The sequence below is a fragment of the Kogia breviceps genome, chromosome 12 (assembly GCF_026419965.1).
Source record: "Kogia breviceps isolate mKogBre1 chromosome 12, mKogBre1 haplotype 1, whole genome shotgun sequence".
NCBI lineage: Eukaryota > Metazoa > Chordata > Mammalia > Artiodactyla > Physeteridae > Kogia > Kogia breviceps.
This window is the reverse complement of record NC_081321.1, coordinates 14,223,056-14,470,591: the sequence shown is the minus strand read 5'-3', so window position 1 is coordinate 14,470,591 and position 247,536 is coordinate 14,223,056. Positions and strand designations below refer to the sequence as shown.

At 38.9% G+C, this 247,536-nt stretch overlaps 1 protein-coding gene, 1 non-coding gene and 1 pseudogene across 33 annotated transcripts; 2 read left to right on the top strand and 1 right to left on the bottom strand.

Annotated features, from left to right (window-relative positions):
• Window positions 1–4,876: 4,876 nt before the first annotated feature.
• On the bottom strand, window positions 4,877–240,135 carry PLEKHA5 (pleckstrin homology domain containing A5). Of its 32 annotated transcripts, none has more exons than XM_067008825.1 (32): window positions 239,892–240,079; window positions 239,663–239,742; window positions 237,279–237,336; window positions 99,990–100,073; window positions 98,185–98,305; window positions 95,627–95,731; window positions 93,019–93,091; window positions 86,301–86,401; window positions 81,902–82,017; window positions 81,591–81,608; window positions 77,222–77,689; window positions 71,280–71,745; window positions 67,289–67,372; window positions 64,384–64,503; window positions 63,502–63,555; window positions 46,455–46,535; window positions 41,489–41,524; window positions 40,909–40,971; window positions 39,630–39,710; window positions 39,349–39,498; window positions 26,255–26,356; window positions 23,427–23,538; window positions 22,474–22,520; window positions 21,517–21,705; window positions 20,557–20,674; window positions 16,698–16,816; window positions 13,768–13,977; window positions 12,743–12,883; window positions 12,085–12,209; window positions 9,230–9,375; window positions 7,740–7,845; window positions 4,878–5,759 (listed from the first exon to the last, which is right to left on the bottom strand). In XM_067008825.1, exons 1-31 carry the CDS (start codon window positions 239,981–239,983, stop codon window positions 7,751–7,753), a joined length of 3,855 nt encoding a protein of 1,284 aa, XP_066864926.1. In that variant the 5' UTR covers window positions 239,984–240,079; the 3' UTR covers window positions 4,878–5,759; window positions 7,740–7,750. The 32 variants fall into 32 exon arrangements, 30 of the variants coding, with proteins under 30 accessions (XP_066864912.1, XP_066864914.1, XP_066864916.1 ...); XR_010835774.1 differs by having other exon boundaries at window positions 4,879–5,759; window positions 21,517–21,592; window positions 239,892–240,111; XM_067008811.1 differs by lacking the exon at window positions 21,517–21,705 and having other exon boundaries at window positions 4,877–5,759; window positions 239,892–240,111.
• On the top strand, window positions 29,907–30,511 carry LOC131767436 (COMM domain-containing protein 7 pseudogene; annotated as a pseudogene).
• On the top strand, window positions 159,688–159,794 carry LOC131767564 (U6 spliceosomal RNA). The gene has a single exon (XR_009338768.1). It is a non-coding gene; the product is annotated as a U6 spliceosomal RNA (small nuclear RNA).
• Window positions 240,136–247,536: the final 7,401 nt, after the last annotated feature.

Below are 247,536 nucleotides of genomic sequence, written 5' to 3'. Positions count from 1 at the left end.
GAGATAGACACCGTACTTAAACCACTAACAAAACAAACCACAAAATGCCGCTGGGTACTCACTAGGTTATTACCAAGAAAAATTCCCGAAGTAGAATTGTTGGACCAGAGTATGCGTTTTTAAATACTTTTGAAACGTTTTATCAATTGACACTCCCACCAGCCCTGTATTATTACTGACCTGCGTCCTTGGACTCTTTAATCAATAGATACTGATAAAAGGACAGACGAGAACTTCATGCAAGGCTTTCTTGGTGCTCGTGCTGCAGCACCAAGGAACGAAAACAAGAAACAGCTGACCTTGCTGCTTTCCAAGTATGGCTGGCTGGTTCCTCCAATGGGGTGCGGGTGAGGCGGATTGGTGGGTGGGACCAGAGGCGTGGCTTAGGTGGTCTGCCCACCCCCTCCCTCGGTGGTGCTGTGCGCAGGGGTTATGCGCAGTATCCTGCTTTTGCTTCCGGCACCTCAGACATGACTAGGTTTGTTGCCTTTTTGTAGCTTGTTTTACTTAACTGCTGGGACTGCAGCATGCATGCAGTTATTTTTAGTCCTTTATAGTTTCTTTGTATTCTATTGCTTGAGGAGGCGTTTACACTCTGCACTCCAGTAAAGGGTCCCAGGTTCCAAGCTGTTGCATGGTGTAAGCCCTCTGGTAGTGGGTCCCAGGTCCCAGGCTCTATATAAATTTACAACTTTCTCTACACCCTGCCAACTCAGGATATTATCACTTATTATTATTATTATTATTTTCGCGGTACGCGGGCCTCTCACCGCTGTGGCCTCTCCCGTTGCGGAGCACAGGCTCCGGACGCGCAGGCTCAGCGGCCATGGCTCACGGGCCCAGCCGCTCCGCGGCACGTGGGATCTTCCCGGACCGGGGCACGAACCTGTGTCCCCTGCATCGGCAGGCGGACTGTCAACCACTGCGCCACCAGGGAAGCCCTATTATTTTTATATTATAAAAAACAAAACAAAACAGCTTTATATTGGTATAATTGATATACAAAGAACTGCACAATTTGATGAACACGGACATATTCAAAGACCTGTAATACTATCACAACAATCAAGGGAATATACACATCTAACCCTTCCCAGAGTGTCCCTGTGTCCCATCGTGTTTTTGTGTGCGTGCAGGCAGTAAGAAGAATTAACGTGAGATCTGCCATCTTAAAATTGTTTTCCAGCTTTACTGAGCTATAATTGACATATAACATCGTATAAGTTTACTTCTTAACAAATTTTGAAGTGCACAATATGGACCGTGGACTGCATTATCACTTTTTTTTGCACCATTTCCAAACTGATGGGTAAAAAAGATATCTCATTGTAATTTGTCTCCTTGTAATTTGTCTATCTTTGTTTACCACTGATAATTCATACATTTAGTAAATGCTTCTATTCCTTCTTTTGTAAATTGCGAGTTAGACCAGGGAACTTACTGGAAGCAGCTGCTTCCCTCGTCTTTGGCTGTGGGCAATGTTGGGGGATATGGCTAGCGGCCAATTTGTTTGAAATTTCAGCAACTCCATTACATCCCTGTCACTTTCCAGTAGGATATTACAGACATGAGCTTTGTTTCAGGCCTGCTCTTTGGCAGTTTCCAGATGTCTCCACAAGCCCAACACACTTGGGAAGGATCTTGGTGAGATATGTCTCCAAGGAAAAAAAAAAGCTAGGGATCTTTGAGCAGCTGCTATTTTAAGGTATATGCTGAACAAGTTTCTGAACAGCGTGAGTTGCTACTTCAAATACAAAGGGTTGAATCATTCACTTTGTTACGTTGCGTGGAACCAGACAGCCTGGCAGTCAGAGAATAACAATTTCTTACAGGTGACACAAATGTCTCCGTATAAATCATGTACCGTATAACAAATAACATCATTTGGGTGAATAATGTAATGGATTTTTTTTCAGGGGTGTTCCTCCATGTTGACGTGGAATGACACGTCTTCATTTACCCATTTTGAACTGATGTTTTCATAATCACCCAAGGCTATGAATAAGGAAGTATGAATTGGGTATGAGGGCTAGAGTAAAAATTCAAACACAGCTGGGGACCGAGGCAAGGCCAAAAGTGTGTGTTGAAGTGGACAGAGAAAAAGATAGAGAACAGATATTCCAGGGAGCCTCAGCCTTTCTACACTTTTGCATGTATGGACACTGCCTTTCTGAGTCATTTTTCATGAATGATTTGCAGCCTGCAGGACCCAAGAGGGACCCACAGGCTCTGGATGTCACTCACAGACACTGGGGCTTTCAGTTCAAGGAGCAGACTGGTGGTGATCTGCAAGTGGTGACTGCAAGTAGCATTGTCCTTAGGAAGGTGGGCTGGTATCTCCTTCGCCCCTCAAAGCTTTCAACTGCGCCCTGCAACAGGAGGCTGACCTTTAAGGACTATATGAGAGATTCTCAAACTTTTGAGTCTCAGGATTCTCACAACTTAATAACTATTGAGGACTCTAAATAGCTTGTTTTGTGGGTTATATCTATTGGCATTTATGGCAATAGAAATTAAAGCTGAGAAAAATTTAAAATATTCTCATTCATCAAAAATAACAGTAATAAACCCACTACATGTTAACATAAATAACATGCTTTTTAATAAAAGAAAATTGATTTCCATTGTTGTAATGCTCTTTTCTATTGGGATTACAGAAGACAGCTGGATTTTCACATCTGCTTCTGCACTCAGTCTGTTGATGTATCACAGGTCAGATAGCCTTTGGGAAACACTGCTATTCACTACTGAAGGAATGAAAGTGAAACAGACAAATACCATATGAGTGTAACAATGAAAACAGTTTTGACTTCAAGGATCTTCTGAGAAGGTCAAGGATCTGCTGAGAAGGTCAAGGATCTTCTGAGAAGGTCTGGGAAACCCCCATCAGTTCCTGGCCACACTCAACACAATTCCTGTGACTTCTGAATCCCACTGGGTTCAGCCATTGGGAGCCCTGGCAATAAGACACTGCCATGGGAATACTTCTTGCTCTGGCCCCATCCCTGCAGGGTTGCGTACACTGAGGCTGGCTTGGTCTCTTGAAAAAAGATTAAGGCTTCTTTCAAGTGACTCTCTTCTATGGGTTCTACTTACTTTTCCCCTTACCCCTTTGGGCCTAGGGGTAGAAAATCTCTGAGTTGTTGCATTATTTTTTTAGTTTTTCTACACTCTGTGCACACCTTTGTAAATAAAAACTGAATTTATCCTAATTTTTTACTACCACATGTAAATAAAACAAAAATTCAAAATATAACAAGAGCCTTATTATGTGCCAGTGTTTCTCAAGGTGTGGTACCTGGAGCATCGGCATTAGAATCACCTGGAAACCTGTTAGAATTAGAATTCAAATTTTTGGGCCACACTCCAGACTGACAGAATCAGAAATTTTAAGAATGGGGCCCAGCGGGCCTTCCCTGGTGGTGCAGTGGTTAAGAATCCGCCTGCCAATGCAGGGGACATGGGTTCGAGCCCTGGTCTGGGAAGATCCCATATGTCGCAGAGCAACTAAGCCGGTGTGCCACAACTACTGAGCCTGCACTCTAGAGCCCATGAGCCACAACTACTGAGCCTGTGTGCCGCAATTACTGGAGCCCACATGCCACAATTACTGAAGCCCACGTGCCTAGAGCCCATGCTCCACAACAAAAAAAGCCACCACCATGAGAAGTCCGCACACTGCAATAAAGAGTAGCCCCGGCTCGCTGCAACTAGAGAAAGCCGCGTGCAGCAACGAAGACCCAAAGCAGCCAAAAATAAAAATAAATTTATTTTTAAAAGTGCTTCAAGTAAAAGCAAAGTAACACACCACACACACACACACACACACACACACACACACACACACACACACACACACACACACCCCAGGCAAACATAAAGACAAAAAGCTCCACATAAAACCCCAAACAAATCCCAAAGAGTAACATTAACTCTCCTCTCAACACACCCATAAAAGATTGGTAACAATCACTGTCATGACTTAAAGGGAAACCATAATCTGTTGACTATTTCCCCTGAGAAGACTTCTTTGTGTCATCTTTAGAAAAAGGTAATATATGTAAACATGTTCGTATAGATGTAAGGAGCTAAACATTCTTCTCTCATTTTCACCTCTCTTTTCATTAACCTCCTACATTAAAGCCTGTATCTATTTGCACTTCATTTTGTGTGTTTCTGTTTGGAGCAGATGAATTCTTATACATCTGCATTTAAAATTGTATCTAAATCCTCTTTAACATAGCATGGAAAAAAAAAAAAAAAAAAGACTGACCAGCACCAATTTAGTTTCAGCAATTTTATATAGGAATCCCAAAGCCTTGCATTTCCTTGTACTCTGGGAACAATATATAGCCTGAACAAAAAGGTTATAGTGGAAAGGAAATGTAATTGATTCTGAAGAGCGTGAACATCTGTAGAGAATGTGGTGTAAGAGACAATGATCTCTGCTTATGATGAAACGGTTTCTAGTTACCCATGTCGGAGAAATAACTCTGCCCCCGCCCCCACCCCCAAGTTCAGTCCACTAAGCAGAGCGAGGCTGCAGATGCCTGCTGTGACATGCAAACCAAAAGAAATAGGTATAGAAGACTTTACAAAACTACATTTGCCCAGTGGTGTTGAAAAGTCAGAAAAGCTTTATGCTGGTGCAAATTTTCTCATTAAATGTAATGTGATTGTGGCCAAGTCAATTTCTCTCTCTGGGCCTCAAGTTTCTCGACTTCGACATGGGAGAGCTCAGCTGGATGACAGACACGGTTCTTTTACCATGCTCTTTCCAGTAAGATTAACAGACTACCTTTGCATCTAGAAGTCTCTTGAAGTCTCAGACTTTCCATTTTAGATGGGAAGAGCAAAAATTCTAACACAAGTGATTTAAGAACATCAACATTTATTTAACATGATAAAAAAGAAATGAGATATGAACATTTGCATTTAAACAACAGTAAGTAGCCTTTAATACTTACATTACATGTGCTCATTGTATAATATATACACAATGAACATAATTACATTTGTACACAAACTAAGTACTGGATTTGAAAACCTGCTTATTGCTGTACACATCTAGTCCAATGAAGTATAAGCCCAGTACTTCAAAATACCTACATTTTAAATTGCTTTTTAAGAAAAAAGTAAGCGATAACATTTGTATCTAAGCTGACAAGAGTGTGGCATAACTGCTGACAATGCAATCTGACTGAGAAATAATTATAGCAGGAAACGGACATACTTCACTTAGCAGTAATAAAATGGCACATTTTAAATATATATATAAAATTTTTACAAATCAAGGGTGAAACAAAGCATTGCAGTAGCCAAAATGGGAGGAAGAAAAAAAAAAAAGGAAAACAAGCTTCACTGGAAATAATAACTAAATTTATGTACTGAAAAGTGAAAAGAAATATAAATCCACCTAGACTTTAGAAACATCAAAATCTGGAAATCAGCAACTAAGTAAGCTCTGGCTGTAGACCACACACTAAAAAGCACCTTTACTTATGTGCTCTGAAATCATAGCAGCAAGCTGGTGTCAGAATAATAACCTTGAGATTACATTACATAACCTTGAGTGTACATATGGGCCATTAAAGCTGTTTTGGAATAAACATTTTCCAGAAGTGATAAAATGATGCTCTGTGGCCAAAAGCATCAGAACTATGAATTTCATAGATTTAAAATATACTGTACAATATCTTCTCACATTGCCAAAGGTCCATGTCCTCAGCTTTGAATGGTTTCAACAGAAGTCAGTATAGCTGAAAAATACAAAGAAGTAAAATTACTTTGACACCTGCAAAGTTCATGAGTGACCATTTCCTGAAGTAACTAAGGGCCACATTCTCTAGCAATAGAACTGACAAGCATGGCCATGAAAATCCCCAAACATAATACAACTGAAGGACATCTTCTCTTCATTTCCATAAGCTTAATTCACAAAGCAAAGAAACATAATGCAATATGTGCATAGCAATTCAGATGAAAAAAAGGACCCACGCTTGTGGCTGAATCCAAAAGCCTGACAAAATGAGCAGAGATTTGCACAACTTTACTAAAATATGTAATACTATATTAAGCTGCCTACATAGCAGTGTCATTTCTAAAACTTTCCTACGTCTTGCCAAAACTACTAGTTCAGCAAGATGACACATGCACAACAAGATGGATTATTAGATAATGCAAGTTTGAATGCCACTGGTGGGTTGTGGTGACTGCACGCCACAAAGCTAGAAAATATCCTGCAATCACTGTACCTTACTCTAGTACGTGATACTACTGGCTCTTGGAATGAAAGTAAAACAAAACAAAATCGAATAAGAAACAACTTAAGGAACCCGGAAATGTACTCCGGTTTTAACTGTGAACATTCTTATTATCAGAGTGGTCCTCAGTACAATGAATTGTAACCTGTTTATTGAACCAAGAGATAATGGGAGTGGCTCTCAAAGTACATTTCACCACTAAGACAGACAGAGGCCATCAATCAATTCTTTGCACAGGAGGCATAAAACGAGCATGTTTACTATCCCTGTGTTTGGTGTTATTCTGTCACTAGTGGCAACTGCCACTTCGGAGTGTATTAAGTTAAAAGTTTAAATATGTGAGGGACTGAGGCAAGACACAGGTTAAGACTACAACGAATCCTAAAGAGATACCAAGTGACAACAAACAAAGCCTCTTTTAGGCTCCAGACAGGATCTCAAATAAAAGTTACAGACATGACAAGACAGTTAAACATAAATCCTCTGGCTGAAAAAAAGGGACACAGAATATAGCTGCTACAAGAAGGTGTGAATGGACGTAGATGCTAGAAAATGAGCGCCACGGGATGAAAAGCTTAGTCTAAGTTGGTATTTGTACTCATTTATTTGAGTACCTAAAAATCAAAGACCATGTTTGTAGCCATGCTCATAATGTCTGTAGGTGTTTTCTCAGCTTATAACTGTTTAACAGAAATTGGTGATAACTCGAAGGCACCAAACATTAGAAGATCTGGTAGATACTGAGAAAAAAAGTGCAGAAAAAGGCATAAAATGTCCACTCCATACCTCACAGCTTTTCTGAAAAATAAAAAAAGTATGTAAGTACAAAATTGAGGTAAAATCTAGCCATTGTTGATAAAGTTTAAAAGTAAGACACCTTAGGAAATTATTCGTGGTTATAAAAGTGTGGTCTACAGAACACTGGTTGAGAAAGGCCCCGTCTCCCTGTCCCCACCTGTGGCTTTTTTAAAAGCTACCTCCCTGACTTAAAAAAAAAAAAATTATTATTTAGAAATAATTTCTGATGGATCCTAAAGATTTTACATTCCATATCTAGTTGGCTGTACCATAAGCTCTTCTTTATCCTTAAAAATAATTAGCAAACTCCCAGTGTGGTAGATAGGTCGTGCCGAATGTAAAAAACGTTTCTGTATCAAAATGTAACGACTTGAACAGAATTCTCAGACCCAACTGTGGAAACAAGCACTGCTGCAAAACACTGCAAAACCTCCCCTCCAAGTTTAGCTGTTTTTATGGATGATGAAAGAAGAGACAGAGAAAATGCTGTCAGGTAGCAAATACACTGAAGGGCTGATGCTGGAAATTTTGAGTTACTGCCCGTAGTTCAAACACTTGCTCTGCTAACTATCCCTAACACACAGGCCGGAATTCATCACAGTTTTTATTCACCAAATCAAGAAAAGTCAGGCTGAAAGCTCTAACAGTAAAGCACAAAAATGAAAGGAAACGACGTACTTGTTCTGAGACTACACACACATGAAGTGTGAGCCTTCTGTGAGCTGCGGCTGAGTGGACGGAACGGGTGATGCCGAGGACTCGGGAGACGGGGACACGCTTTGCACTAAAACACACCGAGAAAATGTGACGAGATCAAAATCCTGGAGACACCTTCGGAGAAGGAAATCCTGACGCTGCGATTCCCAACACAGAACGTGTGTCGGGAAGGAATTCTTAGTTGCATTTCGGCTCTGTTTTTTGCTATTCTGGCAATTGATTATTCAGTATGAAATGTCCCTTGAAGACTGGTTAAAAATTCTTCTTCCATGTACATCTTAAACTTATATAATGTTATATGCCAATTATATCTCAATGAAACTGGAAAAACATATTTTTTGGTTTTTTGAGCTTCAAGGTTAATTTTCAGGTGTCTATCAGTGACTCACCCCTGTTGGGTCTCATTTTTAAAAGCTTTTCTAGTTGCATGAAGCTAAATACTGCAGATGGTATAAATGCTGTGGTTTTAATACACCCACACAACCTTTAACACAGACTTGGCATAATAATAACCAAATGTGATCAATGACAATTTTTAAAGAAAGGGAGAATTCTTGTACACATTGCCTTGTGAGTGATAAGAGGCAAAGGAAAAAGTGCTTCATACTGGTTACAAAGGAACATGGCTGGCTGATGATATAAATTTCCATGTTATATGTATATAAGATACAGAAAATGCTCTTAAGAACAGTCCTGCGTAATTGAATTTCACTGTACTTACCCTTGTGCAAAATGGTTGGAGGCAGGGTTGCGGGGGGGAGGAGAAAGAATTACTAGGGATAGCTTTTTGTTTATGGACACTATGAGAAGCAAAACTGGTACATTACACTAGTGGGATGATTCCCCTACCCCCATCCCTTGGCAAAAGTCATAAAGAAAAAAAAAAAAAAGAAAAAAGATGTGTGAAGAATCCAGAAAGTATAAAAGAATAGCACAGAAAATTTTATTTTTTCTTAACATGCTATGGATCATGATCTTCCACTATCAAAGAAAAACCCAGATGTGGATTATAGTAGGAGCTAAGTAAGTATATCCATTCTACTAGTGTAGATATTCAGTCTTCCACAGTTCCCAAAGGGGTGGGCTTATGAATACTCTGAGAATCCAGCGTCAGAGAAAAGTACTAAAAGATCTTCTTCTTAGAAAAATGTTTAAGGTGTGTGTAAAGGTTCAGATTAAATAAACAAAACAAAACAAAGAGAAGGAACTGACTGTCCAAGCCAGGAGAGAGGGCGGATATAGCTGCTCAGGCTGGGGAGGGAGGGGGGCTGTGGGCTGTGCTCTGGTGCAACTGCAGCCCTCCTGACAGTGCAAGTGTGGGAAGGCAAAGGCTGCTTGGTCTGTAGTTGATGTCCCAGCGTGGCTCCCTTGCTAGAGTCTCCACAAGGCAAATAAATTCAGAGGTTCAGAGGAAGCACCAGTAAGAAAATTAGGAAACATGTAATATCTACCTGCCATTGTCTGACTTCCTCTAGAAGCCTCAGGAGTTAGTTCATAAGAAATAACAGTTTCTTCCTGCTCATGAATATTGTCCTTTGTATTTTCTTCAGGGTGGCCTTCTGGTTTATGATTTGGGTTCTGTGACTCATCTTGAGGGCTAATGAAAATAGATGGAAGTTTTAAAGTTCGTTATTTTAGAATGCAATTAATTTTTTTTCCTTCCAACTTAGTGTTATGAAAAATCTTAACTATACAGAAAAGATGTCACCATCTGTACTTAACAATTGCTAACATTTTGTTGGCATTTTTGTCCACATTTTGCCAATCTTGTTTCATTCTAAACCCTCAGCCTCCTACTCCCCAAATTATTATTATTTTTTTACATTAATTAATTAATTAATTTTTGGTTGCATTGGTTCTTCATTGCTGCACGTGGATTTTCTCTAGTTGCTGTGAGTGGGGGCTACTCTTCGGTGCGGTGCGTGGGCTTCTCATGGCGGATGCTTCTCTTGTTGCAGAACACGGGCTCTAGGTGCACAGGCTTCAGTAGTTGTGTCATGCAGGTTCAGTAGTTGTGCTCGCGGGCTCTAGAGCGCAGGCTCAACAGTTGTGGCACACAGGCTTAGTTGTTCCGCGGCATGTGGGATCTTCCCAGACCAGGGCTTGAACCCGTGTCCGCTGCATTGGCAGGTGGATTCTTAACCACTGCACCACCAGGGAAGTCCTCCCCCAAAATTATTTTAAAGCAGATTCCAGACATATCATTCAGTCTGTAAATACCATCAAATACCCAGTCAATATGCTCAAATGATCCTGATTGCCTCATAATACCATCTTAGAGTTACCTGTTTGAATCAGGATCCAAACAACAAAGTCCATACACTGTATCTGCCTGAGAAGTCCCTTAAAGTCTACTTTAAAATATACCACCCCACACACCCGTTTTATTCTTCGTCATTTATTTAGGAAAGAACCTGGTTTATTTGTCCAATAATTTACTACATTCTGGATTTTGATTTCTGTATCGCTCATATTTTTTATAAACTGATATGATTCTTAGGCTTGATCAGACTTAGGTTTGGGGGAAAAGGAGGCAAGTAATGCTCTATTAGGTGGGTGTCTTGCACTACTGCATTAATAGGCTGTCTCTTTTCCTGATGTTAAAAATGATCAATGGACTTCCCTGGCAGTCCAGTGGTTAAGACTTCACCTTCCAATGCAAGGGGTGTGGGTTTGCTCCCTGGTCGGGGAGCTAAGAACCCACATGCCTCGTGGCCAAAAAACCAAAACATAAAACAGAATATCGTAGTAAATTCAATAAAGACTTTAAAAATGGTTCACCTAAAAAAAGTCTTTAGAAAAACAAAACCAAACAGAAGCAGATCAGTGACTTCGGGGAGTATCAGTTTGACGCTTTCATTTTTTTAAAAAAATAAATTTATTTATTTTATTTTTATTTTTGGCTGTGTTGGGTCTTTGTTGCTGTGCGTGGGCTTTCTCTAGTTGCGGCGAGTGGGGGCTACTCTTCATTGCGGTGCACAGGCTTCTCTTGTTGTGGAGCACGGGCTCTAGGCACGCCGGCTTCAGTAGCTGTGGCATGCAGGCTCAGTAGTAGTGGCTCACTGGCTCTAGAGCACAGGCTCAGTAGTTGTGGCGCATGGGCTTAGTTCCTCTGCAGCATCTTTCCAGACCAGGGCTCGAACCCATGTCCCCTGCATTGGGAGGCAGATTCTTAACCACTGCACCACCAGGGAAGCCCGTGGATGTGTTTTAATCTATGTCTATTAACAAAAATTCAGCAGAGGTTTTTTTCTTATTAGTTATCGCCAAATGTTTTTCAAATTCCCTCTTGCTATTCATTGAAGAGATAAAGGCATTCCTAATAACATGAAATCACAGCATTTCTCTTTTCCAGCACTACGGATTTTTTTTATGGATGGTGAGACTGAGGATATGCATTAAAAAACGCTAGTTGGGGCTCCCCTGGTGGCACAGTGGTTGTGAATCCGCCTGCCGATGCAGGGGACACGGGTTCGTGCACCGGTCTGGGAAGATCCCACATGCCGCGGAGCGGCTGGGCCCATGAGCTATGGCCGCTAGGCCTGTGCATCCGGAGCCTGTGCTCTGCAACAGTAAGAGGCCCGCGTACCACAAAACAAAAACAAAAACAAACAAAAAAAACGCTAGTTAAGAAATATATAGTTTAGGGCTTCCCTGGTGGCGCAGTGGTTGAGAGTCTGCCTGCCGATGCAGGGGACACGGGTTCGTGCCCCGGTCCAGGAAGATCCCACATGCCGCGGAGCGGCTGGGCCCGTGAACCATGGCCGCTGGGCCTGAGCATCCGGAGCCTGTGCTCCGCAACGGGAAAGGCCACAACAGTGAGAAGCCCGCGTACCATTAAAAAAAAAAAAAAAAAAAAATATATATATATATATAGTTTAAAAATAAATGGCAAATCACTATAATTTTTGGAATGCTTATCAGACATCTTAGACATCTGATCAATGTCTGTCATTATACAGGCAATGCTGAGGTGCTTACTTTGCTGTAGCTTGTGTGCCTCTGGCATTTTTTAAAAAAAGGTATTTATTGATTACTTGCTAGGTGTTTAGCACAGTGCCAAGTGCTATACACATATTTTCTAATTTAATCCCTATAACACACTTGTGAGATGGATACTATTATTATCCTCATTTTTACAAGTGAGGAACCTGCATTTAGGACAGTTGTGTAACTTGCTCAAGATCCTACAGCTTGTAAGAGATATTATGGGACTGGAATCCAAGACCTCTGACTCTGAAGTTTACCATTTTTAAGTAGGTATGCAATTTTGTGAATGACTCCTTTGTTTGTTTTTCCTAATTACCTGTATGGAACATCCTTGGGCGTCTTTTCTTTGTTTTCTTCTTTATCCACCACTTCCTCAGAATTTACTCCATTTGGCTCAGGTGTGAAAAGTGTTTCGGAAAAAACATTTTCAGTTTTTTTAAACTATAGAAGAAGAAAAATTTTCTTTTTCAAATCATTTTTACCACATTTAATATATTAGTGAATTATCTAAATGATTCCTAAATAAAGTTGATTAAAAAACCCATACCCTATCAAATATTTATTGGAATATAAATATATTTTCAAGTACATTAAGAATATTCATGTCCTATAAAAAATAAATAAAATAAAATTTAAAAATTTTTAAAAAAACTAAAAAAAAAATTTATGTCCTTTGCTACTAGGATAAAAGGTACATTGCCATTAGCTAGCCGCTTTGGGATATAAGACTCTTTAATTGGGTTAATGATAATTTATTACAGCCTTGATTGATCATGTTTTAAAGTTTTCAATTAACCCAGTTTTTGCTGTGGCTGAATACATCAATCAAATTATATGAAGCCTATCATTTCACTAAGATCTATCTATATAGCCCCTGTGACAGAATGACACGTAACTATTTTCAACCTTCTCACTTGATCTTATCTTCAAAAATCCACCCCTTTGTAACATCTGTCCTAAAATAATCTCTCTACCTCTTCGCTGAAATCTGTATTTTGAGGTTCCGCTTCTTTTAGTCGAACAGTTTCTGTGGCAGGAGTTTCGTGGTTTGGCTTCACATCATTTTCTCTAATGACGGCATCCAGTTCCTTAAGGTTATCGTCCCTCCTTCGAGTCTGTTCAACAGATAGACAGCATTTTTAGATTCATACTATACGGTCACGCATAGTTTTTAGATAGTACCTATTAATTTTTTTTTAAAGTTGGTTCTTCACTTGCAAGGAGGTTTCCTTATGAAAAACAGAGGAATCATATATATATATATATATCATCTATTTTGTAATGTGTAGAATGTGCAGTTATTCAACTGTTAATTGGCTGAATCACCATTAGCAATGCCTGCTCTCCATTAGACAAGACAGAAAGGGGATTTCTATAACGACAGGGAATCACTTTCAGCTGGTCCATGTCTACTAGCAGGGATAGACCAGACTGAAGCTACTGGAAAGGTTCCTCAGTCTGCTCTGATTTATGAATCAGGGTAACAAACAAACAAATAAGTAATAAGAAATGGAACGGTGTCTCTTTATAAGACTGAAGTTAAAATGTAATGAATAGTAGAACTTTTCTTCAGAAACCCTCTCTCGCTACAATTTAGGTCATGCTAAATCAGTATACAGAGTAATACACATTTCATTGGGAGGGGGACTGGGGACTATCCTGCTAACCTGCATGGCATTTTACATTTGTTGAAAGTGCTTTTATCTTCTTACGATCTCCATGAAGTAGATAGGACAGATTGTATTTTTATTTGATTTACAGTAGAGGCGATTAAGTCCACAACGTATAGGAGGGTATCCAACAAGTGACGTAGCTATGGTTTTCTGAACCCAGGGCTATTTCCATTTGACTAAGCTGTCCTGGCATATTACAAGAGTTGAATAATATAACTATTGATGTTGCTGACATTTAAAAGCCCATCAACCATGTAACTCTATGATTCTAAGATTCAAGTGATACTAGATTTACCCAAAAGAATGAGTAAAAGCAATTGATATACCTGGGTAACCCGGAACAGATTATCCCTTAAATTTGAAGGACTTGATAAGGGTGACTGGTCTAGAGCACCAATAATGTTTAATCCTTTTTTCTTTTCCCTTAAGCATGCTTGTTGATGCCTCCTGATTCTTTCCATTTGCTCTTCCACAGTCATCCTAGGTCGAGTGCTTTCAGCTAAACAGAGCTGTTCCACTGCACTTCTTGGTCTTTCCTTTAAATTGAAAGTAAACAAACAGATGAATACCTGAATACAGGATAATTTCTGAAAAGTATGTTAGAATAAAAAATGTTCTACAATGCATTTATTTTGTTTGCAAAATCTAAAGTGGAGGTTTTGGATGTCATTTAGGTAACATCAGAAAGGCAGATTAGTTTATGCATGCACTGATGCAGGATCAGCGATGGAAAGAGAGAGAGAGAGGAGGTAGGAGGGAGGGGAGAGAAGAGGAACTTAAGGAGGGGATTTGCTTGTTTAAAAAAAAAAAAAAACAAAAAAGTACGGCAGCTCTGGAGTGACTCTACCCCACGGCCCTGAGATAGGAAATTGTATAAAACTCAAACTAGGAGAAAACAGGGGGCATGGCTTCTAAAAATCAGCACTTTCTTTTATTATACTAAAAATGTAATGTTTCAAGTCACACATTTTTTACTGTGAAAAGACTGGTAGAGAAAACATCCTTAGCTTATGAAATACTATGGAAGAATCTATTTTCTATAAATCAGAAGGTTATATTTATATATATATATATACATATATATATATATATAATTTACATGGCTCATTTTTATGGTTTACTGAAGGGTTTAAAAAAATATTAGTCACATTAAGCAACCAGTTCTTACTTCTCACTTTCTTAGTAAAGATATAAAACAATATTGGGATGAGATCCAAAATAAGTATATCAATAACTGTCATAAGGAAATTTTAGCTTATTTTATATAATATAAATTTTAGAGATTAAACATATTCTAAGATCTATAGAATAGAATGCATAGGTTCCTTTGTGTCCTCTGGACTGAACTGCTGGGAACTGACTGAGACACTGGTAGAGTTGCTGGTGTTTTGGAAAGAACCCAGGGCAGAGGTAAGTATTTCCGTGTCTAAGCAGTATGTCAGGATAACGGCCAAGATCCTCTTCTCTCCACTGCAATCTAAAATGTGTCTGCAGGACAGTAGCTACAGATCTAGAACTGTTTTCTATTGTATAGAATATCTTGAAGAGCTCACGTAGAAACTGAAAGGAAAATGAAAAATGAAAAGCCTTAGAGTGCAGAAATGATGCTTCTCATTTGTGAAACAAAGCATATGCTTTTGTGAAAAAAATTTTTTAAATAAAGATAATTTCTAGATATTGATTGGGAAGTTGGCTACTTTAGCACTCTTTCCTTTTATTTTTAGTAACAACAAACATGTATTCTTCCTGGTTTTTCTGTGTTTGTGCAAAAGTGTTGTCTCACTGAAACTTCCTTTTCCAAGTAATCGTATTGTACAAATGTATTTATTCTTTTAAAATGCCAGATATTATTAATTTTTAGATCTTTTTGCCAGTATAACTGGAGAAAAGTATCTCACTGGGGTTTTAGTTAGCACTTTAAAAATGATTATCAGGGTTGAGCAATTTTCATATTTTTGTGAATTACTGTTACATAGTTTCCATTTTAAAAAACCCTAAAAATAACTGATTTATATTAATTCCTCAAATATTATGAGACTTTTCTGTTATATTGCAAGTATTTTCTTCTGGTATCTGTATTGCTTATAAAGGACTTTCCGGTACAGTATTAGGTAACTAGTCTTCTATACTTTCCCCACAGTGTTTGGTTATGTAGAAAAGTCTTTTTTCTAGCATTTAAGATAGTTATTTTTAAAAAAAGATAGTTACAAAATAATATAAATCCACTAATATCTTTCTGTTTGATCTCAACATGCATTTTTAAAGTTTTTTTTCTGTTGCCTTATATCAACATTATAATTTCCAAAGAAAACACCCTTTTAATCTAAAAAATGCCTAACTCTATGAACAACAGTGTTACAGAACCATTATATTTCTCATATATATAAATTTGTCAGCATTTCTGGCATATACTTTGTGCCATACTTTAATATCTCTCAAGAATAATCATAAATCTTATCATTTGTTGTACCTTTCAGTCTTTTCTCATAGTTTTAAGTTATCTCATACCAAATAAAATGGAATTTATAAAGATGAAAAGTAAAATTTTTTTTGCAGCCCAAATTTCTAGAGAGTACTTGGGGAAAGGGAGTTAAGTCCTTTGAGAGTCTTCCCAAGGAGACCAAGATTAGAGTGGTTAAAAGCCAGTCTGAATTAAATGGATCTCAGACGGAAGTGTGAAGTACAGGATTTGCTTCTCATTCTCAATTCACATTGCTCACTGTAACCAGAGGATTCGCAAACTCCAAGTCTACTGCAGCGGAAAGGCCCCGCAGACTCAGGCTGGCTTGGAAGTCCACTAGCTTGGGTGACCACAGCACATGTCTATCACTCTCCTAAGGAAATTTTTAGACGTGTCAAGAGAGGTAACACAGGGCAGGTATCTGAGAACAGAATCCACAAATTGTGCCCCAAAGACCTCATGTGGAGTCCGAGCAAAGAAACCCAAGATTAGGCCTGTCCTCTGAGGTGCTAAGTCCCTGAATGTAATTTAGAAAATTAAGATTACTAAATTTTTCTTAAGAGTATGTAAAAAACAAATTTGATGGGAATTCCCTGGAGGTCTCGTGGTTAGGACCCCGCACTTCCACTGCAGGGGGCACAGGTTCGATCCCTGGTCGGGGAAGGATCCCGCAAGCCGTGTGGTGTGGCCCCCTAAAAAAAAGTTTTGAAAAAAAACCTCTAAAAGTTAAAGCATATACAAGGTGGCAATAAATAGGTTGAGAATCCTTCTGGAAATTAATGTATAATTAAATACCGTTCTCGAATCCATCATCTTCTTAGTTTTCCTTAAAGTTACATATGAGGCTATTGTCGAAGATTCAGGTGTTGGTGATTTTGTTCTTGGAGGCACTACTCCAACAGGAAAGTGGGAACCTAAAAATAAAAACAGCATCAAGTTCTACAAAACATCTTCACATGACATTGCTTTCTTTGGACATATTCAATTTCTGAGGCTTTTAAAATCAGAAGGCAGGGCTTCCTTGGTGGCGCAGTGGTTGAGAGTCCGCCTGCCGATGCGGGGGACGCGGGTTCGTGCCCAGGTCCGGGAAGATCCCACGTGCCGCGGGGCAGCTGGGCCCGTGAGCCATGGCCGCTGCGCCTGCGCGTCTGGAGCCTGTGCTCCGCGGCGGGAGAGGCCACAACAGTGAGAGGCCCGCGTACCACACACACACACAAATTAATTAATTAATTAAAATAAAATCAGAAGGCAAATTTATCGTTTGAAAAGAAACAGGGAAATGTAATACCCTTTTGTTACTTATTTTACCTAAAAAGCCGGCAATGATACTACCCAGACAAATTTAGTGTTAGCTTTAGAAATAAAGTTTTACTGATGATAACAGATGACATTAAAAAAAATATAAAATTTAGTGATACACAGTGGATCATATATCTTCACAACAAACCTGTAAAAAAAGAAGGTAAATGAAGTGCAGAATCTGGGTTAACTGACTTCCTCAAGTACATATAGCTTAGCAGCAGCATGGCTAGAGCTTCTGCTTTGGCCCGTTTTCACTTGTTGCTCTGCTTCTTCATGAAGTATTTACAATATTTTCAGAGGCTAAAAGTACCTTAATCTAATCCTCTCACAGAGATGAGGAAAGTTATGGCCAGAGGGTTAAGTGATTTACCTAAATGTCCTTAATTCCCATGTGGTCTCTTTCAATCACACTGCACCACATCAATAAAGAATCCACTAACAGGGCTTCCCTGGTGGCGCAGTGGTTGAGAGTCCGCCTGTCGATGCAGGGGACACGGGTTCGTGCCCCGGTCCGGGAAGATCCCACATGCCACGGAGCGGCTGGGCCCGTGAGCCATGGCCGCTGAGCCTGCGCGTCCGGAGCCTGTGCTCCGCAACGGGAGAGGCCACAACAGTGAGAGGCCCGCATACCGCAGAAAAAAAAAAAAAAAAAAAAAAAGAATCCACTAACAATGTTAACAATAGTTGACTACAGGTAATTGAAGTTACTTTCACTTTTGCATTTTTGAAAATTTCTAAAATGAACACACACTACTTTTGTAATTAGAAAACAAACAATACACACACACACAATCATTTACACAACAATAAAAGCTAATGATCAGTTCACATAAAATGTATTCATCTGTACCATAGTCATCTTGTGTAAGCAGAATATATACACTATTGTCCACTGAGGACACAAGTAAAATAAGAAATTAATCAAATCTCAATAGTTTGCTGAAAAAAAAAAATCATTCTCTTTGGGCTCATTAAAGTTACGTTAACTAAGGAGAAAAATGAAATCTTATTTTTCCCCCAAAGACAAATGGTGGTCAATCATTCAGGGCCCCTTTAGGTTATGAGCCAAACAATCTGCAGCTTAATGAAATTTTAATATTGTTTATGAACTCTGTGTTTATTAGAGGTGTATATTTGAGAATGTGAAGAGCTGGACTGATGTATGACAAGTAATTTTTACAGTTCAAATAAAGAAAAGCCTTCTACTATGCCAGTCAGTGGTCCATTTTTAAAAGTCCGACTTTAAGTCATGTGGTACAAAATAAATTACACTGTAATCGATCTGTACACTTCAGACAATTTATTAGATGAGAGCTTATGATTATATACTAAACAAACAAACAAACAAACAAAAAACCAAAAAAAACCACCCCAAAATTTAAAAGAGGAAAAACTTCCAGGAAGAATTCAAGCCATATTAGAGAACGTATTTCAGATGATATCATTGTTATGACTAAATACAACTATCAGTTTTTTGCTGAGAAGTATTACAACCTGTTTAGCCATACTCTTGTTGACAGACATATGACTGCTTCCAGTTTTTGTCTATTATGAATTAAAGCCGCTATAACAACCCTTGTATAAGTCTTTTGAGGGATTATGTTTTCATTTTTCTTAGGTAAATATATAGGATTCCTGGCTATGATGACTGCATGTTTAACTTTATGAGAAACTGCCAAACTATTGTTCCATCCTATACCACCTCAGAAATGTGTGTGAATTCCAATTGTTCCACATCCTAACCAACACTAGGTAGTCAGTCTTTCAAGTTTAGCCATTCTAGAAGGTGTGAAATGTGATTTTTATTTATATTAAAACTGCATTTCTTTTATGATTAATAAGTTGTAAGCTTTTCCATGTGCTTATTGGCCATTTGTATACCTGATTTGTTAACTCTCCAAGGCTTTTGCCTACTTTTTTATTGGGTTGTTTATTACTGATTTGCAAGAGTTATTTATATATTCTGGATACAAGGATTTTGTAAGGTATATGTACTGATAATATTTTCTTCCATTCTGATGGGCAAAAGTTTTAAATTTTGATGAAATTGAATTAATCAGTTTTCACTGAGAGTACAGCCCTCAGAGGGCCCCAGCTTTATTTGAGGGGGTCTCCTAGCAGACTCCTAATTTGTTCATGCTGTGAGCTTTGTCCTGTCACAAGGTGAAAGCTGGCTTTCATGCTCCACTTAACTTCCTGGATGCCTCTTGCTATGGACTGAATTGGTCCTCCTAAAATTCCTGAAGCTCTAACCCTTGATGTGACTATATTTGGAGATGGGGATTAAAAGGAGGTCATTAAGGTTAAATGAGGTCATAAGGGTGGGGCCCTGGCCCCCAAAGATTAGTGTCCTTATACAATGAGATACCAGAGAATTTACAGGCACTCAGAGGAAAGGCCATGTGAGGGAGGCAGCATCTACAAGCCAGTAAAAGAGTCCTCACCCTAAACCAAACCCTCTCAGAACTTGGTCTGGTACTTCTAGCCTACAGAACTGTGAGAATAAACTTCTGTTGTTTAAACCACTCAGTCTATGGTATTTTGTTATGGCGGCCTGAGCAGACTAATGCACTACCCTTCATGTAATTTTTGGCCTGAACATCCCTCTCTTTACTTTTCCACAACTTGTTGAAGTGTCTCAAAAATATTTAAAATGATATGAACCAGCATTTATAATCTGTGGAGGATTGGCCAGGTATCCAGTTACCTATTTGCCAAAAACATTTACTTTTGTTTGCAGTCTGATATTTCCTGCATACTTATAATTATATGCACGAATATGGTAAGAACGAAGACTATGACTGTTTCACTTACATCTGTGTATGAAAAGATAAAGTTAACAAAGACTTTCAATGAGAAAAAGATATGATTTGGATGAGAATGAGAAAGGTGTATAAATATTAAGTTTTCAAGATGGCAGTATTTTTCTAATTAAAAAAAACCACAAAACAACACCACAAAACCCAGCGTTAGAAAACCTAGAAGAATATTCCAATTATGGAAAAAGCTATGTGAATATTACCACTTACTATTTTTCAAGCTTTACTTTATGACCCTTTAGCAGATTGTTAAAAAAAAAATTGACTAGCGGTTATGATCAGAAATTACTTTTCTGAAAAATCCCACATTTTGCCATATTTGTCTTAGCAGAGAGATGACATGTTGATATGTGGTATATGGGTCATGTTATCTTCCCAATATCTGAAACTTCTAAATTCAGAAATACATCAGATTCCAAAGGTTTCAGATAAGGGACTGTGGACTTGTATATGTACTGTGTCAACATATAAACTAAATTTATTTCTAAGGTGTCTGAAAAATGCAGGAAATAAAACATATCTTAAATGCTGACCTTTAACAGAAGTTTCGATTTCTGAAACAGATTCTGATTTTTCTTCTCCATTAGACTCATCAACTTCTGCCACTGTTGTTAACTCTGGTTCACTCTTGTAGAGTCTATAATCTGGACCCTTGAAAGGAAGATATGTAATCACACACAAACACACACAAAAAGGCAAAAGTCTCTTTTAAAATGTTTATCTCTAAAAACTTACACTCTAACAATTAAAAGCCTCAGTCAGCTATCTTGGGTATAACACAATTAATATATATGTTACAATTAGGGTAGAAAAAAAGACTTTATAAAAGATTTTTAACCAGCATATCTTTTGATTTTAAAATTAAGAATATTCCTCTTAGGGACAAAGTCATCAGAACATTTTTATCAGAGTAAAACTAAAGTCTAAAAATAATTATATCATATTAACTCAATTAGCCCTATTCCTTTTCTCCTTGATCTCTTCTCCTTGCTTATTACATTTTACATTTATTTGTTTAATCCCCAAACTCCTTTTTTTCCAGTTTCCATGAGTAGTATCTTTCCTTGGCAATGTCCACATCCTCTAACAGTTTTCCTAGACTGAACTGCCCACATCCCAACCTTTTGATCATTCCTGGTAAGAATCTTCTCTTCCCTGTGTCTTTCTGATCTAAAGATATCATTTTGCTTCTAATATCCTGAAATGGTATATTTAAAATATAGCTCCTTAAACACAGGCACATAAAGTAACCACTTTATGAAAATATTCATGAAAAGCAGAAACTATGAAATTTTATTAAAATTGTGAAAATATTACAAAATAAGAATGGTAAAACTAAAACAGGAAAAACAAATGATAATGTTATATATGAACAAAAAAGTGCTGGCTAAAAGTGGTGTTATAATAAAAAAAAGTTTGAGTCTAAAATAAATTAAGTTTGAAAAATGAGGGCATGTACGATTGATTATTCTGTGGCTATTGCAGCCACTTACACAGTGAGATCCATTTCTTGGATATCCTTGAACTTGGTGAATCTTCTTTTCTTCGGGCAGATGGACTGGGCCCCTGCTATAACAGAGCAAGGAGCTGCTATCACTGGGCAGAGGGGGGATTATGGGAGGCTGGTCTGTAAAGTCATAGGACCGAGGAAGTGGAGGACGAGGTGGGACTACTTCCTCTTCCTAAAGATTGTAGAATAGTCACCTTATTTAGATAAGCATATTGAATTAAGTATATCGAAATTCTTTGCAATGGTAACTTAACTTACATTCACTTTAAGATAATTAAAGGGACACTGCCAAGCCAAGAGTCTCATATTAAAAAGTAAAAAAAGTAAAAAAATGTTTATGATAGCCAATAACTGGGTTTTAAATTTGACTGCATTTAATTTTTTCTGTAACACACAGGTTAACTTTACTCTAAAGCTCAACATCAAAACAAATGTATGAAACTACTGTATTTCATTTTAAAAATAAAAGGAAAGAATTCATTAAAAAAATCTCACTCTGTATTGTTTTGCTAATTTTTAAGAGAAAAAAAAAAACATTTCTTTTTGATTGGCTTTTATACAAAATTCAAGACCACAGATGATTTCAACTAGGTTGACAGTATCTCTTTGTAGTTGTCATTTCTTTATGGTATGCATGATACACAGCCAACTTATACCAAAAAATGATAAATAAATACTCAAATTACTTAGATTAGAAAAAGTATGACAATGTTAAAGTTCTAACATAGATGAGAAGTAGTGATTCAATTTTTTTTTCCATTAAGAAAAGGGAAGAAGATCACATTTGTTAGAAGAACCAAATTACTGAACCAGTGAAATTTCAAGATCAAAACAGTAACTCAAACATATTTAGAAAACATTTTTGTTGTGAGTAAAGAAAATTCTAATTCATGTTTTAATTATAAATTAATTTATAGTTAGAGAAACAATCCAAACTTACCTCATTTTTGTACTTAACTGTTGAGAAAGGCTTTGATCCTATCATACCTATTTAAAAAATTGTAAAATATAATTACTTACACTAAACATATCTTCCTAAATCTACAGAAAAAAGGAACAATTTCATTTATTTTAAGCAAAGCCTTCAGTTTCTAACCCCTCATTTATTGTTTTCTGAATTTAAAACCCATTACACATTGCTATACAGTAGAAATTAACACATTGTAAATCAACCACACTTCAATAAAATACATTTAAAAAACCCCAATACATTAAAAAATACGAACTGAAATATCTAATATAAACAAGAGTATGGGGAAATGGGTTTTCTCAAATACTACTGGTTTAAGTATGATTTGATATAATCTTTTAGGAGAGCAATTTGGCTGTGTGTATCAAAATGAAAATTGTGCACTTATTTCTCATTTCCTAGAACCCATTAGTACTAGCAGGTGTGTTTATTATGTACACAGTAATGTTCGTTACATCATGGCTTATGAAAGAAAAACACAAAAATCCACCCACCCACCCACCCACCCAACAACCTGGAAGCAATCTTCATTGTTCATCAACACTGAAATGGATAAATTATAGTTCATCTATACAATGATTCTTACACAGCTGTTACTGTATTGTATTGTTAAGGAGAAAAAAACATATTGATGAAAAATAACATTTTCTGTTGTGGGGAAAAAACTCCCCAAACCAAAACACTGTGTGCGTTTATAATTATAGACACAAAACAATGATTCATTTTTGTGTGAGTGTGGTTGGTAAAACTTTTGCTTTCTATATTACATATAAACTTGGGTACTGATTCAATATTACAAAGTGCCTGTTTTCTAATGTCAAAAATCCATTAAAATAACAAGAGAAACCCAATTCTATGTGTTATTCCATTTAGATATATTATTATGGTCAATTAGTGCAGAATAAAAGATGAAGCTAATGTACCTGTTTCTGCACTGCCTCTCTGCTGTTTATGTTTACTCAGTCCTTCCATGACATCCTGAATTCTCCAGAGTTCTTTCTGAAGTTGTGCACGCTGAATTCCTGCTGATTCAGTCTATCAGTAAAAATGGACAGACCACATACAGGGGGAAAAAAATCATTAAATACAGTTATAAATTCCACTAATTATATATTTAAAAAATGAAAATTGCAGTGGTTTAAGTTTTGAGAATATTTAATATGATCTGTGTGACCTTCTCAATTTTGCAATGTCAATGGCAAAGATAAAAGAAAAAAAGCAGAGAAACAGAAAAATTTAGTATTTCAGACCTACACACACTATTTCACATCTTTTCAATACGCACTGTGTTGCGTTATTTACAATCCCAGGAAGGAATACTGATTAGATGGGACTAAAAATGTGGAACCCTCCCCCAAACCAAAACCAACAAAACAAAACAAAAACACAACAGATCAGAAACTCACAAATCCCAAATTAAACAAAACATTTTTAGGGGAAAAAAAGGTAAGTATTTTAGCCTCTTAAGTTCTAGAACATAGAGACATGCCAAAAAAGAAAAAAAGAAAGGGCAATTTGAAGAGTTTTTACTGATAGAGTTAAATGTATTTGCAGGACAAATTTTCAGTTTTCGAAATTGATTATTGCCATTTTTACTCTATCCTAAAGTTATTTCTTTACTATCCCATTTCATGTCCCTTAGGCTAAATACTCTAACTGAAGCCAAAATAAGATCATCTTAGTAAGATTCTAGTAAAACTCTAATGACTCTTATTGATAAATAGAAAAATGATAAATATCATTTTTAGGAATATAACTATAAAAGAAATAGGTAAATAAGTATGATAACTGTAACAATTATGTCAGCCCTGAGATGTGAATACTGATAAAGACTTATAGAGAGGGAATATAAACTATAAAAATCAGATAATTGCACATACAGAATATGTACTACTTTTGCACTAATTTAAAAAATATACATATTTTTGTCTATCTGAAAGGCATACAATGAAAATCTCATTTTTGTTTTATTTCGCAATTCCTCTGGTTACTAGTTACACTGATCAACTTTTCAAACACTTGTTAGCAATGTGAGTTAAATTTTCCATTAATTAAAACTACTCATGTTCTTTGTCTATTTTTCAAATGCATTGTTTCTCCAAATTAAAAAGTTCTTTGCAAAAAAAAAAAGTTCTTTGCAAATCTAGACGGTGACTTGTTGAATTTTTAGAGGTCAAAGATACTTCACTTCTTCCTAGTATGTCAAATTTCAAGTTTTCTATATTGTCTTCATTGTTTACTTATGTATTTAACAAGCACATATATACAGTCTGTTTTATTTGCCTGGTTCTATTCTAAGTGCTTCAAAAAAATCAACACATTTAACTATGATAATAACCCAACAGGGGTAGGTATTATTATTATTTTCATTTTATAGCTGTGGAAACTGAGGTACAAAGCTGTTATGTAACTGGCCTAAGGTTACATGCGTAATGCTACTTCTCATAAGGTGTGTTTCCTAGTTCTTTATTTTTTCAAAAAATGTCTAACTACTGTGGTCTTTATTATACCCTAAAAATATAGACTCATTTTGTTAATTTTTTCTGGAAATTTGGTTGGAATGGAATTGTGCTTATGGGAAGAATTTCCATTGTGATAATGTTAAATCAGGCCATCCATGAACATGGTATAGCAATTATACCTCTCCATTTATTCAGGTCTTCTCTTATGTCCTATAATATAGTAATTAAATTTTCATGATGAACTTTTTTTGTTAGGTTACATCAGGATTGGCAAACTGCTTTGGCCCATGGCTTCTTTTTTATGGCCTGTGAGCTAAAAATTAATTTTATAATCTTAAGGGGTTATTAAAAACCCCCAAACACCAAAGATTTTGTGACAGCATATACATCTGCAACATCTAAAATATTTAATATCTGGCCTTTCACAGAAAAAGTTTGTTGATCCCTTGGTTGTATTTTAGATGTTTACCATTTTTTTCTATTGTATTTAGTAACTTCAGTGTTCAGTACAGAAGTCACAACCACACATGGCTACTTAAATTTAGATAATTAAAAATTCAGTTCCTCAGTCACACTAGCAACACTGCAAGTGCCCAACAGCTACACGTGGTTGGTGGTTACTATTCTGGACACCATGCATAGAAGACAGTTGACATTCTATGAGTCAACCTTACTCTTTATTTGTTGTATTGATTTGTTGAGTCTACTGGGCTTCCAATGCAGATGACCACATTTACATAGGATCACAAGCATAAAGTGACTTTTATTATTTTCTTAAATATGTATTATTTCCATTCCTCAGGGCAACACTTTAAGACAAGTATTGTTATTTCAACTTTATAGATAAGAAAACAAACACCTGGAACTTGATGCCATATCTGCCTATTCACAAAACTGGATTCTTTATGCCAAATGGTGCTGCATCTTCCTCTATTCTAATAAAATAGCAGTCAAGACAATAGGCTAAGTAACGGTTTGATAAATGAGAGGGATTTAATATAGAATGGACAAGATAATTTGACACTTCAGTGTTAAGTGACATAGTTAGCTAGGAGCACAAAACACGCTAGGGCTCACCATGTGCCCAACAGGATAAAGAACTTTTAAACAGTGAGGGATGGGCTACTTTGTGAGATCGTACGATTCCTATCATTGAACATATTGAAACCCACATGTTAGGTAGCCAATAATGCAAAAACTGTTTAGGGTGTGCATGAAGCTAACAAGATGGGTTGTACAGTACCAGTCAAAGCCAGTTAAAACAATGTAAAAATATTATAATTCTGTACCTGAATTTCACCAAGGCGATCTAGCTGCTCTTGCATCTGGTTCCTGGTGAGAGTTACATCGTATTCTAACTTATCATATTCTCTCCATGCTCGTTCCAGTTCCTGAAATCAGAGCTTTAATTACTTTAATGGAGAAAATGTGCTGGTGTGTTATCAATCCTGTAGTTTACAATGGACAACATAAAAAATTTTATAACTCATTTTCCTTTATTTTTTTCCTCTTTTTTGCTAAGTTTAAGAAAAATTTACTGAGGAGCTGAATTATTTATTATTGTGCTGCTGCTATACTCAAAATTACTTAAAAAAAAAAAAAAAAAAAAAAAAAAAAAAACACCAAAACCCTAAACAACCAAAAAAACCCAAACAAACCCACCTGAACTATTTATTATTTATTCATTCATGACATCAAAATATTCAGTTGATTCTAATATCTAAAGAGTTTTATTTTGAGAAAATGTGTTATTTTATTCATAGTAATATGTTAAATTTTCCTTGAAAGTGATTTTTTTTAAATGCAGAAGAGGCATAAATAAAGCACTTTCTTATCTGACATGATTAAAATTTGTCCAGGAATAAAAATACTAAATAGGTTGTATTTTAGCATGTTGGATTTTCAATAACACCAGAAGCCAGACATGACTTCACTTAGAATAAATTTACAGTAATGTAATGAAGCTAATTCAGCTAACTAATCTAGTGAATTTGATTACTATATTTGATTACTATTTCGTTACCAGTATCTAGCATGGTATTGGCACACATGACACAACCAAGAAATGTTTACTGAATGCTGTTGTAAAATGAATTAGTAACTCTTGTCTAAGAACTTCCCTTGACCATAGATTTCTTGACTTGAACTGCTCTAAGCAAAGCTCCCCTGGGAGTTAGTTTAACAACAGCAATAGATTTGGCATAAGAAAAGAGGGTACTGAATGTAGAAGAGAGGTGAAAATCATCTTAACAGTTAAAAAAAAAAGAGCAGCAATATTCAAGTTCCTAGAGGTTCTCTATTTTCTATATTCTGCAACTAGCTTACAATTGCTTAAAAACTTCGGCAATGAAAATTACCTTTAAAAATTAAAATGAGTGTTAAAATTTGGGCCATTTGGAATAACTGCTTTTTGAATTTAAGATGTCTCCTTATAAGGTTTTTAAAATAACTAATTAATTAATTTATGGCTGTGTTGGGTCTTCGTTGCTGTGCACGGGCTTTCTCTAATTGTGTTGAGCGGGGCTGGGGGGAACTACTCTTTGCTGCGGTGCGCGGGCTTCTTATTGCGGTGGCTCCTCTTGTTGAGGAGCACGGGCTTTAAGCGCATGGGCTTCAGTAGTTGTGGCTCGCAGGCTCCAGAGCGCAGGCTCAGTAGTTGTGGCACACGGGCTTAGTTGCTCCGCGGCATGTGGGATCTTCCCGGATCAGGACTCAAACCCGTGTCCCCTGCATTGGCAGGCAGATTCTTAACCACTGCGCCACCAGGGAAGTACATAAGGTTTTACAATGGATTACGTTTTTTAAAAGAGCAGAGATAAACCACTGGAGATTTTTTTTAATCATCTCTATATTACATAATTTAGGGAGTCTATTATGCAGATTTCACAGTGAATTAAATTTTAAAAAGGCAAAGTGGTAAAGGACTAAAGATTTTAATCTCATTTATATTGTGTAAATATTACCCTCATGACTTGGCTTCAGCAAACTGTTTTCACCTGAATCAATGAGGATATTGATCTCCTTTAAGAAAAATTGCCTGGAAAACGAAAGAAAAGAAAAGAAAAAAAAAAAAAGTAACTCCCTGGCAGTCCAGTGGTTAGGACTCCATGCTTTCACTGCTGAGGACGCAGGTTCAATCCCGGGACAGGGAGCTAAGATCCTGCAAGCCATGTGGTATGGCCAAAAAAGAAAAGAAAAATTGCTTCTAGCCATCTTTTAAATTGTAAGCACCACAAAAACTGCAAATTTAAATAGTGGGCCTTTGAAGGCTTCAGGGAGGGTAAAATGAGGATAACAGACCCAGCGGCAGCCCAGCAATGAAATGAGATGACATTGCCAGGCTGACACTGAGCCTCTTTTGTAGAAAAGTTCAAGGGGAGACCAAAGGTGCTGCAGAGGCAACTAAATACAAGAACATTTTAGGATGGTGGAAATTCTTGCCTTTCTTACAGAAACACATGAAAAATAGAGATTGAGAGGTAGAGATTACGCTACTAATATTCTAGAGGTGAAGAAACACAATATACTTTCAGTTTTCCTAACCTGGAAAGTCCTGCCATTGTACTGTACCAGTTGGCCTGAGTCCCATTATCCTGCTGGGCCTGTTTCTGCCTTTACCTCTGGGCTACTCTAGCATGATTATGGGTGGGTAGTAACACAAGTCAACAGGGACAGAACGAAAAGAGGCAGCACTGGCATAACATCAGTCCTCCTAACGCACGGCTGAGTATTTCATGAAAGAATTTAGTGGCTTATACAAGTATAACGTTAAACTCTTTAAATATGAGATTATTATCTTTTTGTCAAGAAGATAATATAGAAGTACACTAAGGCAATTAAAAGGGGTAATGACTTGCAAATATACAATTATCTTAAAATCACAGGCACAAGTCAGTAGACACAGCAGTGCTTTCAATGAAAACATGGACCTTCATGCCACACAGTTAAGAGAATGAGTTAAATCCTGCAATTTACAACCACGTGGATGAACCTCATAATGTTAAAAAAAAAAAACCAAATAGTATATACGACATGATTATACTTTTACTAAGTTCAAAAACAGGCAAAGCTAACACAGAGTTTAAAAGTCAGGCAGTGGTGTTTGGGGAGGAGCCACCGGGAGGGGAGTTTCTGGCACGCACGTTAGTAGAATTCAGTGCCTTGCTACAGGTGTTAGCCATATTTGCACAGTTAAACCTGTGTACTTTTCCGAGAATATGACCTACTCTAACAAAGGTTAAAAAAAAAATGTGTGTGCGCATGTGTGGAGTTGCTAGAGGGATGGCAGACAACCTTTTAAAAAATGTGACTTAGCCCAAGTTTAAGGCTTGGAACAAGTACATTTTAATAGTGGTTACTTCTTTATAGTCTGTACTGAGGTAAGACTCGGCCACCATGGGGAAAAAAATAAACAAACTACAAGTAGGTTTGCAATCCTCAGAGGCAATGAAACCCCAGACTACCAAAAAGATGAGAGAGGATTTTTTTTTAAATTAATTAATTAATTAATTAGTCTGCATTGGGTCTTCATTGCTGTGCACAGGCTTTCTCTAGTTGTGGTGAGCGGGGGCTGCTCTTTGCTGCAGTGCGCGGGCTTCTCACTGCGGTGGCTTCTCTTGTTGCGGAGCATGGGCTCTAGATGCGCAGGCCTCAGTAGTTGCGGCACGCAGGCTCGGTAGTTGCGGCATGAGGGCCCTAGGGCTCATGGGCTCTAGAGTGCAGGCTCAGTAGTTGTGGCGCACGGGCTTAGCTGCTCCGCGGCACGTGGATCTTCCCGGACCAGGGTTCGAACCCACGTCCCCTGTACTAGCAGGTGGATTCTTGACCACTGCACCACCAGGAAGTCTCTGTTCTGTTTTCTATTTTAAAAATGAAGGGCGGCGTGAAGGAGGAAGTCTGGGGAGGCACGGGAGCTGGGGTCTGTGGGGCTGAGCGGATGCCATGGGCCGCCGGCATTGCAAGCAGGACCCGACCCGTGCCCGGGGCTGTGGGCGGCTATGCGCAGCAGCTGAAGCAGCTGGGCGCACAGAAGTTCTCAGCCCTGGAGGAAGTGCTCTTCCACTGCCTCACTGAGCCAGAAGAGGTGGAGAGGTTTCTGGCTCAGCTCTCTGAATTTGCCACCACCAAGTAAATCAGTCCCGGCCCCCTCAGAAGCATCGTGAAGAGCCTCCTCCTGGTTTCAAGTGGTGCCTTGAAGAAGAGTCTCACAGCTGAGCAGGTCCAGGCTGATTTCATAACTCTGGGTCTCAGTGAAGAGAAAGTCACCTACTTTTCTGAAAAGTGGAAACAGAATGCTCCCACCCTTGCTCGATGGGGCACAGGTCAGACTCTGATGATTCACCAGCTTATTGACATGGAGTGGACATTTAGGGTGACGTCTGGCAGCAGCGAACTGGAAAAAGTGGGAAGTGTGTTTTTACAATTAAAGTCGGTGGTTAAGAAAGGAAATCAAACGGAAAATGTATACACAGAATTAACCTTGCCTCAGTTCTACAGCTTCCTGCACGAGATGGAGAGTCAGAACCAGCACGGAGTGTTTCAGCTGATTTCTGTCCCCCTGCATCTCCACCTCGCCCCTCCCTGCCCCCTCCTCCTCCCCGGTGACTGCTCAGAGAGGCTGCTAGCTCCCAGGCCTGTGGCCCCTCCTTTGGGCCTGCTTGCCCCTTGGGAGCCCAGGTGCAAAGGTTTCTGAAAAACAAAGGATGAAGTACTTAAGGAGCCTGACAGGCTGGTCCTGAAGAGTCTCTGTTGAGCGACCCTCTACCACCTATCTCCCAGGTCACCCACCGCTCAGATATTCAGTGAAGTGATGGCATCTCAGAGGCAGGGGAGGAGACAAGTTGAGTCACCTCCCTTTCCAAGTTCCAGAGTAAACAAATGGTCTATCGCTCCACGCACTGAGGACCTTCCCCCCGCAAAAGAGCAAGGAAGGGCTTGCTTACGGCTGAGGAAGAGGCGGACTCCGTGAATGGGGAGCCCCCAACAGAGTTTGTATGTTTGTGGTGGTGGTGGTGCTTTGTTGATCAGTCTTTAGTGGACACCTGTGTAAGAATACATGCTGGGGGTCTGGAGGCTTCACTTCAGGTTTTGCCCTGTTGTGTGTAATGAGGTGGGCCTTTTGAGGCTATTTCAGCTTGCTTTGGTTCAAGCTGACCTTCTCTGGTGGTTAGAAGAATAACAAAAAAGGTTCTGAAGAAAAAAAAAAAATGAAGCATAAGGCTTTGGTAAGGAATTGGCAGTAGATTTTGTTTCAAAATAGAGACGAGGCAATATATAGATATGTGACTATTAGCTTCTTCAACGCCAACTCTTCGATTTTAAATATTACAGATTAATGTCCACTACTAAACCTGGGATAATTAAAATACTGCGCTATCTAAATTTACTGTTATGTTTTGGGGATTAGGCACAAAAAATATTAATTTTGGCCACTACCACTCAACAATAACAATTCTGTCAACTGGGTATTAGAAGCAGTTGATTTTTGAGATTAGTCAAGATAAAGTCAATCTGATTTCATTTTTACCTTCAGGATGTAGGAATTTCTTGCCATAGATATTTTTTTCTTGCCATAGATTTTTAAGAATGTGTTTAGTACTCGGAATAATTTTTTTTAAAAAAGAATGCCTTTTATGATTTTGTACTTGCCTTAATACATAACTGCATCTCAAATAAAAATCACTATTTACTAAGCACATATCTTACTATACTATCTAATAATGACTACTATATTGGCTTTTAAATATTTATTTATTTGGCCACACTGTGCGGCTTGCAGGATTTTGGTTCCTCTGACCAGGGATAAAACCTGGGCTCCCTGCAGTGGAAGCGTAGAGTCCTAACCACTGGACCACAAGAGAATTCCCCAATATTGGCTTTTTTTTAAACCAAAGAAGATGTTGCAAGGGACCAAATTCAAACGGTATAAAGTGAGGTTAAACTAAATCAGGCATGCTTACAGATCTACCTTTTTTTTTTTTTTTTTTTTTTTTTTTTGCGGTATGCGGGCCTCTCACTGTTGTGGCCTCTCCCGTTGCGGAGCACAGGCTCCGGACGCGCAGGCCTAGCGGCCATGGCTCACGGGCTTAGTTGTTCCGCGGCATGTGGGATCTTCCCGGACCAGGGCACGAACCCGTGTCTCCTGCATTGGCAGGCGGATTCTCAACCACTGCACCACCAGGGAAGCCCCAGATCTACCTTTATTTTAAATTTCTAGTTTATGATAACAATAATAGTCATCTGTTTTGGCTACTTATAATCTTTAACTCATTGGTTAATTATAATCTTTAACTCATATATTTAGTTTCTCTTCTAATCTTCTCTTTGAAACAAAACAATATTCCATCTCAAAGAAAGTCGTTACTTTTTACTGTACAAATTGAAGATATAATAAATTTTTATAATTATAAAACTAGAAAGGGCTTCCCGGTGGCGCAGTGGTTAAGAATCTTCCTGCCAATGCAGGGGACATGGGTTTGAGCCCTGGTCTGGGAAGATCCCACATGCCGCAGAGCAACTAAGCTCCTGTGCCACAACTACTGAGCCAGCACTCTAGAGCCCACAAGCCACAACTACCGAGACCATGCACCACAACTACTGAAGCCCATAGGTCTAGAACCCGTGCTCCGCAACAAGAGAAGCCACTGCAGTGAGAAACCCACACACCCCAACAAAGAGTAGCTGCCACTCGCCACAACTAGAGAAAGCCTGCGTGCAGCAACAAAGACCCAAGGCAGCCAAAAATAAAATAAATAAATTTATTTTTTAAAAAAGTAGGGCTTCCCTGGTGGCGCAGTGGTTGAGAGTCCGCCTGCTGATGCAGGGGACGCGGGTTCGTGCCCCGGTCCGTGTAAATCCCACATGCCGCAGAGCGGCTGGGCCCGTGAGCCATGGCCGCTGAGCCTGCGCTCCGCAACAGGAGAGGCCACAACAGTGAGAGACCAGCGTATCACACACACACAAAAAAAGTAGAAAAATTAGAATACAGGATAAGATGAAAAAAAAAAACTATTTTTATGCTACCCTTCTGTTAGCATTTTTGTGAATTTTCTTTTAACCTTTCTCAGACATACACAATGGCAATTTCCAAATATAAACAAAAGTAGCCCACTAGCACCCAAATTCAACAGTTATCAATACATGGCCAATTTGGTTTCATCTACAGTATCCATTTTCTATCCCTGTGAGATTATTTGAAAGCCAACACCAGCCATCATATCATTTCATTTATAAATACTTCAGTATGAATTTCTAAAGAAAAGAAATTAAAATTAAAAAAATAACAGGCAAATTCTTATTTAAATCATTAATATGTATTCCTTTAAAAAATATTTAAAAAAAAAAAATATATATATATATATATTTTTTTTTTTTAATTTTTGTGGTGGCACCGCAAGGCTTGTGGGATCTTAGTTCCCCGACCTGGGATAGAACCTGGGGCCCCAGCAGTGAGAGTGCCAAGTCCTAGCCACTGGATTGCCAGGGAATTTCCTAAAAACTATTTTTAACTATAACGATTTTCCTACACCTCCCTCTTTATTCCCTTGCTACTTCTTTGTTGAAGAGAATGGGTCGCTTGTTCTGTAGAGTTTCTCCGACGCTAGATTTTGTTAATTGAATTCCTGCAGTATTGCTTAGTTTGCGCTTCTGTTTTCTGTATTTCCTATAAACTCCTAGTTGGATATTGAGGCTTGCTGAGATTCACATTTGATTTTCCAAACCTCACAAGTGTTGCTGAGTACTTTCCACTGCAGCACATCAGCAGGTGTATCACACCTGACTGTCTCTATTTCTGGGAATGCAGTATTGTGATCATGAAATGACCAGGGTATTTAAAAACTGTCTTGAAATCTTTCAAAGCGTATTCGTGACAATTCATAGATGTCAACAGATCTTATGTAAAAAAACAAAAAAAAATCACACTTTGCTGTCACCATAATTCTCAGTAGCTCTTTGTTACACTGAGAATGAGAATATGAAAACATTTAATGTGCAAGCTTCTCCTCAAGGAGGTTCATTTGCCGTCCTCCCTTGCCCTTTTAAGTTTATCCATTCTAGTCTAAAATCTCCATTTACTCATGGCCCTCCCATGCAGAAGCCGGTTTAAAACATAAGTAAAGGGCTTCCCTGGTGGCGCAGTGGTTGAGAATCCACCTGCCGATGCAGGAGACACGGGTTCGTGCCCTGGTCCGGGAAGATCCCACATGCCGCGGAGCGGCTGGGCCCGTGAGCCATGGCCGCTAGGCCTGCGCGTCCGGAGCCTGTGCTCCGCAACGGGAGAGGCCACAACAGTGAGAGGCCCGCGTACCGCAAAAAAAAAAAAAAAAAAAAAAAACATAAGTAAGTTTAATGGAAGTCTATACATAATGCTTATTCACTATGTAACCCTGGGCAATCTCTCTGTGCTTCAGTTTTCCATTTTTAACATGGTAATAATAGTACCCTTGTCAAAGAGTTAATATGTGGCTTAAGTACATGTAAAAGCACTTATAATGGAATCTGGCACTCAATAAACTGCTCCAGAAATATTCACAGTATTTACTATTATTTCATATATTGGTCCTATTCTGCAGTAGATAAATGCATAAGCCATCTACCAGCCACTTGGGATGACTGGGGGCCTTCATACTTGTTTTCTGATATCTGAAAGTCCAATTTTAATTAATTAATTAACTAATTAATTATTTTGGTGCCAAAACCCAGGATTGAACTATGAAATCCCAACTTTAGATTTCTGAGTAAGAGAATCTAGATTTGATTCCAAGTTTCAGAAAGTACAAAGTAGTGACCACACAGACAGTGAAGTGGCATAGAAAGTACAGAAGCCCTAGAATTTAAAAAGTCCTTGATTTAGGTGTTGACTTTTTCCTATTGGCTATGTCACTTTTGCAAGTCATTTAACCTCTATGAAGCTGAGTTGCTTCTTCATCTGTGCAGTGGAGGTAATAAAAATGAAAATAAAACGGAGATAATAATTTTATCTATTTTGCAAAGCATTTGCTTAAGGACCAAACCAGATAATATATGTACAAAATATAGAAATACAAATATATTTTATTGGATGAGCCCCACATTCTCATCTAAGATATGTGCACAGCGTCTGCTTTACCTGGCTCCTTGAATTGTCGGAAAGAATAAAAGCAGCACCTGTTAAGCAGGTGAAGCATGAGGATATTTCTCTTACAGTGAGAGATAAGGCCTAATGTAAACTCCCCAAGAGAGGTGACTGCAGCAGATGTTTATGCCCTCTGCTCACCTGATTTCAAGAAACTGTGGTTCAGCTCCACGTGTGCCAGCGTTCGTGGTCAATTAGCTAGGCAGTTTGGAAATGTTGGTGAATCAAGGACCCTGGGGAAACTTCGACCAAGGAGTGATAGATACCCTAGCCTCTCCGCCTCTCAGCGGAAAATTCTGAAACATTCAGCTCATTTCCTCAGACGGTCCCCTGAGGGTCGCCCACAGTGGTGACCAACTCAGAAGTGAAAGCTCTATTGGCTTTTCTCCCTCCCTGTCTCATTTTCCACCCTCCCTCCCTCACTTCTGCTGCTTCCTGTAATCGCTCCCAAATAAACTTTCTGAGCCCGGGTCCTTATCCCAGGCTCTGCTTTCAGAAGAAAACCTAAGCAAAGACAGCAACACGTTGAAAACTTACAAGGTATAACTGACTGCTATAAAAATTTTTCTCGGGCTTCCCTGGTGGCGCAGTGGTTGAGAATCTGCCTGCAAATGCAGGGGACATGGGGTCGAGTCCTGGTCTGGGAAGATCCCACATGCCACGGAGCAACTAGGCCCGTGAGCCACAATTACTGAGCCTGCGCGTCTGGAGCCTGTGCTCCGCAGCAAGAGAGGCTGCGATAGTGAGAGGCCCGCGCACCGTGATGAAGAGTGGCCCCCGTTTGCCACAACTAAAGAAAGCCCTTGCACAGAAACGAAGACCCAACACAGCAAAAATAAATAAATAAATAAATAAAAATTCTTCTCACTAATCAGGCTTAGGTTAAAAAGAAGTAGAATAAAATTTTAAAAATTAAAACGAAAGAAAGAAAAAAGAAATAGAGGCCAAGCGAGCACACAAAGTCATTATATGCTTAAAGCATGTGTGTGTCTGGTGGGTGGGGCTTAGGGAGAGGACATGCTGCATCAAGAATTAAATCAAGGACTTCCCTGGTGGCACTGTGGTTAAGAATCCGCCTGCCAATGCAGGGGACACGGGTTCAATCTCTGGTCCAGGAAGATTCCAACATGCCGCGGAGCAACTAAGCTCATGTGCCACAACTACTGAGACTGTGCTGTAGAGCCCGTGAGCCACAACTCCTGAAGCCCACACATCTAGAGCCTGTGCTGTGCAACAAGAGAAGGCACTGCAATGAGAAGCCTGCACACCACAACAAAGGGTAGCCCCTGCTCTCCACAACTAGAGAAAGCCTGGTGCAGGAACAAAGACCCAACGCAGCCAAAAATAAAATAAATTTAAAAAAAAAAAGAATTAAATCAAACACAAAGGGAACACTGCTTTACATGTTTACCTTGTGTTAATACTAGTTTTAATACCTTAGTGGCCAACCAGGTGAGGAGGAGGTGTTCTCAGAATCAAAGCTGTGATCTATGGAGGCCTTAATGTTATCCCTCTTATGTTGTATCTTTTATAACTCAAGGCTTGGATTTGAACCAATGCCCCAAATCAACTGTGAAAAAATCAGAGGCATCCTTTGGGATTCTGCTGGCATAAATGTAGTTCAAATTTACGTCTAATCAACATCCATTAAGCGCCAACCATATGTCCAGCATGTTGTTATAAACCCATCATTTATAGCCTTAAGCTACAAAAATGAGTATGTTTACATAACGGCACAAATAACATACTTTGTATTCTATGCATTAAAACATGTCTTAGGGGCTTCCCTGGTGGCGCAGTGGTTGAGAATCCGCCTGCCGATGCAGGGGATACGGGTTCGTGCCCCGGTCCGGGAGGATCCCACATGCTGCGGAGCGGCTGGGCCCGTGAGCCATGGCCGCTGCGCCTGCGCGTCCGGAGCCTGTGCTCCGCAACGGGAGAGGCCACAACAGTGAGAGGCCCGCATACCACAAAAAAAAAAAAAAAAAAAAAAAAAAAAAATGTCTTAGAAGAATATATTGAGAGTTTGTAATGACCACTGAATAATGCTGAAGGTAAAGAAAGAAAAAACCCAGGAAAGTGATTATATGGGATAACAACCAGAAAATGAGATACTCAAACATGATTAATGTCTTTGAACATATTCTGATAAAACTTCCATCAGGACTGGAGTTACCTTGGGATGGAGCCAATTCTAAGCCTACTGATCAGATTTAAGTTATGAAACCTATTTGGTAAGGGAAGAACAGTTTAATGGAACATAGTACATCCCTAGAACTTTCCATAACAGACAGGAAATAATGAAATAGTTTCTAACTTAATTTTGATTTGACTCAGGTTGTCACAGGGATACTGAGCTTTTCATTAGCTTGGAACTGACAGCTGAACCCCTCTTCTCCTTTCTTATCTCATAATCTGCATCCTCTATTTCAGTCAGCCAGTCAGTTCTATTTTTTGCTTCTCCAGACATATCCTGCACATTCTCATCTCTGGGCTACGGTTCAGAGCATTTTGCCCTGTGTGGACTTCCTCTTTCTTCCAAATCCTACCCATCACTGACAAACTAAATGACTTCTCGCTTGCAGACAACATTTTAGGTTCATATAGCTTCTTTATGATGATATTATAAAAAGCCATGTAGATCTAAGTCTTCAGGACTATGGTTAGAAGACCTGCATTTGACCTCTGGGCATTGCATTTATTTGCTTTGTAATGTTGTGTAAGTCATTCAGTTCAATCATTCATCACATTTTCTTGGTGGGGGGGCTGCATTGGGTCTTTGTTGCTCTGTGTGGGCTTTAGCTGTGGTGAGCGGGGGGGCACTCTTCGTTGCGGTGCGCAGGCTTCTCCTTGCGGTGGCTTCTCTTGTTGCGGAGCATGGGCTCCAGGCGCATGGGCTTCAGTAGCTGCAGCACACAGGCTCAGTAGTTGCGGCTTGTGGGCTCAGTAGTTGTGGTACATGGGATTAGTTGCTCCCTGGCATGTGAGATCTTCCTGGACCAGGGATGGAATCCATGTCCCCTGCATTGGCAGGCGGATTCTTAACCACTGTGCCAACAGGAAGTCCCAATAATAGTATTTTTTTAAAAAAGAATAAGTATATTAAATATAAGGTACTTAAGAGGCACAGAAACCAAGTTTTGATTTATATAAAACCATGGTATATTCCTTTAAAAACAGTTCATGTTTGGAATGTGAATTTAGTGTTTAGAATTGAAGTCATGTTGAGATTCTGGTAGCTTCGCAGCTTGGAAAGACCTCTCTTAGTTAAGCTATACTGGCTGTGGACTTTCTTAAAAGGTAGCTGCCCCCTAAACAGCCCACCGAAGGTATAGACAAGGGTGTGTTAGTAGTTTTCTATAACAGGTGGTTTTTTCCCCCTTCAAAGGGCTGCTTGGGCAGGTGCTCTTACTGTCTTTAGAAATGATGACATCACAGGATCTAAAGTAGACTGTTTAAACTCATAAAACACTCAATTTATATACCCTAAGTAAGACGTTTAGATTTGATAATCCCAAGAGACTCTTTATCAAGTAACTTGACTATGGGTTAAAAGATTCTGCTAATTATATTTCTCACTCAAAACTATCATCTTGGGCTTCCCTGGTGGCACAGTGGTTGAGAGTCTGCCTGCTGATGCATGGGACGCGGGTTCGTGCCCCAGTCTGGGAAGATCCCACGTGCCGCGGAGCGGCTGGGCCCGTGAGCCATGGCCGCTGAGCCTGCGTGACCAGAGCCTGTGCTCCGCAACAGGAGAGGCCACAACAGTGAGAGGCCCGCGTACCGCGAACAAAACAAAACAAAACAAAAAACTATCATCTAAACTTAGATCACACTGCAGCTATAAAATGGTAACGTTGACAGCATCTTAAAAGCATTTCACAGGAGCCTGTAATTTAAATGGGTGGTTAAATGAATCCAATTACTACCTTCCAAAAATTATTATAATAAAACACTTATTTTCTTAACACAATAAATTTTAACATTTTTAAGAACTTTTCATTTTCATAATATATAATCAGGTATATTTATCTTCTCTGTAAAACTATTTCACAAAGAACAAAAGCCCCACTAATTAAAAAAACAAAGACCACCCTTTGTTTTTGTTATTGATAACTAAGAATAACAAGTTAAATTTTTGTTATAATAAAGAAAAATCCTAAAGAAAGCCCAATTAAATAGAGATATACATAAATAGGAAAAAAGAAAAAAAAGAGAACTACGTAACATTCCAGTGACTCTTACTAGGACAGAAAATCTGCTACTTACGGCAGTGGCTCGAGAGAGTTCTCTACATGTGCTAAGCAGTCCATTTTGTAAATCGTCCCTCTGTAACAGCACGGTTTGAATGGCTGCTGGGTTATCTGCATTCATTTCTATCTCTTGGCTGGCTGACAGCAAAGCTTGCTCAAGCGTGTACTATTATAATGAAAATGATTACACTTAATATTCTGCATCATCGAATTAATTTTTTTATTTTAGTAATCAGTGTCCTGATAATATTGATATAAAGTAACATCAATTGTAGATAATAAACGTAATTGTCCTACTTTCTCCTTGTGGAGTTGCTGAAGTTTCTCTTCCAGAGCATGTACCACTTTATCTTGCTCGCATAATCGGCTTAACTTGACCTAGGTTGCAAGAGAAGACATCTTTTGTTAGCAATTTTTAATTTTCTCTGTAATTGGATTTAGGCATAATAAAAAAACACATTTAAAACAGCCATGGAATAGCTAATTAGGTCAGTCTTTATTTCAATCAGTAAAATAAAAACTAAAATATAGTTTATAAAGATAGAATGCTTAAAAAATGCATATAGAGTAAAAAAGCATTTTCAACCATACTATTTGACCTACAAAATTCAAAAGATTCTTAGTAATCAGGCAGTCTCACATGACTTTAATGAATTATTCTAATGTGGTTAAGATATTTTCTCTACAAACTGCTGGATAGGTTAAGTAACTTATGCAGTCCTTAATTAAAACACAGACTGGATTCTGTTTTTATATTTTTAAAATTATGTCCTTATGTTCTTCAGAAAAATCTCTTCTAACTACAATAATACAAATAAAAACATTGCTAATGGAAAAAATCACTTTCAGTAGTTTTAATGTTTTAAATTCTTGGTAATACCCCAAATTTTTAAATTATAAAAATGTGAGCGGGTACTTTAATAAAATTTCAATCCCGCAATAAACCAGTTCACTGCATGTCTGAAAATAAAAACCCTGGACAAACTGTAACTATGTCCCAAACGTTATTGCATAATGATAAGAAAGCAAGAAATTTGAGATTCCACTTTCTTTGTCATTTATCTATTAAAGTAACCACCTTATCTTTGTTAGACAACACAACTCAAGCTACATCAGATGGGATACAATTGAAATGAGAAGGAGGTAAAATTCAATGGAATAAAACCAGGGGAAAGGAGGGAAGAATGAGATATAAATAGGGACGTCAGTGATGTAAAATATGATTAACAACAATAACAAAGGATGCAGTGACAGAATTTCTTGAGGCCAATTCTTTCTCTAGATGACAGACAATTTTACTTTGTCTCCAATCCTGCATAATTTTATACCAGAAATAAGTCTTTACTTTCGTTTAAATGATTCTAAATTATGTTCAGCTGCTAACTATGGGCGTGGGGTGGGCAGGGAATAAATCAGGAAGTGAGGATTTAAGTAGCGCAAAAGAAGAAAATGTTACTTATTTGATGTCATTTTGGACAGCAGGAGAGGAAGAGGAAATCTTTTGTCATGCTTAGTTCCAGTGTTTTGCCAGAGGATATGACAGAGCATTGTTAATATATCGCATGCTAATACGTACATCAATATCTACTTCTTCAGGTCTGTATTTGTATAATGTGCCTCTACATTCATCCTGCGACAGCTATAAGGGAAAATGTCATAGAGCAACTTTAAAAATAATTTTAAAAATACACATTTAATTAGCTTATAGTTAATATTTTAGATTTATATAACAGTAACAAAAATGGGTTTTTAATGATTCTTATACTTTTAGAAGTTTAATTCAAACACAGATCATTACAAAAATAGAAAATTATTTAACAGTGATACAATATGCAAGATACATAAGAATGATGTTAACTTAGGCTTGTCAAACAAAATAATAAGCTGGCCAAACAAAATCATACAGCACCTTACATTTTCCATTTGCGAGACACACATTATTTAAATGAAAAATTGACAAATACAATCGTAGCAAATGTGTTGAATCCAATTTTGAATCAGGCATATTTCAACAGTCAAAACCGTATCTTCACGGTATACACATAATCACACAACTGTGTATGTGTACACTCAGATGCCAACACATCTTAGTACAATTTTATTAACAAAACCTATAACACGTTGTATACATATACATAATATATAAACACACATACACAATATAGACTTATCTTGTTCCTCTGTCTTAAGAACTAAAAGATAATGGAGGAAAAGGATGGGTTTAATCGAAAAGAGGTAAAGCACTCAAAAACCTCTTAAAACTGAAAGCCTACGTTATAAACTATGGACAGTCAAATTGCATAAAAAGTTGGCTATGTGTTTGCTGACACCTTTTGCTTCATTATATTGTGGTGAATTATTATTCAGTGTATTTAAACATCCTTTTTTCAGCTTCTTCCAAACATCTTTTGGTCAGGCAAATCCTCATTTCTGATGGTGCTTACCAAGATTTCAATAAGCCATCCCAGTCAGTTATACCCCAGGTCACATCATAGCGCCTCTGCAGGCAAAACTGCACTCTCTCTCGTCTTTTAACTTTATATTGACTGCTAGACAGTAACAAAAACATAGTAGGAAAATGTAATTGGGGCTCATTGCATGTTTACTAAATGGTACACTTTTTCTCAAAGTGGGGATAGGAGTAATGTATCCCAACTACATTCTAGATTGGAAAATTAAATTTCGTATATACATATACAAATGCACAAGAATGTAAAAGTTACAACTATATATGACCTGTCTGTAAAAAACTGCTTGACATTTACATCTCAAGAGGCATAATTTAAACAGGAGATAACTTTAAGTGGATCTAGGAATGTGGGAATCAGGAGATTAAAATGTAAGCATTCCAAACATACAATAATAAATCCTGGATTTCCATGTTTAACTTCAAGACACTGCTTTCACGTACCTCATGCAAATGATTCTGTGACTACTTAGGGGTATACACAGTGATTATTAAGCCACAAAACTTTCATAGAAGTGAACATCACATGAAAAATGAATTTAATGATAAAAGTCAGAATACTTGTGCACTATTTTAAAATAAAGACCACTGAATATGTCCTGAGAAGTGTCAATTGTCATTCTAAATTAAAGCACCTAGATCCAAGAAAATAATTTATATTCGCACGTGAAAAAAGGAAGTAATGAAAAATAAGTTTTAAAATGCTTAGATCCAGAATAAAAAATGTGAGATAATGCTAAAATCAGTATTTCTCATTTTTAAGAAATAAAAGATGTAAAGCCTTATCTACTAAATGTCTACATATACTTTGCTTACTTAATATTTAAAGTTAAACGCCACACAGCTTTACTAAACCATGGAATGCATAATTTGAAATAACTAGTGGCTAGTGCTATATCTAGATTAAAATATGCTTTGTACCCTATATCCCAGGGTCAAAAGAAAAAAAGACAAGTATTTTAAAATGGAAACTTAGTAATTTGTAAGAAATATTTAGGGTAATGGTATAATATTTTTATTTAGGGAATCTTACTGCATACTCATTTTCATATCAGTTGGCATATTATAAAAAAGAAAGATATGTACTGTGTACTTATAATTTTAGAGTGGTATCTCCTTAAAGCCATAGAAATAATATTACACATATAAATTAGATTTATTTTGTTGTACCTATATTTTTGGTACCAATGAAAATTTATTTAAACCTTTTATCAGCTTATTCAATAAAGATAATTAAATATCAACTAATAAAAATCTTAAAATAATCAACCCTCCACTATATTGAATTCATTTCTTTTGCCTGTCAGAAGGAAAGCATAAGAAAACAAGATTATTCTTTAAACAATTAACTTTTAAGCATGGCTTATTTCCCATTACTGATGATAATTACTGAAGTTTTTCTTAAGAAAAGGTGAATATAATTTATTTAGTTTTTTAAAAGAATTAATTTTTTGGCCATGCCGCATGGCTTGCGGGATCTTAGTTTCCCGACCAGCGACTGAACCTGGGCCATGGCAGTGAAAGCGCAGAGTCCTAACCACTGGACAGCCAGGGAATTCCTGAATATAATTTATTTTAAAAATGTCCATCTAGAATTGAAGTTTACTATTTTGTCCTCAATATGAAAATTCTACTAATAAGAAAAATGTAATTTCATGAATATTCTGATTAACTCAAGTTCTGCATGAAATAATGTTTCATGGCAATACTTTTTTAGCATTTTTCAAACTCATCTTTAGCAAAAAAGCTCTGAGTTTGAATACCTTTGTTTGAGGTACCTCAGCAACACTAGAAAAGTAAGTGAAAGGGGGCTACATAGTAATTATATAAGCTTGAGCAATGCTCAAGCTTCAATCTGAGAAGCGTATTATACAGACTACTGACTATATAAAGATATGTATATTATATTTAGAAAGTCAGAACTTTTTCATGGTAAGGTATCTTATAATCTTTTTAAAAACTGGTTTGGCATGAAGTTAAAACAAAATCACTTTTGCCTATTAAAATTCAACTTTCTATAGTATCCCTTTTTAAGTATGTGAAATATATATATGTGTATATATATTTTAAAAGCATATGAATATATATACAAAACACAAAAAAAGACTTTTGGGGAAATATTTGATAAAATTAGACTTTAATTTCTATGAAAACTCAAAAATGCTTGTTGGACTGTATGTATTTCCTAATTAGTCTGTAACTTTTAAAGCAATTATTTATCATGTGATTAATTTCATTGATATTAAGTACGTTATAAAAATTCTGGTACAAAATTGTTCTCGTGAAAGGTGGTAGAATGATTAATAAATGCAGAGGAGTTTTTCAACTTGAAACTCACTTAGCATTTGTTTTGATTCAGTTTTAGGTCCTTTTTTTGGACTAATTTTAAGAAAATTACTGGGACTTCCCTGGTGGTCCAGTGGTTAAGACTCCACGCTTCCACTGTACGGTGTGGGTTCCATCCCTAGTCAGGGAACTCAATCCTGTATGCTGTGTGGTACAGCCAAAAAATTAAAAAAAAAAAAAAAATACTGCCTAGGTAATTTCTCAGGTGTCCTCCTTCTTCTAGGAAGATGTAAACACAGAGGTTCTCCTGAGAGAAAACCTGAATGGTTATGATTCAGAAAAACTGGTCATAAAACACTATATTGCCACTTTATTTTCAGCTAAATTTCAGAAACCTATTAACACAGCGTTGCAATGCAATGTCAGAAAAGCAAACCATCAGGTGTACAATATAAACTTTCACAAAGATTTTCTTTGAATAATAACACAATAATGGAAATCTGGAGAAAAAAGATGTAATTTCAATTTATAGATGTTTATATTAACAGAGTTTAAGAAATGCATCTGTCAGTTTTATCTACCAATGATGTTCTGCCATAATTAAGTACTTTACTACTGGCTGATTAAAGAAAAGTATCATCTAAAAACTCCCTAGATTTGATAGCATTGACAGTAAATATTGATTACTTGGCTGCCCATGTCATACCCAGGCATGGCTGCTGCTGTTACACATTCAGATCTTCCTGTTCCATACAATATCAGGTATTTTTCTTTCAAGTATCAATATGAGGAAATATATTTATATGAATCTATTATTCTTTCAGTATTCAAGGTTACTGATGCTATATAAGACCAGTCTCAGATACCTCCATATTTTTGAAGGACTCCAGTAGGAACTTTTAGTGAAACTGATTGATTTCATTCAGCAATGACTTCTGCACCATCAACTTTGATTACTGATCAATATAAAAAAAGAAAAACCAAACCAAATGGAACAGAAAATCCCAGCTCTCATTCTTACTGGAAATATACAAAATGTGAAAAATGAAACCATAACCTATTAAAACCGAAGGCCTTTGATCTCACATCAATAAGCATCATATAAAATTATAAGCTGACAGCTTCAGACACTGAAAAAGGTATCAATTCCAGAACAAGTGCTAAGGTCGTCAGTGTGGCTTTTTAGAATGAAGTGTCCAGGTTCTAAAATCTGGTGACGTTAAAAGGAGTGGTAAGATTCCATTTTCTTTTGAAAAGAAAAGCTGTTTAACTTTAAATATTTAGTACTTTGTCTCCTTATTGCTAATTAAAAACTATGCTCAGTCACATAACATAATTTAAATGTTTTGAAAACTGTGCTCAGAAATAAGAGTCACCCACCCACCAACTGTTTCAGTCTCCCAGTTTACAAGGCCCATGATGCAGACGCTGAAGGTGCCCAATGCAAACCAGAGGCCTTTAAAGCCAGTGCGAGCTCAAGGTGCTTCTTTTTACCAGGTGCTTTTACATATTTTAATCAAAATATATATTCATTTTTCATGTTAGATAATTTTCTCCCTCTGTATGATTTTTAAAATATTGTTAACAGGTCATAGGCCACAGTAATTTGAGGGGGTTGAAGTGGAAGAGGCTGATGTTGTGAAACACACAGCTAAGAACATTTAGACCATGAAATACAAAAAAACTGGAGAGGAATGTATAACATGACTTCTTTTGCAGATCTGCAGATTACCAAGGTCCTAAATTAAAGCCAGCCAACTCCATGGCACATATTTTGAGTTAGGGAAAAGAATAGGATAAGATAGGATGATCATGATGACCACATAAGAGGGAAAAGAATATGGGGAGAAGATACTCCCAGTATGGTAAGAAATGGCTCTCTTTACTTTTTACCATACCACAGTACATAAACAACCTTTAAATAACTCCCATACAAATATAATCTATTCCTAAAACACTGCGGTGCGGTGGGGTGGGGTAGGGAGGCGGCCCCTGAAAGGAAAAAAAAATTTTTTTTAAAGTTTTCCCTAAAAATCAGTTATGCTTTTAGAGTTAATCAAAATTAATGGCAAGTTAGTAAAAATTTTACAAGTGTACTGCAGACCTCCAAGTACATATCAATCAAATACTCTGCACAAAAACTTCAGGAAAATGGCACACTTAATATTCAACAGCAAAATGTTCAGCAAAGCCATGCTAAGAACTGCAGCATCTTGAAAAGCACGGATGAATTGCGTTTTTTCCAAAAAGACAGAAACAAAAAATGGAATAAGAAAAAGACTGATGAGGAACTCTGAGGATAAACCAAAACTGTCACTGAGGGATTTTGCAGATGATAAAGCAGTATCATTCACTGTCCAAGACCTTACTTGCTGGTACAGTTGGGGTCTTAGCGCCGAGTTCTCAATCATTGTGTGAACCATGGTGATAATAGGTTCATTTTCTTTCATCTATTTCAAATCAGGAGGAGCATACAGCAAACATCAGTTTACAGCACAGCTAGATTTGAAAGACGACACTGTAAATATAGCCTCTACTTTAATATCTTCCTAATAGTGCAGTTGTTTACATATTATCCCAAGGTTGCATAGAATCAACTTAATATAAACCATTTCAAACAAGTATTAAATGCTATAAAATACTTCCAAGGTTATAAAAAAGATTACTAATTGCAATAAAGGTTTCACTTTATAAACATAACCAATATTGTCAATTAATGAATATTCCTATATATACTAGAATAGATAATAAAAGCATCAAGATTCAAGGGATGAACTAAAGGGTGACAACCTATAAACTTAAAAGGAGAAAAATGGCATGACTTAATCAATTACTTATATAGTAAAAAAAGAGCTTAAAATGATATTCAGTTCTTTATAAGGTTATTCAGAAAAATTTTAGTTCTCTACAAATAATATAGTAATATATCTTGTCACTTAGACAATCACACATTTTATTAATCCTGATAGACATTTATATATACTCTATTTTGGATTTTCTCAAAGTATAACACTCTATGTAGAATGATTTCAAAGACAAATGCAAACTAAAATTTATTCAGCAAAGACTAAGTGAATCTCCCTAGCTCCTTAAAAGGCTGAAACCATGTTTCACATTTCCAGCTATATTGTACTTAATTACTGCCTCTAGAAAAATATTTATTTTAGCAGGCTCTGGACTCAAGAATTAAAGCATTCAAAAGACAGTTTATATATATATATATATATATATATATATATATATATATATATATATATGGTAAAAGGCCAACAAAGTTTGTACCATTTGTAAGCAGACAAGTCTGTTTATAATTGCACTTTGTAACAGTTTATATAATCTTCATCCCCCATATTATAGAAAATAAGCATTTCTATCATGGTTAACAAATGCTACTTTACTGATTTAGCTAAATCTGCAACAAAAATTTACTAATATTAAGATTAAATACATAAGTAAAAATTAAATCTTGAAAACTTTATACCTAAAACATTTTTTTTTTCCCCCTTGGTATGCGGGCCTCTCACTGCTGTGGCCTTTCCCGTTGCGGAGCACAGGCTCCGGACGCGCAGGCTCAGCGGCCATGGCTCACGGGCCCAGCCGCTCTGCGGCACGTGGGACCTTCCCAGACCGAGGCACGAACCCGCGTCCCCTGCATCAGCAGGCGGACTCTCAACCACTGCGCCACCAGGGAAGCCCACCTAGACATTTTTATTTTCAGTCTAGTTACCAATGCTTCATGTCAATAATAACCTGTTTTGGATGTTAAATAAGAAACCTCCTGTGACTGGTTTAATCTACTTTTAAAAAGTTTTATTCAAGGTAAGTAACTTGTTTTAAAATCTACACATTTACTTATTAGTTAAACTCAAACCTCTTTTTTTCCCTAATGTTATCCAATAAGGGACCAAGGCATTTACAGGTGACATCTCATGCACACAGGTAAGAACTGTGTTTATATGCAGTACAGGAAAAAATTTTACAGTGTTGGAAAGTAACATAAAGAGACTATAGATATAAATTTTTCTTTAGCAGAAATAAAACGTTTATTACAGAAATTTAAGACGTCTTTATAGTTTAAAGTTTATGTTTTAAAGGAACGCTGGTTATTTTATCTTAACCAAATGTTGATCTTGGAACAGTGTAACTGCCTTTGGTTTTGGCTCAATCATTTGACTGCATTGATACATACTTTGTATAACACAGGTAGCTTACGTTTCTCTTCATTTTTAGTATTATTTAATTTTGATTTTCAAAGCAATCTCATCTATACTTGCTACTTTTCAATAGCATGCCATGAAAATTAGAAGAGTACTTGACTCACAGGCTGGGGGGGTTGGGGGGAGGCAGTAGAGGGCTGGGGTTTGAAAGAAGGTCAGGAGCATATGAATATTTAAGAAATAATACAGGTCAGAGAATATCCACATGTAAAAGTCACTCAAGGTCAAACTGAAACTGCCATGGAGTCTCGGAAATCTGGCATTACAAAGAGGCCACTGTCAAAGGGCTAGTTCTGCCAATATGGTGGGGCTCCCACCTTTAAGAGGAGCAGATCAATGCCTGGTGTTCAGCCTCTAGGCCTGAGGAATTTACCTGAAATGTATTTATAAAGGGGGAAGAGACAGTATGATTTCTGCAGAAGGGTAATCAAGCCTGATTTATTTAGTGGAATACTTTGAGAGGGTAAATATGTATGTTATAGAGGGAAGCCACGTTTGCGATTTAAAAATGACTGTTTAAATTCGCCTGTCAAAGATCATTAGATATTAAGTCACTGAGAAGGATCATGCAAGAAAACACTGACTTAGGAACAGAAAAACTAAAAAAATACTGAGAGTAAAAATAACATTAAAAAAAGATTAAATTTTAAAAATGGAAGTATAGTTAATTTACAGTATTATATTATTTTCAGGTGTGCAATGATCATTCAGTATTTTTATAGATTTTACCCCATTTAAAGTTATTATAGGGCTTCCCTGGTGGCACAGTGGTTGAGAGTCCGCCTGCCAATGCAGGGGACACGGGTTCGTGCCCCGGTCCGGGAAGATCCCACATGCCGCGGAGCGGCTGGGCCCGTGAGCCATGGCCGAGGAGCCTGTGCGTCCAGAGCCTGTGCTCCGCAACGGGAGAGGCCACAACAGTGAGAGGCCCGCGTACCAAAAGAAAAAAAAAAAAAAAAAAAAGTTATTATAAAATATTAGCTATATTCCTTACGCTGTACAATATATATTCATGTAGGTTATTTATTTTATACATAGTAGTTTGTACCTCTTAATCCCCTACCTCTATCTTGCTCCTCCCCACTCCTGTCTTCCCACTGGTATACTAGTTTGTTCTCTACATCTGTGAGACTGTTTCTGTTTTGTTATATTCATTCGTTTTATTTTTTAGATTCCACGTGTAAGTGATAACATGGAGTTATCTGTCTTTCTCTAACAAAAAATAACATTTAAAGTGTACAGAGTGTCTCAGAGATCACTTCTGGAACTGACTTTTTCATTATGAAAAATTTCAAATGTATATATCAAATCCTAGAATATTAAAATTAGAAGGCATCTTTGGAAAGTGACAATTTAGTACAGCAAAGAAATAAAAAAATGTTAGCAGTAATTATTTTAAATTGTGCGACCGGATCATTATTTTTTTTTCTCTATACTTCTCTACATTTCCCAAATTTTCTCCACTGAATAGATACTGCTTTTCTCATTAAAAAAAAAAAAAAAATGTTATTAGAGAGTCAAGGATAAAAATATATAAATACCAAATAAACTAGATTAATGGAACAACTATATCCTCTGGCAAACACCCCTTGGTGACACAGAGAGGCTAAGAAAAAATTTTAGCACATGTGTTTGTATCATGTTCAAAGCTGTTGGAGTCCTTTAGTGCAGCGAGGCCCTGATCTAGAGAATAAACGTTCTCACAACGTTTATTCTGCCGTATGAGTCTGTAACCACATCAGAAATTGACTGAAGAAATGTTAACTAACTGAAAATAGTAAGCTGTCCCGATGCATTTGTAAATACCTATGACTATCTTATTAATATCTTTTTTCCTTTTTATTACTGGCTACTTCAGAAATCAAAGTTCAAGCTTATTTCAACCAGTGGTTCTTAACCCAGAATCACTTGAGGAACTTGAAAAGAACAGAGGCCCTGATTCCCAGATAATTATAATGTGCAACTTGAAAATCTCTGATGTAGACAATACCATTAAAACATGAAGGTGACAGGCTGGTCTAAAGATTCCCTTTGGCAGAACTAGCTACAATGTTCTTTCTCAAGGTGTTGAAGTAAGTCAAACGTAATCTGATAACAGTGAATGTTCTTCAGCTTACATACTCCTTGGGAATCTCATTTTCCTCAAGTCAGAGAGATGGGACAAGTCTATCTGCAGACAGAAGCAGCAGAACTATTTCAGAGTTGCCCTGGGCACCACACTCACCTGACCAAGGGCTGTGAGGACGACTGGGCTTGTAAGAAAAATCTGCACAGGGGAGCGGTCCTGTATGTGGTGGCACTCTCCTTGCACGTGGCATGCAACAGCTGAGGCCAGCTAAACACAGTCCTCAGGTTCCCACACAATGGGAGTTGGTCCGCATTAAACAATTTCAATGATCTGCCTGAAATTTGACTCTTTCCAGATTTACTGAATTGGAAATACTAGATCTGCTTTCTCTCCAAATAGATCCTAGAAATAGGCTAGTGATTTCTTTCACTAAATCACCTCTGAAATATCTCTATCTACCTACCTATCTTATTGAAGTATAGTTGATTTGCAATGTTGTGTTAGTTTCTGCTGTTTAGCAAAGTGATTCAGTTATACATATACATACACATTCTTTTAACATTCTTTTCCACGATGGTTTATCACAGGATATTGAATATAGTTCCCCGTGCTGTACAGTGGAACCTGGTTGTTTATCCATCCTATATATAACAGTTTGCATCTGCTAACCCTAAACTCCCACTCCACCCCTCTCCCACCCTCCTCCTGCTTGGCGATCACAAGTCTGTTCTCTATGTCTGTGAGTCTGTTTCGTAGACAGGTTCATTTGTTTCATGAAATATCTGTATTTTAAAACTTAGAAACTGATCATCTCTGAAATTTACACTGAAACAGCACATTCTATCTGGCTTTTGCTAAGTAAACTTTATACAACAGCTTTTGAATTAAAGCAGTAAAATATGACTCCCCCCCCTCCACACCAAATACGTAAGGCTCCATGAGCACCTTAGAATTTCATGCTCAAGTTCTTAAAAAAAAGGACTATCCAGCAATTCTCTTCTGGTCTGACTACTACAAGGATCCTAGGCAGCATTAAGGCACTGCTGCTAATAGATAATGTATTTTTGGTTTAAGGAATCACAGCAAGAGAAAGACTAATTAGTACTTGGGGGATGTTTAATAATTTACTTGAAAATGAGTTAAATGCTTCGTTTCCTGCTTTAATTCCTTCTTCGAACTAAACGGTAATACAGGTTTAGTTTCCAATTAATTTTGCCAAATTATAAAGCTATTATAAAAGGTCCACTATTTTATAATAAAAATGAGAATGTATGAACTGGGGATGACACTAGTTTCATAATTAACTTCAGCAATAAATAAGAAAACCTAAGTGGAAATATCTTGGAAATACACTTAGGCAATTCCAATATATTTCTGTTTACAACAAAAACACATACTTCTACTTGAAATGTATAAGTCCAAATGTGTACAAAAACCACCTAGAAAATGAGATACTTAACTCTAGCCTCTTTCTGAGGTTTGAGGTATGTTGGGCTAGTATGAATACAGAGCATCCTTTGATGTTACTGTTAGAAATATCTTGATTTAAAAACCCATCACAGGGGCTCCCCTGGTGGCGCAGTGGTTGAGAGTCCGCCTGCCGACGCATGGGACACGGGTTCGTGCCCCGGCCCCGGAGGATCCTACATGCCGCGGTGAGCCATGGCCGCTGACCCTGCGCGACCAGAGCCTGTGCTCCGCAACGGGAGAGGCCGCGGCAGTGAGAGGCCCGCGTACCGCAAAAAAAAAAAAAAAAAAAAAAAGAAAAAAAAGCCAGAAGTTAAAAACTTTAATCTGTTAACCTGTCATTCAGTCTGAGAAATCCATGATCTAGATAAGACCTGGATATTCACAGAGTAAATAAAAGTACGTTTGAGTGCAGGACTGAAAAAAAAAAAAGTTTAAAAAAAAAAATCACCAAAAAACTTACTCAACACAATTCTATGCAACCGCATCATAGCTGGCAGGATCTTGAGCGGAACTTCGCAACGGACACCTGCGGGCTGGGAAAGGGTTCCAGGTATGTCTGGGGTTGGGACCACCTCAGTTGTCAGAGGGCCTAACATGCTCCCAACAGCACGGCCTCAAGTTTCCGTCAAGGTGCGCACACCCACTGTCACTTTTCTATGTGGGCCATGCAGGAAAAAGGTTAGAAAGCACTAAGACAGTGTTTTATGTTTCAAAAAAACCCCCAGACGTCTCCTCTTTCTTTGGCGTTCCTTGTCATTATTGATCTCAGTAGCTCTCAAACCTGACTGAGGAGAAAAAATAAATCACCTGTGGAGTTTTCAAAACAGTCAGGGTTGAGGGGACTCTGGCAACTCGCACTGGGGGCTGCGGAGCAGACAGCCTCGAGAATTGTACTGTTTCTGTCTTTCTAAAGATCCCCTGGTAGGTCTGACAGGAAATCAGGCTTGAGAACGATGGTCCTATCTTGGCACTAATTTAAGTCATCGAGGACCAATTCAACCATCACCAATAAGGAATTCTTCCAGGTCTTGATGAGTTGGTACTAAATGTTGGTCAACTGATACCTGTGCAACTATCAAAAGATGAAAAATTTCAAACTAATGATCTAAACACAAGTATATTGCATGTAGACTAAAATAGTCTTGTCTTTGTATGAAATACAGCATTAAGAGACTTAACCCCCTTAAAAAAATCAACTGAATCTCCTTATTAATAATATTAGTGGACTCAGCAGAATCACGGGGTGGAGGGCCGGAGTGTTATTACGAATCCAATTTCCAGTTGCCAGTTGTTCTATTATTCTAGCAACTTCTAATATCCGTTTCAAAGTCTCTATCTCTACAGAAATTGGACCAGCTAGGAATGCAGAAGGAACAGGACATTGTAAGTTATGAGATAAATGCTCCAGAATAATTTTTAGGGGGAGGGGCGGGAAGGAGAAAGACTAGCAGTGAGCAAAGCCAGGACAATCATTCATATAATTTATCCTTGGGAAGATTAATTTCCCAACCCCCCTTTAGGTATAAGAAGTGGTTAAGTAGTGGCTTAATTGCTATTTATTTATTTGGCCGCGGCCGGCATGCGGGCTCCTAGTTCCCTGACCCTCCTGCACTGGAAGCGCAGAGTCCTAACCACTGGACCGCCAGGGAAGTCCCTTAACTGCTCTTTGAAAAGTGTATATAATGATTCACCTAGAACAGCATTGTCCAACAGAACTTTCTATGATGATGGAAATGTTCTCCATTAGTGTAGTCCAACATGCCACGCCAATGACTCCTCAGCCCCTGAAATGTGGCCCGTGTAACGGAGAAAATGAATCTTATTTTTATAAAAGTGTAACTAACTTAAGTAGCCACATATGGCTAGTGGCTATTATACTGGATTGTAAGTCTAGAAATTCTAGGCCAGTAAAGTAAGTATAATTTCCCCCTAGATTTGGATCTCATTCCCATAAGGGAGAACATCTGCTCAAGCTCCATCGAGTAAATGAGTTTCCTTGAGTCTGAATTCTGTGGTAACAGCTTCCTCCCTCTTTTGGGGGCGGAGGCAAGAAGTCTGGATGATTTCTATCCGCCCTACAGAGCTTTTGTCCTTCACTGATAAACCATTTCTGTGCTGTCATTTTCCATTTAAATGGAAAATGGATTTTTCCTGAGTTCTTAAAGACAACTTAGAAAAAGAATTTTTAAGTTGGGAATCTGTCTTAACAATAGCCCCAAACCCTGATAGCCTAATCACTGAAGAATCCATCTCTCAAGAATGTCCTCCTGTGTCTAGATCAATAAACTTTTAAGATGTGTGGCAAAAATAAAAGGCTAAAGAATTTGACATGCCTAGGGTGAAGCTGTGAGGAATGCAGCGGCCTTTGTAAACAGGTCATTTGGATAATGACAATGTAAATGCCTTCCCCTCTCATTCCAGGCACTTCTGAAAGTCCGAGAACCTGAGATTGAAGGGTATGACTACCTATAGAAACCACGCATTGTTTAACAGGAAGCAGGAAAATCTGAAGTGACTTTTTAAATAGAAGAATGTAAATAAGTCTCTTTATAGCCGATGGGGCAAAGTATGGAGGTCTATTTCTTTGGAAATTTTAAAGCAATCAGAACAAACTCTTCTATGCTATATATGGTTTCTAAAGGTAAAACTTTGGGAAAGTATTAATATTATATGTATTCAGAAAAATCAATGGTAGTTTAAATGATGCAGCTAGAGCATACAACATATCCTTTTTCTTCAAGGGAGAAAGACAGATTAAAAATAAAGAAAAAGAAAAAACAAATGGCGACAGTAACACATAAGTCAAATGTATCTGACATTTCCTTAAAAGAAAAGAAGGAAAAAAAAAAAGAGCATTTCTAGATTGACTGATGCTGTAAGCACTGGCTTCAGGAATAAGGTCCATTTATTGAGAAATATGAAAACACCCCTAATCCTGCAGAACAAAAGGAGGGCACTCTCTCTATACAACCTTATTTAAATTGCTGAAGTTTTTAAGCCACCACTTTGAGGTATATACCTGTGGTATATTTTGAAGGCAACTTTTAAGGTCTAGGCTAATGTCTTTCCAAATAATTTACATATATAATTTACTTACCGTGAGTTTCATCCTTTTTCACCTACGAGTCTCAAGAATTTTTTAAAAAATTAATATCCTTTTGACTACAGGAAACATTTTATAGATCTGATTTTTACTTCAGTGGCTTAAATCTGTTTTCCTTGATTAATGACTGTTTATTTTTTTAAACAATTGTTCCTTTAACTTTAAGTAATGTATTATCTGATGCCATCAGATAATACATCCACAGGCAACTGAAAATATTTAAAAAGCTCAAAATCCATTTTGTAAAAATGCTCTATTGTGGAAATAAATATTGTGTTTGAAATGGTCATATATTTCTCTTCTTTGCAAGCATTTTATAAAACGATACCATAAAACAATACTATTTTAAAGGGACAAAACATTCCGAAAGTGAAAATCTTACATCTCTGTTAGCTAAAAGAAAGTATTTGTTCTGGCCAATGGGTAAATCTACTAGAAAAATATATTTGAGCTTTAAATCAGAAGTAAAATATCTTCTAGATACAGGATCTGGGTTTTATTAATAGCAATTGTATTCCTACTGAGTTAAAATTGGCACTGCGTAGCAGAATTCCTACCATTAATTCAAAGATTTATCAGCTTATGTTTTAACTACATAATCACATCCTTAGGTTGATCCCAGAAATGACTTTGGCATTTATGCTCAACTTTATTTCCTTCCTGAGCTTTGAAAATCATTTACAATTCTACTTTGCAAGCTCTAACATCCTGCCTGACACTGAGCTCCATAAATCTCTGCTGAATGAACTTTCTGAAAAAATACATTAAAATAAGACAGAAGCAAACAAAAGCCACAATAATTGGCTTATAAAAAATATCTGCTTTTGTAAATAAACTGTGGAACTGTAGAAATATTATGCATTTTAGGAGGGGTGGGGAAATCTTGTTTTCATTTTCTTATCTTGTTAGATCGGAGAATAACCAGTTATATAACCAAGAGCTGATATTCTTCAGGTAACGGAGATCAGCAACCGGAAATAGAACTATTCTATAGGTACAAGAACAACTCCTGATTTTGAAGGAAGAATAGACTTAAAAAAAGAAAGGAAGAAAGAAAGAAAATTCATTAATACAATGTATTCATCCTAGCTTTGTGATTTTGGACAAGTCATTCAACGTGACTGGGATAAAAGTAACTGGCCACATGCTGCAGAGGCAAGTATTAGAAGCAGATGGGACACGGTATATAACAGCACTTTGAAAACTGTGAAGTGATACTTAAGCTATTAGGAGGGACAGACGCTGGGCAGGTGCACATTGTAGAGAATGGGGGTGCTTCTGTAGTATCTGAGAAACGAAGAGGCGCGCTGGCTGGAGAAAAGGGTTTATGGGGGAGGAAGTGTTTCACAGGTTGGTAGGGGGTGGTGGTGATGAAATGAGGGCTTAAATGACAAACCAAAAAGAGACTTTATTTTGTAGGGAACCGGGAGTTTGAAGTTTCCTGAGTTGGTCGAAAGACAATGAGGCAGGTGCTTTGACTATTGCCAGGATTTGTTGACTAAATGGTAACAAGGAGCTAGTACGTGGAAGGTGTTTTGGTGACTTCTAGGATCCCGACTAATCACCATGCAGATATTATGAATCAGCTAAAGTAAGATCTGTTCGGACGGTTCTATAGAATCGCATGATTTTCCTGTTTTCAGTAAAAGTGTTTTGAAAGTACTTTTAACTCCAGTTTCAAGGTATTGTTAGCTTTAACACGAGTTGGTGTTGGGCACATGAAATATTAGGAGAACGTAATACAACTCCAGGAGGCTGGATGACTTAATTCTGCCATTTTTATAAATCTGCAGAATCTCCACACTCAGAGTGGTGTTAACAGCAGGCAGGGTGCCACGGGCCATCACGCTGGGGGTCCTTCCGGGAAGCCCGCCCGTTGTTTTCGTTTTCATCCACCAGGCTGGGAGAGGCTGTCCGAGCCATAGCTGGCGGAGACTCTCCTCTTTTCCCACTTTATGTTCTAGGTCTAAGCAAACAGCTAAAGAAAGGTCCTAATCCTTCTCAAAGTGCGTCAAGCTCTTCCCCAAGGAGGATGTGTTCGATAAATGTCTGTTACATCAATGGGGTTAAAAGGTGAACAATATTTTGGACCACTTCTACTTTCAGTTTTTTGGTCAGGGAACTGAGGGATCAGAATACCTTAATTTTGGACACGCTGGAGATGTACTGAAGGCGGAACTTCCAAATGGAGATCTCCATGAGCAACTGTAACTACGTAACGGAAACTGCAGAGAGAGGTGTTTTAGATGCCTTTTGGGCCCCTCTCCACATCTTCGGTTTCAGGTCTTGCTGGGTGTTATGGGAACCCAGTGGGTGCTCACGTTTGCATCCCCTCAGTGTGCTAGAGAGTTAGTCTCAAGGGACAACGCTTGGTCAGTGGAAGACGGGAGTGAGTGCTCTTCTCTAGTTCAGCTGGGTTTCTATTTGTTTGTCAACAAGTATCAGATGAGGCCCCAGTTGCCTGTGGCAGTTGATAGTATGTAGTCTCACTCTCTTTCCTCCTGTACTTTGGAATCACTTCCCATAGTAAAACTTCCTGCAAACAAGCCCACATCAAGGAAGCCCACATCACAGGCTCTGCTTTCTGGGAGAAACCCAGGGGCTAGAGATGAAAAGTAACAAAGAGACAGCTAGTGAATTAATGAGTAGATGAATGTTCAGATGAGAGAACACCAAGAAACAGGGCACTTCCCCAGTTAGGGTTGAGAGGGGTGAAAACGGTTATCAAGAAGGGCCAGATGAATCACTGGGTAAGCATCCGATAGGCCGAGAGATCAGAGTATTGACCCACATGTATTAAACCTTTCCACTTTTTAAATTCTAATCTACCCACTGTCCATTTATTTACATTCTGCCATTATGATGTCGTATCCTGATTAAGAATTTTCTGTGTCATCTCCCTCTCCCACTTCTGTGATCAAATATACAGAGGAAGGGAGAGACAGAAAAAGAAAAACGGAGGAATGGTGTGTGAGAGAGCGAGAGAGAGAGAGAGAGAGAGAGAGAGAGAGAGAGAGAGACAGGAGACAGGAATGCTGTGAACAGCATGGCAAAAGAAAATACAGATATTCTACACTATGTAACTAGTTTGGGTTAGTAAGTGTTAAATAATATTCTTTCAATTTTCCAGTTTCCTTAGTTTGCTTTCTTCAAATGCCTTTTCTATATCCCCTAGAAACATTACCTCCTGTAGCTCTGTCATCCCTAAAAATAGAAGCTCTAAGACCGCTTCAAATATTAGAGAAAATGGGATCTTGCTTAATAGCTCAACAGAAATGAGGTTGCTGAACGGACAACAATGAAAGCCATCAAGAATCTTTTCAATCATCTTGTTAGCATTTCTTCCCTTATAGGGAAGCTGTCTTTCATGAACACAAAGAACAAAAGGCAAGAAAGTACTGATTTTTACCTTGAATGGTTTCAGTACCAATTACATACACCCAGTTAACTGTTCCTTTTTGCATTTCCCTTGGCATAAGTATGTTTAAAAGTGGTCAGAGTTCCTCTTTTTACATTGTGGTTTCTTGAAAGGATACAGAAAGCATGCTGATGAGCAATGTCCACAGCAACCAGTAATATTAATAGAATATCAGACTTCTTCCAAAAGTCACTAGTAGTTTTAGCTCACGGCTCATAAAATATTAATCTTTATAAAAGAATTACATCATAAAACCTGAATGCTACTACAAAACTTTTGCAAATTAGGAACTTCAGCTTACTCTTCAAGATGTTTTAGAGGATAGTATGATCAAAAATGACTCTTCTCCTCCTCACAAGCATTTGCTCATACTTAAAAAAAATGTGCTGATAAAAGAAGGATTGAGCTATTGACTTGCTAACCTTCAACATTTTCATACAACAAAAACATCACAGGTGTGCTTGAGCTGTACTTTTCCTTTCTTGTACTATGGCAAACTGGTTTGTTATGAGAAACTTCCAGCTTTTCCATGAAAATCTGAGGATAAGGTCCTTTAGCCATCTGGTGTTAAAGAATATACCATTTGATGCTGAATTCAGAAATCACTTAGGTATGTTCCATGCTGGCGGGGGTGGGGAAGACAGCTCCAGCTGGGTAGGGGCAAATGAATTCCATAAAATTATCGTAGCAGAGTCATATTCTTTTCACAAAGAGCTTTTGGCAATCCCCAACACAGGTGTGACTGACTGAGGGATGTCCCTTCCTTTCCCGTTCTCATGCAGCTGTTTCTGACGCAGTTGACTACAGTGACTCTTGAAGGGACGGGGTAAGGCAGAATGTCATAATTTTAAGGGCCATTTGTGAAAGCACATTCGATGTTAACCATTTTATGTTTAAAAAGTGAAAAAAATATCTGCTGCAGTACCAGCACAAGCAAAGCTCACAACTGTAGGAGTCCAACTCCCGCTTATTGTATCAGGTTTTCTGTAACGGGGAGGCTGGCTACTGGACTGTTTAATCATACTGGTGGCTGCAGAGACGAGGAGGAGGAGGAGGAGGAGGAGGAGGAGGAGGAGGAGGAGGAGGAGGAGGAGGAGGAGGAGGAGAGAAGAGGGCGAAGAGGGCTGGTATATGCTCAAGATTACCCACCAGGGGGCAGCGTGCTTGCAAAAGGCCTGTGAAGGGCTGCTTGCAAGTCTCTAGATCCTTTCGGTCCATCCCTACCTACACATTTCTTCATCTCGGTTCTTAAGCGTCTCATTTTCTGTTACCATGGCCTACGTGGAAAGCTGGCAGGAATTCCCTCGTAACTGCTCTTCAATCACTAACGGAAAAAGAAGGAAAAAGCAAGTGAGGAAGAAAGAAACAAATGGAGGGAAGAAGGTGGATGCAGGGATGGGAACGTGGCCCGATCTCCCCCAATCCTATGAATCCTCCCTTTACGACTGATCCAAGAAGCGCCAGCCCCGGCTCCGCCTCTCCATCCACAGAGGCCTTGCCCAGTCCCCTCTCCTGGGCTCCTGCTCTAGTTTCTACGAGCCTAGGTTCATTCCTTTGCTCAGTACAACCAGTCCTGGTCCAGACTCCAGGGGCCGAGAACCAGACACCGGAGGAAATCCTCGTGAGGGACGGGAGTAAGAAGATGAAGCCCCTACCCGCCATGTTAGACCTGCCCCAGCTGAACAGCAGGCGGTCGATAACGGTCAGCTTCTATGGGGACCTGTTACGCCGGCTTCACACAGATGATGTGCACGTGGCTCCACGAAATATTAGGAGCTCCTAGTCATGAGGTACATGTTCAGTGGGGTCACATAGCTCTAAAACTCATGTTCAATCTGCCCTGTTCTGAGCAGAAAAGAAAACACATCAAGACAGTCTCTTGTCCCTCACCGCCAAAGAACGGCAACGGGACACCCCATTCTTCAGGAAGGGGATGCCCTTACAACTGCTGATAATCTCGAATTTACCCCAACTTCCTGGCAGGTACAGGGTCGCTGCAGGATCGCGCTTATGGCGCTGCACCCCTGTCCTATATTCTGGTAGTAGAGGAATGAACGAGGGAAAAGACAATGTCCAATCCATTCCAGAGGTATACTGTAGGATGAAATTTCCAAGTTTCACTTAAACGGTACCCAAAAGCTTCTCTAACGTTCAGTGATGACTAAGCTAAATGAGAAGAAAGTGAGTTACTGATATATTATGTATTTAATTCATTTTCGAAATAGAACCTGGATGAGGTTCATAAAGTACCCAGGTTAGGATTATTATACTTTCACAGGTCATACTTTGGGGCTTTATCTTAAAATTCATAAAAATGACAAACCAACCTAGGCTCATCTTAAGAAATGTAGCCATTGATTAGTCTACTAACTGGGCTATAAAAACATAAACAAACTGTAATAGCGTACTTCAGAGTAAAACAAAAAGAAGAAAATTCTACCATATAATTAGTATAGCTTTTGTTATTTTTTTAAAACACTTCAGTACATGACTTGTCCTCATGATGGTGATATGGCACCAGAAGTCAAGAGTTTTCGACTGACTGTATAATATGTACATCTGTTCAGAATTTCAGACAAGGCATTTTTATTTTTTATTTGTTATAATATCAGAAATGAATTTACCTCTGAAGTAACTCAGAGACTACCCTTTGGTTCTACTTTTCATGAATAGTGATAGGGATTAAGAGAATTTAAATCAATTAAATATTGGCCTTAGGTTATTCTGATGACTTATTTGAGCAAGCAGAATAAGTGTTGAGAGAGTATCAATTAGTACATGTTCTCTTGGTATGATATACAGTTCTATGAAATGTGACCAGAGCCTCTGTCTTTCAGGTTTTAAAATCTACATTCAAATTTATAATTATATAAAACTCGTGAATCAGTTTATAAACCCAGGCAACCAATAATGCCCATAAAGATACACCTGGTCACCTAGAATCGGCTACTGGCAGTAACAAGATTAAAAGCTGGAAATGTTTGAGCTGAGTGAAAAATTTCATTAAAATTCAACATTACCAAGAATTCTTTCTACATAACTTAATAACCTTACTACTGATGTAAAATACAGGACAGTTCAAAGGTAAATATTTCATTTATATTAAATGCAACTATTTGAAACCATAAAATTTTCTGATTTATTTAAAGAGAGATTTTTCTTTAGGAAACCTTAAGGATGTACACATTTAGGCATATCTGAGTTTCTGGGTAAAACCCTCACCATGTTTTTTATGCGCTGTCTAATTATTATCTAAAAATGGTCCAATTTTTGCCCTCAGAAATAGTCTTATTTCAATGCAAATCATCACTTAAACAATCAAATTCTACAATTCTTCTCGTTATCACAAAATTTTAAAAGTGGAAAAATATAACCATTTGGGGATCTAATATAAGAAAAAGGTGAGTTACTGGAAAAGCTCTGCTGACATGTTGACAGAACAGAGAGGATCGATACAAAGTTGAGATTTTTATTTTAATTAATTAATTAATTAATTAATTAATTAAAAGACAACACACATTTATTCTCTTATACTTCGGGAGGCTAGAAGTCTGAAATCATCTCAGTGGGCCCAAACCAAAGTGTGGGCAGGGCCATGTTCCCTTCAGAGGCTCTAGGGGAGGTCCCATTTCCTTGCCTTTTCCACCTTCTAGAGTAGCACTCCCTAGCGCATCGCCTAAAAGTTGAGATTGTAGAAGTCACCATGCCAACAGAGCAAAGGATGGGAACAGAAGCCTCAACTGGATCTGGGCCACTAAAGCCAAGGGAAGAAACAGCTCAATCCGGGAAAGGGAGGTGAGGAGAGGCATCATCTTAGCAAATGGTGGTCTTTTCGATATATTTACCTGTCCTTTTCCCAAGAGCTGTGTCTGCAATGACAGTTTTGATTTCTTGAGGTGAGCAGTAAATTAACGGTAAATTAATAAACCACTAAGTTTATTTCCAGAGACTCTAGGTAACTTCAGAGTCACATTCGTATCGTTGTTTTAAACCCCAATTTTTGTTAATATCCCATTATTTGTCAGAACGATCTCTAGCTTTATAGACAGAGGTGCTTTTAAGAAAGTTATTCCCCGTGTATCTTAGAAGCTTTCTGGCTGTGTGGAATTTTGAGGGAAGGCTTATCTTACTATTTTGTTGGCAAATATGTCTTTATTAGATTGTATACTGTACACTGTGGTTTAATTTAATAGCACCAGTCTCTGAAGTGAAGACTAGACTTTGGATGCATGAAATTGCTGATTTCTAAAGCACTCCAATAGGCAAAACTATGATGAAAACATTTTGTGGGAAAATAAATTACAAATTAACAAAAGCATATTTCTTTTAAAAATTAAAAGAAAAATGATTGAACATCTTCTCAAGGGTTATCCTAATGCAAAATCCCTCTTTAAATATAACTAATTTAAAGCAGAACATTATCATTTTGCTTCAAACAGGGCCAATATAAATATGTAAATACTGTCTTAGAGCGTTTTCCAAAGTAACCTCTTTCATTTGATAAAATATTCAAGTTTGAACATTCTGAAAACAAGCTAAAGCGAATTCTAGCTTAATTTATATGCAGGAAGAAAGCAGTCACTAGAAGAAATTTTGTGTTTAAGAACATATAAAAAATTCTCATCAAATTAAAGTGAAATATGAACAGGGAGGTTCATAAACGCCAACATGTAGGAGTGTCAGTCCTTGTTCAACAACTTCTACTCACGTTTCAGCATTTACCCGTGGCCAACCTCCCCTTTGGGAATACGGAGAGCACCGCACCCACCTCCTCCTGGCCTTCAACAAGGCATTTCCAGCTGGGTGCCTATGTCTCTAATTAGGTCACCTCCAAGCTGATACAAGCCAAAAAGTACAAGTGTTCTCGGGATAAAAAAAAAGAAATCTAGAGAATGCAGGCTCTCCATTTCCGGAGACCTGGCATTTGTATCCCACCTCATCTCCACAACTGTCCTTTGTAAGCTGCTTTTTCTGGTATTCCTGAATTCCCCTGGTGAGGGGTGTCTCTTAGCCTGCCTCTGGTAAAAGTCACACTATTAACGCAAAATGACTGAAATATCTGAGTAGCCCGAAAATTGTACTACACTGAACACATTAAAACATAAGGCATGACAAGTAAGAAAAATTCTTCAAGGCCCACCTGATGATCCAAATATATGGTGTTCCTTTGAAGGTGATGTGAAAGGATTTCATTCTAGTAGGCATCAATCAAGGTACAAACGGACAGAGAAAGAGGGTGCGGGATTCATGAAAAGGTCAATTTTGAAACAGGGAAAACAGGTAGTTTGTCACAACCTATATTATACCACAGCACACAACGACTTCCACACACATGCTCCCCTGTAAACGGCACAGATGATGCATTCAATGATTATAAATTACGCTTAGTTTTGTAAGAAATTAAGTAGACATGCATATAAGCTGAAACATTAAGCAGAAAAATCCTTCAAATGCCTTTAGCAGTCTCAAGGTTAGAAGCTTCACATGTTAATTCTTTTCTGCAATATGTTACTACTTCTTTGGATGTTTCTCATATAACCGGACGCTATTAAACCCTTTGAGAAATGTTTACGTGTGTTCATTTTAAAAAATCAAGAACACACGAAATTAATCTTTGACGTTTAAAAGGCAGTACCGTTAAAACGCTGATCACTTCTCAACTTACTGCTTTATGGGGAACGACGGGACTCTTCAATATCGGTCTTACCGGAGGTGGAAGTTAGTGTTTGAGGAATGACAGTAGTAGTCTGAAGTCTGCATGCATTTCCTCCCTCACAACCAAAAGTTGGTGGGTGAGTGGGTGGGTGGAAGGCTACGAAGAAACGCAGCCAACCCACGTCTTCCTTTAATAACGTATAACCAAGGGAATTCTCAAAGGGTCAATAGGAGATCCCGATGTCGTCGCCGCAGTGGTGGGATGGGCTCATGCTCGCGGGAATGACGCTGATCAAACCGATTAACAATGAATGGCTCAGCGTGAGTGACAAGAGCAGACACACAGACACATCTCTCCATAGCTGACCTTTGGGCTGTGCGCCTCGAGCTTTAGCTGCATGAGCTGTGCTAACGTGTGCTCCCGGATACTACTCAGTTCCGCTTGCTGCCGTCTCAGCTTTATAAGCAGCAGCGTAAGCTCCTCTGGCTGGAGTACAATTTAAGAATCCAAACAGTGGAAAACAGATTAATTGTGGTCTTAAGTGACAGATATTAAACCAAGATTTCTTGGCAAGTTTCCTCTTACGGTTGACATCAAACATAGTGCCTATAGGCCCTATGATGATAGGTCACACATAAATGCATAGATATCTAGAGAAATAGAAGGAACAGTATTACTTGGTAAGATACAGCAAAACAACAGTCTATTAAGGCATTTTCTCAGAACTCATGAGAGAATATTTAAATCTTAAGTATAAAAAAGTGCAATGCCAAAAAAACCCCCACCATTATAAAGGTTTGTACGTGAGAGCTCTTATTAAAATATATTTTAATGAGATGTTTAAAAATGACACCTAAGACTTTTATAGCAATAGAACAATACCCGCAGGCCCAACACTCTACCTTAGAGAACAGAAGGTTAACAAAAAGAATTAAAATTCATGTAAAACTTGGATGACATCTTCACATCATTAAGCTCAGTCAGTACCTGAGATCTATTAACTGCTTCCCAGTTATATTTTTAAATGTCACTGTTAGTGTTTTCACAGGATATTTTATATTGACCAAAAGACCAGTTTTTGTTTTTAAGGAAGAAAAAAATGTATTTACTACACACAGAAAGTTTCCATGTGTGCAAACCCTCCTTCCACCCTTGGCGGAGAGCAGAGAACCTTTTGGTTCCTGATCGGTTACTCGGATCCCTAAGGGGAATAAACTTTCAAAAGTAGATACAATTCCTTAACAGGCCAATCCGATATATATTTTTTTTCGTTAGAAATGCAGTGAAGTATGGTCATTGGCAGTCTTACAGGCCATAAAATATCATTCGGTGTTTGACTGAGCTTTGTTATGATTAAAAACTGCACAGAGACCACAGGGGGACTCCGCTCACTTAAGAGCTACAGCTGTGCTCTTAAAACTTCCGAGCCAAAAAGCATCCCGAGACTGACTTGTTTTGCCTACAGCACAGCATTACACTTAGCTCTCTTCTTTTCTGTTCATTCGCTGTTGCTCTTTATTTTCGATAAAAAAAAATTTTTTTTTAGGGTCACAAATCATTTTTTAGAAAATGGAAGTATAGTTGATTTACAATATTATGTTAGTTGCAGGTATATGGCAAAGTGATTCAGTTACATATATATTTTTTAGATTATTTTCCATTATAGGTTATTACAAGATACTGAATACAGTTTCCTGTGTTATACAGTAAATTCTTGTTACTTATCTGTTTTATGTATAGTAGTCTGTATCTGTGACAAATCAATTTTACCTGTTACTTGAAGTTACACTAAAGGTTATTGCCTTCAAGAGGAAAAAATGTCAGAAGTAAACCATAGTTACTATTGGATTCTCTGAGTATCCACACAGACGAGACAATAGCTTAACAGTCAAAGAATGTGTGTGCATGTGTGATTTAAAGAAGAAATTTCGTAACAGGAAAAGAAGAGTTGCTTTTGCTCTGAGACCAGCCACATCTTGTGACCTCATGACTGTGAGACAGTCCATATCAAGCTCTAGAGGTCTTGCCAGAGAGAAAGGAGCGTGGGGTAAGGGATTAGATAGTCTAAGACCCAGAGGGATATTTCACAGAAATACTAAAAGAAACCTTAAAACTCTGGTTTATTACTTATGGAGTTAAAGAGATTTTCAAAAGCATGAAAGATTACAATAAGTTTGCTAGATGTTTAAATTGGAGGCAAAATAAAAAGAGGCACGATTGATTCCTCCAAAAGGAGGAGGTGGTAAATAAATTTTGTCCTAAATATCCACTAGAGGGAGCAAGGTAGAAGAGAAAATTTCATAATAGGATACTTAGCATTATCTTATGATTAAGGTCTGTTTGCCAGATCAACAATCAAATGTTTAAAATTTCCAACAGTTAAAAAATTTTTAGTTATAGTCAAGCAATATCTATCGCCTTTAATAAGTAAACCACAAGTAGTTTAAAGCCAAGAAATCTGCCTTATATCTAAGCATGTAAGAGATGAAATAAAACAATGTTTGAAAAATACATAGAAGATAAACTTGTTTTGATTACTGCAGGGAGAGGATTTTAAAAATAATGAACAACTATATGGTCCTCAAATCGTATCTTCACAGAAATTAAGACTACCTACTAACGTAAAAGCATAGTTCCCCTGATAAAAGAATGCCATTAAAATAGAATGAAGCGATGAAAAGTCACCTTTTCTCTTTAATTTGAAGAGTAACAGTGTCCTGGTAATGTAACTCCTTTCCAATGTGAACAGCAATAATACTGACTATGAAATGATAAAGGTAAGTACTTGCCCGAACTTAGTATTTCTAACAGTCTCTCTTTCCCTGCATAAATATGTAAATCAGTTTCTTTTCTGCTCTAAGGTAAGTTAATCTATATAAAAATCCACAGGAGAAACTTGACAGGCCTGTGGTTTGCCTACAGACACAGAGTTGCTTGCTGGATTTGTTTCCCTAAAGAACTACTCCAACTTCCGTTTCAAGGAAGAGGAAATTAACATTCAATGAAGTAAAGAAAGGCTCCCAGGTTATCAAGATTCTGGAAAACAGATATTTAGGCAGTCAGACATTCAGGGAAAGGTATCAGGAAGACACTGAAATGGCGACACGATTCCAAATTCTACTGATGAGTATCTCTTCCACAAAACTAGTAATGGTTTTTCTCTGGGAGGCACCTCTCTGAAAACTCAAACTTAAAAGCTATGTCAGATATGTGCTATCATGTGTAGCGCATAAATAAAACATGATATGGTAAATAAAGATATCGTACTCACCGTTTTGCCTTGGAGGCTCTGGGGGCTAACGGACTGTAAAGTTAGGCCAGCTGGCATTGACCTCCTGTCAGGCACATACACGTGCTAGGAAGATAAAGGCACAGTGTAAATTCTGTGGTCAATGTCAGTGATGAAAATTATATTTTAAAACGCCATTTAAAATTGCTATTGGTGCTTATGAAAGAAGACAGATACTAAAACTTCAGGACTAAAATACAGACACTGATGAACAGAGTAATTCCATACAGTCTGGCTCAGTGGTTCTCAAACGTATTGGTCTCAGGAGCCCTTTACATCCTTAAAAAGGAGATTTTAGTGACAAGAGTGGCATTATTTTACAGTTTTGCAAATCTCTTTAATGTCTGGCTGGATTTTCATATCTGCCTCTGTATTTGATCTGTTGTGATCATCTCTTTTAGGGGAAGTATATGAAGAAAAGCCACCTTCGATATACGTAATTGGAAAAGGGAAGAGAACTTGAAGAGCTTTTTTTGATATTTGCAGATGCTCTTCTTTGATACTGCACTAAAGGTCAAAAAGTGGTACTTTCTTAGAGGTTAGTTGCGAAGTGGTGTCTGAAACCGTATCAATGAACTTTTTGTACCCTGTCACACTGACATCCATTCATTGGTTTATCTGCACTTTAAATGAATCTTTTACCCATCCATGATTTTGAGACATCAAACACTGGCCATGCGGAAAATACTGGCTCAGTGAGTTATGCAGATGTTCCAAATGCTGACACGTGTTAGTCTACAAGATCAGTAGCGCCTATCTGTTAATACCATCGTTGATCTTTAAGCACCAGAGAGCTGTCAAGCTCACAGAGGCAGATACAAGATTTCCAAACTTCTAATTTTAGCTTGAAAGCTCAAATGTTGTGGTCGGTGACAGACACTGTGGGTTGCTTTCCTTGAAGTGACAGGCTAACATTTCACTCTGAGGAAGTGTCTGTCAAATACCAAGTCTGAACAACTATAGTTTGTCATTCGTTCTTTCAAGTAAAAATGGTGTTTCATAAAAAAAAAAAAAAAAAAAAGACAAAGAAAGAAAGAAAGAAAAAAAATGGCCTGGGCTCTGCACTAGAGTGAGAAGGTTGTGGCGTCAGACAGTTCTGGGTGATTCGAGTTCCAGCCAGGATGATCGAGGTTGTCTGCAACGACCGTCTAGCATCGGGGACCTTAGAAGCTGACTGCAGCCCAAACTGGCACCCGTTGGAACAAGACTGTTTTGAAGAAGTGGTACATGATTTTTAAGGACCACGTTATCTCTGGGGGACTATGAGATCCATGACAGGATGAACCTGGAGATTTATTACCAATAGAGCAGACTTTCTTCTCCCATCCTCATCCCACAACACTAGTATGGATGCTTGTTTGTTTGTTTGTTTGTTTTTTTAAATACTTATTTATTTTATTTACTTGGTTGTGCAGGGTCTTAGTTGAGGCTCGCAGGCTCCTTAGTTGCGGCAGGCGGGCTCTTAGTTGTGGCATGCATGTGGGATCTAGTTCCCTGACCAGGGATCGAACCCGGGCCCCCTGCACTAGGAGCACATAGTCTTATCCACTGCGCCACCAGGGAAGTCCCTGGATGCTTATTTATTTTTCTGCAGTACGCGGGCCTCTCACTGCCGTGGCCTCTCCCGTTGCGGAGCACAGGCTCTGGACGCGCAGGCTCAGCGGCCGTGGCTCACGGGCCCAGCCGCTCTGCGGCATGTGGGATCTTCCCGGACAGGGGCACGAAACCGCGTCCCCTGCATCGGCAGGCGGACTCTCAACCACTGCGCCACCAGGGAAGCCCTGTTTTTGAAAACTCATGTTAATAAAAACTTAGAGGCTGAAAAAAACAAAAACAAAAACGGAGCTAGTTCTGCTGGCAACTCAAATAACCACTCAAGTGTTCTTCCCTGAGACAACTATTAGCACTTTGGTATGCAAAGAGAAATGCTTAAATACATTTCCCATTTCATCACACAGAATATTAAAATGCTATGGAATGAAAAGTCAAGATTGAATAAAATTATCTTTTACTGTTTAATCAAAAGGATTTATTTTTACGGCAAGTCTGTATCAGTGAAGCATTACGATGACCACTAGTATAGTCTGAGCCATTCCCTTGACTTAGACCAAGGTGCTAGTACTTTTACCCACTATTGCTTTCGCACTATTAGAAAATGGTAACACAATGAATAATGCCTTATTATAAAAATAGTTCTGAGCTTACTTACAGGCTCCCTGAAAGGGTCATGGGGACCCTCAGGTACCCCCCAGGTACTCCCTAAGGGTCCATGAACCCTACTTTGAGAACCACTGATCATATCAAGGAAGATGATAGGACAGTTTGAAAGAAAAATTGGCTATGTTGGAGACGCTTTTCGGGAGGAGGAGATGTTTAGTTGACTGGGAAAACTGGCTAGAGAGCCCACGCGCATCTCATATCTGCTGTTGCAAGAGGACAATAAATTTTGGCCATGAGAACACTCGTCAACCACGCACTAATAACTTGTATTAGATCAGATTTCTCTTGAATATTGTTACTATTTTTATTCGTCTTTGGATGTACGAAGTGACAAAGTATTGAACTTTGCTACAGCAGAGTTCAAAGTGAGCTTTTTTGGGTGAGACAAACTAAAGCTTCCTCCAGAAGAAAATTCCTGATTGACTTATTAATTTCTAACTAATGCTTATTTATGGAAAAATCAAGCAAATGCTTTATGCAATGATGTAACAGAAGGAGTCAGCCCATTGCAAGGATAAGAAAAGGTGCTTTTCAAAATGGAATAAAGCAAGGTGTTCTTTAGAATTAAAAAGTGACAGGAAAATTCCTTTTCACTTTAGGACAGACATTAGAGACCCAGCTGCACACAGGGTGACTGATCAAAACAACTGCTTCAGCATTATGAAAAGCAGATCGAATGCAAAGCACTCGAATTCACTTCAAAAAATCTACTAAGCAAGGCTTACACCAACTTAAGGTGCAAATTAAAGCATGATCTCTATTTATAACTTAATTTTTTAAAAAGTATATGTAGAGAATTCCCTGGCAGTCCAGTGGTTAGGACTCCTCGTTTTCACTGATGAGGGCATGGGTTTGATCCCTGGTCAGGGAACTAAAATCCCGTAAGCCACGAGGCATGGACCAAAAAAAAAAGAAAGTATATATATCAGTAAGCATTGTTACTTTAATATGCAATTGGGCACCTGAAGAGTATTTCAATATGCCTTATCTTCCGCTGGTTAGTAGATGAGATTAGCACTGTTTTTTTAAAAAATAAACTTATTTATCTATTTCATTTTCAGCTGTATCGGGTTGTCGTTCATGTGGGCTTTTCTTTAGTTGCAGCAAGCAGGGGCTACTCTTCCGATGTGGTGCACAGGCTTCTCTTGTTGCAGAGCACGGGCTCTAGGTGCACGGGCTTCAGTAGTTGCAGCACGCAGGCTCAGCAGTGTGGCTTGTGGGCTCTAGAGCACGGGCTCAGCAGCTGTGGCGCACGGTCTTAGTTGCTCCGCGGCATGTGGGATCTTCCCTGACCAGGGCTGGAACCTGGGTCTCCTGCACTGGCAGGCGGATTCTTAACCACTGCGCCACCAGGAAAGTCCTGAGGTTAGCACTTTTATCTTAGCAAAGAACATGAAGGGCCTGACACAAGACTGCAGGGATGCTAGAAGAGGGAGGGTGTAGAATTTGTGTGTATGAAAGGCCAATCAGCTGATGAGACATGCTATCAAGCAGGGAAGAATACATAATGCATCTGTTCCAAAGAGCTGCTCCTGAGAGATGAAGCATTGCAAGCCTAGGTTTTCTACATGAGATTCTGACACTGCAGAATACTCTTCCTTAATCTTTAAAACAAAAAAAAGAGCTGGCCTTGCCTACCTCCTCCCCATTTCCTTGTCTCTCCCATTCAGAGAGAGAAAGAGACAGAGACGTGTACTAGAAGTAAAACGCAGCATCCCTGGAGCAGTGAACCCTGGATAAGCAGACGTCTTACCTTGGGGTGATGGGCCCGGTGCCTGCGGTCTATCGTCACATCTCCCCTCTGAATTGGTGAAGACACTTCTGATCTGTAGGTTCGCTGAGGGGAGAAGCCCTGATAAGCAGCTATGGAGCCGTGGGAAGGTGATGTGGGGATGGAGTGCATTGTCTGGTCAGAAATATTAACCATGGTTTTAGGGCTGGTCAGGGTGCCATGGCGAGGGAGGGTGCCCTGCTTGTTATAAAACTGACGCTGCTGCCACTCATAAAGCTGCCACATGGTGTCGTCTCTCATGGATCTCCGCTTCTCTTCGGCCCCAGGTCCAGCTGTCTTGTCGTGAACGGAAGGAGTTACGCTGCAGATACTTTCTGGCCGGGTCTTGCTGTTTCTTGGGAGTGTTCTATAGCCTTCAGGGTAGCGGGCCACAATCTGGGCTCTGTGGCTTGGCATATTTCTTGGTAATGTTTGGTAAGAGATTACTCTGAAATAAAAGAACAATTGGAACGTAAAAATGAAGGAGAGTTGTTTCCCAGATTCTAAGTTAGAGTAAAATTTTTTTTTCCTCTTGGTAGGTAAAATATATACTTAGGACTTATTGTTTTAAAAGACCAAAATATTATACAAGGTACAAGTGATTAATGAACAGATTTTAATCTTTTGATGAAATTCAATTCAATGGATTTAATATATTCAGTGAACAGCATCTACGTCACTCACATAAAAGACTATTAATTCCACACAAAGTACAGTTTTATTTCGAGAAAGAAGAGTATTAAACTTTTTTCAGAAATAAGAATGTTCAAGATCTCATCTCAAGTCTGTCCTCATATCTTATTTGCTTTTATATAAATAAACTCCTAGAATCTCATCTTCATGCATCTCACCAGAATAGTTAAATAGGGTTTCTGCGTGTGGATGGAACGCTAGAGTTTTTGAGTTGTGCCTAAGAGTGTGAAGACAGGAAATGAAGGACTGCAGGTGGTGATGCTCTTTTGTACCATGTCCTTCTGAGAGCATGACCGTTTATGGGAAGAAGTACATCAATCAGTACATTTGTGGCTTGAAGGAATAATTTCCCTTGATAACTTTTCTTTTTTATTTTTTTTGTGGTACGCGGGCCTCTCACCGCTGTGGCCTCTCCCGTTGCGGAGCGCAGGCTCCGGACGCACAGGCTTAGCGGCCATGGCTCACGGGCCCAGCCGCTCTGTGGCATGTGAGATCCTCCCGGACCGGGGCACGAACCCGTGTCCTCTGCATCGGCAGGCGGACTCTCAACCACTGCACCACCAGGGAAGCCCGGTAACTTTTCTTAATTTGAGAAATAAAAATGACTTGAAGCCAAAGCTCAAAGTTTAATTATTTAAAGACAAAATATAATATTTCAGATACAAAACTGCAAATCTCTGGAATTTTACAATGTTCTAATATTAGTGAACTTCATTATTAGTCAAGTGGGAAAAAGCAGTTGATCAAAAACCAGGAGGGCCAAGCTTTCATTCCAGCTTTCCCACTAAGTGCAGAGACCTTAGAAAAGTTACACGTCTGGAACTGAGAGAATGTTCAAGTGTGTTTGTGTGTGTGTGTGTGTGTGTGTGTGTGTGTGTGTGTGTGTGTGTGTGTGGCGAAAACCAAGAGATCATACTCCTTTTAATACCTGGGGTTATCAACTTTCTATTTTAAAATTTGTGCCAAAAGTATGAAAATTATTTTTAAAAAACTTTACTGTTCTATTGCAATGATATACTTAAAGATAAAAAGCTACCCCTAAATAAGGAAGGGCATAATCTTAAAGTGCTAGAGTCCTTCACATGCTACTGATATCTGGCCAACTGGAACTTTTTGGGATTCGGCTTTCTCATCTAGAAGATGATTTGATCACAAAGTGGTCTTACAACTCTAAAATCCCATGTCTTATATTGCACTTGAAATATTTCCAATTTCTTCAACCATTCCCCTGAATTGAATTTCCTTAAGCATGCTGATCATCTCTCAGCTTTTCAACGTCTTGATTTAAAACAGGCTTGCTCAAAAGTTATCCCCATCACCCTCCCTCCCATACCTCCACCCCAAGAACCACTACACAGGGGCCAACCCTCTGATGACTTTTGGGCTGAAGTGAGGGAGAAAAGTACCCAATAATACTGCTTATATCAAGCAGTAGAAAGAGTTAAATTTTTTGCTGCTTTCTCTTCATGTGCATTTCCTAATTTTCCCCTGCTTGGTCTCCCTTCCTATTCCTACTTTCTCAGTTAAGCCAGAAACTGGAAAAAGTCCAGAGCTGGCAACCCCACAGCTATGCGCTTAGGAAGCATGTCAGACAGGGGAAGATGATTCCATCCAAGAAATTCTGCCCTAGCACTCAAGAAACGCACTCCAATATACCTTGGTTTATTTGGCCATTCATAAACTCAAGAAATATTATAGAGACCTGGCTGTGCAAGAAGCTCTGGATTAGGCACAGAACTATATCATAGAAGCATATACTGAAAACATCAATAATACTAACTTTATACCCTGTTTGGAAATCCATAAAGAGATCACATATAATCATATAAAGAGGGGACATACATTTTTTATCTAAAATACATGAAAAACTGCCTGTGGGACTAATGTTTAAATTCCAGTTCAGAAAATCTGATTACACAAAACTCAAGCATTCATAACACGTGAGCTGGAACCTGTGGCAGAGATGGATATTGAAGTTGAACACTTAATCATGTGATCATTAACAACAGGCTATTTTCCTACCAAGGTTGGCTAATTAGGGTCCACAAAGTATAAAAGGCTCTTCTGCCATCTTTCGAACTCCTTTTGGAGAATTTTAATGGAAAATCTGGTTGTCATCAAGTATATTTATTTTTATCCCATACACTCTCTACCATTTTGAGACCACTTTTTAAAAAAACTACAGTCTCCTTCAGTGGTTTTCCCCAAAGAAATTCAAATTAAGTAAAGTGTGATTTACTTTTAAGTGAAAGCTGAAGAAATGAACTTTGTAAGCGCCTTCATCACGTTTAGTGCTCCATTCAGCAGCAGTTGCCTGTCAAACACCATGAAAACCCTGACCTGTGATTCTGCCACGCAGAACAATGGCTCAGGCTCCCGGCATCTGAACAGTGCCCGCTACTCACAAAGAAACTTTCAGGCTCTGCTCACAGATGCAGGCATTTACTATATGACTACATATGAAACCTCTATTCTTTCTATCAGAACTTTAGGAATAAAAGCCAGCCTTTCATAAAGTTTCACAAAACGAATTATACCATGTGTTACCATTATGCTTCTTCCCACCAATAAAAATTATTTCATTATAAAACCTCGCAACTGTTTCTTAAGCATGAAGTTCATATGATAATGTAGATGATCTATTTCAGTGATCCAAACTGGACTCCAGCCGGTGAAGCTGAAGCTGGAGGAGCAACGTGGAGAAAAACCTTAGCTCAAAATAACCTAAGACTAGCCTTCGGAAGCTGGAACGTCTGCAGTCAAAATAAAGAGCCTTTATGTGTGTTAATTATACCCAACCAAGGACTTTAACAAGTGCTTGAAAACTAATACTTATGCTCAACAATTAAAAAAAATTAACTTCCAGATACTGAACCCCTTTAACTATACCCATTCAACCTTAAGAAAGTATGATTTTATTTGAGGAAAAGTGCTTCTATTGAGAAGTGAGATTTAATTTGCTGGGTAGAGATGCAGTAAATCTTCTGGCTGGGATTTTCTTTTTTTTTTTTTTTCCCCCCCTGGCTGGGATTTTTATTATTGTTTCCCTGGAAACAATTACCTTTATAAGTACTTTCAAACATCCTTTCTTCCCCCACCACCGCCCAGAACTACCTCTGGCTTTTCTTCTGTCTAATCACATTTTATTATTATTATTTTTTTTTGCGGTACGCGGGCCTCTCACTGTTGTGGCCTCTCCCATTGCGGAGCACAGGCTCCGGATGCGCAGGCCTAGCGGCCATGGCTCACGGGCTTAGTTGCTCCGCGGCATGTGGGATCCTCCCGGACCGGGGCACGAACCCGTGTCTCCTGCATTGGCAGGCGGATTCTCAACCACTGCGCCACCAGGGAAGCCCCACATTTTATTTTTGAAACAGTAACTGTTTCTCACAATCATCCCTTGAGAAAATTAGAAAAGCGAGCCCTGCAGGTGGAGAAGAAGAAAACGGCAGTGAGCAACATCAGGGGAGTCGGGTTTTGCAGCCCTGGCGGAGCTGCACTCCTGAGAGGAGAGACTCGCAGACAGTCACCCAGACCGGAAGGACATTCCACTATTACAAAAGCTCATCTTCTTTTAACCAAAACATTAGTGACTCATTGCTTTCTGGTTTCCTACTATCGAGAGGTAAGAGTTATAGTAAGTCTTCAGTTAATTTTACGACGTTAGTTCATTAAAGTACGTTATAAATCTTGCATCACCAGCTTCCCACCTGACAATACAACACAACATTTTTTCTCATCTACAATCACCTGCTTTTCCTCCGTTTCCTCTGGCCCTTATTTTTGGTCTCCTTTGCAGGCCCACCATCCTTTTTTTTTTTCCTTTAAATGTAAATGTTCTTTCTGATTTTCATCCTTACCTTTAAGCATATCTGATATAATGATGACACCCCAAATCTTACTCAAGTCCAGATCTCTCTTTGGAGATACAGACTGCAGGCACCTCAGATCCAACCTGTCCAATCACTCATTACCCTCTCTGTTCCCAAACCTTCTCTATGCAGTGAAAGGCACGGGACAAGGCTTGATGACCAGACCAAAAAGCAGGGCGTCATGCTTGATTTCCCCCAGCCGCTCAAATTAGACTTGAGTGGGACCAGTTTGCAATCAAGCACATCCAAGCACCCAACCAGCCTTGTCGAGTATATCGTGAAAACATCCCCTTCCTCTCCTCATTTCACTCATTCCAATAGTTTTTGAACTTTCTCCAATTCATTCTCCAGATTCGGCAGCAGGGATGATACTGCTGAAACACCAATCTGCAGACACCTCCTCTGGCTTCTCTCTCCAGCCTCGCTTCCCATCCACCATCACAGCAGTTGTGCCTAAGCCAGACTCATGTCTTCGGAGTCCTTTCCCAGCTCTATCGGTTTTGCATATGTAAACCGTATTTCACTTCCTCCAAAGAGGTTTTCCTGAACCCTTAGGTTGTCCCCGAAACATCTTCTTACAGCATCCTGTTCTTCCATCGCTGTATTTGTCACCATATACTGGACCTGTTTGTTTAACTTTCTCCTCCACTGGACTAAGAGCCTTTGTGAGAAATCGGAACTATATCTTTGCAGTATTTCACTTTCTGACCCCATGAGTAGCATAGAGTAGTTATACAATTAAGTATATGAAAGGACAAATGTGTACATGAGTGAATAAATGCTTAGATGAATAAATATGATACTTAGACATGTGCATTGTGAGTTTAAGAAAGCCAAGGAATGAGACTGAGAACTACAGAGCCTAAGGCCTTTCCGGTCTCCACGTGACATGTCTCAGGAGAGCTCTGCATTACATCAAGCTGCAGAAGCTACTAGTGGAAAACAGCAGGGCGGTGGGGAGAGTGAAGATAAACTCTCACTCTGTGTGTGTGTGTGTGTGTGTGTGTGTGTGTGTGTGTGTGTGTGTTTGTGTGCACGCGCGCATGTAGAGGGCTAAGGCTAGGTCTTGCTCCTTTCCTCATCCCAAACAACCGTGATCTGTACCCACAGCCTATGCCTTCTCTTGGGCTGGGTCAGGGAGGGTGACTACTTGCTGTTGGTAAGGTTGGGTGACAGAATACTGAGAGGCAGAGAAAAAACACTGCTATCTCATTACCATCAAAAAGAGATGACTAATGAAGCTGTAATATCTCAAACACAATTTGAACTTAACACTTTGAACTGGTATCTCAGAAACCAGTCTCCCACCAACTTAACAGGAAAGAAACCTGGGTTCACAACACATAACAAGACACTTACCCCCTGGTTTCTTCTTCATGACCTCTCCCCTTCTGGATTTTAATCCACTGTTCCAGCTGTTGCATTGAATTCGTTCTCTGTATGACTCGATCAGCCTCTGTGTGTAAGGGCCCTGTAGTTGGGTGACTTACACCTCTAAGATCTGCCAGGCTAACATTGACCGTTTTGTTCTCTGAACTATTCACATTGACTGGCCTGTAGTGTCCAGTCTGACCCGGGCACGTTGACCCACTCTCATATTCAGACGGCAGAGAATTCAATTTTACACTATTAATTTTTGTTAAAGGTCTATCTTGGCCCTCCTTCTGAAATCCGTATCTTTCAGCTTCTAATGCCTTTTTTTCTTCATTTTTGCTCATTTCCTTGTTTTTCTGGTTATTTTGGACCTCTGGTTTAATTAGCACTCTGTGGTTGGGAAAGTTATTGATTTCTTTAGTTGGTGCATTCTCAGATGTAATCTTATCCACTCTGAAATCAGAGAAGAAAGCCAGAGTAAATCAGACGAAATAATGCACATGTTATTTCTGGGATTCAATCTAGGAAAAACATAAAATCACCTTTGACTTTACCAAAAAAAAAAAACACCCCGAAACGGTCACAGAGCGGAAGCCTGCACCAATCCCCAGTACTGTAGTATGAAAATTCAAGTACGACACCAGAATGTATAAATAGAAAGGGGAAAAAATTAAACCTAAAATATACAGCGTACAAAGCACTAGAGGAAAAAAAGTGATGAGTGTCCCCACCATTAGAAATCTGGAAAGAAAGCAAATAAGACTGCCCTTTGACAGCGAAACCACAAAAATCCACACTTAAAAGACCACATTAGCTAGTCATTTGAAATAACATGGTTTCCAGCCAGGAGGGTTAACTCACCATGAGACAAACATGACTCTGGTTTGTGGCAATGGAAATTACATTCTGATGCTATCAAAGATCTGAACCATATGACTGATGAACTCTCTGTGTCTGTGTTCCAGAGGACCTGAGTTTCAGGTAAGAGCTCTTAGAGCCAGACTGCATGTGCTCAGCTGACAGCTCTACCTCTTACGAGCTGCGTTTCGGGCAAGGTGCAGAAACTGACCAAGCCTCCGTCTTCTCCGTGGTGAATGTGGAAAACTGTAGCACCAAGGAGACAAGATTGTTGTGAGGACTAGTGGCTGCCTCAGACTTTATTACCACTACCGTTCCATCTCATCAGGCAATTGTGGATTAGAATCCGGCCTCTCGTGTCCACGTCCTTGCAGGAAGAATGGGCTGCTCAGCAGTATGTGCCTGGGCCAGTGGGCAGTTTTATTGCTCACCAGGCCAGCTGCTACATCTGGGTCTTTTCTGATGAGAATCAGCTTCCCTGAGACCAATCACTTCCAGGATCTGACAAGACCAAGCTGAGTGTCTGAACCTGCACGGAACTGCCACGATCATACCACACCAGGGAGGCCCCGCTCGGGCACTGGCTAGCCTTGCACATTGCAATACATAATAATGCTCCTATTGCTACCAGTTTCAGTGATGTGTAGAAGATACATAATCTATACATATCCTATATAGCTCTACAGAGATAGCTAGTTAGGAATACAATCAGTGAGAAAAAATAAAAGGAAATGTGACCGTTTTCTTGGGAGTACAATTATGGACTATCCATACACTTATGTTAGATAAAACTCATAGCTTCCAGATTGGAAGGAATATTAGACACTGTTAAAGTTTACTAAGATATGCTATGGAGCTTCTTTCCCTTGAAAGATAAAAGTCAGAGAAGATCTACACTAAAAGCACATTTATCCGTGCTAAATTCAGGGGTGGGGAGGATTTTTTAACATTGAATATCAAATATCTGAAAAGGTTTTTTAAAATTAGTTACCTCTAGTCTACTCAAAGCTATTATTTTTTAAATTAGAACCGCAATGACTTTTTCCTCAATTTTTTTCTCAAAGATTTAAGAGATGTAATCAAAAAAGACACATGCTGACTTTTCTCTAAATGGAACCAAAACTGATTCAGAAATGTATGCTAAGATAACATAAATAATGTAAAACTTGTGATCCAATTTTAAAAAGTGACATTTAAGTTACTGCAGAAAATACATGCAAATATAGAAAATGAAAATAATGGCCCTGGAGATGGAAATTATTCAGAGAATGTATATTATGCTTAGATTTTTTAATGCCATCAATGTTCTGCACACTCGGGGACAATGACATTGTAGTTCATAGGTTAAACACTTTATAAATTTAGAAGAAATGCACTATCTAGTTAAAAACTGGATGTTCTATCTCTTAGGTGATATGCCGTGATAAACATTTGTAAGTATTCTGGCCATAAGGGAAAAAGAGCCCAATACCTTAAAACCAAGTAAACAAAATCTCCCCGTCTTATGAAATCAAACAGTATAGTAATTAGGTACCTTCATATTGAATGATTAGTAGGACTACCAGGGCAGAATAAAAATGCTAAGAGCTAGAAGTAGAAGAAAGGACATAATTTCTAGAGGATAATGGCGACTGACACCAGGTTGGCCACCTAGGTGATACTCAACCATTCCTGGCTAATAGGGCAAATTGTATCAACACAACTGGCTAAAAATTGCTGTGGGCACATAATCAGGGAATAGTTGTCAGAGTCAAAACAAAATATTGAATATCATCTTTATCACCATAAATTATGAGTAATTATTAGTTTTTAGAGTAGAAAATACAAGAAAAGAAAATGGAAGTTGAAATTCTGGGATAAGTGAACACACAATACTGAAACTACCTGGCAATCATGTATCTTAATTATTATATTGATTTCTGTATTCTAAACAATTCCCTGAAAATTCTACTCTTAAGTTAATATTATCTTAAGATTTTCAATGAATTTTTTTCACCTACAAATTTTCTCTAGCTGTCAATCATAATCACTCATTTTTACGTCCATTCAGGTCATTTTTACACATGAAATTCCAAAAGCAGATTTTCCTTTTATTAGCTCTCAACCAAGAAAATGTATACGGTTGAGGTGGTTACTCTTCTTTTTTTAAAAAATTAATTAATTTATTTATTTTTGGCTGCCTTGGGTCTTCGTTGCTGCACACAGGCTTTCTCTAGTTGCAGTGAGTGGGGGCTACTCTTTGTTGCGGTGCGTGGGCTTCTCATTGCGGTGGCTTCTCTTGATGCGGAGCATGGGCTCTAGGCACGTGGGCTTCAGTAGTTGTGGCTCGTGGGCTCAGTAGTTGTGGCTCATGGGCTTCAGTAGTTGCAGCGCACAGGCTCTAAAGCACAGGCTCAGTAGTTGTGCCAAGCGGGGATTACTCTTCGTTGCAGCGCGCGGGCTTCTCACTGCAGTGGCTTCTCCTGTTGCAGAACACAGGCTTTAGGAGCGTGGACTTCAGTAGTTGTGGCTCACGGGCTTCAGTAGTTGTGGTGCACGGGTTTAGTTGCTCCGCGGCACGTGGGATCTTCCCAGACCAGGGCTCCAACCCGTGTCCCCTGCATTGGCAGGCGGATTCTCAACCACTGCGCCACCAGGGAAGCCCCAAGGTGGTTACTCTTAAAAATAGGTGTCCCAGAGTTCAACCCTGGACCTTCTTTCCTTTTTTTCTCCATACTTTTCCCTAGCTCTAATTACTAGTGATTAGTTAATTTGGAATAGATACTTTAAAAAATAAACACAAATTTACTTATATAGCATCAACTTGAGTCTTTTAACCAACAGTCAAGAGACTTTATTAACACATACACTTAAAAAAAAAAGATTTACAATGTAACAATCCTATAATTTCCTGAGAAGAGAGCAAAAAGATCAAATTTGCAAGTTAGCAATCTTCCTTATATGATATATGCACTCAATTGTTGCTGACTGGAAGAAAAAGATAATTGTATCATAGATCTTTCTTCAAATTATAGGAATATATAACAAAAATGTTGTAAGCCCATTATTCAGCTGCTATTTACATATTTTAGAAACAGATTTCCTCTCACTAGTTCTTAATATAGTCAAATATTAAAATGATTCATATGTTAAAGCAGGGGAAAAAAATCACACTTAGATCTATTTTAACAGTACATATTTATATTACCGAAGAATCTAAGCCCTGGAGTTTTAAAAGAAAGAAGGTAGAATTCATCAAGAAGTAGATATATTTAGAAATAATCTAAATGCTTGATGAACTATTTTCTGGAGACATTCATCATAAAACAATCAGAATTAACCCAGAAATGCCAAAGAAATGAAACTCATAAAAAAGTTTTATTTTAATTTATTAAACTTGAACAACATAAAAACACAATGAAATTAACTTCATTAATATAAATTCTCTTCTAAGATTCAGAACCTTAAAAAACACGGTCTTGTGTACTTTTAAGATAGCAATTGAAAATGTACTTACCGGAAATTAAAGGTAATTCTGTAAGAAGAAAGAACATTCAGTTGGAATGTTAGGATTCTGGATTCACCTCAGTACACTGATAGGTGAAAATGAATAAAGAGGGAAGGTGGAATAAAAATGCAGGTGGTATTTCAAACTAACTAAAGGTGTATTCGTTTAATATAAAACATGAATTAATCCTTGCTTTCTGAGGAAGAAATGGTTTCATATCATGACGACTAAAATGATATGTACTATGATAATGACACACTTGCAAGGCATGGAATAAAATGTAAGTGGAAATCACCATTATTTTCCCTACAAGCCTTTACCTTTTCACAGGTTCTGTCTGTACCAGGGCAGCATCTAACATGGCTTTCATCCACAACTCCATTTCCTTTCCTGTGTCAGTGCAGAAATAATAGGTCCGCATGTTTGGATGGGCTGCCTGATTGAAAATGGCATGATCATTTTAAATAGAGAGATGATATCTGTAAAAGAAAAAGAAAGAAAGTTCAGTGGCTCTCTACACAGATCATTACTATCCAATTTCAAAGAAAGCAGACTTGCCTTACATACAGATATAGAAATGAGGGACTTAAGAAAAATACAATTCAATATTGAAAAATATATACATATTACATTTTTTCTCCTAACTTTACCATTTTTCTTTTTCTTAAAAAAAAAAAAAAAAAAAAAAAAAAAAAAAAAAGGGCTTCCCTGGTGGCGCAGTGGTTGAGAATCCGCCTGCCGATGCAGGAGACACGGGTTCGTGCCCTGGTCCGGGAAGATCCCACATGCCGCGGAGCAACTAAGCCCGTGAGCCATGGCCGCTAGGCCTGCGCGTCCGGAGCCTGTGCTCCGCAACGGGAGAGGCCACAACAGTGAGAGGCCCGCATACCGCAAAAAAAAAAAAAAAAAAAAAAAAGATGTATAGGAGGGGAAGGAGGTAAGAAAGGAAGCACCTGGCCATCCCTGTTCCATGCACACATCCCCAGCAATTTCCATTTACTACAATTCACATCTCTCTATTCAAGAATGTTCCAGAAAGACTCATGTACCAAAATGTTCATTGCAGCTCTATTTACAATAGCCAGGACATGGAAGCAACCTAAGTGTCCATCAACAGATGAATGGATAAAGAAGATGTGGCACATATATACAATGGAATATTACTCAGCCATAAAAAGAAATGAAACTGAGTTATTTATAATGAGGTGGATGGACCTGGAGTCTGTCATACAGAGTGAAGTAAGTCAGAAGGAGAAAAACAAATACCGTATGCTAACACATATATATGGACTCTAAGGGAAAAAAATGTCATGAAGAGGTTAGTGGTAGGACGGGAATAAAACACAGACTTACTCGAGCATGGACTTGAGGATATGGGGAGGGGGAGGGGTGGGCTGTGACGAAGTGGGGGAGTGGCAGGGACATATATACACTATCAAATGTAAATTAGATAGCTGGTGGGAAGCTGCTGCATGGCACAGGGAGATCACCTCTGTGCTTTGTGACCGCCTGGGGGGGTGGGATAGGGAGGGTGGGAGGGGGGGTGATGCAAGAGGGAGGAGATGTGGGAGCATGTGTGTATGTATAACTGATTTAGTTTGTTGTAGAGGGAAAACTAACACACTATTGTAAAACAATTATACTCCAATAAAGATGTTAAAAAAAAAAAAAAAAAAAAAAAAAAAAAAGAATGTTCCAGAGCAACCAGCAACACAAGTCATTGAAATATACATGTCATAGCATTTCCCTCCTGTGTTACCAATTCCTTTAGCCCTTAAAAGGTGCTGCTGTTTAAAGCATTTTGACTAAACCTTATAAATACCTACACACAAACATAAAAGATTTATAAATGACCCAAAATGGCACTGCCCTTTAGCTTTTCCTCTCAACTCCCGTTGCGGAGCACAGGCCCCGCACGCGCAGGCTCAGCAGCCATGGCTCACGGGCCCAGCCGCTCCGCGGCATGTGGGATCCTCCCGGACCGGGGCACGAACCCGCGTCCCCTGCATCGGCAGGCGGATTCTCAATCACTGCGCCACCAGGGGAGCCCTAGGTTTCTTTCTTTATGGTGGCAATCTGCCTCTATCCAGAGAAACAGAAAACAACACAAAGAAGGCGCTGCTGAGGGATAGCTACCCAAGTTCAAGCAGAGTGCTCGGCTTAGCCCTGGGCCTGCAGCGCAAAGATGGACAGCAGCAGTAGCTACATCGGAGCAGAAAACAAAGCCAGATTAACAGAACATGGTTAAATCAACTAGACTTCAATAAAATTTCTTTAAAAAAGAAGGGGGGGGGGGAAGAAAGAAAGAAAACAAAGGCCAGGGTGGGGAATTCTGTGGGGGGAACCATTCTTAACTTCCATTTAAGAATGTCTGTGGGGCTTCCCTGGTGGCGCAGTGGTTGAGAGTCCGCCTGCCGATGCAGGGGACACGGGTTCGTGCCCTGATTCGGGAAGATCCCACATGCCGCGGAGCGGCTGGGCCCGTGAGCCATGGCCGCTGCGCCTGCGCGTCCGGAGCCTGTGCTCCGCAACGGGAGAGGCCACAACAGCGAGAGGCCTGCGTACTGCAAAAAAAAAAAAAAAAAAAAAAAAAAAGAATGCCTGTGACAGCTCCCTGGTAGACACTGAAGGACAAGGAAAAAGAAACAAAAGCTATTTCAGCATAGAATGAGGCGGAAGGAAGGGAACTAAGCACAGAGCTAGTCTAAAAAGACGAGAGGAGTAAATCTGGAGCCACACACTCCACTCGGAGATCTTGACTATCTGCTTTACCTACAATGTCAAATGAGCTGCTTCGGAATCTTTTTCAGAATCAGGATATAAATAAATTCAATCAACACAGTGAGCAAATTAACTTACAGAACCAACAAATCTCACTTGACCACGTAAGGGATGTAACGCTATCTACGGAAACCACACGAAGAGAAACAGCTCAAATGCCACCGGTTGTTAAAATGATTAAAACCACCACCAAGAGTCACTGGACTGGCGGAGTGGGGTTTTGGAGAAATGGATAAAGACCACGGCCCGTCTCTGTGACCAACGGAAGGAACACTGGGCTGGTGCTCAGAAGACCCAGGTGTAGCCAGGACTCAAGACACTCACAAACCACACCGAAGCTTGTGATCCGTCAAATGGGAATATTTACAAGATGATGGCAAAGTTCCCGATTTAGCTTTCAGTTCCACAGTTTTGTTCAACAACTGTCTATAGTTTCTACTTACCATTGTGAAAGCAGTAGCATCAGGGCCAACGGACTTAGTAGTAAAAGTGGCTCATAAATTCAGAGAAAACAACATGGCAGGGAAGAGAATTTGAAATAGAGATCATTATTCCTTGTTATAGATAAAATCCAATCAAAATTAAACCAAATAATTACAGAGACAATATACTTAACATGCATGGTCACTTTTACTGCTATTTTAACATTCTATTTATTTATATATTTTTATAAATCTATGTTTTTTTTTAGAGTTTAAGAGCCCAGAAAAATGTCCTATGACTAGTACAAATTCAATAAACATTTGACAAGGTGATGAGCAAACAAAACAATTTAAACCTGTGCCCAAATAACAGTGTTAGTATCACAGACTTGGGCAATGCACTTTTAAAAAGTTATTACTTTAAGTTATTGGTATTAGAGTTTGCTACAGCATCTTAAAATACTTAATTCCTTTTCTCTGGTTCATACTGTTAATGACATTTGTTGAAATGGGTAGCGATTGCCCTTGCAGCCACGGATCTTTGCTCAGATATTACATTCTCTTTGAGGTCACCCACCACCCTACCACAACTCTGCCTTTCCCTCTCTTTTCTCCATAGCTCATAATGTAACACATTAATTGGCAAAAGTTGTAAATCAGCTGCAGTCCTGAGTATTCTTTAAAAGTGGACAGGAATTAAAAATTGAATCAATTTTATAATGGTGCAAACATTTTCATTGTTAAATAACAGCATATGTTACCCTTATATTTCCTGTTTTCCTTAAAATGAAAAATTTAAACCCTTCAGAGTTCTTAATTTAACACTGACTTAAAAAAAAATAGGTGACTTCTGAAATTTATTTCAGCCATAATCATAAAGCAAGGAATGCAGTATGGTCTTTGAAAACAAAAATAACCAACTTAGCATTCAAGTGGCCTCTTACTAGAGGGTGCTCTACAAGCCAGCCCATCACAGAGATGGGTGGGTATTTTTAGTTAGGGGAGGGAGGCTCAGGTCTGCTTAGATTTAGTAAGAGATTTAATGTTTCAACTGCAATATTCTCTCAAAACTATCTGATGTTCATGAAGTACTTGGACCCAAGAATATCTTTGCAAATATCCTATAAAATCATGAATGCACATGTATTATGTTAAATAACACACCACCCCCAAATTTACTAAGAAAAAAATTCAAACATACAGTAACCTTTAAGGAATAGTACAATGATCACCAGGACACCTACAGCTATATCTATCAATTAGCATTTTAACATATTTGCTTTAACTAGAACCATTTGAAAGTAGAGACATAAAGACCCTTGGCCCCTAAATATTTGAGCATGTACTGCCTAGTTAAAGGGACACTCTCCTCCTCGACCCTAAGACCACTATTATGCTTTAAATATAAAAATAACTGTCACTAAAATATCTTTTTGTAGTAATCCATGGTCAATATCCACGTTTTAATCAGTGCAAGATTCAAATACAGAATAAAAAAGTATGACTATTTCCTTACCTTAAAAGCATATTTGCGATTAATGTGATCCTCGGAGGAAAGCATAGCTATCTGAAAACTAGGCAACAGTATGCTTCCCAGAATACCCTCTTCTTTCTCATCTAAGAGATAATTGAACATCTGATTAGAATTTTAAATGTTCTCAGGAAACAGAATACATTTTCTTGAAACTTATTTTGACAAAAATCAAAAGATTTTCATATATGCATGAAGAATTCATGTATTGTTTAGGTAGTTCTTTGTAAAGTTTTAAAAGAAAATATTAAACAGCAGAGTATATATACTGCTTTACTTTCACCACACTTCCCTATCCTAAGCAAATCAGAAATTGGCCCACAGGTCAGAAAAATGTCAATTAGACAGAAAAACAACATACATTTGTTTGGCATATAGACTGCATTCTACAAAGCCCTTTGACATGTGATTCACTGAAACTACATTAGCATATAAGTGATGACACGGAAAATGTATAAAAGGAATCCACCCACATTGCTGGTAGGATATAAATGTGCAACCACATTTTAAAGCTAGGACAAATGCACGGCTCACTTGTCACATCCTTCAGACTTGGCTCAATTTCTCATCAATGAAGCCTTCCTTGACTGTTGTATTTTAAAGAGCGCTTCCCATCATGACCCATCCCAGAGCCCTCTCTTCTCCTTCTGGAACTCCACCACTGTCTTCCCTCACCACCACCCCAATTACTGCTGATACACTGTATGTTTTAGTTTTTTATTTTTCATCTTTCTCTCTCCACTGGAATGTGAACTCCATGGAGACACTTAGATAGAACAACAGTAGCAGATACTCAAAAAATTTTGAATAAATGATGATACACATAAATACATTATTGTAAACTATGCTATAAAAATCACTTGCTTTTAAAGCACATATCTGTGAATGGTTGTTTTTATCAGTCGCTACAATATACAATAAAGTTATGGGGATAAATTACAGGCCTACAAGGCAAGCACATAAAATACACCCAGGAAAATGATAAAAACATTAATCTCGGCACAGTATAGATTCACATTATTAACTTGCTGCCTGGGGGCAGAGATGTTTATGAAACTTGAAATACATCGTACATTGTCAGAGACCCAAAAGACAAGTTAATAAAGCTGTGCATTAGGCTGATGAACTCACCAATGAGAAAAACCATAAATGAGAAGTAATTCTTTTTTTTATGCTTGCCATGCTTTTTATTATTATAAACTTAACGAGGGATTTTATTTATTTTCCCCTCACTTCTAGACTATATGGTGAAACTTCCAAAAGAAAAAAGTCACATCAGAGGTTATTTCTATAGCTTTTCTCATAACAGTGGAACAAAATTTTGCTTTTACTATACTGTCATTCAGGTATAGTTCACTAATACAAGAAAGAATGAACAAAAGTGCAGATTTATTCTAAAAGGTAAAAAAAAAAAAAAAAGAGGCAGAGAGCAGACATCAATTATAGAGAACATGACAATTTTCTATAATTGAGTCATATTCTACTTTTAAATCCAATTTTATGCTTATATAAAGCATATAATCAGAAACAGCTTGAAGTCATCTTTATTAAAAGATCATTTTTTATCAAATAATACCTTCTTCTATGTTGCATAATTGGAAAACTGACTTTCCCAAAGTTATTTCACAATATGCAGCAGCAATAAGCACAGGGTGACTTCACTGGATTATCATGGACTGTTTCCTGGCCAGATCCCAAGCAGCTCTGAGCTCCTGGGCAAGTTACGGATGCTGGGCATCTCAGTTTCATCTACTATAAAACTGAGGAAAACAAGACTTACCACTAAGGAACTTGTTGTGAGGGTTAAATGAGTTAACAGACATAATGAACGCAATACTCCAGTCAGCTCATACTAAGTGTTCAGTAACTACTGCCATTATTACATAAAACTGAGGGCATGTAAAATCTTCATCTGTCCAATGACTATCCGAAGAGTCCCCTGCTAGATCACTTACGTGTTCCTAATCATGGCTTTCTTTTTAGTTCTCTATACCTAGGTAACTGCCTACCTAGGCAACTGTCTTACTGATATTTTTTTACTGTCTTAACTCTACCTAGGTAACTGTCTTAATTTCTATCACCCAGAGGGCCTCGTATACTGCCAAGCCAAGGGTAGGAACTGAGTGATGTTTGTAGAAAGAATGAACTCCTCGTTGGGGACGGGGAGTCAGCCAGGCCTTTCGTAGACTGCACGGCAGCCTGACTTCTCCCTCGGCTCTATCCAACTTCCCTCCGTTCCCGGGCCCAGGTCCCCATGCCAAGAACACCCCCCAGTAGGCCTCTTGCACCCTGCTCTCCATCACAAGGCTCGCTTCCTGAGGAACACAACCGGGGACAGGAACCATACAAAGCTCAACGTTTTAGTGGATTCAAGTGACCTTTTAGATCCCCCCCCATTCCTTCTTTCACTTTAAAGCCGTTTGGGAACAAGACAAGAAATACATACAGTTACAGCTGGGTAAATAACTTACAGAGCGGAATATCGTTACACTCATTATCGTTCCTCACCAGAATACTTCAATGTTTTGCTAACTGGTCCCTTGGCTTCTAGTTCAACAGCTACGGTGATTTTTCTAAAATGTACACTTGATCTTGATACTATTTTTGTATTCAAGACAGGAGTTTAAATTCTTTAGAATAACAAACAAATGCCTTCTGTGCCTTGATCTACTTTTTAGCCTTTACTCTTGCTACGTCTTCAGACATAACCTTCATTCCTTAAGTCCTATATGTAATTTTACAAATGTGCCACGCTTACTCATGCTTTGTACGTGCTAAGTCCTTTGTCAAGATCACCCTTCTTTCCTAATCCCTTCCTTGTACAGGCCTGGCCGACACTCACCAACACACCTGAATACTATGACATTTTTTCTCAGACTCCTTCGGCTAATCTGTGAGTTCCATAAGCAGAGGGGTTTATATTGTTAATTTCCGCATCCTACCACCTAACAAGATGTCTGGTGCACCAGAAGAGCTTCCTGTTAGCTACCACCCTAGTCTAAAGCCATCATCATTTCTACACAGTAACTGCTAACTCTTGTTTCCTTCCTTCCCCTTTATAGCTCATTCTCTAACAGCAGCTTGAGTGAGCTTTTTGAAATGTAAATCAAAAGCATATCACTCTTATGCTTAAAAATACACAAGTGTTTCCTTATGGTATCTTGGGCAGAACCTAAAACGCCAACAGAATCCAAAACTGGTGCAATCTCCCATCCATCTCTTTCCCTACCGCTAACCTCCCTGCTTGGTACACTGGTTTCTTTCTGCTCCTTCAACATCTCAACCACTTTCCTACCGCAGAGCCTTTGCACTATTGCTCCCCCCTGCCTGGAATGCTCTGTTCACTGTGCCTCCTCCTTGTCATTGGGCTCTTGCTACCTAAAACATCGGCTCAGAGCCCTGGTCCAAAGAGGCCCTTGCCCCATGCCCTTCTTTCATATCGTGACCTTAGTTTCCTAAAAACACTTACCACGGTCTTGTTTATTTATCTGAGTTCGTCTCCTGTCTCCCTGACCTCTCTAGATGACAAGCTTCATGGAAGCTTTCTTTCACTGCTATTTTGAAAATACCTGGAACGAAGCAGGTCCTGCTCAGTAAACATTCGCTGAGTGAACTGCGTCCCATGGTAAATTTCATCAATAGACTGACTACAGAATAGAGCAATTTCAGTACTTTACCACAGTGTTCGCGATATGCCTGGTATATTGTAAAGAACAGTGGGAACCTGGGCTTCCATCTGGTGTCGGATGCTATCCTATTGCAGAAAACCAGCAAAGCTCTTATTCTCTCTCTGTATTACTTCCCATATCCGTAAAACACAAACTGACCTGTCAAAAAATTCTGACAGCACATTCTGCATGTTAGTATATTAAATGCTTTGAGAGATGACGGAGAAATGAATGGGGCCATTGTATTCAGGGTACAAGAGAACACGAGACTGGGAATTCCCTGGCGGTCCAGTGGTTAGGGCTCCACGCTTTCACTGTCGTGGGCCAGGGTTCGATCCCTGGTCGGGGAACTAGGATCCCACAAGCTGTGCAGCGTGGCCAAAAAAAAAAAAAAAAAAAAAAGAGAGAGAGAGAGAGGACGAGATCTGGGTGTTTAGGAGAAGTGTCTTGGGTGCAGATCTGGGCTTTGAGACTTGCTTGGGGAGACAGGCCAGCAATTGGACCTTGCTGCCCTTAGTTTCCTCTCATGTGAATGGGAATAATAAGATCTGCCACCTTATCAGGCGGCTGTGAGGAAGAGATGGACAAGATCATAATTTTGTGTGCTTAGCATACAGTAAACACTCCAAAAATTGCAAGCTGTTATGATTATTTCACTCAAATCTGATAGTTTTTATTTAAAATCTGACACTTCCTATTGATAAAATAGTGAGAGTGTAGTATCATATACTTCTTTCCAACCATCTGAAGAATGGAAGTGAGTTAAATGTTATATCTTTCCTTTCTATATCTTCTTCTTTCTTACATTCCTCCTGTCTGGGGAACTGTACTAAAATTAATAAATACATTGAATGTGAAATGCATATGGTTAATAATAATATGGAATCTCATACTCAACATGGCTTCTGAATTCACCTTTACTTTTTTCAAATTAGGTTAAAAGTTTTTCTATTTTAATAAAGGTGACAAGTAGCAAGCACCTTTCCATGAGCAATAATAACAGCAAAAGACAAGGAACTCAGTGCGCTTTTTGTTGCAAATTAACACTAAGAAATTTTTATATGAGAAGCAACAAACATTTTCTTGTTCTTATTTAAAGTTCTAAATAGTCTATAAAACATACTGAAAAAGGAAGAAAAGTACAAATTATAAGCTTAGGAATAATGTATGAGTTACAAATCCTGACTTTCTGCAAGACTGGGAAAACCTTTAAGGAAAATTGTAGAGTAAGTCTGGCACCTAACTAAAGATAATACCACAGTTGCGGCCTGACCAACATCTCTATGACAAAATGAAATTTTATAAGTCTGGTTAATTCTGACTCAGCAGTACTTCTCAACCACAGTATTCAGTGGGGTAAAAAAGATGAATACAATTCTAGTAATTTCTAAATCTGAAGGTCAATATGCACATGTTGCTTTGATAGATGACCACAGAATTTTGTCACACCATTTTCTGGACAATCACAAAGTAAATTTTAAAATTGCTAATAGGCTCTAAAATTCTATTGTATTCTGTGGTATATAAATGAGTAATCATGCACTGACAATCTAATTCTTTAGTGACTGTTTCCAACCGGACTTTAGGGAAGAAGGAATGGTTGTTCAGATTCACGATTTTATATTGTAGCTGAAGCAGATTTCTAGGGAGAGCACAGCCTATGCACCCCTTTCTCTGTTCATACCAACTTTGTGGTATCTAACAGATCCACGTGATCAGAGACTTCTCTACACTCTGACTTAAAATTGTTATTAATCAACAACTTATTAACCAGAAAACATTAACAGAAGAAGAAGAAGAAAAAAAAGGACGGACTCCCCTGGTGGTCCAGTGGTAAACAATCCGCCTTCCAACACAGGGGAAGCGGTCTGGATCCCTGGTCAGGGAACTAAGATGCCACGTGCTGCGGGGCTACTGAGCCCGCATGCCGCAACTACAGAGCCCACGTGCTACAGAGTCCCCACGCGCTCTGGAGCCCCTGAGCCACAACGAGAGAGATGGCCACGTGCCACAACAAAGAGCCCGTGTACCACAAGGAAAAATTCTGCGAGCCACAACTAAGACCCGCCGTGCCCCCAAATAAATAAATAAATTTTTAAAAAAGAAAAGAAAATTAGAGAGAGAGAGAGAGAAAGAAATGAAGACTGCCTTTAATAATACTTTTATTTCTTTTCCACCAACATTAATAGCCTGGTTTGTATCCCTTCTGTAACTTTCTCAATTGTTTCATGGAGGTCTTTTTGTTTTAAAAAAAATGTGTGTGTGTGTGTGTGTGTGTGTGTGTGTGTGTGTGTGTGTGTGTGTGTGTGTAGGGCTGGAAGGGATCATAATAAATACATTCTATGTTCTTTTTCTTATTTGCTAGTACATCATAGCAGTCTCTAATCTAATGCACTAAAATCATTTGCTGGGGAGAATGGGATATCTAACGGACTGATGGCTAGATCTGACAAAACTGACAAGTAAAAAGAATCAAACATCAAACTAACGTTTTTTATCTATTTGGCACTGAATTCAAGGATAACATTATAGAGTGAATACTCACATGTTCTTCACACAAAACAAATCAGTTCAGCACAATCAGATTACAGAAACTGGACCAAAACTAAGACCAATCTGCTTGAAGCACAATATTGCCTTCTGTCCCTCCCGCCTTACTCAGAATTACTCCGAATTATATGTCAATAAGGAAAAGATTTTCTTGATACTATTGGTTGATAATAAAATAGCAAAAAGATTTGTAATGTTTTCTCTTTAAAAGAGTATCTGGGGGCTTCCCTGGTGGCGCAGTGGTTGAGAATCCGCCTGCCGATGCAGGAGACACGGGTTCGTGCCCCGGTCCGGGAAGATCCCACGTGCCGCGGAGCAACTGAGCCCGTGAGCCATGGCCGCTGGGCCTGCGCGTCCGGAGCCTGTGCTCCGCAACGGGAGAGGCCACAACAGTGAGAGGCCCGCATACCGCAAAAATAAATAAATAAATAAATAAAAGAGTATCTGATACTTAACATACATTCTATTGTTTACGGTAAACTCACCTCTATAATAAAAGAGGCAAAGGTCAGAAAGCACGAACCAGCGTTTCTTCCACAGCTTCATGCCAGTACTGTCCTGCATTAGATCAGCATATTAAAGGATTTTCTTTTTCATTTCAGAAAATTAAAACTCATTTCTGGTTTTCTTATTTGTTTAAAATAAGCTTTTAAAACAAGGTGAGTTTGACATATGCTGTACAGCAATCTAACTAAAATGCTAAGCAAAATTTGGGGTTAGTTTTCTAGGGACTTGTATCACATTAAGATATTCCCAAGTATACTGGTCTTTGAAGAGTAATACTGTTAATGTAAAAGGAGATCTGTTGAAGCAATGTGATTTGGTTTCATATTTGCAAGCAAGTTGAAATCCACTCTATTGAACACGTCTGCTAGCATGAGAATGTAACCGTGCAGCAATGTGTGCATTCTGGCAAACCAGATTTAATAAATATGTTAATCTTCAACAAGAAGAAAAGTGTGATTTGAAATCATTCCAAAGGTAATGTGATTTTAAATGATTGCAAATAAAGGAACCTTAGCATATAAACACATTTCATAAACATTTTTTTCTTCTTCTTACACAAACAGCTTGGGTTTTGCTTATCCAGCAGAAAAGAGTACCTACTTGGCAGCTTTTTCTAAGTTATTTAGGTAATAAAAATGCCAAGCTCAAACAAAATCACAATTTTAATGAAAATTACCTTCCCACATGCACTGGAGCAAAACCACAAGAGAAAACGAAACACAGACCCAGACCCAGACCGAGACACACACACACAAAGGCAAAAAAGAAGTCAGTTTGTATGTGCATTGATTTATATTTCTTAATTTACTTCTAGTTGGGACTATCATCTGAAAATGTCTTTAGAACTGAATAAATTATATGGGTAAAGATCTCCTGAAGTAAGGGATCTGTCCTTAAAACTGACAGCTACACTAAGGAAAGCTCTCCCCCGCCCTCCCAAATTACATGGTATTTTCAATCTCCTAATTAATTATCTCTTTAGTACAGATAATTAAAAAGTTTAGATCTTTAAGCGGCTCGACAAACAAATATTCTCTGTAAGTCACACACCTATTACAAAATAAACACTCATGGTAGAGAAACGGGTTGGTAACGCTTTGGCAAAAATACTAAATTAACCAAGGGATCAAGAAATAAGAACAGCAATCATTTAAAATAAGGAATCCTATATCCTCTATAAAGCTCAATATCACACGGAGCTATTTCAATAGAATTTGGACTCATTAGAAAGTCTAGTTAAAAAAACCTTTTAGGGCTTCCCTGGTGGCGCAGTGGTTGAGAATCCGCCTGCCGATGCAGGGGACACGGGTTCGTGCCCCGGTCCGGGAAGATCCCACATGCCGCGGAGCGGCTGAGCCTGTGCGTCCGGAGCCTGTGCTCCGCAACAGGAGAGGCCCGCGTACAAAAAAACCAAAAAAAAAAAAAAAAAAAAAAACCTTTTAGCTTGGATAAGTTTAAATGTCAGATGGTTAAAATATAGTAAATGATCTTTAAGTAAAAGTGAAAAGTTGGTATCCAAGTTACATATCCAATCAACTCAGTAAGAAATTGGCAAAGCTAATCGGAATGGGAACTCTGGATTTTAAGTGGGTCTTCTGCCAATACAGTAGCTTAGTTGCCACCCAACTTTCAGACAGAACAAGCTCTAATGAATGTTTCCTAACAAAGTCATTATGAATGTTAATGAATATAATTATTAGGCCATCTGAAAGCAATTAGCAATATTTGACAGAATAAATTAGCACCGTCAGTGAACTAATATTTAACTTGCCCTGCATCATCTGTATACATGTAGAATCAGAGAGACAGGACAAAGAAAGAGAAAGGTCTTGAATGCCGAGTTATCTGTTATCTGGAGTTCATTGATCTGAAACCAGCTGCAAACCAGAAAGTGAAAAAGAAAACAAAAGCCTCCGAGCAATCCAAATAGATGTCACCGAATCCAACGTACATGCATCCCTACTAATTCCAAAACGTACAACGATGTTCCAAAAAAGCTTAGTTACCAGGTTTCCCAGATAATGGAGCTATACCAACCCCAACTTATCAGGGTATCTGAGTGACCCATGCTTGATCAAACAAACAAACAAAAAAGAAAAAACAGGACAGACACGTAAGAGAGTGGTTTTGAGAGCACAGAAGCAAAAATCTGAAAAAAATCAGAAAAATCTCAACATGATCAGATTTCTCTATAAATTAAAGCAGAGAAGTACATAATTCTACATTTCTTGAATGATTTTTATAGGATAGAAAAATGTACAATACCTCTGTTTTTTTTTCCATTTTAAAAATATTTCTGCCTAGATAATTTTAGCATGCTGTTCCTAACTTTTTCAGGCAGCATATATTTAATTTCAAATTTAGAAATACCTGCCCACCCCCGCCCACAATATCTCTAAGTAACATCCATTACTTTTTCTTTCTCCATTGTTACTCTCTCTCCATGGTAATAAGAAGTGAAGAATCTGGATGACCACTACAGTTCTTTCTCCACTTTATACAATGGTCTTAGGTGCCTTCGGCAGAAAAGGTCCCTTTTGATTCTGTCCTTTTTTCACATCAAATAGGAAAAAAAAAATAAAATACCTGTTTATAAAGCCAACCTCGTCTGACCACAGGTGCATTAGGATTCCTTTTAATTGAATTTGATCTCTTTCCAAAATTATGAACTTTTTTTGAAGCCCGTGAAGTCTAAGGAAAAAAAAAAAAAAGCCCAACAGAAAATGTGGTATTAATGCCTAGATGTTGAGTTTATTTTTCATCTTCATAATTTTAATCTCTTTTCAGGTTTCTCTGAAACTTCCAGGATTTCATCTTTTCAGATGAATTATTGCAATTCCACTTTTGTGTCTCAGTTGTTTCAAATGTAAGAATTCTGCACAAAGACGTTTCCTCCTCTAGGATATTACAGAACGATCACAAATCTCTCTCCTTTAGCATCTGGGTGTACAATTTTTAAAAAGCCACAGTGTGTGGCACTACCTGCTAAATAGAAGGAACCTTGAGTACAAATAATATTAATACATTTTATTTTAAAGAATAAACCAAATGACAGCACTTTTGGATTTATATCTGCATTTAATCGTGTTGCTCCAATTAAAGAAAGTTAACAGGGCCATGTCACAAGAGCAAACCTAACAGATAAAATAGAAACAAACATATCACATCAAGTCAAAACAAGACTGGAAGGATCTGCTTAACGCCACGTGGTGCTTTCTTCTTTACGGACAAACTCTGAACGTGGATAATACCAGACAGATGGTGTTTACCATATTCTTAAAAGTACACATAATCTTTTAAAATAGTGCTGTCTTTATTGTGAACATTTTACCTTGGGGGGAATGATAGCAGTAACCAACAAACATAAAGACAAAAAGAAGCTGAATTTGAATTTCTCTATGAAGGTAAGTAATATCAATTCATCTCTTATTTTTCAACTTATCTAGAATCTTTGGAAATCTAGTACATTACATTAGAATTTCCTTTTATGAGGCTTGTATCAGTACATAATAGAATTTTAAGGCCCAATATCAACCATTTTGGGGGGATACATTTTAATTTACTTTTGAACAGATAATGCTTAGACACAGTATAAATCTCAAATGGTACAAAAAGATATAAAAGGACCAGTCTACTTCTCACCTCTGGACCCCAGCACCCAAACAACCCAAACACAACCCTGTGAGGCGGCTGATACCACTGTGTATATATGTGTCTATCCGTCTGAATCACTTTTCATAGTTATGGAATATCTCTTTTTTTTTCCCTCAAATCACTGCACACATAGTACCTTCTCTTCAGTATACTTCTTTAATTATCATATAAATTACAGATAGTATGCATGCATGATAGTTTTCTGTGGTTGGATTTCTCATTTTTCTAGTTTGACTTCTGGGATTTATGTCATATTTTAGACAGCCCATCTGCATTCTGAGTTTATTTTAAAAAAAACCTCCATTGTTTTCTGTCCTGCTTTTAGAGTTTTGCTTTTACTGCTTTAACACCTGATCCATCTGGAAAGTTTTGGGTGTAAAGTGTGAGGCACGGCTCCAACCTTCTTTCCAGACAATGACTTACTGGCCCTCAACTGGTAAGTCATTTTTCTAGATTTTAATTAGTGTAAATTTACAAATACTATAATGCTGAGTTATCCTGCTACTGTTTTATGTTATACAAGAATTAGAAATAATTTACATTATTTGAAATTTTATATTTACTTGTAATATTCTACAATATTTCATTTAAAAAACCTTACCAGGCATATAAAATAGATAATTGTCTATTACCCATTTCTTTACAATAACCATAATTTACTATCACAATTGTTTTACTATTATAAAATACACAATTATATTCTAAATAAAGAAAATTCTTTTATCATCCCTTGATTTTCTTGCTATCCTTAATTTAGGACCTGAGCATTAACGTTACGGCAACTATTTATTCAGATTTAGCAGCAGGTTTTCTATGAGTTTGAAGACATTTTAATATTAAAATTTTAAATTTAAAACTAACGTTATGGTTTAAAGTACAAGAAGCAATAACTACGAACTTTTATAGACACACAAGTCTGGGATTAGAGATTAAACAATTAACATTTTTGTTTCTGATTACAAAAATAACCCACCCACTTCTGTTTCCATGTGGCTATGGCACTTTTCACATCATGGGTTCTAAACACATCAGTCATCAAGCACAGTAGCTTGATGGGTTTCCCTTTAGCAGTAAAAGATTTACATTTTAAAAAAACAGTATAATATGATAGAATATTTATTATTCTAGGCATACTTAATAGTCAGAAAATGGAAGTTCTAGGCCATTATATTAATCTTCACCATTAAAACTTAAGTTGATTCAATAAACTGCCATTTTCTCACACAAACATCCATTACATTTGTAAAATTATTCCAAATCTGAACTCCACAATATTTTTAAAATGTATCATTAAACTATTAAAATATAAGCTTACTACTTTATATTCAAAGCCACTGCTTCTTATGTCAATTACCTCAAACGTAATTAGGTTCACGTAATAATAAAAATGAAATGATTATTCTAAAATTCTAAGTCCATTAAGAGTAACAGTAATAGATATTACCAATTGTACCAGTTATCAATAATTAACAGTAAGTAAAATAACTTACTCTGCCTACAGGGCTCACTGGATGCACTGCATAGTCTGAAGTCATGTTATAGTTAGAAGCTTCATTTATCATACTTATAGGTCGTTCCTTTTTTTCGTCAGATGTCATGGTTGCAACAGTCCTGAAAATATAATATGCCAGAACGCTAGAACTTGCTGTTTATGTAAACTACTGTACAATAACATTTCCCTAGAGTTAACAATGCTTGCTGGTGTCTGACTTTTTCAAAACAGCTGGGTTCTAGTTAGAGCTTAATAAGCTCTAGAGTTGGAGCTTAATATTTATAACTACTTTAAAAATAATTAGGGGCTTCCCTGGTGGCACAGTGGTTGAGGGTCCGCCTGCAGATGCAGGGGACACGGGTTCGTGCCCTGGTCCGGAGGGATCCCACGTGCCGTGGAGCGACTGAGCCCGTGAGCCATGGCCGCTGGGCCTGCGCGTCCGGAGCCTGTGCTCCGCAATGGGAGAGGCCACAGCAGTGAGAGGCCCGCATACCGCAAAAAAAAAAAAAAAAATTAAGCACAACTTAATATCATGTTTATTTTAATAAGCCTTAATACAGATATGCTACTTGGTCATCTAACTGGAACATTAAAAATTTAACAAGATTAGCGATTCTAATATTGAAAACAGTAACAATGATAGGGAATTCCATGGCAGTCCAGTAGTTAGGACTCTGTGCTTTTCACTGCTAAGGGTGAGGGTTCGATCCCTGGTTGGGGAACTGAGATCCCTCAAGCCGTGAGGTGAGGCCAGAAAGAAAAAAAAAAAAAGAAAAGAGAACAACAAAAATGATACCAATAACTAATTTTTGTGAACAAATTTATAGTATATAAACTATTTTCACACATATTTCATTTGATGCTTATAAAAATCCTTAGAAATGGTAATTGCCACTGCCTCTGATTTCAGGATGAGAAAACTAAGCTCAAATTAGTTTAATAATTTGAGCAAGTTTCCAGTTTCCCTGACCTTGCATCCTGTGCTCTTGAGTTTACTATCTGTGTCTGAGCTATTGTAAAAACAGCTTCTGGAATTACATTCCTCATGAAAAACAATTTTAAGTCATGTTTCTATACCATACGTAGTAAACAGACGGCATTCTGTTATGATACTTGACTGCAAACGTCCAGATAAGAAAACTGTTAAATCGTACTGTATTAAGTATGGATAACAGCAATTTCAATGCTAACCCCATTTTTTTTTAACATCTTTATTGGAGTATAATTGCTTTACAATGGCGTGTTAGTTTCTGCTGTACAACAAAGTAAATCAGCTATACATATACATATATCCCCATATCCCCTCCCTCTTGCATCTCCCTCCCACCCTCCCTATCCCACCCCTCTAGGTGGTCACAAAGCACCGAGCTGATCTCCTTGTGCTATGCGGCTGCTTCCCACTAGCTATCTATTTTACATTTGGTAGTGTATATATGTCCATGCCACTCTCTCACTTCGTCCCAGCTTACCCTTCCCGTTCCACATGTCCTCAAGTCCATGCTCTACATCTGGATCTTTATTCCTGTCTTGCCCCTAAGTTCTTCAGAACCATTTTTTTTTAAGATTCCATATTCATGTGTTAGCGTATTGTATTTGTTTTTCTCTTTCTGACTTACTTCACTCTGCATGACAGACTCTAGGTCCATCCACCTCACTACAAATAACTCAGTTTTGTTTCTTTTGATGGCTGAGTAATATCCCATTGTCTATATGTGCCACATCTTCTTTATCCATTCATCTGTCGATGGACACTTAGACTAACCCCATTTTGAACAGAGGCATTCCATGAAACGCTTTACTTACTGTTCATTCACTACAAAAATACAATTGTCCTGTGATGGCTGTCCCGTGACTGGATGTTTACAGGTCACTTTCCTTTCATTATGGCTGGAAGAAAACAGAATAAGAGAAAATGTATGTGCTATTACCACAAACTTTAAAAAAATATCCTGGTAGCAAAATAGCCATTTCTTTATAGCAACATTAAAGTTAGTGAATAAAGGAGATGCAATTCAAACCCCCAGGGGTTAACACTCCCACATAACCTTTTCTACTATCTACTGTGTGTACACATTTGTGTAAATGTTACTTACAGCTTTACAGTACAGGTAGGCTCACCACTCCCAACCCCATGCCCACCCTCAGTATGACCTCAATTTGTTCTTCTATTGTATAAACAAAAGTAAGTCGATCTGACTCCACAGTCATTGCATCTTACATGACATGTGCGCCACAGAAAAGTATGAGTATCCACCTACCTTCATTATGTGGTATCCCAATCTAGGAACGTTACAGAAACCTAATGCCAAATTCATGTATGGAAAAATAAATCTAACGGTACTACCAGATGGGCACCAGCACATTAAAACATAGTTACCAGTGGAAGAGCAATAATTTATGGCGTTTCGGTTTCACAAAGGAATCTTTACATAACTAACATAATGGGATTGATTTTTATGATACCTGAAGTACGCTATAGAAAAATGGAATCTGAAGGAGAAAACAAAAATCTTAAATGAAATGTACAAACAAAGAAAAAATCTACTTATTATGTTTGCTGAAAAAAAATCTGGTTTGATTAAAGAGTGACTATTTTTTGGAGAATAAGACCTTTGCCTAAGAAATACTATTCTTTCTAGGTCAAATGACAGAATTAGGCTTCCTATTGTTTTCTAGAAATGAGAGGAGAAAAAATCCCAAACTATTGATCTAAGCCAAAAATAACAGATGCCCAAAATAATATGCAATATACATTGATATACTAAAAAAAATACATCATTTGTAAACAAATATTTTTTTCCTGTTTAGTAACATACCACAAAGCGACCTGTAAGGAAGATCAATCGTTGGTGTGCAAGATCTTAGAAAACTTACTTTCATTATGGAGAAAATTGTCAAGATGTTGTACTGAATACTGCTTTGTTAATCTTAAACATTCAATAACACCTTTAAAGTCCAAAGGTGTTAAGAGGTAGTGGATTTAGATATTATTTATTTGTGGTGATATTTTCACTACATAAAAAGTATGCAAGTGACTTTGTTTTAACTGTTGATTTTAAAAAAGTACAATAGTAATAAATAAAATAAAATTCAAATTAAAAAAAAGTACAATAGTGGAAACCTAAAGTCTCACAATGGGATATCAGTTTACGTAATAAGCAATAAATTGACAACAGAATAACTGAGTTATCTCCAGCCTCTGGAGATACGTGGAAAACGATGAAGTACCCAAATGTGACGAATACCACGAATGTGTCAAGGTATGTAAATTCTCATGTTTTAACAGAATAATACACTGTGAGGGAGAAGGGGAGTAAATCTGCGATAGAGATTAGACACTTTGTAATGAAAACTGGAGGATGGCATCTTTTTTCTTTAAAGTGTCTTCTTGGGGAGGAGCATTAAAAAGCTGGAGTTGGTTGAGTGGAAGATAGAACAGAAATATACAAATTCTTTTTATAAAAACCAATATTGCAAAAATAAAATAAATAACCCCCTATTGTATTATTTTCCTATGATATGTCATCTTGTCTAGAAGGAATATAGCAGACTCTAATCCTAATATTCTAGAAGCTGTAAATTATAACAACACGGCCCTGCAATGGTTACTGGGAAAAGAGATTCCTGACCTCTGGAACAGCAGACTTGAGTACCCATTAGACGAGGAAACAGGGCAATGGAGACATTAAAATAAAGAACAGTCAAAAAGGAGCACATACATTCTTTTCCCCGAATGTGGATGCTATTTCAATGAAATTGACATTTTTACTGTCCAAGTACTTTTAAGACCACAATGTCTTAAAGTAAAACTAACTGAATAAAAATCTTACCATTCCATCTTAGTTAAAAGTTCAGTGACTAAAACCAATATGAAAAATGAACATATTTATCTTTTTACTTTTCCAAAGTACCCAATGTGTTTTCTTTTAATGTTATGATATTAAATTGACATAAAATTCATTTATTTAGGATACTCTAACGTGAAAGTCTTTTGCTGTTCTTTAACGAAAGAAATAATCTTTCCTACTATGTACACCTAATTGTGACATAAAGTAAAGACAGAAGTCCTCTGAAATGTTTATTCATTTGTTCTGACTTATATTTTAAATTATAGTCATTCAAGATTACTAGGTTTCTATAATATCCAAATTCAGAAGATTGAGATTTTACAGGCAATTAGTTTAGTTACAAAATTGTCATCTCCCATAAAACAACATACTTAGCCAATAAAAATCAGAGTAATGTTTTCTAATCATTTTGTTAAAAATGAATTAAAATAAATTAAGAGTATGGCAAACCAAAATATCAGCCAAACCAAATTCCAGTCTTAACTGTTTAAACGTCGTAATTTTCCACCACCTGTAGGATTGTCAATTCTCACTGCAATTGTGCAAATCTATTTTTATACACATTTTAAAATCTCAAAACCATTCCTTCTTATTTATGTTGGCATCTACACTTCATTTTTATACTAATGTTGCATTTTTAAGTACTGTAATGGTAAAGGATAAACATAGTTTCTAAATTACTCACAGAAACTAAAAATATGAGTTAAAAGCATATTGAGTGCCAATAAATGACAGCAATGTAAATGAAATCCAAATGAACCTTTGAAAACATAAGGAAAAAGCTATCTCTGTTAATGCACAGAATTCTTTTAGTGCATAATCCACGAGTTCTTTAATACACACAGCAACTGGGCACTGTGGGAGGTGGCTGGCCGAGGTATCACCTCATGACCACCTTCCTTGATGCAAAAGAGGAGTGACTACTTAGGGCCACGAGGGGGCAGGGAAGACAAGATTCCAGCCTTCAATTCTACCAGTTTGTACCCAGCATTATTTACAAAGTGTATCTTTTCATCCTACACTCACAATCCTTTTTGCAGTCCAAAGGTTTTTTTTTTCCTCCTCCTTTGAAGGGCCTCAAAATTCAGATCAAGAGTACCATCAGTTTTCCTATAACATTCATGTAGAAGGGTGTTCCAATTCAATTCATATATTAAGGAACAATCTGAGTGTCACATAAATCCTGCATGTGTTTATGCATGATCCCGTCCATGAGAAAGTCTAGGTGAGTTCAGAAACTGCGCCTTGATGATGCAGCCCCTAGGAGCACACAAATCACACACCTGCACACCCTCAAACATCCACCAGCTACTTCAGTTCATTGCCTGTTTTATGAAACACACCCATCCACGTGCAGTGATACAACTTTGTCTAATTTCACAACTCCCTACTTCCAACAGGTGCCAATAATTCACAAGCTGCAACCCTTCCAATTCAATTTCCACAAGCAAACTGCAGGGCTTTCTCAACGCAGAGGGTATATGTAGTATTTTTGTATTTTCGAAGCATTTGATATGTGTGAAACTGTGCTACCATTTTCATTGGGTTCCTGTCTTTATTTTTATGTGTTACTAAGGAGGTTTTTTAGTGCTGTGCCCCTAAACCCATTTTCCACAAAAGCCCCATGCTTTCATTGTCCCATTTTGCACAGAGAGGTGATTTCTGGGAAGACATGTGCCGTGTTACAGCAAAAGTGACTGTACTACTAAATTATGAACTACCATACCTCTGTGCTACTAAAAATGCATTTGAAGCTTTACTAGACAAGGTGTAACTTTAAAAATCCTTGCCAGAGATTTTATGCTCTTCATGACCGAAAGGGAAAAACTGAAAAGATACCGTTTTATGTAAATTTGTGCTTCTAGAGGAATCCTTATAAAGAAGGGATAAAATTCAGGTCTTGATATGAAATACCCTTATGGTCACAGAACAAACTAATTCCCTTCTTTCTGACTCATTGCGGCATAGGAGGAGGTCCAAACTTTTCTAAATATGAGACCAAGTATTCGCCTCCACCTAACTCTTACTTCCAGACTTCTGTCTGTGATGGTTTCATGTGCAGGTGTAGACCAGTGGGTTTCAACTGGGAATTATTTTTATCTCCCAGGGGACATTTGGAAATGTCTGGTAATATATACATTATCGAAGTACAGTTGATTCACAACGTTGTGTTAATTTCTGCTATACAGCAAATTGACTTAGTTATGCATATACACACATTCTTTTTTATATTCTTTTCCATTATGGTTCATCCCAGGACACTGAATATAGTTCCCTGTGCTACACAGTAGGACCTTGTTGTCCGTCCATTGTCTGGTAATAGTTTTGAATGTTACCACCGGGGCTGGTATGTAGTAGGTAGAGGCCAGGATGCTGCTCAACATCTTGCAACGTGCAGGAACGTTTTCCACATGAAAGAAGTATCCAGCCCCAAATATCAACAGTGCTGAGGTTGATAAAGCCTGCATTAGACCATCACAGCCCTCTAACAATGAACTCTACCAAACAAGCCACATTTATTACTTCTTTGTGTTCCTGTTCTTCTCTAGAGACAACAGAAGCAGCCACTGAGACCACTGGTCCATGAATCAGACTACTTAGGTGTGAATCTCAGCTCTCCCTCTCACTAGCTAGGTGACCTGCCCACGCCCCAACTGCCTCAATTAGGTGACAGTAGCTATGTCACAGGTTGTTGCTTTATTTGTTCGGGACTGTTCTGGGCACCCGGGGATGGCAGTGAATAAACCGTAAAAAATCACTGCCCTCGTGGAACTTACTGTCTAGTGGGGATGTTAAGAGTATAAACATGGCCTGGAACAGACAAGCCCTCGATAACTGTTATTTCTGCTTGTTATGAACTACAGGACTTTGAGTGAGCATATGTTGCTGTCATCAGACTACTGTTCAGTCACCTGTTTAAACTGTAACAGTTCATATTAACACACACCCCCAGAACTGTTTAAAAACTCATGTTATCCCACTACTCAGTATTTATTGTAAAAGAATAAAGCTGTGGTCGCTCTTGGCTTTCATGCTTCTGGTCAAGGTACCCCTAATATGTCCAAAAACGAAAAACAGAGGAGAAAAGTAATTCTAATATAAAAGCTCCAGAGCAAGAGTAGCTATGTTTTTAAGGCAGTATTCGAGAAGGTTTTTAAATAGTGACAGACAACACTTAAAAAAAAAAAAAAAAAGCCTTCTGCTATTCCAGAGAGTTCAGGAGAGAAGGAAATTGGTCACATTCAATAGCTGAATCTGAGGATCATGCTCTATCAAAGGCCCAGATAAAGGACTGAATCAATGCCATTTTTAGAGAAGGTTATCAAGAAACTGACAAGTTGCAACACAGATTGCTTGTTCTTTGGCACTATGACCTCTTCACTATTTATTACTAGACATTTAATCATTTGCTAAAACTTGAAAATCAAATGAAAGACCTGCTTAATTCCAGCCTTTATGGAACTATTCCACTCAATAGCAATTTGGTTTTAAAAGATCTTAAGATGAATAAAACAGTGTGCGTATAAAATGGTATATTTCCACCAAATTATATAAAAAACAAATTAAAAATGACATCTACTGGAGATGGAACAGAAATTCATTACTCCCTTATTCTTTTTCAGATCTTATCTGTGAAGTGAACAATGCATCATGGAAGTAACTGTACCAGAAAACCTGGGCAGAGGTGTGCTGTTTAAGCAGTTCTGAGCTTTACATCAAAAAGGAATAAGCTGATCAACTACATGGCTCCTATAACCTATTTATGGAAACAAAATTTACTGGGTGAGTCAACTCTAAGCAGCAGGTTCTGTTATATGAAGAGTAACTGAGGCTGGGGGGCAGCGCTCTGAAGATCAGGGAGGATAGGGGTCCCTTTCCAGGCTTGCCGAAGGAAGACATTTTTTGGTTCAGTCCACGTTGCTAGTCTGCTCTCAGCAGGAGAGCAAAGGGAGGATTCCAACCAACGACATCTCTAAGGAAACAACCCCCATACACGAAAAAGATGCATTAAATGCACATTTCAAATATAAACCCCAATAAAATTACAGGTTTAGAAAGAGAGGAAAAGAGATGTCTGCTAATATGGTGTTTAAAATTTTTAGTATAATGATAAAAGTCAGGAACACTGACTTCAGTAACACTGAAGGAACTGTTTCACTCTTTTTTTTTTTTTTTTTTTTTTTGCGCAGGCTCAGCGGCCACGGCTCACGGGCCCAGCCGCTCCGCGGCATGTGGGATCTTCCCGGACCGGGGCACGAACCCGTGTCCCGTACATCAGCAGGCGGACTCTCAACCACTGCGCCACCAGGGAAGCCAGAACTGTTTCATTCTTTTTTTTTTTTTTTTTTTTTTTTTTTTGCGGTACGCGGGCCTCTCACTGCCGTGGCCTCTCCCGCCGCGGAGCACAGGCTCCGGACGCGCAGGCTCAGCGGCCATGGCTCACGGGCTCAGCTGCTCCGCGGCATGTGGGATCCTCCCGGACCAGGGCACGAACCCGCGTCCCCTGGATCGGCAGGCGGATTCTCAACCACTGCGCCACCAGGGAAGCCCTGTTTCATTCTTAATGGAGTGTTATTTCAAACTACACAAGGTAAAAGATGAAGTATTTAACACAACTGACTATGAACTGACAAATGAAATCAGGTTATAAAACTCCTGTCATCCAACAATAAGGCCAAAACTTTGCAACTTTTATTGAGCGTAAATGTAAATTTTATATCAGATATTTGTAAGTAGGTAAAATACCCTCACAAGAAGTTCTTTAAAACATCAGGATTTGTCTGATTTTTTTTTCAAAAATGAATACAGTACTGAGTACTAGATTAAAAAATTAAAATGGGGCTTCCCTGGTGGCGCAGTGGTTGAGAATCCGCCTGCCGATGCAGGGGATACGGGTTCGTGCCCCGGTCCGGGAAGATCCCACATGCCGCGGAGCGGCTGGGCCCGTGAGCCATGGCCGCTGGGCCTGCGCGTCTGGAGCCTGTGCCCCGCAACGGGAGAGGCCGCGACGGTGAGAGGTCCGCATACCACAAAAAAAAAAAAAAAAAAAAAAAAAAATGAAAATGAAAAATTAGAGTAATGCTGCATATAATGAATCAGTACAGCACACTGTACTATATTCTTTGAACCAAGCATGGAAAGACGCTATTCCTGATTTAAAAATAAGAACATGTGAGATTTCAAGGAGATATTTTTCATGACTGCATAATATGACAACACTGATTGGCTTGTCCCGTTTAGTTAGGCATGTGTATAGTCCCAAACTGTCTGCTGTGTTCCCAAACGTCACATGCAGACCATAGAGTCCAGAGGTGAAAGGAAATTCTCTGCTTACATATTCCTTTTCAAGAAATTTCCCAAGAGCTCCCCGGCCATTCTTGTCCAGGCTCTCATTAGCCAGACATATGCGTCTATGTCTAATTCAATCAACGGTACGTGAACTCACACCATTTAAGATTCACAATTTTGTCTGTGGCTCACAGAGAGGAAAGTGAATAAAATGAGGTTATATTATAATAGCAAGGAAGAAGGAGAAGGGAAAGGCTATTAGCCAAGGAAACATTTCATTTTTCTTAGAGAAAGCAACTCACATAGGTTTTCAAAGAAAATACTGGTACTAGCATATTCAAAACTAGATTTTCCTGTTCTGCCTCATAAAAGAGGAAAATGCTTTACCGGGTTATTCTTTTGGGAAGCTTTGGGAAGGTAAAGAGGGTGATTAAAGCTGAACTTTAGAAACTCTAGAGGTTTTATTTACATCCTCAGAAAAAATTTTTTTTCCTTTGCATTGTTTTAATTAATTAATTTCAAACTTGAAATTAATTGACATATAACATTATATTAGTCTCAGGTATAGAAGGTAATGAGTCAGTATTTGAATATATTGTGAAATGATCACAGTAAGTCTAGTTAATAGTTAACATCGGTCACCATACAGTTACAAAAATTTTTTTTCCTGTGATAATAGCTTTTTAAGATCTTAGCAACTTTCAAATATGCAAAATAGTATTATTAACTATAGTCACTATGCTGTACGTTATACCCCCATGACATTTATTTTAACACTGGGAGTTTGTACCTTTTGACCTCCTTCACCCATTTCACCCTCCCTACCCTTTCCCCTGCCTCTGGTAACCATCCATCTGTTTTCTGTTATCTATAAGCTCTCTCCCCCTTTTTAAAGATTCTACATATAAGTAAGATCATACAGTATTTGTCTTTCTCTGTCTGACTTGTTTCACTTAGCATCATGCCCTCAAGGTCCATCCTTGTTGTTGCAAATGGAAAGACTGCCTCCCTTTTTAATGGCTGAATAATATTCCATCGTGTGCGTATGTACGTGCATGTGTATGTACACACACACATACACACTACATCTTCTTTATCCATTCATCCACTGATGGACACTTAGGTTGTTTCCATATCTTGGCTATTGTAAATAATGCTGCAGTGAATGTGGGAGTTGGGGGGCAGTGTAGATAGCTTTTTGAATTAGTGTTTTTGTTTCCTTTGGATAAATACCCAGAAGTGGAATTGCTGGATCAACATGGGAGTTCTATTTTTAATTTTTTGAGGACACTCCATATTGTTTTCCACAGTGGCTGCACCAATTTACATTCCCGTTCCCTTTTCTCCACATCCTCACCAACTCTTGTTATCTCTTATATTTCTGATGACAGCCAGTGTAACAGGTGTGAGGTGATAGCTCACTGTGGCTTTGATTTGCATTTCCCTGATGATTAGTATTGATGAGGCACACTTTCATGTACCTGTTGGCCATCTGTATGTCTTCTTTGGAAAAACGTCTATTTAGACACTCTGGCTCGTTTTTTTTAACTGGATTTTTTTTTTTTTTTTTGGCTATTGAGTTGTATGAGTTCTTTATATATTTGAGGTTATTACTCCTTATCAGATATATGATTTGCAAATATCTTCTCCTATTAGGTAGGTTGCCTTTTCATTTTGTTGACTGTTTCCTTTGTTGTGCAGAGGCTTTTTAGTTTGATGCAGTCCCACTTGTTTATTTTTGCTTTTGTTGCCTTTGCATTTGGTGTTAGGAAATTTCTTTTTAATGTTTCGGCCATTAATAACTATGTACTGGCTACTTCTTAGTATTCCAATTCTCCCCAGGAGTACTTGTTTTTGTGTTGTTTTTTTTAAAAAATACTTTTGCTTCACGAGTAACACCAATGACCACTTTACTACAAAATCCATTCTGTTTTTTAATTTAAGAAATAAATATTGAAATTGCTATTAACATTGTCAATAACAGCCAATAATTCTTCTGAGTAATACATTAAACAAAGCAAGGTTTATCAGTAGGGTTTTATATGTGTATCCATGGCAAGAAGGTTGAAAATGTATCTACTATGCACAAACAAAATATGTTATTTTAGAGAACTCTGTCCCACAGAAGAGATTTTGGTTGTCTCCTATTAAATTCAGCTGCAAACCCATTTGTATGATTTGCTCAGAATCATCATGTAAAGAAAGAAGAAAGAAGAGAGAAAGAAGGATTTAATTTAGTCTAAGAAAAATAGGATATCACAGTGGTTTGGCAATTCTTTCTGCAACCCTGGTAGAGAAGCCAGTATCATGACTTGGACTTTTACAAGGGCCCAACCCATACAAGCTGCCACATACCCACAATGTTGTTAGACTGGAGGGAGGCAGAGAGATGTGGGGATTATGGAAGCGATTGTATTTCTCAAATTTAGGTAGAAAACCAGACAGCAAACAGCTCAGACGTTCACTGACAACTCTTCAAGATCCTTCCACTCAAACCAAAAAGAATGTTGTACGTTCTCAATTTGGCCTTGGTTTCATTACACTATCAGACAATTATACTCTTCAGCTTACTTTAAAATTGAAGAGCTTTGCAAACTATTACATACAGAATGGATAAACAACAAGGTCATACTGTATAACACAGCAAACTATAATCAATATCCTGTGATAAACCATAATGGAGAAGAATGTATATATATATATATATATATGTATAACCGAATCACTGTGCTGTACAGCAGAAATTAACAACACTCTAAATCAATTATACTTCAGTTAAAAAAAAGAAAAAAGTTCAACAGCTTTTATCAATAGAAATCATAACGCTGTATGTTACCCTCTGAGACTCAGTCTCAAATTAGGTTTAGAAAACATGTTTGTAGCAGTGATTTAGTTATTAAATATTATTTTTATTGATTAGTTATGAATTCCACAATTGGTTCTATGGCGGTCCAGGGTAAATTTTTAAATATTGCTAAATGTAAAGTTGATTAATGTCTTATGCAGATAACTATTTAAATTCATTTTCCTTTAAATAAAAAGGAGAAAAATGTTATGTTGAAATCTGACTACCACAATGACTGACTCTGCAATTTGTTTTTAAACTGAAGTGTGGAAAATTATGCCTACAATTAAAAGCAGTGTTTTAAGAACAAAAGAAAACACTGAAAGTGCCATGCCTTTTCTTGAGAGAAACTGAATTCTTGAGCCTTAGTTATGTGGAGAAATAACCACTGAGTCAGCAATCTAAAACATTGTAATTTTTTTTCTTTGCAAAACACGTAAAGTATATATTTCCTTTCCCCACATTTAGTTCTAAATGCCATTCGCCTTTTACTTAGAGCTAACTGCTTCCAGACATCCTGCTCAAACCTCAGTGATTCATTTACCCACATCTACAAATTCTCCCTACGCTCTTAACCCTTTATAATCTCTCCTCTCTCCTCTCGTCGTTCAGGAAATGGATTGGCTCAGATTTCTTGGGGAAAATGAAGGACTGAACAGGTGTGAGGGCCTGATGAGCCTCGCTCCCAGCAATAAACATTAAAATCGTCACCTAAATAGTAATCACCACGTGGGGTCACGCTCAGTGCTGCTCACACACTCCTTCTGTCACACGCTACACTGGAAACTTGACCACCTGTCCTCACACAGACCCTCCGAGGTCTGCGTTACCATCTTCACTTTACGGGTGAGTAAACTGAGGCTCCCAGCAGTTACGAAGGCGTCAGAAGTCACACGGAGACCGGGTCCCCAAGGTTTCGGGCGTGCCCTGTTTAGTCCCCCTTCCCCCACTTTCAACAGCTGCCCCTTCCTTGACTCATCTCAGCCAGTGGGACTTCGACATTTTGCCCTACGTCCTCTCCCAGTGTAAATGAAACACAGCACAACACAACACAGTCCTTTCCTTGGAGGTCCTTCCCTCCTGCACAGACCATGGACGTGTATCCTCCCCTCTTCTCCTTTCTGTCTCACTGCTTAGCATCATCCCAAGACTATTTCTATCTGAAGCACAGTAATGAAACCCGTTCTGATTCCAACTTAATTTTAAACCCAGTATTTCTTTTCCGTCTTCTTATTTTCTAAGCCTTTGCAATCATTTTCCATGCTTAGCTGCTCAGACAGCATTATGACAACATAATTGTAAATGTAACCTCACGTTTGATTATCCGTCCCAAAGAATTTAAGTACAAATAACAACAACAGTAAAGAATGGGTTTTACAGAATCACCCAACAGGAACAGAAAACTTTGCTTTTCCCGCTGGGAAAGCAGGAGTATGATGCAACGTTGCAAAAGTGCAAAGCTGAAAGCATTATTATAGACTAGGAACAAAATAAAAAAATAAAAAATTCAAAAAATGAGACACATAAATTTATGTTTTAGTTTTTTGTATTTACAGATAATTTCTAAATCATCTTCTGAAAAAAACCTTCCTGAATGAAACCAATATGCTCATTTAGAATCTACAAAATAAATTTTACAATAGATTTTAAATAATTTTGGAAGTAGTGCAAGAATAATTCAATTAACACCATGCTAATTACGAACAAAATGTACCCAGCACGTTAATAACTGTTATCCATCCTGAGCATTATGGAACAGCTACATTTTAGATCATTTAATAAATTACATTATACACAAAAATGCTTAAAATAACTTAGATAATTCTCTCATTTGGAAGCCATTTAAGTGATTCTTAAGAAGCTTTTAAATGGGAGGGTTAAGTGACACTTTATGGTTAAAACAGAAAAATGGCTCTTAGAATGTACAAGCTAATCCACCAGAGTAATTTTCTGTCAAGCACTCAAGAATCAAGTGACATTTCTGGATGCTACCCAGAAATTATCCTACGCAAGTAGACAGCTAAAGGCATCTCCATCACTGTCTTAGTCTAGGCTCTTGTGTCTCCAAGACTCTTAACATCCAAATCCAACTCATTTTAATCAGCATATCTCCCATTTAGACCATCCTCACTGAGCCTCAACTTCTTTCTGTAAAACAGGAACCAAAACCAAAACAACAACAAACTTTACTCCATGGGACTTTGTAAAGGATCAAGTACCTGGTAGCACCACCATCCATTACCTAATAAAGCCCTCACTAAACAGTAGCTAAACTTGAATGTGCAGGTGGAGTTAGCTTTCCTGAAAAGAAGTAATATGTCACACCCTTGCTTTAAAAAGTTGCTGGCTCTCTGCCCTATCTTTAATGTGAAGTACAACTAATCTAAGGTTAAAGCTTACTATTGAATGATCTATGTAAAAAGTCCTTGTAAAACCACACAACGAGTAAAAATGATCACAGGGTATATTTTAGAGGTTTCAAAGAATACTTATTTGAAAAATTACAGTCACTTGTGTAAAAAAACTATTAATTACAAAAATCTAATGGAGTTTTAAAATAAAACTAAGCAGAACTCCAACTTGGAAACATGTCAGTAGTCAGAAATATTCTTGGCATTTAAAAGCAATAATGTGGCATTAATATATATATATAACCTACAATTTCATTAATTCAGACATCTCTGGTAGTCCCTAATGAATGCTAATTAGTAATGCTTTATTGTAACATGCATTAAATGTAAGTTTACTAGGGCTTCCCTGGTGGCACAGTGGTTGAGAGTCCGCCTGCCGATGAAGGGGACACGGGTTCGTGCCCCGGTCCGGGAGGATCCCACGTGCCGCGGAGCGGCTGGGCCCGTGAGCCGTGGCCGCTGAGCCTGCGCTCCGCAACGGGAGAGGCCACAGCAGTGAGGGGCCCGCGTACCGCAAAAAAAAAAAAGAAAATAAAAATGTAAGTTTACTATACCACTGGGAAGGAAGCAAACAACAAATTAGAAAAAGAGGAATTTAAACACCATCTCTTTTGCTTTTGTGGGTGGTTAGACACTACTTTAAAACGTTAACCTAATTTTAACCTACACTTACATAACCACACAGTTGCAAAAAAATCCAATTATTTTATTGTAGATGAAACATTCTTCCCAACAGAATCAAGTTGACAGACTAAACAGCTCAATTCAAATAGAAAAAAAAAAAAAAATCAGTCATCATTGAATTTTACTATCCTTCATTGCATAGTTTTTAATCATTTTAATATTGCATGAGCTTTATCTAAACAACCACTTCAAGAAAAAGGGAGTTACTAATAAGTCAAATGATACCTTTATGCAACAAAAAGATTTTGTTAAAAAACAGTACTTTCTTTCCAAATGGCTATGTTTTTGTGTAACTTAAATACCTTCATTCATTCAATATGAGACAGGCACTGATGACATACAGCCTTAACAATGTTATACATAAACAAATAGGAGAAGTAATACAACCAAAAATGAAATGCAAAGGGGAGGCAGATTAGGGACTGATCTTGCTTAGAAAGGGGAAGAGCACGGAAGGTGGCACAGAAGTGGCTGCCATTTGAATTGAGCCTCCATGAATCAGCAAGAATATTCGTATGTGGCCAGAGTTTAGCATAGATTGAAGGGATGGGGGCACAGAAATGGGGCTGAAAATCTAGGCTTTGAGTGAAAATATATTTACATATAAAACTTTTATTATGTAAGTTTTGAAGCAATGTATTTGCTCCATTCTTAGGTTCTCTGTCACTTCAATTTCAAAGGAATATATATATTTTTAACTCTGAAAAGGTCCAAATAATAATGCACTTAGGTGACGCACACAGCACTTTAAGGCTCAGTTTAGTCAGCAAATCATTATCCCCAAGTACTGAGAAATTTCTCACTTACACAGGAGGTAGGAGTTGGACAGAAATCTGACCCAGAATACCAGGGCAGGGCCCACTTCCCACAGCAGAGACCGAGACACAGTGAGCAAAGCCGGCAGTGAACTCCAATGGCCACTGCAGGCCACTGCGATGGCCGTATTCTATTCTGGAGACACTTCCTTCGAAGAGAACGCAAGGCCACGGCGTGCTATTAGTTGGTTACATAACTAGCAGGTGTTCATCATCCCAGAAAAGATGAAATCTCTCTAATACAGGATCAAGACATTCTCCTCACTCATTTCACTTGCTCTATCAATTCATTTATTCATGCTCAAATATTCATTAAGCATCCATTAAGCACAAGGTTTTGTACTGTCCACTACTAGGAAACAAAAATATAGTTCAAGGCTATAATGGGCTTAAAGAATGACTATCCCATCTGAGTTTACTAATTAAGCTAAGTTTCAAACTTGAAGAATACAGCAATTATATTTTACAATCAGGCTTCAGTTTTGGTGGGAAGAGTTCCTCAAAGTGCACCTTACTCACTAGAAAACAGACAAGCACTTTATTCCCAATGCTTTAGACTTGAGTCAGACTTTTAAGTCAATTTCAGGTTATCTCTCCTCCCGGGCAATAAGCTCTGCTCATCCTCCCTTCTTTTTTGTTCTGCCAGATTTAATTTCCTGTTCATACAAAAAAGTTTAAGTAGCTTGTCTTCACTTGAACTTTAATAGCTTTTAGGCCAATGACCTCTGATGTCATAATGCTTCAAAAACATCTTTGTTTAGAATGTATACTGAATATATTCCAATTCATCATTACTACAGTAACTTACTGATTAAGTTTAAAACACAGGCTATTTTAAAACCATGTTAAAATATTTTAGGTAGATCTGAGATAAATTTTAAAGGGAATAGAAAATATTAATGAATTCTCTATATACTTTCTCGCTCTGGGCAGAATTTTCAGCTGAAAATTCTGCAGCTTATGCGAAAAACTGTGGATCTTGAATTAAGACCTTCAAGTCAAATAAAATAAAGTTGAAACCCTACTTCTATATCCTGTGCTTCTAAATATAGAAGAAATACAATGTATTAGGAGTCATAATAAGGCAATTATTGATATCTGCACATCTGCATATAAACAACTGATTTAGATCACTTCCTTTCAGTACCTATCTTATTCACTTAAAAAATATGTACAAATAGTCTTATTCTTCAATTGCTTCAGGAAATTGATATGAAAATATTCACATTTATTAAGAATTTTCATACTGCCTTTTCTTCAACTAGACTTACAAGTAAAAAGTGCCTGTTGTTTCAGAGAAAACTTTGTTGGAAAATTCCTCTAAAGGACCTTGAAATCACAAGGCTGCTACTGAACCTGCAAGAGAAGAATTACGCCAGAAATGACAAAGCGTAAGGCTTTAAAGGCTTCAGTTTATACTATATAAACAGTATGACATTAAAATTAAAATATCATTCATCCACTCAAAATGAAGGGGGAAAGAAAGCAAAATAGCCACACACACACAACTTACCCAACATAGCCTACTTCTTAAACTAATGATCTCAAAACAACTAAATCAATTCATACAGTGCAATTCAAAGAGACATGAATTAAAATTGCTAATAAGAAATCTTTAAAGGCATGTTGCCAGCCTTTACAATCAAAGGCAATAGTAATTTAATTACTTTAAATGCCAAAATATTGTCTATAATAATCTCCTGCCATTATATTGTTCTTAAATTTTAGGTAAATGAGGATTCCTATTTTGAGGATCCTACTCTGTATCACATTACCAGATAATTAAAGAATTAAATAACTAGCAGCTTCAGCTAACTGTTAATTAATTTAGACTAGTAATATACTTTTTAATAAAAGTATTATATAATGAGTACTGTTAGCATCTCCTCCAAAGGAATTTCTGAGAATTATTCATTTGGCTCTCATGAAGGGGGGGTGGGGGGTGGAAATCAAGCTTCTCCTCTGAAGAAGTTAAAACAATAAACAAAAATCTTTAGGCTTTCAAGCAATTTGCAACTACTGTGCATTTATGCAACTTCAAGTTAAGGAGAGACCAAAAGGAAGATTACATCTTAAAAATGCTCAAGTCATTTGAAAAGCCTAACAATGCATATACATTTCTACAGGAATACAATACTTCAGTTACAGAAATATTTATAATATGTAAATCCTTTGCACCGGGTACTGTGTCTGGCACTAGGGCTACAAAGATTACTTATCAGAGGCTCATTAACTGAGAAAAAAGGACTACCACTCATCTAGCCATCCGCTATTTATTATTATACATGAAAGTAACAAGGATTACTCACCAGCCTCCATCAAAATCACATTCGTAAACAGACATTCAACTACAGGCAAAAGGGGATACTGGAATAAAAATCACACTCCACTGCTTTGTCTTTGAGCTGCTCCCAAATGAGCGCTGTGGGGACGGAGCACTCAGGAAATGCACTGTGGCTGTCGGCCAGCCTGCCACCCTGCCAGTCTGACACCAGACTGACGTCAGGCACCAGTATGTCATTGCAGCTGCAAATTGAGGCAGCTTCTCCAGAAGAGTTTGTTGTGATTATGCATGCCTTCCAGCCATAAGAGTAAAATATGATTTCAATTCCCTTAAAGTTGGCACATAGCATAGGGTAAAATACCAGCATACATGGTTGCAAAGAACTCGTGAAGAATGTTCAGGGAGGTATTTTAAATAACCTTAGCTCTACATAGATATTTTCTGTTAAAACTGTAAGCAAACCTATTTAAATGATTCCTTTAAAAACATTTTTTTCTGTTGCTGTTGTTTCCAAAGTTGATACATACTTATTTCAAAATATTCAGCCAATGAAAGGTATAAAGCAAGCTAAAATTGCCTGCAGTTCCACACCTAAAAATGATAATAATAATGATAATAATTGATCACTTATTACGTCAAGCACTTTACAAACTCATCTGAGCCTCAGAACCCAAAGATGGAGGTTCTGTAATTATCTCCCTTTTCCTGAAGAGACTGAGGCGCAGAGTAGTTAGGGAACTTGCCTCTGGTCACGATGCTAGTAAGTGCCTGAGCAGGACTCAAAACCCATACATCTGATCACTAAGTTATACCAACTAGCAGTAAAGATAACAGCTGTTAACATTTTGGTGAACATTCTTTTAGACCAGAGTTTGTGTGTCTATAAACATATATTTATTCAATATAAGGAAATCAAACTATATATGTTGTTTTGCAACCCGCTTTTAAAATTCAACAATATGCCATGGGCAGCTTTCCATGTCAGTAACTATATCCCTAACTTTTCTTTTTTGATGGCCGCACATCACAATTACCAAAACCTGATTCCTACTGGACACTTAATTTAAAATTTTTTCTTATAAATAGTGCTTAATGTATATCATGATCTAGACACCTTTGTACTTTTCTGTATGTAGCTGTGTAGGATAATTCTTAGAAGTGGGATAGACAGGTCAAAGCATGTGCATAGGGCTTCCCTGGTGGCGCAGTGGTCGAGAATCCGCCTGCCAATGCAGGGGACGCGGGTTCGTGCCCCGGTCCGGGAAGATCCCACATACTGTGGAGCAGCTGGGCCCGTGAGCCGTGGCCGCTGAGCCTGTGCATCCGGAGCCTGTGCTCCGCAACCGGAGAGGCCACAACAGTGAGAGGCCCGCGTACCACCAAAAAAAAACAAAACAAAACAAAAAAAAAAACAAAGCATGTGCATATTTTCAATATCCACATGTTTGGCCCTCCAAAAACAGGTAACAATTTATATTTATACCTCAGTGCATTAGATTTCTCCTTTCCCACATACTGGGTATTAACAATTACTTTCCTCCTCTGCAAATCTAACAGAAAATACGGTTCTAATTGTGTGTGTGTGTGTTTATTTATTATTATTATCTTAAAATTTTATTTTATTTATTTATTTTTGTCTGCGTTGGGTCTTTGTTGCTGCACACGGGCTTTCTCTAGTTGCGCTGAGAAGGAACTACTCTTCGTTGTGGTGCGCAGGCTTCTCATTGCAGTGGCTCCTCTTGTTTCAGAGCGTGGGCTCTAGGTACCCGGGCTTCAGGAGTTGTGGCTCGCGGGCTCTAGAGCGAGGCTCAGTAGTTGTGGCGCACGGGCTTAGTTGCTCCGCGGCATGTGGGATCTTCCCCGACCGGGGCTTGAGCCCTTGTCCCCTGCATTGGCAGGCGGATTCTTAACCACTGTGCCACCAGGGAAGCCCTGTGTGTGTGTTTTAATTGCAAGTGAGGTTAAACCTTTCTTCATATGCTTATTCACACAGGAGTCAGTCTAGCTAATGGCCACAAGCACATAGGCTCTGGAGTCAGAAGACTCCAAGTTCAAGCCCAGCTCTTCTCAATAGTTTTCTGACCACAGGCAAGTTACTTAGCCTCTCCATGCTTCAATTTCCTTATATGGAAAATAAAAATAACAATTTAATCCTCATGGGATTTTTGTGAGAATTAAATGAGAAAAACCATGTAAGCAATTGGAAAAGTGCCTACCACATAACAAGTGTTTGATTAAATGTTAACTCATATTTAATGACCGACTATATTTCTTCTGCATTTCATGCCCTTCAACCAAAATGGTGACTCTTAACAAGAGTATGGACAAACCATTCTACAAAACTTACTGGAAATATCCTGTTAGAATGCTAATGACATAAAAATGTGCAGATACATCAAAGTGAGTTGTCTTACAACTAAATTTAGCATGTAACATAACTGGAGCTGAAACACTCCTTTCATATGAAACTGCTATAATAAAAATTAAAAATAGCATTTCAAGTTGAGAAAACAAAATTGTTTCATCATGTAGCTTGAAATATAGACAAGCAAGCCGACACAGTTTGCTATAACCAGAAGGGTTTGCATATGTTTTAGAAAAGTAGTCAGTCATTCATGGATCTGTCCTATTTTTTTTTTTCAAAGTGAAGGTTTTGCTAGCCTCAATTAGTCTCTGTTTAAACTTCTCACACTAAAATGGAAAACAAAACACATTCTTGAAAACGTCAAAGAGAAGTCAACAAAATAACTTTTGCCATAGTTCTAAAAGCCAAGGACAGCCCCTTTTAAATGTCACAACTCATAACAATGTTTAAGGAGAATATCTGAAGGTTAGAATGTAGTAAGCCTATTACATCTACCCCAAACCAATGTGACCTTGTGGTATATAAGTCTTCAACTGTTCACACCATCAGAACAGTTTTAACACAACACTTTTAAAATGAACTAAGAAGGAAGTTTCATGTTATTCTAGCACATCTGGTTTAGGTACAGTCACTGTCGTATACGCTATAAAATTATCCCAGCTGAAGGCAAACATTTCTGTAATAAAATGGCAGCATAATAGGCTTGCAGAATCACAGTGGCATGGTGGTTCTGTATATGGCTGCCAGGAGAAAAACAATAATGGAGCAGCAGAGATCTGTAAAGAGACTCTGAAAGATTGAAAGATTACCAGGGATACCGAGAACTAACAAGTCGACCAGTGTTTGGTTTATGAAGTTACTAGCACCCTGCACTATTTCTCTAGGACCTGGGAGGCTCAGGTCCTTCCACCTACCACCCACAGTTGCCAGGACCTCCACAGGGAAAACAGTGTGGCTGGGCAAGGAACTTAAAAGAGGGAATAAGATAAGGTCCCTCCTCTCAAGGTCAGAACAGCCTGGAACTGACAGTTTAATAGGGAAGAGAGAGCTGGAAACAGATCACTATAACATAACCTGATTTGCAGAGCACAGAAGAGGAAGTGGCTAAATGCCTAGGGGAATCTGGAAAAGACTTAACAAAGTACAGTAAATGACAGCTGACCTATTTCAAGAGGAGATTTCAGTTAGAGGTAGCAGCAGTTGTGAAGGCACAAATTTAAGATGTAATCTAAATTTTACACCTACGAAAGGTACCCAATTAACAGAGAAACTGTTCATTTAAGGGGAAAAAAAAAAAAAAAAAAAAAAAGCAAAGCATACCAATAGGACAATTCTTACAGGTAACTTGTAAGAATCTGCCCTGCTTTTCCCCAAAGTCAGGGGTGGCTAGTTTAGCTTTTTTGATTCTGCCCACACAACATTTTTAGGAAAGGAGGCTGAGGCAGATCGTGGGTGTACGCCACGTGACTTTGTCAGAGCTAATGAACTTCTTTAAATCAGTAGAGAATCCGAAATCTCAATTAATCCTGATTCTCTTTTCATGAATCTCTACACTACAGGGCAGGAACCATGCTTTGTTAAAAAGCCACAGAAAAAAAAAAAAAAGAGAAAAAAAAAAAAAAAGAAAAAAAAAAAAAAAAAGCCACAGAAAAAAGGTCCAGTGAGGGCCTCCAAAATATGTCCCACCAAACAATGTGCTTCAGTACATTCTTTAGGGCCGTTCGTGACAATGACTGAGGATTCAGTTCTGATAACTATCATTTTTCAGTTCTTGGTTACTTCACTTCTCAGTGGCATTTAAAAATCTTGACCACTCAGTTCTTAAAAATGCCACCATTGACCCTGAATTATGTGACCTGGTTCCCCAGCCTTCACTTTGCAAAACAGGCATGAATCCAAATGACTCAATCCAGCACCCAACTGTCTCTATAAATTTGGTGCCCATTTACTCCTCACTAATACCCAAAGCAGAAGCTCTTTTACTGGGTGAGAAACAGATCTACCAATGTCTTTTCCGTACTGTGTCTCACACTGCTGGGTAACACCAAGTGCTCAAATGCCCCATCACTTGATTACTGATTTTTATCTTCTAGGTCACTTAATTAATGCGAATCTTTCGGGTCAGAAAAAATATTAGTGCAACGAGAAGACCACAACCACGTATTTGGGAGGTGTGTTTCTTCTAACACTACCAGGCAATTGACTTTGGCACAATCTAGCTGGAGATAGCGTCAGAGCTCACAGGCTCAGTTCCACAAAACTGTCCCCCCAACCCCGTCCCACCCCCGCCCAACTTTAGATACCAACCACAAATCCAGCTTGTTATCTGTGCTTCTGGCTCACTGGCTATACATGGAGGTTTCCACACCCCCATTGATTAGTCTGAGTGGCTCACAGAACTCACAGAAAGACTTACATTTACCAGTTTATTATAAAGAATATTATAAAGGATAGAGATAAATAGCCAGATGGAGAGGTACACAGGTACATACTTTATAAAGGTAAAGTAAGAATACAGATAGACTCCTTTTCCTTTCTCCCAAATTTCCAAATTCATTCATCTTGGCATATCAATCACCATATCTTTATGACTTAAAAAAGAAACATCAAGGCATCAATTTACAAAAGTAAATAAAAAATACAGTTGTCCCTCAGTATCTGTGGGGTTTTGGTTCCAAGACCCTCATCCCTCAGATACCAAAATTCATGGATGCTCAAGTCCCTTAACTAAAATGACACAGTATTTGCATATAACCTACACCCACAGCCTCCAGCATACTTTAAATCATCTCCAGATTACTTATAATACCTGGTACATTGTAAATGGTATGTAAATAGGCAAATTCAAGCTTTGCTCTTTGGAACCTTTTGGAATTTTCGCCCCCAATATTTTTGATCCACAGTTAGTAGAATCAGTGGACGCAGAACCCTCAGATACAAAGGACTGGCTATAATTCAAAAATACGGTGTCTCACATCCTCATTATCTTCTGTTAAAAGGCGGCAATCAGGGGCTTCCCTGGTGGCGCAGTGGTTGAGAATCCGCCTGCCGATGCAGGGGACGCGGGTTCGTGCCCGGGTCCGGGAAGATCCCACGTGCCGCGGAGCGGCTGGGCCCGTGAGCCATGGCCGCTGAGCCTGTGCGTCCAGAGCCTGTGCTCCGCAACGGGAGGGGCCACAACAGTGAGAGGCCCGCGTACCCCGCCCCCCCCCCCAAAAAGGTGGCAATCAGGTAAAGAGTAAATCTGTCAACTCACAGAAATCAAACACTCGCACCCAACGATAGCCTGAGATAGAATCCAAATGTCCCATGAACTTAGTGCACAGACAGGTAACCGCTACATCAGCTGAAGTTCAGTACAGAAACCAACTCAACACCACTAAGCAAGACAAGCACCATGAGCGCTGGAGTCATCTTCACTTGACATTGACCTAACAGTTCAGATATTCTCCATTCACTACACAAAAATGTTCAAGGGTTTTTCCACACTACCAGCTGGGTTTTCTATTAGTGCTAAAATTTCATAACACAGCAAACCCTTGGAAAAAGTAATTGGAAGAGCTGAATGATTTAAGGATCCGATTAATCCACACACACCTGCTTAGGAAGGAACCAATTATAATGAAAAAGTCCTTCATACCACTAGAGTCCTCTTCCCCAGGGAATGGTAGCTACTAAATATACTTGCTTACTAACAGGACAAGGAACCTTCTAATTTGAAAATATCCAGTTCTCAGGTCATTGATGACCAAGCTGTCCCTTAAAGGCCAGTTTAATAAGATACTGACTTGGCCATCATATAATCCCTTTAATTTATTTCTTCCAGTCCTTTAAAAATTCTTTCCACTTCTTGTGTGAGATTGCTAGCCAGGACTTCCTCCTTGTGAACTCTGTCATAATTTGTGTATCTCACCAATTTACACTTTTGGTCCAGCTCAAATGTCACCTCCTTGGAAAGATTTCCCCCAATTTCCCTCACTCAGGTAGTTGCAGTAATACATATCACGAACAGTTAGCATGACCGACAAGATGTGCAGTCATACACACCTACATCTCAAAGGATCTGTCAGTAAAGATGTTTGTCAACTAGTCTGCAAAATAAACAGAACATATATACTCACGGAAAGTGGACTAACTCTAATAAGTTTACACATCTATAAAACCAAATACCAACCAAAGTGAGAGAGAAAATCTAAAAGGCAGCAATGATGTGGGCATTAAAACCGATCATCTTTCTTCCCTTGCACGACTAGCAAATGACATCTCAACTTCTGAGCTACAGGTGAAATGTCTGGTTATGTTTTATACCTCCTTTGAATAGTTGAACTCTCAAACTATCTCTGGGTGCTTTTCACTTGATAGGGGGAAAAAAATGGATTCTGAGTAGTCAATTTTTTGAGAGGCTCTGGCATCTTTACCTACATTTTAACTGCAACCATTTCAATTCTAGAAAAATTCCAGGTAAAAGTGTATGTGCACAACAAGCAAAGTATGAAAACTTTGCTAATTTTGTACTTTAACGTGCAATGGCAACTAATAAAAAATTAGATTTGGAAAGAATAAAAGATAATCTTAAATTCTAACATAATAAAGAAATTCATTTTATAAGATAATATTAAATTTTGCATCTTATAAAAGATAATCTTAAATTCTAACATAATAAAGAAATTCAGACTCCAGAACACTTTGATGAATATGAAATAATATATCAACAACCAAGGAAAACAAACACAAATTTACACCTAAGTTCCTTGACTAGGTCCTAACTTCAACTCTGGATGAAGATACATTTTTGAACGATAGTTTGTGACTTACACTCTACCTGTATATAGACTGATTTTCATTCTGAAAGAAATTATAAAATCTAACTGGTTTTCTACAGAGCCTGATTTACCAACAAAATATCTATTATTCAAGTACTAAATAGATTCTACACTTATACCGTCTGCCTGGAAGATACATGGCCTATTTTTGATGCGGGAATAGAATCAAACATATGACAGTGTCATCAGTTTCATTACCACCAAAAAACAGGCCTCAAAGAAACTTATTATAATGGTGCTTTGTGTGTCGGCTTCATTTAGTCAATAGAAGTACTTCTTACTCTTTTGAAAGGAGGCAAGAGAACATGCCTGTTTTTTAAAGGTTTTACTACCGCAGAACAGGATGGAGTATGTTATGGAGACCCATAATTGAGACATAGCCTCGGGACCAAAGAGACTTTTATATCTACAACTGACTCCACGAAAGGGCCTCATAAGTCATCCCTTTCTCTTCATGACATTATATAACAGACACAATCAGGTGGTTTTGTGGCAACAACTCCAAGACCGTTTGCCTGCCAAGGCCAAGTGTGAGGTATGAGTATCCTCCCTTACAAAACAAAACAGGTTTTAATGTACTACACTTGTACACTCACATTTCTGACACTGGAGGAGTAATTTCTTTGTTTTTACACCTCATTTGCACAAATTCCTTGGCCTACAAATTTTTTCTGCTTTTAAGTGAAAATGCCTTACATTAGAAATGTTACACATACTGCTATCTAGTGTTGAAAAGAAAAATTAAACAAACCTGGGTTGAGATTTCATTTCCTTGGCTACTATTAACAGATTTTAAAAATTCATTCAACGAATATTTATTGAAGATACGGCTTCTTCTGCAGAAGAAGCATTTGCTTTGGCTCCTGTGGGAGAACTAAAAAAAGAAAAAGAGGGCTTCCCTGGTGGCGCAGTGGTTGGGAGTCCGCCTGCCGATGCAGGGGACGCGGGTTCGTGCCCCGGTCCGGGAAGATCCCACATGCCGCGGAGCGGCTGGGCCCGTGAGCCATGGCCGCTGAGCCTGTGCGTCCGGAGCCTGTGCTCCGCAACGGGAGGGGCCGCGGCAGTGAGAGGCCTGCATACCGAAAAAAAAAAAAGAAAAAAAAAAAAAAAAAAAGAAAAAGAAAAAGAAAGAAATGGAATGTCCAAACTAGTGGTGGGTAAATAACTACATAAAAAAAAAAAACGAGTAAGAATATGAGATGCTATAGGATAAATGGATTCTGGAACCAGACTGCCTAGGTCAGAAGCTTAGGTCAGGCCTTAGAAAACTACTGTACCTCTTCTGTGCCTCAGCTCTTCATCTCTAAAACGGATATAACAGCAGCACCATCCTCATAGGATTGTTATAAGGGTTAGATGAATACAAACATTAAAGTCCCTGTAACAGTATTTGACACATAATTAGAGCTCACTAAGCAATAACAGTTACTATTCTGAAAGACACGTGGATCAAAAAAGCAGAGACAAATGTAAATGGGCTTTGAGCATAAACCCACAGAGGACGGGTGAAATCTGAGATAAGGCCAAACACCAGTGAGAAACAGCAAAAGTCCTGCAGAGTTAAGGGTCACTACTTCCAGACCTCACTGCCACAGAGTTGCATCCATGCCTTCTACAGAGTTTGAGTATATAAACCATCTAATTCCTCTTTTTGCCTAAAAGTTTGAGTTCGATTTCTATAACAAAAGAGTCCTGAGTAAGACAATGTATTTAGGAAAAAGTAAAGCGGTTTACAAGGTATATGAAACAGAACAGGAAAGGAAGAAAACAAAAAAACCCCCGCTTTCCTCAAATTATACAATATTTGCCATGTCTAAACAAAGCCACTAAATAAACAGCGCAGAGAGAACAAAGGACAAATTCAAGAATGGTAGTTTCACATATATTTCATATCTCTGACAATCAATGTCTCAGTATAAATTTAGCTTTTGAAATTCAAATACTTTTTTATTACCAGCAGAAAAGGGCAGCAGTATTTAGAGTTCTGAAGCACTGAGAAATTTAGACATTTACCCTAGGTCGGTGATTCCTAAACTCAGAAACTGGTTGCCTCAGAATCATGGGAGAACTGGCTTAAAATACACACTACCAAACCAAACCTCAGGAGATTCTGATTCAGCAGGTTTCGTTTGGGCATTGCATTCTAGGCCACAAAACTACTTTCAGGCACAAACAGGCTGAGTAGCTGATATGTATGTGTGAACAAAACTAGTTCTACTTGTTTCTTCCCTTAGGTAAAACCCATCTTTATATTTATAAATCATATGATGGAGGATAATAGTTACCTCAATGGTTAATGGAAAAGTGTTTAAAAAGAAAGTGTCGGGCTTCCCTGGTGGCGCAGTGGTTGAGAGTCCGCCTGCCGATGCAGGGGACACAGGTTCGTGCCCTGGTCCGGGAAGATCCCACATGCTGCAGAGCAGCTAAGCCCGTGAGCCATGGCCGCTAGGCCTGCGCGTCCGGAGCCTGTGTTCCGCAATGGGAGAGGCCACAACAGTGAGAGGCCCGCATACCGCAAAAAAAAAGTGTCTCAGCCTACAAAATTACCTGAATTTTTACCTATAATTTTTTTTTACCCTATAAAATGTCCTGAATTTTACATGTGGGAATTATGAAATATATTGTTTTTTTTCACTTTTTAACAAAACATTTTCTATCTTTTGGTACGAGTTAGGATGCTTTCAGTAACAGAATGATCAATTAAAAAGTGGCTCAGACAATGAAGAATTTAGCATCTCACATGGCAAGAAGAGGGCAGGGCAGTCTCTGGGTTGTGACTAACTCAGAAACTCAGTAATGCCAGGGTGCTTGGGCGGGTCTCCTCTGTGAATCCCTTACATTTCGCTCATAGTTCCACCGTCGCCACTGCAGCTCCAAGTATCATGTTCTTATGCTAAAGAAGGGAACGAATTCCTGTCTTAGGTGTCTTTTTTTTTTTCAGAAAACGAAGAAAACGTTCACAGTTCTTCAGCTTAAACCAATTACCTATGGCGTAAGGCAGAGGACTAACTCCCTAAGAATAATTATGACCTACACCCCGGGGCTTAGGAAGCTCACCTTCCCAGAACACATGGAGGAAACAACCACTAGAACAAAGTCCGGACTCTTTCCAGCAGGAAGAAAGGCACCAAAGTTTGCTAGGCACCAAAAGGGGTCCATCGCACCCTGTGACAAAGTAATAAACCATGTTTAAACCAATCAAAATGTAATTCAGCATGGAGAAACCATTTCAGTGCATTAAGTGACTGGAAAACATTAGCAATGACCAACAAAAAGGAAGATTAAGCTGCCAACAGAAAACGAAAGAAAAGGTGTTCCCAGCTAGAAACTGGAAGGATAGAACCCACTTCCTTATGCAGTAAAATGACTGTCAATCAAGTCAAACACTTGATTTGAAAATTACTAGTCAGGAACTTTTTCCTACTCTAAACAATCTGTGTGTCCATTACTCTCTGATTGCTAGATCAGCTAAATATTTCAAAAATGTTATTTACATATTAGATATAGAAGACAAAAATAAGAAAGGACTAGATATATTAATTTAAATAAGAGTAAATTCAGTTCTTAAACACTGTTCTTAAAATTTTTGTTCAGATGCCGGAGGGTCAACGGCATAACAAATTATGGGTACTCAAATACAAACTTTAGAAATGGATCCCTTCCATAGGCTTCCTTTGAAAATTTTCCAAAAAAATATATACTGGTGTTATCTGACTGAAAATAAAACATCTTGAGTGTTCAGAATTGCATCTGGAAGCCCCAGAGTCAGTTCGAGATCCCAGCATAAATACATAGTACTGTCAGGAATGTAAAAGCGCAGCTGCTATGGAAAACAATTCAGTGGTTCCTCAAAAAGTTAAACATAGAATCACCATACAACTTAGCAAATCAACTCCTAGGTATATATCCCAAAGAACCGAAAACAGGTACTCAAACAAATACCTGTACACAAATACTCCTAGCCACTGTTCACAAAAGCCAAAAGGTGGAAACAACCCAACTGTCCATCAATGGGCAAAGAAATGCAGCATATACACACAATGGAATATTATTCAGCCATAAAAAAGAATGAAGTATCGATAGAAGCTACAACATGCGTGAACCTCAAAACCACTATGTTAAGTGAAATAAGGCAGACACAAAACACCACATATCGTATGATTCCATTCATAAGAAATACTCAGATAAGGTAAATCCACAGAGACAGAAAGCTGATTAATGATTGCCAGGGGCTGGGGGGGAAGGGGGAAATTGGGAGCCAACTGCTTAATGGGCACAGCATTTCCTTTCGGGGTGATGAATTATCTTGAAACTAGCTAGAGATGATTGGTGCCTACCACTGTGAATATACTGGACGCCACTGAATCATACACCTTAAGATGGCTAATTTTATGCTTATATGAATTTTACAAGAATTAAAAAATAACTAATATAGCTGTAATATGAAATATGTAAAGATGTGAAGGAAGATATGCATTGGAATTTAGTCAATCCTGATCAGAAGTATTAATACTTCAACTTGCTTTAATACAGCATAGCATTCTACAATTCTTCCTCTGATTGGATATAATCTGGGATCTTCTCCATTACATCCAGCATTCTAAGGTTTAAAATGTGAGCCTATTATACTGAATTTCAGATTAATTCCCACAACACAAATGGTATTGCCCACTCAGCTCATTCAGGAAAAAGATAAGTTAAAAAGCATTCTGATCTAAATTAACAAATGAAATAGAACCTAATCATTTACTGTTGTGGAGAGCCCTAGGGAGATTCCTTGGTGGTTTAGGACCCTCTGAAATCACTTTGTAAGTCTGTTTTTGCTTCTCAAGAGAAAGATGGGCTAAACAGATTGTTTGCTACTGCTGTTGTTTTAATGGAAATGTTCTACAAGTATCAGATTGGTCCTTCCAAGAAGGCAGGCCATACAATACAACATAACAAGGGAAAAGAACAAGCAACATTTGCAATTCTGTGTGTTAAAACTCTACCCGTTCTGGAATTAAAATTCCATCTTTGTCCAGAAAGTTTCCTTGTTTGCAGATGTTTTCGATGTGGTAAGCAAGTTCTGCACGGGTCTGGAATTTCTGCCCCGAGGACAGGAATCGGAGGTGGCTGGGCTACGGCTGTGACAGCAGGGACCCCCCTGTCAGCCGCTATCATCTCTCCTCCAGGCAGAGCAACAGCAGCAGTCCTGGGCCATGAAATATTTGGATACTGAGATCCTCGCCCTTAGGGACGCAGACTGGGGCCAGCAGCACCAGCAATAGCGGGGTACTGCTCGCACATCACAGAGGGAATTAAGAGACGGCAAAAACCCTTCTCATGGGTGTCTATCCTTTGCTGCTCTAAAACTGCTGTCCCACTGTGGCTGCAAGAGAGGAACTCCAATGCTGACAGATTCTAAAAATACAAAACATACATATTTCACAAGTTGATGGTACACACGGGTCAAGTCTACCTGTAACTGTCAGAGGCTACAGGTACTTGCCAGTGTTGAATTAACAAAGGCAAATGCCCAGGTTGGCTTCTCTCAGCTCACAACATACCTAAAAATAATTTAATATACTACCAGTGACATGCAGACCACGCTTTGAGAAATGCCCAATGAAACCTTATGTTAAAAAAAAAAAAAAGCAATTATTTATTCTAACAAAACAAACGACTATGGCTATAGATTGAAAGTCCCAGATTTCCCAGATGAGTTGCTGGTGTTCAAAAGTACTAATATAACTACCATCTCACAATTAAGAACTATATAAACATGCTTAGAGTGCCCTATTCATTTATTCCAAGAAGGACGTTTCTAAAAACATTTAACAGCTCTGAAAGTGGGAGGCTTCTCACATCTCATGGCATTTTACGATCACTGTCCACCAGGAGGCAGCTGTGATACCATTTTCATAACCTGTGTATGCTCGGATGTCAGAAGCACAGTGTGTGTATCCACAGCAGGGAATAAAATCCCAGAGACAACAGCAGAGCACACCTCTACCCCTAGAACCCAGAGGCTGTGGGGAGGAGGCCCTCAGTAACATTTCGTTGGCAGGAATCAAACTTAGGCCAGAACTAACTAACTGCAAAGCTATCTGCATAAAGTCCTAGATTTCACGTGCACAATAATTGAAGGAAACAACAACAAAAAATTTCACTCACATCTAGTGTGCTTCCCGCCCAAGTAAACCAAATGTTTATCTAGTAACATCTCTGGGATTGTGAGGGCTGGTGCACTGGGCAAAAATCTAGACCAAAGCAAACTGGCAGCTATGTCCCCGAGCATGGTGTCGGGAGACGTGAATGCTGCTGGCAGGGAGGGCAGAGCCTCCCCGCCCCGATGGCATCACGCCTGACCCAACTGCACGTGTGTACAGTATCCCCCTTGCTCTCAAGGGATGTCATCCCAGAATTAAAGAGTAGCTAAAAGAAAACCTGATGTGCTTCCATTTCAAAAAATATTTACAGGGCTTCCCTGGTGGCGCAGTGGTTGAGAGTCTGCCTGCCGATGCAGGGGACACGGGTTTGTGCCTCGGTCCGGGAGGATCCCACATGCCGCGGAGCAGCTGGGCCCGTGAGCCATGGCCGCTGAGCCTGCGCGTCCGGAGCCTGTGCTCCGCAACGGGAGAGGCCGCGGCAGTTGAGAGGCCCACGTACGGCAAAAAAAAAAAAAAAAAAATTACATACACTTCTGGGTCTGACTCAAACATGTATTTTCTCTGGCACTGATTTTTCACCTCCCTTCTTTATATATTATTAATTTATTGTCTTTTTTTGTTACAGGCCACTTCAAATTCTTCATGGGAAGAGACGGATTGTGAATAAATGAAAGTTTCCAGTGCTTGAACTAGCCCTTCACTCATTTCACTATTTCATTCAACAGCTATTGAGTGTGCTTATTAGCAAGAGGGAGAGTTGTAAGAGGTGTCCACGCACAATTGCACTCTGTAATTCCCGCAGCTGAGAACGAACAAATCATTAAATTAGGCACTGCTTACATCTTCCAAAGATACTTCCATCAATATTTTTATAAAGTACAGAAATGTTTGGTGTACACAATAGATAAATTGTTACGCACCGATTCAGCACTAATTACCAAATGAACTCAGACATGCCTAAATCCAAATCAACTGTAACTCTGGACAAATTTAAAAATGCATCTTTGTTTGAGGATGTTTGCACCCTATAATCTGAAAGAGGGTTGGGCAGTTAACCATGTTAACTAGTCATGTTACCATGTTATATCTAGTCATCATGTCCTTAGGCTTTTTCTTAGCTGTGACACTTTCTCAGAGTTCCCTTGTTTTTCCTGACCTTAGAGAACACAGTGTTCATGTACAGAGTCTTTTGTCTTTAGTCTTAGAGACGCCATTCACCTCCACAGTCGCTTTGGTCAGCACCTTCCTGTCCAATAAGGTTGCGTCATGTATTTGTTAGTCGCTTTGGTCAGCACCTTCCTGTCCAATAAGGTTGTGTCATGTATTTGTAACAGTTAGCTTCTTTTGTCACAGTCTGCATTCTATCCTGGGATCCCCTGACCTCCTAAATGATTTTTAGAATTTGCATATAGTCTGGATTCACTCTTTGTGTGTAAAGTTCAATGGGCTTTTTCAGATAACCACAATTAAAGCATCACACAGAAAATAGTTTCGCCACCCTAAAAATCCCCTGTGCTTCAAGTATTCAACTGGTCCCTCCTTTCCCTCAAAGCCCTGATCTTTTTACTGACTCCATAGTTTTGCCTTTTCCAAAATGTCTGTGGGAATCATACAGTTAGCAGAGTTTTTAGACTGGCTTCTTTCACTTAGCAATATGCATTTAACGTTCATCTGTGTCTTTCTGTGGCTTGTCCACTTTTTCTTACTGCTGAATAATATTCCATTATATATGGATGTACCAGTTTGTTTATAGATTCACCTATTAAAGGATATCATCTTGGCTGCTTCCAGTTTCGGCAACTATGAATAAAGCTGCTATAAATAGTCATGTGCAAATTTTTGTGTGGACATAAATTTTCAACTCATTTGGGTATATACCAAGATGATTGCAGAATCATATGGTAAGACTATGTTTAGCTTTGTAAGAGACTGCCAAACTGTCTTCCAATTCTGCATTCCCACCAGCAATGAATGAGAGTCCCTATTGCTCTACAACATTGCCAGCAAAATGGTATTGTCAGTTTTTTGGATTTTAGCCATTCTAATAGGTGTGTAGTGTTATCTCACTATTATTTAATTTGCAATTCCCCAATGACAAGTTGGGGAGTTGTTTAAGCATCTTTTCATATACTTATTGGCCATCTGTATATTTTCTTTGGCAAGGTGTCTACTCAGATCTTTTTTTGTTCATATTTTAATTGGATTATTTGTTTTCTTATTGTTGAATAAAGACATTTTTAATTAATTATTTTTTGTTCAGATTTACATAATTTACTAGAGAACAGATTATAAATCAATCTCATCTTTTCATCTAGGTCAGCAAAAACAGAACCAATAACTAACTACTTGAGTCTTTGGTTTTATTTTTCTAAAAAGCAGCACATAAAATGAAATCAGTCCCAAATGTCACAATCTCTTATGGAGAAATAATTAAAGAAATTAAGGTACATTCACGAAAACAGTGCACTACAGAGCTTTTAACACGTTCATTATAAATTCTGAGCACACTTTGGCTTTATTAAAGATTGAGAGTTGTATTGTTTAAAATACAAGCCACATAAATGGCATAGCCTGTGCACTATCAGAGCTTTGGCAAACATCTATGTTCCATTTCCATACCTCAGTAGAGCTTAATGATGTAGATTCCAAGTTGGTTAACTGTCATTTTTCTCAAGTGGTATTGGGCATTTTATCTGGAGATATGGCTAATTACAATTCAAAGGAAATTAACTTCTCTATTTTCTGTAGGAATTATAACTGTATTCAATGAGTCAATGTGATGGATGCATTCAACCACTGGTTTTAAAAAAACATCTATTGAAGATGTTTTTGACTTTCTCTTTGTGTGAATTTGTTTTTTGAGGAAAAAAAAAATCCTTGGCAAGTGTATGTATTAACTGTTACACTCTATAGTGTTTGACACAACCAGAAAGAAAGGTGCTTCTATTGTTCCCATTTTTTAAATGACCCCCCCACTTCCATATCCACCAAAATCAATTATTTAAGATCTTATATGAGACAGCTTTCCCTGAATGATACCAGAAATCCAGGCCATTCATTAGGTTGAAGATCATCTTTCCTTCTGAAAAAAATCCATAGGGAAAAAAATTCAACTGAAGCCTAAAACTAAAAACAATTTAACTGTATTCTTAAAATATAGGGATATGTGAAATGTTACATTAGTATGCTTTTTAAACAAGAGTAGGTTACCTATAAGCACTCATCATATTGTAAGTTAGTCTTTCTATTTCAATTATGATTGCCAACTCATGGTAGGAAATTTAAAAAGCAAGAAACAGAGGTAATCCACAGCAGTACATATCCAAATGAATCACAAGTCTTTTGCAGTTGTTTCTAAAAACAAAACAAAGCATATACACACACACACCAAACAAACAAGCAAAAAAACCCTAAAAAGAAAATCTACAGCCCTAGGATATTAAAAATAGAAATAAAATCAATAGATTTATTTTTAAGAAGTTTGACTGCATTTCAAGTTTGGAAATATAATTACATTTTTAAGAATTTTATACTATATCTCATGACATACATAGTAGTATCTTTTATTTAAAATGAACAATATTGGGTTTTTAAAAAAATATACAATGACATACAGAAGAAAATAGAACAAAATAGGCCAATTATCCCAATGCCTAGAATAATCTGTTGACACACAGAAATAAATAAATGAAATATATACACATGATTTGATGATTCAAAAGCTCATTTAGGCAGAGAGTGAGAAGTGAAACCCATCTAACCCTACCCTCCCAATCCAGGCAATCTGTGTTACCTTCTGCTTCAGATATACCTATTATTGAAATCCCCTCCTCCCTTCCACTGGAGCAAAGTCAATCATACATACAACTTTCGACATATTTTTTACAGAGAAAATAATTTATTTTATGGGGAAACATTTCTGTTCTACAGCATTTTTGGATACTGCTGCTAAGATCATGAATTTTTAATACAGCAGAAATATGTTGCTATCTCCTGTTCTTGTTGGGTCTAATGAAAGTAAGGTTCCTTTTCCAAATGAGAGCAAAACATATTCATTCCTCATTCTGTAGTGTTCTTGACAACTAGGTTAAATAGTTGGTATTATTAAAAAAAAAAAAAAAAATCACTGGTGTCCCCGACTTTTTAATTTACAAAGAAGGTCAAGAACTGGGGTTTAGGCAAAAATAATTCAGTTCACTCATATGACAAATTCTTGATCCGCAGAAATGTTTACTGCTGTCTTAAACACCACACTTTGGGATGATTTGTTTCACAGCAATAGGCAAATTAAGGTAATCCATTCAATTTTTCCTAAACGTTGCAAATATTACTAAGTTTTCTCAAATGTAAAAGCATTCTTCCTTTGCTTCCTCCATCTTTCTCCTCTGCCAAACTTCTCTAGAGAGTCCATGCCAATCATGCCACTGAAACTGCTTTCTCAAAGGTCAATCAATATTCTCATAACTGCTGTATCAATGGTCTCTGCTTCTTTCTCAGCCCTTTGATGTCCATGCACCTTTTGACAATGGCAAATCTTTACATCCTTGGCTTCCACACTACTGAATTCCCCTAAGTTCTGACCCAGGCTCTCTGGATTAATTTTCTGACTTTCTTCATGTGCTATATTTTTATTCAGATCCCTTAAACACAGGTATTTCTCCAAGACTCTGACTTCTGTCCCCACCTTTTCCCACAATAAGTATGGTAGTAACAACAGCTGCAACCAGCACAATTAAAATTTATCAAGTACTAATGCGCTAGACTTTATGCCAACCTCTTTACATACCCTATATATCATACCATACTTGCCTAGCCTCTTAAATCCTTGGTGCCTAAATATACTCTGCAATTCTGGCTTATCTACCACTTTAGTCAAGCTTTCTTACCTTTTCCGGGAGTAAACTGCATTCCAAGTACCTTATTCTCTAGTTTATCACCATCTCCCCAGTGTTTAGAACAGTGCTTGACACACAGTAATGTCTATGAAGCACATGGTAGTATATCTGCTGCATAAAAGGCTGGAAAACCCATACATATTCCACCTCTTTTTGACATAGGGTGGACTGCCATAAAAAATAGACTATTGGCTTAGAGCTTACAACTATTATCATTATAATGAGGAATGCAATCTGCTTGCCTCATTTCTAAAGCACACGTATGTCATTCCATGTATATTATAAAGTACCAGCACATCAAAAGTTGTGCAAGACCTTTACGTAGAAAACTGTAAAATACTGAGTAAAGTTTCAAAAGTTCTTAAGAAATGGGGGACTATCCCATGGTATATCACGAAAAGACAATACTGTGAAGATGTCAGTTCTCTCCAAATGGATCTGCAGATTCAGTGCAGTTGCAATCAAAATTCCAGCAAGATTTCTTGTGAAAATTAAAACCAATTCAATAATTTATATGGTAATGCAAAGGGCCAAAGTAGAATAACAATCTCTAAAAAGATGACTGGCCATATTGTTTTGGTGAGGATGTGGGCCCATCATAACTTTCTCACAATGCTTTTGCAAGCCTAAGTTGTACAACTCCTCCAAACCCTGTTTGACAGTATTTTCTAAAGTTAAATCCACACATATCCTGTGACCCAGCAATTCTCTTCTTGAGAATAAATCCCAAAAAAGGTATAAATGAGACCACCAAAAAGACACTCAAAAATGCTAACAGCAATATTATCTATAATAGTTACAAACTAGAAATCACCCAAATGTCACTCTGTAGGAGGATGGATAAAACGAATACTGGCATATTTATACAATGGAACACTAGGCATCAGTGGAAACGAAGAAACTCCTGCTACATGCAACATGGGTGAATCTTGAAGAATAATGAGTGAACCAAGCTAGATGCTACACTACACTGTATTCTACTACATTATCCCTTATTTTCAGCAATACACTGTTAAGTGTTAGAAGTTAAAATAGAGGTGCTTTTGGGGCAAAGAGAGTTGGTAGCTGGGTGGAGACATGAAGTGGCCTTTTGGGGTACTAGTAATGGTCTATTTCTTTCTTTTTTTTTTTTTTTTTTGTGGTACACGAGCCTCTCACTGCTGTGGCCTCTCCCGTTGCGGGGCACAGGCTCCAGACGCGCAGGCTCAGCGGCCATGGCTCACGGGCCCAGCCGCTCCGCGGCATGTGGGATCTTCCCGGACTGGGGCACGAACCCGTGTCCCCTACATCGGCAGGCGGACTCTCAACCACTGCGCCACCAGGGAAGCCCGGTCACTCTGTTTTGACTGCGACCCATCTCTGCTCTTCTGCCTAGCAAATTCTGAATCATCGTTCAACACCCAGCACAGACATCATGTCGTCTGGGGAGCCAGCCACCCACGCTCTCAGGTCCCTGGCAGCAGGGATCACTTCCTCTGCTGTGCCATCTCCCACTCTGCACACGTCTCCCCCTGTCCTCGGTACTCGCCCCGGAAGGATCCCCCGCCCCTCTTTGAAGATTCAGGTCACCTGGTCTGGAATGTGTAAATGTTTGTTTAATTATTTGACAGAAATTACCTTTTTAGACCCTGCTCCCCTCTACTGGTCAGATTAAGAGCTGTCTGAGGCTCGCCAGAATCGAGCACGGGGGTTGGAACAATATAAGAAACACAAGAGTTCTTCAGGTTGGAGATGAGGAATTCTGAAGTTACTTAAATCTGGGTTTGCATCCTGGCTCCGCTACTTACCAGGCTCTGTGAACTTCAAAGAACCACTCTCAACATGTTTTCCTGTTTCTGAAATGGGGATAATAATACCTTTCCCACAGAGGGTTGAGAGGATTGTATGAGATAATAGGCACTCAACAACTGCTAACATGAAGCACATGAAATATTTGGTGAATTTATGAACGTACTGATCACATAACATTTCGAAAGCTATAAATACTTAAGATGAAAACCAAACACGTGAGCACAGATTAACTTTTCAAAACCTACTTATCAACACATTTACATAAAAGTTAATAGATTAACAGATGCTTTATATTTTTATTAAAACTAAAGGAATTCTTTCTCTTTTGATTTCAGTTGATGGCTACTCCATATTTAAAATTTTTCTAATCCTTGTAATGGAAAGAAGCATAAAATCACTAATTTCATCTACTTTTTCAAACTCAGCATGACTGAGATACTCTAACTCTGGTGCTTCAAAATGAAATTAAAAAGAAGTGACTGAAAGACAAACTGAGCTAACAGGCATTAGCTAATCAGGGGAAAAACCACATAAATTCGATATGGAAATGTCATTTGAAGTTAAGACAGCCATTATTCAATACCGTCAGGTTAAAACTGAACATACAAAAATCAAGAGCCAGCAAAATATCAATACTAAAACAGGATCATGAATGATTTTCTTTTTTCTTTTTTACTTGTTCATTTCTAAAAACATTTTCTACAATAAGCATGTATCACTTTTTACAATAAAATTATTTTAAAAATCTTTTGGAAAATGCTCAAAATAAACTGTTAGTGAAAAGGTAGAATTATAACATTGTATATTCCAGATGGTACCCATTACGAAAGAAAATGTGTATACACGGGGGGTACACATATGGGGAAAAAACCCAGAAGACATAATGTTCTTGGTTTCTCTGTTGGTGAAATTACCAGTAGTTTTTACGGCCTTTATAGTTTTCTGTATTTTCTAATTTCTTCACGATGATCTAGCATTACTTTAAAAAATAACAGCTTTTTGGATTCATATACCATAGAATTCAATCATTTAAATTGTACAATTGTTTTTAGATAGCCACAAAATTGGGCAACTATCACCATAATGAATTTTAGAACATTTTCATCACCCCAAAAGAAAACCTGTACCCATGAGTAGTCACTCATTACCTTCTCTCCCCAGCTCCTGGCAACCTCCAATCTATTTTCTGTCTCTACAGATTTGCCAATGCTGGATATTTCATATAAATGGAATCATATAATATGTGGTCCTTTGTGAATGACTTCTTTTATTTAGCATAATGTTTTCAAGCCTCACTCATGTTATAGCATGTATTAGTACTTCATTTCTTTTTTGTCACCAACCAGTATTCCACTGTATGGATAGAATGCATTTTATTTATCCATTTACGAGCTGTCATGAGTTGTTTGCATTTTGAGGCTACTCTGAATAATGCTAGGAGGAATGTTCACGTACATGTTTTGTACACACATATGTATTCAAATCTCTTGGATATACAACAAGGAGTGGAACTACCCGGTCATTTGGTAACTCCAAGTTTAGCTTTTTGACGAACTATCAAACTGCTTTTCAAAGCAGCTGCATCATTTTATATTCCCACCAACAATGGAGGAGAGCTGTAATTTTTCCACACCATTGCCAACACGTGTTATTGCCCATCTTTTTGATTAGAGCTATCCTAGTGGGTCTGAAGTGATAGCTCATTATGGATTGGATTTGCATTTCTGTGATGGCTAATGATGTTTAGCATCTTTGCAGGTACTTACTCTTCTTTGGCGAAGTGTTCATTCAGATCTTTTGCCCATTTTTAAATTGGGTTATTTATCTTTGTTATGATTGAGCTGTGGGACGTTTAAAAAGATTTATTCTAGATACAAGTCTCTTATCAGATATATGATTTGAAAAATGTTTTTGTGTTAACGTACAAAGAGGAAAAAGAACTCCATCTCTTCCAAAAATTCAATCAGCAAACACTGTGGTCATGGGGTAAAACATGGTAATGACAATTATAAAACACCTTAATATATTAGCAGCATTTTATAATTTTCAACCTAATCCTCACATGGATGGTAATAATAGGCCTATTTCTGAAGTTGAGAATCAAAGGCCAGCGGAGGTAAAATGACTTATTCAAAGTCTCTCCTGACTTTGTTACTCTTCTATCACTATTTTTCTAAATGTCATCTTTCTTATTTGTTTTAAATTAAAAGTTCTCTCCCTGTGCTGCTTTCAAATTTGTGAGCAAGCTGTCTCAATCCTTTTTAGAGCAAGGCAGGTATGGTTTACACAGGAATTCCTCAAAGTCTCAGAGCTAAGTAGGATTGATAATACCCAAGTCTTTGGGTACCTCGTTCAGGCTGTGAGATTATACCTACACACGGATAGTGTGACAGATCTCACGCAAGGAACTGTGCAGCCTGGCAGAGATCTGTGAAGGCTGACATGACAAAGGTGGGAGGTGAGTGTGTGCCAGGGGACCCAGTTTGGTCCTATTGGTTCTATTAGTTTCTTAGGACTATTACCACAACACTGGCAGCTTAAAACCATAGAAATTTATTCTCTCACAGTTCTGGAGACCAGAAGTCAGGCTGAAGTTCGTCTCACTGCATCAAAATCAAGGCGTTGGCAGGGCCACGACCCCTCGGGAGGCTCTAGAGGACAATCAGTGCCTTGCTTCTTCCAGGTGCTGGTGGCTGCTGGCATTCCTTGGCTTGTGGCCCCAACATTCCATCTTTGCCTCTGGGGTCACACTGACTTCTCCTCTTAGGCCTGAAATCTCCCCTTGGCCACCTCCCCTTATAAGGATACTCATGATTATATTTGGTTCCAGCTCCCATGGTCCGGGATAATGTCCCCATCTCAAGGCACAAAATCTTTGCCATATAAGGTGACCTTCCAGGTTCCAGGGACTAGGACATGATCAGTACACATCCAGGGGCCATTACTTAGCCAGGGGAGGGGGGTTTTTACAAGACCCAAGAACAAAGTCCCAAAGTTGTGAAGGAGCAACTTCCACTATCTTCCTTTCTTTATACTCACAGTCCAGTTGTTTTACAAAAACAGCTACGGTCTTTCTATTCCAGCCCTAACCAGGACCCCCCCAATCCTGCTGAAAGTCACCATCTTAGTTACCTGACCAAGTAGCTTCAATTACTCTCGAGAACAATTTTATACAGAGGAAAACACTATCGAAGATTCAAATCTGTTGTACAAAAAAACAGTAGGAAAAATGAGAAACTGAACAATATATTGTTGTCTCTTAAAATTATTTACAAATCCATGATAGAAATCTAACATTAAACAAGGAATTATATATTTAATATTAAAAAAGAAAAAGGGTACAACGTAATCTTCCTCCATAAGCCCTAAAAAGCATCCAAAGTGCTAAGCTTCAGGTTAATGTCTCGAATTACATCAGTAACTCCCTCAAATGCCATTGCTAAAATCTACAAACCGGTCAACTCTTCGGTTATGGAAAAAACTCTTGCTTCCTTATTAACTCTTTAGGGAAGTAGAGGAAAAAAGGTAGTGAAAATGAGAACGTCTCTGACCAACCAGGAAACAGACATGCTGATTAAGTTTCCCGATCTTCACATCCTTTGCCCTACAATTTCTGTTTTTCGATACAGAAAGATTTTTGCACTATTTACTGAGATTAAATTATCCATCTCCCAGATGGATTTTGTTGGCTAGATGTTAACTGCCACAGTTCTCCCTTTCTTGCCATAAGCAACTTGGCCTCAAAGGAAAGATATGCTTCTGAAATACTTATAAAGTTGCTTTTAGTAGAGAAAAATCATACTTTCTCATTGACTTAAACTGCAATTTCAGAGATTTATTCTTGAGGAAAAAGTATAGCTCCAAGAAAAATTTATTCTTATATCCAAAGCATACTTTCCTTTCTGACAGACAGGAAAAAAATTTCTATCATAGTTCATCAGAACCATTAAAAAAACCCTCAGAGATGTGTGCTAGACAGCAGACAAGCTATCTACCAGACGTGAAGGAGGCTGGAGAAGATCCCGATCCTTAATTCTGAACCTCTTCCACTGGAAATCATCCATGCTAAATGATGGCTTTGGGCAGGGGAAATTCCATCTGTATTAAATAAGCCACAGATCCTCTGTTCTAGACTTGTGATTTTCTATCTTTACGAAGTAGATTTTAAACTTATACTTGAAAAACGTCAGAAATAAACATCTCAGAATATTTGCAGGATTTTAGTAAGACATGTATTTTTCATTAAAGGTTCTCTAAATTGCATATCCAATGTCTAGTCCTTTACAGTGGAGTAAATATGGCTACTAAGCCACCAAAATACCAATTCTATGCTAGGCTTAATGAGAAACTTCGTCTATGTCCGCTCTCAGAAACCAAACAAAACCGCCGTTCAATCCGCACAGCATCCTGGGGTAAAGCAACCAAGCCCATCTCAGGCTCCCAAGTAGCTCGGGGTAGGAGTCCTTGCCCCCAGATCCAGTACCATTTGGAACCCCCTTCTCAGAATACAATAGTATTTGAGAACCTGTATACTTGTTAGGTTTAAAGCAAGAAAAAACACAGTTTAAATTAATTTCAAATTTAACAGAGGTGCCAGAATAAGAGCCTCAACTGCTAACCAAATCAAACTATCAATTTTTCAACGCAAAATCAAAACAAAGAGTCCCTAAAGTAAGTGGGTGGGCCAGCGGAGCAGCCAACAGGTATTTTACCTCTACGTGAGTCTGATGTGTTTCACTGAAGAGGCAGAAGGCTTGAGACTCAAGTAAACTAAAGGCTATTGTGTAACTTCCCTGGCAGCATTCAGGATAATGGGGAAGAACTAGACCTCACCATGAGGGAAGAGAGAAAGGTTAAAATTCAGCTCAGGGCCAGTGGGCTGAAGAGCTGCTGAGGAGAAGTCATTCTGAGGTTATTACAGTGCATTGTAGTTCAAACCGTTTTAAGGCTTAAAACCCCTAAGAAAAATGTGTGGCAGATTTGGCAAGGAGAGCATGCCCATAGCTAGTCAATCAAACGTACCAAAGACATTCTAGAAACCGTAGAGCCTGAGACGGTTTGTTTGCATTCGCACATTAAGCTTAAGACGGGTGGGAGGAAGATATTTTTTTGGGAAATGATGTGAGGCTATTGTTTTTGTTTTTGTTTTTCGCGGGGCCATGCGGCATGCGGGATCTTAGTTGCCTCACCAGGGATCCAACCCGTGCCCCCTGCATTGGGAGTACGGAGTCCCAACCACTGGACCACCCGGGAATTCCTGTAAGGCTATTGTTATTGTTGCTGTTATTATTTTTAACGTTTATTCTGACCTGGGTAGTTCTTACTTTTTATTGCTCAAACTGATGACACATGCGGAAATACAGGTTACACAAAACTGCAAATGTTCAGAGTAAGTCAGGCAAGACCGATCCCGTGCACGTGGCTAACTGAAAGTCCCTTTCTTCTGTGCTAGGTGTGAGCAAAGATCCGGATGGGGGCGTCCTGGGGACTCCCCGGCGGTGCAGTGGTTAGGACTCTGCGCTTCCACTGCAGAGGGCCTGGGTTTTATCCCTGGTCGGGGAACTACGATCCCGGCAAGCCGCACGGTGGCCAAAAGCAAAGGCTTAAGGATGAGTGAATCCAAGACTAACAGGGAGAAAGAGCAAAACGAACCTAAGACACAAATGCTGCAATGTGATTCCTGGACTAAATGTCTGAGCTATAAATGCAAGCAAGTGCTTGGTAAAAGGTTGCTAAGAAGGATCTAGATGAGAAAAAAGAACCAGGAAGCCACTAAGTCAGGAAGTGCAATCAAGAGAGGCTGACAGCCTGCAATGGAGCAGGTAATGTGGGCACCGTCAACAAAACATCGAGGAAACCACAGACTGAGGTGAGGGTAAACGCACATGTATTTTCTGAGGGTTTCGTGACCATCTATTAAGAGCCCATTTAAAGAGTGATGTCACGTTCGGTTACGTAAGGGGATTACATACACGGATATTTTGACGCACATACCTTAAATCATTCATGCCCCTGAGCTCTCACTGGAAGTTTAATATCGAGTTAGTTAACTGACCTTGAATTAGCCAAGAAGCCAGTGTTAGAAGAAATGTACTAGAGAGAAGCTAGTGTACAATGGCCATGGCCCCAAAGACAAAGCATTTGAGGTATTCTTCCAGTGCCAACCCATGCACCCATTCAGTCTCTGGTAGCTGAACAACTGTGCTCTCTCTAAGGACTATGCCGGGCCAGATTTAACCAAATTTTCAGTGGATGGGCCGCGGAGTTCCAGGCTACAAGTGATTATAAAATTCTATCAAGGTCAACAAAGAATTATTTACAGTTAAAAACAAAAGTCCCTATCTATTCGTATTATTGGCTCATATGGCTATTACATAACAGAGTCTGATAATTTTAATGTGTTTCTTAAACAATAGTAGTGTGAAAAGGCCTTTGTTTTTTAAAAAACAGCAAGTTTCACAAAAGTAAAGAACCCCAAAAAAACCCAAAATATAAGCTCTTAAATAGGTTATTCATTGATATGGATTGAAAAATATGAGATGGAAAAAGTTTTAATTCAATAAACACTTAGTAAGTGCCAATTGTGTACCAGGTACAGTTGGGTTTCCACTCATTTAAGAGTTCACACTTCAATAAGTATGATTTTATTTATCTAACATTGTTTATATACTAATAGAAACAAATTTGAGGTATTTTTTTAGCTAAAATATTTATCACTTTGTCTACCAGGTCAAACACAGCTGGAACATAACAGGTATCTAGCAATTATTCTATTTATAGAAGTTGGCTAAGCAACTGAGACCCTTTTAACATTTTATCATGTATGCACTCAGGTTTTAAAAATATATTATTATAAAGAGATTCCAAGTACATTATTATTTATAAATCAGTATACTTCTATGAGTCTGATATTTCAGACAGCTGATAGGTAATATTTTGAAAAAACTTTAATACAGAAAATATGTCATTGTTTGGAGAGGAAATTAAGGAGACAGACATTTATTCGACACCTACTTTTTGACTAACATCATGCTTGGGTTAATAAAATTCAATTCCTATAAATCTAAAAGAAAAGTACTGACATTTCTGTTTACTATTGGAAACACAGAAAATAGAGAAATGCAGATACTTGCCCACAGTTACAAGTGGCAAAAGCTAGATTAGAACCCAGGCCCAACAGATTATAAATAACGTTATTTCCCATTACAAATCATATTTTAAAAATTAATTTGTTTCTCCATGGGACTAATCTAGGAGTAACTTTAAGAGTATGAATTAGAACGTGTGAGAATTATCACAATCTTTACTTGGTCATATTGTGCCCCAAATCCTCCACGGGGTCTTCACTGCCTACACTTCTAGCATTGGGGGCTTTTAAGAATGTAATTTTAGCTTATATCACCATTTCTATCACCAAGTTTAATCACACCCTATAAATCCCATTTACATTGTAATTCTAAGACGGTTCTTCTAAATACAAAATGAGAAAAGAACTGAGGTAATTTTCTGGAAGATATATGCAAACCCATAATTCTTCCTTCACTTTTCCATATATTTCAATATAAGAAATACATATTCAGAATTACTAAAATGTTTGCTAAATGTTTTATACCATGTATTGGTTTTTCTTTTCAAAAGTAAACCATATTCCAGAGGAAAAAGTTCTGAACAAGATGTTAAAGGCCAAGAAGTTGTGCTATAAACAAGCCCTTCTGGCCCATTATTACCCAAACTTACTTGACCACTGTCCCCATTTTCAAGTAACACCACTCAGGATCTCTAAGCACTACTGAACTCCATAAAAGCTATGGAAATAAATGCTCCTTAATTGGCAGATGTTAAGTTAAATAAGTGAGTACCTGAACTTAATGATTTGGAAATGAACAAAATATACAGGTATATTTAGAAACCTGGCAAAGAAATCCTTGTCATCAGTAATTTTTCTTTTCATTGTACCCTCTTTTCATTTTCCCAGTATTTCTTAATATTTTTCTTTAATAGATCTTCTACTTATTATCCATTTCTCTTCTACTGAAGATCTATGATTAGAGGTAAATGGGACTAAATACGTAAGAGAAAACAGTGTAAAGTATCATTTTGCCATGCACATTTCATGATTATTTCATGAGTAAATATGGGGAAAAATGTTAAAATCTGTAATCTTCTACTTATATAATATACATGGAATGTGTATTTCTGAAGACCACAGAGAACTTACACATTTGAAATATTTTTGATTAAAAAAGAAAACAGCTGATAGGATTCTGTAAAAGCAATACTTGCTTCTTTCCCCACAGTAGCTATCTGTGAATGACTTACAGCCCTCATGAATCTTTGCAACGGTCCAAGAAATCATCTTATTACTTTAGAAACCTTAAATGAACCTCTTATTACCATGGTAAAATATAATATTAAAAACAAGTGGAAATAAATAGGGTGTAGCTGCCACCCAAGGGCACACAAGTGAGTCAGTATTTAGCAGTGGGGATAGAGTTTTGGGGTATTGTCACCCAGTGCTCATCTCTAACTGCTAACCCTCCCTTTTCCATGAATATACAAGCTTAAGTATACACCCACCTCCTTCACATGTGCCAATCCTGGAAAATGGCATAGTGGGGGCAGCTCTCAAAATAAAGATATTTTAGGAAAGCATCACATAATTGCCTGGCGTTGGAAGGCATCGGGCTTTTAGTATTCTTTTCCTATTCCTCCCACCCCCTCATCATTTTTCTAGAGCTCTTTAATGCACCTTCTATACCTCAAATTCCCTACCTGACATTTCTGTTTACTCACAAACATGATTTTCCCCCAAGGAAATAAATACGGTAATTTTATGCTTTTTCTTCAAATCCTCAAAAAATACAACGATTTATCTCGAGCAGAGTGTGCAATTTTAATTTCTTGGAGAATATCCTGAAGATTTGCTTGCCAAGTTTATCTATTATAAATATATAATAAAAATCATGTTCATTATGAAATAATAATTTACAGATTTTAAATGCTGCTTGATATCATGAGAAGATAACATGACAAAAAATTGCAAAAAAAGATTTCCCCCCTTTAACTTCATGGTAAAACATGAACATGCTGGATTAAAAAAAATAATCACAAAACATTTAAGTAAGATTATCTGCCTAGCAATCACCATACTATGAGCTCAAGGGAAGTGAGAAGAGTCCCAAATGGCAAAACTATTATTGTACTCCCAACACTTCTGTAGCTAATTCAACAGCTAAAAACAGAACAAATTCCAAATATGAATCCTGAATAACTGTAACATATTTCACAAAGTGTTGTCAATCTCATTTTATTTTAAATGACCAATTATATTATAAAGCCAATTTATTTTTGAACCACCTATGTAACAACACGGACATATTATCACAACGGGAGCCTCTCATTCTCTTTAAAGAATTCTTGCTCTTATGCTATTACTTTATTAGATACGGTTTGAAAATTCTTGCTCTTAGGCCACTACTTTATTAGATACAGTTTAAAAATGTGAAAGCAGAAATTACAATTTAATTAAAATACAAGAACAAAAATGTTAAACTGTTCACATAGATAAATCCTGAACTCCCTGGGCACACAATTCTGCCAGCGTTATTTAGCACCAGTGAGCAAATGAAATTTGTGGAGAATAAGGAGGAATATCATCATAGCAATTTACAAACTTGTCACCTCAGAAATATACTGAAAATGTTTCAAAAGACTGAGATTTGGACAGCAGAAACAATTTTCTCCCAGTCTCAGCTAAGTTACTTGCTACCTAAAGCTTCAGCTTAGTACAAAACAAGCAGCAGATATTAAGTAAAGACAGAGCCTTGCTAGGAATGACAGAATAGAATAAAACAGCTAATTAACTCACCAAATAGCCTTTGGCTAAAAGCTGCATTCTTCTCTTTGTCTCAGGCCTCTGGCTTCCAAAGACAAATTACATGCTCTCTGACAGAATGATGACAAAGGGGGCACCCTGTGATCTCTTTGCTGCTGTTTCCACTAGAAGAAAACTGAACCACACTGCAGCCTCCAAGAATAAGTACTTCATATGAGCATGCTCGGTATCTAATTTAAATGACTTGGTATTTCATGTCGGCATGTGATGGCCTACTTCCAAACTCCAAGAGCTGCAAATTCAGTCAAAGATCATTTACTGCAATAAACTAAACAGAACCACCCAATGATAACTGATTTGTTTTTAACTTCATGATTTTTGTGGTTCATTTAACGTGATGTGTCTGGAAATGATTATTTCTATACTGTTATTCAAACAAGTCCTTAGGTTTCATTAACTATATTTCATTAACTATGTCCACATAAGCATCCAAAATGCTGGAATGAACTGGAAATTTCAAGATATCCAGGATGTGATCCTCAAAAATAAATCTGACCACTGATAAATTAAGCAAACTATAAGCCTTTCATATTTCGCTTTTTAACCTCTTCTTCTGTCCTCTTGCCTACTCACTAAATAAAACCATCTACAAACTATCTAGTAGTATCTTAATTTCTCCTTTGGAAATATTAGTAAATATCAGTAAACCAGAATGTTCAGCGTGTTTATTAAAAATGTCTGCTCTCTTCAAACTATAGCAAATAGGATCTTCCTCACCTATAGATTATATATTATATAACAGATTACATGCTTACATAAAACAGACCTCACGCGAACGTTCATAAAGCTTTAAATAGGACTTAATCTTTTTTTGTTTGCATTTTCAAGAACAATTCTTACCAAAATGCCACACACACAAATCAACCAAGTAGTTTGTGTATGCATGTTTCTGTCGCGAAATAACTAATTTGCCTGGTTTGTTGAGTAACTTGCTGCAAAGACCATACAGTTTTATATGATGGAAATATGGTCAAGAAGCTTATCCTCTGCTCACTGTGACCAGTTCAGTCTTCCAGAAACAGAAACCTAGCACAGCAGGATACAGCCAGCCCCACTAAACCAACCAGACAATTCTCAAATGTCCACTTCCCATTTTCACCTTGGGCAGACAAGCAAAAATAGGAAGTGTCCATGCACTGGACACACACCCAGCCTGGGACAGCAAACCACTGACAGAGTGGGGCTGCCCTTTAAATGGGCCCATGTGCTAGTTTGTGATTTTCCTTTCTTCACAACCCTTCTTGGTTACTACTACCACTTCCCTATTGTAAACTAAGTATACCCTGCCCTGCTACAAATGTCTCATTTTGTGAACTCTCTCCCTCCTCCCCCAACCCCAATTAAAGTGGAAGGCCTGGGAAAGTAAGAAGGCACAGGTAATAGACAAACTCCATGGCAGCAGCCGGGATAAGGTCCCTCATAAATGGTGGGACAAGATCCTTAAAGGTTCAGAGAGGCTGTAAAAAACAAAATGTTAAACCTTTAAAACAAACAAACACAGAGAACCATTTATGGAACCACATCTAATTCCAATCCCCTTCTAGAAAATAAAAGTGTTAAGTTCAAAGAAACGTACCAACACACTAGTTTCTTTAGCATTCTACCAAAGCAACTCGTTCTACCAAAGAAAAATTTGGTAAGTTCAACTACAAGGTCTATGGGTGCCGTGTGCTACATAAACGTGCTATCTTTAACGAAAAAGCACAGGAAGTGAAGGAACACAGAATAAAAGCAGATTATCAAAAATTGTCAATATGCATATGTTTTGTGCACTGTTAAGTCTAGTAGGTTTTGTGTACCGTCCATGTCAGGGTGAGGATCCTGTAGAAAGAGTAAGTTACCTAAAGTACTCAAGGAAAGCTCTAGGATTCCTGAATGAGAAAGGAAAAGTTCTTCACTGAAAACTAGCAAACAAACCAAAAAACCTCTATATGACACATGGTACAAGGCAATGCGGGTGCAGTGGAAGTAAAAAACGAGGACGATCTGTCTCCAGCAGAGCTTACAGACGACGAGGCAAGAGGACAAATAACTAAGGTAAGATCATCACGGCAGAAGAGAGGCTCCTCCGTGTTCTAGAGAGTTTGGAGGGAAGACAGAAAGCATGCTATGAGGGGAATTTAGAAAAGGTTTTGCGAGGCGGTGAACTTTTTGAAATGCCTAGATGAATAGTGAGGATCTGGCCCAGAAAGGAGAGGGAAGGAAGAAGAAACAGCCAGGTCAGGGACTGCGAGGAAGGACAGCAGAGGACCTGGGAACTGGTATGGGGGCCAGGAAGTGTCAACGCGGGGACGAGGGAAAAGAGGACAAAGAAGCTAATTATTCTGGGATGGTACTTGGAAGTAGATGGCAAGAAGCATTTTATACCCTGAATAATGGGAGAGTTAGGGTCATGTATTAAAAAGCAGAATGGAAGAGTCAACTTTGGAAAGACAGGCAGATACCAAAACAGGGGAAAGAGGCATTTATTTATTCCAGCACATGGCATGGTAAATCCCTTGTCAAAAGCACTTTTTTGAATTCTTCCCGTATCTCTTAATAGCTCTTCGAACTGAATTTCCTCTCTCCTAAAAATCTGACCTCAGCATTCTGATTCAAATTTGAGGTCATCTTGTAATTACATGTATCCTTTGATTTTGCCTAGAGGTCCTGTTTTTTTTTTTTTTCTCTTCTTTTAAATCTTTCTACCTCATCACTCATTCTTTAATTTACTTGCTTATGCTTTGCCTACCTACAAAACCTGATAAAAAGTTTCCCAAATGCTACCTGATAAGAATGGATGAATCTGTAAAAATTCAACAGAAGATATAACCTATGTCTATGAAGAGTGAACAACCTCTGAAGACCGTACACAGTTCTAGTACATTTCACTGCATGTACACATGCCAGGTTGGATGGATCTCTCTGTGTAATAAACATACCTGGCATTCATTCTTCACCACAGGAAGCGGAGGGGAGGAGGGAGAATGGAAATGAACATACGAGCCTTATATTGCAATTTGTTGTTTTGTTTTTTACCAGAGGATCACAGCAGAATCGTTTGGGTAGCAAAAACACACTCAAACACACGCGTCAGGGTCTAGAAATCTTTCAGTCTGCCCGCTCGTTGTGGGGGCCAGACGTTATGAAGAAGCTCCCTACATGATTTTGAGGTTCCTCTGGTTAAGAGCCGCTGTTTGAGGTACCTGTGAGTTTACAGAGCGAGATGGACACATAAATAATTGAAAGACAATGATAGAGACAGGGAAGGGAGGATGTTAAACGTACAATAATTTTGCATGATCTACAGATCAGTTAAATTTGAGCAGGATTGGCAGGAAGAATGAAGATGTTCTGGTACAAAAAGGCAGACGGACACCTCAGAGGACCTTTCAGAGCAAACAAACAAAGGAACAACACGGGCAAGGCAGAAAGCCAGGGCAGATGCGTACGGCTGGGGAAAGGCGGGAAGCATGTGCATGGCATGGGGGCAGCAAAGCAGAGAGAGGCCAGCAAGGCACATGGACAGTCTATGAAAGACTTTATAAGTAATTCTAGAATGTACTAAACACATGAATGAACACATTTATCACTGCTAGCTTTTCAGAGACACAATTTTTTATTTTTGGCTGCGCCATGCGGCTTGCAGGACCTTAGTGCCCCATCCAGGGATTGAACCTGGGCCCTAGGCACTGAAAGTGCAGAGTCCTAACCACTGGATCGCCAGGGAATTCCCACGAAATAATTTTAAATAGTGCACTGACATGGTCCTATTTATGTTTTTAAATATATTGCTGATGGCAACTCGTCCACAGAAAATGGATGAGGGAAGGGAGATTAATGGCTGGGTACTGATCGTTGATATGAGAATTAGAGGGAGAGTCAAAAGTAGTACAGTAAGAGGAAGACTGGAGAGGAAATAATAAATTTGAGAGATTTTCAGGACAGAATCAATAGCATATGGTGCTGGACCGGATGGAGGGGTCAAACAGATGGAAAACTAGAGCACAACTACAAGGATTCTGGTTGGGGCAAGTGGGTGCAGTGAGGCGACTGATTAAGCCAGAGAAGACAGACGCAGAAGACAGGTGGAAGGGTTGCATCTCAGGGAGAGTGAGTTCAGCACAAGGAGAGAGGACAGGAAGGAGAGTTAGCTCAGTTTGAAACAGGTGGAGTTTAGCATCCTGCTGGCTCCCTGGTGATATCTACTATTGGCTGAAGGAAATATACATCCGGGGTTCACCACTACTGACCCCGGGAACACTGTTTTAATAGCATCGTGGGGTTGCATCGTGGGGTTGAAAATCAGCTTAGGAAAGGCTCAGGTGGGACTGAGTCCTCAAGAGACTTAATGACAAGTATATTTACTGAGGGCTTACTTTTTGTCAGACACTGCGCTACAAACTCTACAAGGGTTGCATCATTTGCCCCTGCAACAACATTACGTGATAACTTTATTTAAAATCTCAAATAGAGGTGAGAAGATGAAGGCAAAGAGCTTTATAACTGTCTTTCCCAAGTTCACACAGCTGGCAAGTGGTATAGCTATGCTATGATTCCCTAGTTGCTGTGTTCACCAGGAACTTGCTACACTAACTCAACTGTCAGGATGCTTTAAAAAAAAAAAAAAAAAAAAAAAGCAATAAATAACACTTACAGAATGTTAAAAACATATGGGTTCATTTAATATTAGCAACACCCCTATGCAATAGATCTGATTATTATTCTACCTATTTTACAGATCTGGAGACTGAGGCTCAAGAGGTTTACCCAGTGTCACTGATAATCAGTATAGGAATTTGGATCCAAAATTTTGGACCCCCAAACCCATGGTCTGAATGAGATCTAAAGGGCAGTAAGCTTACGAAGGAGGCAGAATTATCAAGAAAAAAAAGGATTTTCAATAGCTGAAACAATGTGGAAAAGAGGCGGGGTAAGACGAGAGTAACTGTGAGGAGAAGAACTGAGAGTTAAGGGAGAAGTAATGAACATGAGGCAAGGAGGGCTAAGCCGGTTTCTATTTAGTTTTATTGAAGTTAAATTTACATTCATGAAACTCACACCTGGTAAGTGCACGATTCAGTGACTTTTAGTAAATTTATAGGTCGTGCAACCATTACCGCATCCACTTCAAAAACATTTCCATCACCTCTAGAAGTTCCCTTATGCCCCGTTTGCAGTCAATCTCCACTTCCACTCCCAGCCCCAAGCAACAGGTTCTTGAAGAGGAGAATTAAGCCACAAGTTAGAAGCAGCCACAGCCACCACTGTCAGCACTTCCTTCTTTGGGACAAACGGATGACATTCCTCAGTACAACACAGTAACAATCAGTCATTAGTACTGACGCTATACATCTTTGTTGGCAAAAGAGTCCTATTCATATTTTACTGCTTTCCAATTCAAAGATCTTCAGAGCATATCAACGAGAAAAAAAGGAGAAGCCCTGTGACTTTTTCAAATATGCAATCTTAATATCTAATACAACTGGGACTTTTTTTTCAAATATATAGCAATAAAGTGAGCCCAGGCAATGTACAATAAAAATAAATAACAGGAAGTGTCTCTGCAAAATCCAGGGCATATATTTGCAAAAGTCTTTGGTAAAGGAATACCTTCTGCATAATAATTTGTCACTGTCTGACAAAAGGAGAATTGTTAATTTCAAAACATATTTTCATAAAGTAAACTTAAATATCCCAATGACTTATTGCAGTGACAAACCCTTAGCATCTACTTAGCATGTGGCAAGATAATGAATAGACGTAATTATACATTATTTTGGAATTCAAGCTGTCTCCTGCTATAGACAATGCTTAAGACTGTAAGAAAATCTCTCGTGCTTTACAAGAAAAACAAAAGCGAATACAAAATTTTGCTTCTAAATAAAGACATAAGAGAAAAATATTTTTAAAAATACTGTATTGTGTAAATGAAAAGAAAAAATGAGGGTGGGGCAGAACTATTTTCTGCTTTCTACGGACAGAACATATTTCTTAGTGTCTCTTCCCCACAACCAGAACAGTCCATTTCTTTCCATTCTAAGGATTCTCAGTCAATTAGTTAAAATATTATAAGTATCACAGAAATTTATAACCTAAAAAAAGCAATTTGTTCCCTTTGTTCAATTCATTCATTCTACAAATATTTATTTATTTACTAATTGGCCACGCTGCATATGGGATTTTAATTCCCCAACCACGGATCGAGCCCGCACCCCCTACAGTGGAAACACAGAGTCTTACCCTCTGGACCGCCAGGGAAGTCACCACAAATATTTATTTTTACTTAAATGTTTTATTTGATAAACTTGACATGTAACATTTTGTAAATTTAAGGTGTACATGTTACTTTGATACATTTATATATTGTACTATGACTGCCACTGAAGCAATATTTACCACATTACATCATTATAGTGCAATATTATTGTCTATATTCATTACACTCAACAAATGTGATTGAGCATCAACTCTGTGCCAGACACAGTTCTACATACTAGGGTCAGAGCAGCAAACAGGTCTGTGCTCTCACGGAGCTTACTTTCCCTTGGGGAAGAAACTCGATGAACAAAGAATGTACCCTATTCCCTCAGGATCCACGGGGGATTGGTTCCAGGATCCCCCTAAGGACACCAAAATCTGCAGAGGCTCAATCACCTTATATAAAATGGTTCAGTATTTGCATATAACCTAGCCCGAATACTTTAAATCATCTCTAGATTAGTTATAATACTTAACAGAATGTAAATGCTATATAAATAGTTGCTGGTGGGAGACAAATTCCAGTGTTGTGTTTTGGAACTTTCTGGAATTTTTTTTCTAAGTATCTTTGATCTGTGGTTGGTTGAATCCGAGGATGCAGAACTGTGGATATGGAGGGCCGACTACAAGACAGTGGGAAAGGGTTATGCTAAGATAAGTGACTGACTGAAGGCTGGATGGCCAAGAAAAGTCCTAAGAAGGTAACATTTAAGCAGTGGCTTGAATGACGGCAGAGAAGGCGGAAAAGAAACCCAGACAGAGTGGACAGTGTAAAGGCTCCAAGGCCACCGTATCTAAAGAGAAGAAAGAAGGCCCAGGGACTAGAGTGTGGTGGGCGAGAAGAAGAGCTGAGAGATGAGGTGTGAAAGGTCGCAGGTCCACTGCTGTTCGATTTATGAGCCAGAGAAGGAGCTCTGGATCTTATTCTAAGTGCTATTCACAGCCGCTCAAAGGCTGTGATGTGATGCTATTCGTACATCTGTACATTTTAAAAAGAGGCCTTTGGCTACAGCATGGAGAATGACTTGTAAAGGTCAAGAAGAGAAGCAAAAACAGTTGAGAGGCCGCTGGAATTGTCTGGGTGAGAAGTGGTGGTGGCACAGCTGGGAGGTACGGCACAGAGAGACGGGGTAAGTGGGCAGATCTGGGATGCTTTTGGGGCGGAGGAAGCGTCAACAGAGCCTGCTGATAGACTGGAGGTTGCCGGTAGGTGGGTAAGTGAAGGAAAGAGAGAAATTAAGGACGGTGCAAAGATTTTATTGTTCTTCTGATTATGTCCATGAGACACTATGTGGTGAGGTCAGTAGGTGGAGAAGGGGGACAAGGTCTGGCTGGAGATGTGGGTTTATGGGTGACTGGCAAATGGTGTCCAAAGCGCCTTGGAAGTGAATGAGGTGACGGAAAAGGGAACACAGGACAGATGCTGTGCCTTCATCAGTCCACGACGCCTATTACAGGTGCTTGCAATATGGGTGAAAAAGTCAGACCCTTGCCCTCACGGAGTTTACGCTCTCTCAGAGAAGACAAATACAACCTAACAAATAAGTAAACTGTGTCGTATGACGGGGTGGGGTGGGGGGGGTAAGTGCTATGAAAAAAAGAAAAAATAGAGGAATCAAGGGTGTGGCTAGGGTGGTGGAGCTAAATGGGGGTCTGGGTGAGCTCATTCAAAAGATGAGATGTGCACGAAGGGCCAGGCTGAGGGAAAGGGCAGTGCTAAGGCCCTGAGGTAGGAATAAGTAAGATCTAAAGTATCACTGGCATATCTGAAGAATGGCAGGGAAACCAGTGTGGCTGGAGCAGCATAAGAGCCAGCAAGGAGTGCCCAGAAAAGCAGCATGAAACCCCAAAGTACACGATGTCATGGAAGCCAAGGGGGAAAGGGTGTCAAGGACCAACTATGCTGAACGCTGCCAAGAGTATGAGTAACACCAGAACAAAGAGGTAAAGAGGTTCTTAATGCTGGAAGTGCAGTGTGGAGCCAGGAGGGAAGAAAGCCATCTCTATGGAAGGGCAGGGAAGGAGGTCCAGCTGGCAGGCGGTATATTCACTTCTAAATGTAATAATAAGACAGGTTCTCAGGACTTAACCATAAGGATTTAAAACTTTTAATAATGTCAACATCAGCAATCAATTCTGGAATCCAAAAAGCCCATTTTGCTTATTTTCTCATTCTATTAATTACAGACCACTCAAAAATCACTACTCTATTTCTCAAAAAAAAAAAAAAAAAAAAAAAAAAGAGAACAGTACAGATGAACCAGTTTGCAGGGCAGAAACTGAGACACAGATGTAGAGAACAAACGTATGGACACCAACGGGGGGAAGCAGCCAGGGGTAGGAGGTGGTGGTGTGATGAACTGGGAGATTGGGATTGACATGTATACACTGATGTGTATAAAACGGATGACTAATAAGAACCTGCTGTATATTTAAAAAAAAAAAAAAAAAAAAAGCATGCCACAACAAAATCCATGGAACCAAATTTCCAATCCAGCAGTAAGTGTGAATAATTTATCTATGTGTTCTTTCCATAGCCCATCTAACTCCCTACCAAATGGCTACAGTTGACCCTTGACCACAGAAGGTGGTAGAGGCACCCACCCTCCACACAGTCAAAAATCTGCATATAACTCTACAGTCAGCCCTCCGTATCTGCAGTTCTGCATCTATGGATTCAACCAACTGCTGACCGTGCAGTACTACAGCATATATTTACTGAAAAAAATCCATGTATAAGTGGACCCATGCAGTTTAAACCTGTGTTCTTCAAGGGTCAACTGTACATCATGAACCTTATTATTCCTTTAAGTTTGAAGTAAATGTGGTAAATCCTTTAAAATGCATTTACATTTAGATATCTTTGTTCACTATATCATTCACATTTAGTCTTAAAAATTGAACATAATAAATGTCATTTTATTCAGCGCTATAAAAAAAAAAAGAAAGAAAGAAAACAGATAAAAAGAGCTAAAAACTCATAAGCCAGAGAAGCAGCTTCAACAGCAATATGGTACCAACCTGTTGAGAATCATTGCAGGTATTGTGGATATATGCCCAATCTTTCATTTGCACAAGAATACTGTCAGATAAGTACCGTATGACCCAGCAATCCCACTACTGGGCATATACCCTGAGAAAACCATAATTCAAAAAGATACATGTACCACAATGTTCGCTGTAGCACTATTTACAATAGCCAGGACATGGAAGCAACCTAAGTGTCCATCACTGGATGAATGGATAAAGAAGATGTGGCACATATATACAATGGAATATTACTCGGCCATAAAAAGAAATGAAACTGAGTTATTTGTAATGAGGTGGATAGACCTGGAGTCTGTCATACAGAGTGAAGTAAGTCAGAAGGAGAAAAACAAATACCGTATGCTAACACATATATCTGGAATCCAAAAAAAAAAAAAGGTTCTGAAGAACCTAGGGGCAGGACAGGAATAAAGACACAGATGTGGAGAATGGACTTGAGGACATGGGGAGGGGGAAGGGTAAGCTGGGACGAAGTGAGAGAGTGGCATGGACATATATACACTAGCAAATGTAAAACAGATAGCTAGTGGGAAGCAGCCGCATAGCACAGGGAGATCAGCTCGGTGCTCTGTGTCCACCTAGAGGGGTGGGATAGGGAGAGCTGGAGAGAGATGCAAGAGGGAGGGGATATGAGGATGTATGTATATGTACAGCTGATTCACTTTGTTATAAAGCAGAAATTAACATACCATTGTAAAGCAAGTATACTCCAATAAAGATGTTAAAAAAAAAAGAATACTCTCAGATAGATTTACTATCCACATCCTATATGAGGAGAAAGGTGAAACAGACAGAGGCTGCCCACAGTCTCACTGCTAGGAAATTGAGGGAAGGGGTTAGAAGGAGTTCATGTTTTCTCTCCTCTGCCACCTCGTGTCTCTCTTATATTTATATGTACCTAAAACAAGAGGCAGACAGGGTAGTTTTTCTTCTTGCCTTTGTAAGACACTCTTGCTAGATAGACATGATAAGTTTTTAATTTTCGTTTTACTTTTTCCCCTTCCTCCCTCCTACCCATCTATCCATCCACCCCCTCTTCTATCATTTACAAATATGTACCAGTGTCTGCTATATACAAATAGCCACTCTGCACGCGAAGTCCTATTGCATTTTAGAAAAGTTGATTTTCTAAAAAATAAAAAGACCTTCCAAAATAAGCAAAACTGCTGTATAAAAAGTATAATTAACCAATATATCAACAATGATGGTAAACTGTGACCTTCATTTAAATAAATTACTAAAATGACACCAGAAATTAGGTTATCTTAATGTTCTTTTGGAAAAATTACTTCCTGACAGTTTGTGGCTCAAATTTTTTTACTACATAGATTTAACAAATACATACGATTTTACAGCTTAATGACCTATGACAAATCAACTCTAAAAATCCCTTTTCTGTGGTAATTTAAAACATCTACTTGAAATAGCAGATCCCTAAAAAATTTTAAATCAGAATTGACATACAAAACGTAATCTGTTGACAAATGAGCAAAGAAGGACACTTTTCAAGGAGTTTAAGAAAGGGTTACAAGACTTCAGGACACAGAAACAAAATCCTATTCAAGAAATTAGACTCAATAAAATACCATTTAAGGTGGTAGAACGTAACTATGGCTTTTCAAAGATCATCTAGACTCACAGATACACTTCAGTCGTCTCAATTAGTGTAGGTAAGTCAAACACCAGATGCTCATTAGGCAAAGTTACATAAACAGCAACAAAGAGGGAAAACAAGATGCCAAGAGTCGAAAGGATACTCAACAGGAATGGCTGCATTAATTAAAGTATCTGTACTATGGAACAGGTCGTGCACCTGTCAAAAAGAACAGGGCAGAACTGTGTCCCATCCTGGCAGGTGTCTCTGGTGCAGGTACATCATCCCAGAAGCAGGTGAGAGAACAGGGACTGTTAGCAGCATGGGTGAAATAACTTTCATGTTTAATTGATACTTTGTACCCTTCTGTGCTATATAAATTGTTTTCCACAGCATTTATCAGTTATGCAATTAACTGATAAAAAGGGAAAAAAGGAAATGAGAAAGGGAAAAAGAGATGGGAAGAAGGGAAAACAGAAAGGAAACCAACAGGAGCCAGAAGCAAGGTGACAGGTACCCAGGCAAGCAGCGTGGTGTGGAGAGACCCGAGCGAGATGCCCCCAGATTCAAGCCCTAGTCCTGCTACTAAATGTGGGCAACTTAAACTCTCTAAGCTTCAGTTTACTCATGTGCTGAGTGAAGATAACGTTATTTCTTACCCTATGGAGTTGCTGTGAGCATTAAAGGAACTAATTTTTGAAACGTACCTGACACGATGCCTGGCCCAGTGTAAGTACCCAACAAATGGTAGCTGTTAATTTCAGAGAATACTAAAATAACTTCACCTCTAAATCTTTTCTTCTTTATACCATAATCTTAAAGTATATTATATTTGGTATAAATTCTTTTCACTAGTTTAGAAAAGTAGTTTTTAATAATGACCATGAAACCAATCCAGTTGGAGAATATATGCTGCTGGTACTATTAGAAATATACTGCAACCCTTGCACATAAGTACCTAGCATCTTGTCCTCACTCGTCTGACCCTGAGCCCTAAACTTTGTGCTTCTTACCCAGAAGTTTCATTCTTCAGTTTGTCTGAAGCATATTATAAAACTGATAAGTACCTGTATCTCTTCAAGTCATCCCACAGTAGATGGGTAGAAAATGGGTATTACTCAGGGGCATGTTCTTAAGACTATATTTTCATGTCAAAAAAAAAAAAAGGAAATCAAAACTCTAATCATAAACCAGAATAGACTTCCAAGTAAATAATAACACTCCTCACTTCCAATTCAGGGTAAGAAACTGCTTAAAAATTTTAAATTGCTTTTTCACAATAACTTAATTCAGTCAACATAATGTTCACATTTGTTTTTCAAATGTTGGCCTCATGTGTTCCCCCACGAGCCCTATGTGAAGCTCATGAATTATCCTAATAAACAAAGTCTTGCCTAATGAAGCATTATTCTTGTGAATCTCACTATATTCTACCCCTCTTCTAATTATTAAGACTTTTCTTCCAAAAAAAATTAAAAACACTTAACACTGCACCTTCTTTTGTGTTTGTAAGTCCACTTACATGCTACAGTCCTTGGATTTATGCATCTCATCAACACTACAAAATCTAACCTTGTATTTAAAAGTCTAAAATCTAAATCTAGAGCAGGGGTTGACAAACTTATTCTGCAAAGGATAGCAAATACTTGAGGCTTTGTAGACCAAACAGCCTTGGTCACAACGATCACCTCTGCTGTTGTAGTGAGAAAGCAGTCATAGACAACATGTAAACAAATGGATGTGGCTGCATTCCAATAAAACTTTATTTACAAAAAAAGGCAGCAGGCTGGCTTTGGTCCACAGGCCACTGTTGCCAACTCCTAATCTAGAGCAGCAATTAAGTGAAATGTGTATGACAGTCTTCTATCTACTCTGTAAAACTTTAGTGACACATGTCTCTGACCAATCAGTTGATGGGTCATTTTACTTATTTAATGATTAGCATTACTAATTTTACTAAATTATTTTCTATCCTTATTAATTCCATTTAGATTCTTCCCAATGTTTAACTAATTTTTCATAATTCTGCACTTTAAATGTAACTTGCTTAATGATTCAGTATTTCCTCATGAATCCCATTTTCTAAAATTTATCATTTTTATACCTTTGGATTCTCTCCAAATTTCCCGTCAAAAGTAGAAATGGCAGCACTTCTCTGCAAATGAAATGCCTTACAAAATTAAAAAATAAAACAAGCATTTACATGTTTCCTTTTCCCTTCATTAAAAAAATCAAGAATTAAGAAAATTGAAATCACACCAAACATCTTTTCTAACCATGATGCTCTGAGACTAGCTATCAATTACAGGAAAAAAACTGTAAAAAAATACAAACATATGGAGGCTAAACAGTATGCTACTAAATAACCAAGAGATCCCTGAAGAAATCAAAGAGGAAATAAAAAAATACCTACAGACGAATGACAATGAAAACATGACGACCCAAAACCTATGGGATGCAGCAAAAGCAGTTCTAAGAGGGAAGTTTATAGCAATACAATCCTACCTCAAGAAACAAGAAAAGTGCTCGCCTCGGCAGCATATACACTAAAATTGGAACGATATAGAGAAGATTAGCATGGCTCCTGCACAAGGATGACATGCAAATTCATAAAGCATTCCACATTTTTGATATATGGAAAATGTAAGAATATAATATAATCCCTTGATAATGTTTATTAAAAACTAATAGTAAAGTCAAGTATAAAGATTCCTTTACAAGTATATGATTGTTTTATTTTTTTAAAAAGTTAAAAAAAGAAAAAGAAACAAGAAGCAAGAAAAATCTCAAAAAACAACCTAACTGGGCTTCCCTGGTGGCGCAGTGGTTGAGAGTCTGCCTGCTGATGCAGGGGATACGGGTTTGTGCCCCGGTCCGGGAGGATCCCACATGTCACGGAGCGGCTAGTACCATGAGCCATGGCTGCTGAGCCTGCGCGTCTGGAGCCTGTGCTCCGCAACAGGAGAGGCCACAACAGGGAGAGGCCCGCGTACTGCAAAACAAACAAACAAAAACCCCAGCCTTACACCTAAAGCAATTAGAGAAAGAAGAACAAAAAAACCCCAAAGTTAGCAGAAGGAAAGAAATCATAAAGATCAGATCACAAATAAATGAAAAAGAAATGAAGGAAACAATAGCAAAGATCAATAAAACTAAAAGCTAGTTCTCTGAGAAGATAAACAAGCTTAATAAACCTTTAGCCAGACTCATCAAGAAAAAAAGGAAGAAGATGCAAATCAACAGAATTAGCCATGAAAAAGGAGAAGTAACAACTGACACTGCAGAAATACAAAAGATCTTGAGAGATTACTACAAGGAACTGTATGCCAATAAAATGGGACAACCTGGAAGAAATGGACAAATTCTTAGAAAAGTACAACCTTCCAAGACTGAACCAGGAAGAAACAGAACATATAAACAGACCAATCACAAGAACTGAAATTGAAACTGTGATGAAAAATCTTCCAACAAACTAAAGCCCAGGACCAGATGGCTTCACAGGTGAATTCTATCCAACAGTTAGAGAAAAACTAACACCCATCCTTCTCAAACTGTTCCAAAATATAGCAGAGGGAGGAACATTCCCAAACTCATTCTAGGAGGCCACCATCACCCTGTTACCAAAACCAGACAAAGATGTCACAGAAAAAAAAAAAAAAAAAACTACAGGCCAATATCACTGATGAACATAGATGTAAAAATCCTCAACAAAATACTAGCAAACAGAATCCAACAACACATTAAAAGGATCATACACCATGATCAAGTGGGCTTTATCCCAGGGATGCAAGGATTCTTCAATATATACATATCAATCAATGTGATACATTATGGTCAATGAAATAAGTTCTAAAGGAAATAATCTCAATGCATAATACATTATCATCTATACTTTTGCCGTTGGGGATTACAAACTTATTAATATATTAATTTCATGAGTCATACCTGCAAAATAAGACCTTAAAGATAAATAAACACTACAGGCTATTATAGTTATTCCATGGAAATGTGTATTCTAGGTTGGCTATTACCAGAAGCAACAATAAAATTGCATAGCTAGAAATATCATTTCTAATATGATTTATTTCTATAATGGTATTGAAACCACGACATGAAAACCAGATCAACAGAATTCTAATATTTTAAATTGTTTATATCCTCCCATATTTTCCCTTCCCATCCATTTACAATGCTGAAAGTAGCACTGCTGTACTTTCAAAATGAACATACCAACGTGAAAACAGATTTTACTTATGAAAACATGTATTAGGGTGGGATGGAAAACGGGGAGGAAAATTACTTGGGGGCAGAGAGGAGTGGCAACTTTAATTTTCCTTTCTAATTTTACTTCAAAGGCCGGATGTTCTTAATACTAAAGTAAGATTCTGTTCTAACACTTTACTCTCAGCTCTGCTCATATCCGTGCTTAGTAACCTAGCGATGTTTAAACCTGCATGTGCACGAGGTGGCCACACTTTCCTTACCAGCCGATCACCTGTATTTCTGCCATTTTTCATCACAACCTCGCTGAGGCTAGCAGCGTTCTGACAGACTGTAGACCCCAAACGGTGCTCACTGCTCAAATTAAAATATGTAAGCAATTTGACAAAGAATCTTTGAGAAACAAGCAGCCATCACTAAGCATCCTCTCTGCAGAAATACTTCTCACCACTGAGTGGCACAGAAACAGAAACAGAAACAGATCACAGGTTAAAAAATGAAAATGTCTGTCTCAGGTTCATAAAAATTTGCCCTCATGAGACTCATTTCTAAGTGCTCTGTTTAAAAGCATTAGCTTGGGAGCACTGAGAACTTATCGGCATTCTCCCAGGGGAATGAAGAATGAAATTCAAGTGAAGATGAGCTAATTTTTCTGATGTTTCAACCCTTTATTTCACTCTAAAATACTTTCATTTGAAGATTTACTGGTGTCTTCTTCGTATGGGCCCAAATTCATGGACAGAGGCTCACAAACGAGGGGTTGTAACCCGTGGTGGCCAGCAGACAAGGTGGCCCCCAGTGATTCTCACCTCCTGGTAGTCAAGCCCTACGCAGACCTCTTGCCTTCCCTGTAAGGCGAGGTCACTGAAGACACTGAGGCCTTCCTCTTGTTCTCTCTTGAATCGCTCACTCCGGGAGAAGCCAAGCACCATGACCTGAAGAGCTGTGGCCTCCCACCGATCAGGAGCGACTTGGAAGCATATCCTAGCCTTAGCCAAGCGTTCAGGCTACTACAGCCCCGACCAACATCTTGACCGCATTCCCCTAAGAGACAGAGCCAGACCACCCAGCTAGGTCACTTCCGTAATTTCTGACTCTCAGAAACTCTGAGATATTAAATGCTTACTGTTCTAAGCTGCTAAGTTTCGACGTAATTTGTTAGGCAGCAAGAGAAACCTAAGGTACAATACTTCTTTACTTTTCATCCATCACATGTACAACCAATTTGAAGCTCAGTAGGCCTAGAAATGTTAGATGCAGATAGGAAAACACTTTGCAACCCAAATATGGAGGCAGAAAGTCAGATCTAGACACATGGAAAGCATGCCTTTGTAACTCCATTTGAAAGACCTCACGGGTGTACACTGTTGCTACTAAGCCCAGAATGCTGCTACACCAGACAAGGCACCATCAGAGTACTGATAAAGGCTGTCATACAGAAGATGCTCATTACATGACTGACCAATCAGTGAACGAATAAACGCAGCCGGAACGGAAGAAACGGATGATGCCAAGGCTGATGAAGAGTCAAAGCGCACAGATCTTTATAATCACTTGTTTGCAATGTTTTTTTCAACCACCAGAGGGCAGGATCGGCACATTGTTCTTCTTTGACCCACTAGCACTTAAAATGCCTAAAGCATGTAGAAGGAAAAAAATATATAAAGTCTGCACGAATGGAGGGACAGAGAAAGGGAGGATGCTTGTTCATAAGTGGGAAGAGATTAAGTCTGACTATAATGCCTCAAAAAGCTTCTTGGAGTGTGAGCTGCATTAGAGTACTGGCTTCATATACTAATGCTAATTAGTGTTAATTCATAAATTACATAATTTTGTGTGTGTGTGTGTGTGTGTGTGTGGTACGCGGGCCTCTCACTACTGTGGCCTTTCCCGTTGCGGAGCACAGGCGCCGGACGCACAGGCGCAGCGGCCATGGCTCATGGGCCCAGCCGCTCTGCAGCATGTGCCCCGGATCGGGGCACGAACCCGCGTCCCCTGCATCGGCAGGTGGACTCTCAACCACTGCGCCACCAGGGAAGCCCATAAATTACATAATTTAATACTAAATCATAAATGGTATTTTAGATAGCGAATAAAATAAAAAAGCATGGAGGCTGAGAACATCAGACCAATATCAAGGAACACATGACCAGAGCATAGGGAATGTGGTCTGGGACTCAATTTCAATCTAACCTTTTCACTCTTACTCCTTTTCTTCTACCTACTAACTAGAAATTAGTTGCTATTATTCTCTTATGAAATGTCTCCTTCTACAGAAAACAAGAAATTTAGTAGACTGAATTCAGGCACATTCTCAGCTCTTAACAGGTGATTATAATCCAACTTTTTTGTTCTATGTAACCCAAACAAGCAACAGTGTGTGCCTGGGAGAAGCTCCATCCATGGCACGTGCCGTGCCCAGAAAGAAATAATCACCCTCTCTGTGGCCAGCCTCACTAACTCAACCCAGAGGGCAGATGTCACAGTGCCCTTGGAAATCTTTTTATCAGAGCAAGTACTTTCCAACTGCCCTAGTATTTTTAATGTTGCCTTCTAGTAAATAGTTTTTATTGAATTAAATTTTAAAATATCCATCATTTTCTACTGAATTGGAAGCCTACTCCTAATGACAAAATTAGCAAAACCATTTTCCTTTTTCTTCAAGTTACTTAACTTAGCTAGAGTCAGGGACGACTTCATATTTTATTTTATGTGGCCTTTGACAAGTTATGTTGCTTTTATGGTTCATGGTCTGGATTCCTAGATCTAAGATTTATGCTTGGCAAGAATATTTATAAGCCTATAGAGACAGATAACGAATAAAATGGAATCCCAACATTTCCAAAAGGATATCCTTACTGAAAGAAGCTGAAGGAGATAAATGGGTTAACCCTCGATTAAGCTAAAAGGCATTAATAAAAATGTCCCTTTCCCCTCATCTACAATAAAAAAACAAAATGTTACACGTATGTTTGTAATAAAGATCAAACTGTCCCAAGAATGACCATTATAAATTAGTTAATGATAACAATACTGAATCTACATGTGTGGGACAAATCTTACTGATAATAACTGAACAGAGTAAAGCATTTAATTCTGTTCAGTGGGCCTCTACTCATCTGTAAACTCCTGAATCATCTGCAGGATTTAAAATACATAAGTATATAGTATTCTTCAGAAATGAAGAAAATGACAGAAAATCCAATTCAAAAGAACTTAAACAAAAGAAGGGAAATTTATTGGCTTAAAAAATTGGAAAGTCCAGGAATCGATCCAGAGACTCAACTCACACGATAAAGGGGTGTCTGTCTGTCTGTCTCAGCCCCTCCCCCCGCTCCCTCCCCGAGTCTCCTGTCCCATGAGGACAGCTCTAGACTTACACCTCTACAGCTTCAAATCCAACCAAAGAGATTCTTTTCCTCCAGAGCTTCAGCAAAGTCCCAGGGTCAAGTCTCACTGGTCCAGTCACATCACGTGCACATTCCTAAGGTCAGGTGTGCATCAAATACAGGGCAAGACCAGGCCTGAGAGCGAGCAGAGAGTTATTTCCCAAAGAAAATGCAGGTTAGATTGTCAGGAGAAACAGGACGATGGGCAGGGAACAAAATAAAGAGACGCCGTCGACGTCTGTACACGGCTTCAAAGAGGCCCCTGGATGCCCTCTCCAAAGTCAAGAACCAGTGTAACAAAGGCTTAGTGAAGAACAGGCACATTTCTAAAACGTAACCTGAAATCTAAGCTTGCACGACACTGACTGGCGGCCTAACCACAGCTGGTGCCTTCCTCGTCCTCCTGCACGTAGGGGCGCTGCACCCACTCCGCAGACGCCCCGTCACCTCTTCCCGAAGCACCGGTCTGGCTTCTGACTCTGAGGTTCCAGGACCCTCTCTGACTTTCTCAGGCATTCACTCCCCAGTTTCCTCCCCTCTTTTTCTTATTCTATAAGAAAAATTATTCTATTATTATTATTATTATTCTATTATTATTATTATTATTCTAATTATTCTATCACTAATCTATCTTTTCTGTCCCTTCTATTCAAATGAGTCTCAAATATTCACCTCCGGACCAAAAAAAAAAAAAAAAAAAAATCCTCAAAAAAATTCCACTCCCACATTTTAAAAAACCAAATAATACACCTCAGAACCTAAGTACCGCGCCCCAAATATCCAAAACAAACATCTCCCCTTTAAAACCCAGCCCTTCCTCCCTCTCAGTTATCTGTGTGAGAAATAACTCTGATCACTTGTGCTTCAGGATTCAGCTCAAACATCACATCTTCCTGCTGTGATGCCGTCCCTCCTCCCCGCTCCTGCCCAGGCTGGGGTCCCTCCCCGCTCCTGCCCAGGCTGGGGTACGTGCTTTCAGGGCACCCCGCCCGCTGTCACAGTGTTTATCCCATTTCACCGTAATGACTGGTGTACTTCCTGAGTTCCCACCCCAGACTATAAACCAACAGCAAGGGCACAGCTGTGTCTTACATCTGTATCCAACAGGCCAAGCAGAGCGGCTGGTACATAGAAGGCTCCCTATGAATGTTCAATGAAAGGGAGAGAAAAGTTGAATTCTTATTAAAGATCTACACTTTTCCTGGTTTAATATATTTACTACTTGCTAAAAAGGATTGTCAGAAAGAAAAAAAAAAAGTTTGTCTTTACTATTCCAACAGTCTGTGTCTTGGTAAGGTCTGGGCAAAAGACCACTGCCAAAATTTATAAAACAAAAAGTCAGGGAACAGAAACAGAATTAAGGTGAAAAGCCACTACTGTCTTCTTTCCTTTTTCTTAGTAATCCCCTAGGTTAAAAAAAAATGATAATGTTGGTGGGTATTAAACACTAGGATACTCTTTTTTTTTTTCTCTCCTAGGAACTAACAGGAACAGTCCATCGATAGGCCGAAGACGTGCTTGCTGCTGAGGCCGTAACAAACCTTTCTTGTAGGTACCAAGCAGCTCAGCTGGCCTTCTGAGGCAGACAGAGCTGACTGGGAAAATCCATCCTTTCAACCCGAAGCCCTTGCTTCTTGGTGATATTCCTCCTATCTTTAAAGTGTCTTTAACTCTCATGACATGAATTTTGGCCTGAGAATACATTATTTTCCAGTTTTTTGTGGCACTGAACGCATTGCTTAATGTCTCTGAGCCTAAATGTCCTCATCTTTAAAATGGGAATAATAATACGTGTCTCACAGGGACGTTGACGAGAGTTAAGTGAAGGAGAAGCCCCCGCAGCACAGCTGGTGCCCACAGGAAGGGCTGTGATGCGGGTGATTATGGCGCTGCCTGGCGGTCACAGGGGACACTAAGGTCGGCTGGCTCACTAAGCTGACGCCCCTACCCGCTTCCAGAGTCACTTGACAGCAGCTTTCTTTTTTTTTTTTGGTACTTGGGCCTCTCACTGCTGTGGCCTCTCCCGTTGCGGAGCACAGGCTCCGGATGCGCAGGCTCAGCGGCCACGGCTCACGGGCCCAGCCGCCCCGCGGCACGTGGGATCCTCCCGGACCGGGGCACGAACCCGCGTCCCCTGCATCGGCAGGCGGATTCTCAACCACTGCGCCACCAGGGAAGCCCGACAGCAGCTTTCTTGACTCTACTCCAGGGAGGTATTCCTCATCCTCACCTTGCTACACGTATATTTTAAAACTAATTCATTCCTTCTCATGACTTTTAAACTTGTGCACAATTTTAAACAAACTTGCTCTTTGGACTCATTCATGGTGGTCTCTCCCCTTTTTAATCTCCTTCAAGTCAATCGAGTTTTGATGACATTTATTTTCATTCGTGTTTTGTAAACTTTAATAAGCAAGTTCCCTGTTTCATTGCTGTTCAGAAGCTTAACTTTCAAAAGGAGTCGTAAAGGTGTTTTATCTACGGTGAGATGACAAGAGCTTTGTGACGGGGGCCTTTTAATATCATCCTCAACATTACTGTCTTTGGTTTTCTCCTTAGATTATTCAGATCACCGCGAAGCCACTGCAGTCTGTACTGTTTTTAGTACCATCACACATAACCTTAGAAACCTTGTCCTCTTCAACTCACCCTAGCCCTTGACAGGCAGCACTACAAATAAAAAAGTTAAACATGCTACATCTGATATTTTACTTAACAGGTGTTGGATTATGGTCTACCTAACCTTTCTATTTATTTATTTTTGGTTTAGGGGTTTGTTTTTAAGACCAAATATTTCTGGTATTTTATTTCCTCTTCATTATTTGGATTTTGGTGGAGATGCAAAGTGACTGATTCAATGTAAAGTAGGCATAAGAAGTTTGATGAGGAAAAGAACAGTGTCTAATTCCACTTCATCTTGCTATGGACAGCGTACTTGAATTAGGATAAAAGTAAATTTCAACCGCTATTACTAATTATAAGCAAAACTACAAATCACGTACACATGTATTTCTTAAAACTACCCTGTACCACAGAAATTGTCATTCATTTTAAAGTTTCCATATACAAAAATTTTGCAAGAAGCTGAAGCTTTTTCCTTTTGGGGAAAGATCAACCTGTAAGAATACAACACAATCAAAACATTTAAAATGTCAGAACTATTTCTCTCGCTGGCAATAATAACAGAAAGTAAGTAACAGCTTGGATGGAGAAAAACAAATCTGCTTCAGAGCTCAAACTCCAGAAATGTAAAGAAAAAGTGCCCTCATCTGGCCAAACAAAAAAACATTTTAGGTGCTCATATTAACGCCTGTTGAAGTGTAATTTACAGGGCTTTAATTGGTGTATAAATAAATCTGAAGATTTAAAAAAATACGTAGCAAGCCAACAGTATAAAATTTTTTTTCTGCTTTTTACAAATATAACTATTTGCTGTTCAAAAACAACTATTTAAACCAAAAAATGTAAAACAAATTATATACTATGTAGTCTCTCACCAACCAGATATATTAGAAATGTATTAGGAAGAAAATAAATTGTTACCAGTCCTCTTATTTGCAAATCATTAATAATAAAATGGCACACATAACGTTACATTCTGATGACAAGGCTGATTAATGACCACCATGTGCTTATTATCTGGAAAAAAATATCTTTGCACAACTTGAGAGTTCAGAATTTTCCTTCCTGAGTACTTCTAAAAACTAACATGCCACCTCAAGTTAATCTACTTATATTATCAGATTGACATCTCTGCCAAACAGATCCAGTAGAGCCACAAAGATCCATCTCTGCCAAACAGATCCAACAGATCCAGCAAATGAAAACAAAGCTTTCAGCAGTGCTGTGACACCAACGTTACCAATGAAATGCCAGCGGCGAGTAATCCTGTCATTAACAGTAATGATGATGACAACAGTAATACTAATAGTGCTAGAAATTGCTTACATGGTAGCAATTTGCAGGCATGGTGGCACTGTAGGGGTAACAGGGTACCCTCCCCCCCCACCCAAGACACCCACGTCCTGATCACCAGAACCCGCGATTCGGTTACTTAACTACCTTACGTGGCAAAAGGGACTTTGCAGACGTGGTTAAAATGGGGAGACAAGATGGAGAGATTGTTCTGGAGTGGCCAGGTGGCCCGATGGAATCACCAGGGCCCTTAAACATGGAAGAGGGAGGCAGAAGAGTCAGAGGGCGGGTGGGACCATGCAAGAAGGCTGGGAGAGACGCAACGCTGCTGGCTAAGTTTTACGACAGTAAAGTGCGTCTAATTGTTATTAAACTCGGTTACTCCTCATGCTAGTGAGGGTTGGTACTACTACTAATCCTACTTTAGCAGAAGGAACTTGAGACTTAAAAAGATAGACCAATTAACTTGTCTGGGGTCACACAGCTAAATAATCTTCAGTCAGCATCACGCAAGGATGACGTCCGTCTAGATCACTGCCTTTGATCTGTAAGCACAGCACTAGGGGCCTCTCGGTGCCGAATGGGCTCCACGAATTTCTCCCACCCTCACTCTCCCTGTTCAACCAACCTTTGACTCATTCTATCTTCTACCTTCGACATTCACTGTGACCATATGCTGAAGCAAAACAAATCCCTTGGATAAAAATAACACTCTAACTCACATCCTATTATCAGCTTCAGTCATGTAATGTCCCACTTGAAAGCCTTCAGATCTCCAGAACATAATCAAGTAAAACCTAACTTCCTTTCTAAGAATCTGACTAGGAGTCCTTTCCGGATCTCAAAAAGATCCCATCTTAACCTTTCCATCTTGTACTACTGCCTCAAAACACTACAAGACCCATTCAAATGCAGTCTTTGGGCCCATATTTTGCCACTGTCTCACTTCCATATTCTTTGTTGTTCCATGATATTCATCTAGACAGTGCATCTATCAAAAACCATGCCCCGCCCCCAAAAAGTAGTACAGCAGCCACACAGTCCTAAAAAATTTTGCTTGTACCAGTCATCGGTCCCTGCCTTGCCCAGCTCCATCTGGCTTCGGATACTAACGGTCCACGTAGGCTAAAGGAGGTGGTACGTCTTCTCTTGGGGTCCAAATCCTGGCTCTACCACCTCCCAGCCTTGTGATGTAGGGCAGCTGTTCCCCTCTCTGGACTAAGCTTCCTTAACCAAAATGTGGGGAACATAATAGTATCCTCCTCATAGGGCCATTTCAAGGATTAAACGGTACAAGTAGCTGGCAGCGCAGCTGGTATATAGAGTCTTGACTTTTACTGCAGTTCCCTTCAAGAAGTGGCTTCCTCCTTCAATCTTACTTAGTTCACTTGGCCGACACAAGTGATACGTCTAATCATCACCTTCCCTTCTCCCAGAAGGTTGGACCTTGTGACCCATTGCACAGTGCCAAGCTATGCCTCTATTTTCCACCCGATGGACCCCAACGCCCAATCCCCTGTACTGCAGTAGAGATCACCAAGAAGCAGTACCTCCTTTTACCATCTTTCCCTTTTCCCCTCCTGACCGATATCCCCCTGCTCCCAGATCAGACCCTTAACATATTTTCTTAAGCACCATTTTATTTATCCACTTAAATACTATGACTTTAACAACTGATGGTACATGAGTTAACCCTTCTAGCACTGGCTTCTCCAGTAAACAAACCCCTTCTCCAACTACTGTATCAATGAAAAAAGTCAACGTGCTGCTATTGTTGTTACTGGTACATGTTCTATTCACCTATACACCTATATTATCTTATTTACCTACAGGTTTCTTGGGAGCAAGGACTATGTAGTAATCATCTTTGAATTCCCCCAGATCTAAACACACTCAGTTTTAGTGATTAAGCTAATGGATGAAATGAGTCACATCTGACCCACAGTTGCATGATCAGTCAGCAACAATATCTTTCTGTTTGCCACCCCCTCCCCCAACCACTGGTACCAAAACACGAACCCAGGCAAATTTATCCTTGCTTGTAATTATAAATGCCTGATGCCATTTCACTTTTCTCAGGTTTCTAGTGACATTTCTTTACATGACCTTACCTTAATTATCTTAATGTACTAACCTGTTCCATGCATCGCATTTTAAAATACCAAAATAATCATCAACTTAGCCACATTCATGCTTTCCAGCATTTACACTTTTAATTATAGTAAGTCACTGTACCTTAAGCCTTCAGAGCCTATACTTCAGTTCTATGAAATTACTATGCTTCATTCAACCAGAGATTTCAAACTTCTTTAAAAGGTGCCACAGTACTACTGTTCTACTTCATTTACTCACATGCTTCCCCTTTAACCTCAGCTTAGTGCTGAATTTAACTTGCTTGATAATCTAAGCCTAGTTCAAGTCTAACTCATGCCACTGTTGGTCTGTAGCTATCGGCTGTTCTGCCATCTCCTATTTGGTTATGTTTAGTTCCGGGCATCTCAGGTAAGGAATGAAATTATTTCTTAGAGAGGGAGGTATTCTTTTTAATCTGATATTTTCCAGAATATTAAAGAACTAAACTGATTTTTTTTTTCTTTTCACAATTACTACAAGGTAACTACAAGATTTCTTTCAAGTATGTGCCTTTGCATGTGAAACACACAGAACTTTAGAACAGTGGCTCGGAAGCCTGGCTGTGCACTGTAATCATCTGAGGACTTCTTGAAAAGTAGACCCCAGGCTCCACACCAGACGGGCCTGACTTGGTTGGTCTCTGATAAGCCCAAGTTTGAATGCTGTTGCGGATGTTTGCTGAGGAACCAGTGAATAAGAAGCACAGCCTGCAGAACCTTTCTTCTCTTTAAAAGAAAATACTATATTTCAAAGATCTATATAAATATGGATGTATATTTTAAAACATGTATATTGCATCCAATCAGTCATTTAATTTAAAAATCTCACGTAACCGACATATTTTAAATCATCAATGCACTGCATGTATCTTTGAAAATATAATTGCAATAATCCCTGTCAAATTTTTTTCCCCAGCTGATCAGTCTTCATATTGGTGAGTTTCTAAAACAAACTTTCAGGTGTAAAAATTTCTTGCACATCAAACGTAATCACACAATATACATTCTAATTACCTTTAATCCTTGGTATCCGGACCAATTGTTTCCTATCTGCGTGCTGCCAATTTAAAACCCACTTGCTGGATCAGTCTACAGAACAAATCCCCCTGCGTTGTATTATTTTTGTGTGTGAAATACCCCAGATTAGTACGTCTCAGCCCGGAGAATGACACCCCTCGTGGGCTGATGGAGGAGCTTTCTGCTGGGCCTGCAAAACAGTCTTGAGAATGAAAATGCCCTTGACTACTGTCAAATGACCTAGTCTTTCAGAGTAAAAATTTAAATCCCAATGGTGATTTAAAAATCTATATTCAGCTGTTAAGCCCTTTTGGACTCAAATAGCAGACAAACATAATAAATCTCAAAGCTGACAGTTTGAGATTTGCTAACTACCTCTGGCACTCCCAAGCTCTAAAAAAAAATCACTGATATACTGCACTCTGGTACGAAGCATAAAACTAAGTATAACATTAATTATATAGGAGAGGAGGGAGGCCCTGAAAGACTTTTGCTTAAATAAATGCCATTTTTTCATATAAATTTATCAGGTTACCTTCTACCTCATTCTAACTATTTTTTTTTTCTGTATCTCTTTCACAAAAAAAAAAAGTTATATTACTATTCTGTTACAAACAAGAGGCTAAATCTCAACTACCCTGAAATTAACTTACTTGTTAACTACTGGAAAAGCCCATTTCTCCCCCGTGCACCAGGGAAAAACCTATATCCCCCAAATCTATATTTAACTAACACTTCATTCTTTTGCAATTCCAATTGTTTTTCAGGCTCCCCTCCAGTCTTTAGCAGTATGCATAAAGTTATAAAATTGTGATCCCAGAGTATCACACTTGTTTCTTCTGTTTCAATACAAATAATATTGTTATGCCGAGGTCTTTAACAATAATGCATGGAATTGCATGGCACAGGGAGATCAGCTCGGTGCTTTGTGACCACCTAGAGGGGTGGGATAGGGAGGGTGGGAGGGAGGGAGACGCAAGAGGGAAGAGATATGGGAACATATGTATATGTATAACTGACTCACTTTGTTGTACAGCAGAAACACACCACTGTAAAGCAATTATACTCCCATAAAGATGTTAAATAATGCATGGAATAAAAAAAAGAAAAGAAAAAGGAATGGAAAAGTATTCAAGAATAGTTATAAGAGTCAATTTCACACTTAAAAAAATTGTACCCCCCAAACTGATTTCCCAGTGCCAAGGAATTAAATGCCTTGCTTTAAAATGTAATGTAATCATTAGTCATAAGAAAAGTCATCAGAATTTCTGAAAGAGGCAATGTGTGTTTGCAATTAAAACAACACAAAGATAAGATTTTTCCCTGCTTTCTCCAGAGCATTTGGTTTCTATTCCCAAACAGAATAAACCAAGTAAGTAAGATATACATGGCTTTCTAGATTTCAACTAATTAGACTAACATACCACCACTCACTATAAATAATTCTACTTCTTCTTTTCTCCTTTTTAAAGAAAGCAATTAACAGACATCATCACATGATAGCCCACACCTCCTCTGTAGAGATGAAGAAACTAACACCCAGTGAGAGAGACGGGAAGTGAAACGGAGGAAGCCGAAGTTCTACCACTTTCTGCTCAGGACAGACGCACGTCAACCAGGAAAACCCTGTCACTATGTCACCAAACAGAGGTGAGCAGGCTCCATACTACCTCTGTGCACGTCAGTACCATCTGTTTCATTACGTGGATTTTGTAACTTCAATCATGAATACTAAGAATAAGATTAACTACCCCCTGGGAAAGGGTGGTCAAGCATCCTACCGCACAGCCTATTTCATGGAAGCCCCACAGGTGCAATCTGTCTCTCAGGTCTTTTTTTTTTTTTTTGATTAAATTTTTTTTTTAATTTCATATTGGAATATAGTTGATTTACAATGCTATGTTAGTTTCAGGTGCACAGCAAAGTGATTCAGTTATATATTCTTTTTCAGATTCTTTTCCCATTTATGTTATTACAGAATATTTAGTAGAGTTCCCTGTGCTATACAGTAGGTCCTTGTTGATTATCTATTTTATATATAGTAGTGTGTATATGTTAATCCCAAACTCCTAATTTATCCCTCCCCCTGCACCCTTCCCCTTTGATAACCGTAAGTTTGTTTTCTAAGTCTGTGAGTCTGTTTCTGTTCTGTAAATAAGTTCATTTGTATCATTTTTTTAGATTCCACATATAAGCGATACCATATGATATTTGTCTTTCTCTGACTTACTTCACCTAGTGTGATCATCTCTAGATTCATCCATGTGGCCGCAAATGGCACTATCTCATTCTTTTTTATGGCTGAGTAATATTCCACTGTATATATGTACCACATCTTCTTTATTCATTCATCCGTCGATGGGCATTTAGGTTGCTTCCATATCTCAGCTATTGTAAACACCGCTGCAATGAACATTCGGGTGCATGTATCTTTTGGAATTATGGTTTTCTCCAGATATATGCCCAGGACTGGGACAGCTGGATCATATGGTAGCTCTATTTTTAGTTTTTTAAGGAACCTCCATACCATCCTCCATAGTGGCTGTACCAATTTACATTCCCACCAACAGTGCAAGAGGGTTCCCTTTTCTCCACACCCTCTCCAGCATTTGTTATCTGTAGACTTTTTAATGATGGCCATTCTGACTGACGTGAGGTGGTACCTCACTGTAGTTTTGATTTGCATTTCTCTAATAATTAGCGATGTTCAGCATCTTTTCATGTGCTTTTTGGCCATCTGTATGTCTTCTTTGGAGAAATGTCTATCTAGGTCTTCTGCCGATTTTTTGATTGGGTTGTTTGTTTTCTCCAGGTCTTGATTTCCCTGTTTTTCTAGAAACTGAGTATGCTGGCCTAGAATTCAAAAATCCCTGAATACGTCCTTAACTAATGATGAGATGAGTTTGACATTTCCTCTCTCTCTCTGCAGCTTTCACCTGGGGAATAATGAATTCTGAACAAAATGGAAGGTATGAGTGAAAATCAAACCGACATCTGTGTTACACTTTTATAAACATGTGTTTTGCTAGCAGTGCTTTCTCCACTTCTTTCATGTCACAGATGCACAAAGGAAACGATAATACTTGAGCAGCACACAGGAGTTAATGGACCAAGGGGACTGATAGAGTGGGGGCTGGGGGTTGGTTCCAGCCCTGAAGGCTGCGGGGGAGGGTGGGATGCAGTGCTCAGTGGCCTCTGGAACCTGATCACTGCAGACCAGGAGCAGCAGAAGCTGTGAACTGGAGTATAAGGAAGTGATGGGGACACCATCACAGGCTCAACTCCATAATGAATGATTTGCTCATTTTCAAAGCTAGGACCTATGTGCCTCTAGAGTTAACTCACAAAGGTATGCACACAGAAACTGATCATCAGTGTTGCCTAAATCATAGAAAATTAACAATGGCAGCAAGTACTCCTACCACAGGAAAGACAAATCAAGCATTTTTGAGTAGGAAAAACATTTATGATGAATTATCCTTCAAATTACAAATCTACCTATAAATTATAATTATAGAAGTACACAGAGGTCAGAGTACAGGTCTGATTATTCTCAGCTATAAACTGGAAATGAGATATGGAGGGAACCACCACTTGGGCGTCCCAGAGTTCAAAGAGGCTCCAGATCTACTCTTGGTGTGCTTTAAAATCATTATTACTGATTATTTAAGCAATATTTCCAAAAGACGAGTGCAGAACTTCTTCCTGGGGGACAGCATGCGCTGTGAGGGTATGGATGAATTGGAGTGGGAGCTGATGGGCTTCGACATTGGGGCTTCAAAACAAAGCTCATCTACATGACAGCTGCTGAGCTCCCCTCATCCTTAGTTTCTTTTTCTATCAAACAGAGGCAATGTCTAGATATACTATAATAGGAAACCTGGTTTCTACCATGCATGTCTGGTACTGAAATGCACTCAAAAAGCATTATTTTAACCACTGGTACTATTTTGTATGCATACCTTATCAGTGTTCAGTATTTGTAAAGACAACATAACATTCCATCGTATCTCATGGTTTGGTCAACGGGAGTCAATTGCTAGACATCTGTATTACTGTCATTTTCTACTATTATGAAGATTTAAAATTTTTATTTCTTTAGCACCTAGACCCAGCAATGGAATTACAGAGTCAAAGAATAAAATTACCTCTATGACTTTTGATATATGTACTTCTTAGAAACTATCTTCCTGAAAGAAGACTGGGGTATAGGACATGAGTGGGGTAGAATTCTACTGATTTTGAAACTTTTCTGGTTGACTCTCAATAACTTCAATTAAATGTTGGAACTAAATATGCTTTTTCTTTAAGAGAAATTAACTTATAAAGAAATCAAGAATAAGTTTTTCAAAATTACTTCAAAATAAGGGAAGAATTCCTCACTTGCAGTTAATAAGCAAAATCATTTTAACAATGAACACACCTTACTGTTTAAAAAATTTAACAAAACAACATATGTGTAGAGAGTACATATATATATATATATTTCACAAAGTACAGAAAGATTTAAAGTGAAAAGGGAAGTCTCCTCTACTCTATCCTCAATATTCCTCATCAAAATCCAATAAAACCCAGAAGACATAGATTATTACTAACATTTTCATTTGTATCTTACCAGAATTCTTAAATAGAAAGAACATAAATATGTATATCTTTATTAGTATACAAACATCTCTAAAACTTGCTTGTTTTGTCCTCTTAATAAATCTTGGACTTCAACACATACCGATCTACTGCTACATATATTTTCTATGGTTCTGTAATTTATATAACTAGTTCATTATTAAAAGATACTTGAGCAATTACCAGTTGTTGATTTTTTTTGATCTGTGTAAATGTAGAAAAACAAAACTTCAATAACCATCCTTGCACATCATTATAAACTATATGAAAAGTTTAACTTCATACTATTACTATTATATTTGTAGGACAAAGTTGCAGCCATAGCATTTACAGATCAAAGGTTATGAGCATTTTATTTTATATTTGACTATTCCCACAGGTAGTAAAAGAGAATGACTATTTCCCTATGCCTTCACTAATACGAGGCATTACCACACTTAATTCTTGGCCAATCTGATAGGTGAATAAGATAGCTCACTCCCAGCTGGCGTTGTTTTAGTGGCTATTTGCATTTGTTTTAGTGTGAGTTGACTTTTACTGTTCCCATCTTTTACCCACATTTTCTACTAGTCTGCTCATTATTTTCTTACTGGGAATCAAATATTTTAAAGTGCTACACATTCAAGGTCACTCGATAAAATTTCTCTCATTACAAAAATAATTATGAAAACTGGCTGTAGTTTTCTTGTCATCTAAATTGCTTGTTAAGAATTCCTGTACTTCTGTCCAAGTCCAACAGAAATGACCACAGGTAGATTTGTTTTTATATGTATAAATCTATTGTAAAGATCAATAAAAATGCAACCAAGTGGCACTCTAGTGTGGAAGCAACTAAAAGGGACACAGCATCATGCAGGGGAACAGCCAAGAGGCCAGGGTCCATCTAATTCCGGTCTCAGCTCTGCTCCAATAAGCTGAATAACCCATAGGTGTCACCTCAGCCTCAAAGAATCAGCTCCTCATTCAATAAAACGAAAAAGTTGGGCAGAATGCTCCCGAAGACTGCTTCCAGGTATAAATCCCATAAATCTAAGAGCTTTCAACATTTTCTTCACAGATTCATAGAACCATGTAATACCTATAGAAGGACATAATGAAATAACTTGATCATTACAGAGTAAAAAATATAAATACTAAGTATAAATAATGGAAAATGTGTATTAAAAAATAAAACTAAATTATAACAAGATTATCAACATTATAATATCTCATTTCCTAGACGTTTCATTTTTTTAAAGTACTCAATATGTTAGGAACTTGGGAAAACACGCATATACTGAATATATTCAAAGCATTAACTTACCATCCTCAAATTTTCTCTACAATCATTTTATGAGTAGTTTAGCAGGAATAAAAAAATAAGTCTATTTAAGAGCCCACTGCTATGAAAAGCTTCTTGTTGCTGGAATAATTTCACGCCACTCACTGGCATCTATGTTATTTTAATTTTTTCAATTGTTGTTTTAAATGAGATATATCACATTTAACTAGACTTGTATTCGACTTTATGTTCCTACCCATAAAATCAATTGAGATTTGTGATCGAGTTTTCATGTTTCCACTCATAAAATTATTAAACACAAATCACCTTTCTCCCGTTTGAATAATTATTTCAGGACTATGATGTCTATGCTTATTCATTTTATAGTTTTAAAAACTGTGTTTAAAAAAAGTCTCAAACACAAATTTTATGTAGGTGGAAAACCATTGCTATAGCAACAGTAGCTTCAGTTTATGAGAATCGAAAGGTGAAAAATTCACATTTCCAACACTTGAAATTTAACTATTTGATTTTTAATGGCTGAGGGCACAGGGTGTAGCTCCTGACCTTTGTGCACTACTAACATGAACTGGATCCCAATGAGACTTGGCCAAACTCAAGCCTTAAAAGATAAAAATACATGGTGCTTCCTCTGATGAGGTGGTCAATTACTATAAATCTAACATGACACTTTAGGCCACCCCCAGGCTATTCTCTCCTGACTCAGTTCCAGGGGGTCAAAGGGGTTAGATAGTAGGATAGTGACAGTTTCGAATGGTGAGTGATTTGTGCATCCCGAGATCTTTTTACTAATAAAAAGCACTAGCACCATGTCATGGCTTTGTCTGGGGGAAAAAAAGCGCTGGTCCCAGCTAGAACTGGCATCTCCACCCTCAACTGTAGCTGGCTCCAAGAATGGAGCCAGTCTTTTTCGGAGGATCCTTTCCTTACTATTCTCATGGGCAAAGGTTGAAAATTAGCAACAAAAAGAAATTAAAACAGTATTTTCCCATAAGCAGATGGCACAATTTTGTGTGCCTGAGTCCATATAAATAAGAAAGGAAAATCAGGAGCGATTTTCCTTCAAAAAAAAACAAAAATCTTCCCATTCTACTGCCCAGGTGCAAAACACAGTCCCGGCACAAGGGTGACAATCACTACCACTAACTTAAGAACCCAACAGCACATGACTGACCCACTGAATATGGCAGAGAATATAGCATTCATGTTATCACAAAGAGTACCTCCTATGTTTTCTTCTAGAAGTTTCATAGTTTTAAAATTTAGATCTATGATCCATTTGGATTTTTATATAAAGCATAAGATACGGGTTGAAGTTCTCTTTTTTTTGCCTATGAATGTCCAGTGGTCCCAGCACTAAAGACTAACCTTTCTCCACTGCAATACCTTTGCACCTTTGTAAAAATAAATAAATAAATTGACCATATTTCTATGGGTCTCCTTCTAGACTATTTTATCCCATGGCTATATTATTATTCTATAGACTTTCCCTGAGGTCACACTGTCTTGATTACTGAGGCTTTAGAGTAAGTCTTGAAAACAAGTAGTATGAGTCCTCCTACTTTGTTCTTTTAAAACATTTTTCTGGCTTAAATTAAATAAATATATAAATAAATCCACATAAATTTCAGAAGAGCTAATTCAGCTGTCTTAAGTAGGGTAAATCTATACTTACAAGCAGCTCTTCTTATAGGGTGTTGTTGGAACTCACAGCCAATATCAAGTGTTTCTTCATCCTCATATTAAAAGAAATATTAAAATCTTCCCAGGTGCACTTAAAGGAGCTGATCGTCTCCATGTTTCCCAGACCTTTTATCAAAGTCTGTGACAGAATTTAAATGCTCACCCCCTGAACTGATTTCTTAATAATCTCAGTTTGGGGGGACATAACTTGGCATTACAGTTCTCAAGCTATAAAAAAAAAAAGCTGTTTTTCTCTAGAACCTCCCCACCCCCTGCCCATTAAGTCAAGCCAGGTGGCTTGGGGTTTCTCTCTGGAGTAGGGAAAAGAAAGAGACTAGGAGAAATATCTCTATCTCTACTGTAGCTATGATTCTCATTTTACATCTTAAACTGCGGACACATTTTCACTTACGATTTTATGAACTTTGTGCAATTGTCTTATTGGCCAAATCCCCAAAGACAATGAGAAATTAGCAACAGTAACAGATGACAACTATAAACAAGAGTTTCACAACTGTGGTTTTTGAAGCATATGAGTTGTGGCACAGTCACCCTCCCAAGTAATTCAACTACCCTCCCAGCCAGCCAGGCTGCTCACTTTTAACTGAAGTATACGAGGAAGGACAGCCAAGTTTCAAAGAATCATGGGGACTCCAAAAATAAAGGATGATAAACTACCTATAAAATAATTACAGGGAGATTTCAGTCATATTTTGTGCAGAAATTTACTGATCTCCATTAACTGGGTTTAAATGTCCAACAACAAAACCTTAGATAATCATGGTCACTGATGCCCTTTTCTTCCCCCTTACAGTTTGTTTACAGGAAAAAAAAAAAACCACTCTGTAAACACAGAGTGTAAATATGGTAAATCGAAACTTAAAACACAAAAGAAAGCCATTAAATTATTCACTGAATGTCTTAAGGCCAGGTTGAAAATGAACCTCTATAAATAAAACACCATCCCACCTACCACAAGTCAGATGGGTGACCCATATTCCACACTCCAGAGATGAAGAAGAAACCTTTCCAATTGAAGAGTGTGACTCTTCAATTTATGACCCGAGTTTCCCACAATTTAATTAGGCTAAAGTCAAGGACCAAGATAAAAATGGCATCATTAAGATTCTTCTGAATTGCTACCTTACCAGTGTCCCTCATACAATTAAACGTTTTTAACTCATTCTTTTTTTTTTTTTTTTTTTTTGCGGTATGCGGGCCTCTCACTGTTGTGGCCTCTCCCGTTGCGGAGCACAGGCTCTGGACGCGCAGGCCCAGCGGCCATGGCTCACTGGCTTAGTTGCTCCGCGGCATGTGGGATCTTCCCGGACCAGGGCACTAACGCGTGTCTCCTGCATCGGCAGGCGGATTCTCAACCACTGCGCCACCAGGGAAGCCCTTAACTCATTCTTATACTTCCAACTTTTTTGTTTACAAACAAAATACTCGCAAAAACTTCAATACCCAAGTATAGGTTTGGTACAGGGTTTATTTTTTAATTTAAGGGGGAAAAAAAGAAACATTCCAGATAAGCCAACCACAAAAAGATTTTTTTTAAAAAAATCATACAGCAAAGGTCACACACTTGTGTTTTACCAATAAATGAAAACTAGCAAGAGACGGAGTTCACTGGGATCAGGGTTTCTACCTGACCTTGTTTTACACTTTAACGCAGGATTTATATGCAGGCTATTTCCTAGAGTAGTTCACGCAGGGCTAGGGCTTGCTAGGCAGCTCTCGAACAGACAGAACACACACAATCAACAATGCACAGTAAATACTGATAAAATATTCATTTCTTTTGCATATTGCTTTCTCTCTACATATGGTGCTTAACATTCATGTCTTATCTCACACACGGCTGCTGCGTGAGGAATGAGAAGAGAATGAATGACCAACAGTTTACAAAAAAGAGTGGACTCTGGTGAGGAGTGTTCATAATGGGGAGGCTATGCATGTGTAGGGGCAGGGGGCTTATGGGAAATCTCCTTCCTCTTTATTTCGCTGTGAACCTAAAATTGCTCTAGAAAATAGAGCGGAAAAAAAGGTACACAAAGTAGAAGAACTAATGGCCCGACAGATGCCCAGGCCAAGCTCTGTCTAAGAGAGTGTGGCCCAATTAAATCTTAACCTGGTTTTCACCTAAGCCCTTTCACGGGAGCCACCAACGATCCTGCGGGGTGCAGGAGACAGGTCTGGGAGACCCTAATTGTATAAATACATTCAAGGTCACAAAAAGACTTGCTAATGCGTTCTTCAATTTATATATTTCCTGGATGTATATGTGTATGTGTATATATATATATATATATATTTTTTTTTTAATTGAGTGAAAGATGCTTTAAATTCTATAGTGCTTTACACTTTTTAAAAGTTTCACACAAATGATTTCATATAAGCCCATAATAACCCTTTTCTCCCCCACTGCCCCTATATGGCCCCTCCCCCCCTTCCCTCTCCCTGTTGGTAACCACTGGTTCGCTCTCTGTGTCTGTGGGTCTGCTTCTTTTTTGTTTTACTCACTAGTTTGTTGTGTTTTTAGATTCCACATGTAAGTGCCATCACACAGCATCTGACTTTCTCTAACTTGACGTAGCATAATGCCCTCCAAGTCCTGGAGGCATACATTCTGTTTCCCATTTTAATGTTTATGAAATTGGGTTCACCTTAGATTCACTGTAGTAGTTTGTTATTTTCCCTAGAAAAGTAGGTATTAAACCCACTGGCCAATCTTTCAAAGTGTCTCATAAGTCAATGTGAAACTCGAGTCTACCACTGCTAGACAGAAGCAGTCAACTCAGCACTGTCATACGAATCACTGGAAACTGGATGGGTAAAGGCCAGAAGGTGTTTGAGGCCCTCCCAGTACTGGACAGGAAGAGAGGGCTCTGATTCCCTTCCATGTAGTATCAGCGGAAACCAACTAGACAAGCAACACCAACACCATTCATTAGTGGTGGCTTTAGTTTACAATCACTTCCCCGCACGCTTTTTTTTTTTTTAAAAAAAAACTTGATAATCTTTAAATAGACCTTTACTTAGGTCCAAAGATAAAGCTGAAAATTGGTCTAAGTTAACCACTGGGTCTAAACTAGCTGTATGACATCAGCCAAGCTGCTAAACCCATTATGGATAACCCAATTTTTATTGAAGCGTAAAAAGAAGAGAAAGATGACACACACTTTCTAGGACTACTATCAGAATAAAATAAACCAAACAATTTGTTTTATCTTTCACAAGTTATTTTGAAATAATAACTACTGCATCTCATTATTTGCATGTCTACTATGTACCAGGAACTCAAAGTATGTTACTTTAATCCTGTGTGACAGCAGTTAATCTCACTTTGCAGGAAAAGAAACAAGAGACTCAAAGGGGTTATATGGCTTAGAATCTGGTCTGGGATTTGAAGCCAAGTCTGGCTGATGCCAAAGCCCAGCTTTTTCCATTTCATCAAGTTGGCTCCAGAATATTGATTTACTATTTCACCATGATTGATTTACTATTTCACCATCATTCACTTACCTTTAACTGTATTTCTGAATATAACACATTTTTAAAAGAAATCTCAAAATTTGGCATTACTCACTACTATTACACCCCTCCCCTTATAAGGGAAAGAAGAGCTCTTTCTTATTGATGTTATTTGTAACAAAGCATTATGAAAATCAGAACGCGTGCAGGTGTGTGTACGGGGGAAGAGGAATACGTGGGAAGACACAGAATTTTAAGTAAATTTAACATTCAAACAAAGGCAAAGATATTGGTACCAAGATTTTATTTCTCCTACCCAAAAGAAATTGCTAGATAGCTATTAGTTTGTAAATCATAGCAATGAACTGCATCCACTTCAGAGTCTTGTGGTTTCCACAAATGTACTTGCCACAACTGATTTGTTTCATCTATGGCATAAATAAGGTATAACTCACTGTGGCTGTACCAACTCTGAAGTTTACTTTGTATTATGATAGCCTATTTACACATAAAGCAGAAAAAATTTTTTTTCCACCAATGGAATCCAAATACATGATTTCAATGAAAAGTACATCTCAAAAACCATTAAGTCAGCCAAGGAGAATACTTCAAAAGAATTGAAGCAAAATGGCAGCCAGGAGCTGGTTCCTTCTGTTTATCTGCAACAGCTTATATCCTGAAGCCAATCTGAAGGCTGTCTCTATTCAAAACACACGGCTTTAATGGATTGAACTCTATGGTTCAAAAGTAATCAAGATCTCCTTCAGGGGCTGGGTGTTGGGGGAGACAACATATAGAAGCTTTCAACTAGTATGCACCAGTATGAAGAAGTAATCTCTCCATTAAGTAACTGTACTATACTTTTAGACTAGAATGGCAGCACGGCCTGCAGTGAAATATGGAATTATCAGCAACCAGAAAGAACCCACACTACCAAGGATGCCGCCTAGGAAGATGTCCAGTATCCAATGACAAGTGGAAGAGGGCCATCTCAAGGGTTGTCATTTTCCCCAGCAGTATTTAGCTTCCCTGCATAGGGAAGCTGATCTAGGGTTAAGAGTTTTTCTCCGTGTTTATAGCAAAACGGAAAAGAACATGAGGAAATCAGATGAGATCCGTGGAGTTGAGAAGATCAAAGGAATATGTCATAGACATTAGTTGGGAAGGCTCACCACCTCACAGTTCTCCTGACACTTACAAGAGCCCTAAAGGCCACATCTGTACTGTTAAAGTTGAAGCATAAAAAAATGCTTGTTTGGTTCAAAAACAGCCCAATAACAGCAAATTATTATGATTCAATCTATTGATACCGCATATGGCTCTGTCTCCCATCCACCAAGCAAATCTGATTCTCTCTCTTGGGAATTTGAGGCTCGAGTGAAGAGATGGTCAGAGCTGAGTCACCTTACTGAAAGCGCTCCAGAGGCTTCAGAAGCTCCTACTGCTAGGGCCCTTGATTCCTGCCCCGCACAAAATCTGCCTGTGCAACAATTCATTCAAGACTGCAAGCTCCCCAAGAATCCTTTCAATGATCCATTTTAACAAAGAAGTCCTTTTGATGAGGTTAGACTTGAATTTCTGTCCTGGCAGCACAAGGAACCTTAACAAATACTAACTGTGAGCCCTGGAGGCCACACAGGTGGTTCCAGCTGACCCCGGAGTCACCAGTCCAGGACCCAAATTTTGTTTCTCTTTCTGTTGCTCACAGAACCTGGGCATGACTGCTGAGTAAGCAAAATACAGCAAGCAGGCAAGGTTTCCTCTTTCTTCGTCCAGAGACCTTACAGTTGTTGCATATACAGACTTGCTAAAAGCATGTTATGTAAACAGGAGCGGATTATGTTAATACAATGTCTAGAGAGGCTCAAGAACTTTGTTTATTTTTAATAGTAACTTTAATAGTCACACAGGTTAAGGAAATTAAAGTAATATAAAGTGCTCATTAAAAACACAGTCCCTCATGGAAGCAACCTAAGTGTCCATCGACAGATGAATAGATAAAGAAGATGTGGCACATATATACAATGGAATATTACTCAGCCATAAAAAGAAATGGAGTTATTTGTAGTGAGGTGGATGGACCTAGAGTCTGTCATACAGAATGAAGTAAGTCAGAAAGAGAAAAACAAATACTGTATGCTAACACATATATATGGAATCTAAAAAAAAAAATGGTCATGAAGAACCTAGGGGCAAGATGGGAATAAAGACACAGACCTACTAGAGAATGGACTTGAGGATACAGGGAGGGGGAAGGGTAAGCTGTGACAAAGTGAGAGAGTGGCATGGACATATATACACTACCAAAAGTAAAATAGATAGCTAGTGGGAAGCAGCCGCATAGCACAGGGAGATCAGCTCAGTGCTTTGTGACCACCTAGAGGGGTGGGATAGGGAGGGTGGGAGGGAGGGAGATGCAAGAGGGAAGAGATATGGGGATATATGTATATGTAGAGCTGATTCACTTTGTTGTACAGCAGAAACACAGACACCATTGTCAAGCAATTATACTCCAATAAAGATGTTAAAAAAAACTTTCTCCCATATTCCATCCTAGTCATTAATTAGAAGGATAATTTAAAATACTTCATAATAGTTTTATATGTATTCATACAATCCTATACATTTAAAAAAGTTAATTCTACTGTGACTAGTAACCAACTACTTGGCAAAAATAGGTTAGACTCTATGCAAAACCATTTCCAGGTGGATTAGAAATGTAAATATGAAGAATAAAAACACGAACATATAGAAGGAAATACAGCTACTTTTATAATCCAGAATAAATCCAAGCATGACGCCAAAACCAGAAATCAAAAAAACTTCACTGACAATGACAATCAAAATAAAAATGCAAATTATATTAAAAATGACAATCAAAATAAAAATGCAAATTATATTAAAAATCAAAAGAAAATGACTGATTTATCAAACAAAAATGAAAAGTGGATACTGAAGACAATCAATTTGGAGACCAATACAGGAATGTATATCGGAACCTTAAAAATGGGCTTACCTTTTGACCCATCAAATTCTACTTCTAATAACTTACTCTTTGAAAACACTTTTCTTATCAAGGATTCGCTTTAGCATTATTAATGCTTAGCAAAAATAAATCAAACAAAAACTGCCAATACGAGCATGTTAAATTATAATCATCCCATTCGTTCAATGAAATAATCTACTGCCATTAAAAAACAGAGTGAGATATATCTCTATTCATTGACATGAAAAGACAGTCACAATGTACTACTAGTAAGTGTGGCGGGGGAGAGAAACAGATCAAAAAACAATAAAAATGATGTGCATGGCAAAGACTACGGACTACTAAAGTACATTCTTCCTGGGCACACAGGAGACTACATTTCCGCCCCCATCCTTCCTCCTGACACACTCAGTTTGCTGTGCCTTGTGAGTACGTTCTCTGCAACAGAACATGAGCCGAGCTGTAACCTTGGAGCTACACGCTGAAGGTGGCAGAGACACCAAGCTCCTGAAAGACTGCAAGGAGTGACAAGAGCCCCACCCCGACCCCCATCTGGAGCACCTACCCTGGGCTGCTGTGTGGGAGAAAAATAAACTGTTGTGTCTGTGCCATTACATTTCAGGCCTACATTCAGTAGCTTCATCTACCCCGACTAGTAGAGTAGAATACTAGCAGTTTCACTTTTTAAGGGCATCTATATGTGCACATAACTATTTAAAAAGATCTAGAAAGATATGCATAAAAACGTATCTTTGGGCTTTCCTGGTGGCGCAGTGGTTGAGAGAGTCCACCTGCCGATGCAGGAGACACGGGTTCGTGCCCCGGTCCGGGAAGATCCCACGTGCCGCGGAGCGCCTGGGCCCGTGAGCCATGGCCGCTGAGCCTGCGCGTCCGGAGCCTGTGCTCCGCAACGGGAGAGGCCACAACAGTGAGAGGCCCGCGTACCCCAAAACAACAACAACAACAACAACAAAACGTATCTTTATGATATTTAACCCTATGGTCGCATGCAGTTTTTTTTTGTTTGTTTTTTTTTTTTTTTTTGTGGCCTCTCCCGTTGCGGAGCACAGGCTCCGGACGCACAGGCTCAGCGGCCATGGCTCACGGGCTTAGTTGCTCCGCGGCATGTGGGATCTTCCCGGACCAGGGCACGAACCCGTGTCTCCTGCATCGGCAGGCGGATTCTCAACCACTGCGCCACCAGGGAAGCCCCGCATGCAGTTTTAAACTTTTTTTCTCATTGCTGTATAGCACTTCATTGTGTGAATATGCCTCAATTTATTTACCTACTACTGACGGGCATTTGAGTAGTTTCCAGTTTTTTTTGCTGTTATTATACATGTCTTTTAGTGAACATATATTCATATTCCTGTTGGGTACTTACATAAGAGAGGAATTATTGGGTCACAGGATATGCATATGTTCAGCCTTAGTAAATATGACCAAATTAAATATTTCAAAGTGATGGCACCAATTTGCACTCCCACCAGCAGCACAGGAGAGTTCTAGCTGCTCCACATCCTTGTCAACACTTTTTCATTGTCTCCCTTATGGTGGGTAAGTACCATATGCTTTTAATTATTCTCAACACAAAATAATTTATTATCTAAAATTAAAGGAAGTTTAATTACAGTGCACCTCTACAATGACATGTGATTTCAAAGCTATATATAAATGGGTTCTCAATGATGTAAAATAATGTCTAGAAAACAGTAAAAGAAAATCGGTTGCCACTCTGTAAAGTGAATTAGTTGTAGACACTTGCAACCTGACCTTCTATGACTTAAAGAAAACTATTCTCCGCATGCTTGTAATTCACTGGGAAATATCATGTGGGCTCTGACATCAGAGTGCCTGGGCTGGAGTCCTGCGTCCATGACACACACAGTACAGTGTGACCTCGGGCTCTAACCTCACTAACTGGCCACTTCTGACCTTTCACCACTTAAAGGAAAGGTTAAGAGCTTGGTTCCTACAAGAAAGCTGCCTGAGTTCAAACCCTGCTCTGCAATTTCATAAATCTCTCTGGGCCTCATCCTCATCTATAAGTAGAGAAAAAAAAAAAAAAAAAGGTCGAACACGACATGAGACTGTATAAGAAATAAATGGATGTTTATATGCACAGCACCCAGGACACTGACTGACATAACTGTACATTTGCAACTATCACTACTGCTGCTGCCGCTGCTGCTAGCACCACCGTCACCGCCACCAGTCACATATCTAATAGACAAATAAATAAATAAGCGGCCAATGAAATCATCAGAAGGCAAGATAGCACCTGGACCTCAATACACCTGAGCTTATTCTCTAAGACTGATAGTTAATCATCTGCGATCACGTGGCCAGACAGTTAGGGGTCTCAAGTAACCTTCCCCTTTACCTACTTCCAAGGAGATTCAAAGTCCTTTGCAAGTCAGGTGGAAAGACAAGCTTCCACAAGGGAAATCCCAACACAAAGCGCAAAGACAGTGAAATATGGGCACCATTTTGTATCTGAAAATTCGTTACAATGATATTTGCAATAGCCTCCTAACTCATTTTTCTACATCTATTCTGGTCTCTCTTAACTTCGTCTCACTGGATGAGGTTTTCAGAACAGAAATGTGATGCTGGCACTCTTCTGCTCTGAGGACAAACACAAAAATCCTTAACATGGCCTTCGTGATCCTGCCTGTGATCCTGCCTGGTAATGATTCCCTGCCTGCTTCCCCTGCCTCAGCTTGCCCCAGACTTCTCCGTCTACAAAAGCCCATCACACTTCCTCCCTCCAGAGGGCTTTTGGGCAAACGTTTCCCTGTGCCTACAATGAGCCGCCTTTCTGTCTTTGTCTGGATAATTCCCGTTTATCCTGTGGATCTCTGATTCAGTCAACTCCCTGCAGACTAGGTCTTATGACACTGTGAGCCCCTCCTTCACTAAGCTTATCACACTTGCAATTTGACCTTGATTTGTGTGACAGCTGGTTTACTGACTGCCTCCCCCACCCAAACAAAGGCTCCATGAGGACACCTGTGCTCACCACAGTAACCCTGGTGAAGAACACACAACCTAGGGCAAAGGAGAGGCTGAATTCACATCTTCTGGTCGATCAAATGAAGAAAGAAAATGGAAGAAATGAAAGACCCTGGCATGACAGTATCTCGGGTCAAACCTACAAGGGAAATGACACGATTTCAAAACCTGAAGCTGTCAGCATAGCTAAGGACTATAAAAACATTATCTCTGCAAGAGCGAATCTGCCCACGGCCATGTTTCCAAAGTGGAAAAAAAAGAAGAAGCCTCAGGAGACCTGCAGAGTCTCACATAAGCATGATGGCAACACCAAAATCAAGACTTCTTTCTGCGGTTTCCTAAATCACATAAGCGACCGCATCTACTGCCACTTTTATCCGTCTTCTGTGTAAGGAAGCTACGTTCAGTTCACCCCTTTGGAACAACACATTAAATTAGCTCTCCTTGATTCCCAGAAGAACCTGAGGTCAGATTACGGCTCCAAGGTTACCCTGGAGAGACTGCTTTCCTCGCTGGTCTGTGGGCAAAGCCTGGACTGCAAAAAGGGAAACCATCATGAACAGATACAACAACTGGGTAAGTATGGGGTAAGGTAAGGTGGGGTCTGGGTGTGTGAACAGTTATCATCCTGTTTATGAAAACAGAGAGTAGGGATTATCTGCCTGGATGAATATATGCAACAACTTCCTTCACTTTTTATTTTTTTGTAGTGGAAAGAGAATGTACAGAAGTTTTTAAATTTGTTTTTAGTTGCGGCATGCAAACTCTCAGTCGCGGCATGCGTGCGGAATCTAGTTCCCCGACCAGGGATCAAACCCGCACTCCCTGCACTGGGAGCATGGAGTCTTACCCACTGGACCACCAGGGAAGTCCCTATGTATAGAAGTTTTAAAGCTGGCTTATTTGATAAATTTGTTACCTCAATTTAAACAAAATATAAGGTGGACTGCACAGTAACAGACACAAGGGTCACAAAGAGTGACAAATCACAGGTCAAATGGTCTACATATTAGGAAAAACGAAATTGACATTGCCATGATCACTATGACTTTCAAAAGGAAGAAAGGGAGAAAAGGTGAAATACACAGGGCTTTTTAAGAAGTTGTTTATCATTACATATAATAGCTACCAACAGAGAAACCTGACACTTAACTGGTAAACTGCATGATCTGGAACTTCTCCTGGACAGCTGACAGTCTTTGAGTAGGTGCCAGGGACGCAAGTTCCTGGCTCACAGCCACTAGTCAGCTGAGGTACAAAAGGACAAATTTGGGATGTGGCAGACCATTTAGGGGTGGTAATCAACAATGTGCGAAAGTTGAGTACAGACACAAAGATCCCACCCAGGAGAAGATAGCCAGACACTCAAATGAAAAACAGAGGCAAAAGCAGACATAATTAGGTAACACTGTTATCTTTGGCCATTTAGGTATAAAACGTCAGGAACAAGACATTTAGTACCATGAAGTATTTGCATGACTGCTGTACGTTTCAATGAGGTCAATATTACCTGGAATAAGGTAGATAATATTAAATCAAGTATTAAATTTAGATTAAATTTTCTTCAACCCTGTCCTAATCTGGGACTTCTTTTATGTTTTAGCATTAGAAAAGAATAGTTACTTTTTTTTTTTTAAGCCCACACACAATTTATAGGAAAAAAAAGTGCACTAGGAGAGGCTGTATAGTGTCACATTAAGAGTAAGCACTCTGGGACCAGATACCACCTGTGTGACCTTGGGCAGTCACTCATCTCAGTTTTGCCTCAGTTTCCTTCTGTAACTTGTCAAAAATAATAGTATCTACTTCCTAGTTCCAAGGATTAAGTGTATTAATATTTATAAAAGTACAAAGACCTGGAACACGGCATGCTTTATATAAGTTTCTGTTGAAAGCACACTCTTTACATTCTTTGCTTCCTTTAGTTAAGTCGATTTCTAAAATTCCATGTCATAAAACACGTGAAAGGGTTTAAGTATATATTTTAAGAGATCTAATTGCTCATACCTTCTACTCATGCTATAAATACCTCTGCTCATGCAACAAATTCTATTAAAAGAAAAGTGCCCGTCTTTTACTTTTATTCAACTTACATAAAGGAATGGCCACAAAAAAATAGCCATCACTTATTGAGTACTTACTTCATACTATTCATACTTTGCATCACTTGGCCCTTACAACAATCCTATAAATTAGATGTTATTAACCCCTTTTCATAGATGAGGAAACTGAGATGCAGAGGTTAAATGACTTGCCCAAGGACACAGCTAATAAGGCTAAAACACAGCTAATACGGTTAAAGCTGGAATTCAAATCTGGGTTTTTCTGATTCCAAAGTCTATCTTCTTAATCACAAAATATCTTGCTTCTAAAATAGTTTTGTCATCTACTAGGTACAATGGTCTTTAAATACATAGCTTAAACGTAGGTAGATCTAAAAACAAATCAGATCTTAATAAAAACTAAGTTTTTAAATAGTAAATGGGGATTACAGAGCACCTGGTAATAAACATAGTAGTTTCTCGTAATTACTTCTAAAATCAAACTGACCAACTGAAAAATCGTTGTACTAACAAGTATCACAACAGTCAGCTGAAAATGGGCACCATAATTTCAGAATATTGTTTAATTCTGAAAAGAGTGAAAGGGAATTCTTTTTTTTTTTTAAAGGAGTGATGAGATACTGAGGCTTGGGATGTGGACATCTGTGTCCATGCACTAATGATTTTGAATTCCCAGATGCCCTGGAACTCTCTGGGCCCACTTCTCCCCAAGAAAGGCTAGTGTTGACCCCTTCCTTGAAGATGATGCAGAAGCCTCTGCCTTGCAAGGCAGCAGGATAAGCAGGGGCCCCGACTGGTTTCATCCTAAGAGCTGAATAAGAGGGGTCTTTTGGTCCAGGATAAATATTAATATAGCTGGTGTCCATACAAAGCAAAGAGCTGAAGTTAAAATGCCTAATTTCTAAATCATATTTTTAAGTTCAAATGAGTCACTCATGAAAGCACAATGTGAAAATAAGTATACCGGGAACACTAAATGCAATTGCCAACATTCCACTCCTTTTTTACAGGAAGTAAGGGAGGGGTGGGAGGAGCAACACAGAAGCCAGCGAGCCCTGGCATCCAGGTACACAGCTACCTCTGGCATTTCAGTGAAGAATGGGGCAGCTACCTTCAGATGAACATCACAACACCCTGTTCGCTACTTGTTCAAGATGAAGTACAGAGATTCTTAGTGAAATCCAATTTCCTAGTCTGTAAACTTGTCTACACAGGCATATCCCCTTAGGAATGGGATCTCTTCTCAATGCTGTATTCCCTGAGGGTCCAATCATGGTGCCTCCAGAGTTAGCCTTCAATAAATCTTTGCCACTGAAAAGTTACTAAATTTTCCACACTTGTATCTGTTTTATAAATTGAAAGGGCAGGCAAATAATGGTACCTGGGACGATACTAATTACTTTCCCTTTTGGGAACCCTCTTTAAAACTGCTCAAGGCTTCCCTGGTGGCGCAGTGGTTGAGAATCCGCCTGCCGATGCAGGGGACACGGGTTCGTGCCCCGGTCCGGGAGGATCCCACATGCCGCGGAGCGGCTGGGCCCGTGAGCCATGGCCGCTGAGCCTGTGCTCCGCAACGGGAGAGGCCACAACAGTGAGGCCCGCGTACCACAAAAGAAAAAAAAAAAAAAAAAAAAACTGCTCAAAGTATAACTAGGATGTCGCCACACCCGCTAATGTGGTCTGTGTGTTTAAACAGTCTGACCAAAAGATACAGAAGTTTGAGAGAATACAAGACGTTATAAATCACTAAGCGTAGGAAGTTCCGCAGAGCAGATGCTGCAGAGAACCTGCCCTGTCTCGGTTACCACACAAGCTGAACAGGTATTACAGGTTTCCAGTTTGAGCTCTTTTCTATACGCTATACTTCAGACCTTATCTCTGAATGTCAAAGACTCCATCACTGCCTATGTAGTAAAACTGATTAAGGGATGTGAGCGAACTAAACACTCTTCCCAAAATCTGTAAAAATGATGTCTAAGATGCTAACATAAAAGGTTCCTGTTCAGAAATAAGATTCTTTTGATTGAAGCTTTACTATATGATTGAAAGGAAACAAGAGTTAAACAAAAAAGAAGTGAGGTGCGCACATCCTATGTTTCTAAATAAAACAAGAAACGTGTGCCAAGCATCAGGGATGCACCAGGTCTAAGGATGCATGCATGCAAGCTTGACTTAATGGCGTGGTAAGAGTTCGTACTCCTTACAAAGCCACTTACAGAATACTAAATAAGAAAACCAAGCTTCACATGATACTTCCTAAAAGACCGGTAATGTGTCCGTCTGTGGGAACATCCTCCTCTCCCTATCAGGAGAAAATTTTCCAGCAGCTCCAAAGCCATGACCTTTAAGGCATTTTGCACATTCTGAGCGGATGCGTGTGGCCCCTAAACCAGAATCTTCATGGAGGAAAGAGCAAGGTTGTTCTCATTTTTGTTTTTACCTCCTGGCAGGAGGTTCTTTAATTGGCTATTTTTGAGGAGAAAAGGTGAGGAAAAACTGGCGGGGGGGGGGGGCGGGGGGGGAGGTGTTGGGATTCCAATAGGGAGGATTCTGAGCCAGGCAAACAAGGAGATTTTAAAGAGTGGGAAATGGTGTCAAAGAAGAAGGATAACGTAGTAGCCACACTGAAAAGGAACCAATGAATCTGGCTATTAAAAAATAATTTGGAGCCAAGTGAGAAAGAAATACCGAGAATGTGAGGAAGTTAAGAGATGCCTTTCAGAACGGGGGAGGCTTGAGCCAGTTTTCTGATCTGAAGAAATGAAACAGAAGGTAAAAAGGGTGACCATATAAGCCAGGGGTCCCAACACCCGGGCCGCGGACTGCTACCAGTCCGCGGCATGTTAGGAACCGGGCCGCACAGCAGGAGGTGAGCAGCCCGCAAGCAAAGCTTCATCTGGGGCTCCCCATAGCTCGCAATACCTCCTGAACCATCCCCCCTCCCCAACTGGTGCGTACAAATATTGTCTTCCACGAAACCAGTCCCTGGTGCCAAAAAGGTTGGGGACCGCTGATACAAGCAACATTCGAGACTTCGGGGTTGCAACGGGATCAACAACGGAAGGGGAAGGAGACTTTCTCTTGGAAGAAAAGAATAAAGGTCACTCCTTTAAAACAGACAGAATGGAAGCAAAGATGGGATAAAACTGTATCTTGGTTTGGGTGGTGTGTTAGTTTCTGCTTTACAACAAAGTGAATCAGTTATACATATACACATGTTCCCATATGTCTTCCCTCTTGAGTCTCCCTCCCTCCCACCCTCTCTATCCCACCCCTCTAGGTGGTCACAAACTACCTAGCTGAAATCGCTGTGCTATGTGGCTACTTCCCACTAGCTATCTATTTTACATTTGGTAGTGTATATATGTCCATGCCACTCTCTCACTTTGTCACAGCTTACCCTTCCCCCCTCCATATCCTCAAGTCCATGCTTTTTTTTCCTTAGATTCCATATGTGTGTGTGTGTGTGTGTGTGTGTGTGTGTGTGTGTGTGTGTGTGTTAGCATACGGTATTTGTTTTTCTCTTTCTGACTTACTTCACTCTGTATGACAGACTCTAGGTCCATCCACCTCACTACAAATATCTCAATTTCATTTATTTTTATGGCTGAGTAATATTCCATTGTATATATGTGCCACATCTTCTTTATCCATTCATCTGTTGATGGACACTTAGGTTGCTTCCATGTCCTGGCTATTGTAAATAGAGCTGCAATGAACATTTTGGTACATGACTCTTTGAATTATGGTTTTCTCAGGGTATATGCCCAGTAGTGGGATTGCTGGGTCATATGGTAGTTCTATTTTTAGTTTTTAAGGAACCTCAATACTGTTCTCCATAGTGGCTGTATCAATTTACATTCCCACCAACAGTGCAAGAGGGTTCCCTTTTCTCCACACCCTCTCCAGCATTTGTTCTTTGTAGACTTTCTGATGATGCCCATTCTAACTGGTGTGAGGTGATACCTCATTGTAGTTTTGATTTGCATTTCTCTATTAGTTAGTGATGTTGAGCAGCTTTTCATGTGCTTCTTGGCCATCTGTATGTCTTCTCTGGAGTGATGTCTATTTAGGTCTTCTACCCATTCTTCGATTGGGTTGTTTGCTTTTTAAATATTGAGCTGCATGAGCTGTTTATATATTTTAGAGATTAATCCTTTGTCCACTGATTCACTTGCAAATATTTTCTCCCATTCTGAGGGCTGTCTTTTCGTTTGGTTTACACTATCCTTTGATGTGCAAAAGCTGTTAAGTTTCATTAGATCCCACTTGTTTATTTTTGTTTTTATTTCCATTACTCTAGGAGGTGGGTCAAAAAAGATCTTGCTGTGATTTATGTCAGGGTGTTCTTCCTATGTTTTCCTCTAAGAGTTTTATAGTGTCCAGTCTTACATTTAGGTCTTGAATCCATTTTGAGTTTATTTTTATGTATGGTGTTAGGGAGTGTTCTAATTTTATTGTTTTACATGGAGCTGTCCAGTTTTCCCAGCACCACTTATTGAAGAGACTGTCTGCTCCATTATATATCCTTGCCTCCTTTGTCATGGATTAGTTGACCATAGGTGCATGGATTTATCTCTAGGCTGTCTATGCTGTTCCATTGATCTGTATTTCTGTTTTCTGCCAGTACCATTTTGTCCTGATTACTGTACCTTTGTACTATAATATGAAGTCAGGGAGTCTGACTTCTCCAGCTCCATTTTCTTCTCTCAAGATTGCTTTGGCTATTCAAGGTCTTTCGTGTCTCCATACAAATTTTAAGATTTTTTGTTCTAGTTCAGTAAAAAAATGCCACTGGTAATTTGATAGGGATTGCATTGAATTTGTAGATCGCTTTGGGTATTATAGTCATTTTCACAATATTGATTCTTCCAATCCAAGAACATGGTATATCTCTCCATCTCTTTGTGTCATCTTTGATTTCTTTCATCAGTGTCATAGTTTCTGAGTAAAGGTCTTTTACCTCCTTCGGTAGGTTTATTCCTAGGTATTTTATTCTTTTTGTTGCTATGGTAAATGGGAGTGTTTCTATAATTTCTCTTTCAGATTTTTCATCATTAGTGTATAGGAATGCAAGAGATTTCTGTGCATTAATTTTGTATCCTGCAACTTTACCAAATTCATTGATTAGCTCTAGTAATTTTCTGGTGACATCTTCAGGATTTTCTATGTACAGCAGTATCATGTCATCTGCAAACAGTGACAGTTTTAATTCTTTTCCAATTTGGATTCCTTTTATTTCCTTTTCTTCTCTGATTGCTGTGGCTAAAACTTCCATAACTATGTAGAGTAATAACGGCGAGAGTGGACATCCTTGTCTTGTTCCTGACCTTAGAAGAAATGCTTTCAGTTTTTCACCATTGAGAATGATGTTTGTTGTGGGTTTGTCGTATATGGCCTTTATTATGTTGAGGTAGGTTCCCTGTATGCCTACTTTCTGGAGAGTTTTTATCATAAATGGGTGTTGAACTTTGTGAAAAGCTTTTTCTGAATCTATTGAGATGATCATATGGTTTTGTTTGTTTGCTTTTTTTTTCCACACACACACACTGTATTTTATCTTTACAAGAGATAAACTGACACCAAGCATTGTAAATGGATGACCACAACAAAAGCTACAATGATTGCAGTTATCAAACATGAAACACACTCATACTATGTGATAATATTGACATTCAGTCCAGTAATTCTCCACTGTAACAGCTCCTTTACTTTGCAGTGAAAACTGATTTGTATATTTTTTGCCTCTGAGTCCTTGTGGGATTTTTAAAAATTATTATTCAAACAGAAAGTCACAAAATTATAATCATCCTCATCAGTTCACTGAGTCCCATGTAATTAATTTTTTTGTATCTTGATCTTTTGTTAGCACTTTTATGAATTCATCAGTTTTCCATTAGAGTTCTGAAAATGCTTATTCATTCAGTTCAGCAGTATAGTCAGTTACCAGAAACCTGTACTTGTCAGTCTTTTCCATGAATTCCTTGAAAATGAAACCCTTTTATATGAACATTTTTGCAAATCCATCAGAGTACACCCAGAACTGTCTGTAAGTGACAAAAGACTTAAAAATGGCCATGCTTAAAGGTTTGATGAAAGTTCATAATAATGCAATTGACAAGGAAATTTAGTTATTTCTGTGATATATATTTTAAAGTGACAACTAGAATTATGACTTATAATATTATACTAGAATATGTAAGATTTTTAGAAATTTCATGTAATGTCTGAAACACTTATATTAACATATTTCCACACAAATAACCCAAAGAAAGTTTAGTATTAGTTGTTTGTTTGTTTTCTTATACTGTAAGTTCTTACTAGTCATCAGTTTTATACACATCAGTGTATACATGTCAATCCCAATCGCCCAATTCAGCACAACACCATCCCCACTCCACCGTGGTTTTCCCCCCTTGGTGTCCGTATGTTTGTTCTCTACATCTGTGTCTCAACTTCTGCCCTGCAAACCAGTTCATCTGTACCATTTTTCTAGGTTCCATATACATGCATTAATATATATTTGTTTTTCTCTTTCTGACTTACTTCACTCTGTATGACAGTCTCTAGATCCATCCATGTCTCAACAAATGACTCAATTTCATTCCTTTTTATGGCTGACTAATATTCAATTGTATATATGTACCACATCTTCTTTATTCATTCATCCGTCGATGGGCATTTAGGTTGCTTCCACGACCTGGTTATTGTAAATAGTGCTGCAGTGAACATTGGAGTGCATGTGTCTTTTTGAATTATGGCTTTCTCTGGGTATATGCCCAGGAGTGGGATTAATGGATTCTGTGGTAATTCTATTTTTTGTTTTTTAAAGAACCTCCATACTGTTCTCCATAGTGGCTATATCAATTTACATTCCCACCAACAGTGCAAGAGGGTTCCCTTTCCTCACACCCTCTCCAGAATTTGTTGTTTGTAGATTTTCTGATGATGCCCATTCTGACTGATGTGAGGTGATACTTCATTGTAGTTTTGATTTGCATTTCTCTAATAATTAGTGATGTTGAGCAGCTTTTCATGTGCTTCTTGGCCATCTGTATGTCTTCTTTGGAGAAATGTCTATTTATGTCTTCTGCCCATTTTTGGATTGGGTTGTTCGTTTCTTCAATATTAAGCTGCATGAGCTGTTTAGATATTTTGTAGATTTATCCTTTATGCACTGATTCGTTTGCAAATATTTTCTCCCATTCTGAGGGTTGCCTTTTCGTCTTGTTTATGGTTTCCTTTGCTGTGCAAAAGCTTTGAAGTTTCATTAGGTTCCACATGTTTATTTTTGTTTTTATTTCCATTACTCTATGAGGTGGATCAAAAAACATATTTCTGTGAATTATGTCAAAGAGTGTTCTTCATATGTTTTCCTCTAAGAGTTTTATAGTGTCCAGTCTTACATTTAGGTCTTGAATCCATTTTGAGTTTATTTTTGTGTATGGTGTTAGGGAGTGTTCTAATTTCATATATATCCTTGCCTCCTTTGTCATAAATTAGTTGATCATAGATGTGTGGGTTTATCTCTGGACTTTCTACCTTGTTCCATTGATCTGTGTTTCTGTTTTTGTGCCAGTACTATATTGTCTTGATTACTGTAGCTTTGTAGTATAGTCTGAAGTCAGGGAGTCTGATTCCTCCAGCTCCATTTTTTTCCCTCAACACTGCTTTGGCTATTCGGAGTCTTTTGTGTCTCCATACAAATTTTCAGATGATTTGTTCTAGTTCCAGAAAAAATGCCATTGGTAATTTGATAGGGATTGCATTGAATCTGTAGGTTGCTTTGGGTAGTATAGTCATTTTCACAATATTGATTCTTCCAATCCAAGAATATGGTATATCTCTCCATCTGTTGGTATCATCTTTAATTTCTTTCATCAGTGTCTTATAGTTTTCTGCATACAGGTCTTTTGTCTCCCTAGGTAGGTTTATTCCTAGGTATTTTATTCTTTTTGTTGCTATGGTAAATGGGAGTGTTTCCATAATTTCTCTTTCACATTTTCCATCATTAATGTATAGGAATGCAAAAGATTTCTGTGCATTAACTTTGTATCCTGCAACTTTACCAAATTCATTGATTAGCTCTAGTAGTTTTCTGGTGGCATTTTTAGGATTCTCTATGTATAGTATCATGTCATTTGCAAAGAGTGACAGTTTTACTTCTTCTATTCCAATTTGTCATATATGGCCTTTACTATGTTGAGGTAGGTTCCCTCTATGCCCACTTTCTAGAGAGTATTTATCATAAATGGGTGTTGAATTTTGTCAAAAGCTTTTTCTGCACCTATTGAAATGATCATATGGTTTTTATTCTTCAATTTGTTAATATGGTGTATCACATTGATTGATTTGCATATATTGAAGAATCCTTGCATCCCTGGGATAAATCCCACTTGATCACAGTGTTTGATCCTTTTAATGTGTTGTTGGATTGTGTTTGCTAGTATTATGTTGAGGATTTTTGCATCTATATTCATCCATGATATAGGTCTGGAATTTTCTTTTTTTGTAGTATCTTTGTCTGGTTTTGGTATCAGGGTGATGGTGGCCTCATAGAATGAGTTTGGGAGTTTTCCTTCCTCTGCAATTTTTTGGAAGAGTTTGAGAAGGACGGGTGTTAGCTCTTCTCTAAATGTTTGATAGAATTCACCCTTGAAGCCATCTGGTCCTGGACTTTTGTTTGTTGGAAGATTTTAAATCACAGTTTCAATTTCATTACTTGTGATTAGTTTGTTCGTAATTTGTGTTTTTTCCTGGTTCAGTCTTGGAAGGTTATACCTTTCTAAGAATTTGTCCATTTCTTCCAGGTTGTCCATTTCATTGGCATAGAGTTGCTTGTAGTAGTCTCTTAGAATGCTTTGTATTTCTACAGTGTCAGTTGTAATCTCTCCTTTTTCATTCCTAATTTTATTGATTTGAGTCCTCTTCCTCTTTTTCTTGATGAGTCTGGCTAATGGTTTATCAATTTTGTTTATCTTCTCAAAGAACCAGCTTTTAGTTTTATTGATCTTTGCTACTGTTCTGTTTCTATTTCATTTATTTCTGATCTGATCTTTATGATTTCTTTCTTTCTACTGACTTTGGGTTTTGTTTGTTCTTCTTTCTCTAGTTCCTTTAGGTGCAAGGTTAGATTTTTTATTTGAGATTTTTCTTGCTTCTTGAGGTAGGATTGTATTGCTATAAATTTCCCTCTTAGAACTGCTTTTGCTGCATCCCATAGGTTTTGGATCATCATGTTTTCATTGCCATTTGTCTCTAGGTATTTTTTGATTTCATCTTTGATTTCTTCAGTGATCTCTTGGCTTTTTGGAACGTATTTCTCTAGCCTCCATGTGTTTGTGGGTTTTTTTCCCTGTAATTGATTTCTAATCTCATAGTGTTGTGGTTGGAAAAGATGCTTGATATGATTTCAATTTTCTTAAATTTATCGAGGCTTGATTTGTGACCCAAGATGTGATCTATCCTGGAGAATGTTCCATGCATACTTGAGAAGAAAGTGTAATCTGCTGGTTTTGGATTGAATGTCCTATAAATATCAAATAAATCTATCTGGCCTACTGTGTCTTTTAAAGCTTGTTTTTTCTTATTAATTTTCTGTTTGGATGATCTGTCCATTGGTGTTAAAAGTCCCCACTATTATTGTGATATTGTCAATTTCCTCTTTTATAGCTGTTAGCAGTTGTCTTATGTTTTGAGGTGCTCCTATGTTGGGCGCATAAATATTTACAATTGTTATATCTTCTTCTTGGATTGAGCCCTTGATCAATATGTAGTGTCCTTCCGTGTCTCTTGTAACATCCTTTATTTTAAAGTCTGTTTTATGAGTATTGCTACTCCAGGATTCTTTTGATTTCCATTTGCATGGAATATCTTTTTTCCATCCCCAGACTTTCAGTCTGTATGTGTCCCTAGGTCTGAAGTGGGTCTCTTGTAGACAGCATAGATTTGGGTCTTGTTTTTGTATCCATTCAGCGAGCCTGTGTCTTTTGGTTGGAGCATTTAATCCACTCATGTTTAAGTAATTATCGATATGTATGTTCCTATTACCATTTTCTTAATTGTTACAGATTTGTTTATGTAGGTCCTTTACTTCTCTTCTATTTTCCGTTTAGAGATGTTCCTTTACCATTTGTTGTAGAACTGGGTTGGTGGTGCTGAATTCTCTTAGCTTTTGCTTGTCTGTAAAGCTTTTGATTTCTCTGTCAAATCTGAATGAGATCCTTGCCAGCATCTTCTCAATCTTTGTCTCCATGCTTTTTCCGAGGTCCTGAATCATCTTCACTATCATTATTCTGAATTCTTTTTTTGGAAGGCTGCATATCTCCACTTCTTTTAGTTGTTTTTCGGGGGTTTTACTTTGTTCCTTCATCTGGTACATGGTCTTCTGCCTTTTCACTTTGTCTGTCTTTCTGTGAATGTGGTTTTTGTTCCACAGGCTGGATTACTGCAGTTCTTCTTGTTTCTGCTGTCTGCCCTCTGGTGGATGAAGCTATCTAGGAGGTTTGTGCAAGCTTCCTGATGGGAGGGACTGGTGTTGGGTAGAGCTGGGTGTTGGTCTGGTGGGCAGAGGTCAGTAAAACTTTAATCTGCTTGTCTACTGACTGGTGAGGCTGGGTTCCCTCCCTGTTGGTTGTTTGGCCTGAGGCAACCTAACACTGCAGCCTACCTGGGCTCTTTGGTGGGGTTAATGACAGACTCTGGGAGGGCTCACGCCAAGGAGTACTTCCCAGAACTTCTGCTGCAGTGTCCTTGTCCCCACAGTGAGCCACAGCCACCCCCCACCTCTGCAGGAGACCTTTCAACACTAGCAGGTAGGTCTGGTTCAGTCTCCTATGGGCTCACTGCTCGAGGGTCCCAATGAGCACACTATCTTGTGTGTGTCCTCCAAGCGTGGAGTGTCTGTTTCCCCCAGTCCTGTCGAAAGCCTGCAATCAAATCCCTCTAGCCTTCTGAAGTCTGATTCTCTAGGAATTCCTCCCCCCATTGCCAGACCCCCAGGTTGGGAAGCCTGACATGGGGCTCAGAACCTTCACTCCAGTGGGTGGACTTCTGTGGTATAAGTGTTCTCCAGTTTGTGAGTCACCCACCCAGCAGTTATGGAATTTGATTTTATTGTGATTGTGCCCCTCCTACCATCTCATTTTAGCTTCTCCTTTGTCTTTGATGTGGAGTATCTTTTTTGGTGAGTGCCAGTGTCTTCCTGTCAATGATTGTTCAGCAGTTAGTTGTGATTCTGGTGCTCTTGCAAGAGGGATTCTCAGGGGTTATTTTGTTTGTTTTTTTATAAATTTATTTACTTATTTTTGGCTGCATTGGGTCTTTGTTGCTGCGCGTGGGCTTTCTCTAGTTGCAGTGAGCAGGGGCTACTCTTTGTTACCGTGTGTGGGCTTCTCATTGCGGTGGCTTCTCTTGTTGCAGAGCACGGGCTTCTAGGTGCATGGGCTTCAGTAGTGGCTTGCGGGCTCAGTAGTTGTGGCTCACAGGCTGTAGAGCGCAGGCTCAGTTGCTCCGCGGCTTGTGGGATCTTCCCAGACCAGGGCTCGAATCTATGTCCCCTGCATTGGCAGGCGGATTCTTAACCACTGCACCACCAGGGAAACCCCTCACATGTCTTTTTAAACAGGCACATGTTAAATGCTACTCATAAATAAGAGAAAATATACAAAATCAGATAAATTATCTAAAAGTACCTATATCGGTCCCTGGCTTTGCAGGCACTCAGTAGATGTTTGCTGATATGCAAAACAGCTTCTAATGGAAGATTACAAATTCCTTAATAATTTATTACATATGACAATCATTCCCTGCATTTTATATTTAGAGGTATAGTTTATTTCATTGGGAAGGGGCTACAAGGTGAAGATAGACTCCAATTTGCATTTTTCCCTACATACAAATAGTACCCAAGGAAATGGGGGAATACAGAGATCTGGGGATGGAATTCAGAAAATCCATTAAGTTAGGTGAAAAAGAAATTATCCTTTATCATCACTGATCTCTAACTGAAATTTAACATTTCCTTTAATTATGAATATAGACAACAGGCCACACTTGTATTAGCAGCACCTCTGATTTTTATCAACATGAAAATTCAGATATTTTATATATTATATTCACTGCAGATATCCTGAAATATCATTTACACTCATTGCCACTGCAAAATTACCAGTTATCAGACTCACTTTTAGACTTTATTTAATGTGATATAGATATTATTGTATCATAAAGATGTTTGAAAATTGCCCTATCTGTATTTCAACATAATTGGCCTGCTCTGCAATCATACAGTTGCACGCATGTGTGTAATACAGATTTTAAAAAGGTTAAGAACTTCTGCTTCAAAGGACGGTTAAGACCCTGCAGACTTTCCCTCTCGGTGCTCTATTCCAAGAGATTCCCCCCGCTTTCTCTCATCTTTCCCAGTCTGCCCTCCTCACGCCCTTCTTCCATCCTGCCTGGCTTCAAATGCAAGGAACTTGGGAAGAGAAAGAGGGCAAAGAGTAAAACCTATGGCCAATTCTGCATCCCTTTTCTCCTCTTCCCTCAAATGTGATTATTATTTATATTCACAGCCTCTAAGTACATTTCCTCTCCTAAACTCTCAAGTGTCTTTTGTGACTCTTTGCTCCTCAAATCCTAACACCAATATCAGTGATAAAATGTCTAGGGTAGTCAGCGTGTCACTCTCAATTGGACAAATCATGGCTTTTTAATGCCCAAAGACCTATAACCTGTGTGGCTACACAACTGATAGAAGGGGGTCTATCAAACAACAAGGAGACAGTTGGATAGGGAGAGGTGGGCAGTGGAGGGAATGGGCTGGGAAGGGAGGTGGGCTGCAGAAAGAGTTTTTATTTCTCATCTTCCTAGTGTTGGAGGGAAAGAAGGAATGAATAAAGGAAAACACATACACACACACACTCATACTTGGAGAAACCAGCACATGGGCTATGAAACTGCTCTGGGAAAGGAAGAAGAAAGAGTAAGACTGTGTCCCCATTGGAAGTGGGCCAGGAAGAAAAGAAGCACTGAGTGAATAGAGAACAGTGAAGATAGAGGACCTGCTGGTTAGTTCTTGGTACTAACTTGGTTAGTTCTCAAGCACCTAGTTCAGACTAAGAAGTGCCCAAATGGGAAGCCCAGGTTTGTTCATATTCATGTGGTTCTTCTCCCCAGCTTCCAAGTACCCAGAACAAAACTCCACTGGAGACCCTATAGCAAGCCCAGGAGCCACCTGCTGAAGCTTAGAGCTGGAGAAAGAGGTTTCCATCACACTTGATTAAGAAGGGAGGGGGAAGGCAAAGGAGAATCCTTACAATGTTACAGTAGAGGGATGTATCTGCCCCCAAAAATACTGCAGATGAATTAAGTTTTCCAGTACTATCAGTATTACACATCATGAGTTGGCTGATTTATCTACACATTATTTCTATGAGACAGTGCACTTGTGCAAGTCCTAAACAAATGATTCTTATAAAGTCTGAACATGACTCATGACAAAGAACTACTTTTATTAATTATGCACCAAAGCACCAAACAAATGTAGGAACAGAACATAAGAAAGTAAAAGTTTAAGAAATGATGAAAACATTAAGACAGTAGTAAACATCTTTTAAAAAAAATTAACAAGGAGTATTTTGATATTTTGCACAAATCTTAGTTGATTACACTTTATTATTAAAACCAGATACACATAGTGAAGCCAAGCTTAAATTCAGTATACAAATTCAATGATTTACCATAAATTTTAAAACACACACAAATTGGTTATTTTTCTACGCTATACCTCTATAAAAACATTTTTCAATGAAACGCCTTTTTTGTTTTTCATACACAAAACACATTCTCAATTAACCAGAAAATCAACACAAGGAATAGTATTTACGTGATACAATGTTACTCTTTTAAAAGATGAAGCAAAAATTCTGTAGTTACAAGACATAGAAAAATAAAACTAGAATTTCTTTGCTTCTGATGTATGAGTAAAATAGCTTTAGAAAAACATTTTGTTATTCTAGCAATTAATGTTCAAATAAGAATATTTTAATCTCAAGTTGATGTAACAGCATCCTACTGCTACTTGAAAATACTGGGATGCGATGACACACCAAGACTGTAAACACTCGAAGGAAATGAAAAAGCCAGCTGCATTTTTCCAAAGTAATTGTGAATGCTGACCCTTCTGTACTTACTACAGTACTTGTCTAATTAATTACACCGTCTAGTTTTCCCCCCATAATTTCAGGTATTATTTCATCACTACCTTGCTAATATAATACTTGGAACAAAATTTCTATCTAAATTTATTCACAAGGCCTACATTCTTACAAGATGAAATGTTTAAGTGCTTTATTCTTTAAATTCACAAAGCTATCTGACAAGGAATATATCTGAAAACTGAAGGGTCAAACTAGAAAGTGCATAGAGAAATGGTGCCTTATAATTTTGGTTCCTTTAAATCTTAAAACATCGCAAGAAAAAAAAATATTGTCTTCACGGAAATGACTTGAAGGGATGAATTATGTCCAGCAATTTCACGTTCAAGAAAAATCTGTTTTACCCATAACTTACCCATTTTCTTTGCCTCAATGAGAAAACATTTTCCCAAAAAGGTTCAATATAACACTCTTATATGGAAGGAGAGTTAAAATTAAATAGAAACCCATTTCTTATGGAAGAATAATGCATAAATTAGTGGTCATCACTTTAAAATCATCTACCAAGATGCTGGCAGAAAAAAAATCAGAGCTTGCCTAGCACATAGTAGGAGCTCACTAAGTATTTGTTAAGTAAAGCAATTTAATGTTTAAAAACTTTCCAGTGGGAGTAAATTGAAAGTTGGAGTAGCAACCTGTCCTCTCATTCAAATTACTTAAGTGTAAGTTCTGTAATAAGGAAAAACATTAAGGTAAATGTATAATAATTCCATTTTATATTAAAACAAACTTGTATTTCAACATAAATACAAAGCAATTGCTAAAGCAATAAACCTAATTGTGAACTTCCTGCACTTTCCCAAAAATGCTTACATCATAGTACAATTGCTTTTAAAAGATCTCTGATTTACATCAGATGACTAATTTTTTTGGGGGGGTGGGGGTCATTTACTGAAAGTGAGCAAATTCATATTATGGGAACAAAAGAAAGACTACTTTTTGACCCCAGAAAAATCTACTCATTCTGTTCTTAAAAGGGATATCTAATTTGAATAATCAAGATTATGTTTCTTTCCTTTGCCCTGAAGGAAAGTACATCCTCAGTGCTGTTTTGAAGCTGGCACACACATAACTCAATCTTGGTTAATTTCCAAAAGCACATATGTTATAGTAAATCCTCTTCTTTCAATGCCAAAAAGTTTTTGCTCCTAGAAATTGTTTCACTGGCATATTCTCAACATATCAGTATCTCAATACCTGCTAATCCTAGAGAAGGAAGAGTAGCCAACCCACTTTAGAGAGTAAAGGTTCCATTTTGAATCTATAAAAGGTTGACTTTCACTTCGTGTAAGATCCTATCTGTTAAATCTGAGAGTTTAAAACAGTAACCTTTGGTGCACATTGGAATCACAGAGTGGGAAAGGGGTATTGGCTGTGTGTTTTAATATGTAGCTAACTATTAAACTGTCTGCTCGGAAGACGTTAAGGATTTTCTTACAAATGAGGTTAACATTTGAGTCTTTGGAAAGACAGAGAAACATATTTTGGCCAATTCAGATGGAAGTTTTATGACATTTACTGAAGTGTTTTCCCAGTGAAAAACCAATGATTAACTCAAAATAAGCTATGAGACAGAGAGAGAGAGATAAAATTTTGCTTTTCTCTTCCTTTCAAAAAATGAGGGTAAAATTGAAGAGTGAAAGAAAAGAATTCCATAAAAAATACTTAAGTTTTCCTATATTCTTTCTTTAGGGAAATTCTGAACATTTCTAATATAAAATATTAATATGTGTTTCTATAACAAATCCTCTGATTTAAATGAAAGCAAAAACCTCACTGCTTTCTTTTATAAATACGAGCTATTATTATTATTAACACTATTATTACTATTGATTTTATTTTAGTATTTAGCCATAGAATATTCAAGTAGCAAAAAAATTATTTCTTAGGACAACATTAAAATTATAAAGTCTTTGCAACCTCCCACTAAATTTAGTTTTAAAATACCTTACTATAAAATGTCAAAAATTTAAAATTCACTCATTGACCCAGCAATACAACTGTGAACTTATCTAAAAAAAAAAAATGTCCTAAGGAATTTATGTTCAAGGATGTTTATCATAGAATTAAATTATTTTAACAAAAAGCATTAGAAAACTAACCACTGAAAAGAGGAAATTAATGAAATATATTATGATACATCTATATAATACTATACTGTATAGTTATTATAGAATAAGAAATTGTCACTAGTGGGGCTGAAAGCATAGGAACTTTTTCAGTCCTCTTACACCCCTTTATATAAACTGCCTGAATTTATCATCAGCATGTATTGCTTTTCCAGTAATTACTAGAAAGATGTAGAAGACAATTTATTTAATAGAAAAATTGCAGACATATTAATGGAATCAATTTATGAATGTGTATACTATGATCCCAATTCCCTTATGTGTATAAATGTATAAGAAGAAAACTAAAAATATGTCAACAGTTTGTATATATGGATGGTAGAATATAGGTATTTTTTTTGGTATTAATTTTCTATATTTCCCAGTAGGAGCATTTCTTTTATACTCAGAAACAAAATTTTATTTCACATAATATATTGTTATGCTCCATTTGGCTACCATATAATAACTAAAGTTAAAAATTCTTTGGCTTAGGGCTTCCCTGGTGGCGCAGTGGTTGAGAGCCCGCCTGCCGATGCAGGGGATACGGGTTCGTGCCCCGGTCCGGGAAGATCCCACATGCCGTGGAGCGGCTGGGCCCGTGAGCCATGGCCGCTGAGCCTGCGCGTCCGGAGCCTGTGCTCCACAACGGGAGAGGCCACAACAGCGAGAGGCCCGTGTACCGCAAAAAAAAAAAAAAAAAAACCTTTGGCTTAAAAGAAAAGGAATAATTTATAATTTATGATTTTGCCTACAAAATCATACAAGGTAGATGATGATAACGTTGACAGCAATGGGAAGGAGGTGACTATCCAAGTGTCCAATAGCAAGGACTTTATCTGAAAAAAATGAACACTGGGATTATAGTATATCTCTATGTCAAACAATAAATAAATTCAGAAGAAAGCACTATATTACAAAAAGTTGCTTATAATAGACACTAAAAACACAGATTTAACAGAGTGAAAATAAGTCCATGGATGACAGATACATAATACGTTATGTATAAGAGATATGTGGGGACCTATCACTAAACAAATCACAGAAGCCAACTATGCCCTATTGGTAACATCACCTTAATCCCACTATAGATAGATTATCAGCTGAAGGAGTCACATCAACTTGCTATAATAAACAGCCTTCTACTACCAATTACACAAAAATTGCTATGTATGAACACTGCTACATATACACTACATAAAAAATGAACTCACCAAGGCCTGTGACACATCCGTCAAGGCCTTGCATAGATTTGAGACTAAGAAATGCTTCAAATACTTTGGGTAGTAATTTTAACTGTTCAAATTAAAAATTTTCATTCACTCAGACCTGACTTTCTTTGAACTGAAACTTTTAACCTATGCTAATTGGCACAACATTAATGGCTTTAAGAGAATACTAATATTTAATTAGTACAATGTCCAGAAAAGACATTTGAACAGTAAAGCTTAAAATGGATGTTATTCATTACTGAAAGTAATGTTACTTTGGAACTAAGTGAACTGCATAGAGTTTTAAATGAAACATTCAACAATGGAATACTATGCAGAGGTTAACATTTTAATGACTCTACAGAAGTGTAAGAAAATGTTACAGCAACCATCTAGTGAAAACAGCAGATTACTAAAGCATACAAAGATTATGGCTACAGCTAGATGAAAATGGATGATGGTGAAATTGTGGGTAAATCTACTTCAAAAATATTTTTTAACATTATGGATAGGGCTTCCCTGGTGGCGCAGTGGTTGAGAATCCGCCTGCCGATGCAGGAGACACGGGTTCGTGCCCTGGTCCGGGAAGATCCCACATGCCGCGGAGCAACTAAGTCCGTGAGCCATGGCCGCTAGGCCTGCGCGTCCGGAGCCTGTGCTCCGCAAAGGGAGAGGCCACAACAGTGAGAGGCCCGCATACCGCAAAAAAAAAAAAAAAAAAAAACATTATGGATAAATCATTGTTTCAACTAAAAAAGATAAGGCAATTTTTCTAAGCCTAAATGCCCAGTTTGCTTCTTTTGAGATCCAGATTTTAAGTAAAGGAATAAAGAATAAAATTGAATGCACAGCTGTTTGCTTCTAGGAATACAAACAGGAGGAAATAAACAGAAGGAGGCTAATGTCTGTGAGTCTGGGCTAACTACTTCATTCCCAGCTGTGTTTTAATTTGTATCACTAAATGGTAACAACCCCTTTTTATGACAGTCAGAGGCTGAGAATTTCCATCTGTGCCCAGCAAAAGTTAAAGGCACACTAGAAAATACTTGGAGGGACTTCCCTGGTTGCGTAGAGGTTAAGAATCCGCCTGCCAATGCAGGGGACATGTGTTCGAGCCCCGGTCCGGGAAGATCCCACATGCCGCAGAGCAACTGAGGTCGTGCGCCACCACTACTGAGCCCGTGCGCCACCACTGAGCCCGCACTCTGCAACTACTGAAGCCTGTGCGCCTAGAGCCCATGCTCCGCAACAAGAGAAGCTACAGCAATGAGAAGCCCACGCACCGCAACGAAGAGTAGCCCCCACTCACCACAACTAGAGAAAGCCCGCACACAGCAACGAAGACCCAACACAGCCAAAATTATTGATTGATTGATTAATTGATTCATTAAAAAAAGATTACTTGGAACGTTAGCTTCAGTAATCTATTGTCTGGTTTATATTCTAAGTTGTACAACATCAGTTGAATTACTCAGGAGTTAATTCTAATTTAATGCCATTTAAAATCAGAAATGACAAAAGAGATGCCTCATCACTTACAAGTAACCTAAAATACAAGAAAGATGGGCAAGTTAAAAATCACACCTGAGGGCTTCCCTGGTGGCGCAGTGGTTGAGAATCCGCCTGCCGATGCAGGGGTCACGGGTTCGTGCCCTGGTCCGGGAAGATCCCACATGCCGCGGAGCAACTAAGCCCGTGAGCCATGGCCGCTAGGCCTGCGCGTCCAGAGCCTGTGCTCCGCAACGGGAGAGGCCACAGCAGTGAGAGGTCCGCATACCGCAAAAAAAAAAAAAAAAAATCACACCTGATTTGCTGTGTTAAGATAATTAGGCAAATAATAAAGCAAGTCAGTACTGAGTCAGTGCTGACTGAGGTCAGTTAATGCCACGGATCACAACTGCAAATGGCCCTGTTCTCTACCCTTCAAAAACGATACAAGATTTCTACTCTAGCCAGAGAAATCAGGGAGGCAGGGATATGTTCAGATGGAGACAAGGCAACGCTACAGCAGGTGAACGTCTTCGTTAGAGCTACCTTAGACACTACTCTCTCTGTTAGTCTCTAAAATGCAGAACTGGAAGGTCAATGGAAGCCCAGACCTATAAGAAATTCAAAACTTTACTAAAAAAGACATTCTTCAAGCTACCGATTTTTAATGCCATCAAGCATAAGACACTCCCTTTATACAGGACACCTGACTGTAAGAAAATACACTAATTTTCAACCTAATTTTATGGAATTTTTGTTTTTTCAGTTTCATTATAAATTTGACCCTAGGTTTATAGCAATAGCCATATTTGTTCAAATATGGAAGTATGGAAGATTTTTTTAAGCCGGTTATAATATATATATGATATTGGTTACATAAGATGATGAATAAAATTCCATAGTTGGGTATCATAAATCTTCGACGGCCTCTTTTTTGATCTGGTGAATTTTAATAATCTGATCATCTATTACTTATACTGTAAATGGAAGTTTTACCACAAAACTCAACTGCTGAAAGATCTTTTTGGGTAGGGTACAGCCCCACAACTGCCAATCCATCCCAAGTTTGAATTCCAGCTCTGCCAGTTCTTTAAGGTTTAGAGGTCCTCATTTTAAGGTTTTTGAATATATAAATGCTCAAAAACCGGTGTATAGGTCTGTAAAATGTACGCAGTAAATGACGTAAGGCAGATAAAACACTCACCAGAGTACCTGGACGTAGTAAGTGTTCCATAAACAGCAGATATTACATAAAACAAATAGACAAAAACTTAAAATACAAGTAAAAGTGAAAGTTGTCTCTGATTCAAATAACTGTTTTCTCAGAATTTGAAAAAACAAAAAGCAAACCAAAAAATCCCCTCCCATTATTATCATGCAATGTGTTATCCCTAGCATCTGGCACCATACCTGACAAACAGTAGGTATTAGATAAATATTGTTACATTACTAAATAATAACTATCAAAATATATTACGAAATTCTGAGAATTTCTAGTTTGGAGACCTTGCCTATTTCACCTCTGCATCCCAGGGCCTGGCAGATTATGTAACACATTCAGTTAATTTCATCTTTTCTCATGCAATTAAAAACTAATTTGAATTCGTAAAACTTCTGACTTGTAATTTAACTCAATGTAAGGGCCTTCGTGTTTGGACTACAAGGTATGTAAGGGTAAGGGCCAAGTCTGTCTGGTTAATTATTCCCTATAGATGCTCAATGTTTGACAGAAATTAGGGGCTCAAATATTTAAATAAATGCATACATTTTCAAGTTCTGTAAAACAGGGGAACAGAACCATAATTCCTAACCAGAGGTCAGACCAAACAAATGTGTGAGAAGGCTATAATGAAAATATTACTGCTGGAAGCTCTGTTTTAAGAAAAAGTCTTAGACTATGTCAGTTATTTATCAATAAAGCTAGAAAAAAGAAAAGAAAAAGTCTTAGGAGCTGATCACCTTAAGGAACTAACAGTGGTGTTATCACTGGAGATCCAAGAAGGGTTCACTCTCAAGGGCATATACTGGATTTTTGGGTGCCTTCTTACCAAGACCGAAACGTACGAATTCAGTGTCATATATAGTTTCACCAATAACACATGGCTTTTACCTAAGAAACTCCATACAACCAACTTTCTAAAGTAAAGAGTCAACTTTCCACACTGCTCTATAAAAATCTCCAATTACTTCCTGTTCTGTTTCACAAAAGTTGTAATGACTGGCTTGGCCCCATTCCCGAGAGGAAAGAAAACAAAGCAAGGAAACGCTCCTATCTAACCTTTCGGATCCCTCTGCTAATTAGAGAACATGCTCCCGGGGAGGTCCCTGCAATACTAACCTTGAGAGACAATAACCGATATAGGAAACCTCAAAAAGCAAGATTCTAAAATGCAAAGTACTTCCTAATACAAATAATCCTCTCAAAAAGCAAACAAAAGTACTAATTATAAAAGTTACCTCCTCTGTACCCCTGGGCCTGCCTATATCAACTATTACAGAGAGAAGGATGGTTCATTCAATGTGCCCTTTTCAGGAATGTCTCTGAAGATAAAGAAGATCTTCAATCAGAGATGAGTTAGCTTCAGAGAGCCACGTGAGTTGTTTCAGGGCATATTAGGATATTTGGGTCAGTAGGTGTTATCACACTCAGTGCCACAGAAGCCAGAAACTGTCACAGTTTTTCCCCATGTGTTTGATTCATTATGAGGATTAGGAGAAGTAATTCTATCTCTGATAGAATCTTGTCGCCTAAGTACATGAACCCTTTGCAATCTTGTGTGCAGAGCACTAACAAATTTTAAAGATTAATGATATTGTATGCCCAAGACTATGACTCACTCTTTTAAACTGTTATCTTCTTTTGTGGAAGAAAACATATGCCACTTGATTCTAAGTAGGTTACATTTGAAGTCCTGATACAGGGGATTCCAAAGCTTACTAAAAAATCTACAGATCCCCAAAATGCAGTAATCAGGTAGATGTCTGACTAAAGACTAACAGAACAGTACACAAATGGGACCTGAAGAAAAACTAAGGTTTAAGGACTTAATAAGAAAGAATCTTGCTTTCTTCCCCATTCCTGGCAGGGGCTCTCTTACTAGATGCAGTCGGGTTCATTATTCAGAAGCATCTAATAAAAAGCATTTTTATGTAATCTCATGATCAAAACAAGTTTAGAACTGTCTGGACTTCCATCTTACCAGGTAAAAAGTTGATAACGTAAAAACACACTTCAGTTATTTTACAAAGAGCTTCTGAGATCTTCCCAGCATGTGACAACGAGCTTTCAGTTAAGTACCAAGAGTTCCTATGCACACCTTTAAAATAATCTGTTTAAAGACAGGCAATTCAGTCCACTTGCATACCTCCAGTAGTATTCCTTCCTGCTTTTCTGACTTCCTTTACTGCTTCTCCCCCCTTTGCTTCATTTTCCACTCTATGCTTCAGCCATGCTTGTATGAACCCAAGGGTTAGCCCAATACTGACATACAAAGAAAGGGGTTTCTTACTCTTATCTGACATTGATTTAATATCAATATACAATGTTGGGCCATACGAACACCTCAGGACAAAGCCTATCATTTCTCTGTGCCCACAAGATACAGACCTTAGAACAGAAGTCACTTGATGTTGCCTGGTGTCCTGATAAAAAATGACATTTTATTTTAAATCACTGAAAGCCAGTATAAATATCAGACTATTAACAGAAGATTCTAGTGTTTAAGTCTAAAAAACACACCAAACACTCTGCTTCCATCAATAAGTACTAACAAAAAAAAGTGAAAAGCATTTAACCAACATATTTAACTCCTCCCACTAAACAAAGATCAGTACTCTTCTTTAGAATAACTTCTTCCAAAATTATGAAGGGATTTTATCAGGCTTTTCCTCTAAATAACCTCTTACTGAACTTCTGGTGCATATTGAAATCTATCTTTCTTGTAAAGTCAACTACTGAGGGGAAAATTTGTTATCTACTACTAAGTATTTTGGGTCTAATGTAAAAGACAATATATGTATTACCCTTTTAAACATCCCCCTCTAAAAAAAAAAAAAAGGCAAAAGTAGAAAGTATAAAAGAGGAAAGCACAAAATAAGAAGGCAGAAAAAATTTTTAAATATACCAGTAATCACAACAATATAAACTAAATTTCAAGATTAAAAATATTTTGTTAAAGCTGGTATGATATATTAAAATCAGACAAATAGGCAAGACCATAAGTATAAATGGAGGTAGAGGTCAACTCCCCAGGATAAAACGTTGACTTCATTCTGATGACATAGTCTACACTTAACAAAACATAACAGTTCTAAACTTAAATGCATCCTGACAATGTAATTTCAAAACTTAAAAAAAAAAAACAAACAGAACTTCACAGAGAAAATGAAAAGTCATCACAACAGTTGAAAATTATTAATATACCTTTCTCAGCAACTGATTCCAATCTCACGCAAACTTTTCCAGGACGCAAAAAGTGGAATACCTTCCAACTCATTTTTTGAGGCTAGGACAACCTTGATTTCAAAGCCAGACAATGACATTACAGAGAGGGAATTTACAAGGCAATTTCACTTATTATCGCAAATGGCAAAGTCCTAAACAAAATATCAACAGGCCCAATGGAGCAATGTGTAAAAGAGAAGGTACATCATGACCAAGTTGGGTTTACTCCAAGCATGAAAGGTTGGCTTACCATTAACAAGTGTAGCAAACACAATTCACAGTAATTTGCTGAGTTAGCAAATTTTTTTAAAAATTCATCTAAATGGATGCAGAAAAAATATTTGATAAAATTTAACACTCACTCCTAATAAAAGTTCTTACCAAACTAGGAATAGCAGAGATTTTTCTTAACCTAGAAAGAATACCCTCCAAAAATCTTCATTAAATATCATTCTTAATGGTAAAATTAGAAGCAGTTATTTTTAAGTCAGAGCTGTAGTTGCTTCTATTAATACTTATCATTGTACTGGAGGTACTAACCAGAAACATAAAGAAATACAAAGGGTAAAATGGAAAAAGATAAAAGGACTGGAAAGAAAAAAAAAAAATCTGCCATGACTTACAGGAGATTGATAAACAATTATATATTCATCAAAAGATACCTTAAAAAAAGTAAAGGCAGGGCTTCCCTGGTGGCACAGAGGTTATGAATCCACCTGCCGATGCAGGGGACACGGGTTCGAGCCCTGGTCTGGGAAGATCCCACATGCTGTGGAGCAACTAAGCGCCCGTGCACCACCACTATTGAGCCTGCACTCTAGAGCCCGCGAACCACAACTAACTGAGCTCACACACCATAACTACCGAAGCCCGTGCCCCTAGAGCCCATGCTCTGCAAAGAGAAGTTATGGCAATGAGAAGCCCACGCACTGCAATGAAGAGTAGCCCCCGCTTGCCGCAACTAGAGAAAGCCTGCACACAGCGACGAAGACCCAACACAGCCAAAAATAAATAAATTTATCAAATAAAAAGTGAAAGCAACAAAAGCACTAATTGGAAAAGATACATGCACCCCTATGTTCACAGCAGCAATAGCAGCATTATTGACAACTGCCAAGATATGAAAGCAACCTGTGTCCATCAACAGATGAATGGATAAAGAAGATGTGATTTTATATACATACACACACATGCGCGCGCGCACACACACATACACAATGGAATACAACTCAGCCATAAAAAAAGAATGAAATTCTGTCATTTACAACAACATGGATGGACTTGGAGGGTGTAATGCTAAGTGAAATAAGTCAGACAGAAAGACAAGTACTGTATGGTATGACTTATATGTAGAATCTAAAAAATAAAACAAACTAGTGAATATAACAAAAAAGAAACAGATTCAGAGATAGAGAAAAAACTAGTAGTTACCAGTGGCAAGAGGAGAGGGACAAGATACGTGTAGATTAAGAGATATAAACTATTATGTATAAAAATAAGCTACAAGGATATACTGTACAACACAGGGGATATAGCCAATATTTTATAATAACTATAAAGGGAGTATAACCTTTAAAAAAAGTGAAGGCAAGATACAAACCCAAAGAGTAGATTTGCAAAAGATTACTATCTATGTTTAATAAAGAAAAAAAATACCTCAAAATCCAAAGAAAAAAGACACAAAGAAAAGTAGACAAAAGATATAAGCACATTTCACAGAGGAAGAAACATGAATATACAATGAACTTAATAAAAGATGCTTAATTTCATTAACCTGGGAAATTCAAAGTAAAAGCCACAATTAGGAAACATCTGACAACCACCAGACTGGCAAAAATGTAAAAGTTGGACAATATGAAGTGCTGACAAAGATATGAAGCAATAAGAACTCATATACTGCTGGAGGGAGTACAATAGTACAACCACTTTGGAAAACAATTTAGATTTATTCAAAGAAGTCGAAATTCACCTTACCACCTCGATTATACTCCTAGTTATATGTTTGAGAGAAACTTGCAAATGTGCATGAGGAGACATAAGATAATGCTCACATAAAGCCATAAAAAAAAAAAAAAAGAGCAAACACATGTCCACCAATAGATAATGTTTATATTGTAGTATAATCATACACTGAACACAGTCATAAAAATGAACCACATCAATTTGGGATGAATCTCACAAATAATTATGTTTAACAAAATAAGCAAGTCACATACAGAATGTCTTCACTTTTATGAAGTTACAAGAAGAAGCTGGGGAAATTAAACCATGCATTGTATATGGACTCAAACATATGTGGTTAAAATTTAAAGAAAACCACTGGAATGTTATAAGCACTCAGGATGGTGGTTGCCCATGGAGGCAAGGGGTAGGGGGAACGACAGAGAAATGGCATCAAGGAGGGGCAAGAGGGGGCTCCAAAGGTCTGAGACATGTTCTCTTTTTAAAGCTGAGTACCTGGTGCAGTGATCAACCATCGTATTTTTCTTTATGTCGGACAAACGTTATACTCATTTGGTATGTATCAAATTTTTCGTAATATAATAAAACACATACTCAAAAAAGAAGTTTAAAAAAGTACTTAGCATCAGACACAAGTAGTAGTAAAATAAACATCTGTTTATTGTCTAAACCCACAGAGTGTAGACAATTTGTTGCTGTGTAAAATAAACTCACCTGTATTGCACAAGCAGACAATTTAAATTCTGTAGATTATTTTAACCTGCCTTGCTCGTTTCAATGGAACAAATCTGACCAAAGGGTTAAAAGGCAAGAAACTAATTACTATTAATTATTCTTTATGTTACAGAGTCCCTATTTATGAGCTTATAGTCAAAAGTTTTTCCTAAAATTATTGCCAGGTGGTTCTGGGACTTTGTAAAATCTTCCACTGCTGTCATTCCTACTTTGTTGCCTATTAGGCAACTTTGTGGTTTAAAGATTATGAAATTCTGCTCTGGTTCACCACACAGTTTGGACTTTCAAAATGACTAACAGCAAAAGAAGAGATTAAATATTTACATTTAAAATATCTACTTTGATTAATACCTATGTAAAAAACTTTATGACGGAAAAATAGATTAAAATACTAATCTGAAAATCCTAATCCTTGGATTTTTAGATGATAAATAGAGCTGCACAAATTGATTAAATCATTGTCCTTTAGTATTTGCATATATCATTGTTTCACATTTTTTAATAGTTTACACTTAGAAAATGCCATTCCTAATTTTAAAAGATACTTAAAATATTCTGAAAAACCTACAATGAAAATACTGAAGTAATAAACGAGGACACATCTGTTTAGAACTCATGTAAACTCCCATGAGTTCTACCTGAAATCCCTCCACACAGGCACAGCCCAGAACTTCCAGGCTGACCGCTAGCCTTGGCCACATGAGTCCCGGCCTCTTGTCTGGTTAGTCCCAGGGTCACTTTCCTCTAAGATTCTACTGAAACTAAATCCATCAAGCCTCTCAATGCCCAAGTTCATACCATCTCCAGTCCCTTTCCCAATCCCTCCCTTGACCCAGCATTTGCTGGGTCTGTCCCTGATTTAGCCTCCACTCCGCCTCTGTCTTGTAAAGAAACTTCCTGTGGAAGCGGTGCTCCATTGTTGGCAAATCTCTCCTCAAAGCATTACCCCCCAATATCCTGGCTGTTAAGGACATTCCCCTAAGGACACCAGCTGTCCTGCTGCACCCTCTCAAACAACAGCTGTTAATTCCCCCCTCCTCAAGCTCCTTCAACTACCTGAGCCATTCATTTCCTTAATCCCAGGACCCCATCGTGCCCATAGCCTGGCACATAATCTGAAGTCACCAGCACACCAGCGATCACACTGCATCAACACGACCCCCAACCTCCAGCATGCGTGTCTAATTACTCTCCCTCTGTGGGGGGTCTCTGGTCTTGGGAGAACCTCTGTTCTAGTTCATCAGACTCCTTCTTGCTCCACTTCCTTCCTTCCCAGCCTGAAATCCAACAGTCTAACATCTCAACAAATCTATCATACTCTAAACCCTCCTGCTCATCTGTCTTTCATCGCATTCATCTGGAAAAACCCTTGGCGGCTCCAACTATTCATTTTCTCTGAGCTCTCACTGCCCGCGACCCTCCCTAAACGTTCCATAAACACTTAACGAGTGTCCACAATGTACCAGAGACGTGGCACATAACACGCTGTGTTTTAATGAGCTGTGGACTTGTTTAATCACAAAATTTTTATTATAAATATTCAACAAATCTCTATTGAGCATATCCTAAGGAGAGGAAGGCGCTCCTCTAAGCTCTGGGAATTCAGTAGAGAACAGGTCAGAGGAGGTCCCTGCTCTTAGGAAGCTTACATCTCAGTGAGGGGAGACAAATAACCAAAAAGTATACGAACAAGAATTTGAGCCAGTGCTAAGCACCAGGAGGAAAATAAAACACGGGAGGTAATATGACAGCAAGTGCCTGGTCAATGGATTCTGGGTATGGTAGGAGAGCGGAGGTTATATATACTTGAGAGCTTTCTTAAATACACTGAAACCTACAATATCTTCTCCACACCCCGCAACTGAGGCACTAGGACCCATTCTGAACCTTAAAATGACAAAGCCCAGGGAGACTACCAAACCAACGAAACACATCATGAAAGGGGGAAAAAAAAATAACCCTGCTTTACAGGAGTTAGGAACTAACTGATTTAATAAAGAAGAGACTTATACACACAGGTCCACTTAATTTTCTACATAGCTGTAGTACCTGATCAGCAGTGTGACCAGGATCAAGTGTAATCCCCTATTTGACACAGAGGAACTATGAATTTCAAATAGGTTCAGTAAATTTAGGGGCACATGTTCTATACAGATTACAAAAAGGTTCCAACTCTCCACCTCTCCCTATATCCACAACCTTTGTTTTTCTTGTTTGTTTGTTTATTTTTTTATTAACGTATAGTTGATTTACAATGTTGTGTTAATTACTGCTGTATAGCAAAGTGACTCAGTTATACATATATATTCTTTTTCATATTCTTTTCCATTATAGTTTATCACAGGATATTGAACATAGTTTCCTGTGCTGTACAGTAGGACCTTGTTGTTTATCCATTCTATATATACCAGTTTGCATCTGCTAATCCCAAACTCCCACTCCATCCCTCTCCCCCTGCAACCCCTCCCCCTCTGGGCAACCACCAGTCTATTCCCTATGTCCGTAGCTCTGTTTCTGTTTCATAGATAGGTTCACTTGTGTCATATTTTAGACTCCACATATAAGTGATATCATATGGCATTTATCTTTCTCTTTCTGACTTACTTAGTATGCTAATCTCTAGTTGCATCCATGTTGCTGCAAATGGCATTACTTCATTCTTTCTTTATGGCTGAGTAGTAGTCTATTGTATATATATACCACATCTTCTTTATCTATTTGTCTGTTGATGGACATTTAGGTTGTTTCCATGTCTTGGCTATTGTGAATAGTGCTGCTACAAACATAGGGTGCATGTATTTTTGAATTATAGTTTTGTCTGGATATATGCCCAGGAGTGGGATTGCTGGATCATATGGTAATTCTACTTTCAGTTTTCTGAGGAGCCTCCACACTGTTTTCCACAGTGGCTGCACCAACTTACATTCCCACCAACAGTGTGGGAGGGTTCCCTTTTCTCCACACCCTCTCCAGCATCTGTTATTTGTAGACTTTTTAATGATGACCATTCTGACAACATTTGCAATGTGATTTTCCAACTTCCCTCAAAAGACAGAGTCTATCTCTCCACTCCTTGAATTTGGGCTGGCCTTGAGACTTTCTTTGGCCAATGGAAAGCAGTGCAGGAAGTGATGCTGCCCCAATTCTGAGCCCAGGCCTCAAGAGACCTGGAGCACTAAGGCTCACTTGCTTGGACACCTGCCTTCACCACAAGAGCAAGCCTGGGCAAGCCTACTGGGAATGAGACCATGGAAGAGAGCCCAGTCATTCCCACCATCTCAGAAAAGACCATCTTAGACCAGCCAAGATCAGCAGAGCCTCCTGCTTGACCCACAGCTGATCTCTGACAAGAATAAATGCAACAGAAACTAGAGGAACTGCCCGGCCAACCCAGGGACCTGTGCTCAGTAATACGCAGTGATTAATTTAAGCCTTGGAGTGTGGGGATGGTTTGTTATACAGCAGTTACTGACACAGCAAGATTAATCATATGTATTCAACTTGAATAATCTATTACATTTCTCCTGTAATGTTTTTTGAAAACTGAAGCCAAAAATTGTGAAATATTTTAATCTCAGGGTCTTCAGCAAGAAGGCTTTAATAGCAGGCTGGGTAGATACAGAAAGGATGTAGAACCCCATCAAAAGATTTTATTTATCTTACCAATAATACTGCCTGTTTCCAATTCACAGTTTCTTTCCCAGCTCCACTGAGAAAGGAACAGCAGCTGAACCGAAAATCATTCACATAAGAATAAAGGGAGTGGGGGGTGCGGGTGGGGGCCTGACTTGACATAGTAGAAATCTAGATTATTAGGTAAATGTTCCAAATGGACATGGAATTCCTCTGTGTAAGAAAAAAAAAAAAAAAGTCCTTTTATCATTCTTTTCTGAAATACAGAAATTCCTTAGTGTGAACTGTTTCTGAGAAACACATCTATTCTTCCAAATTTACAAAGGATTTCGTTTGTTTTTTTGCATACTGTCTTCTACCCCTCCAAGAGTTTTAAATAAGTTTTTGAAAGTGGATATAATAAGTAAGCATGCCACGGCCCCTTCCCACTCATCTGGGTCAGCATAAAAGGTTTAGTGAGTTGAACTGGACTAGGCCTGTCCTGCTTTTTACCCCATGGGGTTGTTCTGAGAATCAAAGGAGAGGGAAGGAGGGGAGAGTATTCAGAAGGAATGTGACCTCGCCTGGCCCACTGCCCACAGCTCAGTCCCTGCCTACTCAGGCCACTACTGGTCATGGGCCGGCCTGGCCAGCCAGCAGCACGGGCCTGAGAGCGCCTGTTTTCCAGCACCGTTGCAGAGCCTGAGCGTCAATACTTGTAAAATATTTCAAACCTATATATTTACACAGTTGCAATCCCAATTTTCTTATTCTTTTTTATTAATGATAAGGGGTTCAGTTCTTTTATTTCTCCTCCCTCCATCCGCTACCTTCTACAGACAATAATAATTTTACAGTAAATTCATTTATTTTTTTTAAAAAAATTATAAAACACATTTCTTAAAAACAGCATTATCCACGTTCAAAACTGCCTTTTCATCATCACTCCTGGGTACGCTGTATCATACACCGCCTTCCTCATAATTCAGTTCCACCACCGACATGAGAGACCCTACCGTTACAATGCCTTGAGTTCTTCACTATCTTGGAGAATATATTCATGCCAGGTCCTGCCTTTTCTCTGCAGCCCTGGACAATAGCTACTTTACTCTTTCAAGAAAGTCTTCCTTAGTGCCACTGGGTATTTCACAAATAAGCCGATTTCTAATTCCTAAATCACAGGGCTTTCTTAAATAGAAAACATTTAAAAAACCAAACATGTATATTATTAAATGTACATACACCATCAACAACAAAACTTATTGACCATCACGTGTAATAGTTTCTACCTTCAAGAGGTTTAAAATCTGCACACGATGAAGACTTAAAATATTTCTGAACCACAGTTAGTAGGCCAGCCATTTTCAACTGTTTTCCAGCATAAATGATCCTGAAGTATGTTGTCTTATATACACAATGTTATGACCTTGTAAAATAAATACCCAGGTATTTCATATGTACCCCACGTTTTACAGTTTTTCAAAGTTTATTCACATAGAGTAACTCACATCATAAGCCTATAAAGCAGGCAAGACAAGGACTAACCCTCTCTCTCCATTTTACACATGAAGAAACTGGTTCTTAGTGAGAGCAAGCAATTTTCTCCAAGTTGTATGGTTAATAAAGGTAACGGAGCCAAGGCCTGACCCTTGGCTACTTTCCACTTCACCAGAGTACTCAGTGGCCAGGGGCTTACAGATATGCACACTGCGGTCACAGAACAGAGAGCATGCTCTTCTTGGCCAACCTAACTGGCCTGCAAAGGGCCTAAATCATATTTCGCTCACAGCTCCTGATTTCCCAGGTGAAGGCACACTAGACTGTACACTGGGCTGTGGACCGGTTAGCACCCCTATTTACACTTGTTTTTAAAACACAATAAAACAAGGACAAAATAAGCTTTACTAAGATGTAAGACACAGACTGACAACAATACACGTGTATAATCTATAAATAAATAGACATACAATGAGAGTATATAACCAAAAACGTTTTACTTATCAGGGTGCACAGTAAAAATACCTTGGAGAGCTCTATTAAGCTAACTGGCTCAGATATCAAAAATACAAAAAAGTACATAATGACATAAATCATTAGGAAAAATAGCAATAGAAAAATAGAGAAAATATATGGAAGAGGCAATTTGTAGAAGAGACTCAAATAAGCAACAGATAGAGGGAAAGATGACAAGCATGGCCAAAACCAACAATGTGCAAATTCAAACAAGATACCATGGGCTTCCCTGGTGGCGCAGTGGTTGAGAGTCCGCCTGCCGATGCAGGGGCCGTTGAGCCTGCGCGTCCGGAGCCTGTGCTCCACAACGCGAGAGGCCACAGCAGTGAGAGGCCCACGTACCGCAAAAAAAAAAAAAAAAAAAAAAAAAAAAAAAAAACAAGATACCATTTTTGTCCATTAGATTACTCAAAACTTAAGGCTGGTAACACCAAGTGCTGGCAAGGATACAGGAGACAATAATCCTACACACTGCATGAGGCGAGGACAAGATGGTAAAGATTTTTTGGCAGTTGGCCTAACTGTAAACCACAAATAGTAAAACCACAAATTAATCTGAATGTGACTGTCGAAGGACTCCAACAGTCGGACCAACTCCAATTCCAAAAGGAATGTAGGGGGTGAATGCCCTGTTTTCATTTGGGGCTTTCTGATTCATTATGTAGTTTTGCACAATGTGTCACTTTCTACCACTTTCCTATTTGTTGTGTGTGACTCCATGAACTTCGTGAAAAATACTGCTTTTCATTAATCTTATAATTATGCATTTTAATCATTTCAATATTTTCAGACCCTATTTATGGTGTTTAGCAGGATTTTACTATGTTTATCAAAAGCTAAAATACATATACAGCCTAACTCAGCAATTTCCACAACTATTTTATAGAAACATTTGCATACGACCACAGTTTATGTATTGGTATGTTCATGACATTTTTAGAAACTGAGAAAAAAAAAAACGGAAAAACACTAAAGGTCCAACTAAATAATTAATGTCCAGCTAAATAATTAATGAATATTTTGTAGTTACTGAAAGAATGGTGTTGACTTCTAAGTACTAATACGAAAAGATCTAAGGTATTAAATGAAAAGGAAAAGTCGAAGAATTGTACTTATAGGACAAAGTCATTTTGGTAAAAATAAATGAATAAATGAATGTATGCATGTATGGGTGTGCAAAGAAGGGGGAGGAGGACAAACACCAAACTGCTGACACACACAGAACCTCCTCTGGGGGAGCAGAGAACGGGGCGAGAGGGAAAAGGATAAAAGAGACTCCGCACTACTGTATCAGGAGGAATAGTAACATTTTCCTGTAAGTCTCCCTCCGAATGCCTGTTGGGAACCGGGCTGCACAGCAGGAGGTGAGCGGCGGCCAAGCGAGGCCGCTCCCCATCGCTTGCGCGTTACCGCTTGAACCCCACCCCCCACCCCGTCCGTGGAGACTGTATTCCGTGAAAGCGGTCCCTAGTGCCAAAGAGGCTGGGGGCCACCGGCATAGGCCACAGTGCCTACTCGTAAATATTGCTGCTGATAATACTGGTTAAATCACACGAGTAAATCCAAGGATCAAGTTCACAACCCAGTCAAGCTCTTAAAAATCACACAATCACACATGCAAATACGTGTATATGTGAGATTATGTCTCCATCCATCTAGCCACCCACCCACCCATACCATGACCTTGGGCACGGTCGTAGTCACTAGTATAGGTACTTGCTCCTCATCTGTGAACGCTGCTACGGCTTTTTCACTCAGCAATGGGAAAAAGCAGTCCTGGTGTGAAATACGGGTATCTTGCAAACTAATCTAACAGAAGATGCCAATTATTGGTATCTTATACTACCAGTTGTATTAACTGTCAGTACGAAACCAGGATGAATAAAAGCTTAAGGCTCACTTTACTCAAGTACTCCAATGTTTTTAAAGTATTTGGGCTTACATGTAAGCTCTTGAATTGCCCTTCGTGTTTACGTTTGTGGCTTTATGATATAAATTCAGATATTAAATTAAGGATGGTAAATACACCATGATACCAACCTCCTCACCTAAGCCCTTGCAAACATCATTAACTTGTCACAATACGCTTGCCTACTGATCCAGGAGTTGATCTCCAAATTCTTCTAAACACAGTGCTCCAAAGGGCTATTGCTCATCAATTAGAGTTGCAATGCTAGTTGAAACTTATTTACTATTTCTGGTAATCCATTACATCAATGGTCTGCAATGAACCACATCTCCTGGTATTCACAGGCTTGTGTAGTTCTCTCCCACTTTTGATTTTGGCCTTGGTCATGTGACTTGCTTTGACCAACAGGACATGAGCAAGCATAATGCAAGCAGAGGTTTTATAAACGCTTGCACCCAGGGGCTTGTCTTCTTGGAACATTCCCTCTTAGAAGCCAGCTGCGTTGTTAGCCAGAAACTCTAGATAAGACTACTAAGTGACGAGAGCCACGAGGAGAGAAGACACGGGATATTCCAGCCAAGTTGCAGCTGAATGTATCTGCAGGAGGGCCCTCAGTTATATCACAGGAAATAGAACAGCCTAGCTGAGCCCAGTCAACCCAAAGAAAGGTGAGAAATTATAAATCATTGTTGTTTTAAGCTACTAAGTTTTAGGGATATAGTTGGTTATGTAGCAACAGATAACTGAAAGATTAATCCCTGTTCCAAACTATCTGAATCACTAAGGACAACCCACACAGATTCGCCATCAGTTACCTTCAAATTTCATCTGTCCAGAGTATTTATTGTAGGTATGGAGAAACAGGGACACTTTTATACACTTCATATACTAAGGGGAGAACATAACTTTGTACAAATCTCTTAGAGGGCAATTTGGCAAAATGTTAAGTAATGAACCTTTTAAAAAGCTCATACCCTATATCCCAATAATTCCAAGTCTAGGAAACAGACATGCATATGTTATATAAGGATTTTTCTCAAAGCAAAAAGTTGGAAACAACATAGCCATCTAAAAATAGAGGGACGAGGGCTTCCCTGGTGGCGCAGTGGTTGGGAGTCTGCCTGCTAGTGCAGGGGACACGTGTTCGAGCCCTGGTCTGGGAGGATCCCACATGCTGCGGAGCAACTAGGCCAATGAGCCACAACTACTGAGCCTGCGCATCTGGAGCCTGTGCTCCGCAACGAGAGAGGTTCGCGCACCGTGATGAAGAGTGGCCCCCGCTTACCACAACTAGAGGAAGCCCTCGCACAGAAACGAAGACCCAACACAGACAAAAATAAATAAATAAACAAAAGTGTTTTTTTTTTAAAAAAAGTTATAAAAATAGAGGGATGATTAAACTATTATATATTCATAAGACAGAACATCAGAATTATTAAAAAATCTTCCATTGAATAAATATATAATGACATAAGGACACACGATATAACTTTAATGAAAACAGCATTCGACACAGTATTAGCAATAAGACCCAAATCTTTAAAAATATTTTTGCATATATACTGAAATATTAATAGAAATTTCTCTCTGCATAATGAGACCAGGTGATTTTATTTTATCCTTCTTTATACTCTTCAGTTTTTTCCAAATGTTTTAATTCTATAATCAGAAAGAAACACTTAACATTATAAAACAGGTTGGAAAAAAGGACACACAAAAAGGACACACACTAAACACAGATTTGGAATCATTCTCTGACATTTCTTTACTAAATTTTTTTAAATGCCATCATTATTAGATACATCTATATATTCTGTGATAGATTAAATTTTTCAAAATAAAACTGGAACAGATGAATTTTCAGAGAAAAAAAATTGACACTAAGTTTAACAAGTTACTTTCCCTCCACCATTGCTTTGTATACTGTGAAAACTGAGCAAGGAGTAATTCCTTGTTTCTTTTTTCTTTTTTTGTTTTTTTGCGGTACGCGAGCCTCTCTCACTGTTGTGGCCTCTCCCGTTGCGGAGCACAGGCTCCGGACGCGCAGCCTCAGCGGCCATGGCTCACGGGCCCAGCCGCTCCGCGGCATGTGGGATCTTCCCGGACCGGGGCACAAACCCGCGTCCCCTGCATCGGCAGGCGGACTCCCAACCACTGCGCCACCAGGGAAGCCCCCTTGTGTCTTCTTAAGACTCTGCCATACTGTCCTATTTTACTAAGTTTTAAATTTTAGGTTAAACAGCTTCACTGTAAATATTTAATAAAATGGGTATTATATGCACCTTCAACCAAGTTCAGCAAAAGCTAATGGAATTCACTCAATATGAAGTCTAAAACTATTTTTCATCTCAGAGGCAAATTCTCTCTTTTGAAGACCATGTCTATTCCAAAGAAATAATATGTGTAAAGAATCTCAGTCACTTGGAAGGGACGGGGGAAAAAAAGCATGTAGAACATCCACAGGAGGCATGTAGCAAGCAAGTCTGGGTAGCATTCCTCAAGCACTGACGCTGTGTGGGAATTACTCTCTGAAGTGGCCAGTGATTTCAGAAGAACCAGAGGGAACGCCTGGCCCACTGTAGCAGGGTGGAGTTTTGATCACAGTGAGGCTGTACTGTCACTTGTACCAAATCAAAGTTGGTTTCCTCAATCCCCCTTGCTCAAGGCAGCCAGTATAGGATTGGTTTCTATTGCTTCCTCCTCAGAATTTAACTCTTCCTCTTCATTCTCCAGGGTCCAGGCCTGAACCAGCCTGCGTGCATCTTCAACTACTTCTTCTTCAATGGAAGGCAGAAAGCATCCTTGAAAATCATTGATAATATCACTTCTTAGGAAGTCTGCAGATGCTCAGGTTCATGGCCTTCCTGGCCTTTAGCACTGTGCACTGTATACAAGGGAGGAGCAGGAGATCTCTGATCACGCAGCCTTTCACACCCTGACTTCCTACGTGACCGGGTCTTCCTCCCTCATCACACAGTTTCTTGGAAGGCTGGCTGATAATAATCTTGGCTTCAGCCAAGGACAGAAAATTACTGAAGACCAGAGGGCCAGTCTTCACTCTAGCAATGGGCATGAAATACAAGGTGGTCAAAGTCCTTGTCTAAGATTTTTTTTAAATTGAGGAATAGAGAAGAAACATTATCTTTTGGGTTAAAAAGCTAAAAGGGTGTAATTTGGGGCCGTGGGCAAACATTTTTCTGGTTAAGTGGAGAAAAGCTTTCTAAAAGTGAAAAAAGGGTCTTGAAGGATTCACTTGTGTCACTCCTGGAACTAATGTGGGAAAAGAGTTTGCTTTTGCTTATAATAGTTGGCTTTGGGTCATTGATATTTACAACAATATGAATCCTGACTAGATGACAAGTGAGAAGCAGAAAAGTGTCCTGGGATGTTCAGATTTGGGCAATGACTTGTTTTTCATACAATCTGTAATAAGTCTTCATTTCAAACATCTCATTGCCTATTATGTGTCAAGTGCTGGAAACATAAAGATGATTATGACACAGTCTCTGCCTTCAAGGAGTTAACAGTCCAGAGGGATTCTCTTGGGTGTTTCTGAAATTACTGGCCACTTCAGAGAATAATTCCCAAATAGCTAGGAGGCTACTTCTAAGTAACCAAGGAATTCCCCACATGGCTCTGAAACGTCTGTCACCTGTACCTCGTGAGGACTGATTTCTATGTCTCTCAGGCCTCTCCAGGACCCACTGAGTTCAGTGGTCTACACTTGCTTTACTCATACTAATGATGACTGTATATCTCCCCCATTCTCCAGACCACAGCAGCCTGAACTGTGAACGTTTCTAAACAGAAATGGCACGGTCAGTGGCAAGGTCTGGGATTCCGCTGTCTCACAGGTTCCTGCATTATCTTGGCTTGATCCTGGATCTGGTCCCACAATCAGGCCTCTGAGCAGATCCTATCTGTCTCTTGGAGGAGAATCACATAAGCCAAACTCGAGAAACAGGTGATTTCCTAATTCATCTCGGGACAGAGAGATGTCACATAAAGAGAGTATTTAAATTTCACAAAGAGCCACGTTACAAGGTTTCTGAATAGCATGGAATGAAGTTGACTGTCACCATCAAAATTCATCAATCAACAAATATTTACTGAGGAACTACTAAGAGAAAAGTTTAAGCTGAGGGAGTAAAAACACAGCAATGAACGAGCTGCTTTTCATGAAGCTTACCTACCATAAGCAGTGTAAGCAAACAGGTATTAAGCAAGCATTGACTTGATTTTAAAACGTGCTTTTTCAATATACTATCTCTGAATTAAGGATCAAGGGGTTTATTTAATATGGTTATGTCTCTCCCCTCTGAAAAGCTGTTACTATTATTAAATCAATGGCACTGATCATCGCTGGCAGCTTAAAAGAAATATGGGGTTACACAATTAAATATTTAATCATGATCCTGTTAAGTGTTAAAAAGAAATATAAGGAGAGAATCTGATGAGGGAGAGAACTTACACTGGCAGGGCTCCACTAGGCCCCCAAAGTCTCACCTTCACACAACAGTCAGACTGACCCCTTCAAAGGGCGAAGCCAGACCATGCATCTCCTCCTCTGCTCAGACCTGCGACGGCTCCACATCTCCCTCTGTTAACAGCCAATTATATCAACCAAGGAGGCCACCACACAGCCCGGCTCTTCCTTCTCTGATTCCACTGTCTTTTTCTCCCACACCCATTCCTCTTCACTCCTCTCCTGATCCTCCATACCTTGCTCTAATTTTTTTCTTACAGCATCTATATATTCTTACATACCATAAAACTTATTATATTTTCTTTGTCTGATATTCTCTCCTCCACCATCCCAGTCCCCAGAGGGTAAAGTTTTTTGGTCTATTTTGTTTAATGATTGTACCTAATTGCTAAGGCACATAATTATGAGTTCAAAACGTATTGAAGAGAAGTGAAGGGAACAAAATGTATCAGTGAACGACTGAGTAATTGGAAGACCTTTGCCACTGGGACTGGAATAATAGTCAAAATCAATTGGCTTAGCCTTGCTCTCTAATAGACAGCAGAGAGTAACTTCTGCTGCAGCTGTTCTCCTTTTGCTAAATTTCCACATCACACCAACCCCATCCCAAGTCTTTCTTTAGCTATAGCAACGCTTTCACTCAGGTTACGGTCCAATCTCAAGCCCAAGATGCTATCAATTCATCTTTCAGGTGACTCTGCACTGCTCTGTTCTCATCACTCTGTGGGGTTTTGCAGCTGAGCTCTCAGAGGAAGGCTTATTCCTTATGTTTGTGAGAAAGGCCTCTTCCACACTGGGCCAAGTCCTCACAATGCACCTGCTCAAAGCATGATGTATACTTCATAGCGTTTATCAGTCTACGACTATATATCTGTGATTATGATACTGCTGTCTCTCTCCTTAATTTAACTATAAGCTCCTTGAGAGCAAGGTCCATGTCGGTTTCGTTCATAAAACCTAAAGCACTTGGCACACAGCACTCAGTAAGTGTTTGCTGAATGAATTATCGGGTGGATGAATATGACATTCCTGGCTTGGATCTACATACTCTTTGGAGATAATTAGGTAGCTGAGATAGCATTTTGCGGGGGGGCAGGGAGGTGGTTTGTATTTCTTATTCATGAGGGAGGAACAGAAGATAATGTCGGGAGTCCCTTGGAAAGGCCAGGTATTAGCCACCTAAAATACTATGCCCTCTCAAGATAAGCAGCTCAAAAACCAAACCATCATTAACACCTCCACCTAGAGAGCTCCCCCCAACCACCTATTCCCTTATTCTGGTCAAGGGTACCAATCATTCTTGTAGCCACTCAGACACAAAGGCTGCTGTGTAACTTTTTTTTTTTTTCTTTTTGCGGTACGCGGGCCTCTCACCGTTGTGGCCTCTCCGGTTGCGAAGCACAGGCTCCGGACGCGCAGGCTCAGCGGCCGTGGCTCACGGGCCCAGCCGCTCCGCGGCACGTGGGATCCTCCCGGACCGGGGCACAAACCCGCGTCCCCTACATCGGCAGGCGGACTCTCAACCACTGCGCCACCAGGGAAGCCCCTGCTGTGTAACTTTTGACCTCTCTTTCTCTGACAGCCTCCCAGCTCAGCAAGACTCCCAAAGGCCTGTCAACTCCTCTTCAGTATCTTTGATCAACGGCCTCCTTCCTTTCCATTCCCACAGCTACCAAGCTGGTTCCAGCAACTAACTCCCAGGTTACAGCAACAGACCCAGGACGGGACTCCTCGATTCCAGGTTTGCCCCTTTCTAAACCAAGCTGCCTATATTAAAATCTCCCTTAAAACCTTCACTTTAAGCTATTAATGCTAGCCCGTGAGCCATGGCCGCTGAGCCTGCGCGTCCGGAGCCTGTGCTCCGCAATGGGAGAGGCCACAGCAGTGAGAGGCCCGCGTACCGCGAAAAAGAAAAAGAAAAAAAAGACCAGACAACAACAAACTGTACTCCTAACAGTATTCCTCCTCTGACTTCCCATTATCCTAGCATTTTCTAATCACTTAACAGCGGGTAGTTACCACTACTCATCACACATATTATACATGTCCCCACCCCCGTGAATTGATGTTATCAGTCATCTATCTCAACCCATCTGAATTCCATCCATGCCCTTAAGGCCTAGCTCAACTCCTGCCTCTTCCTTCAAGCCTTTCCACGTCAGCCCGACCTAAGTAAACTCCTTCTTCCTCCTCTGACTTCTTAAGACACCCTCTGATGGACATCCAGCATCATTTTTTATATGAACTCCAATTTACGCATACACATCTATACAAGTAAATTTTCACCATTAACCCCAACTTCTACATATCTGCTACAGAAAAATGAAAAGGTCCCAGGAGAGAGTATTGGCCCACAATTGCTGAGAAACCCCTTGTCCTTGTAGAGCAGACAGAGGTGCCTAGACAGGGATGTGTACATCCTACCAGTCTTCAAGGTCTCCAACTCTGACTCTTCCAACCAATTCTTTCTCTACTCCCCATTTCTTCCCCCTTCCTAAACTACACCAGCTTTGAGAATAAGAAGAAAACAAAGAAAGAGGTCTAATCCACATTAGGGGAAAATCATTTGAGAAATCCAGAAAGGGTTCTCCAAATGCAATCACTTGAGTTGTGGGGACTCCTCTTGCTCTATCCCGATTAACTCCTCTGGAGGGTGGAGGCCAGCAGTATCAGTACAGACACCATTTACTCAGAGGCTCACTAGATGCTGGCATTAAGCTATAGGCAGGCACTACAAGAAGGCACTGAGCAGGCGTGGTCCTGAGCAACCATCCTGGGGCTAAAAAGGACAATGAGATCCCACGATAAAATTCACTAAAGTTGGAAATCCTGTCACCCCACCCTTGAACTTAAACACATTTTATCACGGAAACACTGTTCTTTATGGTAAACTTTCCTAATCTGTCACAAAACACTCTGCTTTTCTTTTAGGAAGACGCCATTTTAAAATTACATGTTTGTTCCATGTTTTGTTTTAACGTCTTTTTCCTACTAGACTGTAGGCTCCAGGAAGGCCGGGTCTCAGTTGTATCACCAAACACCTAGAACAGTGTCTAGCACTCTTGAGTGGATGTAAAGGAAGGACCAAATTCCAAAGGTTCTACTAAAATAATACTAGTCAACAGGTTTTTAGGGGGGTGAAACAAGCTTCTATTTGTAGATTGGCCTACTAACCTAACCACTGTACTTATTTCTCTGAAATGATATTTCTGTCCCCAAGCAACCTACTTATGGAGGGACACATACTATAGGATGTTTATACTGCCCTGTATTTTTAGGTCTAGAAGGGTTTCAGCCCAGAGACCTTAATTTGAATGCTAGTGACTCATCGTGAAACTATATGACCTACAACAGGCCCTTAACCTCGTTAAGCTTCAGATTCATCCTGAAAAAGGGGTGGTGGCAGGGAGAAAAAGAAAATGAGGGCCTACTGTGAGAATTAAATTCACTGAATGCTGTGTTGAAGTGCCTCACACTAACCAAGTCCATGGGGCCCACACTATCTCCCTTTTTTAATACACTGCATGCTTTTCTCTATACTACAAACTCCTTGAAGGTTGAAATCATAGTTCAATTGTTATGCTGTACCTATCGAATCAGCATAAAGTGCTTTACACATGGAAGGATTACTTATTCTGGGACTTCCCTGGTTGCCCAGTGGTTAAGACTCCATGCTGCCAATGCAGGGGGCCTGGGTTTGATCCCTGGTCAGGGAACTAGATCCCACATGCATGCCACAACTAAGAGTTCGCATGTCACAACTAAGGAGCCCGCCTGCCGACCCAGCGCAACCAAATAAATAAATAAATTTAAAAATTTTTTTAAAAAGGATTACTTATTCCAAAAACTCTGTTATGAATATGAAAAAGATGTACAATGTTCAGGAATTGTTCTGAAACATTGTGTTGCTATATCTAATTATAATATTATAGTACTCCTGTACCAAACAATTTTAAATATCAAATATATTGCAATATATTCTCACATTCTCGTGGCAGCTATGTTCCTTGTCTTCACTCATAGTTTGACTTGTGATAATCGGTGAAGAAACAGATTTTCCTCTCACTTGCAACCTTAAATGGCTATTTCATACTAGAATTCCCATCACTGCAGATTAGTTTGAAATTCTAAGCACACATTAGATCCAACTATAGCAGATACTGAAATGAAACTTCATTAGTCAAAAATCAAACACTGCTCTATTTGCATATCTAAGAAAAAGTTCAATTTTCAGAACTTAAAATTTTAAATCAAGAAAAAAGCAATATGAAAATATAACCTCACAAAATTTACATACTACTTTATCACCCTGCAAAGACATTTTTTTGATCCCCAAACCTGCCACATAAGACAATGACCTCTAAATAATTAGAACAAAGTTTCTCACTATTAGGAGAGCATTGTTTTAAGATTTACTTAGCCCTTTAAATTAGCCATAGTCAATGACACATCCATTTTAAGCTACCATGACCTGTCATTACAGAGTCATTAAGTAATATTTCAAGGAATAAGCAGAAAGTTTTATAACCTTCAAATATATAAGATTATCTTCTGTACTTTACAAGCTAAGTTATTTGAATATTTAAAGCTACACTTTATAAATTATAAAGATCACTGGCAATTTTCAGCATTCTTCCTAAAGATAAAAAGCATGAATTAAGTGTTAAAAAGCAATATGGAAATAATCAAATTCAAACTCTGTGTATATGTATTTACACACACACAAGTAATAAAATAATTCAGAGGCTGGCTAGCTTAAGGCAAGCTTTTCTCATAAAAAATGAAAGCTAAATATTTATCTTTACAATACAGAATTAATTTTCAAATTTTAATATTTTCTGGCCAAACTGATTTAAAGTAAAATACCTTCTCTATAATACATATTCTGTTTCTGAACTGTAGACTTTCATGAAAGAACCAATTTCAAAAACTGTATAAAGTAAACTATGAAGTAAACTGATTATCCAGCTCAGATTTATACAACACAACTCTGATCAGCTCCTCTGCTGACATTAGATAGCACTGTTAACTGCTTTCACACAGCTCTCCCTGGAAGATAAGTACACAAAACACAAAATGTGGCAACAGAAAGGCGGCAAGCACAACACAGCTCTGGCTCCGCTTAGACTTATCTATGGTTATCGGCACAAAGCTTAATGAGGGAGATTAAACAGTTAACCGGAATAGGAAAGCTAAGGAACTTTCCACATTTCCCACATTATCTCTTCTTGGCACTGTGAGTTCATTATTTTGTAGAATACTGTAAATTCCCAGAATAGTATAAAATTCAAAGAAATTTGAAAGTGGGCTGGAATTGAGAAGTTGTCTTTTCCAGCCAGCCTAATTTAAAGATGGGAAGACTGGGCTCCATCCAACGTGTTAGAGGGTCAAGGCCTGTCTTCCAACTCTTCCCCACAAGAGTGCTCTTCTCCTTAATGCCCACGGGAATGCGGTCATTGATACCAAAATACTATGCAAAGATAAACTCTTCTTCTGCCATTTTGAACAAACACCAACATTTGTTCAGGAGAGAAATAACTTGAGAGTTAAATGTACTTCACTTGGGAACTAAAGTAGAAACAACTCAAGTTCTTTCAGTCTCCGTTCTTGCTCTGGGAGCCTCCCAGGAACGCAGGATTAGGAATAACAAGATGGTCAATGTGTCTTTTCTTGGCCTTTCATCTTCGCTCTTCCCCTGTGAACAAAATCCACCCTGCGCACTATATCACCTGTTTTTCTTATAATTTGAGCAGTAAACTCCTTACTTCAACTAAAAAAGAACCAACAATGAGAAATATATCCACCAACAGTCATCACTTTCCTACTGAAGACTCCTATCCTTTCTCCTACTCTGAACATTCTAAATATAGTTCATGTTCCTGCTGTTTCTCATCTTGCTGTCTTTGCAGACCATAAGTTCCAACGGCATGTTTCTGTTGTTTTATTATGTGGTGTGACAATGGGAAGAGTAATTCTTCTGACTACATCCACGATTAAAATGAGATTCAGACGTGGTAACATATGTGAAAGCACTCTGTAAATTGTGAAGTTTAAGATAAAAGTAGTGCCTCTATTATATGAGAATGATCAGGCATCCCTAATTGCTCATCACAACACAAGTAAGTAAAAAATTTCTAGGCAATTACAGCCCACATTAGAGATTTAACTAATCTTAAAAGAAATTAGTCTTCTGATATAACCCAGAAAGGAAAAGAAGTAGCACCTAACATTGAGCAAATCATGTATTCGTCAATGGTTATTTTACTTGAAGTTTAATGAGTGTATATTTCTAAAACATGCTCAATTTTAGAACAAATTACCTTCATAATATAAATTATTTATTGCTACTTTTGGACACAATGATCTGCTGTCTATCAATACCACATGATTAAAACCCACTAGTTTAAAAATGTATCCTGAGTTAAAGTAAAATTATTACCACGTTCTTAATATTGTCCTCATTTGCCTGAGAAACTTACTTAGGCATGACACTCAAATAAGATTCTAATTTGTTTAAGTCAACATAAAAGAAACTCTAATCGAAACGGCTAGTAAAACAAAAGAAAACTCAGTCTTTCTAACAGCTTACTTCTAAATTAAAACATACATATTTGGCCCACACAGAATAACATTCTGTACTGTCAAACATTCATCTAAGAATGTACACATTCACTGACATTTAAATAATATTGAGAATTGTAATGTTACTCCTATTCTGTAGATCTAGGCTTAAGGCACAGTAGTTAAAATTATACTGGATAAAAATAAATGAACTCCACCAAAATTACTGTCTTTCTTCAGAAATATCAATACTTTGTCCAAAAAAAAAAAGAAGCATCCCTTTCCATGGCAATACAAACTCACTTTAATTCAGGATAAAAATAACCACTAGAAAAAATACTTGGTGACTCTGCACTTTACTCATGCCTTGATTTTTTAGGCCATCTAACAATGCACAGCACAATCTCCAAATAAAAGATGTAAATTAAACATATCCAGAGAAGGACCACATCATGAAACTATACTCCATTCCTGTATCTTAGTTCTGCTTTCTCTATTTCTACATCCAAAAAAGCAAGCATAGCTAATACTATACATATCCCTTAACATTTTATGTAAATATCATTCAAAAAAATGTTAAAACCATATAGGTAATTATAATTTAGTGAAGTATGGCATCATCTTTAAAATGGCACTTAGCAAAATACCTTACTGGGCCCAATGTAACAGAGGTGCCTTTAGCTAGGTACCTGTTATTATTATTAAACCATTGACATCTCAACCAAATCTTGTATTTAAGCATTGTCTTTCAAGCCTCAGTTCCTTAAAATTAAACAAAAAATTTTAAAACAACAAAAACAAGCTCTTAAGTAAACAGTTTCTAATTTAAAACGAAGATAAAACCACCTTTATCTTCCCTTGAAAAAAATTTTCCTATATAATATTGCCCTCAAACATTGTCTTTGTCTCCAAGTACTATCAAGTTAATTCTGAACAGAAAATTATTTCAATATTCTACAGAATTAATTTAACATTAGGACTGGTCATTTGTCCCTTGTAAGTGCTACTGAAAGTCTTTTATTCAAACACAATTACCAGTAAAATATTTCGATATGTATTTTTAAAACTTAGATATATTTAAATAAACGGAGGCAAATTACAAACAATGCTCTAACAGATGTTTGTGAAATATTCCTTATTTATTTGCTTTTACTTTCAGTCCTGTTATTGTCCATCAAACTGTAATCTAGCTTTACATCACTTTTGCTACTTATTAATAGTTCTGGTCAAAACACACATGAACAGAATTCACTTAAAAAGAAAAAAGAAAGGTAACATACTAAAGACAAAATACTGTAATGCGCTATCACTCAAAAATATATACAGAAGCACCAAAAATGTAACTGTGGCCGTAAATGATCTAACTGCCAAATCAATGAAGGTCCAGGCAAACAACATAAGAAAACTGAGTGTCATCTTTTACCTCAAAATTCCAACACTCATAAAGCATAAAGTCAATATAATACAAAAAACCTTAAGAAATCATGATCATACCTAGACATACAACCAAAGGTTAATCACATTTGAATTACCAAGGGAAAAAAATCATAATTAAAAAAACTCACTTTATATAGTATCTTGCACCTTCAAACGTATATGCTTCTTCCCAGCCAGTAGGCAAATCTAAAAAAACATACATTTCACCATTAGTATTACTTCAATAGAACAGCACAGTAAGTTTCAAACCATTTTAATTATTCCTTTTCATGATCAGCTACTTTCATTTATTAAGTAGGTTTCTAACCCCCCCAAAAAGCATTAGACTGGTAATAAAACTCAGATATAATATCATTTTTGGGAAAATGGCAATTCAAATGTAAATCCACCAGAAAAGTATCAACAATATTAGGTTATCTGATGTAATTATACACTTTGATCAGAGTGGAGAGGAACTACACCCTGGCAGCCAAAAAAGCAAAGGGATGCCTTGTAATCCTAGGTAAGTACCCTTGAACAGTAGGCCAAAAACTCCCCCAAAACCAAAGAAAAAGACTATGCGTAAAAGGTAACACCCACTTCTTCCTAGGTGTGTTGTGTCTATGTAAGACCCTATCTTTGAGCTACATAAGTGAATCCATCCAGGAAGTGTCACTGATGAGAAAGAACTTCCTAAGTACTTAATTAAGGGGAAAGAAATCTGAAATCACATACTTATACGTACATGTGTGTTTCTACAGACTTGACTTCAAGAGATGTGAAGTTTCAAGTAATAAAGCTGGCAATAATGCAGGTGAACGATGGCACCATTCTGTGCTACATATTACTTACAAACGACCAGTGTCTTGGATTTAATCATAATACCGCTCTGAAATAAAAAAACCGATGATGTGTGTACAAGGTCAAAGTAAACCAAACCAGAGAAAAATCAAGATCATCTCTCAAAACTAAAATTAACCTGAAATCATATAATAAAATTTTCTGAGGTGTGAATGTTATCAAATCCTTAGGGGTAAACAGGATAAAGATTTATATTTCACATAGCCAAAATAATCATGGAATAATTCCACGAAACGATTAGGCTAAATAATCTAAATATCATATTATCTCTTGTGACACAAACCTGTTACTATCCGTAAGGCAAAGAGGCCATCAAAGTTGACTTACGTATGCAAAACACTGAAATGTACATTCAAGTCAAAGACGACATCGGGTAGTTAAGAAATATGACGCCGTATTAGTCAGAAATGCCTTAAAAATGTAACCTCATCATGCTTGCTATACCAGCTTTCCCCTTCCTCCTCCACCTTTTTGCAAATTTAGAGATATTAGTCACTTCGCTGAACTCCAGAATTTAATAGAGAAGGCAGGCTTGTTCAATATCCTGGCAACTTTAAGAGAAAATCTCAGAGTTGGAGAAGTATCCCGGAGGGCAAGCTCTACAGACTTCTGAAGCCAGCCTCACCTTCCACCCAAACTGTTCTCAAGCCTTTCCAATCACCCGAAACAGAGGCAGGCCAGGAAGAGAACACATGTTACGTTTCAAAGACAAACAAGTTTCGAGAATGTACACAAAGAATGACAAAAGAAAGCCAGACCAGCACTGAAGCTCCAATCAGCTCTCCTGCAGCTCAACTCACATGCAGCATTCAAACAAGCTACCCAAGGCACCAGGAAGATATGCTTCGCCGGCGACACTCTCCTACTAGGGCACCAGTGCCCACACGCAGGACACCTCCCAGCACGCCCACCGCCTCCTGGCCGTGTGTGCGACCTCAGTGCCGCCGCCGGGGACTTCGAATCTGGCTGGCCAACAACTGCAGCTGCAAATGCCTGCCCCAGTCCCGGCTGCTCCTCCGGGGACACGAGGGAAAGCGTCTAGATTTCCCAAGCCGCTCTGTCGCGGAGAGGATCGAAGCACCCCCAAACTCCTCTTCTCCTCCTCCTCCTCCTCCTCCTCCTTCAACAGCCACCTACCCACAAGTCCCACCTCGGAGGAGGAAGCCGCACAGGAGGAGGGAGGCAGCTCCCGGGGAGGAGGGGGAGGATGTGGACACATTCTCCCGGCGGACGAAAGGCAGGGTCCCGGGCTGCAGGAGGGGAGTGGGAAAGGACTTCCTAAAGGTTGAAAGGGGGGCGAGGTGGGGGGCCCTGGGGGCGCTCGGAGGACTCAGGAGTGGCCGCCGGAGGAAAAACTCAGGATCCCAGGTTTCCCGGGGGAGGGGAGTGGGCCACCCAGGGGCGTGGGGGAAGAGCAGGTTGGGATGGGGCAGAGGGCGCCGTGGGCTAGTGGCGATCAAAGGTGGGGGAGAGGGGCGTCCAGAGACTCGAGGCAAGTCCCCCGGCCCCTCTACCTGCGGCCGCCCCCGCCCGCCGGCCTCCGCCCCACCTTGCCGCCTCCCGGGGACGGCGGCTCGGGGCAGGTTGCCGGCAGGAGGTGGGCGGCCAGGGCTCTGCAGCCTCCTCCCGGCGAAACCCAACTCCGTTCGGGCCCGGCCGGGCTCGGCGTTACCTGTGCTCTGCCGCCGGTGCCCGGTGACCACGGCCTCGCCGGTGACGGGGTGCAGCCAGGTGGTGCTCTTCGCCTCCTCGCTGCAGGGGTGAGAGAAGGGGCCGAGACGGGGCGTGAGTGGGGGCACGGGAGGAGCCGAGGGGGCCGGAGAGGCACCGACCCGGCTCGCTCCCCCCTGTCGCCAGCCTCCCGCCCCCTCCGGGCCCCCGCGTCGTCCCCAGCTCTTTACTTGATGAAGAACACTCGGCCGCCCCGGGTGATCCCGTAAGTCCAGGAGCGGGGCAGGGAGCAGATCCACTCCAGGTTCAGATCCGCCGCCATGTCTGATCCCCAGCCGCCGCCGCCGCCTTCTCCTGCTGCCGCCGCGGCTGCCGAGGGAGGAGGGAGCGAGCGAGCGAACCAGCGGAGGGAGCGCGGAGCGAGCGCGGCCGGAGCGCGCCTCCCCGGCCCGGCGCGCCCCCGCGCGCGCCCTACCCCCTCGGGCGGCGCCCGCCCCGCCGCCCGGGCTGGGTAGGGCCCGCGCCGCCGCCCCTCCGCATCTTCCGCGGACGCCGACCGGCCGCCCAGCCGCGCGCTAGGGGGGGATGGGTGAGCGGCGCCGCGCCCCGCGGCCAGACCCCTCCCATCCGCGCCACCCCCCGCCCCCGCCGCCGGAGAGAAGGTTCCGAGATCGATTTAAAAAAAAAAAAAAAAAAAAAAAGCGTCCTGCCCCCCGGGCTTTGCCTGAAAGCTTCCCAGCCCCCAGGGAGATTCAAAGGGAGCTAATCCGCGCTCCCCTGATTGCTCTCTCTTTAAAACAACAGAAACACAGCATCTGAGCTTTGTTTTAAAAGAGCTATTGGATATCCAAGAGATTTTTCAAACAAACAAAAATATATATATATATATAAATATGCATAGGTGGCTTTAAAATGGAAAGCTGTTTCTGTTGAAGCACAGGGACGGTTCTTCCTGTTTGTGTTTTGTGTGTGCGAGGTATCATAGGTTTGATGGGTTGCGGTAGATTCATGAAATAGGGGTGGATTCAGACTTGACAAAACAAGTTTGCCTCTTCATAGACCCCTTGAATCATATAATGTTTTATAAAATACAAACTTGTCTTTTTCTCTTACTTTTTTAAAAGATTCACTTATTTATCAATCTGAATTTCTACTTTCTTCTATCTCCTATAAATTACAATAATAGCTAACTTTCTTGAGTCCTTGTAACCCTGTACGTTTTTAAGTCCCTACAGTAGCCCTACAGATGCTATTATACAGATGGGAAAAATGAAGTTTAAAGAAACATGCCCAAGGTCATAGTACTAAGTGGCAGACCCTGGATTCAAACTGGCTTTAATATTTTGAAAGTCTATTTGTATAATCACATTGCTGTACTTATTTTAAAAGTGCCCCCCTGGGCCTCCCTGGTGGCGCAGTGGTTGAGAATCCGCCTGCCGATGCAGGAGACACGGGTTCGTGCCCTGGTCCGGGAGGATCCCACGTGCCGCGGAGCAACTAAGCCCGTGAGCCATGGCCGCTGGGCCTGCGCGTCCGGAGCCTGTGCTCCGCAATGGGAGAGGCCACAACAGTGAGAGGCCCGCGTACTGCAAAAAAAAAAAAAAAAAAAAAAAAAAAAAGTGCCCCCCTGCTTTGGTTTTTTTGAACGAGTAAAAGGCAGATTTCAATGCAACTAAAATCTACTTCAACACCAGCTAAGTGCACTGGCCTCCTTTTAATTGTCTCTGATGCTCAGCCACACTTGGAATTGCTTCTGTGTCTTTGCAGCAAGATGACTCATGCCAACAGGATACACAGCTCAATAATAATAGTACTACTTGGTATTCTCATAGCATCTTTTTCTGACCACTTTTTGGGGCCCCGAAAGAATTATCTTCCCAATCACTAAAGAGACAAATAATCCTTTTCAAAGAGTCATGTACCACAATGTTCATTACAGCTCTATTTACAATAGCCAGGACATGGAAGTAACCTAAGTGTCCATCGACAGATGAATGGATAAAGAAGATGTGGCACATATAGACAATGGAATATTACTCAGCCATGAAAAGAAACGAAATTGAGTTATTTGTAGTGAGGTGGATGGACCTAGAGTCTGTCATACAGAGTGAAGTAAGTCAGAAAGAGAAAAACAAATACCATATGCTAACACATATATATGGAATCTAAAAAAATTTTTTAAAAAGGTTCTGAAGAACCTAGGGGCAGGACAGGAATAAAGACGCAGATGTAGAGAATGGACTTGAGGACACGGGGAGGGGGATGGATAAACTGGGATGAAGTGACAGTGGCATGGACATATATACACTGCCACACATAAAACAGATAGCTAGTGGGAAGCAGCCACATAGCACAGGGAGATCAGCTCAGTGCTTTGTGACCACCTAGAGGGGTGTAGTAGGAAGGGTGGGAGGGAAAGGCAAGAGGGAGGAGATATGGGGATATATGTATACGTATAGGTGATTCATTTTGTTATAAAGCAGAAACTAACACACCATTGTAAAGCAATTATATTCCAATAAAGATGTTAAAAAATAAATAAATAAAATCTATTTATATAACCAACAAGGACCTACTGTACAGCACAACGCTGCTCAGTGTTCTGTAATAACCTAGATGGGAAAACATTTTGAAAAAGAATAGATACATGTATATGTATAACTGAATCACTTTGCTGTACTCCTGCAACTAACACAACGTTGTTAATCAACTGATCCAATATAATTTGTTTTTAAAAAAGGAGCGAGAAATAAAATAAATTTCTGTTGTTTAAAAGAAGAAAATTTGGGCTTCCCTGGTGGCACAGTGGTTGAGAGTCTGCTTGCCAATGCAGGGGACACGGGTTCGAGCCCTGGTCTGGGACGATCCCACATGCCGTGGAGCAACTGAGCCCGTAAGCCATGGCCGCTGAGCCTGGGCGTCTGGAGCCTGAGCTCTGCAACAAGAGAGGCCGCGATAGTGAGAGGCCCGCGCACCGCGGTGAAGAGTGGCCCCAACTCGCCGCAACTAGAGAAAGCCCTCGCACAGAAATGAAGACCCAACACAGCCAAAAATAAATAAATTTTTTTAAAAAAATCTTTTTCAACAGTTATAGAAACTAAGGCACAGAAGGGTAAATGACCTTGGCCAAATCCAGCAACTCAGGTGGAGCGCGGATGAGAATGTAGTTTCTACTGGACTTTTTCTCTCCTGCTCTTAATTCCCCAAGGCCATTCTGTCTTTGGTGAAAAGGAGTCTGCAATTACTGCTATAATTTTCCTGTCCATCTGCATACACAGGGGAAAAAAATAACATCACTTTAATGTTTTTCTCTTTTCGGTTCCTTTGCATTATCCTCTTTCATTTCATTACTTCTTGACATCTTATCTCCTGCTCAGTCTCTGGAAAAATGTGGGTTTTTTTAATCAGTGAATAGCAGGAAATGTTTCACATTACCATCAGTGGTCACAGGATGTAACATAGCAAGAAAATCAAGAGCTATTGGTTTTATATTGTACTATCATTACAGATTGAAAAATCTAAAGTGACTCTTTAATATCATAATAACTTTAGAAATCTAGTACCTGTTAGTCCAGCAATAGCATTTGACTTTTTGACAAATACTGCTGAGAAGTCGTTAAGTGGATCATATGTTGTCTGGAGATTCCTTTTAGTTGTGAATCTTTGATTTACAAGATCCATTAATGCAAGGCATATTTCAAAAAGTGATAGAGATTCACTTAATAAAAATGTGTATCTTATGAAATCACATTTGCTGTGCTTAAATAGTAACCTAAAATCTTAAGTACAATTCCATGTGTCCCAAAATTTAGGAAAGGCAGTAAATAAAAAACTTAGTGACAATATACAAAATGAGGCATATACAAAGTGCTCCTGATTTGGGAAAATAATAGCCCTCGTGGCTTCCGGGAACCAATAAAAGCAGCTTCATACATTAGAATGTGAGGCACTCTGAAAAATGTTCACCCTTAATGAGTAAAACTGTGTTGTTCTTTAAATTTTCCTAGAATGTCCTTTCTCTGTATCTTTGTTGCCTTATGCAGGTCCGCTTTGCTTTCTAGTTGTGTGTACATGTGTGTTTTCTTCACTGCAGGAGGCAAAAAAATCATGTCTTCTCCATCACTGAATCCTTCCCAACCTTGAGTCAGTACTCAAGATGGTTATTGAATTTCATTTTCTTCCCAGTGCTTTGACCTCCCAACAGAGTTATTTCCCAGTAACTTATTCCCTTTTTATCACTCTGTACCTCTTCAATAACTGACTCAGACCTAAACTCATATCTAACCTTTGCATTTTATTGTATTTTTTTTAATATTCTGTCTTATGAAACTATTCCATTTCATACATCATGATCTACCTTTTTGAGGTGTATTAGCCTATGACTAGTGCAGCTCCTCTGAAAAAAAGAAGAGGCTTAAAAGTACTGAGCACTAAAAGTAAACATCGCTCTGTCCATATATAGAGGACAATCCTTGTCCTAAAGAGCTTCCAGGTCAAATATAACAGAAAAAATACATACTGTGACAAGAAAAATTCAAAGGAAAGTTTCTTAAAATATGTGAAAGGAAAGAGAACAAAGTGACATCTTAGAAAACAGCAAATCAAGTTTTTTCCCCCTTTTAAAGGAAATGATAAAAGCATAAGCTCTGGAAAGTAGAGAAAGAGGCTCTAGAGAGAAATTTCTTCTTTACTATCAAGAAGCATTTCTCATTCATGCACATTAATGTTTGTTAAAATCTACCAACATATATACACTACCAAATGTAAAATAGATAGCTAGGGGTAGGATGGGAATAAAACACAGACCTACTAGGGTATGGACTTGAGGATATGGGGAGGGGGAAGGGTAAGCTGTGACGAAGTGAGAGAGTGGCATGGACATATATACACTACCAAATGTAAATAGATAGCTAGTGGGAAGCTGCCACATAACACAGGGAGATCAGCTCGGTACTTTGTGACCACCTAGAGGGGTGGGATAGGGAGGGTGGGAGGGAGGGAGACGCAAGAGGGAAGAGATATGGGAATATACGTGTATGTATAACTGATTCACTTTGTTGTAAAGCAGAAACTAACACACCATTGTAGAACAGTTATACTCCAATAAAGATGTTAAAAAAAAATCTACCAACAAAGTTTTGTGACTTTGGTTAGGTTGTCTTTCCAACTATATTTGTGTTACCTCATATATTTTGTTACATTATTAGTTCACAAAATAAAGAATATTGTTAACAGTTCCTTTAACTAGTCAATTATAGAGTGTTATGTATCAGGAAAAGTTGTGAGGAAGGGCAAAATAGAGGATGCAATTAGCTTAGTGGAAATCTAGGCAGAAAAGATGGAGATTGAGGGTCTAAGGGAAGAAAAATAATATTAAGTCAATTTATTAGGGATTCTTCTTCTGTTAAAGAATAAACTGATAAGAGAGTTATGGATGAAACGATTTCACTAATTCATTCAATAACCATCTATAGGATCCCTACTATATATGGTGTGCCAGCCATTCTGCTGGGTGAGAGGAATCAAAAGTCTTGGCCTGCTCTGGGCGGGTTAGGAAGGAAGATGGAGATGTAAATATTTAAGTATAGTGTGGAAGTAGCATCTCGATCCTTCTGATAGGAACAAACCTCTAGCATTTGCTTTCTAAGAGTGTCCCATGAACCACTCAAGGCCTATCTCAAACTGCAGTCTTTTAATGTTAATGTTTTGGAGAGCTCTTCAATTATAAATGGGGATTAATTGAGAGCAATATGTAGCAGCACTAGTAACCCTGCTGCTGGCTGATCCCTCTACTACAACTGGGATTCTAGACTAAGTTGGCATCTGCTTCGAGGCTTGGAGACTCAGAGGGCTGGATATCAAAAATGTATTCAACGGGCTTCCCTGGTGGCACAGTGGTTGAGAATCCGCCTGCCGATGCAGGAGACACGGGTTCGTGCCCTGGTCCGGGAAGATCCCACGTGCCGCGGAGCAACTAAGTCCGTGAGCCATGGCCGCTGCGCCTGCGCGTCCGGAGCCTGTGCTCCGCAACGGGAGAGGCCACAACAGTGAGAGGCCCGCGTACCGCAAAAAAAAAAAAAAAAAATGTATTCAAGGAACTTACCTCTGAACCTCTGGACTTGGTCAAATTAAACACTTCTTCCTTTATCCTGGTCAGCAAAGCTTCAATCACCTTCTTCCCTCTTTGCTGTCAAAGAGAAAGACCAAACTTTAAATGCTGGAGAATTAAAAGAAGTATGTTATTATGCAGGCGGAGGGGGCTGGCTAGAGTGAGTCAGGAGTCTGGCTGAATTTATGCCTGTCTTTGCCATGAATTAGTGTATGACTTTGAAGAAATCATTTAACCTCCATTCCTGTCTCACACCTCTGGATTCTCATCTGTAAAGTAAGGGCATTGGTCTATTTAGGACATTACGCATGATTCCTTTTTGCTCTAAAGTCCTCTGCTTTCATGGGGTGAGCACTCCAATAGCTGAAGGTGGGGATGTTTTGTCACAGTGGACAGACACAAGCAAGATGTCTGCTGTATATAACTGCTTAGGATTTTCTGCTACTCAGAGGGTTTGCTAATAGAAAAATTTGGAAGGGCAACTTGCAAAGTTCTTTCACATGCAGTTATCATATTTAACTTGTACATATGGATCTGTACATAGACATTATTAACATAGTATAAATAAGAAAATGGGCTCCATGAAGATATTATATAATCTAGCCATTAAGTGGCAAACTTAGGGCTTGAACCTGGTCCTTTGGACATTAGATTTCAAATTCTGTCCATGAGGGATTCCCTTCCTAGCCAAGCTTCATTCACTAGGTCTCTTCCTTACTTGCAGTTACTCTCTACCTACTGCAGCCAGTGTCTGCTCTCACCACACCTCTGCACCTGCTCTTCTGAGTCACCAGTGCCAAGTCAAGTGGATGCTTTCAGCTCCAACATGTCTTGTCCTCCCTGCTGTATTCATGTCACCACCTCCACTCCTTGAAATTTTCCACTTTTGGGGTTCTTGATGCCACTTCCTTGTAATTCTCCTCCTGCTCTTTGCTCTAGACCATCTGCAGTGCAGTCACCAGGAAGCTTATTTCAGTATTGATTCCTGGGCCTCTCCTAGACCATTCAATCAGAACCTCTGAAGATTAGACCAAGAAATTGGCATCCAACAGCCACTTTGGTGATTTTATATACACTAATGTCTGAGAACCACTGCCCGATAGGATATTAATTCCTAAATCTTATTTCCAGCCTAGACCTCTCTCCTTACCATATATCAAATTTTCTTCTAGACATGTTCCTTCTGGAATATTCCTTCTGGGTGGTCCTCCAGTACTCAAGCTCAACATTCCCTAACAAGGCACTTTTCCTCCAAATACTTGCACCACCCCGTGTGTTCCCCTCTTAGTGAATGGTACCAGCATTCACTAAGAAATTCATCAGAAACTTCATTCATCAGAAACTTCAGACTCATCCTCCCACAACCAGTGAGTTAATAAATTATATTAATTATTCATTAAATATATCACCAAGTTATCCTCTTCTTCATTTCTCATATCCTAATATGAGCATTCATCACCGTTACCAGAATGATCTTTTTAAAAATGCAGATCTGATTACGTTCCTTTCTTGCAGAAAATCCTCTCGTGGCTCAAAAAACTTAGAAGACAAATCCAAAGGCTGTTGTCTGGCATTGGAGACCCTTCTTGATCTGAGCCCTGCCCACCTACATGGTCACCATATGGAGCAGCCTACTGTTCTCTGAACAAGCCAAGCTCTTTCAAGTCTCTGTACACACTACTCTCTCTCCCTAGAATGTCTTCTTCTCAGTTTACCTAACAAACCCCTACTTATGTTTATGTTCTTAGCTCAAGACTTCCTTTCGC

Excerpts from the sequence above, each read along its gene's own strand:
- PLEKHA5 (XM_067008825.1), bottom strand. The coding sequence starts at position 239,983 with ATGGCGGCGGATCTGAACCTGGAGTGGATCTGCTCCCTGCCCCGCTCC. Across the intron at positions 237,337-239,662 it reads GCACCGGCGGCAGAGCACAG|ATTTGCCTACTGGCTGGGAA; the intron begins GTAACGCCGAGC and ends ATGTTTTTTTAG. Across the intron at positions 95,732-98,184 it reads CAGTGAGCCCTGTAGGCAGA|ACTTCACGGGCTTCAAAAAA; the intron begins GTAAGTTATTTT and ends TTTTTTCCTTAG.